The 288,358-nt window shown below is 41.4% G+C and overlaps 2 protein-coding genes and 1 long non-coding RNA gene across 8 annotated transcripts; all 3 read left to right on the top strand.

The window, feature by feature from the left end:
- The first annotated feature begins 56,388 nt into the window (after nucleotides 1-56,388).
- Nucleotides 56,389-100,231, top strand: RAB2A (RAB2A, member RAS oncogene family). Its single transcript, XM_062633323.1, has 9 exons — nucleotides 56,389-56,563; nucleotides 56,643-56,761; nucleotides 63,891-63,962; nucleotides 68,063-68,130; nucleotides 79,249-79,331; nucleotides 80,606-80,698; nucleotides 84,264-84,375; nucleotides 96,328-96,396; nucleotides 98,794-100,231. The coding sequence occupies exons 2-9, from the start codon at nucleotides 56,716-56,718 to the stop codon at nucleotides 98,887-98,889; spliced, it is 639 nt and encodes a 212-aa protein (XP_062489307.1). The 5' UTR covers nucleotides 56,389-56,563; nucleotides 56,643-56,715; the 3' UTR covers nucleotides 98,890-100,231.
- A 6,345-nt stretch (nucleotides 100,232-106,576) lies between these two features.
- Nucleotides 106,577-111,433, top strand: LOC134171271 (uncharacterized). The gene is made up of 4 exons (XR_009967568.1): nucleotides 106,577-107,712; nucleotides 109,088-109,217; nucleotides 109,659-110,591; nucleotides 110,818-111,433. It is a non-coding gene; the product is annotated as an uncharacterized LOC134171271 (long non-coding RNA).
- Nucleotides 111,434-119,168: 7,735 nt separating this feature from the next.
- On the top strand, nucleotides 119,169-254,754 carry CHD7 (chromodomain helicase DNA binding protein 7). Of its 6 annotated transcripts, none has more exons than XM_062633319.1 (39): nucleotides 119,169-119,515; nucleotides 122,349-122,452; nucleotides 161,624-163,483; nucleotides 192,278-192,699; nucleotides 200,902-201,040; nucleotides 204,469-204,606; nucleotides 205,679-205,744; nucleotides 211,093-211,148; nucleotides 212,554-212,668; nucleotides 214,038-214,121; nucleotides 215,054-215,191; nucleotides 215,288-215,409; nucleotides 215,885-216,128; nucleotides 223,448-223,624; nucleotides 224,913-225,056; nucleotides 227,067-227,322; nucleotides 231,941-232,151; nucleotides 232,666-232,861; nucleotides 233,061-233,228; nucleotides 233,875-234,054; nucleotides 234,331-234,441; nucleotides 234,527-234,732; nucleotides 235,690-235,889; nucleotides 236,481-236,640; nucleotides 239,599-239,688; nucleotides 240,245-240,348; nucleotides 241,714-241,843; nucleotides 242,117-242,189; nucleotides 242,402-242,456; nucleotides 243,165-243,393; nucleotides 243,552-243,760; nucleotides 243,902-244,579; nucleotides 244,997-245,157; nucleotides 246,774-247,001; nucleotides 247,232-247,675; nucleotides 248,255-248,476; nucleotides 249,426-249,566; nucleotides 250,035-250,139; nucleotides 250,914-254,754. In XM_062633319.1, the coding sequence occupies exons 3-39, from the start codon at nucleotides 161,801-161,803 to the stop codon at nucleotides 251,865-251,867; spliced, it is 9,039 nt and encodes a 3,012-aa protein (XP_062489303.1). In that variant the 5' UTR covers nucleotides 119,169-119,515; nucleotides 122,349-122,452; nucleotides 161,624-161,800; the 3' UTR covers nucleotides 251,868-254,754. The 6 variants fall into 6 exon arrangements, with proteins under 6 accessions (XP_062489303.1, XP_062489305.1, XP_062489306.1 ...); XM_062633321.1 differs by lacking the exon at nucleotides 119,169-119,515 and adding an exon at nucleotides 119,740-120,234 and having other exon boundaries at nucleotides 245,000-245,157; XM_062633322.1 differs by lacking the exon at nucleotides 119,169-119,515 and adding an exon at nucleotides 119,740-120,234 and having other exon boundaries at nucleotides 249,429-249,566.
- The last annotated feature ends 33,604 nt before the right edge of the window (nucleotides 254,755-288,358 follow it).

Genomic DNA, 288,358 nt, shown 5'->3' with positions numbered 1-288,358 from the left:
TGGCTTCAGTGTGCACGTGCAGTCCAGAAAACAAAGCATGTGCTGGGCTGCATCATAAGGAGCAGGTCCAAGGAGGTGATCCTGCCCCTCTACTCTGCTCTCATGAGACCTCACCTGGAGCATTGTGTGTAGTTCTGGTGTCCTCAACATAAAAAGGACATGGAACTGTTGGAACAAGTCCAGAGAAGGGCCACGAGGATGATCAGGGGACTGGAGCACCTCCCATATGAAGATAGGCTGAGAAAGTTGGGGCTGTTCAGTCCGGAGAAGAGAAGGCTGCGTGGAGACCTCATGGCAGCCTTCCAGTATCTGAAGGGCCCCTACAAGGATGCTGGGAACGGACTCTTCGTTAGGGACTGTAGTGATAGGACAAGGGGTAATGGGTTCAAACTTAAACAAGGGAGGTTCAGATTAGGTATAAGGAAGAAATTCTTTACTGTAAGGGTGGTGAGGCACTGGAACAGGTTGCCCAAAGAAGTGGTAAATGTTGGACAGAGCCTTGGGCAACATGGTCGAGTGTGAGGCATCCCTGCCCATGGCAGGGGGTTGGAACTGGATGATCTTAAGGTACTTTCCAAGCCTAAATATTCTATGATTTATTAATTATTTTGCTGTCAATAAATAATAACTTGTGTTTTGCCACAGCACATTTGCCAGAAATTCATGATCTGAAGGCATCAAGAAATGCAGAATCATTATTTTGACAGTTTGTTCCAATGGTTAATCCCCTTCAATGTTAACTAATGGGTACCCAATTTTAATTTGAATTTATCTGGCTTTAACTTCCAGCCCCTGGTTCACATTATGCCTGTTTGCTGTGACACAAGAGCCTTTATTGCTTTGTCTTTTCTTGCTAATGTAATCACCTACTTTAGTCTGGTCATCTCTGGGTGGTCTAAAGAAGAGAAGCTCATTAACACTTACTAGAGGGTAAAGACCAGGTTTTCTTGTTTTTAGCTTTTTTCTGCACATTTTTCCATTTTCCACATGCAAAATACAGACACCGCTGCGTAGCTCTTGTTTTCACCTCTGTGTTCTCACTCATTTCTTTTTTATCTCCACATAGACAATTCTCATTAGTCTTTTTTTGCTGCTGAATCAGACATTGGAGCTCTTGTTCTGCTGTGGTTTAGTACAAACATTAAATCTTCTTTCTGAGTCAGGGTATCCAGGAGCCAGTCTACAGAATGTGGACACAGCCTGCATTATCGTCTTACATTTAGTTGACTTAAAGTGCCATTCATTTCAGCGAGTTCTAGTGTTCAATTTTAATCAGAATTTGTACATCAGTAAATCATATGCCTCATAAAAATCTGTAATCTAATTATATATGTTTGTTTGACAAGACATACTTTAGTAAAACTATTGACACTAGCATTAATTATATTCATCTCCATCAAGCTTTTATTACTGTAATCCCATATCAGTATTTTTCCTGGAACTGTTTTCAGGCTAACCAGACAGCAATTACCTAGATCATCTCATTTCTCTATTTTTTTTTCTTTAATATTTACATAATGTTAAAGATCTTTAAATCCTGGATTTTCTGTTAAAAATTTACAGAAGAGACTGAAGATCCATTCAGCCAGTTCTTTTAGAACTCAAGGTTCTAAAAAACAGCTGCCATTAAAAATAAAAATCCGTTCACAGACTGAATATGAAATCTTTGCTCCAAGTGCCCCAGATCACCATGCAGTAAGTAAGCCAGTGGCTGTAATATTTTATCAGTGTCTCACAACATATCCTTATACAGCAGATTTATTTAAAGAAGTGGGGAAAGAAGGCATCAGAGAAGACTTCTTTGCTGAAAAGATGACTTTGATATAAGCCTTTTTTTGTGGTTGTTTTTTTTTTTTCCTGTAAGATTTTGTATTTCACAATCTCCACCCTCCTGTTTAAGAGTCTTGAGAACATGCATTTTCTGGTTTACACTGAAACATGGGAGTCTTAAATATCTCTTCAGCTGCTTCCTAATGTTTGTTCCACAGGAAGGGAGTCAGTAGCATAGTGTGCTTTGTTGTATCTGCATCAGCAAGGCAGATAAGTTCAGCCTCTCTTCATCTGGAAAAGAGACAGAGGAAGAGCTCCAGGAGACAGTGCAATACTTAAGGATTATTGTAAAGGTTTCGGGGAATAAGACAACTGTCAGGTAAGCAGAAACAGTCCTCTGCTATCTGTTGCTGTGCTGCTTCCCAAACTGCTCAACTGCCTGTGAGCACTTCCTCTGAAACTGCTTGGGTTTGGCTCCCAGCTGTGGGTCAGAATGTCTCATAGTGAATTGAAACTCTCCTTCATTCTATTATTATTACTCCTGCTTAGCACTCAAAATCTCATTTTAACACTGAAAAGCTGTCTTGGGTATGTTAACATACATTCAAGCACCAGGTATTCCCCTCATGCAAGAAGGTGGCCCAGCTCCAGCAGTTATACCCGGCATGCTTGGGCTGGCGTCACACTGAAGGAGCCAGCAGGGCTTTTTGCTGAAAATCTGGTGCTCCATGAGATTTGGCTACATATATACTTTGATTAAACCACAGTTCATTCCAGAGAGACCTTGTCATATGAAAGGGTTTGCCCCTCATGAGTCCCTGCACGTTTTTCACTTTGGCAGACCCCTTCTTGGAATTCAGGGAGGCCGAAGATACTTTTCAGGTTGAAAGGCATCATTTGTAGTCTCTTGGGACTTTTCCTGGACTGTCTACATTAGCAATAAGTAGAAGGCCTGCAGCAATAAGACAGATGGCACTAAATCAAAGCATCTACAAAGCTTCTAGAAGTACAATTCTTCTGTTAGCTTCCCGTGAGCACTTTATCCTCTACCCTCACACTTCTTTTAGTGTCTCTGTTCAGGACTGAGCCTTTGGCACAGTCACTGACACACAGTTTTGTCAAGTTGCAAATTACAAACTAAAAGTGTGCGGAAATACAAAATTAAAAGCTTGTTTATCACAGAGCTTCTTTGCTAGTGTAGGACATGGAAGCAAATTGTCCTGTGACAAGAGGGCTAGTGCTTTCCAGTGTCCTGGGGAAAGTGAAATCCATGCCAGGCAATGCAGTGCATCAAGGCCAGGAAGCTGCAGGAGTTTACAAGAAAAACTTCTTTCATAGTTAAAATCCCAAACACTCTACAAAACCCCTGCAGCATGGTGTTTAAAATGAGGTGCTACAAGACTGGCAAATTAAAGTGGACATGCTCTGCTAATGAGGGCAAATTGTGCCAGCTCTTTACAAAGAGTAGCTGTTTCCACCCACATCAAACAAGCCTTGCTTGATAGATGTAGAAAGAAAGGGGAGAGAGGCTATGGTACTGTTCATTCCTTTCTACTCACCTCGACCTAACATCTTGTAGAGACTATGAATCATATTGGGTCTGATCTTGCCTCCATTGAAACATGGCAATGTTTTGTGTGAGAGTTGGATTGCCTAGGGGGAAAATGGCAGTATTCACATTCTCACTACACACCCAAACATAATGTGCTCTCAGATTATATTGTTCACTTTAACAGCAGTAATTTGATTGTCATCAAGAAGATTGCAGCCTTCATTATGTTCAGGAGTTAGGACACTTTGTCATAAATGATAATATTTTACAACTACTTCAGAGTATTTATACACAGATTCAGACAGTGCTGCAGCAGCGTACAGACAGCATCCATTTGGGGTTTCCAGTTTATAAGAACTTTTGTAGTTCTAATAGCACTCAACTGAGGCAGACATTTTTTCTGGTACTAGGCTTTGTTTCTTAAGTAGTTTCTCTGGTAATTTAATAAATCATTCCTCACATTCTCATATTTAAATTATATTCCTATGCAAAACGCATCCATCAGAGTTGGTGAGAGTGTAGCAATGCATGCTGGAACTTCCAGGGAGCTGGCATCTCACACCCTCATTAGCAGAAATGTACCAAGAAATTATAAATGCTTTTCTAAGGATACATACAACACATCTCCCTGTGACTTACTCATTTCCTGTTTTCCTTCAAATGCAGCTGAACAGAGGTGCTCTGTACCTGCTTTCTCCTTGTGTTGACATCTGTTTCTGAAAGAGAAGGGAGGCAATGAATGTTAAGCTGAAGGGGCTTATTTTATTTATGATTGCAAAGATTTTTGGCTTGAAAAATCAGTTCAATTCTAGTGCCTTTCACCTTCCATGCTAAGCAGGGAGACAGAACATTCACAGACACAACACGTGATGTGGGGCAGTCTAATGATATTAGAAAGGTTCAGTGAAACATTAATGAATTTATAGTGACGACAACATAACAGTGCTAGGATTTAATCTGCTCTGTGGTAAGTGGTTTTCATAAGTAACCTCAAACAGAAATAACCAGTCAGGATTCTAGCTAAAATCTTTTGTTTTCTGACAAAACATAATCAACAGTTGTTCTTTTGAAACCAGTAGCCATTCCCTTGTTTGCTGTGTTGCTTGTTTCTCCCGTCTGTGTCATATCTCAGACTGTTTAACCAAGCTCAGATAAAAGCTCAGCTATTCCAAGCATCTGATATTTCAAATACCATTTTGCCCACAACCTCCTGTGCTTCATGCTGCTAGCTTCAGCAGCTGCTTGGAACAGAGATCCAGGAAAATTGTATGATCTTGTTCATTGCACCATAACTTTAATCCAATTTTATAGTCACATCTTTTTGTTCACTGTCATACCTCCTTACTGTACCATATCTGTGCCTATTCATGTATTTGGTTGAGGTGGACATACAAAGTGTTAAATCAGATACGAGGTTCTTGAGATACAATGTGAGTGCTGGCTGGTTTTCAAAAGATCTTATCCTGCCTCACTGACATCAAAAGGTTGTTGCCATTGACTTAAAAGTGCCTGGTGCCAGAGGCAATGACTTCTGCTAGAATGCCCATTTCCAGAATCTTCAAGAGGAAGGCATTGGGCTTGAGGAGCTAAATAAGTAGGGGAGCTTCTCTTCACAGTCTACCAAGAAAGAATGGGGGTATGCACATCAGCATCCACAAAATTATTCACAAGATCAGTAATTTCACTGTAAATATTCCTTCATAAGGAGAACTGTGAGCTCTGTGCATGAAGCAAAGCAAAGTAAAAGTACTTCCAGTATTTCTTAAATGTCCGTTTCTCTGAAGAAATAGGTGCTCTTCCAAATGCTATGAAGATATATATTCTAAATAACATTGTCCCTTCCCAGGCAAATGGGTAATAAAACAGGCAAGGAACACAAAAACAGGGAAAAGTGTCCATCTTGAGGTTTTCAGGGATCTGCCGAATCTCACTGAAGCTGGATTTTGGTTATTTAGATGATGGCAGGCTGGAGTGGGAAAAGATGACAGTAAGAAGTAGAGATAAATTGCAGTCCATTGTGTTCCTATATAATAGGAAGGTACTATGAAGCCTGTCTTAATTTAGTTTACTCCAGCACTGGTACCAGTGAAACCCAGCAGTGTGGGATGCACTGCAGACCAGCTAATTGCATAAATACCCACAGGTCTGTGAAGACTTGTATAGCACAACAAAAGCTTTAGTGACCAGTACCCATGTCAGCAAGACCACAGGCAACTTTGATAGCAGCTGGGGTTTATTAGTATACCACTAAGATCTGTAACTGCACTCCAGATGCACTGTAGCAGTTTTCTTACAGAAAACATGGCTCGAAGGACATTGTCTTGAGAGAGTAACTACAGAAGCAAGGCAGAACAGAAGTGCATCCACAGAGCTTTATCTACTCCCCAGACTGCTTGCTGACTGATTTCAGTGGGACTTCTCATGTCAGCAGGGATTGCTGGGACAAATCTGCCCTTTTTCTATCAGAAGTGCTTTGAGAATCAGACTTACCAATAGGATTGATTGATTGCCTTCATTAGCCTCATTTCAGTAACGTTATTAGCTATAAATCACAAGACAGTTTCTTATGGAATTACATTCTTATTAATATCACAACATGCTCATGCCCCCACCAATTACCATGTTCATTTATCGTATGCTGGAAATACCAATAAAATTAGCTAACTGGAGACTGATGGCATGGCTGTACCTTTCCCTCTTCCATATATTCTGTTTTTATCTTACGTTCTTCTTTAAGTTATTTTGGTTGTCAAATGGTATTACAGAGCACAGAATGCTTTTCTGGTCCTTGCCATGTCTCAGACATTAAAAATGCATTAGGGAAGATATCAACTACCTAGATTTGCTTTAAAATGTTTTTTTTTTCCCCTCAGTGCCACTGAAAATAAGACTCATGAATGCATTAATCCTAAACAGAGTAAGCGGTGGTTCCTCAATTATTAAAAAATGCAGGCCAAAACTTACTATTAGAAGGATGATGTAAAAAAATGAGGTAAAAAAGTATAGCTTGCTCCATATGCTTGGTGTTCAAAATAATTCATTGATGATAATAACCATCACATTAATAGGGAGCTGCAGGAAAAAATAAAATGACCCTGTCTAATTCAAACCTGGGAAGAAAATGAGTTTTCCTGAACAACCAGAAAACTGCTTTCAGAAGTATTTTTATCTCTGTGGAATTGGTGCAAAAGTCACGCTGTTACATATTCCTTCTGTTCAGTACCTATGAGGATGGGGGAGATATTTTTTCACACATATTCCCAGCCCTGCTCTATTCACTTTGTGCTTTGCAGGATCAGCACAAAAGGTCTAGAAAGTAGGATGCAGGCTGTCCTTGAGAGAAGGGCTTCCCAGGTGCCACAGTGCCAGCACAGTCAGCTGTTCCCCACCAGCAGCTCACCCCTCCTCTCCAGCATACTGGATGGACCAAGGTTGTGATGCTCACTGTGCTCCTCACCCGGGGATGGGACAGCCCAGCCTCTATGGACTGCAGCTGGTGAGGAGCAGCAAAGCATTCCCCCATCCACACAAGAATCGGGTATCCAAAGGTCCCTGCTGTCTCTCTGGATGTCAGGATCCTGTGTGCACCTACACCCCGCAGGTTGATATGTTAATCCTTTCTAACAGAGCTTAATAACAGCAAAAAAGCACGATTGCATCCATGTCTATAACATGGAGCTTCTTATAGAGACAGCACTTCTTGTTTTATTATATAAGCAATGATTTCACAGGATGGTTGAGGTTGGAAGGCAGCTCTAGAGATCATCTAGTCCAAATGCAGGGTCAGCTAAAGGAGATTGCTCAAGGCGATGCCGCGTTGGGTTTTAAATATCTCCAAGGATGCAGACTCCACCACCTCTCTGGGCAACCTGTGCCAGTGTTTCACCACCGGAATAAAAAACATCTTTTCTCACGTTTAAGTGTCATTTCCTGTATCTCATTTGCCTTATTGCCTCTGGTCCTGCCATTGCACACCACAGAAACATCCTCTTTACTCACCTTCACTGGGTATTTGTACACATTGATGACATCCCCCCTGAACCTGCTCTTCTCCAGGCTAAGCAGCCCCAACTCCCTCAGCCTTTTCTTACAGGAGAGGTGCTCCAGTCCCTTAATCATCTTCATGGCCCTGTGTTGGACTTTCTCCAGTAGCTCTACAGCTATTTTGTACTGGGGAGCCTAGAACAATACACAGCATCCTGGCCCACATTCATCTTTGTGAACAATCATTTTTATTAAAGCTGCTTTCCAGCTGATTGACCACACAGCTTCTACTCTACCTGGAGTTGTTCCCTTCTAGTGCCAGGATTTAGGATTTCACTTTTTTGAACTTCATGAGGTTGCTGTCAGCCCATTTCTCCAGCCATGAGTATTTGGTGAAGTAACTACTCCTCCCAGTTTTGTATCATCTGCAAATCTGCTGAGGGTGCACTCTATCCCACTGTTCAGGTAACTTATGAAGATGTTAGAGCATGTTGGCCCCCGTATCAATCCCTACTGTACACCTCTGATGAGCGGTTTCCAAATGGACATTATGTTGCTGATCACAGTCCTTTCAGCCCCACAGCTGAGACATTTTTCAGCCCAACTCACTGTCCTCTCATCTAACCTGTACTATATCAATTTGCCAGTGAGGATGTCATGGTAAACAGTACCAAAACCCTTGCTAAATTCTAGATAAACAATATCCACTGCTCTCCCCTCCTGCACCAGACTAGTCACTTTGTATTAGAAGGCTACCAGGTTGGTCAAGAATGATTTTTCCTTCCTAGATCTATGCTGACACTCCTAATCAGCTCTTGTACTTCATGTGTTTGCAATGGTATCCATGATTACTTGTTCCATTCTTTCCTCAGGGAATGAGGTGAGGCTGACCGGCCTGTAGTTCCTTCTTGAAGAAAGCAGTGACATTTGCTTTCTTCCAGCCCTCAGGAGCCTCCCCTGCTCCCCATAAGCTCTCAGTTGTCTCATGGCAGAGCTCCATGCATCCCTACTTCTCTCTCAAATATATGGCAACCTCCTCTCTTCACTGTCCCATCCTGTCCTTCCCATTGTGTCCAGCCATTACAGCACCCCAGTTGCATAAGTGTGATTTGTTCATTAATCGGTGATTTCAAGGAATGCAGGCTCCATCACTGATGAATTCAAAGGTGAGCATTTTCCCTTTTTCATTGCTTTTCCAAACAGTTGGCAATAAACTGAAAGTCCATTTCTCGGTACCACTGCAAAGTGCGTATGTCATGATAAAACATCCTCTTCTACTGTTAGTTTTGTACCGAATAAATGTTTCTATCAAACAGTGTTTATCACCAAAATTAAATATAAATGATAAATGGCTTGCTAATATTTTTCTGTGAGCCAGTTTTTAAATGGGTCACATTGTTCTTCTTTTTGCTAGCAACCTAAAATAGAAGTTATTATATCAACAGTGGTTTGCACATAATAGAATGTTATCTGAAATGGAGTTTGGCAATGTTTTTCCTTGAAAATTAAGGCTATAGTGGTATAGTTATTGAAAATTATCATAGTTTACTTTTTATTTTTCTATTTAAAAGCAATATTCTTGATAGTAAAAATTGCAGTTGGAGTTCTGACTAGAGAAAATGATCTTTGGTACAGGCAATAAGGAAAATGAATGTTCATGTTGAAAGTATAGCTTTATCAAGGCTTCACTTCCCTTCATGGGCCCATTTCTCTGCCAGCATATTTGATGCAATTGCACAGACTTCAGTGGGACTGCACCAATTTATGTAACAGAGAATGGAGGACATTTTGCTGCTTTTGTTAAAACTGAACTAAGTTGTAAAATTAAGGATAGAATTAAAATAAAAACATTGACAACAGTTTGGGTTTGGGAGGCTATTTACAACAATCAAACTGTGGTGCATTTCCCCCTGGAGATGTGCAGCTGCAGCTCTTCAACACCAAGGAAAACGTGAGCTACCCACGGACACCAGCACATGCAGCCCACCCAAGGCACACGGGGCCATCCGAGAGTCATCAGCACCTCCAAGGAAGGGGTTTTTACACTCACTGCAGAACACTTTGGAAAAGTGGAAATTCAGATGTTCTCAGGGTGCAAGCTGTTTGACCCACCTCAGGCCTGTGTGTTACCGCAGAGCTGCTGAGGAGTGTGTTCAGGCAATGCCACATGTGGCTGTGGAGAATTCCTTCTTGGAGGATGGATTTCCCCACTCTCATGTAAGCAGCCCGTCCTCCCACTCATCTCTCAGTTCAGGATTAAAGGGCATCTCAGGGCTCCACTTCTGTGGTTTAAGTTAAAGTAGGGTCAAAACCATTTGCAACACTTAAAAGCATAACAAGGAAAAATGAAGAGGTCTTTCCACCACCTGCTGAGGTGTGCAGGAGAAAGCAGACTCAAGTACAAGGTCCTGACTATGCCTGGCACCGTGTGTTAGACTCTTTGGGGATTCTTCAGAGAGGTGAACTTCCACTGCACTGAGATCAGTGAAAACCTGTGCATCCAATCTGTTTCTCATTAAAGAAAATAACTCTGAATCTCTCCAGCGTGCAAGTCAGAACTGTCTGAAAGTCACAGGGAAATGAAGGGCTGAAAGGCTAAGAATTTCATGCTTCTTTTTCTTTTTATATACTCTTTATTCCTGCAGATCCTATGGGAAGCATAGGACTTCAGCACAGGGACAGCCAGAAAGATTCAGGGCTATTAAATTAGTAGCTTGTTTAAATCCCAAGGTAAACTAGTTGTGCTAAATTAATCTATGAACCCTCACATCAGATCTAGAGCTTCTGAGCAGTACAGATATTTTGAGATGATCTAATTGTGGTTGGAGAGAAGGGAGAGTATGGGCATGAGTAACACCATACTGTGTGCCACAGAGTGGTTAGCACACAGCATGGTGCAAACAGCTGACACAAGCAACACAACCAGAACAACAGGAATCAAAACCATCGAGGCCTCTCTACAAGTTAGTTGCTGGAATAACCACAGGATAGCAGATTTGGAATTCTTGATAGGAAACTGAGAAAGATGTGTAAAATAAAAATAGGAGTTTCTGGAAGTGATGAAGAGATTGGAAAGAGCCAGGAAGGCTACTGCTGTCAGGTAATACATCAACAGACAGGAGGTGTTGTTCATGGGAGTTTTTCCAGCTCATAAGCAGGAATCGGAGGCACCCAAGCTAGCTCTGTTTCCTGAACTCAGGCAGGACCAGTTAACAGCAGTGCCTCTCACCACTGTGAATTAGAGGATACAGGTACTGCCATCTTTAACATCATATTGGGAATCAGGGGGCAGGTCTTTGCAAATTGAAGGTGAAGTCTGGGCCATGGAGCCAAGCAAGGGCAGTGTAACCTGGGTTATCCCAGGCTCTTTCTGGACAATGCTCTTCTGTGAGTTCAGTGCTGGCAGACGCTGTGGGGTGGAAGCACTACATCCATCCCCACTCCACACCTACCCTAGCACCAGCACTGTGAAACCACATGCAAATCATCACAGTATTGTCAACTTAATTGCTACAAACAAACTAGAAGGGAGTAGAGGAGACTTCTAATGTGCAGCTGGTAAATGTGGGATTTGTAGTATATTGGTATATCCACCTTTGTTGGATGGATGACATTTATGCACTGAAATGGACATTTTTTAGAAGATTTTTGAGATCACGCTTTTGGTTTTACTCCTCTGCATGAATGGTGGAAAATATTTTTTAATAGTACCCTGCAGACAGTAAATAAAATGAATAAGCATCTTACAGTTTGTGACTCATTCCAGATGTGATTGATCATTCTCCCATTGGTGCAGGTCAACCTCTGCCATAGAAAACTCCAGATAATCCTTAGCTGCATTTCCTAAACCGTTAACAGGATGGACAAGGCTAGATAACAATGCATGATTTATTTTTCAAAAGCAGCTGACAGGAGGAAACGGACACCAAATGAATTAACTCATTAGAACAATACAGCACATTTGGAAATTCAAAAGGGACAGCCTGGAATGATTTAAATCTAGCACGAGGTTCATGTCAGTCCCTTGCTTAGGCATGTCAGTGTTGTAATCTACTGCTCCAGTTTTAGGAAGGTTGATGTGTGCACTCCCTATGGCTTGCATGTTGGTGTGAGCCTGGACTTAAATAATTACATGATTTGAATACCACCTACCATGGCTACATTCAGCTTCTGTTATGCACAAGGGCTACATTCATGTGCATGGACACACGCACACAACACACAGACATACCAACACTTTCTAATATAAACAAAAATATCTATTATTTGCTTATTGAGAGGCGTTATTAATAATAGCAGATACCTTACAAGCTATGTAAGATTACAAGCTAATGCTGTCCTTAGGAACCTGCATCTATATCCAGGGCAAAAACTTGGCAGTTCATCTCAAGGGAGCGCGTTTCTCTCATGCCTGATTTATAACCAACAGAGAATTTTTCATTATATTGGGTTTTACCATTTTTCAGCCACAAGGCATCAACCAAGCCTGCTTCCTTCTGGTAAAATTCTACCTGTGTCTTACTGCTAAATGTAAGCAGTAAATGCTAACATGTACATTTATAGCTGTCACTAATAAGTTACATTTAAGAGCTTTAGTTGCTTTTTATCCTTCCTGGGGTAATAATTTGTAATCAAAGGACCCAGGAGCCATATTACAGAGACATTTGCCACCATATGTAGCACAAAGATTACTCTGCAAAGAGACAACTGGCAGCCAAAGCAGTTCAGGGTACTTCTCCATATATTCATGTCAAAATCATGATAGCACTTTTCATCAAAAAAAAAAAAAAAATCTAACACAAAACCTTGTTAAATCACTGTATCTGAAAATGGCTAAAATCTGATTAGTGTATGCAGATAATAGGGAGTGGCCAACACCATAAAAACGGTCCAGTTGGTGGATATCTGAGGAGCCCAGATACGTAGTCTGCAACCAGCAGCTGTTAAAGGCTCTTTGCATTCCTCTTGGTGCAGGAATCACTTGGAAAAAGGTCATCCTAAAACAAAAGCAATTCAAGGAGCCTGAGAGGAAGAGGAAGGAAGGAGGAAAGGTTATTTTATCTTCTGCACTGCCAATCATTTTTACATCATCCCAGATTATGCAACATACCATAGCAGGGACTGTGAAGTTCATCAGGCAAGGGCAATCTTCGTGCGCACTGCCTGCTGTACAGTGTGTGCTCTCAGATGTGTGAGGTGCAAAGGTCACAGCCACAGACTTCACAGCATCTCATCCAGCCTCAGCCTACACCCACCCTTGATTATCCAGGATTATGAGGAAGAGAGGTTAAATACTTTCATGTGTCTCTGTTCATCCTGGTGGCATGTAAAGAAGAATTCAGTTAAAATCAAATTAAGTAGCTCCCTTTTTTCAAATTATGTTGTTATTGTGCAGGTTAAAATAAAATTACCTGAATTAGTGATCTGATCTCATTTTGCAGTGATGCTTTACAATGTGTAGTGTCCAGCAATACGCAGTGATAATCCTAAAGAGAGCACATGAGGATTTACAATGTATAATGATGTGTAATATCTTTTGTGCTCAAACTCTTGTTCCTCTGTTTGCATGTTAACTATGATGATACAAACTGTCTTGGCATAAGGCACAAGACTTTCTCATCTCAAAAATCAGCTGTACTGGAATGAGGTAAAATTACAAAGGTAAGGGCAGAATTATTTTAGTTCGAAAGACTGTGTCATATGGTCACAACTCTTCTTTTCCTTGAGTATCAGTGTTTACTGTGATATTCCAATAAACTTGTGTTGAAGTGTTGAAAATCCCATTTTTTAACTATTGCTCTTTCTCTTTTAATTAAATTCCCCACATACAAACACACACACACACACACTCTTATCCTGTTACGTTACGTGCCAAAAGGCTTTAGTGGAGCCCCAAGCCACAGTACATCTGAAATCAAACATGTTGTGCTCTGTGGAAGCTACCTTGCAAATTGTTGCAGAACAGATGTGTGATCCCAATTCCAGGCAAGCACCATGCAACCTGCCAACCCTGCATACAAATTGAGAATCCAAATCAGATGCAATCCTCTGCTTTTATTTTGTTCCGGCTTAAAGCATCATTCTGAGATCAACCTCATCCATGCAAATGCCCCAAAGAGAAATGCTAGATTTAGCGGACAGATGCATAAAATCTCATGTTGTCACAGAATCCCCCAGTGTCTCCTCAGCACCAGATGTCAGAGAATGCAAATCTACAGCTGGGTCTGGTGTTCATTTGTACTCCAAATTCCCTCCTTCACAGCTGTTGTTTTCCACTTCCATGTACAAAAAGCCAAATTTTCAGAAGCAGGAGACAGACCATGGCTTCCTATATTGATATGAACACACGTTTCCTTATTTGCCTGGAAAACACCTGTTTGAGTTGAATAATTGTGTATTTTTGAGGGCATACTTGAGTATGTTCACCCACCAGTATTGAAAACAACCTTACCCATCTTTCAAACACAATCTCTTTTCATCAAATTCTCTGGAGCATGAGTTGTCTTTCCAAATGTCGGTTTGAAGGTACAGAATAGGTTTTTCATCCTTGCTTAGGCCTCCTGGGCACCATAGAAATAATAATCATAACCATAGTAATACAAAACAAATGACATGGGATCATGAGGAACTGCAGAGCAGTGTTTCTTCAGTTGTCTGGGGGGACCTTTTCTGGCCATTCTATGTGCCCCTCAGGAAAGGAAGCTCTATCCTGGCACTGCAATGGATGTTTAAAACTTCTGTTCTTCCTTGTGCAGATATTACCAGCCTGCACAGTACACACTTTTGAAATACAGTGAGGTCCATTAAAATAATATGTTTGCAAGAACTGAATTGATATTAGTTTTTCCTGGTTTTTTTCCTATCTAAATAGGTAGAAATTTTGAAACAACAGGTACGGGTGACTCCAATAGACCACATTTCTTTTCCTGAGCTTCCTGTAAATTAGTTCAGATTGCAAGGTTCTCCTCCAATGGCCTCAAGTGTAGTTTAGATTTCATTTTCTTAAATGTATATAAAATACACATGGCGACCTTTTCTTTCCCCTTACTTATGTAATGATCTTTAGTTCACTGAGTTCTCAGTTGTACAGATAGTAATCCTAATCTAACCAAGTATGTGTTTTCGTACACCTCTGATCTTCGGCCAAAGTTGTCTCAGAAAGTTGGTTTCACCTAGGGCTGAGACATATTATTGTGTTTAAAAGGGATAAGTTATAAATGATGGGAAAGTACTCAAAACACAGGTTCAAATTTAAGTAAAAAGTCCAAATTGGACAATCAAATACAAATACCTGATTTTTAAGGAAAGCACAGCATGCACTTTATCATTGCAACATGCCTTACATTAGACTCCATTGGTCTCCCAGAATGTTTGTCTTTTCCCAAACTGCTTTTGTTGCCTTCAGCTAGACAGGGATATTTTTGTTTTGCTTTATGCCCCTGAATGTTTCAATCTCTGTGCCAAATGCAATTGCATAACAGCACTCTCACCCCAACTTCAGCAAGACTGAAGGTAGTAAACCCATGCTATGAATAGCAGTGTTGTACAGATTTCTCATCCAGTACCTGTAAATGGAATTTATCACACACTTCTTCAAGTCTTGACCTGGCTTGCATGCAGCTACCCCAGCTCTTTCTCCAGCACGGCTACCCAATACTTCCAGCTGGCAAGCAAATCCAGGTCATGTACCTGCATCTGCCATATGAGTACTCTTATAAATCTTCACAATGCCAGTAAGATTGAATCAGTATAGCCAGTAAGATAAACAAACCTAGCTATAAAATACTGAAAAGTTGACTCCTGAAGTTCCATAAGCTAATGCCAGAGTCTTGTTATTGTCATGAAATGTTTTAACATAAACTGAATGATAGCTGTGAAACGCAGAAATGGAACACAAAGATGTAGTGGAGTCCCACATTATTTCTGTATCTACTAACTGTGGCCATAAGACAGAGCAATGGTGCTGAAAATGTTAAGTGCTAAAGGCACTTTTGGGCAGTCTAGCAGTGTTTATTACTACTATTACTACATACATATCCACAATATCAATTGTTTTTAAGTGGAAAATAGTATCAATTTAAGAAAGCAGTGATGGTTTTACAGTGAGCAGTGGCAAAGCAATCCACCTACCAGATAAGAAGAAAGAATGGAGAAGAGTTTAAAATGCTTTGTTTAAAGTTATATGACCCAGCACAAATAGCCTTGGTGACATTTTAAGATCAAACAGTCCAAGCATCAAGTGCATGTATTTCAAATCACAAGGGGAACTTTGGAACACTGAGCCTGATCCGCCCAAGCAAAGGAGCCAGTGCCAGGGTAAAAAAGACTTTTATTTCATTCTGAGTTCCTGAAGTTTATCCTGCATGATTTTACAAGTATCACCAGGTTGTATTTACTTTTTTATTTGACTTTGGATACTTTCTAATGATTTCCTGAAAGAATAGAAGTGAATTACTACCAAGGCGGTATTGATAAAGAAATTGAAAAAGAAATACATGTTCAGATGTTAAAACAAACAAACAAAAAAAAACACCTAGCCAGACATGACATTTAAATATGATAGTTCGTAACAGGAACTTTCAAAATGTTGAACAAATACTAAAGAAAGAGGAAGCACAGAGAAAGGTAGGGAAGTCAGGGAGATTTTCAAATGGTCTGCACCACACATTAAACCTGAGACCACAACGTGCTGGGACCTAAGCTGGGAAAAGTCAGCAGGAAAGCAAAGTGCTAATTGTGCCCAGAATAAAGCACAAGAGGTGCATGAGGACTGGATTTAAAAACTTGCCTGCAGCTGTGTCTGAAGGAAGCAATGTCTAAGGCAAACAGGCAGGTAGACAGCTGTTGCATAAAAATATATCTGTGGGGAAAAGCAATGCCACCTATAAAAATCATTGGAAAAGAGGGTTAGACATTTCTTCATTGCAAAGGCTTTTATTTAAAGGAAACATAGTCTCTTCTGCGGTAAAAAGCTGTAAGTCAAAGCCTGCCCCTACCCCCACGCAACAAACATCACTTCTGTTAGAAAGGAAATGCAAGTTTTCAGGCAACAGCGGTCTCCAGGAGTTAATCCACTGCTGAAGATGGTAAGATGGTACCTCTGTGAAAGCATATATAGCCCCAGCAGGCTCTGCATGAGAAACTGGGCTTGAGCACAACAGCAGGCTGGGGAGAATCAGACCACAAGGAACAACCACCACTGCTCATTCCATGCTCACTGTACAGAGTCCGACACCTTTGGATTAATTATACTGTATGCTTGCTCTATGTTCATTATCATAGAAATTTATCTCAGAAGCAATGCCTTCTGCCTGGAAAATAAATGTTTCTACTTTGCTTCATTGCCTAATAGCTGGAGGAGTCCATTATCTTGGGAAAACATTTCTTCCATTTACACTGACTCTTAAATATTTTATGATAATTTTCCTTTCTAGCTTTCACAGTAAATAAAGGAAATAATGACAGACATAAGATGTTAAATAGTCACCAATGTATGTAATTTAGCATATGCATTGAATCCTCACCTATTTTTCTCTGACTTTCTATAAACTGTACTGTACACCATACTGCTTCTTTTGATTATTTTCATTAACTTCAGACTGTCAGTGCTTAGTTCAACTACCATTCAGTCTCTATGTTGTAAGTACTTCATAGTGGGCTTCAGGAGGAACAGCTTTTAAATGATGTAGCTCTGGGACTTGGATCCTAGTGTTTGAAAGGCTTTTAATTCATACTTCTGTGAGGATTGCTGCAGTGACATCTCAGCATCGTCCCTCTGCCACTAACTCACTTTCAGTTAGTTTAGAATCAAACATTATTTGTATCAGTCTGAAAAAGATGGTAGAAGACTTTTTCTAATAATCTAATCAAATGTAATGCATCCTGTAGTTCTGCACATACAGCCAAAAAGGTCACATAATCCAGCTGCTTTGATAGCAGAGATGAGGGGGAGACTCGAAAGCATCTTAGGGATGGTTGAACATATCCATGAAAACTTCTATAGCATTGTTTTGCTTTGCCTCCTCTCTGTGTTTTGGAGAATCCAGATGAAAGAATGGCAGTAAGATCACCTGCTTTCACTTCTATCTATCAGCTGCATGGAAATGGCCAAAGTGTATACAGAGAAATTGACCGAAGATCTCCCTAGCACACTTATCAGGGCAACCTGCTCCAGTGCCTCACCACCCTCACAGTAAAGAACTTCTTAATATCCAATCTAAATCTACCTTCTTTCATCTTAAAGCCACTGTCTTCTCTCCTATCACTACATGCCGTCTCCAGCTTTCTTGTAGGGCCACTTTAGGTACTGGAAGCTGCTCTACCATCTCTTCTGAGCCTTCCCTTCTTGAGGCTGAACAATATGAACTCTCTCAGCTTCTTCGCAGGAGAGGTGACACAGCCCTCTGAGCATCTTCGCTGCTCTCTTCTGGACTTGCTTCAACAGGTCGATGTCCCTCTTGTGCTCGTGAGCTGAACACAGTACTGCACGTGGGGTCTAATGAGGGCAGAGTACAGGGGCGGGATCACCTCCTTCGACCTGCTGGTCACCCTTCTTTTGATGCAGCCCAGCATACGGTTGGCTTTCTGGGCTGCAAGCGCACACTGAAGCCGGCTCATGTTAAGGTTCTCATCAACCAATGCCCCCAAGTCCTGCTCCCCAGGGCTGCTCTCAGTATCTATTTTCTAATCAGCCTGTATTTGTGCTCGGGATTGCCCTGACCCAGGTGTAGGACCTTGCACTTGGCTTTGTTGAACTTCATGAGGCTGGCACTGGCTCACCTCACAAGCGTGTCAAGGTCCCTCTGGATGGCATTCCTTCCCTCCAGGGTATCAACTGAACCACACAGCTTGGTGTCATTGGCAAACTTGCTGAGGGTGCTCTCAATCCCACTGTCCATGTCACCAATAAAGATGTTAAACAGTGCCATACTAACCCCATATACCAACCTCTAAGGAACACCGCTCATCACTGGTCTCCACAAACACTTTGAAGAGACATCTTCTCATTTTCTGAAAGGGCAAAAAGAAGTAGCCCCCCTTTCATGCCTTATGTTTTCACTACCAAAACCAAAAGATAATTAGTGTCTTTGGAAAACCTAATCCTTCTCCATAAAATCTCTCTCTTCATTTTGCTGGTGCAAAACACAAATTGATATTGAACAAAATGTTTCAGAAACTCCTCCAACCTTTGTGAGGATACATATGACATCAATTTTCAAAGGTCAGGATATTAAATGTTATGTTATTATAACATAGTAACTGTACCCCCCAACTACCACCGTCTGTACACTACTGACTGGGAATCACAGCACCAATATTTTTTCTCTGAAAGAAAAAGAAAAATTGAGAACACATTCTTTTACCAAACCAACCTCCGTGAGTCTTGCAAGCTTTAGAAATTTAGTCTGTTTCCAAGGAGTAGTTACAAAAGAGGTGAGATTTAAGGCTGGCCTCAGAGCTGGGCAAATAAGCTTTTGTGTAAAGTAAATGAACTATGGGGGGACTGGAACTATAGAACTTTGGATAAAATCAGCTAATAAATTCAGCCAGAAACAGGGACTGACTGGGGAGAATAAAAAGGTCACAATATTTTACTTTCGTATTTTACTTCTTAATGAAAATTCCTTATTTTGAAAGGCCTAAATATTTTGTTATGATAGCTTTTAAACCAAACCTCTGACATCATATCTTTTAATTACTATTTTTTTTCTTATTTTAATGAGGTAATAAAAAAGTCTTAGCCTAAAATCTTAAAACAGCATTTTGAGCTTTAAAAAAAAAAAAAAGAAAGATATATTCAACACAGGCTTTCCAAAAGCCTTAATATATATATATATATTTTCATTTGCTTATCTTCTCTGAACAAAAAATGTCTGCTCTTCAAATGACTTTCTCATCGTGAAGCACAGGGCATATATAATCTGCTGAGCTGTAGCTGCACCTCTACTGGATCTACTTTTTAGAACATTTTCTGAAATGTGCTTTATAGATGTGTTGATTTGACCTTAATTTTACCCAAATCCTTAGGCCTGTTGTCTCCTATTGGCCAACCCTAGACCTTCAGAGAAGCCTTGTTAATAGAGAGTACTGATGCTCAAAAACATAATTGGAGGTTAAGCTGTCTGAAGGTGGTCCTAGGTTTATTACAGTTCCTTACATTGAACTTTAAGAAGTATATATAATATTTAATATAATACTTTACATATATTTTTTTATATGGCTCATTTATGTCTTCAGTAACTGAACAGGAACATTTATGGGAATGTTTTCTGAGACTATTTATTAAACCACGTACATCATGAGCACGCTTCTTAAGTCATACCATCTGAGGCATGACAGTGATGCTATTATGAAGAAGAACAGAACATATCCAAAATATATATTCAACCAATTTTACAGGATACTTGGGGGTTTTGCAAGCCTGGACAAGTAACTCTGTAATATTAGAACTTAATTCTCTTTCTATCAAAGAGTGCCAGCTTGCTTTATGACCTACTGCCTTTGCATGCCAACAAAGACATAGTAAATAGTAAACTGAATCTCCTGAGTGCCAGTTGCACCAGTTCTCTTCCACATCACCCAGGGATAACGTGACTTTATTACCACAGCCTGCCATGACTCATGTTTTAGTTGCTGTACTTTCTTTAGCTAATGTATATCAAAGGCTCACACACTATAACAAACAAGCTCTATTTTGCTAAAGCAGAGAAAAGTGTACGGTTTCTTTGTAATGTTGGCAAGATCTGGGAAAAGAGATTCTTTTTGCTATTGTGTTTCTACATTGAAACCATTTCCACACTGCACTTCAGGGTGAGGCAGTATCATCTGCCATAACTTCACTGAAAGATTAGTCAAGGGAATATCTTCAAAGTAGTGTAATTTCCTTTAAGATATCTATTTCAAATATATTTTTTGTTCTTGTTTATAGAAATAAATATGAAAAAAGTCTATCATTTTAGATATCCTAAACAACATATTCTTTGACATCCCCTTCATCTCATGGCCAGTAATTATCACACAAAGACCAACCCATACTTCATTCCTGCTTTCCATCCCTTCCTCCAATTTCCAGAAAGGAGTAAAATAGAAGAGAAGCTTTCCAGCATGCCCTGAGGAAAAAAATAATCTGTGATTAAGGCCAGGAGCAATTTCTGAAGTTAAGGGTGCATGAAAAACATTTTCCTCCAGTCCCAGAATTCACGTAAGTATAGCTGCAATTTCAATTCTTCCACCAATGGGCACTGCTGTACAGTGCCCTGACTGCTGAGAAAGCAAAAAGCTCTTATTTCTTCAGGCCAAGTGTTTCTTTAGGGTGATGTTTGCTTAGATTGTCCAGGTCACCTGAATAATTGGAGTTCTCTGATATTTCTATTTCTCACCAGGCTAAGAAATACTCAAACTGTAAAGGAAGATATATTTTACCTTAATATTACTTACTTGCATTATTTATTTGTACTCTATTGCTGTTCATTGCTTTTATAACTTTAGCTTCATGCAAAAAGTACTTTTCATGCAAGCAAAATCCCTCTGTTTTATCCAGACTTTGCCTGAATAAAAGCAAAGGAACAAGTCTTTGTCCTCTTAACTTGAACTGCTCCATTTTTTGCTACCTATCTCTAGAATCTGTAAGATAAACAGTGCTGTTTTAAACAGAAAAAACTACCTTAGTAGAAAGAATGTAGGCTTAAAGTACTGGAATTGTCATGCTGGAACTTAGCCCAGTGTATTTCATCTACTCTCTGACAGAGGCCTCATCGAGATGTCTCTGCACAAAGCAATACCATCACTCTCAGCACCTATAAAAATTCTCCAAAGTGCATCTGATTGGTGTTTATTCATACAGAGGGCTTGTGATGGAGACCCATGAATGACTCTAACCAGAAGTGCATGAACAGCAAGAATATCATTGGCCAATTTTCCTTTCTCTTCATGTTGTTTTGTTTCCCGAAGTCTCATAGCTGAAACCGGCTTAGCTAGATACAGTTGTTAGAAATTTACAGAAAATGCCTCAACACTGTTTGGCATCACTTCATGATGTTCCCTTGTCATTTTTCAGAAAGGGTAGAAGCTTAGCTTTACCTCACCACTAAAGATGCCCTTCAGTTTTTGCAAGCTGTATTTGAGTGTCTGTGTCAAATGTGAGTCCCCGGAGAGCACTTTCTCTTCTTATATCCTCTGATTTCCAGCTGGTATGCACTACAATTCAGCTTCTAGGAATCCCATCTCTAAGAGTGAAATGTCTACACAGAGAGTTTTAACTTGTTTTCCTACCTACATAGCCCAGCTGAAAAACCTGTTTTATGGAAACACAACTGTGTGAAGCAAAGCATGTGTGATCAACATTGACTTTATTTTCTGTAACTATGTTTCACTGTAAATTTAGGATTTAAACACTCAGTTTGAATCCAGGCAGGAAGAGGTATGAACTCACCCATTTTTTCTTACTACAAAAATAATTTTCCTACACCCTGATCCACTTACTAATCTTACGAAGGATTTCCATGTAAAGGATATTTATTTTATGCTAGATTTTATATGTTGAACATATAATGATTTATCATAGATGTTTATAAATCTTACCTAGCTTAAGATAACTGGCAAACAAAAACATACTAGCCTCCCTCTCATAAATTTATGTTGGCTTGCATGAATACACGAGCAATTCCATCTTTCCTCACTGCCTAGTGCCTCTTCCTCATCCTCCTACTTCAGCTGCCTTCCAGTGGCTCTATTGACTTTCAACTGTGACTTACTCTTGTTTTCATTCTTTCTCCTAGGAACTTTACTATTCCTTCGCCTATATTAATAAGTCTTGCTTTACCCTCATTTGCCTTATTTACTTCATGATGAACAGCGAGAGTGAAGGATATACAAACTTCTCCTAGCTTCCTCATTCACTTCTTGATTTGAACTGTTTCTTTGTAGAGGAAATTGAAAGGATCTCAGTTTCTGGAATACTTCCAAATGGTCAAACATTGCAAAAGTCCAGATACCTCAAATTCTTGATCTATCTGGTATGTCATTGCCATTCTTTTCTAAAATTAAAAGCAGAAACCAAAATATTCTACTTTACCTGAACGTACACAAGTCCATGGGACCTGATGAAATCCATCCACGGGTCCTGAAGCAGGTGGCAAACGAAGTTGCTAAGCCACTGTCCATCGTATTTGAAAAATCATGGCAGTCAGGTGAAGTTCCTGACGACTGGAAAAAGGGAAATATAACCCCCACTTTCAAGAAGGGGAAAATGGATGACCCAGGGAACTACAGACCAGTCAGTCTCACCTCTGTGCCTGGCAAAATCTTGGAGCAGATTCTCCTGGAAGGCATGCTAAGGCACATGAAAAACAGCAAGGTGCTTGGTGACAGCCAGCATGGCTTCACAAAGGGGAAATCCTGCCTGACCAATTTGGTGGCCTTCTATGATGGGGCTACAGAACTGATGGACAGGGGTAGAGCAGTTGATGTCATCTACCTGGACTTGTGTAAAGCGTTCAATATTGTCCTGCATGACATCCTTGTCTCTAAATTGGAGAGACATCAATTTGATGGATGGACCACTCTGTGGATAAAGAACTGGCTGGATGGCTGCATGCAAAGAGTTGTGGTCAATGGCTCAATGTCCAGCTGGAGACCGGTAATGAGTGGTGTCCCTCAGGGATCGGTGTTGGGACCGGTCTTGTTCAACATCTTCGTTGCTGACATGGACAGTGGGATTGAGTGCGCCCTCAGCAAGTTTGCCGATGACACCAAGCTGTGTGGTTCGGTTGATATGCTGGAGGGAAGGAATGCCATCCAGAGGGGCCTTGACACACTTGTGAGGTGGGCTGATGCCAACCTCATGAAGTTTAACCATGCCAAGCGCAAGGTCCTACACCTGGGTCAGAGCAATCCCAGGCACAGCTACAAATTGGGCAGAGAACAGATTCAGAACAGCCCCACAGAGAAGGACTTGGGGGTGTTGGTTAATGAGAAACTTAACATGAGCTGGCTTCAGTGTGTGCTCACAGCCCAGAAAGCCAACTGTATCCTGGGCTGCATCAAAAGCAGCGTGACCAGCAGGTCAAAGGAGGTGATCCTGCCCTTCTACTCTGCTCTTGTGAGACCTCACCTGGAGTATTGTGTGCAGTTCTGGTGTCCTCAACATAAAAAGGACATGGAACTGTTGGAACAAGTCCAGAGGAGGGCCACGAGGATGATCAGGGGACTGGAGCACCTCCTGTATGAAGATAGGCTGAGGAAGTTGGGGCTGTTCAGCCTGGAGAAGAGAAGGCTGCAGGGAGACCTCATAGCAGCCTTCCAGTATCTGAAGGGGGCCTATAGGGATGCTGGGGAGGGACTCTTCATTAGAGACTGTAGTGATAGGACAAGGGGTAATAGGTTAAAACTTAAACAGGGGAAGTTTAGATTGGATATGAGGAAGAAGTTCTTTACTGTAAGGGTGGTGAGGCACTGGAATGGGTTGCCCAAAGAAGTGGTAAGTACTCCATCCCTTGGCAGTGTTCAAGTCCAGGTTGGACAGAGCCTTGGGTGATATGGTTTAGTGGGAGGTGTCCCTGCCCATGGCAGGGGGGTTGAAACTATATGATCTTAAGGTCCTTTCCAACCCTAACTATTCTATGATTCTATGATTCTACTTGTGGCTACAAAAAAACACTTCTTCTTTGAGCATCTCTCCAAATATAGCATCATTCCTCATCTGATCCAATGGAAACATCACAATGTCATTCATGAAAATGTGTAGCACGGCTGGGAGCATTTTTCAATTCCATTAGCAATTCCACAACTTTGTTCCACACCTCTGTTAACTGCATCCACTTGGTAGCAACCACCTTAACAAGAAAACCCAACTTCACATTTGTCTCTTCCCTATACTTGCATACCTGTGTGAGTAATTGTCTTCTTTCAGACTGCAGACATGATAAACTTCTTGGAACACCAGCAGGAAATTTTTCATTAACAGAAGTCTATGAACAGTGTAACTCTCCTGATGAAGCTCAGACAGGGTTCATTATGCAGACAATATAAGCTATTAAAGCAGAAAAACAAAATTAGCTCTTATATCATTCAAGTGTGCCTGTGCCAAAACAAGAAGTAAAACACCTCTGTATTATGCATGAGGTGTACAACATTGTTGGAAATTGATTTTTTTTTTAAATGATAAAAGGGAATTTGCACAGGAGTGAGATATGATTTTAAATTCTTAGCCTAATATCATTGCTAATTTTAATTGCTATTAGAAGAACCTTGTTTTCCTCTAAGGCATTATGTAAAGAATCATTCTGCCCCAAATATGCATGGGAAATGTTTAAGGGCCATTACAGAACAAACAATGAATATGAAAGCAACAGCAGTATACTAGCAAATATCCCTAGCTATGATGCCAGGACTTGGCTGTTTAGCTATCAAGCAGATGTTAACAGATGACAGATAAGTAATTATTCAACAAAGTTGGATGAAAAACACTCAAATGCATCCAAACAATAATGCAAAATACAATCTAAAATTTGATGAATGGGAAAAATTACACATAACAACATAATTTCTGTGTAATATCCTTAATTATGAAATATTAACATTTCAGCATGCAAGGTTTTAGCAGCAGTTTGGAATCCCATTTATGAAACTGAGTCCCACACATTTACATATAACTGGATCTGTGTAAAAGATTCCAGTCTGCGCTGAGAACAGACTTTGGCACACAGTGCCTCGAGGCGGGGGGGGGGGGGAGCAGCACAAAGGCCCTTGCATTCTGTATCTTGACTAGACACTTTTCTGCTCAGAATCAGAGTGTCCTGCATAACAATAGCAACAACCACAAGCTCTTATCACCTTGCAGGAGGTGACCTCTACAGGAAGGCAGAAAGGGTCTTTAAGGGCACACCCGTTTCCTCTCCTGACCTCAGGAAAGCCCTGCTTATTGCTGAAGGGAGAGAAATGACACTGGGGAAGGACAACACAAGGGATCTTAACAGCAGTGCCTGCAAGAGATACTGTCACATAGATAAAATGGAGTGTTTTGCAATGGATGGGTATTCTAACATTTCTAACTGAAATATATGAAATTACAGAGAAAAGGGAAATGTTGAATGCAAATATAATGTACACGTAAGTGCAATTCAATGTTGAAGAAGTATTACACAGCAAAACTAGAGAGGGGTGAACATTCAAGTAAAAACAGTGGAAGGGATGCAATTAGAATTTATCAGTGTTGTTGAAGATGTAAGCAGATGTTGTGTTCACTGAAAAGAAAAAAAAGAGCAAAGAGTAAAGATGTATTTAATTAAATTTTCTAAGCAAGTGTAGCTTTTTCATAAGGATGGGAACTGGAATAAACCAGTGCATTTAACCAAATCCAGCATCAAAATCTTGATCATTGTGACAGCACAGATTCAAATGCCTTTTTCATAAGTATCTCCTGCAAAGTGCATTACTAAATGAGGGAGTAAGGAATCAGGAGAAAAAAAACGCAGCACAGAGTCCAACACAACAGCCAATGCATTCCCTAATAAAGGGCCACATTTGAGCTATTCTGCAATATAAACTGTGAGAACTATCCAAAGTAGACAGATTTTAGGGTAATTTGTAAATCAATTACTTACTTGTTAACTCTGTTGTGAAGAACACTTTGGGCAGTACACAAACATTTGCTCAAAACAACAACCAGTTTGGGTTTAATAGCAGAGAAGTGCCTGTAGCCAACAAATATTCATGCCATATGTAGAACAATTTCACAAAACTAATAAATACATTGAGTTAATTTATAATCAGCTAATTTGAAGTAAAACTGTAGTTTAAAATATCCCATGAGATACGTAGATGCTAAAATTTTTACTATATGCTCTGTGTTCTAACTGGCCAGAATAATTTGGTCATAGCAGTTACATTTTAATTAGGAACCAAACAAGGGGGTAGCGTAAAAGACATAATAACAAATGAGAGCAGCAAATCCTGGCACTAGCATCACCTGAAAAAGAACAAGTAGAAAACATGAAGTATTAGTCATAGCAGTCGCAATACTTAATTCCAAGATAGCTGAAGGAGTGAGAACAAAAGTACATAGTGGCACAAACATTTTTTTCTGATTGAGCAACACAAATCTTTCTGCAGATAAAAGGTTGGGAAAATGTTTATACTGAATTGGACTAAATACAATATTATCAGGTTATAAAACCATCTGATATATGGGGTTTCCCATAAAATGGGGTTTTTTTTGTGTGTAAATACAGACTGACTGGAAATGGCTAGAAAAGAAATCTTTCATTAACTACTTATCAAGTATTAACTTGGAATTGTAGTTAACTATTTCAGAATTATACTAATGAAAGGTTACTTATCTTGTTTGACATGGACATGCATATTTTCTGCCATCGTTTGCTGTGCAGTACTTTGCATATTTCATAGGAATATAAGATTGGAAGCTACCCCCCCTTTAGTCACTAAATACATTCCCTGCTGACAAAGGCAACCATGTGACTAGTTTGCTATCATTTAGTTATTATTAGATATATTAGACAGCTTCCTTTTTCTTTTTTTAATAATATTGTCCAGGGAAGCTCTGTAAGTCTCATTATGTTAGCTTCACTGCCAATGCTCATGAACAAAGGGGGAAGATGCACAATAAGAGCAAAACCAGTTATCTTTTAACCATATGTGAATTCCTGGCATCACTGAAGTCAACTGGTGACTTGCCATTTGTCTGGGATTTCACCCTGCGATTATGGAAAGGGAGTGTTCTCACTCTTTAGGGCTTTTCTCATTTAGCAATCAGAAGCATGAGAGCAAGGACAGGAATACAAAGCTAGATTCATACAAAGATTAGAGTCCAGGATTTTCACACTGAATGAAAAAGTCACTCACCTAAAGCCTTCTCTCAGCAGCTCCTTGAAAGACCTGAAGTTTCCAGATATCTAATCTTTGCCAATAAAATGTCTAGGGCACACCCAGAATTATTTATGTCCTTAAAGGGAATTCCTAAATGATAGAAATACCACTGCCTTTCTCCTTGTGAGGCCATGTGTGTCTGGTGCTCCTAGACAAAAATAATAATAACAAAAAAAAAAACCTGTTTCTTCTACAAAATTAAGAAAAAATTACTGCACCTTTTGTCCTTACCTTTCAATGTCCTCATCAGTTATTAAAAAATTAGAGGTTGTATCACTTCTCCAGGACGTATAACACTCAAGGTTAAAACTCAGGTTGACTTAAATTACATTGCCCACTTCCCAAGGGAATATATTATCACTATGTCTCAAATGAACTACAGGGAAATTCTCTCAATTAGTCCTCTTAAACTGTCTCTATTCTGCATATACTGATTCAAGAGGAGTTCAAAGACTGGAGAGATCTGAACAGCCTAAGTCCACTCAATTACTTCATACAGTGCACAAAAGTTTCACCAGAAGAAATTATAAGACCCCCACACTCAACTCTCCCTGCACTGCCACTTTCAAAGCCTGAGGAACAAGTCTGAATATGGCAGTGAGTGTTTCACAACAGTGAATGAATTGTACTGGACCTGCTTCTCTCAAAGGGCATCTTATTTCAGGACAGAGAGAGAGCTTTAGTTTTTTAAGGAATGAGGCCTATGCTCACGGGATTTCTTGTTATCACTGTGTGCTGATGAGTGGCTCCCATAAACCTTACTCTTGCACACCTGACTCTATACACAGTATGATTGCTTAACTGTTCATTTCTCCACATGGAAAAGATCCCTGGAAATTTTTTAACTGACAGTGGATACATGAACAGAGAATAAGAGAAAATAGAATTTCTTCCTCTTGCTCTTTATTCTAAATTACTAATCTGACTGATCAAATGTGATTTAATAACACCAGTATGAAACTGGACTGTTAAAATATTTTCCTGGGGAAGCAATACTTCTGGGACTTGCAGAAATATTCTTGTATTCATTAAAAGATGGAGCACTTCTGGACTGAAAATCAGTATTTCCCTTATAAAGAGTAAGTCATGCAGACTCTCTTAAGCAATTTCAAAATAAGCAAAGAATGCCAGCTTGAAAACGTGTTCGAATTTACAAGTTAAGGTAAAAGATGCTTGCATCTGCTGTCTGCTGAACATAAAACAAGGCTTTCACTTTCCAGAAGACAGTGATTTTTCTTACACATTTCATTATGTTGTGCATTGGTGCTGTTGAGGTCACTTTTTACACCACTGCTTTCTGGCAAGAGGAAGGAGTTCACAACCTTCCTCTTTCTGAATTTTCACTTGTTCCACAGATGTCACACTTTAAAACAAAGATCTTGGTCATTACGCCTGAACTTTGTGTCCCATGATTTTATCTCTGACTGTGGACATCTTGGCCACAGATCTCTTGTTTCTACCTCAGTTAAGTGGAAAACAATTACCCAGAGTAGCCAGCTATCTGGAATGTTTCCACACAGGGATCTGAAAACAGGAGGGGTTTTCCAGTCTGGCTCTCACTTCTCTTGCTTTGAAGCACAACCAATAGAAATTATTTTCTGTTCTCTTCCCATCACATAATATTTGAGAGTATGTCAGCCTCCTGTGGTATTACCTATACTGGAACACATAGGCTGTTGCAATGGTTACAAGAGCTGCCAGAGCAAAACCTACAGTGAAGAACAGTCAAGAATACTCTCACACAGGGAACACAGAGCTAGAAAATGGACCAAGCAACTCTCAACATGGCAAAACAACATTAATAAACCCTTTCTACCTGTGTTGAAATCAGAGGATCTTTTGCTTTCCTGATCCATTACTCTTTTTCAAGGCTGTACCATCAAATAAAAAAAAAAAAAACCAACAAACCATCAGCACTTGTTAGCTACTGTTTCATTAAATGATAATTCTAGACAGACTATTTTTTTGAAAAGCAGATATGGAGGTGGAGGTGATTTGTAAGATATAAATACAATAGCACTCCTTATGCCTACCATGTTAATTTGGTACACTGACATGTGCCTCATTTAAACACTTTTAAGCACTTATAAAAACAAACAGGGTATGTTTTCTCAAAAAGCTAAAAGGAAAGGCTGAAACACTGTATTCCATTATCACCAAACCAGAAGGTGCAAAACTGGTACAATGCAGAAGTCAGAAGCTGTGATCGAGGTTTCTGAGAAGCAATCTGCATTTACCAGATCTTGGGATAGGCTGAACTAGGTCTTTTTCCTGAACTGATTAACGCCCCCAAAGAAGACCAAAAAGACTTTAAAACTCAAATAAGTCAGTTTTCCTTAGAAAACAGAATCCTTTGGGTTTATACCCAGGAAACTCAAAGCGATTCAACCAGGTAAAATATAATTTTTAAAAAGTTTATTAAAAACTCTGCTTGCCTTCAGTACCTTGCAGAGAGACCTTCTTGTGCCCAGGCTTTGTTACAGCCAGCTCAGTGTTTTCTGGACTAAAGAAAACTGCAGTCTCCTGCTCCCAGGAAATTACCAACTGGACCTGGATTTACATTTGGGTGAAATAATTCCCTGACTTTAATTCATGGCAGTGAAGAAAATAATATGCTGCCCTTAAATGATCGATTCCCTCTTTCTACCCCGAAAGGCCCTACAAAGTACCCTAACAAACCTGTCTCTTCAAATACTGGGTTTCTAAATGATAACTCCAGCCCTAAATTCAGTCTTATGTTTCATTAGATATGGCCTCCAGTTCCAGTAACATCTTAAAGAAATTGCCCTTTCTAAATATGGGTAGACCTTCCATAAGAGAATATGCTGTAGTTATGAAGCACTAGATTTCTAAGCTATAAATTTACTTCCAACCCTGAACCTAAACTTAATTATTAGCAGGAGTCCTTTCTAGTGTTCTTCCCTGTGTTATTAAATAATTTTTGAAAGCTATTATTTCACAGTAATGATTACTATAAATAAATATTAATAAATATTAATTCTTTCTTTGTAAATTATACAGAGTGCAAATCCTAATGCAAAATTTAATTATATGAATGAATTGAAGGAAGCCCAGAAGTAAATGAGAACATAAAACATTTGCCCAGACAACTGCTTTCTCTATTTGTTAAATAGACCCTCTAGAATGCAAAAAAAAAATGAAGAGGTTCCTTTAAGCATTAAGCCCAAAACTTTAACCTTAGTTCCAATCCTAATATGAACATTAACACCGGCAGTTAGCACTGCAATAAAGGTGAAAGAAAAGCATATTCCTATAGAGAAACACATCATCTTTGCACTTCCCTACACCCTAGAGAATCTACCCATAAACTCCAAACAGTAAACTTTAGATTCACAATTCCTAACACTAACCATAGCCAGTACAGCTGTATACATCTAGCTTCTATATGACAACACAGAAAGTTGGTCCTTTCCAAAACATGCCCACTTCCAACACTTTAGTAATAATAGGATCTACAGCAAAGATCTGGGCTCTTAGGAAGGAATGTGTTGATAGGACAGACTGCCTCTTAACATGAAACCAAACCTCAGTCCTAAATTTAAAGCAATTTAGAGCCTTAATACGTAGCCCACCACTAGCCCTAATCTTACCTATAAACTGGTATGCACCCGAACAATACACAGCATTTGCTTTTACCAACCTGTTATCTTGTCTTCTGAACTCTGAAAACCATGAAGAATACATTATAAACCGGAGTCTTGGAAACTCAGTTCCAAACCCTATGTTTGACTTTAATTATTCACAGAGTTAAGAGCATAATAAAAGAATGCATCCAACCTTCTACCCTGTCATCACCCGCCCTCTTCCTAACTCTGTCAGACTACCACAATAAAGACACGAACAAACACCTTGAAGACTTGAATTCCCAAGTCCCAGTTATAAAACATGCATTAACGAAACGCATGTAAATGGTAAAGACAGATACAGAGAATTTACCCCTTTCTGTCGTCTTCCTCATTCTTCACTCCCCAACTCAAAATGTACCTTGAAGCTTCAAGTTAGCACACCCAAACAAGCAATGGCCCTTTCTGAACTGTCCCCTTCTGGACATGTGGGTCCTAGAAGCTTTACACTGACTCTTACACAAACCACATACCACTTCTTAATTATTTCCAGCAGCCACACGTGCAGACTGCACATTCCCGGCAGATTTGTCTCCGCAGATTAATCCCAGCAGATTAAGAAAAACTGGCCCCATTTTCTTCATTCTCCTCCCACCTACATGGGACCTCTAGAATACTGCAATGCTACAGAATTCTGAATCTGCAGAAGCTCCCAAGTTAAGCCCAGTCCTAATTCTACTTAATGACTGAGACCTATGACAACAGAAAAAGGCACATTAAAATATTCCATTTTGTCAGCACTTGTCCTCTTGCTAGTTCTGAGGAACTTGGTAACTTAGTGTTGGCCATGTTGACAGAACCAGCAAAAGTAATGAATTATAACATTTCCTTAGCTTACGATTAACTGGGATCCAGTTAAATAGGATTTTTAAAAAATAAATTTCTCTTTTTGGCAAAGATTTGTCACTGTTTCTACCCCTAGACAGTCTGCATTGTCAGCACCTCATTAGAATGAGCGGGGTGGTGAAGAAAAATGTTCTAAATGAGTGCATTTCACAGAAAAGTTGATAACTACTGAAATAAACTTCTTCAGCTAATATATTAAGAAATATGTTAATCCTTTTATTAATTTTAAACATAAATTAATATCGTGATCTATGACCTCCCAGAATTTCTACGCTACCAATATAAAAGTGCTCTTCACCAGAAATGATAAGAGGAAAGTATGATACAAAACCTATTCCATTATTAGGAGTTTGATTTTTGCAGCAGAGACAATGATTTCAGTTAGTGCTAACATTTATAGCCGCATACCTGATGCAAGTTCTCCACCTAGTGGAGTACTTTTTAATGCTCTAAAGGCACACAATGTTTTGTGTCATCATTTTTATTTCCGATTCATGTAAGGAGTAATAGCAACAGTTTCCTTACACAATATTTTATAAATATTTAAGCTATACAATGAGTTTTTTCAAAATTTAACTTCATTTCACACACTGACTGAAATACTTACAATAGCTTAGGAAAGAATTAAGGCCACAGAAGTATGAAAGAAAACCCAGTCACAATAATCAAACTGCATCCACAAAACTGCTTAAAAATACAATCCCAAATATTCTGTTCATCTAGGTTTTGGTAGTTGAGCAAAGTTCTATTTTTATAAAATCCTCTATGCTTCACAAATATTAATAACAATCATATTTTAAAAGAAATTTTGGAGCAGGAAGCATACCTGCCCATAGGGCACTGACAAAACAAACCCATCCAGGGTAGAAAGTGATGATTTGAACAGCTTATCATAGGACACAGTAAATTCCAAATCACTTTGAGGTTCGGTGGGACTGCAAAATATGTATTCTGGTCTGATCACATACTTGTGCACGTACGTTCATCACACTGGAATTACAGAGAAATGTAGAAGGAACACTGCTGTGCAGAAAGTCAAACCAGATGGATATAATCATGTACCCTGCTTAAATGTATGAATTACGATAATACTTCTTCCTCTGCTTACAAAGAACAGCCTCTTGGAAAAAAAATGCAGAAGTGACAAGTGCTTATATACATAGTTCACATCTCAAACCTATTCAAACTTAAGATGGCCTCCAGTTCCAGTACCTGTAATCACAACTGTAGCACACAGAAATAAATATCCCTTCAGGTAGGTTGGTCCTGAGCCACTTCAGGAGACAAAGATCAAAACAGAGGATATGAATTTCACCTTCGTTCTTGCTGGTGATAAGTGCACTCCCAAAGCAATTGGTGTAATGCACTGTGCTCCTTGCATGACACATTACTTAATAATTGCATGGCTGCATTTCAAGTCACCTTCAGTTCACAGTAGTTTTCAGTTGTGACTTGACAGCAAACATGGGTTACAGTTATCCTGCACTTGAGATAATGAAGGTATACATTATAGTTGAGAGCCCACATCAGACAAAAAAGGTCACACATCCTGATTTGATACAGATCGACATTATAAACTTGGTCTCATATAACATGAGCATCAAAAAGGTGCCTTGACTCATTCAGTGCACTCAACCAGAACTCAATTTGCCAATATTGGAGATCATATTCCCTTGAGCTGATGAAGTTCCATTTTAATCTTTCTTACTGTACTGGGTGACTCCACCTTGGCTCCAAGTCTTGTAGACTTGCTTGGGTAACCTAGCTCTCAGTCAACACACTATCTCGTGTGCATACTATGCTGCTTGCACAGCAGCAGCAGGCAGATGTCCCTGGCGCACTGAAGAGGAAACTGAGGCAGCAGGAGGCTAAGAATTACCTGAACAGGTCCTAAACAAGCAGCAAAGGAGGAAGGAGACTTAACTGAAATCTTTTCCTGTATGCTAATAACACATAACATTTAAAAACAGTGCAAGTGCATTACCCTTTCAAGGAGGAAGATAGTACTTAATCCAGCACAAAAGAATTTTTAATGCTAGATTAGCCAACATAAACACAGTATCCTGCAGGGTAAGGCACAAGCAAGAAAAGACAGGAGAGTTTCTTTGTGATCACGGTACTGTAATACTGTCTTTTTTACAGTGCCTGAGTTTCAACTGTGGCACAAACCTTAGCACATTAATTTTGTTGCATTTATTCTTCCTTAAAGAAAAAACTAAAATAGAGAGCTATATAGCTTGTGGGGTTGTGCAGGTTTTGGTTTTTTTTTTTTAAGTTACTCTCCCCATTGAGTTCCCACCAAATTTTGGCCACCCAGAAGCCAAGAACATACACAGCAACTTCAGTACATGTTTTTACTGTGATTCTAGCTCATGATCTATCACCAAGAGCAAATCACTCTTTCTCTTTTCTGGAAATCAGACTGAAGGCTTTAAAAGCCCAACAGCTTTTGATCCAGAAGAAAAGGGTTAAACTACAGAACCCACCAGTACTACCGCTACCTACCCAGCTGGAGCCCATAAGGCATACAGGTGTATTGCAAAGGCTAGAAGTGGAGTTAACAGGCCCCACATGACTGTGCTAAGAAAGGTCTTCACCTTCTCAGCAACCTTCACTGCAAACCTTTCATTTGGTTTTCAGTGCACAAGAAGTGTATTTTGTGACCCCTCTTATTGCAGAGGGCAGCTCAGGGAGCTGGGGCTGCCTGATTGCATGCCTATCCAGCATGTGTACCCTAAGCCTACCTTCTGGTCCTGGCATGTTCCAGTAGTCATTTTGCGTGGTTCAAATCAAAGAATGTTGCTTAACAAGGGCTGCCAAAAACTAGGGTGCAAATACCCCAAGCACAAGGACAAAGAAAGATCAGAGGCAGCTGCTAAGTTAGACCATATGAGCAAACTGTTTGAAGCAGGAGGGCAAAATTCTTAACCCCTCATTACTGTTCTATTGGGAACATGTCTTCTGCTGTTCAGTTGTAGCCTTTCGCCAACATAGTGTTTTTCAGTTTTTCTTCTCCAGTGTCAGTAGTATACTTATTTCATCTGCTACTCCTGCTTATAAATCAGGTCTTCTGGAGAATCAATAAATATTACTGTCCTTCAGAGGCAGGGAGGGAAACCTCAAGCCATTTTTCTTCTAACAGCTTGATGCCAGTGCCAGCAGTAGATCCCCAGAGCCTGGAGAGAGATCACAGGTCAGCAGGAGAGAACTTGAAGGACAGCACTAAGGAATTCCAGCCACTACAGCCAGTAAAGTCTGCTCTTATGAGACCCCACCTGCAGTTCCGTGTTCAGCTCTGGGGCCCCCAACACAAAAGGGATGTGGACCTGTTGGAGCGAGTCCAGAGGAGGGCAACAAAAATGCTCAGAGGGCTGGCACACCCCTCCTATGAAGACAGGCTGAGAGAGCTGGGATTGCTCAGCCTGGAGAAGAGAAGGTGTCTGGCGAGACCTTACAACAACCTCCCACCACCTAAAGGAGGCCTACAGAAAATCTGGAGAGGGACTTTATACAGGGGTATGTAATGACAGAACGGGGAATGGCTTTAAACTGAAAGAGGGTAGATTTAGATTAGATATAAGGAAGAAATTCTTCACTATGAGAGTGGAACTTTGGAACAGGTTGCCCAGAGAAGTTGTGGCTGCCCCATTCCTGTCAGTGTTCAAGGCCAGGCTTGATAAGGATTTTAAAAACCTGGTCTAGTGGAAGGTGTCCCTGCCATGGCAGAGGGATGGGCCTAGATGATCTTTAAGGTCCCTTCCAGCCCAAACCATTCTATACTTTTATAAGATATACTGAGTAAAGGCATTTCCTGCCCACCAGGTTCCTTCCACTGCGATTCCTACAAGAAGGTTTCTGTTAATGAGCTAGAAAACATATGCAGTATTTTTCTATTCTGCTGTCCACAAAGGGAGTTCACATGCTATATGCTGATATTGAATTAAGTTCTACATTTTTTCAGTCTGAGTGAAATTAGTTTGTTACCTGAATGAAAACTGACCTTATGCTCCTTGCTAAAACACAAATAACCTGAAGGAGAAAAATATATCCTCAGACTTCTGAAAAAATACCCTTCACTGAGGAGTATGCCTTGATTTTTTTTTATACTTGTTCATACAGGGGTTGCTGAGAAATCCCCTGATATTGAGAAGCTGTTCATTTATAAGGATGTAGCTACAAGGCACTGCTTCAAGAGTAAGAACTAATGCAAGTGTGGTTTGGGTTTTTTCAAATTCCCTTATGGAATTGCACAACATTTTCAGTACACCCGCAATGCAAACTGAAGGAATCAACATGAAGTTTGGGACCACAATTCAGAGCTTCTACCCTGTCAAACTGCGTCTTGTTTACAACCTACTGCTTTGGTGCCAGAATTGTAATACATTTTAAAATAAATTATTATGGAAATAAGTATTTCTTACCCATCATTTAAAATAAATAAATAAATAGGCTGAATCCTGTGAAATTTGGGGGGGGGGGGGGGGCACCCAAAACAACCTATGACTCAGAAAATGTAACTGAGGCAAATGGAGGTTTCTAGAAGTGATTAATGCAAGGAAATTTTTCTAATGAAGGAAATACTTAAGCACTGTTAGTCAGACCTACAACTACTGCAGCAGTATATGCAAGCTTGCTATGTATTTTACTTCAGAATAAGGCCCCAACTATCTATAATTCACACTAGTATCAATGCTGGTGACCTTTTGGGTTTGGCTTTTTTTTCAGTTATATTAAATTAAGCTGGCATCTGGTTTTGACTTTGGGTTACTTGGTACTTTCTTAACAGCATGGCAGATTCTCCTTTCTTAGTCACAGCTCATGAGAGGTTCCCTTAAAAAAGCATGTGCTATTAGAAGAACACAGCTCACTGTTAGAAAACATACATTCATATATCTACAGCTGAAGGCAGTTTTCTGCAGATTACCACTGTGCAGCTACAGGAAGAGAGGGAACATTTCTTCATTATATTATCATTATAATTAGGGTCATATTGGACACAGAATAAGTATCCCTTGGGATTGGACAGTGATTCCAAATTCCTTTCTTTTTTTTTTTTTTTTTTTTTTCCTGAAGATGATAAATGCAAAACATTTTAAGTAGCTGATGTTCTTTTTTTTTGTCTAGGGTACATGGACAAAATCTGTCACATTGTTCTTTTATGAATTGGCCATTTACTGAAATTCTAAAATGCCTTTCACAGACAGGCATTGTTTGTTGGCAAGGATTATATTCAGAGTTATGATTGTGGATATCATGGGAGACATGTAGTCTATTTATGTGTATATAAGTTGTTTTTTTCCTCTCCCTAACTAGAGATTTACAAGAGAAGTTTTAGAAAATTGAAACTTTCAGCTTTTATTGGACAGTACCACAGATCCATCACTTGCTTATTACCTGCTAAAATAAAACCCACAACACAAAGAGGTTGATTTCATACTGCCCACAGTAAAAATCATGGCTCTGGGTATAGTTTATGGAGCAAGACATATCAAACTGCTGTCTGAAGAAGCTCTCTGATTTGCTTTCTGAAGATGTCTCTCTTTCTCCATTGACCAGAAATGGAAGTTAGAAGGGTTTATGACTAAACCTAGATAAGAAAAAAAGTTAGATGTTTTGGGGAAGATTTTGATGTAAATTAGGATAGCCTCCAGGAAGTAAGTACATTAAACTCTGAGCTTGTTACTGGGGCAACAACAGCTAAACATTTTGATTTGGAAGGCTGAGATATCTTTCTTAAGAAAACAGCAATGGATGGCTTAGTTGGGCAAGGGGGTGGTTGCTGTTGTCATGATGTTAAGATTGTGATAGCATATTTTTTTTAAATGTTCTTTCCATTCACAGTTGCAGTCTTACAGTTAAGCAAAATGGATTGCCACCCTGCCCTTTGAATTGGCCCTTCAAATCCTGGTGTTTTCCTGCTTTCCTAAGATAGGAAGGGATTAAGGGTGACTGACAAAAGAAAAAAATTATGCAGCCACATATATGTTAATTTTGCCATCTTTTTATTGCAGGATTTGGAAGGAGAGGGATATTTATAACTGTTCCTTTGTCTTGCTCTTGGACTTGCCACTGATTTCCAGCACCCTAGAAAACATTTCTAAAGGTCTGGGACAGAAAAATAATTCTTTCAAGACAACTAATCTCTCCATTCATGTCATTCATATGAAAGTTAATTCTACACCCTTAATATTGGCCAGAATATTTGGTCTTGAGTTTCAGGCCAGGAAAAGACTGGGAGACTGTGATAAACATTGTCTTTATCACAGTCTTCACTATCCCAATTTAACATAACATTGGAAATTAAATCAGTATACTTTTGCATGCTGGCAAACTTGGGACAGCAGCCTGTTAATGACCACAGGCTGCAAAGGGTTTTTTGACCTCAAACACAACCAAGGTCTTATTTGAAGGCCTTCTTAATTGAGAGGACTCATAATCTTGACTTGTATCATCTGGCTACATAACTGTTATTAATTTGAAGATGTTAACCTGGTTTCTAGGGCCTGAGATCCAAGTATTTTTTTTAATAAGGAGTTAAAGCCTATTAATTTCTCAAAAGAAAAAAAAAATACTCCAAATTCCCTCTAACATTTGTTCCACTTCATGTATTTTCAGAATTGTTAGGTCCCGCTTTCCCAGAGTTTAGCCTCAGAATACTTTTACCTCTTCATCTGAAAGAGACCCATGGTTTTGCCTGCTCAACCCCGCATTAGGTACCAAACTGAAAAAGTAATCTGCTACATATCCCTAACCACCATCCTTTATTATTACTACTTTCTTGATATGGCCATATTAAATACCATGACAATGTATTCCATACAAAAATGACAGCACTTACAGGGAACATAAATGAATGCATTTTATTCACTTAGAACTAAGTATGATCACTCCAATTTTTCACTTTAGTAATATTTTACATACATAAAGATCCTTTTGTCCTAATGGATTCCAAAGCAAACCATTAAAAAAGGAATAGGAGCGATTTAGATATTACTCCCCATAATTGGATTATATGTTTCTTGCTTCTGTGTTAAATTACTGTTAGCAGTTCAGCCTACAGATGACCAAAGACTCTGATTTCTCACTTGAGAAACAGTCTTTTCTTTGAGCAACAGACTTGTAATTGTAGCACAGAATTTGTCAAAAGATCCATTCTATCCTCTGCTGAATTAAACTCATAAAATATGCAAGAACACATTTGTGCTGCTGATAGTGACAGTACAAGCTCTGCAGATGTCACTGTTGCTGTCACTTTGCCCCACATAACTCAGGCAGTCCTGGGTACCTCTCCAGAAACTAGCACAAAGCCTGATTCAGTTCCCTTTTAAACGTGCCCTTCATAGTACATGGAATTATAGCAAACAGGAAAAGCAGGGTGCCATATAAAGAGCAATTTCTAATTAATTTATATTTTCAGCATAAATTAATAGATGTTAAAATTCAATCTCTATAATTAATATCTAATGTGTCATTATTATAGTTGTAATATTTTATATTATATAATTTATACACATTCAATACAAATTAAGTCCCTGAAGGATTCAGGGGATGCGGTCCAAAGTGGCAACACTCACACCTTTGCAAGTAAGCGGGGAATAAACCAGGCCAACCATAACAGCTACAAAGGCTCCTTAGCTGCCTCCCAGGATGAGAACCAGAAGACCAACCACCCCAAGTGTATGTATACCAATACATGCAGTCTGGGAAATAAACAAGAGGAAATGGAGCTCCATGCCCAGTTGGAAAGTTATGACATCATAAAAATAACTGAAATATGGTGAGACAACTCACATGATTGGAGGATCATGATGGATATCTATAGGCTGTTTCATAAAGACAGGAAGGGGAAGAGGAAGAGTTGGGCTCTATGTTAAGTTGAATCTTGAATATATAGAAGTCAGCTACTGTGATTGTGCAAGACCTATCAAACACCTCTGGGTCGAGATCAGAGAGGCCATTTCCAAGGGGGATTTTACAGTAGGCATGTGCTACCAACATCTAAATGAAGACGGTAAGGCCAGTGAAGCAATACTTGGGTCACTGAGGCAAGCTTCAGGTCAACAGAACCTGGTTCTTACGGGTGATTTCAAGTACCCAGACATTTGTTGAAAGAACAAAACAGCAGCTGACATGTCATCCATCAAGTTCCTGGAATGGTCTGCTTCCTCATACAAACGTTGGATGTGCCAACCAGGAATGAGGCACTGCTGGACTTGGTGCTCACAAACCAAGAGCACCTGCTTTGTAATAACTTGGTAGGTAACAGCCTTGGCTGCAATGTTCACAATACTGTGGGTCTGGGATTAGTACTAAAACAAAGGGTTTAGATTCTAGAACAGCTCAGCTGGGAGGGATTCCCTGAGAAGCTTCCACGGAGGGGAAAGCAGCTAGCAAGTGCTGGGGTTTTTTCAAGAACGCGCTCCTGGAAGCCCAAACCAGCTCATCACCTTTAAAGGTAAGGGAAGTAGATGGAGCAAGAGAACTCCTTGGCTTAAGTGCAAGCTTCTGAATCTGGTCAAAACTGAAAGAGATGGAAAAGTATATAAATACTCACTGAGAACTATGAGGACATTGCCAGGGCAAGCAGAGATACAGTTAGAAAAACAAAAGCTCAGCTCAAATTAAAATTGGCCAGTGATGTCAAAAACTACAAGAATGGCTCTTCAAGGTATGTAAACAACAAGCAGAAACAGAAGGAAAATATTGGCCTGCTGATAAGCAGGAGAGGAGAATTAGGCATCAACAATATTGAAAAGGCAGAGATTCTCAACATTTTCTTCATCTCTGTCTTTCCAGCACTGTTGGGCCCCAGGCCTTGGGAACAAAAATCCAGGTTGACACAAATATGGACCCACAATCAGTAAAGGAAGAGTTGATTATCCTGCTGTATTCAGTATTGGTGCAGCCTCAGCTCGAGTACTGTGTGCAGTTCTGGGCCCCACAGTTTAAAAAGGATGCGAAGGTCCTTGAACGCATCCAAAGGAGGGTAACAAAGCACGTGAAAGTTCTGGAAGGCCTCTAAGGAACAGCCAAGGACTTTGGGCTAGTCTAGTTTGGAGAAAAGTAGGCTGAGGGGTGACCTTATTGCTCCCTCCAGCTTCCCGAGGAGAGGAAGTGGAAAGGGAGATGCTGATCACTTCTCCCCACGATCCAGTGATAGGATGCATGGGAACGGTTCAAAGCTGTGCCAGGGAAGGTTAGGCTGGACATTAGGAAGCATTTCTTTGTGAAGAGGGTGATCAAACACTGGAACAGGCTCCCTAGAGAGGTAGATAATGCCCCAAGCCTGTCAGTGATTAAGAGGCATTTGGACAATGCCCCTAATAACACACTTTAACTTGGTTAAACTTGGAGCTCAAAGAAAGAGATAAAAGGAAGTAATCACAGGATTGTAGCAGTCGTGTTTTGTTTGTTTTTCGGAACAGGCAAGACATGTACCCATGCAAGCTATGGTATGAAGGTTTTTTTTACAATCCTCAAGGTAATAGATCTCTAGTTTTAAAGTTGCCTCTTGTAACATTTAACTGGCCTGGCAGGAGAAGCTGAACTGTTAAGAGTCTAATTTTCCTGATGTAGATTGCTGTAGAAGAACTTACCATGGAAGATTTTACTCACAGTTGTAATCTAATGTTGAAAGATTTTTGCACTGGGATAGGAGGACTCATATCAGCTAAAGGAAGAATATTTCAGAGAAATCTTTGAGTATTATATGAGTGGAAATGGCACAAAATTACAGCAAAAATCCATTCTCACAGAATCAAATATTAAATTACATAAAGAACAGCTAGAAAAATTTAAATTAACTACAACAGGAGGAAAAAAGAGAATTCAGAAACAGTATAATGAAAAACTAAAATTGACATACTGTTCCAAGAAAGCATAAAGGAAACTATACGCCAGTGGAAAAATCTGTTAACTGTCAGCAACCAAATAACTGTCAGAACAAATAAAATAAAACAGTTTAAAATCGCAACTCCCTTAAACCGACAGATTAAGTCAGCCTTAACCAGTTTGGTTTATCACAATGTAAGTGGGATTTGACCAGGGTATCCTGGGTAACTGAAATAAAGAAATATTAATTCTGTGAAAGGCAGTATTTGGGACCAGTGGCTGAGATACAGGATTACAGAGGGGTACAATCCAAAATGCCATGTAGAAGAATAACAAGTGAACAGACACAAAGCAGAAAGCACTGGCACCTAAAATACTGTGAATAAATTAGAATTATTAATTATTTGGAAAGATAAAAGACGAGGCTTTGTGGGACATTGGAACCTATGGGCAGATGATTTTCAATGGATACGCCCTAGAAAGATGGGAGAGTAAAGAAATAGCGTGCCTGACTGTAAGCAGACATAAATAAATTAGAAAGTATAGAGCAAAATCTTATTACCACAGACTCACAGAATCAACTAGGTTGGAAAAGAGCTTGAAGATCATCGAGTCCAACCGTTATGCCATGCTCCTGAGCGGTAAGCTACTTCACTGTATGTGCTGCTCATAAAAGTTTCTTTCCAAGAGGTAATGACAGTAAGTAGAAAGTTTGATTTCTTGCAGAACTGAGCAATATAATCTGTTAGCACTCCAATGTCCTTGTTTCTACGAACATCACTCTTCTGGTGTAGTAGTTCCAAGACCTGATGTTACATGTAATAGCAAAAATTACCTGGATCTCATGTTGTCCTTTCGATCACTTCAGTTTACACTTGCCATACAAAGGGTAATGAGACAGAAGTGCTCCTCAGATGACCAGAGCATTCTTCTTCCTGCAGCACAGAAAATGCAGACATACAACACTCGTGGATCATATGAGTGATGAAAGGAGCAGAAAAAGTGAACAGTTCACCAACAAATGTGCCCAACACAGCCAGGGCCACCTCTTCTAAAGACTGGTGGATGCCCAGCCAAGGCATTCACTCAGCTGGGGTTTAGCACACCCTCCTGCAGATCCAATTAATTAAACACAAAGGCTACTGAGTAATTAATTATCCCCAACTGGATTGGACACTTGATCAATAGTTACAATATTTCTGATCTTATAGTGCATTAAAGTACAGTAAGTAATATGGCTGCAGTTCACCAGTATGGAATCAAAATTGACCTGGTGGTGTGACTAAAGTGTGGAATAAGTTCTTTATCAGTCTGGCACTTGTGGACATCATTACACACCTGTAATTTAGGCAGACTGAAAAGGAAAGAGAATTGTCTCCCCAGATGAAGTCCCTAATGTGTCATGTTGGACTCATGGACCTAGATATTGAAATTTAATATCAATATTTAGGAGGAAAACTACTGCTCAGTGACACAAGAACAGAAAACAAAACATACAAAGGATTTTAAAGGACTATATTGGAGTTATTCTAAAACCAAAAGACTGTTGGTAAGTTTACAGATATGAAAGTGCAGTGAACACTCAGCAACCATAGGCGGAATCTATCTAGAAAAAGAATTTGTATCTTGGATTAGCCAACACAGAGAATAGCTGTTTTGAATCAGCAATAAACTACTTATTGGAGATACACAAGAAAAGAGCTTACAAAATACTCAGAGTATTGGAACATTTTTTAAGGTTTAGACTGGATCTCCAGTCTGCTTTTGAGAAATAAGACCCATAACCTGTAGAGAAGACTTTCTAATGTCTTACTTAATGTGCCACATGATCAAGGAAAACAAAAAAGAATGATAAAGCATACCAAAATCAGGCTTTGAGGAACTGGAGAAAAACGTGTTAAGAGTTAACAGTTGTACAAAGTAGAATCATCTGTAGACACAGAAATCCTATTCGGTTGAGCAAATGTACTTGAAGATTGTAACTGTGGATAAAAATACCATGTGTAGCTTCTTCAGGATGAGATATGTATTCCAATGTGGAGTAGCCTTATTGTTGTCGTATCATTACTGAAGACTATGTGGCAAGTGTAAAACAAAAGTGTTGCAACCATTGTAACATTGAATACATCTGGAAGTTGGTGACCCTTCAAGGAAACCTCTTTGCTTTGTTAAAACTGGGCTGAAATTCATCCTCCTGTAGTGATTTGAGGTTCATTGACACAGTATTGATAAAAGTAGTTAAACTACTTCATCTGCTTTCAGAAGTATATTTCAAACTTTTTTCCAGTACCATATGTACAAAAACCCTAACAGAAAGAAAGAAGGGAGGGAAAGGATATATACTATCAACACAGCTACCTGTACTGGGAAACTTCAAAGACTTTTAAACCAACCAACTTGACTGCTAGTTGCAGCTAGCCCATCCCTAGGTGCCAACTTGTACCAAATTTTAGAAGGTAAACCAAGTAACTGGTAATGGAGCACTGACTATAGCGAAAAGCAGTAATTACTTTCTTTCATGAAAGCTGGACTTTCTGACTTTGAATTAGGCTGCAACTGGCAAAGTGTAACCTTTTGTAGCACAAATCCCCTCAGGAATTATGGTGATGTCAGCTCCTTATCCCGTGCCTTCAGTTCTACAAGGCCAACACTCGGTGTAGAGTCAGTCAGTTTAGAGATTAAAAAAGGAAAATATTTGCTGAAGAGAAAAATGCCTTCTCCAGATTGTTTCTGATTATGAGACAATGACCAGAAGCTAAACAAACTGCAAAAATTACAGTTCTGGTCTGCAGTAAGGAGATAGGCAAACGGATGGGCAGGTATGTTGGGTTAGACGTTACTATGATCTTGACAGAAAAAAAATTGGCCTGACTTAAAGTCAAAAGGCATGAGGAAACATTTCACTACCCAGAAAAACGGCCTAAATTTCACTAACTTTTTTCATTACGTTTGGTCACCAAAACACTTAGAGTTTAAAACAGAGTATGACAAACAATTGACATACTGCTTAAGTCTGAGTACCCTCTTACAGAATTTAGACTATACATAAACTTAATCAAATGGGGAGGTTTCTGAAGTATGTAAACATTTTATTAAATCTTGGTTCTGTTATAATACATATATTAATAAAAATATATGACACCAAGTAATTTGCTTTGGAAGCAAACAATACTTGATTTTTTTCTTTCCTGATGAAAGTTGCTAATCTTAGCCAGTAATAAAGAAGAAATGCTCAATTACGAAAAAAGAAGAACAACCACTAACCCCAAATAAATGCCTGTAAAAATTACCCTCTGCAATTGATCAGCTCAAGAATTACTTTGCACAGATGTTATTTCTAGATAAAAGGCTGGCACAGTGCGCAAAATTTCTTTATGAAAATAGATTTAATAATTCCAAATAGTAATTACTTCTAAATTATTAGAAATTCACTACCTATTACAAGAGTGATAAAATTTTAGAGTTTAATCATTGTCTCTAAGTGAAAGACTAAATTCAATTCTGTTACAGTTTTGTTTTCATAGCAAATTCAGAAAAGAGTTCCTAATACAGCTGTATCCCATATATAGAGAATATTTATACAGACGATCCCGAACACTAAGAATGTTTACATAAATAACATAAATAACACATGAGACATTTATCTCTGGGATAACATTCTACAACAGCACAGTAAGATGTCTTACTGATGATAAAAATGATCTTGAGTCAGCTAACCATGGTCAAAATATCATTGCTAACCTGGCCCAAATATAAACAGACACTTGGTCATTCCAGCTAGGGAATCCCAGTAGATAATGGTTACGGAAGTATACACACTTTCTGTTAACTTATCTAGTTTCAGTTAACTACATATCTGACATGCTTGTATTGCCCCCATTACTGTGATATATGAGCTTTTCAGTCTTTATCAATCTTGATAATACTTGAGTAATGCAAGAAAGTGACAATCATATTTTTTACCAAGTCAACAGTAAATCTGTGGTACAACAGTGAATTCAAGTCACAAGTTGATGTCCCATTTCTTAAGCCAACCTTCCATGATATGGCCTAAGCAAATTTAAATTCTCCATCCTAAAAATATCCAAATTCCACTTTAAATGAAGTTTTGGAGAGAAAGCAGCTGGCAGTAATAAGCTTCTTTGCTGTTTCTACATTATTTAACCAGGAAGATGTGATTGACGGGGGCAGTAAAAGTGACTTTGAAACTTTTTCATGTATAACAAAAGTAAATTTTGTAATGTAGGCCTCTCAATTTACATAGAATATTGCAAAAGAAAAACTGACTTCAATAACTTTTGCTAGCCTAAACTGTTTATTTTGACAAGCATTCAAGAAAGTGATGTTTCAGCCATGACTGCTGACCTTCCTCAAGGTTTCTTCCAAATCAGTCAAAGCAAACTCTCCAAATACCATGAAGAAACGCAGTGTCAAAAGAGTGTACTTCAGAATAACTGTCAACATGTATGACTAAATTAAATTACCCTGAACCAAAGATTAAACGTTGTTCTGAAATGCGTATCGGTCTTCATATTTATTGAGGGAACTACACCTAGATAACCTTGACAATTCCTGTGCATTTGGGGAGGAGGACACAAACAAATGGCTCCTTGAATTTAGTGGTCAGCAGTCAGCGTATGACCATGGAAACAATGAAAAGCCAATATTATGCTAAATGAAACATCAATACTTTCAGATTTAATATCTGAGGTATTGACAATGCTAACCATAAATCATGGTTTGAGGAAAGCAGCTCTATGTTCTGGAGCATCAAACCACCATAAATACCAAACTGTAGCCGCGCTGTGAAGGTTTTTAATGGTTATCCCAGAATTCCTTTCTACAGTTAGTAAGAGCACCCAAAGACTGAAATGGCAGCTTGTAGAAAACAACTTCAGTGCATTTAGATTTTAAAAGCCATCATATGATTCAGATTGCTTTCTTTGGTAATAAAATAATTACAGTAAAGCAGGAATAAGCTCCACTCAAGACTGAGCTACAGGGGTTACTATAGCTGCTATTTACAGAAGCAAGGCCTGGAAAGATTTTATGTGGCTATTATTCATGCATACGATCATCTCAAACATTTAGGCTTCTTCAAGGGAGTTGGAGTTGCACTGCTTAGCCCTGAGTTAGTTACATAAACTGTCTGTTTCTCATCTCTTTTAATTCAAATTCCTGGCAGCATAACTGTGAGAGTGTATGATGTGTGCTTCTATACACACAACTTTTTAAATTATTTAACTGAAAATAGAAGATATTGCTAATTGAAAAAAAAAGCAATACCTAGAACAGGCTGTTAGCTGGGAGACAGACATCACTGTTTAGTATGTGCAAAGCCAAGGCTGTTTTTTTACCCCTTGATGTTCACAGATAAGTTTCTTGCTATTTAAACTCTCAGCAATTCTTCTTTTAAAGCTCCAGTATCACTTAACATGCCAGGAAAAGTACATGAGCCAAAAAGCATCTCTGGGGAGGTGTTATGCTGCCTTAAACGCTTGACTGTTCCAACATTTAGAGTATATTGTTTCATCATTACAGACAAGCTTATACCTTCAGGATCTGTAAGGTTTTGAGGGTAAGTTCAGTCCAGTTAAAAAAGAAGCTATTTCAAGTGGTTTCTTTCCTTTGTTTCTCAATGGAGGCTGCTATCGTGTAAACTAGTCCACAGACTATTCTTAACCTTCCTGGGGTAACTGCAGCTCTAGGAAATGTTTGCATTGCACTTCAATCCATGCAGTTAAAGGAGCTAAATTATTCAGTGAAGTATCTCTTCCATATTTCAAATCCTGGGAAAGCCTGATACTTAGACTGCTAAAATGGATCATCGCACTCTGATTCCAGTAGCTCCTCTTACCCGTGGTTACTAGCAACTCTAGAAAAAGGTTTTCTCTTAGGTTTGCAATTTCTTATGAACTTAAATGATTCTTAAGGTCTCCTTCCTCTCTCATTCTGTGCTTCTCAATCATAACAAAAGTATTGCACTAAGCTTCCAATCCCCTTCCACAATTCTGTCTTGAGGAAAAAGGACTGAGAAACTCTAACTGACCTTGTCCTACCATTGGAGGAGGGCTTTGGAGCACTCACGTTTCCTTTCCTCAAACACTTCCACAAGGTAGCTTTCTCTGATGAGGGATTGTTTGCTCTTTTACTGCCTTATTTGCAGCAGTGGTTCCCCAGTCATAGTCAAATGCAAAGACCATTATCAACTGACAAAGAATTTAAATCGTTCCACTCAAGTCTAAAATCTGGTCTCATTTCAGAATCTCAGAAATTTGCCAGGGGCTTACCTGACTTACTTTAGTACATTCAGATTCTTAGTCAGTAGTCTAATTCAAGACATGCTAAATACACATTGAGTCAAGTTCATCAGCTGTAACTGAAATCTGTAGTACTTGGTCACTTTTTAAGGCTTTTCACTCACAATGTGCTTCCTGTTTTCTGCAATGTATTCTTCATGATGTGAAGTTTATCTTTATTGCATCACCTATTACCCTCATAAAGAGGCAGTGGTTTGAAAGAAGTATTAGTGTAATCCTGAAAATGCTTGTTCTTAAATAGTATGGAAAATTGGAGAGAGGATACAAAGAGATATCAGATAAAATTCACTGGGTATTTTCAAAAGAGCTGCATAAGGAATATTTTTTTTTTTTTCTGACAGAGATAAGATTTTCTCATAAATAAAGAAGATAATACACATGACAAAATCATGTCAAGGATGCTTTACTGCAGACAGCTGTATTTATTTCCTGAAAGCATTGTTGCTGTCTTAACAGTAATGTTAAATGTTTAATGTTTATATGCATGAATCATATAATTTGAAGTAGATTTTGGGGAATGATGAGTGTATATCTCTGTGTCAATTTTAAAGATAGTAAACTTGAGAAATAATGTTATTATTCCCGTCTATTCCTGTTACACAACAAGTACATTTCTAGGGTGCTTTAATGCCACAAAGATACGTCTATATCTTCCAGTCTCTGGTAGTACTTTAGCCAAAATTGCTTTGAGTCCTCTCCAGCACAACATTTTGTTTCACATTTACCCTAAATATAAACCAGTATATACACAGCATCAAAGCTTTCTCTGAATTGATACAGCTTCTGTTTATCAAATACGGTACTAATCACAGTAATTTGTTAAAATAAACATATAATAGGTAATGTAATTTCCCCTCAAAGAACTGCACTCATGAGGGTTAAATTTCTAATTTCTTTTTTTTTCCCATGAGCAGAATTTCTGTTCTGATGAAGGTAATTACTTTAAAATGAGGCTCAGGAAAGTGCTATTTCTTACTGGTTGGTTTGTCAGTTCAAGTATATTTTTATCTAAAACTCAGCTAGATCTCATGCATTACTAAGCATCGACTAGACCTTTGTAAGTCTGGCAGAAGAGGCAGAGCTCAACTTATGTATACAAAAATGTATGGAATTTACTCACCTCAGAACGTAAGGTCAAACATCTGCTTTCTGCAAGTATAGCATTTACACCTATTTGATCTTTATCTGAGGTGTAGGGTAAAACGTTTGCACGTTTTAAGAGACGCTCATAAACTTAGCACTTGCAAATCTGAACTACTGAACTATTCCAAACAATTCCATGTTCCAGATTGACTTAAGTAAAGCAAATTAAAAAATTCTGTGCCATTACAACAAAACTTTCATGTAAGAAAGTACAATGAAACCTTCAATATTTTTTCACAATTTAAATGCAAATAACTGACAGAAAATTCAACTTAAGATGAAACGTGAAAGAATGAGCCACAGAATGGATGGAATGTTCACCAAACCTGTTCAGTTCATGCTCTAAAAGGTCCCAATTCATTTTTTTCTTTCCAGTAAAAGCGGAAAGAGAAGCAGACTTACTTCAGACATATTAGGGATTAATTTACTTGGAAATGTTAACAAGCCTATGAATCTCTGCATGGCCCCTTTGTTTTGGAAACCAGTCCATTTGTGTAATTCATCTGTACTTACCTTTTCCTTTCTCTTCTCTTCCTTGCAATGTCTATTGCAATCAACATAATTTTTTCCAAAACAATTGTTTTTATTTTATTAATGACATTCTACGACCTAAACTGGGTATTGCATCATTTTCTCCATTTTAATTGGACATAAATATTTTCATTGTCATAAGCTTTTCTCTGTGTTCTCTTTGCTTCAACTGACATTATACTAGAGGAACTACACATTTTTACTGTTTTCACTTCAGACAACTGCTTTGAGTCATCAGGATACAAATATTTTGTCCTCTAAAACTCACACAAATTAGATTAGTGCTGCCATACCTTTCTGGGATGGTTGGCTTTTTCGTTTCTTTCTGTGCCAAGTTGCATTCCCAATATGTGTCAGAACTTTATCGCATACCTTCAGCACAGTAAGCCTGATACACCACGGGAGCACCCCATTTACTGAGTAGCTCAAGATTAACTGTATGTAATACAGAGTATATACAGTGGAGAGAAGGTGGCTATGGCCTGACTGCTAATGCAGAAAGAATTTATGCTGTAGGGTCCTGGTCACTCTTTTTGTCAGGGACAGCTCTGCTTTTCCCTATCATGCAGCTGGGTTCATGTACACGGCATGAAGACCTACCAGATTACTGGTACTCATGGAAAAATTAATTTAGGCTCTTCTCTGTATGTATTTGTACTACTTGACACCTCACGATCAAAGCAATAAAATATTCTCAATAAACACGTAGAAGTTGAACACCTAATAATCTGCCAACTAAAATGAATGCAAGCTGAGAGGGCGGGGAGTGGAGAGTGGGGTGGTGTTGCTCCATTATAGTTAATTCTTTTGGGGTTTTTTGCCTTTCTAGGATGTACTGTTATACCTTTCTCAACCAGTTACAGCCATTCAGTTACAACGAAGGAAAATATATGTGGAAAGGTGATGCCCACTACATCAATGTTGGCAAAATATGAACTGAGCCTACATATGTATTTGTTAGAGTATCTTCTGACAATTAATACGAAGCTTATTCAGTGGAATGAACAATGAAAAGTACTTAAAAGAGAAATAAACCTCTAGTTTTGTGCTATTTTGTTTGCTAAATTTTAAATAACTTCAATAGAAACGTAAAGCCCTTTAACATCATTTTAGTTGTGGTTTAGCTACAAACATTTTTTGTTGAATTTACCAAACAATGCTATTGTGTCTTTTAGACAAAAAATGTAAGGTACGCTATCTGCTAATATCTCGGTGGGAGAAGATTATATCTGTGATGCTGATCCTACGATTTCCTCAACTCAAACCTTTCAACAACTCTGCTGACTTAGGGTCTAAGAGAGCTCTTACTTTCTAGAGCCAGCAAAAGACATCAATGGAGCTGCTTGAGAGTTAAAAAATCACTACCATTGAAAGATAAAAAGAAGGGGAAAAAAAAACAAAACTGAAAGGCTTCATTTTTAATGCTTTCAGACAAAAAACTTTTCAACTTGGAAAACAATGTGAGCAGGCTTGCTTGAGAAAACAGATCTAAAGAAAATTAAGAAAAACTCTAAAGTAAAAAAAAAAATTCGAAAATTTGCCTTGATGTCAGTTGAAGTAGACTTCTGCATGGATCTATGACATTGTCTGTGTAGCACTAATACTCCATGCTTTTGTGATTCTTGCTACACAAAGCACACACTTTCCAATGCTCCTGAGAATAAGATAAATGAAAAAATCAACATTTCTTTTCAGTTGGTTTGTAAGCCATTTCAAGGTTATTTCAAGGATCCTTTTGTTTTCCCAGTTTTTATGGGATAAGTGCATTAAAATTTATCATGTGCTGTTTTATCAAACTGTTTATTTTCATGGCAAGGCAGTGAAAACCAAGGTTATTTGCAAGGAAAAACAGGATGCAATGATAACAGTGGCAAAGGCCGTTGGTAAATAAAGAGGGATAAAGCAGAGGTCCTGATAATTATTTATTATTTTTATGGAAATGTTTATAATTTCCATTTTTATAATTTTCCTATTCTGATTCTGGATCTTCGACAAATAAAGGAAAAAACAGGATGGCTAACAAGGGGGTGTTGATTTATTATGCTTAACAGGTACCTAGGAACACTCTTTCCAAAGGCAGATATTCGCTGAGATTTACGTATATTTTGACTGCCTTCCTGCAGGATCTGCTCTGTGTATTTCCACGAGGTGAGGTCCCATTCTCAACATTTACAATAAATAAAATACACTATGTATAGCTTTGTTCCTTACATAAAATACAAATCTAACCTTCCAAAAATCATTAAAATTCACAAATAATATAAATTGTGGCATACAATTAAACTTCAGGAAAAGTACATAGACAGATTAAATGCCAGCCACCAGAAAATACCATTTCCCACTCAGCATCTGTGATCTGTATAAATAATTTAACAACACAAAGAAATGATTTAAAATTGTAAGCTAAACTGAACAGCAGGTAGAGATTGATTTCTAACAAATAAATGATTGTACAATGCAGATTATAATTAAGGCATGTCTGTATTCAAATGTTACACTAGAATTTTGTGGGTTACTTGCCACAAAAAACTCCTGTCTAATGCTTTGCTCTGCAGAGTATCTAAAGCTTTGGATGTCTCCATAGCTCTTTCCTAAATATTGCTGCTAATGGTAAGGATCCCACAAAGCCTAAGGCTTTGCTATAAACCCCAAGTGAGTTTACACAGTGATAAATGACAGAAATTTACAGAAAAACGGAGACAGAAAAAAAAAGAAAACTCCGGTTTTCTCAAGTGTATTAAATTTGCCACAATATAATCCTGATACTGTCATCCTAATGAAGTATTTCATCATATTTCTGAAGAGCATGTTATATAAAATCACTAACAGGTAACATGTATAATTTCAGAGAACATTAAAGGAAAAAAAAGGCAAAGCAATCCTCTGCAAGCATTATGTTTCAATATTGAATAACCACTGCTTCTTTTATATCTCCTGGCTAATAATTTTTTGTATATGAGACTGAGCCCATGGTAGCCTTTTATTAACCTATTAATGCTTAACAAAAGGAAATCCTGATTTCTCTGGAAAACAGAAATTTAGACTTCTGAGAGGTAAAAATAATTAAAAAAAATATAACTATTTACTTACATGTCTCAGTAGCATTTAAACAAATGTATGTTAAACATAATTTGGAGAAAAATCAATTTTGAATTATTTTCTAATTGGAGGCAACTCACATTTTCAGCTGGTAACACTCAATAATTTAGGTATACTTTCTTATTCAGCAACAAAGCAGCTTCCATTTAGCATGGGACAGCAAAACCAACAAATTCTTGCATGTTATCCATGCAAGGCTCTACCAAACATGATTCCGTAAATACCTGAACAGTAGTATCACAAGTGACTGAAATACTGCACAGATGTGCACAGGTAAAGCTTCCCCACCACTGCTGCTACCTGCCTAACCAAAAGAGGCCTGGCTCCCTGTGCACTGTGCAGCTGCTGACCCAACCCAAGCAGCCACCCAGATAGGCAGTGGGGCATAGCACTGCCACATGGATCGCCTGCAAGTTGGTTACCTGTCTGATTTCCCAGGCTGCCAAAAAGGAAAGAGGCTCAGCTGCCTTCTCCCTGACCTGTTGAGTCAGGGCCTGTCAAGCAGGCTGTTAGATGGCTAAGCAGTGGTATTAAAGGTACCTTCCATTTCACTAGAGATTCAGCAGCATCTATATTTTCTCCCCATCAGCAATCTGCACTTTTACAAAATTAAAATTCCCTTTTCTGATCAGATTAAATTCAACCAGATCAGGCCAGTTTTGCTTGTGTCAAACCTGAAGTCTAGAAAAAAAATCACAGAATTTGGATCATAGAATCGCAGACTCATGGAATCATAAAATCGTTTGGGTTGGAAGGACCTTCAAAGGTCATCTAGTCCAACCCCCCTGCAATGAGCAGGGACATCTTCAACTAGATCAGGTTGCTCAGAACTACATCCAGCCTGGCCTTGAATGTCTACAGGGATGGCACATACACCACCTCTCTGTGTCAGTAAACTGGCAAAACCTGTGGCAGTGTTTTACCACCCTCATTGTAAAAAAAATTTTCCTCACATCCAGTCTGAATATCCCCTCTTAGTTTAAAACCATTACCTCTTGTCCTATTGCTACAGGCCCTGTTAAAAAGTCTGTCCCCATCAGACACCTGAATACCCTCATATGTTGAGGGCAGACTGCCAAGACTTGAGAAGTCCTCAGGGTAACACCCTTTGCCGCTCAATGATATAGGAGTCTCTGCTAGTACCAATGGAGACTTGAAGAATGTTGTGAGTGATGGCAGGACTCTGGAGGAGAAGGTAAAGAACACAAAATCTCACTCAGTTCCTCATCCTGCCAGCTGTGGGAGAGGTGTCAGGAGAGGGCTCATCCTGAAAGCCAGTACTTGTCTGTGTGACTGGTCTAATAGCACAGGCTTTAGTCTTCACAACTATGAGACCCTCTTTGAGGAGTAAGGGCTGCTGGGCAGAGCTGGTATCCATCTGACAAGGCTGTCGAAACCATTTTAGTTTGTTGTTGTGGCTGTGGGACCCAGAATGAATTTGCCTGAAATCTAACATGGAAAAACTAAAGATAACCACTCTTTTTTCCTGATCCAGCACATAACCGTGAGTGCTAGAACACGGGGGGCTCCAAGAGGAGGTTTGTGAGGGCAGAGCTGCCCTGTCTCTATTAGCAGCAACCTTTACTTACACTGGATAAACTCTCCTTAAGACAGGGTTTCCTGCAGTTTTATTTCCGGTGTCTGAGGTCACACAAACCAATGGCAACAGCGTGAAAGCCAACTAAAGGGCTTACCTGCAGAGGGAGCACTTAGGAAGACTTATTTGAGTGTGAATTCTTGACTGGGTTCAACAGCTGACCCCAACTACAGCTTTGCAGCCGAGGTGCTCTACTCCATCCAGATGACAGGTTTCATGATCATTATTACAACAAAGAACACACAGGCAGACTCCTACATACATTGTGAAAACACAGCCCTAACTTCCATAGGAAACAAGGCAAAATCCTGTTTTTCTCTGAAATCTGAGAAAACTCATTCTGGATAGGTGTTAATTAACAAGAATTTATACCAAAATTTCACTTCCTGTACATAAAATACCAGTGAAGTGGCTTTCTTTAATGTGTAAAGGCTTTTTAAACCAAGAGAAAGTTTGACATGCTAATGGTCTGGTCCTGTCCAGGCAAGACCTATTAGATATTTTCATGAATGACCTGGGTAACAAAATGGCTGAGATGGAGTAAAAAGAAAAAAAAATAGGTTTGACAAACCAGGTGGATCTGATCAAAATTGCAGAAATTCAGCAAAAGGAGAAACAGTGCTTAGAAATGTACAGGTATATTTGGGTCGCAACCATCTAGAACAGAGACCTAGGATGAAAAATTAAATTCAAATGCTGTTGGGGAAAAGAGAAACAGTCACAGTCAGAGAGAAGCAGGACTAAAGATACTCATATAACTGTTTTGAGGTTGGTGTTATAGACACCAGAACTGCCATTTTGGACTCCAGACTTTACACAAAACATTGAGAAACTAGAAGTACAGAGCAGAAAGGAAAGAGACAAAAAGGGCAAAGGAACATAGAAAACATGATTTTTTTCACATGAAAGTAGATATAATATGTAGAGGAGCTCCTTCTTCTTTATACCATTTTTTAAATTATTTTTGCACGTCCACGGGGAAAAAGATAATTTTTAAAAAATAAGCTTAATTTTGGGTTTCAGGTCATGAAATATGAAAAAAAGGATTTGGCACAGTTTTATTGAAAGCTTTTATGAGTAAGTTGGATGCACACCTGTCAGAAATGGTGTGTCAGTGCTGTCCAAGTTGTTGACCTGATGCACCACAAGTAAGCACCTTTATAAAGTTAAAAGCTACCGGACTGGTACAGCAAGGATGGTAGACCCATGAGTTCATATGAAGAAAATATGAACAGCTCTTCAACAGTCCCACCAATTCAGTCAATGAACAGCTGAGTAGAAGGGCACCCCAAAGCACCCTCTGCCTCAGCACCAGACTGGAATGTCCTACCACATCTACCACCGTCAGACATCTGATCTAACCTTGGTGTGACCAACCCATGAGCCAAGCTACCTTTGTCTGTTCCAGAGCCACAGGTCTGGGTACATGAGACACTTCCTGAAGGAGCTTAGAATAAGGAACACCTTGAAGTTTCTTCCAACTCACTAGTGCCATGTGCACTCTTAAGTAGGAAGTTCTGAACAGCAGCTGTGAAGTTAGGCTATCTTCTTGGCTCACTGCTTCTGGCTCGAGGAATGATGCAAAACGTGATGGAAAAAAACCCTTTCCAAGACAGAACTCAAGTTTGAAAGTGATGAATTTGTACAGATTTGCTCACTAGGGATTATGCTTAGAGGCTTCTCTAGCTCAAAGCTGGCTTTGCGGCCTCAGATCGGGTTTTTCCCTGGTTCCTCTTAGCCAGAACCACCAAAAACGCTTCAACCAACAGTGCAAGGGTTTTACCACAGCACCCCTAACCCTGGCGCAAGCCAGGAGCTCAGCAGCGCCTAACAAAGGCCGCACTGCCTCCATTCTCCTTTCCCCAGCTTCCCCCCTCAAGGTAACCTTCTCCCCCGGGGATCACCGCGGGGCAGAGGCCATTGCTCCCGCCGCTACGACAGCCCGCTCCGACGAGACCCGGCCTCCAACGACACGGAACCCTGTCACTTATTCCTCCTGCCAAAGCGAAGGAAAAACAGCAGCCCCAAGCCCCGTCAGACCGGCCAAGAGAAGGGATCAGGTCGAGCAACCCCCTCTGCAAATCTCCCAACCCCTCAAGGTCGGGGCCGCCGCCGCCGCTCAGCCCTACGGGCGGGGCGAGCAACGTACTGCCGCCCGTACGGCGGGCAGAGGCTACCTCAGCACTTCCGGGTCGGGGGCGGGGCGGAGCGAGGAGGTGGGTGCGTGACGTTGCCGGCGGGGTCCGGGGCCGCTCAGCGCCTGTTATTGTTCTCGCCTGCCGCTCTTCCCGCTGCCGTGTCTACCTTCCCCGGCCCCTCAGGCAGCGGCAGGAGGGCAGCAGCGACCCAGCCGCCGGCGGAGGTAGGAGGGAGGAAGCGAGCGGTGCCGGCGGGAGTGGGCCGCCGCCCGGTGGCCGTTAACCGTTTCCACCTCTCCGCAGCGCCAGCCCTGACAGCGGGGCCAGGGGGAGAGCGTCCCGAAGGAGAAGGCGAGAGCCGGGGAGCCGGACGGCCATGGCCTACGCGTATCTGTTCAAGTATATCATCATCGGGGACACAGGTAAGCGGCGGGGGCGGGGGGCGGGCGGAGCGGAGGAGAGCAGGGCCCGGCGCTCCGCTCCCATTTCCGCAGTGCTGGCGTCGTCGACGTGGTGGCTCTGCGAGAAGAGGCGGCTCCCCCGCTCCCCGCCTCTGCGCTGGGCCCCGCCCGGGGCCTCGGCCTGCCTCCCGGCAGCTCCGCGCCCGCCGGCCTTGGGCCCCGCAGCAGGCCTGGAAGCCTGACAGCCGCCTCCTGGCCTGGCTGGCGGGCCGCGGGACAGGCCGGGCTGTGTCACGGCCCTGGCTGCGGCATCGGGGAGGGGGGAGCTGGGAGGAAGGAGGCGCTGTCACTCCCAGACTTGAACCGGGGTAGTACCCCGTGTTTGCATCCTCACAGAGGTGGGGCCTGAGAGGTGCCACATGCCGTCCGCAGTTCTGTGGTGAGACCAGAGCGACTGCTGTGAGGTATCTTCAGCTCAGGCCACAGGGATCCCTTTCCAGCCCTGACTGGAGATGCTGTACCAAACTGTGTCAAAGCATCCTGTCAAAGGAAAGTTAAAAGCCTTGGCTCTTCTTATTTATAGTGATTTTTCTTTTTTATTAGATTTTTTTTTGGGGGGTGGGGACGGGGGACCACTCCATTCCCACGTGCTTCAGGTTGCTTCTGGGGTCTCTTTCCTTCCCCACCCATTTGCTTGCTACTTTTGAAAAACTTGCTGCTTTTTGTTTGACATTGGCTGCTGTGTAAGAAGAAATAATGTGTATGAATGCTGCAGGCATAACCACATACTGATAGGAATTGCTGTTTGAAGCCCTTTTGCCTATATATTCTGTGCTTCCTCAGCATAGTGTGGCTATAGGTAGCATACTTCCATCAAACTGTTATTAGGGCAAGGTAACTAACCTTGTTAGCTGTTAACTGGTATCTGGTAGCTGTTGTGAGCAGGTATTGTGCATCTTTGTTGTTCTTTTCCTCATACCTGAATAAATGTCTTCTTTAATAATTTTGTTGACACACCTTCCACTTTACATGCTATTCTAAGGATACCTGCATCGTTGTACTTTATACTTACGAAACAAATTATCTGTTTCTGGAGTATAATTATACATTACAGTTGCATTACATGTGAGGTTAAATATATGAATGCAACTACTATGTGATTTTACCTTCTTTTAAGCCTACATTTAAACTATGGAAGCTTTTCTAGGCTACTGCAGTAGCAGCAGCTGTAGTACAAAAAAATGTCTTTAAGAAATAGAGCATAGGTATGACTATGTTAGAAGCATTAGGCTGTAGATGATATTAATGTGAGTGGCAGTTTGTTAAAACAAAGGACAAGAGATTCAGGGGAAGTAGGAAGAGGTTTGTCTGTTCAGGGTGGTTCAGAGTGGTAGTGCAGAATTCAGAAAGATAGTGTTTCAGAACAGGTGGCCAATTCTGGTGAATCCCAAAAAACTATAATCATTAAAGTGGTAGAGATGGCAGCAAACAATTGCTTTGGTACATTGATCGTATACTGATTGAATTTTTACAAGGGAATATCCTCAGTGTAATGGTCTGTGCTGCACTTTCACATTTCAGTTGCTTGAAATGTGAAATACAGAATGGAAGCGTGTCACTTCTGAAGTTGCTTAAGATCCAGACATGGGAGGAGCGAGATAGATAACAGAAACGCAAAGAGAAAACAGCTCGCAAGTCTGTTTACTTCCTGTGACTTTTATTCTGAGTTGCTACAGAAAGTTAATTAAAACTACTATAATACTGATTCTTGAAGTGAATTAAACATGCCAATAGTGGGGAAGTTGGATTTGCTTTTATTAATGTCTCCTACTACCTTTTAAGTACTGGAGAGTCAATTTATGTTGTGCAGATTGGTTTGTTGCCAGAATGGCTATGATAGTATTACTACTGTTTCTCAGACAAAGACAGTTGAACTCACAGCTCTGTTGATAGAAATTGAGTGGATTAGGACTGTCATGTTCAATTCCAGTGTTGGTCTGCCACAGCATTCCAACCAGTGAAGATATACCAGTGGTCTTGCACATAGTTGCTTTGTAATTTCCATAGTATTCAAGACATTTATCTCTGGGACTTGATTCAGAGTCTTTGGAAATGGATCAGCTGCCTGGTGACTCAGCAATTAGTTGTAAACAAACTGTAGGAGAAAAGACGGCATCAGCTGGGGACAGATGTTAACACTTGGCTCATCTTCCTTTTCAGCACTACAAACCAAAGTGGGTTATGCGAACCATGAACAAACCAATGAAAAACCCCTGCAGTTATACAAGACACCTGCACATGTTTTCTCTGAATTGTGATTCCACATGCTTTCATCTGTGTAAACACAGGAATTTCAGTATGATCTCAGTCCCTTAAAATGACAGCTACAGAAACTGACTGTGCAAGACTGCCTTTTGCCCAATAGCTCTTGTCCCCTTGTGTCACCTGCTTCATTGCTTGTTGATATTCTGTGACTTTTTCTTTGGCTGGAACTTCAGGCATAGTTGCTTTAGGAACATGGGATTAATTCTGTTCTGGTTGTTATGTTTTATATAAAAAAATAACCAAACAACAAAAAACCAAAACTTTTTCTATGTAGTCAGAACTGTTTTAAGATCTAATTAGTGTTCTGTTGTAGGAGAGACCTGAAATGGCATAGCTGTCTTTCAGGTACTCAAACAACATTGCCATAAATCTGCATAAATTTTACATTGTATCAGTGGGAGTAGCTGTGGAATTTCATGGAGTTGGTCTTTTTAAGAATAAAATACAAGTGGTATGGAATGCTGACTGCTGTGAGAGTTAACCAGAAAAAAAATCTTTTTATTTGGATATTGCCAAAACAGGGGAGTTTGCAGATGTGTTTAGAAGCATATGTGGTGCATTGCTGCCTGGTGGAAAAGGACCTGGCTTTGCTGATTGACAGCTGCTGAATATGAGCCAGTTTGTCCCAGCCAGCCAACCAGGGCAACAACAGCCTGGCCTTTATCAGCAATAGTGTGTCCAGCAGGACCAGGGAAGTGATTTACCCCCTTTTCTCGACACTTGTGAGGCCGCACCTCAAATACTGTGTTCAGTTCTGGGCTGCTCACTGCAAGAGAGATATTGAAGTGCTGGAGCGGATCCAGAGAAGGGCAGTGAAGCCAGTGAAGAGTCTAGAGCACAACTCTGATGAGAAATGGCTGAGGGAACTGGGGGGTTTAGTCTGGAGAAGAGAAGGGTCAGGGGGACCTTACTGCTTTCTACAACTACCCAAAAGAGGATGGAGCTGGGAGGTTGCTGGTCTCTTCTTCCAGGAGACAAGAGGTAGTAGCCTCAAGCTGTACCAGGGGAGATTTAGACTGGATAGTAGGAAAAAATTCTTCACCAAAAGGGTAGTTAGACATTGGAACAGACTTCTAGGGCTGTGGTAGAATCAGTGTCCCTGGAAGTGTTCAAAAACTGTGTATATGAGGCCCTGCTTCAGTTCTTTTCCTTTGTCATCTTTCTTGGTCTATAGTGGTGCTTATATGAACAAGTAAGGTAATTATCTGAGCCCGCTCTCACTGCTTGGAGGCATTTTAGTTTTGAACCAGGTCAACGTCCAAAGACAAACATCAGTGGAAGAAACACTGAGTTTTGTATAGTGGTAAGGAAAGCCTGGAGATTTTCTTCTTGGTGACAGTAGTGCATCTCTGACTTCACAACTGAAAACTGAACTTTCCTTGCTCTGTTCACAGGGAGTCACAGGACCTAGAAGAGGGGAAGGAAGGAAGTCTGCTTTCTTGTTAAAAGCCATTTAAATGGCTTAGCTATACCATCACGTGTGCTGTGGTTCCAGAGCTGCTTTTTTAATTGTCATGAGTACAGCCTTCTACTGAGAAGAACATCCCTTCCTTTTGTTTCTGTAGCCCTGGTCTCATGTGCATACTAGTGTTTCTTGTGGCCATAGTTTTATGCTGGATCTCTTTCTTGGTTTAGCTCATTGCATAACCTTACGAGTGAGAAGGGAGAGGTTAGCTTTGCCCCTGTGCTGTTCTGGTTTGCTGAGCAGTGAAATGAACACTAGCATTTATGAAAGGAAGGGAGGTGTTGAAGCATGGCAGTGTTGGGGTGGACAGTAACAAAGCTCTGGCAAGCTTTGTCTGGAGAACTTGACTGCAGAGTGGCACCTAAAGAGGAAGCTGTTAAGTGAGGCAGAAGAATTTAGAGAGCCAACTCAGGCTGTTGATTTGGAATTCAGGGCCAGATGGTGGGAATACTATAGCAGAAGTTCCATTTCCCATCACTGTTTGGGTACTAAGAAGTGATAAAGGGATCCTAGAGCAGGCACTTGCAAAGAAGCACACTGTTCCTCTCTGAGCACATATCTGTTGTTTTAACTTGTTCCTTAGCAAGAACTTTTGTTTACTGTGGTTGTTGGTGAAGAGTATCCAAGCTCTGATAATTCCTTGTTTTAATGGTACTAAGGTGTTTTTTTTTTCTCTTGGGGTGGTTTGTCTGAAGCTATATTAAAATAATTGTGGGAGTAAAATGGAGAATGAGTTAATAAATAACTGACTCTCTTCCTTCTGTGTTCTACAGTTGAGTATCGTAACACATGCTCAGTTATTTTTCCCAGAGTGCCTCATTTCAGGTATAAGATTTAGTGTGCTAACTGAAAGAGATACCTGGTAAACAGCCACTTTTCTCATAGAGTTAACCAGTGTAGTTGCTTTAAACCATTTGCCGTGCCACTGTTAATTGATCTTTGCAGCATCTGTTCATGTCACAAGGTGGTAAACTGCTCAGGAGTTCTTATACAGTTCCTGGTACTGATCCAGGTTCCTGGCTGTGTCTATGATTGCACAGTCTGGTCAGCTCTGGAAGTGAATGAGCTGTTCTCATAAGAACTTTCCTGTTATGAACTTGCAATGTCTTGAAACTATAAAATTAAACCAAAATATTACTACTCAATGTAGTCAATAAAATATTTATAACCTAAATTTACCAGGCACTACAGCTTCATTTGAACTTTTTGAACACCTTTCTTTTCAGTCAACACCAGTATAAAACTCAGATTTACAGGCATTTTTTGCTGGAAAATTCTAAAGTAGTGGGAATGGCATTAAACAGAAACTGGCTGTTTCTTCTGTTTCTGTGTGTGAACCCATCAGTTTGCAGTCTGTTCCTAAAAGGCCTGCTACATAGAAGTAATGAGAGGTACAGTCATCTTGTGCCAGATTGAGGCTTGCATCAAAGGAGCTGTGCTAGTCCGTCATCCTTGCTGTGCTGACACTAGTGTTTGCATGTTCTCTTGAACCAAGAGGCTGGTTACCAGACTTACAGGAAGAAGAAATAGCAGATTGCCACTGAGAAGTGGTGCTGGGACACCTGATTGCGTGTCATGTTGATTAGATTTTTAAATATTTTTCTTATCTTTATAGGATTTTTTCAAGACTGTTGGGTAAGTTAGAGGTTCTGGTTTATCCACTGATACTGAACCTCACTTCGTAAGGTTAATGGCAAAAGCTGTTCTCCATTCTATTTCTGGTGTGATTTATAGGTTGTTTTTGTAGGTAGGATGGTGATGATACTCTGCTCTGTGATGGGGCATCCCTATTTCATTGGCGATATCAAAGTTATCTGTGTGTGTGTGTATATATATATATATATATATATATACAGAGTCTTCTGTGAGTTAGAAGTATTAGTATTTTAAGTTTTCTTTGTGTTCTTTGTGTTCTTTGTCTCTACAACTCCAACATTCTGCCCATCTTACTTCCAGCTTCTTACTTCCAGCACTCTCCCCCATTCCTCATTCACTTCTCTTATGTCCACTAATTTTGTTGGACATAATCTGTACGTGCTTCCAAACTGCTTGTGTTCTGACAGCTTTCTATCAGAAGCCAGATAGCTCCAGAGAAGTGATCTGTTAAGGCCGATGCTGCAAACTTTGCCTGGGGCTTCTGTTTCATGCCACTCTAAGCTGTTGATCTGCTTGCTGCTGTGTTTCTCTTCCTTCATTTTAACTCTCGTGCTTGCCTGGCCCCACATTAAGCCGTATCTGTTTGCTTTGTCTCTTCTTGTCAGATTAGTGTGTAAACCCAGCAGAAAACTGAAACTGTTTAAGATCTCATCTGAGCCATATGGAGTAATGGCATGGATATGCTGTAGGGAGGAGATTAGGGGTAGCAGTACCAACAACTGTCTTTGACTACTGGAATTGCTGCATTGCATGGGGTATTGCTCTCAGCATACCATCAATTTGTCACAACTCGTTTTGTGACCAAACTGAATGCTGGTCTCCTATTTCTGTTAGATTTGGTTGAAATGAGCCACTGGTCTTCACTTTTTAAGACCAAAATGACAGGTGGGCAGTGCTTAAGATCATGTAGGTTTTGTTTCCTCATGAAACCATACTAAAAACTTTTCTGAATTTAGTAGTAGAAAGGTCAGTTTTACTACATGTAAACCTCTGGTATGCCTGTTTTTTGCCTTGCAGCATAGTTCTTTGCCTTGTCCCTTTGCTGACCAGTGCCCATGTAATGTGAAGTAGTTAAGCCATTTGTACCAGAAATCAGGGTAACTTATGATAATGTTTGTGTTGTCTGTCTGGCTGTAATGTGAACGCAGCTGTTGCCAGTTCTGCTTGGACTAGTTCTTGGTGTATTGAGAACCAAGCAGCAGCACATGGTGGTTGTAAGCAGCCATATATGTACTGATGATAAATTAGGAGATAGGTGGGAGTGAGGTGTTATTGAGGATATGGTTAGTGTGGAAGACAGCTGAAAGCACTGAAGGAGAAGCAGATACAGGGTTGGGGGTAGTAGCAAGACCTGTAGTTACTGTGGAGGGAGGATGTGAAATGATACATCTGAGGTCTGTTACAAAAGTTTATTTTTTTTCACTTAATAGCAAAGGCATAACTACTCTTTCAGAAGAAGAATTAATTTTTGTTCAGTTTGTGAAAATAACTGCTTTGACTTTAATGTTTCTGGAACTTCAAAGGCTATTGTGTTATGAAAAAGTTGCGTATGTTTTGAAGTAGGAGAAATCTGGTATCTCAAGTTCTAGTAATGATTTTTAAACAGTATATACCATTCACCTAAATTAATTTCTATTGGTTCTTGACAGATTCTTTTTTTAATTTGCTTAAAGCTTCTTTCTTTTTCTTTTTTTTTTTGTTTAGGTGTTGGGAAATCATGTTTATTGTTACAGTTTACAGACAAGCGGTTTCAACCAGTCCACGATCTCACTATTGGTAAGTCTCTTTTGTACCCCACAATGCTAATGATTAAGTCCTGGAGTACCTCAGCATGCTTTTATGAGTTTGTTGTGCAGTAATGTAGGATTTGTGCTGTCTTAAGGTAGCAGTGAATCTTTAGCTGATGAATGTGTATTAACTAATAAAGACAAGGGGAGGTCTTTATACCTTCCCGATAAGAAAAATCTGAAACAGTTTCAAAAAATATGTATCTGTAGTATCTCAGCTGTCTCTTCAGAAAAGCTAAAACCTGAGCATGGAAGCAGAATTGGCCAATGCAAATTCTATTTTGGTGCAGAATGCATCGATAGTGACGGAAATGGCAGAATCTCTACTAGGGAACAAAATATTAGTCTAGCTACAGAGCCTTGAAAACAAGTTACAGGTAAACTAAAGCAAAGTTAACCTTTAAGGTGAATAAACAAATTTAATGCTTGGCAAGGCTGATTTTGGGATAGAGAAGGACTGAAGTGTGAAGGTATTCATTGTTTGCTTTTTCTTCCTGAGTCCTCCATTGGATGTGGACCATTTGTGTTGGATGTAATTTGATATTGTCACTAGGGGAAGTGAATATATGTTGACAGAATGCATTGCCTCTGATTTGACTATGGTAAATGATACAGACTTTTATTTAACCTTCCACAGAAAATAAGAGGAATAGTGTGGGAATAAATTCTTTTGTAGGCAAGCTTAGTCTTTCATATCAGATTCACTGTTTAGCATAACAGATGGTAGTCTCTGTTAAGGTTGCAGAACCTCTGAATTTCTTCTTGATGTTATTTCAAGGAAACTATCAGCTCTAATCATGATAAGCCTTGCACAAAATGTATCCCTAGTCTGTATTTTTAGTTTGTGCCCTGGAAAAATAGGCTTCCTGTGTTTGGGAGTACTGAAATAGGTGCATGAAACATAAACAAATATTCTTCATGTAACAGAACGTATAAGGAGGTTTGGCTGTGGCTTCCCTTTTCTCTTGACAGTCCTCCCACAGCTTGTGTGTGGCTGCCTAATATACTTCAAATTCTTAGGCTAGCATCAGTTTTCAAATATTTCTGAGGTCTTGGCAGCAAATAGGCTGGCTGAATAAAGAGCCTGAGTTCTTCAGGAAGGCAGAAGTTATTGTCATCTTTTATTCTTTAGGCCTGCCAAATATATGACGCCTTATATATCACTTATGTTTTTGGCAGCCCTGTCACATTAGCAGACTGATAAGCTGTGGGAAACAGCTTCACCCCAGCAGGGTGGTTGTAGTGCCAGTTCTTTGCCTGGCATATAGCTAGCTGAGATCTGAGAGCAGAAATTGAAGCTAGTGGGATGAGGAGGTGAACCTAGATAGCAGCATAATGAGGGATGTAGGAATGGAGCAAAGGGCACTGCTTGGAAAGGGGAAGAAGGGGCATAGGCTGGAAACAACTTCCTTCCACCTAACTGATAGGGCATGTGTGTGTGTGTTTTGGACAGGAGCATGGTTCTCCTAGTTACCCAATCCGATTTAGAAGGAGATAAATAAAGAAATTAGTTCAAAGTCGAATTAATTCCCTGTGCAGGGCAAGATGGGATGGGTTGATTGTCTAATGCACTTACAGCTGATGATGTTAAAACTCCTGAGAACCTGTAGAGTGAATAAAAAGGCTTGTGTTATATAGCCTAACTTTCTTTCAATACAATACAATGATTGTAGCCCATGGGAGTGCAGGTTCTATTCCTGCTTTGAGTGACTTGGGAGAGAAGGGAAACTGAAATTGGGCATGTAGAAAAAAGATTTCATCTAGAGCTGTGCACAATTCAGCCCCGATTTTTAATATGAATAGCCTAACATGTTACCTCTGATACTGAAGAAGTTTGGAGAGAAATGTCATCTCTAATGAAGACAAGACTGGGGGGGATAGAATACATTGAAGCAGGTCTTTGAGCTACATTCGGAATACAGCTCATTGCATAATTGTAGTAGCATACTCTAAAAGAATTTACAGTGTGGCAACTACCTCAGTTTATTTTTCATTTAGGAACTGAAGTATCTGTTATTAAGAAATGAAGGAGGACAGGAAAAGCTGCTTGATGCAGTCGGGGAGGAAAGGAGGAAATAAAAAAAATCCACCACGAAACAAACCAAACCCAGCAACAACAAAACCAAGCACAGCACAGAAACCCAAACAATAACAAAACAACTGGCATTTGTAGATAGATATGGGTGGCTAAATCCATAAACTGTACACATTCTGCACGTTTTCTCTGGTTTCCCATTGCCCTTAGGACATTCCCTTACTGATAAACCTGAACAGCTTCTCTTCCTGAGGAGAACAAACTTACCAACAAACTGTATGTGTCGTTTCGGATTCAGAATTATCTCTCGGCAGGTATTTTGAGGGAACGGGATAAACACCCTTTTAATTTTCTTCTATAGGGTAGTGTGTAGAAAGTAAACATTTAGGATGATTGCTGGATTTAAATCAGCAGCTCTTTATTCTGCATTTTGAGATCAAATAGTACCTGCAGTGTTGACACTTGTAGTAGTCCAAGGACCTTACCCTGGTTTTGCAGCTAACTTCAGAGGGACCATTGTCATTCAACTGCTTCCTTCTTTCTGCTGCTACATGCTTTCAATTTGCTTGCATACTCTTACTGCAGGTTATTTGGGTGCTAAAGAGAGCTAAATGTTCTTTGGCCCACAGCTTCTGTTTGGCTCCGATATCCTGTGGGAAGGAGAGTGGTTCTTCCATGCCTCTTTCCCCAGAAGTCATCTGCAGAAAGCAGCACTGCCACCCCCTTCACCCCTCAATATTCTAAATAAGCTTTTGAAGAGATGTTTGGAATGCTTCCAATTTAGGCTGCTTAATAGATTAGAATCATAGAATGGATTGGGTTGGAAGGGACCTTAAAGGTCATCTTCCACTTAGACCAGGTTGCTCCAAGCCCCATACCTGGCCATAAATACTGCCAGTGATGGGGTGTCCACAACTTGCCTGGACAATCTGTGCCAGTGCCTCACCACCCTCACAGTAAAGCATTTCTTCCTAATATCTAATGTAAATTTCCCCTCTTTCTGTTTAATGCCATTCCCCCTTGTCCTATCACTACATGCCGTTGTAAAAAATCCCTCTCCAGCTTTCTTGTAGGCCCCCCTTAGGCACTGAAAGGCTGCCATAGGGTCTCACCAGAGCCTTCTCTTCTCCAGGCTGAAGACTTCAGGACTTCAGTCCAAATCTAGACGGTGACCAATTTCCAATTTTAGACAAAACTTCAGCTACCAGATCTTGGGTTTTCTTTTTTTTTTTTTTTTGTTGTGTTTTTTTTTTTTCTTTTCTTTCTCTGAAATAATAGATTTATGAAGCATAGATTAATGGAAACTTGCAAGCCTTTAAATACGTCCACTAGCTGTAGGCATTTGTCAGATTTTAACTACAGTAGTAATAGCCTGAATTTATGCTTAATTTACTGTTAATGATCTTGGAATTGCTTTACAAGAGGGTATAAAAAGCTGATTTTTTTTTTTTTTTTGATTTTTTTTTTTTTTTCCCACTGGATAAATTCCTTTTGTTTATTTGAAACATGAACTTTCTTCCTCGGTTATTAAATTTGTTCTTTAGCTAAAATTTTGGAAGCACTTTTTTGCATAAAGGCAGATGAATTTTTATTAATACGGTAATTTAGTTTATCTTGTTAAAGTGACATTTGTATGCTCAATAGAATATTTATAAAGAATTTTAGGTTCAATTTCTTCTAAACAGGCTTAAGCAGTCCGTCATTGGTGGAGTGTTAAAATTACTGTGACTCTTCAATTTCCTGTTTGCATTCAAATGGACATGTTTTTTTTTTACTTGAGATCTAGAGCTAGTAAATCGTTTAGGAAAACTTTGTAGGAAATACCTCCTTGACACTTGCTCTGATTTAATGCATTTGCAAAGCACTTGTAAAGTAACAGTTTCCCTCTTCTGGAAACCTTTCAAGCAGCTGGAAAATTAACTAAAGGAGATTGTGAAAGAGGTTATTTCCTACAAATGCAATACTAAGTTATACTTATTCTAACTTTCATAGTACTTGTCATTCTTCTTTCTGATGTATGCTAATAATGTAATCTTTTTGTCAAATCTATTCAGGTGTAGAATTTGGGGCTCGAATGATAACTATTGATGGGAAACAGATAAAGCTTCAGATATGGGACACGGTAAGTAATAAATCATAGAACTTATTTAAGCATACAGCTCCACTAGCTTTCCTTTTGTTACAGTTGATCTTTCTATCCTTATCCCTCATGTGCGACAGTGTACTTTGTCTTGCAGCTTTCTTTGGTTTCCGTGAAGTTAAATTTTTTTTAACTTTCCTATTATTTTTTTTGTGTGTGATGTATTCTTAAAACAGTGCAAATTTCTACTGTTTGCACTGTAACTTTACTTCCTCAAGTAACACTGTGACAGATCTGTAAGACTAGAATTTGTGCTGCATCACACTTTTGTGAAAGTTTTCTGTATTATTAAGTTTCTGTATTATTCCAGTTCTCTAAATAATCTTTCTCTGTGCATTCATGCAAGGTTTGGTTAATACAATGTTCTGTTGGGAAATTTAATCAAGAATTCTCTAGAGGAAATGTTTGTGTTTCCAATGCAGAAGAAAATAATATGGCTTACTCCACTCGTCACAGAAGACTTAAGAACTCAAGTTCACTATAAACATAAAGGGTGGTAAATACTTAAGACAATCAAGAATGGACTGGTAAAAGCTTAAAGTTTTGAAAAACTTAACAAAAAACAGAATGACTTTTGAGGGGGTTCAGGTTAAGAACAGTTATTAGTGAAGTCAGCTGTGTTCTTGTCAGTCACTTTACTGTAGAGCCATCAGTGTCTGCTCTTGTGATGCAAGGGTGTTAAGATGCTCATACTAATAGCTTTGTCTTTCAAATGTTCTTAATGATTCCCTAAGGCAGGGTTGTCTGTTTCCTTTTCCAAAAGCATATTAGGATACCTTTAGAAACTGACAGTTTATGAGCCACAGGCTTGTGTATGTGCTCCTTTTGGTGCAGCAAATCAATGAAGGGAGATACATTTTTATATGCAAGCCTACATACTTGCATGTGTATATAAAAATGTAAACAAAGGCAATATTTTAGCTAACTTCATGGGTAGGATCTGAAGTAACTATTTACTTTAGAAGTTCATCACTTGAAATGGCATCTAACACTTGTGCCTCCTTGAATGTTCTCTGTGAAAAAGTATAGAACATGGTTAGGTTGTGCGTAGTTCAGGCTTTTTACGTGTTGGGCATTTTTTGCTATTATAGCTGTGGATTGCTGACTACTGAGGTTTTTACATTCAATAGATGAGCAAATATCTGCGTGGAAGCAAACTTACAGTATGTAGTGTGACTGCATGAGAATGTATCTACATTGGTTCTTGTTGCTTAAAATTGGGACAGATTTTTTGTAGACAAAATTACTAATTTTAATACCAGTGCAGCCAAATTGGCTTTCAGACTGATTTTGTTAATGTGCCTTTATCTGTTCCTTGGATACAAGTGCATTTCAACTATTTTTGAGTAAATTGTGCTTTTCTTGGTGCCTCTGACACAGTAGCTCTCTGCAGTCTGTTTGGCTTCTTGAATGCATGCAAACTGTTCAATAGCCAAAATTTAAATGGACTTGCTTTTGATTAAAACTTATAAACTTTTTGAGGAGGGATTTTTTTCTGGTTAGTGAAGTATATCATACATAGATTAAAAATATCCATTGAAAGCTTTCATACACTGGGTAGTTCGTATGCTTGTGTTGTAGGTAACTTTGTTAAGTTGTAAGCAATGGATGACAGTTTAGTTGCTATAGTTAAAATTTTAACTGTATACAATCTGATTTTTAAAATACAGAATATTTCTAGTCAAATCCAGTCTCAGTTCTGGTCTTGGGTGCAAAGATGTTGAAGGAGTAGCAAAATAAGAAATATGATGAAGTATTTCTCAAAAGATACTTTACTTAGAAGTGTAAAAATACAAAAATGTCTGTCATAATGACCAAGGTTACCATTTCTGTGTTGTGTATGTGTTGAGCATTTTCTGATTTTCTAATAGCACACCTGCTAACTGTTACTGGTGCTATCTCCCTACTTACTAAGTTGTAATGATTTGTATTTGATAAGGGAAATCTTGTTTTACACCAAGAGCTAAGGAAACGCTTAAAACATTTATGTTTTATGTCAGTTCTTACTGAATCACAGCACCAGCACTTCTTTGATTTAGTGCTAGCCTTGCATACCTGCTTTTAAGTCCCTTAGTGAACAGGGAGCATCATGAGTGGAGACGTAAAAATTGAAGTGCTGGATAAAATTTCTGTTTGACTGCTTGATAGTGAATAGGCATCTGCCTGCCCTAGAGCTGCTGGACTGCCTGGTGGCTGCTGGCTATGCCACATTGGTCTCTCAGAGCCTGGCCAGTCCTGGCTGGCAGATGGGGCTGGCGTTCCTAGGGTCCTCCAGACGCCACCTGCCCAGCCTGGAGTCTCCAGGGCCAGCTGGCTGCTCTCTAAAGCCACAGCCGCCTTTTGCCCCCTGGTTGCCAAGCACAGCGATTCCATGGTTGGCGTCTTTGCTGGCTCTTGGACCTGGCCAGCTGCCCATGCTGACTCTGGCAGAACTCCAAGAACTGGCTGTTTTCTAGACCTTCAAGGTGAACAAGGCTGAGCCCCAAAGATGCACAAACAAGACTGCAATGGCTTCCTCTACCATGTGCACAGGTGTACCCCGGGCACAAGCTCTGGGGCCTCATCGAGGGACATTATCAGGACAGCACCTGCCCAGTGGGTTTTTGGGGTACTGGAATGGGAGTGGAGCACAGTAGGTCAGCTCCCCCACTACTCAGGCCCTGCAGACTTCCCCTTTCAGGGACAGTTCCCCCAGCTGGGAGGAGCTGATTTGCATGCCATGGTCATTGCTGCTTTACAGAGGGCTAGTGGGATGTGAAGAGGGCAGTAGCCCCTAGCTGACCACAGGGAAAACCCTTCCCAGTGTGTGTGCAAGGTGGTTATGGGTCTCCTCAAGAAGTACGTGTAACAGCAGGAGGTAGAAGAATTTGGGATCGTACTGGGAGGCGTAGAGGACTGCAGCAGCCAGAGATAAGCTGACAGCCAGCTGCTGGCTGACCAAGAGCAGGGGGAGCATCCTGTGGGGCAGAAAAGCAATAAGAGACATGGCAGGGTGGATGCATGCCAACTGCATGTCTCCTCTGGGCCTCCCCCAAATCCAGTGCCTGACATGAGGATGAACTGAAACAGGGGTTACACACTGGCACTTCTGGAGGAGTTACAGGTAGCAGAGCTAGAGCTCTGCCAAGGGACTGGGCATCCCCAAACCCTGTTATCACCAAAATCCTGTTGGCATTGCCCTGGTGTGCAGCAGGCTACTCAGGATCACTTGGGCTGCTCGGAGATTTCCAAGCACAGACATGGGGGGGCTGGTTAGTGGAGCAGGGGGATTGGGACTAGGTGATCTTTAAGGTCTTTTCCAACCTAAACCTTCTGTGAATAAAGACTTGCTTTCTTAAAAGAATCAAATGCTTTAATTGAGATTTTTCTGGCCAGATATTTCTGTGCAGTGGGGCTCACTCTGTGTTATCTTCAGTGGATCACTGTAGTTTCGAGGAAAGGTGTATCTTAATAATGGGAATTTATGGAAGCTGCAGCATACACAGCAGGAGCGTGTTGTTACAGGGACCGTGGAAACTAACACTGTTGTGTGTCTACGAGATCCATTTCTGTGTTGCTGTTGGATCACAACTCAAGACTATTAGGCTTTTCTTTAGCATCTTAGTTTGGATGAGGAGTGTGTTACAGAAATTCACGCTTTTTACTGCAGTCTGGTCTTTATGTGGGAATACACAAACTGAATTCCTTTCTGATGAGGCTGAACTGGAAGATAAGCTCAAGGAATGCATGTAGAAATTGTAGTCCAGTATTTGGCCCTGTGAGCTGGGTAGTTCAGTAAAAGTACTTTGGTGCAAAAACATGTATACCTCCGTTCTCCCCCCCCACCTCCCCCCCCCCCCAAAAAAAAGAAAACCCAACCCAAACCCCAAATAATCCGAAAGCCCACATTCCATGAAGGATACTCAGTGTGGCCCTCGCATACTTAGTGTTAGGTGGTGCAGTCTTGGCTCTACTGCTGATGGCACAAGCAAGTAGTACATTGCGGTGTTCTCTCCCACTGCAGACTGCTCCTGGTCTCCCCAGTTGCTGGACTCTGGGAGCTTGCTGCTATGTGTGCTCTGGCACACCCAGGTTTTCAGGTGGGTGAGTCATTAAGTTTCCCTTTTCCTTTTGATGCATTTAGGTCAGTCAAGGGGAGTGCAGGTACTGGACCAGTTTGTTCATTTGTCTTATCTATCTTTAGTCTGTAGGTAAGAGACTTCTCTCTTCCTTTCCTCTGTCTTTAACCTTAGTAATGGCTTTCAATAGTTGGATAGACTGAGAAATATTTTTGTCGGAACAGTTAGTTGGTAACTGCCTACTATGAGAAGTTGTTTTTATTGTGGAAGTGTGGTATTGAGCTAAGTGTCACAAGTACACAAACGACTTTTAGGAAACTAGAATTGGTCTACAGAAGCTGGTAAGCATCAGAATGACCATTCTGGAAACTATTCAGCTTTGTGAGTTTAAAACAGATGTGGAGATAAGGTTATTTGTCTTGTGGCAGTGTAACACTGAGAAATACTAAAATTACCACTCCTCAGAAAAAACTTCATTGTTGTAGAGAGATACTGGGCTTGTTACCAGGCTGAGTCAGTAGCCTTCATTTTGAAGGGTACTGTTGAAGGGTATGTTCTGTGTTTACTGTTCCTTACAAGTCATTGTTGAAGAGGAAAAATAAGCTGTAGCTGAAAGAGGGGAATTTAAGTTCTCAGATGCTGCAGGGGGTGAGATCAGTGATGTTACCAAGTAATACTAATGATCTCTGAGTTGATATGACTTAAGAATTTTTCTTGTGTATTTAAATACTGCAGTTTTAAATGTCTATTTCTGCTTATTTTGTGGAAATCTGAGGAAAAAAAAAATCATCATTATGTTTCTGTAACACCTTAGCCTTGCTCACTCTAGAACTAAGTATCAGAAATAATATTTTCTATAAGCTAATTTCAATTAATTTCTTGGTTTCCATACAAGTAAGCTTTTTAATTAAATTAACAGTGGGTTATTTGAGAGTTTGCACAAAAAAGCACCTTTGTGCAAGACAGAAGGCGTAGTTGTTGAAGGCATGTCTCTTTTTTCTAAAATCATGGTGTGACTTGTCTGTACACTTTCAGATGTTCTGAATTATACTAATTCTTCTTGGAAATCCATTTTTCATGTATTTGCAAAAGCTTTGGTTTTAGTAGAACCAAATAAAGTTCCCTTAATTCATTAAATTAATATTTGTTTCATCTTAGTGATATTGACAGTTGCTAGGATGAAGTTCTTATCCTCATGTTTTCTACTTGCTTTGGTAGTTGGAGCATAGTTTTGTGTTTATGGGCAGTAGGTGAATCTTCTACTCTGTTTTTACTAATTGGACTCTAACCAGTGTACCTGTAAGAATGTGGCTACATCTTACAGTTCAAGTGATGATGACTCAGTGATCACAGCCCTCTGTTTTACTGCTGTGACGAAACATCAAGGACTTGTGAAGGATCTGTTTTGGTTCTTGAAGCTAGTTTGATCATCAGTTCACTGACTGTGCGTGCTACTATGTGGGAGCATTAACTTATTTCTGGATTCGTGCATTTCTCGGTTTAATAATTACTCCTATTGCAGTTTGTATAATAGGACCATCACCTGAACTTTGGTGTCAGTAGCTAAGTTACTGTTCACATCCATGATGGCACTTCAAGGAAGCTAAGGTAACTTGATACACCTTCTAACTTTGTGTTCACAAACCTTTGTCTGTGTCCTGGGTTCAGCAGTAGCGGTCATTTTTCTCCTTCTTGGTAGCTGGTGCAGTGCAGTGTTTTGACTTTCGGCCTGGGAACAGAGCTGATAGTGATGTTCTGGTTTGGCCAAGGACTTTGTGAGCCTCATGCTCTGCCAGGGAGGAGGGGAAGCTGGGAGGAAGCAGAGACAGGACACCTGACCCAAGCTAGCCAAAGAGGTATTCCATACCACAGCCCATCATGTCCAGGAGGTAACTGGGAGTTAGCCGGAAGGGCTGGGAGACTGCGGGGTTGGAGGAGGTATGGGGCGGTGCTTGGTCAGGCTGGGGGGGGGCAAGTTATCCGTCGGCTGGTGCTGAGATCTTGTATTCTCTTCCCTTGTTATTTCCTTTATCATTATTATTACTGGTGGTAGCAGTAGTGATTTGTGTCATACCTTAGTTACTAAACTGTTCTTATCTCAACCTGTGGGAGTTGCATTCTTTTGATTCTTCTCTCCATCCCTCCAGGAGTAGGGGGAGGGAAAAAAGTGGGGGGGAGTGAGTGAACGAGTTGCCTGACTGGGTTTAAACCACAACAGTCTGTCATGTGCTTAAATGTACTTGGTTATTGAAATACTATGATACTGGTATTTTATTTTCTGAGTAGTTTTCAGAAAATAAAGATGCCTTGTCAGTTTATCTGTGGCTTTCTACAATAATGGAGCAAGTTCTTGCTTAGCATAACGCCTTAGATGGAAGAAAGGTGACTCACTTTCTTTTGTTCATCATGGATTTCCCATATGAGGTGAGGGCAGCTGCTAAAACCTAAAGGTTTCAAATATATTTATAACCTGAAATAAATCATAAGGACATTTCTAATAATGGAGAGCTAAAGCTTTGTTTCTGTGATGTGTATGGGAGTGCTTTGGGTGTCTAAATGGCATGCATTCAACAACATCAGAAGAAAAGGCAGATGTACAAATGATCTGTATTTAGACATATGTAGTTTCACCCTTGGGGATCTTTAGTCCCCTTGAAATTTCAGTTATTAGGATAGTGACAGGGTTCGTCTGAGGAAACATGTAACTTGGCTCAATCCTCCACATAAATTCTGACACCTACTTGTTACGGGTTCCTCCCTTAAGTGTCTCTAGTTCTGTTCCTGTTCGGGAATGTCTTTGCTGGAAAGCAGCAGGGTTAGGGTTTTTTTATTATCATTATTTTTACATTACTTTTGTGCCTATTCTTTGTACATGCCAGTAAATCAACTTAAAACTCTTTAATCTGGAGTAGAGACATGATTGCAAGAAAGGTTAATGCATTTTTATAAACAAGTTGCCATGTGACTAAAAGGCTGTTCATTTATTTATAACATTCAAAACTATATTCCAAGGTATGTATTGCTCCTCTCTCTTTCTTGAACATTTTGTTCCAGGGATCAACTTTATTGAGTAGTTTCCAACTGTTGTGGAATGCCAGTTGTCACAGGCATTGACACTTCTGTGAGTTGGTTGTTTCTTAGATGTCTTTTTAGTTTCCTGTGCAACTTAGGAAAGTGTCAACAAGTTTAAATGTGAATGAGATTTCTGTCACCAGGTTTGAGCATACCACACATGTATGCCCCTTTTAAAAGTGAAAAGGGCTAGAGCTGCTAGCTGTGGTCCATTGTAGTTTCTCATTTTTCATGTAGGTGTGTACTAGAAAGTTTCCTACTAATGAAAACTGTTGGTCAGCTTGGATGTTGAAGGCCTGCTGGAGCATACTCAGGTTAACTTTGTCCTTGAGGAAACTTTCCAAATTCTTCAGCATTGAGAATAGAGAATTCAGAAAAATCAATGGACGGTTTTCTAGAGAGATGTGCTGTTATGGATCCTGTTTCATTATCTCTTTTCTTGTACTGTGACATGGCTTTTTTGATTTGTTCATTTTTTCCTTAGTTCATGGATTCAAAAACATGTAGTTAAGGAACTTGCGAGGAACCCTTTTTGGTAGCAAAGACTTGTCTGCACATTTTGCACCTGACACATGACTACACCACACACTTGGAATGACACTGAGATTTCCTATGGGAATATTAACACTTGGCATCGTTTCTCAAATGTGCCACAGATACCATGTCAATGGTAACATGATCACATAGCTTGGATGTTCCTGAAGACTTCAGTGCAGGCCCTAACTCTCTGTGTATGTCAGTGACCTAAGCTGATTGATATTTCATGTTCTGCTTACATCATTTTGAAATTGTGTTTCAGTTCTATATTGAGGTATATTTAGAGGAGCACATGGGATGTATGTCCATGCAGTTTCAAGCAGGGATTTTGTATTGTTTTGAAGACTCCTGTAACTCCTAGAACTGTGATTATGTGTTTTAACTATCAAAAAGTTTTGTTAACCAATACAATACGAGTGATGAAACCTTACAGTCCAGAAAGCAGCCAAAAGGAATGTTACTTAGCACTTAAAACATCACTTTCTTATCAGAGGCCCACATTTTTTCATGATTAGTCAACTACTTACATCAGAGCCGGCACTTTTTTTCTCTGCACATTCAGAGCCTGTGCAGTATGCATTTATCAGCTCCTGCAGGCAGCCTTGTCTGAGCTGGAGTTTCTACACATGAAATAACTGTCACAGTTTTATTTGTTACCAGAAGGATCTTTCATCTCCCAACTTCTACTGTAGCGTAATTCTAAAAGTGGGTATAACCAGGGATTGTCTCGGAGCAAAGGCTTGTATAGCCTGTACTAAATGAAATATGTCCTTGGGAAATACCTGTTTAATTTAGTGGCTAGTGCCACTACTGTGTACCACCAAGCACTGTCATAGGTTGCCCAGAGAAGTTGTGGAGTCTGCTTTTAGAGATCTTCAAAACCCAGCTGGACACAGACCTGGGCAGCTGGCTCTGAGTGGCCATGCTTGAGCCAGAGGTGCTGGAAGAGGGGACCTCCAGAAGTCCTTTCCTGCCTCAACTATCCTGTGATTATATGAAAATCATATTCTATGAATATGGAAGGGAGGAAGGGGGGGAAATGCTGGATTTTAGAGGAATGTGAACAGAATGGTAAGAACAGTCTTAATTCCACTTAAGATAAATGGCTTTTCTCTGCTATTGAAGCTGGTTTGCAATCAATGACTCGATGTCCAAATGGAGACTTGTGACAAGTGGTGTCCCTCAGTGGCAGATACTGGGGCTGGTCCTGTTCAACATCTTTGTTGGTGACATGGACAGTGGGATTGAGTGTGCCCTGAGCAAGTTTGCCGATGGCACCAAGCTGTGTGGTTCGGTTGGTACGCTGGAGGGAAGGAATGCCATCTAGAGGGACCTTGACACGCTTGTGAGGTGGGCTGATGCCAACCTTATGAAGTTTAACCGTGACAAGTGCAAGGTCCCACACTTGTGTCAGGGCAGTCCCAGGCACAGCTACAGGTTGGGCAGAGAAAAGATCCAGAGCAGCCCTGTGGAGAACGACTTGGGGGTGTTGGCTGATGAGAAACTGAATATGAGCTGGCTTCCCTGCTTGGTAGGGAACTAAGTATTGCTCTAAAACCTTGGATCTTTACTATTCCTTTGTGCATTCTATATTCTGTATAGTGGCCTGTAAGAAAGATAGAGTGAGGGTTTTTTTAGCAGGGCCTGTTGCGATAGGACAAGGTGTAATGGCTTTGAACTAAAAGAGGGGAGATTCAGCCTGGATGTGAGGAAAACATTCTTTACAATGAGGGTGGAAAAACACTGGCACAGGTTGCCCAGAGAGGTGGTGGGTGTGCTATCCCTGAAGACATTCAAGGCCAGGCTGGATGTGGTTTTGGGCAACCTGATCAAGTTGAAGATGTCCGTGCTCATTGTAGGGGGTTGGACTAGATGACTTTTGAAGGTCCCTTCCAACCCAGACAACTCTGATTCTATGATTCTAACAGGTTGTCTGTATTCTGTTACACAAGTGCGTCTTTATGTGAACTATAGTACTCTCGGCCAAGTACATATGCTAGTGTATTCTCTAATCATGTGAAAACTATTAAATATATCTTTTGTAAGCTTCTGCACTGGAATGGCTAAGTTAAGGTGTTTTCTTAAACTGAAGTAATTGGTTATTCTGGAAGATAAGGATGCTTTCTGAAGACCGAGCATGTCTCAACTTGCTGTGTCACTGTTCCTGTTCAGTGACAACTTAGATCAAGTTCTCTTTAAATTCAAGAAGACCTCATATTGAGAAAAGTACAGTAACTGTGAGAAGAGAAGGTTCTCTGTACGGTAATTTTGTAGGTAGGGCTGAAAGGTGGCTTGTGTTTGATAAATATTTCGTTCTTACTTTTCCTGACTTTTAAATCAGGGTAGTTTCCTGTTGCTCTGCATACAGGCTTTTTTCAGCATTAATATTAGTATTTCTTAATTGTGTTCTGTGTTATCTTTGAATTATGCTAAAGCTTCTGTTATTAAATACTAAAGTAAATATTTCTTCTAACAACTGTCAGGTGCTAGATAGCACTTCCCACAAATGTGAGCATGGGAGGCTCAAGGTCTGCAATTGCAAATATTTATTTTCCAGCACTGTGTTCTTTTGAACATGTTCTTTGAAGTGCTGAGTCTCTTACAGAATACTTTTCTGTGAAAACTATCTAATTTATGTAGGGTCTCTAAAGTTCTTCACCAGAACATATGAAGATGACTCTTGCATCCTGTAGCTGTTTTGACAAGCATTATTTATCAAGTACAGAGGAAATTGATTAACTGTGTCGCACAATTGTGTAAAATTGAATTCAGAACCATTTTCTGTTTTTTCATAATAAAATGATTACTGAAAGAATTCCATCTGAAGACTGTTGAAAGCTGGCTGCAGTTTATGATATAATGGATAAAATCTGCATCCTTGGCCTTCCAACAACCTTTACACCAGCAGATGGTGGGTGTAAAGATGTCATTCATCATTTATTTACAATGGGCTTTATTTATTCCAGTGTCAACAGCTGCCCCAGGGAGCGGGTTATTGAATTCAAATGTGAAGCTCTGGGTTATTTGCTTCCTTTCAAATTTGTCTTCAGAGCTTAGTTGCTAGGAGTCCATTCTGTGCTCTAATAATGATTCATGTATTGTGAAGCCATTCAGTAAATTGGGTTGTCAGGGATTGCCAAAAAAGGTTTAGAGGTCTTGTTCCGATGTTGGTGGGTTTTTTTGTTGTTGTTGGGGTGGGGTTTTTTGCCTTTTTTTTTTTTTTAACAGTACTATACTCTAGTTGGTATCTTCTTATGTGCCTTCTCTTGCCAGTGTTAGAGACTTTGTTCCCTCCCTGGTTTCCCCTTCATACCCTTCCTTGTCCCTATCCTCTCAAATAAAATTGTATGATTCTGTTATTCGAAGTTTGCAGGTTTTGGCATAAATGAATAAATAAATGAGATATGAAATAATAAAACTTTGTTTTCTACAGGCAGGGCAGGAGTCCTTCCGCTCCATTACGAGGTCATACTACAGAGGGGCAGCAGGGGCTTTACTAGTGTATGACATCACAAGGTGAGAATACTGAGGAGGTATAACTGGATTAAAATTATATGTCTATGTAGAATTGTGCTGTTGTACATTGCAGTGTTAAATGTCTAATTTAGTTTGGCTTTTTGTATAGGTACTTGTAATCTAATTTATTGCCAACTTTCCTTTAGTGCTCAAAATAAAGATACAGTTTATGTAACCTATATACTTCCAGTTTTCTCTGTATAGTGCTTGTGAAAAAGTATACCTTAAGTCTCGGGAAGAATGAAGCAAATTATTTTTAATAAACTATTTGACCATGAACCTCTGGATTGCCTGTATTAAGAAAGAGCTTAAAATATTTCTTTAATTCCTTTCTAGTGTTTTTATTACCGTGAGCTATAAGTTTTCTCTAATTCTAGCAGACTTTCTACTGAGTTGCCATTCTGCAAAGGAGTGAAATAGTAAAACATCAAAGTTTGGTTACATAAAACTACCATGAAACTTTTACTGTTGCTGTGTTTATGAGGTTTAGAAAATACAGGTCTTAGTGTGGTTTCTTTCGTTAGTAGCTGTTTAGAAGGGACAAAAGGTTTTCCTGCTATAGTGAATAAAGTCTCTGTACAATTTATCTGCAAAACTGAGTACTGTGCCTGGATTATGAAAATGTTCAGGCTCCAAAATCCTGTTAGGGTGTGTGGATCCCGTTGTGCATCGTCGATCTCATTGCCAAACGAATCTTTGCTTCATAAGTAGATAGTTTTACTCTTTTTCACTCTTTACACTTTTTAAGTGAAATCTTGAACATGTTTTACAAGCATGTGATTTAATATTTAGTGTACACGTTCTGTAAGATCTATAATATGTCGCAGTTGTGTACCTTACCTTAAAAGACTTTGTTGCTAAATCCTTTATTCAGTTTATAAACTCACAGGAAATTCTCAACTGTTTTCTGCCTTCAGTAGAAAAATTTTACTATTTGAATGATTATTTGTACTGTTATTGGTATTGTTTGAAGCTGTTCAGGACTTTTCAGTTTAGCAGATTTTATATGTGTATGAAATTAGAGATTCTTATAGTTAAAAGAATCCTCTTTACTCTTTGTAGCAAACATGTTTTCAATTACTTTTTAGGCAGAGTTCATTAATGATCCTTGCTTACTAATTTTTTTCTCCCTGTCACAAGGGGATTACTAGCTTTTATCCCGGAGCATGTGTACTAATAAATGAGTTGATTACTCAAGTAGAGGAGCTGACTAACAGAAAGGAAAGAGATTTCCTGAAATACTGCTATTAATTTTCATTTTCTTCCATACTTAGGAGGGACACTTTCAACCACTTGACAACTTGGTTAGAAGATGCTCGTCAGCATTCCAATTCCAACATGGTTATAATGCTTATTGGAAATAAAAGGTAAAATTTAACCAGTTATGATTTTGTAAGTGGTAAAGATTCATGACTTCTGGATTTCAGCTTTTGTGTTTTCTTATTTGTAGGCAGAATGTTAACTTTAAATTACTTTCAATCACTAGAGAGTTCTAGGGTGAATCTAAAACCTTTCCTTTTCTAATTAGACTGATACAATGTGCAGCACATGTGGATCAGCTACCTTATGTTCCAAGAACCTTTTTTAGAAGTAATTTTATTGAAAAGGATTGACTGTGAATGCATGAAGTCATGGAATATAGGAATTGCTTTTCTCCCCCCTTTTTTTTTCCCTCTGGAATCACCACTTACAATCACTTGTATCTCTCCCTTATAACTAGAATATGACTCCTAATTCCAGGTCTTTATAAAGTGCTTTACATTTTGGTTAAGAATCACAGCAGAGAAATTGTCATTAAAAAAGAAAAGCAGTCCATACTACAGGATTCACTTCAAATCCTAAGCCTGTTTCATTTTTTAATATATATTTTAGCTTGGGTTGGTGGCAGAGAGTACTTTTTCACCACTTCCTGGCTCTTTAGACACTGGGTGATGAAAATACAACTAGAAGTTTTGGAAGTTACCCAGTTTGTAAACGACTATTTACTTGGTCTTCTTCGCTATACTCTCCAAAGTTCTAAAATGGCTTCCTGTTGAAGCTGAGAATTTGATCTGTATTGAAGTTCTTTATAAAAGCACATCAGTGAATACATAAGTTTATCTGTAGTTTTTTCTAGTTCTCCAGTGAATTGTAGCATCGTTTCTAGATTTTATTTGGGGCTTTTTTTCACAATGTAGGGTTTTTCCAAATACCAAAAACATAATCTCATAATTTTAAAACTCATTAGTTATGGGCCTTTACCTAATTGACCTTAACTTGTCCCCATGCCCCAGCAATTCTTGAAGGTAAAGATGGCAGTTAAAATAATGATGGGTATGCAGGTCCCTTTAAATTTTAGTGAGTAGCCAGCTCATTTCTTGGATATTACTCAGAAACAGCCTTATGATAAAGAGTCTGGTTTTGCTACTCTGGCTTGTTCACCTCTTATTTTCTTCTTCACCCTCTCTCCTTTCTGTTTTCCTTCTTCTGCCCCCCACTCTGTATCTCCCCCTGAAAAACATCTTAAGTGTTAAGTAATTGTGAAGTATGTCCACATTTGTATACATAATCTGGAAAATTTCTAATGCCATTCTTTTAAATTGAGGAATGTGTTAAGCACAGTCTTCACAAATTAATATAGAAATGTAATTTCTTTCATTAAATGAAGCTTTGGTAAGCCTGTGATGTTCCTGACCAACTGGTTTTCATGCTTATGTGAGTAAAATACAGCACTGGAACAGTAAAGTATACTGTTTATTTGAGATAAGTATTACGTAAGTTTGCATACTTACACAGTTGATATCTGTAACTATTCTTCATTATTCTTAGCTGTTAAACTAATTTTTTATTGTACATTCTGCTGATGCAGAGTAACTGTATTACATGATTTTTCAGTTATAATATGCTACTTGCAGCTAGCTCAGTAATTCCTGGTTACAACTAGGATTTTACTCAAACACGCTTAAATCATGTATTTTAAGCATGATTTTACAGATTAAGGTGCACATGAAGTAAAACTTCTTTAAGAAGCATTTTAAAGGCGATTATTTTCAAGCCTTAAACAGAAGGATGGGAAGAAAACACCTTCAATTATATTGCACTATCCTGAAAATGTGTTACAGGAGTTCTTATGGTAGGGCATACTACTGGAGATGGATGGAAGGAAGCAAGTGTATATTAGCATAATATTTTTAAAGGAATAAATTTTGTTCTTACGAGTCCCAGAAGTGCACTTTGTTCTTTTTGTAGTATTGATTTATTGCTGGATTTGAAATGTGTTTAAAATTTAATCTGAACTATAATAGCTATTTTTTTGAAAACATTACAAAAACTAGTGGTAAAACATGACAAATACTGTACTTAATCTTCTTTCCAGAACAAAACATAGCTATATTGATCTAGTAAGACCAAATGCTTCGAATTATTGGAATGGAGAGAGGAAGACATCTGTGGTTAGTAGAAGCAGTTAAAGCTCCGTAAGAATATGTTTAGATCTCAGCAGTGAGTTTTGACTGGGTTATCACTGCAATTTTTGATGCAGCTGCACTATTTCAAGTTGAAAGTGTTTATTTCTCTTTTACCATGGAGATAACACTGTAGTGAATAGCGGTTTTAAATAAGATATATTTGAGTGTAGCATGGTAGTAGCAAATAAGACATTTCTCAAGTTCAAAATACAATGCCAGATAGCTATTTCAGGGATATGAGAATAAACGCCTTGTTAAGATATCTTAAACTTGACGCTGAGATGCTTGGAACACTTGCATATAATGAACTTCAGCTTTAAAATTGTTTTGAGAAGACATTTCTTGTATCTTTATCTTCAAATGTTCCACGTTTAAGTGATGTGTTGAATTGTCTTGACTCTGTAACTTATCTGAGCTAGCATGTAGTTGTAAAAGTAACTAAAACCTGCTTTGCTGCAAAACAGATGCCACAGTGAGTATCGCTGATTTTTAATACATGTATAATTACAAGGGTGGCAGCACTGAAGCCAAGTATGATACTTCTATCTGGTGTTCTGGCTGCAAATTAAATCTTTGTATTTGCAGACTGTTTAGTTTAAAAATATGTACCTGAGAAGATACTTTTACATGTGCAGTTTAAATGAAACTTTATTTTAATATATATATTTTATTTATTATTTATGTATAAATGTAGCATTATTGTTGCTCCAGATGTAATATACTTACAAAGAAGGACAAACTATGTACACCTTGTTTATAAAGAAGCTTTAATCAGTAAAAGTGAAACACTTAGATGTCTATATGACTTACAGAAGCAGATTTGTCTTTAGTTGTCCAGTCCAAGAAGGGGTTTATTTTACTTTAATCTAAGCAGGAAACAAGAAATTGTGTAACCTCAAGTTTTTCTGCTGTTTGAGGGCCAGGCTTGGAGTTTCAAAACCAACATGCTAGCTTGTTGGGAGAGAACAGCTACTGTAGTTCAAAAAAACCTTAGCTTTCCTTTAAAGTCTTCTTATTAGAACAGAAATTGACTGCATGAATTTTTGTTACTGAATACAAAATTATTTCTAACATCATTAACAAATTATTTATAAAACTCCTTTATCAGTTCAGCTTTCCATTGTGGATTGGTAGATAACATTATACTAGAAAAGAGTGATATTTACTTAAAATGACAATGTCTACAGTTAGCATTTGGGAATAGCTAGATAAATATACACACATCCTGTTCAAAGCCATTTCATCAAGTCATTTTTAAGATCTGTGTCAGCTGGGATTGATAGCTGAAGCAAGTGAGATATCTGTGGCTATTTCATATATTGTAAGTGCAAGGTTTACAGTAATTGTACTTTACATAAGGGCTTGAATAGATATTCATATGTATGTAAGTTCTAATGGGTGCTCTTGGCTTATAAGCGTATCTCTGAACAATAATATTTATGTGGCCAGGTTAGACCATGCAAATAACATTTTTTTTTCACCTTAGTGATTTAGAATCCAGACGAGAAGTCAAGAAAGAAGAAGGTGAAGCATTTGCACGAGAGCACGGACTTATCTTTATGGAGACATCTGCCAAAACTGCTTCCAACGTAGAGGAGGTAACTTTGCTAAACACTGCCATTTTAGTAAAACAGTTGTTTTGAATTCTACTTTATTTGTACATATACAATACCTCTAGGTTTTGGATTCCTTAACTTGAATTAACTAAGCTTTAATTCATATTATGGGAAGGACACTGTCTACATTGTACCTGATTGCACTAATTATGTTGATGAGATTCTAGTAATTAATATATTTGGGGAGGGGTGTTCAAAATACTTGGCCAGAGAAATGGGCGCCTCCATCTGCGCTGAAATCTAGACTAAAATAGATTTGCTAGTCCAAAGCAAGCCAAGCTATTGGTATCCTTGGCAGATGTCAATCTAACCTGTTCTAAAGAGCTCTAATATTTCACAAGATCTTCAGAGCAATCTATTGCAGTGCTTTGATATTTGTATTGTTGTCATCTTTCTCTTCCACTACCTAGCATGAATCTTCTGCAATTCACGCACTCATTTTCTTTTTCTGTCCTCTACAGAGCTGCTGAGGAGGTCATTGTCTTGATTGCTGTAGTCTGTGTATTTGAATAAGTTTTTCAGTCTTTGCTACTTTAAAAAACTTAAGTGTTTCAAAGTTTTACTTACAGTTCATATTTCTGGGCATATGTGAGTTCTTACACACCTCACCTTTATTTACTTCACACCTTTCTTGAAGGGTGGTTGTGGTGGGTTGACCTCAGCGAGCAACTACGTGTCCATCCAGTTGCTTTCTCATTCCCCATGTCCAGCAGGATGGGGAAAAACTAGAAGAGCCAAAGTGAGTGAAAACTAAAGGTTGAGATGAAGAGTTTAATAAACGAAGGAAAGAAGTGGGAGAAGAGTGATAGAAAGGCAACCACAGCTTCCCACAATCAGATTGATTCCCAGACAGTCTCTGAGCAACAGCTACTTTGAAAGACAATTACTTGTTTTATTGTTGAGCATGTCATATAATATGAAATGTCGCTTAGACCAATTCTGATCAGGTGTCCTGACTGTGGATGCCTCACTGACCAGATTTTGCCTACCCTAAGCCTAATCACTGGGGATGGCAGAGTAAGAAAAAGAAGACATTGACAATCTGTAAGCAGTGCTCAGCAGTAGCTAAAACATTGGTGTGTTATCAGTGCTGGTTTACTTACAGTTCCAAAACACAGCACTATGGCAGACTCCTGTAAAGAAAGCTAACTCCATCCTAGCCAAACGCAGTACAGTGGTGAACAGAGAGCTCCATCTGAGAGGTTAGTGCTATGTAAAGCAGAAAGAACATGTCTTTCCAGCCCATGTTCAATTCATACATCCCCACTTGCTACCCTTTTTTGTAATAGCATGATACTGTTCAGTTTGTTATATTTCATAATTTGCCCCTAGTTGTATCTAGAATTGTCCTAAATGTAAAATGGTGAGTAACTGATGGGGTATTCTTCTTCTAGGGCTAAAGCCTTCTACTTTTGAAATATTTAGATATTTTATTTTTAAGCTGTAGTAAGAGTTACAAATAACTTTCATTGACTTTACTCTGCCTTGTTACTACCTGATACTAACATTAGCACCTCTCTGTGTCAAAAAAATACCTGCTCGTGAATGAGTTGTCTAGGACCTAATACAACTCTGATTATCAGGAGGAAAATGAGCATGACTTTCTTGGTCAAAAAAGTTCAAATAGGATCCTCTGCTTATGATGATACAAGTGAGTTATTACATATATGTACTATCTAATTCTGATGGAAAAGCTTTAGGATATAATTGTTGTTAGTGAAAATCAAATGCATTTCTTAAATGGTATTCTCAGTCAACACTAAAAGAGGTGGCATGATTTAGAATAGTTACAGATGAAGGAGTAAAATCTTAATCTTTGAGCCAGTGAAAATAAGTGAGGAGAAATAGTAGACAAAGTAGGTGGAAAACGTAATTTTGTGGACAGAAGAGACCATTATTATTTTAATGCTTGTTCTGGACTGTGCAGTATCAAAAAAATAGAAGGGAATGAGAAAACAAATCATGTGGAATGGGCAGCATTTGAGGAAAGAACAAGAAGTATGCAAAATAGAGGTAAAACTAACAAGGCTTCAGTACTTCAGAACTGGGAGGAAATTGCGATTTTGTGACTGCCTGAGAATGTAGAAACTAAACAGGCAGAACAAAACTTGAGGTAATTCAGCTAAAATTAAATTTTAAGCAGAAGAAATCTGTGGCCCTGTGTCTGCAAATGTTATCTTACATGGGGGGGGGGGGGTATCTCATGGAGCTGGTTTTCAAACTTTACTTTCTGAATCTGAGAAAAAAAGTAGTCATGGCAAAAGAATCTAGACCATTAAGGGTCTAGAAATAAATCATCTTGGGTTGTTCACAGACACCCTTCCTGAAATCACTTGAATCCTGTAGTCCTCTGTAACATAGCTCAGTACATGAAAGCAGTGTATGTCATAAACATACATGGCTGCAGGAAACAGCAGTCACCAGAAATTTAGTTATTTATTTATTTTAACAAAAATGCTTTGGTACATGTTTTTAGAGTGGAAGATGAGGTATACATGTCTTTTTTGGATGGCTGCTTCTAAAAATCTTCTGAGGTAATTTTTTGTGGGGGGAAAAAAGGTAATTCAGAAGTATTCTGAATTAAATTATTCTGCTTTGTAAAAATGCAAGGTGACAGCAGTCCTTTTTTTCTGCTCACGTATTTTCAAGTTTTTTGAGTTTATAGAAGATACATTCTTACATATCTTTTGACTGACATCAGTAAGTTTCAACACTTCTCCAGCTTCTGCCCTATAGGTGTAAAAAAAACAATAGCGAGTGCTTTTTTAGCCATTGTAATTATTCTTGAGACACTGTTGCTGTATAGGTTACTGTATTATTCTCAGTCCCACACAGTTAGTGGGTTATCTGGCAACATTCCACATTTTCTGAAAGGCTGCTTTGGTAGGGGCATTGCCTTGTGTGCTGTCAAGTTTGTCCTATTACCTTGGGAAGCTTAGGCTGCTTACCACAGGAGTGTTTCTGCAGCATCCAGTTCAAGGTCTAGCATTCATTTCTTAACTTAATACTGACTGTACTCTACATCCAGATTTAGTGCCTGGCCCTGCTGTAACAGTGCTAGTAACTGCGTGGCTCCTGTACCCTGAATGCTTGCCACTGGGGAATTCAGGAGGCACAGCATGTCAGAACAGACTTGTGGCACTACCTAAGTAAACAGATCCACATCGTAAAGCACAAGCAGATAGCCATAAAGGTCTTGTTTGTGGATGCAGATGTAATGCTGAAACTTGGCAGCATGTGTCTCTTGTGTTGTATTAGAAACAGTTAAATGGCCAGAGGAGACTTTTCTCCCCAATGGATTGTTTTTGTCTCTAGTTGAAAATGGATGTTTCTCTGACAAGAGTGACAAGACAAGCCTCTAGACTTTGTTTGATCAGTTTGACATTGTTTCCAACCCAACTTTTTCTTACCTTGCATCACAAATGGTTGTAGATGTTTGCAAGTTAAGGGTGGATTCTTTACTTGTTTGTATGAACAAATAATGTTCTGTCACTAATGTTATTCAAGCTGTTTCCCTTGTTTAAACCCAGTTTCCACCACTGTGTAATGCCTTAGTCAGTCTGTAGTAGTACATTGACCTGTTCACTGCTTGCTCTTAAGACAGTTTAAAAATGTTCTATGTGTTCTTCAGGATTATGTCTTGTAACCTATGTCTTTGATAGAAATGTTTAGCAGGGGAGAATATCCTGTTAGCTGTTTATCTTGTGTGAGGCTGTTAGGGGATGTTTATACCCTGTTCACACAATAGGTAATTGATAGCTGGGAGCAGGAAGTAGATGCAGGCCCTTCCTTTGTAGTAGCTTGTGGAGGCTGCTAAGAATTCAGTGTGGCCACAGAGTTAAATCGTCGTGTATATTACAGAATGGGATTGGGTGAGAGGAGTTGCTGATATGTTGGGAATATAGGGGGAAGGCTAAACACAGGGTTATGATTTGACTGCAGTGCAAAGCCAGTTATACTAGTCTCATCAGCAGTATCTTATTTATTTAAACGGGGGGGTTTGTTGTTGATTTCCTTTTAGCCTCTGTATAAAGCCATCAAGATACCCAGCTATCAAAACATAACTAAATTTTTGTGGTTTGTTTCCTCAGTGATTTCTAAGCTACATCACTAGTGCATTTCTCTTTAGAATTCTGTTTAAAATCTTGCCTGTGTTTTGGAGTGTTCAGTAATTTACTACACTGTGAGCATGGCTGTTGGCTTTCTCCCAGTAGAATGCATAGTTACATTTGACCTGAAACATTGGACTTGTTTTTAATTAATGATGAAAGAAATCTAGTGCTAAGTTTTAGACTCTTGATGGTTATATCTGTTCTACTTTCTTGGCTTGTGGATGGGGGATGTGCACTCTGAAGTACTGTTTGCAAAATTCAATGTCATTTATGTTTGGGTTTTTTTTCTAATTAAACACTGGTACCTGTCAGCAGGCTTTCCACCTGTATATGCTTAAGTCTGTGGTCTAAACCCCGGGCATGTTTGCACATAGCATCGTAACATCAGTTACTTTCTGACCTTGCATTAAAACTGCACAGAAGTGTTTTCTCTTATTTGCAAGAGGCATGAACAATTTTATCACATTTGGTTTTTCATGGTAGTTCAACAACATTGTATGACTGTTAATTGTAGTCTTATCTGAAATGTGCAGTTCAGAGCTTGTAAAGTGCTTTCTGCTTGAGCAGTGTCTTAACTGTAGAGGCAGAGCAGAATCCACTCAGGTGACCATACAGTTTCCTACAGCACACAGTACTTACCTTTGTGTCCCTGGAGTATCATTTGTTTGAATCCACTTAACATACATTGGTCTCGGGAAGTAAAGGCACCTGCCTGTATTTGGGAAACTGGAATAACTTTGTGCATTCTTCTTGCACTCCAGACTGCTACTTTTAGTAATTGTGAATGTAATCAACCTTAAGCAAAATTGCTTTTTGGATGCTGGTCAAACCAGTGCTAGACGCCACCACTGTTCAGAAGGAGATCTCACTTGGGCTGTACTAATGTATCACTGATTCCTGGTGTGGGAATTGGTTTTAGTAAGTTGCTTCCCATATGAAGGCAATTATATAGCCCTATGCCAAACTTTCATCTTTAAGAGTATGGTCTATGTTATTCCAAGTTGTCTGCACATAAATAGAATGCAATAATGGATTCATTATTTAGGATCAAATCTGAATAGCGGTTTTGACTGAGCACTTCTGCTACATGTAGCTGGAGGGTCGTTCAATGGTTTTGTTTCAGCTGTAACTTAATTTTCTCTTCAGGCAACTTCTTTCATAATTTTGCTTAAATGGATAATGAAGCTTCAATAGCAGTACTGCTCATTCACAAACAAGGAAAGGAAGATGGACTCTCTAATATTCAGAAGGATAAAAATGAAAATCTCATGGAAAGGATGTGATTCTTAACAGCTGCTAAATTTGAACTGGTTTTTAGAGGCAGTTCCCCCCCCCCCCCCCCCCCCGCATTCTCTCTAAACACAACTAATTGTTAGTAGTTTTCATAGTAAGGTAAAGTGACACACAAGATGTAATCTGACTAGAACCTGCAAGAGAGCAGGATTTCTAGCTCATGAGTCTAGGGGGGGAAAAAGTCTATCTTAACTTGTATCAAAGCCAATATTCCTTCAAGTTCCTCAGAATCAAAGTTCTGTGACTTTTCAGCTCTGTGAAGCTGCGCTTCAGCCAGTTTCTTCCATGAGAAAAGGGAGGTGAAGCTCATGTCAGTTCAGCTATCGGTGAGAGAAAGGACAGGGCACCTGTCTCCAGTGAAGATTCACAGCTCTTACCTCCTTGTGGCAAACCCTTGAACCATACCCCATCTGTGCAGTAAGGAACACGGCCTCTGCCAGGGTTCTTGAGAGCATCCCGGAGTATAATCAGAATAAAAAACCTCAGTTAATCAAGGGTCTTGTACTTTATAGAAGAGCAGGAAAGATATGATATGGCCACCTGCCTGAGGTGTAGATTCTGCTGGAGAGATGGATTCTTAGTTCTGGGTTTGTCATCTTTTTTTTCCTCAAGTGCTCTGTCCTTTGTAACTGTTCAACAGCAGCTGCAGGATGTTTCAGTATACTTTGAGCTCTGGTAACGTGCATCTTCCCATAAGCTTGTCAAGACAGATTGCACTTCAGTGGGTGCATACAAAATTGCTGTCAGTTTTGTTTTGTGACTGTTCACTTTAAAAAATAAGTCTACAGATGGGTTGGGGTGCTTTTGGGGGGTGTAGGTTGATTATATAGCAACTTCCTACTGCTTGAAAATTAACCCTTCTGTACCCCCTGTAGTGTCCTAGACTACTTTTTGACGGATCATTTAGTTGTAAAAAGTATTGTTTTACTGGGCATAAAACAGCTGCTCAGCGCTTTGGGATCTCACTCTACTAAGTGGCCATTCAGCATCTCTTGTACACTGGGATGGTGAATGTTCTAGAGGTAAATCCATTTGTGGTCCATATTATTACTGCTTCCAAATGCATTTTTTTAATACTAATCTGTTGTATTTCACTGCTAAAAGATAAGATAGGAAATCAGGATGGCAGAGGAAATCCTAGGTGTTGGATGATCTCAGAGGTGAGGCTCGTGCTTCAGAATTTGTAAGATATTTAACCTTTAAGTATTCCTCATTTAAGTGTAAGAAAGCTTCTAGAAATGATGACTGCCCAATTTGTGTTTCTAAGCGCTAAATTTAACTTGAATATTGCCGCCAGAGGGCAGCGTGTTCCACAAGCTGACAGTACAGAACCCGCTCCACTGCAGATTCCAAGGAAGGATGAACTCACAAAATCCGAGTTTTGAAAAGTATCAGCGAATCATTTACAGTTTTTTTCCTGTTATGCTCAGCTTGTAGTTAAGTCCTCAAATACCTGCCGCAGCACTAGGTTTCCAAGAAAGAGTAGTGATATTATTGACACCTGCCAAGTGAAAACTAAATGTAGCGGTTCTGTAACTCGCATTCTGGTGCCTTTAGCTTATTATTACTCCTGCATACAGCTTCCCTAAGATAGAGGTATCAGGAACTTACTCCCTTCTTATGTCAGTTTTAGCAGTTATAGAATTCACTCTTCCTGTTTTTGTCTCAAGGGTAGTAATCCAATATCACGTGTTTATTTTGTGTGATAAAATAGATGTTGGAGTTGATTTAATTCTACATTCCGTGGTTTAGGACTTATTTATCTTAAATACAGCATATGTACTGTTTGGTAGTTGGGGTTTTGTTTTTTGGGGTGCTTGGGGTTTTTTTTGAAGTGAGCATTGTGAGACTTCTTGATTCTCATGTATATATAATCTAGAAAACTCCTTATACAGATCATCTGAGGTGATGTTATACTGGTATGTTGTGACTTAGAAATGTCCTTCGTTAGCTTTGCAGTAGTTGCAGGTGTGACACAGCAACCAGATCACATCTTGAAAGACTCGCTTTCCCACTTGCACATAATGTAATTTTGCAAAGCAGGGTATTACTGTTATTTGAGAGCCTAGGTGTGGCCTCATAGAATAGAATCAAGGAATAATTTGGGTTGGAAAGGACCTTAAGATCATCTAGTTCCAACACCCCTGCCATGGGCAGGGACACCTCACACAAAACTATGTCACCCAAGACTCTGTCCAGCCTGGACTTGAACAGCACCAGGGATGGAGCATTCACAACTTCCCTGGGCAACCCATTCCAGCGCCTCACAACCCTCACAGTAAATAATTTCTTCCTTATATCCAATCTAAACTTCCCCGGTTAAAAGTTTTAACCTGTTACCCCTTGTCATGTCACTACAGTCCCTAATGAAGAGTCCCTCCCCAACATCCTCATAGGCCCCCTTCAGATACTGGAAGGCTGCTATGAGGTCTCCAAGCAGCCTTCTCTTCTCCAGGCTGAACAGCCCCAACTTTCTCAGCCTGGCTTCATACAGGAGGTGCTCCAGTCTCCTGATCATCCTGGTGGCACTCCTCTGGACTTGTTCCAACAGTTCCATGTCCTTTTTATGTTGAGGACACCAGAACTGCACACAATACTCCAGGTGAGGTCTCAAGAGAGCAGAGTAGAGGGGCAGGATCACCTCCTTTGACCTGCTGGTCAGGCTCCTTTTGATGCAGCCCAGCACATGCTTGGCTTTCTGGGCGGCAAGCGCACACTGAAGCCAGCTCATGTTCATTTTTTCATCAACCAACATCCCCAAGTCATTCTCCGCAGTTCTGCTCTGAATCTCTTCTCTGCCCAACCTGTAGCTGTGCCTGGGATTGCTCTGACCCAGGTGTAGGACCTTGCACTTGGCATGGTTAAACTTCATAAGGTTGGCATCAGCCTGCCTCACAAGTGTGTCAAGGTCCCTCTGGATGGCATTCCTTCCCTCCAGCGTATCAACCCAACCACACAGCTTGGTGTCATCAGCAAACTTGCTGAGGGCGCACTCAATCCCACTGTCCATGTCAGTGACAAAGATGTTGAACAGGATGAGTCCCAACACCAATCCCTGAGGGACACCACTCGTTACTGGTCTCCAGCTGGACATTGAGCCATCAACCACAACTCCTTGTGTGCGGCCATCCAGCCAGTTCTTTATCCACCGAGTGCTCATCCATCAAATTGATGTCTCTCCAATTTAGAGACAAGGATGTCGTGTGGGGCAGTGTCGAACGCTTTGCACAAGTCCAGGTAGATGACATCAACTGCTCTACCCCTGTCCATCAGTTCCATAGCCCCATCATAGAAGGCCACCAAATTGGTCAGGCAGGATTTCCCCTTAGTGAAGCCCTGCTGGCTGTCACCGAGCACCTTGTTGTAAACTTGTTATATTAAAAACAAATCACTGGCTCACTTGTATATGACCATTTTTAATGGTGTGGTGCAAATACATTCAGTAATATCATATCTAAAAGCATCAGTAATTTGTGATTTTAATTTGACATTTCCCTGCAGTTATGTTGTTTCTTTAATTTTCCTGAAATCTAGAATGTTTACAGTTGGAAGTATCATACTGGTTTTACAAAAGTCTGTCTTTTCTTTCTATGCATTATGGAGATAACTATGTGCTAGGGCCTTGCCATCTTTCAGGTGGCTGCATATAAATCCAGATTGAATCTGGTACTGCCTCTCCTGGGGTGGTCAAATAAACCTGGACCTGAGTTGATTTGTGGTGGAAGTGTTCAAGTACCTTTGTATAGTATTTTATTAACAGCAGCATTGGGGGAATGCACAATGCAACTGCAGTAGGCTTGGTAGGCAGCCAGCTGAGCCCATGGGGGCTTACTGGTTGAGGTCTTGTGTTGTGTAGAAGTGGCTAAACTGCACCTGGATCCAAGTTGGCATGTGAAGTGCTACAGCTGTGTTCTTGCAGCCCCCTGCTTGTGGTCTAATAAATCCAAACTGCATTTGAGGGGAAATTGCTCTGTCTTTCTGCATCCATGGCTCAGCTAATCTGCAAATAGGATAAACTGCCCATAAATGACTGAGAATTTATAGTATATACTGCATGTTCCAGATAAGAATTAGAACATGCAGTATTAAAAGAGGTTTTTAGAAGTCGTCAATTATACAGAGTTCACCTTCTTGTCCTTGCTAATTGGGACACTAGCATGCAGTGCCAAAATCTGATATGGTATTCTTAAAGCGAGTAGACTGCTGTTCTCAGTGAAGTTCTCAGGTGGTTATTTTGAGTCCACTTGTGCTTTGAAGCATAAGGTAACTTAAGATACCTGGATTCAAGAAACAAGTGGAAGTCCCAAGGGATGTCTCTTTTCGTGGCTGATTATTAGTAACTTTTCAGAATCCATACCAACTGAAGAAAACATGAGGTAGACTTATTATGTGTTACATTCTTGTCAAACCATTGTTTTCAAATAGGAATTACTTATATGTGACCCAGTGCAGCCTGGCATTTCGCCACACAGAATAATAGTACGTGCTGTTTTAACACTAATACATGGTGCACCAGAATCACTGATGGGAACGTGGTCGTCAGATTATGTCTTTTTGAGCCAACTGAAATGGTAGGCCTGAGATGAATGGAATATTTGGATTTTTCAGATCAGTGGTTTCTTAGGCAATGTGTTTAATATTAAAATAGTCTTTACTGAAGTTAGTATTACTGTGGTTTTGCTTTGTACAGTACATGTGTAGTAACTGTGTTGGGAGGGGGTGTTGACTTGTGTAATCATGCTGTGTTTTACTGAGGTTTTTTTTTTCGTGAGGATAGAGGCGTTCCTGCAGTGATCTGTTCTTGAGTGTAGCTCCCAGAAGATATCTTAGACTCGGCTGTGTTAGTTTGGAGTGTGTTAAAATTCTAGTTTTGCTGGTCTAAAGTAATTCTTACAGATCTAATAGAATTAATTTACAGGAGCCTGGGAGTACTTAGCCAACGTGGTCTAGAATTGCTAGAAGTGCCAGTTGCTAAGTGCTTGTTTACATGAAGTTATCATAACGCATTTTTAAGACTTGAAGTTCTGTTTAATGTCCCACTGAAGCAGAAGCAAGCAAGCATCCTCACGGATTCCAGCTGTGTAGATTTCCAAGTTACTGACTTCTGCCTTTCAGTAGGACCATGTATGAGGCCATTACAATAATTGGTGTGTTATCAGAAACCAAGATAAGTTTGAATTCTTTTCCTTACATTGAAAACTTCAATTTCTGAGGAATTTGAATCAATTCATAGTTGGCCAGAAGCCAATTTTTCCTCCTCAACTCTAACACGTGTTTGAAAAACGAACTCGCTTCCTAAGTGCCTTGTGAATCTGCAATGATTAATTCTTCTCATTATTTTGCTGCAAATTCTCATGACCCTCTGTGATGATTCGATCACCCACTTAGAGTTTATGCATATTCATATCTTTCCATTCCTGATGCAGTCGTTCAGGTCTCCTTCACTGGCTGTGGTGTGTGCTTGGTGCAGTAATTGAGCTGCAGTAGATTGATTACTCTGGGGAGCTGTAAGGCCTTTAAAGGTGAAAACATATCAGTCCTGTTAATTAGGAAACAAAGCTCTGGTGGCAAGTTCAGCAGTCAAATGCTTCCAGTGTAGAAATGAGGAAAGGTATGATTTGTTCCTCTTCATGAACCCTGTTTACTTTTTTATATTTGAATTAGATCTGTATTTGCTGTAATGGGCTTGTGCAGAAGATAGGCTATCTTGTATGATTGCATGGTGTTGGTATTTTACAGCAAAAAGAACTATATGCTTGATATTGATTGCAGTTATTAGCTGCTGTTAATCACCTCTTAAATTATACATTATTTTAGGCATTACTTGACCTATAAAGTTAAATGAGAGATGAAGAATGGAATAATTGATTGTAAACTTTAACCAAAAACATTTATATTGTTCACTTTCCCAGACCTGAATGTCAAAGTCCTTTCTCTGAATTAAAACAATAGATTTTTCAGAAATCATGATAAAACCCAGGGCCTCTCCTTTCTACTGTTAAGATGCCTATTGCCTATCCTGTAAGATTAATTAAAGAGAATACATTCTGAAAATTAGGTGAATATTAAATGATAGCATAAGGTTTCATCCAGCAGACAGCATCCTTACATCATCATTGTAAGTACCCTGTGGTTTTATGTTGCTAAGCATTCTAATCTAGAGTGGCCTATTACAAAGATATTAAGGGTAGGGGAAACCATCTGCCACACAAGCTATCCATAAGGGTCAGACATAAATAATTTAAAAGTAATTTATATATCTTAAAAACCACTTTTTCCCTGTAATTACTGGACAACAGATTGTAGAATACAGATGTTATGAAAATGCCACTGTTTTTCTAAACAGCTTGTGATCCATTGCTACTCCAGGGTAGGTTTTAGGATGCTGTTGTCATACCTGTTCCTGCTGAGGTCAGAAAGAAAAGCCTCGCTGGAACACCTGCACATGAGATTGGGTTTCAGTTAGTACATCTTGCACCAAAGGAGATCACATTCACTGTGTTTGTGGTTTTTTTCCCCTCTGTTTTAGGCATTTATTAACACTGCAAAGGAGATCTACGAGAAAATTCAGGAAGGCGTTTTTGACATTAATAATGAGGTAAGTTTTAGTACTCTGAACACTTTTGGATTTTTAAACGTACAGAATTCGCTTTCACTAGAAGGCTGGACAGTAAAACATTTGTCTGTTTCATTTGGATGCTGAATTGTCTGCTATTGTGATAAAAATGGATTAAAATAAGTGACCCTATCCATCCATGAAGCATCACAAAATAATATAAATCCCCAAAAGAGAAGAAAATCCACTTTCATCCACTTCTCCATATGGTGTCATCTGTTTTCAAAGATAATTTTCCACTATGTAAATGGGGGACCATGTTGATATGCCAGATGCACTCCATGAGCTGTCCAGTGTAGGGGAGGGATTGCTTTGAGAGTTACATAAAAGACTTGAAATGTTCCTGGTTTAGGTGGCTGGATTCTGTAGGGAATAAAAGATTAGCTGGTTTGCCTATGCACATTACTGAAATTACAGATTATCAGGGCCTCTCTTCACTTGTTTGGGGTGGGGGTGGGGAGGTGGAGCAGGGTGTACTTCTCTAATGCAAGAGGCTAGAAAGACCTCTAATGTTTTTCTTGAATGTTGATACCATGCTGTTGAAAATCTTGAGCAGTTAGTAGCGAGGTTCATGGCTATAGAAAACAAATTCCAATTCAGCAGTAGTAAATAGAAATACTGGGATTGTGTAGAAATGTTAGGATCATACAAGCTCTCTGCTAAGGTTCCCATAAAAAAACCACATCACACAAAGTTTAAATTTGTCAGTATGAAGTGTTCAGTCGTTCCTGATGCACAAAGGTTGTGTTTGTTTGGTTTTTTTTTTATTCTGCATGTCCCTAAACGTTGTTGCTGAGGTGCTTAGTGAAACCACATGTGAAAATCTGCACTGCCACTCTCTGCTTTGTATCTGTTCTGTGAATAGGTGCATTCTCTGTCAGGGACTGAGTCCGAAGTTTCTGTTAAGCATTATAGTCCTTGCAGAATTGTTCAAAGAATAGTTGAGGGAGTTAGCAGGACTTAAATAGCTTCACCTGTTCCTGCTTAATATATTCCAACAGCAGAAAACTTAAACTGTTAAAAGTATTGCTCTATGACTTCAGAGAGGAATTAATGAGTAACTTGAGTAGCATGCAAACGATTTGCATTAGGAAACTTGTAGCTAAGATTTGAATAGTAATCCTTCAAAGACACTAACTTTGACTGGAGAATGTGTGTGTATATGTGGTGGTTTGGTGAAACATTTTTTAAATTCAGTTCAGCAATGAAAATTTCAACATTTCCTCTAATGTTTTTCCTAAAGAAAATGCACTCAAGAGTGGAATATAAATTGGACAGCAATCAGAGAGTCTGAAAAAGCATGCTCATTGTATCTGTCGAGTTTCATATAGTAGCTGACTGCTTTACTGTGCCTTACGGAGCTTTGATTGCAATATGCTGTCAAGAGCCAACAGTCCGTGCTACTGACTTGGCTTTATGCCAGGTCTGGCTCCTTGATTCCTCAAGAAGTTGCTATCAGCCCAGAGGGGGCAAAACCAATGAGCCATAGGGCATGCTTTTTATTAAAGAGGAGTCAAAGAGCGAAAAGAAACCACATCAGCTGCTGTCAATACTGAGCTAGTGCCAGAAACCCGAAGGCTACCACTGTTGCAGAACAACTGCCAAGCGCTATAAATCTGAGATTTACTGTGACGCAAAGTTTCCTTAAGAGCTTAATTTCTGAAGCTACTGTATTACTTTTCTCAAAGTGCTGTATTTTTAGGTAAAATCCACTTGAGGGAGTGAGGGTTAAGATATAAGTGTGATTTTGATGAATGAAAGAGCTACGCTGTGTGTGGGTTCTTGGCAAGTGGCCATGTCTTTCGGGATCATAGAAATTATTGATGACACAGAACACTCGTGTGCCCTTAGCCTCTACAGCTGATTCAACACAGAAAGAAATGCTGTCTAGAGAGGAAAAGTTTTATATTAACCTATTAAACTAATGGAGGTTTTGGTGAGAGGGGAGAGGTTACACATTCCTAGTGAAAGCTGTGTGTTTTTAAAGCCTTATTCCAAGTAGTATTCAAAGACAGTTTTGGCTCTGTGTTTTTGTGTTTGGAGCTTAAGCTACAGAGTTCAACACAGACTAAATTTAAATGAGAAGGAAAGCATCTTCCTTTAAATTATATTCAACTGCTAAGCACATGTTGCTTAAAAAAAAATACAGATATATAAACTTTGCTGTATTTATTGCATGCATTTAGTTGTGGCTCTCCCATCCCTGGCAGTGTTCAAGGCAAGGCTGGATGGGGCTTTGAGCAACTTGGTCTAGTGGAAGGTGTCCCTGGCTATGGCAGGGGGATCTCTTCCAACCCAAACCATTCTGTGAAGCTGTGAAGCTTTTCAAGCATAATAGTGTTCTGCAATAATTACACTGTGTATTATACCTCATTTCAGGCAAACGGCATAAAAATTGGCCCTCAACATGCTGCTACCAATGCAACGCTTGCAGGCAATCAAGGAGGACAACAAGCTGGAGGAGGCTGCTGTTGAGCCCATTTTTACTTTCTAGCTGCCTGGATGGGGCCTACTAACTTGTTTGTTCACCCTTCCCTCCCCCCACCCCGCTCGCCTCCACTTCAGTTCAACTGAGACATGAAACTTGTAAGTTGGTTTCCTGTTGCAGAAGACTTTATCCTTCAAATTCTTGTATAACTTTGAATAAATGGTTAATGTTCACTTAAAGACAGATTTTGGAGATTGTATTCATATCTATTTACATTTGATTTCTAGGTCAGTTGATGTGATTATTTTTGTTAAATGTTGTCTTGTGCCCTTGACTACGAACTGAATTGTATTAAACACTACAAAGTCATCTGAGTATTTTAATCAGTTTGTGTAGTTAGGTTTCCCACCTCCTGCGGTTACCTAATGTTTAATATTGTAGAGCTGTCCTCAAGTTTTTTGTCAATTTTCAAGGCTATAAAGAGAAGCGGAAGGACTCTTTTAATTCTGTATTTATCACTTTCTGTATATATAGTTTAATAACCTGCTTGGGTGTACTTGCCAAGCTAGAATTCTTTAATGCATTTGCATAAATTCTATACTACTTAGAGCTTGAAAACTACAGAAGCATCAATAGAAATTGCTTGGACGCTAAATTTTAAGCCTTTTTGACATTGTTAGCATGTTCATCCTCACTCTTCATTATCCTGAAGTCCAAGAGGAATGCTTAATGTATATTACTAGAGGCTACATACGTGCTATCTATTTTAATGCCAAATGTTTGCTCTTTGTCCACAATTTCCACAGCACCTCTTCAGAAATGGATTAGCTGTTTGCCTTAACAAATACTATAGGTAAAAACAGAGTATGAATGAAAAGTGGAGGAACAGTTGATAAATTTAAAATGGCATATTATATAAAAAGAGGTTAATCTTTTCTTAATGTTTTTTCCTTGTTACCACTTAATTTCTAGGTATATTTTTCATGAAGGACAGTTTTTTCAACCTAAATGTACAGTGGTTGTGTAAAGTTTTCTTTTAGTGGCAACTTGTAATCCTAAGTATATGGTAAGCATCTTGTCTATTGTGAAGAGGGTGTGAAAATAAAATCTGCCAGTTTGGAAATCTTAATGAAAATCAAACTTAGAAACGCTTCGATACTTATTATGGTGGTGGTTGGGGGCAGGGGTATGTTTTGCCTCACATGAAAGCATTGCAACAGTGCAAAACAAAATCCTGTATTTAAGTGTTTATTTGTTAAAGTACAGAATATTCATGTCACTTTTCCTACAAATGAGGAAATGACTGAGTTTGCATCTTGTCTTACCTAAATAAACTGCAGCTAAAAGGGTAATAATAATGCTAGGCCATGGTCTATGTATCAGGGGCGGGGAAGGGGACAGGACAGGCAAGAAATGACTGCAAAACTTTTGTTGTACTGGACCAGTAGTGACTGCAACGCAACCCTGGGGGACATGGATCCTCATGTCCTCCATTCTGTGTCAGAACTTTAATGCCGAAAGTGAATAAACTTCAGCCTGACAGGTGTTAACATAGCAGTGGTTCTGAGATTAAATCAAGTCTAAAAATCATGTGGAACCTTTTGTTTGTATCTGGGGGAAGGGACAACCAATAAGGATTTATTGCTGACTTGAGCTCTTTCCTCCACATATAGGAGCATTGTAAGCAATGCAATGTAATTGTTCTCAACTATTTAAACCTTACTCATTTTATGTACTTTTAATTGTTAACTGTTCATTATATGAAGTTTGCATCTATAAAACACTGTTTGATTTGAAGTATGAAAACTGTGTTGCATGACAGTAAAACCATGTGACTGAATTGCATCAATGCTGGGGGAAAACTGGCTTGTAGTACCTAGATCTTCACAAGAATGAGTACTTGCTTGAATTAACTGCTCAAAGAGTTTTTGCAACTGGCAGTCTTGCAGAACTCAGTTGCTTGAGACGAGATGGGAGAAAGCCGTTAAGCAGCCTCAGGTCCATTACAAATGGGAGGAAATTTCTCTTAGCTATAAAATCCCCCCCTTAAGGGAGTAGAGGAGGGGAATTTGTACATTGTCCTGAGAAGGACATCCTGTTTGAAGTGGTGATGATTTACAAAGCTAAAGCTTCTGACAGCCACTCAACTTCTGAAAGCATGGAAGATGTGTAGACCTGACCAGGAGTCTAGGACTATTGTAGCAGACCCATCAGTGCGCTTTTTTTTTTTTTTTTTTTTTTTTTTTGGGGTTGGGGGTGCTATGGGGAGTGGGTGCAGAGCAGGGGGAATGTGCTGTGACTTACTACAGCCACATGTGCATATTGATTTCTGGTCCTGCTGGTTGGTCCTAGCTTACATGCCAGCCTTATACTGCATGTTATGTTAAGAATCTGGTACTCTCAAAGAGAAGCTGGACCAAAACTGAAGTTCCCTCACATTCTGGCTGGCTTTTTGTCTCAAGCTTTGCACATACATAATCCTTTTGTTGCCAACCAGAAATCTGGGGGGGGGTTTGTGGGTTTTTGAGACCCTCCCGATGCTAATTTATCCTATTAGAATTTGAAAATTACATAGCACAGAACCTAGCCAGGAAGGTTTATTTCTAGAGCATGTGCTTTGCAAGCTTGTGCTTTCACAAGTTTTGGTTTTACTTGTACGTGAGTGACTGGTAACTTGCTGAGCTTTCATGTTTGAATTCCAGTTGGCTTTTATTGGTTGTATTTCCATAACCAAAGAATTAAAATGTTTGTTTCCCAGCAGTTTGTACAACTGTTAAATGTAATAATGTAAAACTCCTGATACTGGAAAAATTGTACCAAGATGCAGTGTCCCTGTACTCCCAGTTAAGCAAATGGTATAAACCATAGTTAACTTACAGAAAAGTAAATTTGGAATCACAAATCCTCTAACCATGACCTAAGACTTGTGTCTCTTATTTCTACTTAAAATTAGAAGCTCTGAGAATTTTGGCACTCATTATAAAAAGATTAACATTCCCCTTCAGTCTTGTACCTGTGTGTTTCTGTTGACTTCAGTCATTCTGATTTATTCTTGTACAAGATCTGGCTCTGCAGTGACTTAAGGTAAATAACTTCCAAAACACTTACTGATAAGCTAAAATAACAGGAGACTGGCTGAAGCCTTGCCAGGCAGCAAGTGCCCTGTTCCAGAGAGGTCTCCTTGTCCCTATGTTACACTTTATTGTGACACTTGGTTCACTGTGTTGTTGACTAGTTGGAGAGCCTTCAACTGCAATAGCTATATATTGTTGGGGTTAGAAGGGCAGAGATTAGTTTTAGGCTAAATGGCATACATTTAAGTTGGGAAAGGTATTTCTGCTTTAAGAGTTTACCCATGACTGGTAAAGCACTAAATCTGTACTTGTGAAGAAAAGAAAAACTCTTATCAGGCTTGAGGTTACAGTTAAACTGAATCTGAGTGAAAGAATGCGCATCAATACAACTTGGAAATATCAAAAGATTATACTGGACATTAAAAGTTTGTTTCTTAAAGTAATCATTCTAAGTCGGAGTCACTGAACATGCCTAGATTTATCTCAGAGTTGTTACCAGTAGAGTATTGCTTTTGTAAATGCTCATGCCCAATATGGTGATTCCTCTTGATGGACTGTTGTTTTGACACTACTGATTGTCATGCAGCTTTCTTAGGTGTTTTGTTTGGTGTCTTTGGTTGGTTGTTGTTTTGGGTTTTTTTGGGGGGGAGGAAAGGGCTGTTGTTAGGGTTTTGGTTTTTTTTTTTTCCTCCTAAATCAAGTTTCTCTTGTGTATTATCTCCTTTTTGTCCAGTCTATTCTGGTATTCTTTCTTTCAAACTGAATCCGGTGAGCAAAGTGCTGTTCTCCATCTCTATTGTTCCACATCCTTTACACCTACATGTAAGGGAGTTTGCCCAGCATGTGGCATTTGCTTTGGGGATGGAAGGATGGGGCATAGGGAGAGAGGGATATACTGTGCCCCATCCCTGGAGGTTTTTAAGGATAGTCTGGATGGGACTTTGAGCAATCTGGTCCAGTAGGAGGTGCCCCTGATCATGGTAGGGGTGTTGGAACTAGATGATCTTAAAGTCCCTTCCAGACTACACTGATCTTGCCGCATGATACAAAAATCATGAGGGGAGGTATTGCCTGTGTTCTGTTACTTGTTACACATGTGGTGGATATTGTTTTGTATGCGTGTGGGGATATAATTTGCCTATTCCTCTTCCGCTATTGCGAAGGAGATACGGGAGAAGAAGGAAGACTAACAGGTTTTATTTGGCTATCTTAAGAAATTTGTTTGCTGGTATCACACATAAGATTTGTATATACTTAATGCTCCTCCCCCTGGAATCTCTGAAGTTTCTTCTGCCACATTGCTGCAGTGTAACTTTAGCAGGACCCAGTGGTGATTTATTTTAATGTGGTACTGAAATCTCCATTTGTAAATAATCCTGACTGCTGCTGTGTAAGGAGCTGATGAAATGTCTTTACTGGGTCTGCTGCATATGAAAGAAACCACAACATTAGGCAATAAAAACTACTAACAGAATGTTACAAAACCAAGACCATGACAAAAAAGCAGCATGTTGTGGATCTATCGTTTTTATTCTTGGGACAGATTTTATTATGTTTGGAACTATTACAAGACATGTTAAATATTGTGGATGATAAGAGGAAACAGACTCTTGGCAAACATGAAAAACCAATTACAGCATATTACCCTATTCCCCTTCCAATAAAGGAGGGGCATAGCTAAAAGTTTATTCTTTGCTTCTTAGCAGCTGGAAGGGGGGGGGGGGGGAGGAGTGTTCCTGCTAGAGGATTGGCTTGAGGACAGAGGCTGCTGCTGTAGCAGCCATGCCGCAGGCAGTCCAAGCTGGAGAAGACAAAACCAGCGTGTGCTGCAGCCAGTTCTACCCCAGCCTAAAAAACTTCTGGCAGGGGAGTGCTGATTAACAAATATTCTATACTATCAGGTATATTCTGTTCAGGATATTCTGTTCACTTAACTGTTCGCTTAAAAATAAACATTGTGTTTCATTGCAACCTTCAGAACTGCAAATCTTGCTGTTGTGGAGATAAGTATTTCCAAAAAATTGTTCTGACCACTAAACTGGAACATGCATCTGATACTCGGACACAGGATTTAACTGCTGCATCGTGTGGCTGTATGTGATGTAGAGGTGAAATGAGACATAGGGAAAATCTGCTCAGAAGTTCATGTAGAATCCATGCCCCTACACTGTACATCTGTTTGAATTCCTATTCCAAATTACACTTCTAAAATGGGCCGTGGCAACATGAGCATAGATGAATCAATGCAGAAGCATGTTTTGGGGTTCTCTTCCCCCCACAGCATAGTTCTGATTTTTAAAATTCCTTTTCTAAAGAGTCAGAGGTATAAATGTTTATATTGGGCAGAATCTTGGTGGTGGTCAGGACTGTGGTACATTTGGTGTGAATTATAGCAGGATCTAATTAGCCTTTCATACTTAACTAAAGCCCAGTACCATGTATTGAACTAACTGGAAACTGATCATTTACTTTTCCTACACTTACACATAAAAAAGTGGGAGGCAGGAAAATCCCTGAGAGGACAGCTCAAAAGAGACCAAGGTATGATTCTAACAATTGTCATTACTGAGGTTGATGCCAACCTCATGAAGTTTAACCATGACAAGTGCAAGGTTCTACACCTGTGTCGGAGCAATCTCAGGTACAGCTACAGGTTGGGCAGAGAAGAGATTCAGAGCAGCCCTGCAGAGAAGGACTTGGGGATGTTGGTTGATGAGAAAATTAACATGAGCTGGCTTCAGTGTGTGCTCACAGCCCAGAAAGCCAACTGTATCCTGGGCTGCATCAAAAGGAGCCTGACCAGCAGGTCGAAGGAGGTGATCCTGCCCCTCTACTCTGCTCTCATGAGACCTCACCTGGAGTATTGTGTGCAGTTCTGGTGTCCTCAACATAAAAAGGACATGGAACTGTTGGAACAAGTCCAGAGGAGGACCACGAGGATGATCAGGGGACTGGAGCATCTCCCATATGAAGACGGGCTGAGAAAGTTGGGTCTGTTCAGCTTGGAGAAGAGAAGGCTGTGTGGAGACCTCATAGCAGCCTTCCAGGATCTGAAGGGGGCCTATAGGGATGCTGAGGATTGACTCTTCATTAGAGACTGTAGTGACATGACAAGGGGTAATGGGTTAAAACATAAACAGGAAGTTTAGATTGGATATAAGGAAGAAATTCTTTACTGTAAGGGTGGTGAGGCACTGGTATGAGTTGCCCAGGGAGATTGTGAATGCTCCATCCCTGGCAGTGTTCAAGGCCAGGTTGGATGAAGCCTTGGGTGGCATGGTTTATTGTGAGGTGTCCCTGCCCATGGCAGAGGGGCTGGAACTAGATAATCTTAAGGTCCTTTCCAGCCCTAACCTATGAATCTATGATTATAAATTTGTCCAAGTTAAAATAGTCACGCAGAGGGCATGTTTTCACATTATAGCTTGGGAAAGCATTTTCAGATGTGGAAAATGCCTGCAATGTTACTTACAAGACAGTTACGTAAGAAGGGTGCTCAGGAGGACAACCCATGGGGTTGCTTGTGGTTGCCCATGAAGATGATGCAGGGAGAGGCTGTCAGTTTAACAAGCAGGACACAGCAGCTGAGCACCACCACCGGTGCAGCTGCTGCTGCTGCACAAGTACCCAAGCACTGGGTGGCTCTGATGGAGGAATCATTGAATTTGGGCACCCTGTTGCTGTTGGCAACACGAAGACCAGAGTTGAGGCAGTGTCCAGAATCTGAGGACAGGTACGAATGGTTTGTAGGAGCGGAGATGGAAACAGAAACAGCAGCAGAGGGCATGGGGAAAGTTAACTTATCAAGTGCTGGTTTAAAAAGTACCTGAATCCACATACAACCCATGTCTGGGATTGTGTACCAGTTTCTCAAATGTAGTTGGAAGCAAATTTTTCTGTTTCTTCTACCACATTTTAATTTGTGAGGATGCCAGGACTTCACCCACAGGTTGCTGGTTAAGTTCATGTCAAAAGTGCTTAGGATGGAGAATATGGGAACAAAAAAAGTTTGTGTTTCTGGTGGCCTTCAGCGTCAGTCCAGCAACCTCTGAGCAAAGCGTGACCCACTCACCTGAGCTCTCTGATCCCTCACGAAGGTCTGTGGGCCACCAGTGGGGTACAGAAATCCAGCAGGGAGGCTGTGTGGATTCTCCCTGTTCGGTGTTGGTCAACCCTCATCTCCCAAGCCAAACATTCCTGCACAGAAACTAAAACGCTTGTGGTGTCTTCCATAGCTACTGATGTGAAGCAGAAATGAAATCTGTGAAGTAAAGTATCTGCTATACTGTAATCCTGTCCAATGATTTTCTATAAAGCCATGTAACTTCAGAGGCAAGGGCACCCCTACCACTGAAGAAATTCACAGCACTGACCACTGTGCATCATAAACTAATACTTTGGTATTTTCTCTGGATTCCAATCCGAGTTCAGTTGTATTTTCTTTCCAGTTTTCAGAGCTCTGTGTCTTGTTTCTTCTATGTTTCTTCACATTTTCTCTACTTTGCTTCTCTTCCTTTCCATTACTTCTCCCACCTTTTCCTTTCCTCAGAGTTTTAGGAGTGGGTGACTGTTTAGGGGGAATGATTCAAGAAAGGGAGTGGCATATTTACAGTCCTTCTGAAAGACCTTTATTACTGGTAAAAAAAGAGTAGTTTCACTTTGTCTGCTCTGGAGGAAGTGATGCTTGCTTGTAACACTGCTGCTACATGAATTTAACATAGTTGGTTACAGACCCACCCGTTTATCTCTGTTGAGGAGCTGGGAGGAGTGTAGGAGCCATGAGGACACTTACCCAGCTGTGCCTCATGGACACATACCACAATGCTGGATAACCACAGCTGGTGGTAGGAACCCCCAGGCACAAAGCATTTGGTAAGGCTGTTCCTCCATACTGACAGGCCAGCATGGAGGCCACAAAATCCCCTCCTAGGTCACCCCCTAGCAGTAGAAGGCTTCAGGACAGTCAGAGGAGAAAAATGCAGTTGCCTATTACCAAATTTTTTGGCCAAGCACCCTCCAAGTGTTGGGGTTTTGTTTCTTTTGGGGCTTTAGGTTGAAGGTGTACGTAATTTCATTCCATCCTCTTACCTTTCCAGTTTAATTTGACTGCTGTGCAAGGCAGAAAGCAGTTTTCCTTCAATATCACATGAGCTCTTAAGTTCTAAAGTCGTTGAGTTACTGTTGCTCACCAAAAATGAAAGGGATCTGTTCAGGTTTGCAACAGAGGGAAAGCTGCTACTGAAACTACTGCTTCATGAGCCAAGCAGTGAGCTTGCTTCCTGCAGGAAGGAGGAGACCTCTCATTATCTGGGCTCTGGGAGCCAGTCTGTTAGAGCCGTCTCCTTTTCCTGCTCCCCAAGGATAGACGGAGGCTTTTGAGGTAGACAGAGCAGCAATGTGCATGTTCCCCAGGCTTATCAACCACTATCAGCTGGGATCTGCTGTTTGCTCCAGACTCCACCTTCGCTTGGAAAGGGCTTGCAGTTCCATGAGGTAATTCTTCCTCCCAGCGCTGTGGCTTGTTACCACGACCATGTGCTCCTACCATAAGGCAGGACTGAAAAAAAGCGTTTCCCCTGTATCCATGTGCCAGAACTTCCTCTTTCTGCACCCTACTGCCGTGCTCCGCGTGTTTTCGGTCCTGCCATCCCAAGGGCGGGCGGTCAGGGAGGGTGAAACACCACTCGCCGAGCAGATCCGTCGTTCTCCCACGCCCCGAGCTGCCTGACCAACCGTCCCGCTTGGGCCTGCCCGGACACCAGGGCCCGCCTGCGCTGAGCCACCGCCGGTTGTGAGGTAAAACCTGCCCGGCTGGCACCGAGCCCCCCGGGGCCGCTGTAAATCAGCGTTATTCTGATTTAGCTCGGATTGATTAGGAACAGGTCCCGGCTAACGTACCATAAACACCTATTAAACCGAAATAAATACGCCTACAGGGGACTGAAGTTAAACGGGCGCAGCTTTGCCTGCGCGGGGCAGCCGGCAGCAGGCCCCGCACACCGCGGCCCTGACCGAGCGCAGCCTCTACGAGCCCCGTGGCCGGCGTGGCCACCGACAGGAACGGTCCGGGGCAGCTCCCCTCCGAGCGGCGCCGCCGAGAAGCGGCAGGGAGCCTGTCGGGCGGCAGAACCCATTGGCCGGTGGCCGCGCCCAATCACCGCTGCCGGGCTCTCCTTCCGTGACGTGCGGGGAGGGCGCGGCCGGGGAGGCCGGTGGCTGCCCTCAGCCCTGTGGGATGATGGGGGATTGGCCCGGTGGCCGGGACCGCCGCTTCAGCGCGGCCGTCGCCACGGCAACCACCGTCCCGTGGGGTCGGGGTGATGGCGGTCTGGGCCCGCCCGGGGAGGCGGCTGTCATCGGCTGCTCGCTCTTCCCCGCTGCCCGCGTGCTGCCGCAGCCCCGGGCGCCTCTTCGAGCACCGTCGGGGGCCCGGGGTTGGCGGTGGCGGCTGCTGGGAGCTGGGCTGAGGGGAGCCGGGCGCTGGGGTCCCTCCCCGTCTCGGTCCCAGTTACCGCCGTGTGTGCGCGGCGTCAGGCAGAAGCGGCCGACCCGGTGGCTTGAGGAAACGGGCCCAACGCACAGCGGCCCGTCCTGAGGTGACCGCGGCTCCAGGGCCCAGGCCACCAATGGAGGTTAAACCTTTAAAGGAGAGGTTTGGGAAGGGGCAGGAAGTCAGGCCAGCACTTTGCATGCGGATTCCCTTCCCAGCGTTACAATAGCCGTGGCAGCTGTTGGTGTATTTAAGCCAGGCCACCTATCCAGGACGTCCGGAGACCGCCCTTCACGGTTTGCCTCGGCAGGAGCCGTGAGCGTTCTCCCCCTACTACACTGGTGTGGAGCCGCACTGTTGTGTGGGTGCAGGGAGATGGGGGTGAGTGAAGTTGCCCCTGTGACATGGGGCTCTGGTGGTCACCCAAGGACAGCTTAGCCTCTTTACTCCACCCCGAACCTGCTAGAGCCCATCCCAGAGCCCCTCCTCTGACCCAGCCCCACCTGAAGCATCGCTGACCTGTATATACCTACCCTGTTCTTTGACTGCCTATTTACAGTAAAGACCCAATATAGACATTATGCTTGAAAAAATCAAGTTTTTGGGTTTTAACATAACTGACTATATTTTATTATTTATAATGCTACCTCCAAAATAATTTCAACTTCTTACGTTATAAAGTTATCGTAGTGGAGGAAACCCCATTTTAGTTTTGTAAACACAGCACTGCACCAGCTACTAAGAAGAATAACTGTTACAGCTGAACCCAGGACAGTTTGGCAAAATGAAGGTGAAAAAAGAAGCAGTGGAGGTACATATTTTGATCTTTAAGTGGTTAAGGAATTAAACTTTTATGTCTGTAAAGTTTTTCACAACATTAGCAACAAGTATTTTTACTGTCTCCTGTTTTACCTATGAATGCAGCTAGAATCTATTTGATTTATATCCCTGTACATGCCTTCTGTACTGATACTGGCTTTAATTTTAGTATCAACTAGATTGGCCTCATCTAAAGAAAAAACAACATAGAACAGTTGCAAATTCCCCATAAAATCAGCTTCAGTTAATGAAAAATCTTCCATGGATGATTCCATACTAAATGTCATGCTTATGCAGTAAATTTTCATCTTACAAAGATGAAATAATGTTTTCTTTTTGCTCTAAGTCTTAATGAAGTGCTTGAAAGTTGACATTGGGCATAGTTGGTATTTGTCTGGGTGACAACTTCAGTTTCCCTTTGCTTTATGAACAGATAGAGCACACCACAGGCATGCCTGGACATTCTGAACAGCTCATCATTGAAGAGGCAGCTAACTAAACTGTAAGCTCAAAGTGAAAACCATGTCAGTGCTCTGGGATGAACACCTCTTCTCCTTTTTTCACCCTCCTGACGTCCCTAGTTTAGCTGGGTTTAAATAAATGGAGAAACACAGTGTGTGCAGTGCATACTTTTGGGTGCACACTAATGGTGTGTATACATTGAAATGCTAATATAAAGACAAGCAGCATCTGAAAAGCACATAAGCCTAATTGATTCCAGGCACAACTGGCCTGGATTTTGTTTCCTCTTATTCCAACTTTCTGACCTTGTAAAAATTATCTTGATTGTGTTATACTAAAACAAGGCCATGATCTTGCAAAAACTGCCATGTGTGCTAGTGCTGAGCAGTACCCAGTGAAGCACAGTGCGTGGAACAAATGTCAACAGCGTTAGGCCCCAAGTTCGTTTGTTTGTTTTCCTTTGCTTATATCTAATCATGGTGAAGCAATAGTCTCACTTCTGCTAAAAGCTGAATCTGAGGTTTCATTGTTAAAGGAGGTGAAAAACGTGTAGTAAAACTTGCGATTTGAAGTGAATCATAATAGGTTTTAAGTTCTTACAGCAGTTTAAGCTGCTGGGATTTTATGGCTTTTAGGCAAGGGGGAAAAACAGTGAGGGTTTAAAAATATCCATTGCCTTTAATTTTTTCAGCACTTTAGTGTGTGTGTGTCTGTGTGTGTAGTGGTATCTTTGTTTTTCAGAAGATTGCTTCTAGGGATTGGTAGGAAAGCTGAAGGACTTACTGGCTTTGATGATAACCCTCACGATACCGTTGTGCTTTTGTATAAACATGCGAAAAAAAAAAAAAGGCCTAGGACAGCCTTAAGTGTTGGATATGATGCTGGTATGGGCACTGGAGAACTTGTGAGTATAATTATATTTTCTGCTTGACAGAAATCCAAGGCCCAAGTACAGTGACCCTTTTATTGCAATAACTGCTGCTTCTGCTCCTTCTGTTTGGGAATCTGCAGCTTGCTGGCCTTAAATCTCTGTGAAGAGCTGTGAAAGAAAAATGTCTCTCTGGCATAGGGAACTGAACAGATGATCCCTCTATTGCTCCAAAGGCTCTCCTTTTGGTTTTGTTTTTCAGGATCAAGAATAAACTATGCATTTGTGCCTTTGTCAGCGAAGCTCCCATGGGGCAATCCTCGTAAGCACTGGTAGCAAGGAGGCTTATAAAAAGCAGCTCCAGGTGGAAGTGGGTCTTTTCCTGCTCCTCGCTCTATCCTGCTGCAATTCCCATTCATCCAGGCCCGGAGAACTGCCTGCCTTTCAGACTGAGCTGCACATATAAGAGAGTTGTGGTCACTTGAACCACGTATTAGACTATCTACCTTTACTTATGTTGATTCATTGATGTTCTGGGGAGTTTCCTTGCTTACGGTGTAGGACGTCAACTTAACAGTGGTCATTCAACAGCAAATGTAACTTGAAAAAATAAAGCCTGCCTCTAAAGAAAATGAGCAGCTTTGATGCATCTTTAAACTTGGTTTCAAAGAAGTTGGTGTTAATACAACTGCCATCATGTTGAGGCTTTTTAGCTTCCCTGTCAGCATTTCATATTTCCTTACAGAATGCAGAGTGAATGTGGTGTGTAGTGTATTATTTATTACATAATAAACCTGACAGCATGTGCAGTGTTCTGTCTCAAAAGCCATGTTGGAAACCTACTGCACCACAGATTAAACAGTGAATATTAGTGCTAACACTGCATCTGTTGTCTTTATCTTCTAGCAACTGTTTTACAACTTTTCTGTTAAGTTGCAGACAAACCCTGCTGCCTTAGAAGCCGTGATACGATCTGTGCTCTCAGTGCAAAAAATACAGCATGTTCTGGCTTGTGTTTTTTAAGAGAGAAAACAATTGGTTAATTGTTTAAAAGTTGTGCCATTCGGTGCAGCACTACTGAAGTGAGCAGCCTAAGAAGTATGACCCATGGTGTTAGGGATGCAGCTCACATCCCCTCCCTCCTCTGCAACCAGGGAGTGAGGACAGCAGGTCTTCCTGCCTGAACTGAACTAAGTTAGTTCTGTTCTTCTGCCAAGAATGTACAAATAAATACAGTGATTGTGTAAGTTACCTGTAATATCCAAAGTATAAACAAACTTGTGCATAGGAAAGGTGAGTTTCTGGCAGGTAGTTACCTCAGCACTGCAGAGCTGAGGTGTTCATCTTTAAAGATAGGACAAATTTTAGTTACCTACACAAGACAGGAGCAGAAAAGGTACAGAGTGGAGGGATACAAAGTGAGGGGTCAGCTGCTGCTGGTGGTGGTGCTTTTAACACTGGCCTGTGTCTCTAGGTTTACTTCTTCAGGACTGGCACTCAGTGGTATTCAGCACCTCTACTTTCAAATCAATACATGCCAACAACAAATACTTGTCAGCATGAATGACAAGTATGCAGCATCTCGGGGAATCAGATCTAACATGTCTGCTCTGAATATATACACATGAAGTGCGGTGTTCCTCGATCTCTGAGTTGCTACTATCAGAGTACCTTTTGTTAAATTATTTTTTAAATTCAGCATTTGTAAGGTTCAGTTCCTAGTGCATTGTTTTAAATACTTGGATGATCAAACTCTACTTAGGCAGGCAGTTGTGTCTTTACTTGCAATGAAGTACTGCACAAGGGATACATGTTTGGCTGGATTATGAGAAACTGGAAAGACCATACAAGTAATTTTAAGTACTTACATGCTTGCTGAATGTGTCTCACACTTTTTGAATGTCCCAAGCTCCACAATAATTAATGTAGGCTGCAGTGGGAGTGTGTTCTCTTTTTCTGCTGCATTATGCTGTTTCCATAACAGAGTATTGATTCATACTCAGAGTTGTGGCCCGTCTCTTAAAGTGTTCTGTGCCAGTGAAATCCAGACCACAGTGGACAACTTCACTACTCTGTTGCAGCAGAAGTCTTCCATGAGCTTTAAGCTTAACTCTGTATGAGGCTGTTTTCTTAGGGGTGGATCTGAAATAGTGGAAGGAGCAATTTATTTTATTCTCTCTATAAGCATACAGTGATTTAATGTTTGTCCCTCTGCCCTTCTGAAACCAAATTTTCTACAGATGCCCTTTTGGAAAAGTAAAAACATGCAAAAATGAAAACAATAACCAGTTTCCTGGAGAAATCAAGGTAGATGGTTAGAGGGAGTTTGTAGAGAATCACCAACAAAATAGCAATGAACGATGTAATATTTTTGCAAAATGCAGTGCTCTCTTAGGATTTATCAATAGGTGGCATATGTAAGTCATAGAGAAAGATGTGAGGATGACTCCAGTAAGTGCCGGTGAGGCTTCAACTGCAGCATTGCCTTTGGTTTCATGTTCTCTGCTGAAAATTTAAGCACAGGACAAGGCAAGATAAAATAAGAGATGTAAAATATAAAAGGAAATGGTAAAGGGAAGGAGGATGTTGAATTTTTAGAGGGGAATTGCATACATTTTCCAATGTGTAAAAGGTTAGAGAGGTTTGATCAACTTTTGAATGCTGGGGGAAAGATGAGATCTGTACAGAGGGAAAATGTCTCAGACTAGCTGTTAGGAGGGTGGGAGGATGATTTAAGTTGGGTATTAGGAGAGGAGGGGGAGATGCAACAGCAATAACTTCTAAATCGTTACAGTGAAATACCAGAACAAGCTACTTAGGAAGTTTGGGTATCTGCTTCATGGAGGGTTTCTAAGAACAGGTTAGACAAACATCTGTTGGGGATTTTCTGGGGCTACTTTATCCCATCTGCGTGTGGCCGGGGGGGGGGACCAGATGGTCTCTTCAGATTCCTCTCAGTCTTCTTCATAGAAGTTTATCAAGCAGGGAGGGGAGTGGACCTGAGTTTAATGAAAAAGCAGTATCATCCTATTAGTTGATCCTCCTTCAGAGTAGAAAAGGAATCCGAGAAACCACATCTAACTTAACTATATAAATAAATGTGGGGTTTTTTTTGTTGTTGACTTGCAATTTTATGAAGCATTTACCAAAAAATACATGGAAAAGTGATAAAACTGAACATATTTAATGTGTTTCTTACTGCATTTGTAGTGTGACAGTCTCAAGAAACAATTGTAAATGCACTTTTGCTTGGTGAACGTAAGTAGAATAATAAATGTATAAGTACTTTTCAGTGGTATGATAAATGTGTGTTTGGCCATGGGTTTTAAATGACCTCCCAAGTAATGACAGCATGTGTAGGTATAGGTGGGAATGTTGCACCTGGGTGCTTCTTGCATGTGCAAACCCAGGAAGTAACTGTGACAAGTCCTTCTTGCTCCCCAGTCCACAGAAGGAACAAGTTATTCAGCACCTGCTCTGACAAATCTGTCTTGAAGGACAGCTGAACAGAAACATGAAAGTCAGCGTTGGCAGGTGAACTCGGTGACTGCGGTGGTGCTTACCTCCCTGCCTCCTTCCTTCCCTCCCTGCCTGCCTGCCTCCCCCGGGCTGCGCGTTAGGAAGTTCCAGTGAAATATAGCTGCTGTGGAAAGTCCGGCTCAGAGCAAGCGAGGAGGAGACGTGACCTCTTGGCGGCGAGTCAGATCCAATTTTACAGGCAGCTCTGAGTCAGGGTGGAGCCTGTGAACTGAACTTTGTGTTTAAGAAGGAAGTGATGTTGGTGGCAGCTTGTGTTGCTAAGCAGATGAGTTGCTGTATTTTTATGTCAGCTGACAGTTTCGTCGGGTGTGTGACTTCATTCTTAGATACAGGCAGTGCCTTCCATTTATTAAGGGCAAAGGTCAGAAATTGTCAGTGCTGCGATAGCTGTGTCTCTCCATATAAGAAGAGGTATGTTCTACTGAGCCGTCAAAGATGGAAACAGGACTCCTTCTGCACGGTGAAAACAAAACCAACTGTGAGCCTGTCAGTTCATGTCATGGTCCTAAAGTGAACGTCCTCATGAGTGGGGATGTTGTGGAGTAGGTCAGTCCTGTGGTGTTACTCCGTTTTTATAGGAGCTCACTGGTGTTTCCCATTAAAGAGGCAGCCCATCTAATGAAGTGTCTCATCTCCAGCAGTAATGGGAACTGGTGACTGAGGAGAGCAGTCAGGCACTGGTCTGTTAAATGGGAGTATAGGTGGAAAGCTGTGCAATCCCTTGTACTTCAGTAATCTAAGCAGCGAGTCTGGGAATGAGAGCTAGTTGTTTACCACCTCTGTGCCGCTGGCACTGCCGTGGGTGCTGCCTTCCAGCAGTCCAGATCATCATCGGGAGCTGGCAGTACCCAGGCAGCAGCTCCGGGAGACTTGAAGGGGAAAGTGCCGGTTCGGGGTGCCTGCCCACTGCTCTGTGTGTGCCCACACAGTCACAATGTGCTGTCTCAGGTGCCTTTTCCACCCGTTCCCCCCTTAAAGTCTTTGGTTAGGTCCTTAAATTAGCCTTGAGAGAGCAATGTGTTGTTATCCTTGTTCTGAGGGAGGTTACTGTGTCAGAAAACTTCCACAGAAAGGAATGAATTCTGGGAGTAGTATTAATTCTTGCTGCTGTTGTTGTGTTCCCAAGGATGAGGCAGTGGGGAAGGCTGATGTCCCTCTGACAGCTTTGCCCCAGTAAGGCCTGGCAGGTGAGTGGTGCTTGGGCATGAGCTGCTGGGGCTTGCTGCCCCTCTGCTTTTCTAGTTCAGTTCCTCCATTAAGGAGCTCCCTGCCACAGAAGTCTCTGTTTGGGTCAGTTCCAGCTTTTGTCACTCTGGCTGGCATGAGTTTCAAAACGAAAGCCCACAACACAACTCCCCACACAAGTGTCTACCCTGGCTTGCCCTCCATTCTCTTAGCTTGCTGGTGCCACAGGGTGGCTCCTTGTAGCACTGCTTTTAGCTTTCCAGCTGAGATCGTTAAGGTTTTTCACCCTGATACGAGTTTGCTGCTTCCTGGAACTAACCAAAATCCACATGCTCTCCATACTTTAGCACGATGTGCTCTGAAAAAGCAATTTCTTCTGAGAAAGGAATACTGGTTTTCTTTAGCATGTGGCACACAGTTATTGTCAGTGCCCTTTTGGCCACTGCACCCCCCCAGTCTCCTGTGCTTCCACTGCTGCCTAATTTTTGAGAAGCTTTGAGTAAAACTTTCACTTGTGAAAGAAAAATAAACCATATTTTTCTCTTCATTTGGCTGCAGCAATGTTCAGAGATTAATAAAACATGAGTGTGTGTCAGGGTTGTGGGATTACAGAGCCACTTCCCACCAATCATGGGACAAAGCATGATGCCTTAGCTCATCTGAGGCTGCGAAATGGCATCCTGAATACCAAGCCTGAAGCGCTCAGAGGACAGCTACTCCAAGCACAAGCTTGGGCTCCTGGTGCAGTTTCACATCTCTCTTTGCACAAAAAGAAGTCAAAGAAAGGCTGCGAGATGAGAAGTTGAGGTTTGGGTACATCTGTACAGAACTTCCTTGGGAGGCACAAGCGCCTTCTCAAAGCCAAAAGCCCTCTGGAAGAAGCCAGCTGGAGTATATGGCACAAGCACAAGTACTTCCTGTCGGAACTGAATCAGGGTTTGGATGGAGCAGGTGAGGAAGCAGATGTATTTAACAGAGCTTTCCTCAAGCAGGGTGGGTTGCTCTGAGCTCTCTATGCATAGCCCTCAGCATTATCAGCTCTCAAACAAGCTGAATACCTGGACCAGGTTGTCAGGAAGGCATGGACTGCTGGGGCCTTGTGGCCTGAAGGTCTTAGGACACATGGCTTGCATGGGGACTCAGTGTCTCTGAAGTGACAACGTCTAGACCTTAAGATCACATTTCACTATACCTGCCTGTTAAAACACATGCTGGTTCTTCAAAGTCTGCTGAATAAATAACCCCCCTTTGTATTTCCATGTGATACTACATCATTTGCATTTTGTAATACTGGTGTTTTAAAACAGATGTAAATGCTGCTCGGTAATCTCTGTGCTGTACTTCCTATGGAGTGCATTAACTTATCTCTGCATAATTATGCCTGTCATACACAGTGACTTGCTCAGTTTTACACAAACTATCCCCACCTTGAAAGTTCACCTAGTTAGCTAGGTAAAGCTGGCACTTTGCTGGGTTTGGTTCGTACACATGCCCTTGCTCTGCAACTGCTGTTGAAATTCTCAGCCGTTAATGCAAATTCTTTCTAATCTGTGAGCCAAATGGCTGCCTGCATCAGATGGAGTACTCTGTCGCAACAGCACACAAAGGCTGGGGTAGCTACAAGTGAATTTTCATCCCTGTCATCTCTTGGATATTTTAATAAACTGTTACCAATAATGTTAATCATGAAGACTGTCGTGTTGCTGTTTCCTCACTCTCCTACAGAGCTGCGAAGCGCCTGTTGATAACTTGGGGAGTTACAGCTTTCTCCTTGGGGACTGGCTGAAGCACAAGTTAAGGTTTCAAAACTTTTTCCTCCATAGCAGCTATGCAATGATGTGTTTCATCCGTGGCTGGTATAACTGTCGAGTATGTGTGTGCAAACATGTGCTGCCCGTGCTCCACATCCCACCCTGACCACACTCTTCCTTATGCTCCATGTCCTGCTGCTGCCCAGGAGCTGGAGAGTGGCTGTAATTCTCCCCACGCTGTGAAAGTGCCGTTTGCGGATTCTGTTTCTTCTCATGTTGGAAAACGCTGGGAGATTCCCTTCACGTTTTTATTACCCGAGTAGCGAGCCAGCTGATTTCATAGGCTGTGGCCTGAGGATGATTTATGGGACCCGAGGAGCTGGTTCTGTGCCTTCAGCAAGAGACTGGTGAGGTTTTATTCCCTTAGAGCTAATACCCAAGTACCCACATGTGTCCCCCCTTGTTGCTGGTGCCAGGCTAAAATACTTCTTTTTTTCAAGAAATGCCACATTTCTTTGGTTGTCTCACCCTGTCGCTACAATGTTCTTCAAACACTTTTCACGCTCGGAAGCTTTGCAACCTGATTTCTGCTCAACAAGAAACTGAAACAAGTTCTAGAGGGAGCAGCAGCGATCTGCTTGCAGTTGGTCTCAGAATGAGTTTCTCTTGCCCCTAAATCTTGGAGAAGTTATGTCTTTGAAAGCATACATACGGAGTGAGCTTACACTACACCAGGGCACTTGGCTGCTGGGTGAGGGGCACAGATAAATGATGCACACAGAAAACCAGGCTTGTGGGGAAGTGTTTCTGGGCTGTTTACTCTCTGGTCTGTCAACACGCTGGGAAAGAGAATAGAAGCTGATTACATTTAGTACTTTGGGAGGATCCCTGCCTCTGGGCAGGGTTGGGTTTTGGGGGGTTGCTGTTTTCTTTCTTTTTTCATGGAGTAGAAAAATGCACATTAAAAATAGAACCATCATAAACCAAGCAAATTTGGTGAAGATGCCCTCGGGGCATGTGCTGCTTTGGTGTTGGTTTTCTTTTAAACACTATTTCCACTTGCTATTTTTAACTTTGTGGAAGGCCATGGTGAAGAACAGGGAGCGCATTCTGCCATGCCGCCACGTGCTGTCGGCTTTCCAACATGTTTTTCAGCAGGAAGCAGGGGATGGTGTCACCTCCCCAGCTGCCGGCCCCTCGCTGCTTCATGGCCTTTCCCACCGCAAACCGCCTCTTCTCCCAAAGAGGTGCTTTCCCCTGAAACCCAGGAGGGGTTGAGTAGGCCGGACGTGCATGACACGATGTGGGAGAGTCCCAGGCTTCCTCTGGAGAAACCCGAAACATGATTTGGGCTGTAGCGGCCCTCATACACCAACATGGACGCCTGGATTGATGACAGCTGATGACCCAAGAAACCAGAGGAGCTTTTGGCATCCATCTTGTCCACATCCAGCTCCTGGCTTACTCAGTGTGTGTTAAGAGAGCATAGAGGAAAGACTGTGAGAGATCTTACCAGGATGCCACCTCTCTTTCTCATTTTATGGGTATGAGTGTCGGTGCAGCAACGGCCCTAAAAAGGAGCAGGGGAAGCAGGAGGGTGCTCTGCTCAGCAGCACAGGAGTTTGGTTTTCCTTCTCCAACTTGCTACAGACAGTGATGGTAAAAAGTTATCTCGTCAAATGACTTGCTGAGAATTCCTGTAACATGGAGCATCTTTATGCTGGGTTTACATTTTAATCCTTTTATTCTTTCAAGATGTTGATTCAGTTTCCAGAGTGATGCAGGGAAGACTGTTGAAGAGTGCTACTGGTAATCACTTTTTTTTTGGTGGGATTTGTCTGATGTACTTACGGAATGAGTTTGTTTCGGTTTGTATCGCGGATTTGAACGCACAGCTGACAAACGCGACAGCACTTGGACTCGTTAGCCCTCCTAGTCCTGGTCCCGGTGCGACGGGACACACACACACACACACACACACACACACACACAGGGCTGCTGCCGCGGGCGGTCAGCACTTAATGGCCGCTTCCCTTTGCGAACCCGACCCGCTTGGGGCAAAGTCCACCCCACATCGCGGACTGGAGCGATCCTGCCCTTGTCCCGCCCCGCCTGCCCCGGCGGTGAGGCGCGGGCGTGTGGGGGCGCGGTGGCCGTGCCCTGCGCGGCCGGGGGCAGCGGGTGCGGGGCAGGCCGCGGGGGGGCGGGGAGGCGCCCGGGGCTCCCTCGGTTCCACTTCGCCGCCGCGTTTGGGAAGTTAGAAGCGCGGCGGTGACACCTCCCCCTCCCCCCGCCACCCCCGCGCTTCACCGGGAGTTTCCCAGGGTGGGCCCGGCGCTGACCCCGCGGGGTTCTGTGTGCGTGTCCTCGTGGGTGTCCCCCCAGTCCCGGTCACCGTCAGGCGGGGCGGCGCACGGAAGGCGCCGTGCTCCGCGTCAGCAGCGCTTCCTCGCCCGGCGGGGCGCCGGCAGCGCTGGCGCGGAGGTTAGTGACCCCCCCCGCCCCTCCCCCTCCCCCTCCGGCGCGGGTGCGTCCTGGGGCTTTTTTTTCCTCTTTTTTCCCCTCTTTTTCTTTCTCCCTTTTCCTTCCCCCCCCCCCCCGCTTGCATAAATTATGCCGGGCGGGGCGGTGACGTAGCGGGGGGGCGTGGCGCGCGCGGCGCTCGCCCCCGGGGAGGGGGCGGTGTCGGGGGCGCGCCTTGTGGCGGCGGAGGGAGGGGGAAGGCGGGAGGCGGTGGCAGGGCGGGCGGCGCAGGGGGCGGCCGCCGCCTGGCTGGTGTCGCGCTCGGCTCGGCTCCGCTCCGGCAGGCGCGCTAGCTCGCTCGGGAACTATCGGATTAAACTTGAATCGAGTGAAATTACACAAAGGAGCGAAGCGGAGCCGGGACCCGGCGGAGACCCCGAAACTACCCGAGACCCGCGCTGACCCTTCCTCTCTCCCTCCCCTCCCACCCCTCCTCCGCCCGCCCGCCCGCCCCGGTCAGGGATCCCCCTCCTCCCCTCTTAGCCCAGCCCCGGTGCGATCGAGCAACTCCGTGCGTCTGTGTGTGCGTGTGTGTGTGCGAGACCCGCACCCCGCCTCGCCCCCCCCGGCCGGCGGCACCAACTCCGGAGCGTGTCCCCTCCTCCTCCCCGGCCCCTCAGCGGAGGGCAGCGAGGGAGCGAGCGGGGGACACCGGTCCCCGACGGCCACGCACCGGCCCGGTGAGTGACCCCGCACCTCGCTGAGCGCGGAGGGAGGGAGGGAGGGAGAGAAGGAAGAAGGGAGGGAGGGCGGCCGCCGGCCATGGAGCCGGGGACCGGCGGCAGGTTTCGTCCCTGGCGGAGAGGAGCGGCGCGGCGCGGAGCAGGGTGCTCGCTGCTATGGGGGGGGGGGGGGGGGGGGGTGTAGATGTTGTGCCCTGCCGCGGCCCCGGGCGAGGCGGGGCGGGGGGGTAGTGTGTCTCAGCGGGGCACTTCCCCGGGTGTAAATGGCTTTTTGTTGTGCTGCGGCCGGCCGGCCGCCTGCCTCGCCTCGGGGGAGGGGAGGGCACCGGGGAGCGGGGAGCCGGAGCGGCGGCGCCCCTTCCCCTTCGCTTCCCTTCTTCCTTCCCCCCCCCCCCCCCCGCTCCGTTCCGCAAGTTTGGAGGGTGACTGTAAATCCGGTAAAAGTTGATGGGAGCGGCGCGGCGGGGCCCGGCGCCGGCCGGGGTGGCGGCGGGAGCGCTTCCCCTGCTGACCACGCTGACGGCTCCCGGCGGCCGCGGCGGCACAACAAGCGCTAACAAAGTGAGGGCGCTTCCCCGCCGCGCACGGCCCGGCCCGGCGCAGCCCCGCCCGCCGCCGCCGCGCACCCCACTCCGCGCCGGCACATGGGTCGCGGGGGCCGGGGCCAGGCCGCAGCGGGGGCACCCCCGGCGGAGGCCGGGCGGTGGGTGGCGGCGGGCGGCAGGAAGGCGGGCGGGGAGAGAGGAGGAGAAGGAGGAGGAGGAGGAGGAGGGAGGCGGGAGCACGAGGTGCCGCTCCGGCCGCCGGTGCGTGCGGTGGGGGAATCGTCCTGCCCCGGCTGCACCGGGAAGAGGGGAGGGCTCTCCGGCGGCCGGAGAAGAAAGGGGAGGGAGGGGACGCGCAGGGCGAACGGTACCGAGGGCAGCCGGAGCGGGGACGGCGGGCGCCGCATAATAGGGGCTTCACCCCGTCGGGCACCCAGCTCCGCGGGGCCGCGGCCGCGCGCATGGGGTCGGGGCCAGGGCGCTGCCCTCTTCCCCCACACTCCCCTCCATACCCCTCTTTCCCTTCACTCCCCCCCACAGCCCCGTTCCGGGCCATTTTGAGGGTGAGCGGAAAAAGGTGGTTTGAGGCCAAGCGGTCAGAGCGGGGTGGGGGGAGCGGGGCCGGCGGTGCGTGCGGGGAGCGGGCAGCGCGTGAGTGTGCGTGTGCGCGCCTGAGTGAGTGTGTGTGTGTGTGTGTGTGTGTGTGTGTGTGTGTGCGTGTGTGTGCGGTGGCGGGGGGAGGGGGGCAGGGTAGCGAGTGAGTCTTAGGGAGAAGGCGCTGCAGGCAGTGAGCAGCCATCATCATTGCGTTGCCGTCGTTTATACCGGTAGCGTTAAACCGGGGGACGGGGTTTCATTCACCCCCCGCAACGCTCCGGGGAGCCCTCGCCGTGCGGCCCTGCCCCGGCGGGTGGGTGCCGGGTGCGGGGGGGGGGTGGTGGGGGGTGGTGGTTAGGGGGTGGCCCTGGGGCTGGCGCTGGGAATTGAGCCGGTTTCCTGCGCTGGCCCCGGCACCCCGCTCACGGCCGGGTTGAAAGTAGTTGTTTTTTAAACAGACAATGGACAAAAGGAAAGTCGCGGTGCCCGGGAGTTCCCTGCCCATCCCCGCGGCCGCCCGGCGCCCCGCGCAACTCGCCCGCAGTTACCCACTTTCCGCCTTTGTTTTCGTTTGGGAAGGGGCTGAGCGTGCTCCCAACTACGGGAAACGGCGATTTCTCCATTTGCGAGACGCTTTTTTTTTTTTTTTTTTGTTTCCCCCTTTTTTCCTCTCCCCCCCGCCCCCCATCCTCATCCCCTTTGGCCTTCCGCGGGTTTTGACCCGGGGAATATCCGAATCCCCCGATGCGATAAGTTTGTTTCTGTGTCGATGTGCGCCTCGGTTTTACTTTCATCAGAGACGATCGCGAGCTGTGTTTATCCTGGAAGATGGCTTTCGGGAGAAATGTGTTTGCCTTGTGTTTGTGATTTGTTCTCCCCCCCCTCCCCTTCTCTCCCGTGGCACACGGGGCTGGCGGAGATGCAAACAAGCAAGTTGAACAAAAAATGTTTCTGTTCGTTTCCTCACAGATCATCCATTCTAACGACGGCAAAAAAATCTTAATGACTATGACCTTAGCAGCATGGGTAGCTGGTTTACCCCAATTATAAACCCCGTTAGTTTGCGGTAATGTGTGAGTATCAATATATAATTCATATTAAAAAGCATGATCAGTAATTATCGATATCGCCAGTATTATTTTTGTTATAAAAGTTGAAACCCATCGTTTCCTGATGAGAGTGCTGCATCTGTCGCTTGGAGTGTTTTTGTCTCGCTGTTGCACAACAGAGGCTCTCTAGTCTTTAACCTAAAATGGCAGCTTTAATTTGACTGGGGCCCATTCATTGACAATGATAATAAAAAGGCTGAAAGCTAAATGTAGCTGGATGCTTGGGGCACGTTTGCAGAACTCTCTCCTTTTTCACTGCTGGGCGCTGCTAAGAGAGGAACTTGGGAGCTCTCTAGTTTCTAGCCTCAAAGTTTCACACACTTTTACTAATTAAAGAGAAAGAAAAAGAAGGAAAGGGCACAAATCGCGTTGCTCTGAGTAACCCCATTCTAGATGGCAGGGCTGGCTGCTGACAAACTTAACGGTGAGGAGATAGTTAGGGAGGGCTTCTTCCCTTGCGAGAGCTCTGCCTTTTTAACAGTGGCGCAAAAAATCGAGTAGTGCCTTTTAAAAGGAGGCAGCAGTGCCAGGGAAAATTAACTATTTGTTTCTGAGGCTGGTAACAGGTGATCAGAACAGTCAGAACGGTCTGTTCCTGTCTCCGGCTACTAGAAGCCGGAACACTGCTTGTTTCTTCTGGTTTGGTGTGAATGTGCTCGGGGTTTCACAGTGATCCTGTCGACGGTGTGCTGTTCACTAGGAGAAAACCACAACTGCTGGGGAAGAGCACTTATTTCTTGTGTGAGCAATCATCTAAAGTTTGAAACAAATCAAAATGTCCCCTGCCACAGCACAGGAAAATGCCACAGATTCACACACCCCCTGTGCTGCTTTTCCATCAACTCAGACTGCTTATTCTCAGCCTCTCTTGAGCTTTTTTAAAACAAGAACTACATGGAGATCATTGTGAAAGCTGCAGAACAGGCTCTTGGATGAGCATTAAATGCTTGTGATTGCAAGTTTAACTGAATTAGTGGTTCACTGGTACTAACTGGATAATCATATTTGACCAAGTATCTTGCTGAATATTTAACAATGTAATGATATTTCTATTATTCCTTGTGCATCTTGGTTCGGTTAATTAAACAGCAGGAAAAAACTTCCTCGGATTCAAAACCCAAAATGATTTTATTGCTGCTTCAGTAATCAGGGGAAGTCTTGGTTGTAGGTGAAGATTGCTCAGTCCTTTCGAGGAAAAATAGCTATTTCTAAGGACGTAGTGCTGTAGAAATGTCAGTCAAAATGAGGTTTAGTGGAATACTCTTCCTGTTGCAATCAGAACTCTGTGCAGGGGTGGTAGATTTGAGTTGTAACCATTTTCGTCTGAATTTGGTTAATGTGGAAACCTGAAGGGTTAAGTGGAAGAAGCGCTGTAAAGGCTTCCTAGTCCACATAGAGGGGTCAGCTAACCAGAGTGTAGCTTTTTCCATGCAAGTTGCTTGCTGGCTTTGCACTGAAAAGCTTTTGATGAACATTCACGGTGTTTCCCATTAACGTTCAGGTAGTGTTAGGACTTTATAAGATGTAAAATGAGTTACTTGTGAGTAGAGGTGAAACACCAATGGTGGAGTGCTGAAGAAGGGGATATACTGCTGGGTCCAGGCTTGGCGTGGGTGGTCCTGTCCTGCCTTGGCGTGGAGGGGAGGCTGTGTCTGTGCCCCATGCCCTGGCCGAGGCCCTTGGCTGGAGTGGAATCTGCAGTGTGAGAATACACCATGGCCTTAAACACCTTAACAGTCGGGCTCAGGCATGGTTTTCTGTATAGGTGGAGGATCTGAGTAATGGGAACTTTGAAGGTTTTCGAAGAGCTGCTGAAATCTTGCAGTGAGACTGTCTGTGGTTTGCCGTACCCGTGGCATCCTGTAGCAGCGGGCTGCTGGGGTTTTTGTTTTGTGTTTAGCACATGGCATGATACATCAGGGTTGTTGAGGTGGGAGGAGGAGGAAAAAAGTAACCAGAAGGGGTGGAAATAAGGCAGAGGACTCAAGGGAGCACGTATTTTACTCCAGCCCTTATTTCCCGTTCATTGTATTTTAACATTCATTTTCAGAGGAGGAAGCATTTAGAACCTGCTTGTTCATGTCTGTTCTCATGAATCCAGCATTATTCCAATAAACCTGTGTGGCTAGCAGGGACACAGGCAACTGTGTGATGAGTGGTGTGTGCCTGAATGTCCTCCTTGCCCCCCAGTTCCCTCAAATCCTGACTTCCAAACCCTTTTGTACTTGTCTGCAATGCACAGATCACTAAGTGCTCAGATTTATGAGCTGATTAACTGATGCCTGTAAGTAACACGAGTGATACTTTCATGTTCCCTGTACACAAGAAAACTGCAGATTTTAGTAAATAATTAAACTGTCTCCTTTACAAATGAGCCTCTTCTGTGTAGGTGAGGCTTTAGATTTCACTTTTCGAACAGAAAAGTTGCTGTATAAATTTACTGCATCTATTTAGCTTCATCATTAACTTCATCGTTTATCATCATTTATTTTTCCGTGAGTAGCTTGTTTGTACAAAACCCACTGGATTTTAATGGAAGAAGGTCTCAAATATTGCCTGTATTTTGGCAGTGATAAAAAGGCAAAGGGAAGCTCCGCGTGTAATTTATTTTTAGAGGTCTTTCAGAGGAAGGAGTGAGGTACAATATGCAGAAACATTCCATGTTTTTATTAGGATTCAGGATAACGACACCTGATGGAAGAGTCTTCCTCTTGATTTCTTTCCGCCTGCAGAATCTTAACTGTAACCTTTAGTGGTTTGTATCTTACCTGGGATCAGTGCTGGTGAACATGCCACGTCGCAGTTGCACATTTGGAAAATGAGGTTGGAAGACATGAAGCGACAAAGAAGGAGGCTGTGACCTAAATGACACACTCCAAGCACCTGAATGTGACAACAAAGCTCTTCAGATATTCTGAAGTATGCAAAAGCTGATTAGCTCTTTGCTTCCAACATTGTGACTTTTCAAGGATATAGACACGCGCCTAGAAGAAGTCAAGTCAAACCCAAGGATCTTTGTGCTGTTGGGTTCTCTTGTTTCATGAGTGCCACTCAGTAGTGGTTACTACTTAATTGAGGAAGGTTTTCTTACTTAATTTAAGCATTTTCATTTAGAAGTTGCAATTCAGTAGAATGCTAATTATCCAGTAAGCCACTGTATTAGCAGAGCATCGTAACACATGACTTTGAAACCTTATTGGTCTATAGGAACTAACCCAAAGCCCTTGCTGTCATGGTGTAGGTCTTGCTCTGCTCTGGAGTGTCCTATATTGCTATTTTGGGTGTGGTTTTGCTTGGCTTCCGTGGGAGCTGCTTCCAGCCTTGCCCTGTCACAGACAGTTGCTGTGATGGGAGGGCCTTGAGGGGAATGGCGGGGAATAAATAACTTTGAGAATCAATTGTCTGGAAAAAGTCATCGCAGCCAAAATGTCTCCTCCTTCTAATGGTCCTGAGAGGGAAGTTAAGTCTCGTGTGTGCAGTCCTGATCCCAGAGATGTTGCTGCTCAGGCCTCATTTAAATATGGGCTGGTGATCATGGTGACCAGTGCAGCAACTTACCTGCCTGGGTGTAGCTGGTGTGTGGAGAATCCAGTGGTGTGTAGTTTTGATGTCCTTGAGCTGCTTTTTAAGCCATTCCTTTGAACTGTCTGTTCACGGCTGGAACTCCAACAGGTAGTTGGCTTTAAAATTTCTTCTCAGTGATTTTTTTGGAAGGAAGTGGCATACTCACGGTTTATTTTGACTTCTGTCTACAAAATAAGCATCACTTCTTAAACCATTCTACGGAGGTGTACATCAGGTGTACAAAGTATGATTCCTTTTAATGCAGCAGAACCAGTCCTGTTCTGAAACCTAAACCTTCTACTTCTTTCTATTCCTCTTTCCAGCCCTGTCCCTGCTTCCCCACCACCACCTCCAGCTTTCTCGTAGATTTTTATTCCCCTTCATCTTGTGCCTTCCCTGTTGCGTTTTCAGTCTTTCCAGTTTATATCACTCTCTTGTTTGCTCAGTGGAGTTGCATTTTCTTGCCAGTCTTGGATAATTAGAACATGTTGCAAAATAAACATGCGTTTCCACTCCCAATCATACCGCTTCCTACCCGAAGTGTGGAGAATGCTTTTGTTGGTGTGGGAAGAGCTGGCTGGCTACGCTGAAGCCTGATGGAGTCTCACATCAGACCCTGGGAGCTGCCTGGCAAGGGGATGTTAAGCAGCGGGTAGCCAGAGCTGGGCGTGCTTGGGTGCTGATACAGAAACACAGCTCTAATAGTTTCTCTTGCTCTGTGTGTGCAGTAATTGTGAGTGGGGGTGCTGGTCCAGGTCCAGTCTGGTCCTGTCGCACTTCATGTGGAATGGGGGTAACCACTGAGGGATATCCCTTGCCAAACAGGGAAATTTGGGGTGTGGGGAGGAGCTTCTGTGGGGGGGTTGCATAGGGAAGGTTTGGAGACCAACGGCTGTGTGACCAGTGGTAAAGCAGATCAGAACCTGGAGCAAGTCCAAGGAGGACTTTAATAAAGGCACTTTTGTCCTGGATCTTAAAATAGGAAGCCTGTGGATTTATTTACAGGGTAAACAGGATTTGTTAAATGGGTAGTCTTTAGGTGCAATGGAATACCGGTCATTCTTTGAGAGAGAGTTTAGGGGAAAACTAACCGAACCTTAACTGAAAGTTGGGATTTTAGAGTTTTAGAGATCAGTGACAGGACAAAATGAGGAGCAGAGGTTTTCATCATAGAAAGCATTGGGGTAGGGCTTTTGCGGGAGAAATGTGAAACAAGCCCTTACGTGAGAGAAAGAAGTTCAGTTAAAGTCTTAGGTAGTAACAACCTGGATGAGCTAGTGGGAAGTCCCAAGCTGATGATAACTTATTAAAAGAAGATATTCCCTGCTGCAAAGAGGATTCATTGAGATTGAAATCCAAAGCTGAAATGTTACTTGGTAAAATGTCTTACAGGAAAAGTGCGTGTTGGTCTGGACTGCAGAAAGTAACAGTTCAGTATTCCTGTGATTTGAAACAGGACAGCCAGAAAGGAGATGTCTGACTTTGTTCTAAGTGCTTGATAGAAGGATTGAAGAAAGGAAGGTAATGATGAGGCTAACAGATGTTCAAAAATCGCTCTGATAAGACTGAGATAAAATTGCACATAGGTGAGAGACTGGTAAATTTCAAGGATGCATCTTAATTAGTCATTTAGGGTGTAACAAATGGTTTCAGAATCTTACCTATTCCTGGGTAGGAGAGCATAGCTGAAGTCCAGGAATCTGGCACCTTGGGTAACTTGCTGCTTTTAGTCCTATATTTAAATGTGCATGGTGTGTTCATTTGGGATCAGAAATACCTGAACAACCGTAACTGCTGTTATTAGCTTGAAATGAGATCTAAGAACATACGTATGTATGTAATATAAATTTTGACTCATCTTTCTGGCATATATGTAGGTGAGTCCTGTGGCTTTTGGAGGATGTGCTCTGGTTTGTACTGCTATTGGACTGGAGTAGGTGCTTGTTGGTGGCTTATTGCAAGGCAGAAAGCAGGCAGGTCTTCATCTCTGGTTCTTGGTTTGAGAGGTACTTAGACTACATTGTGGATTGCTGGGAGGATCCTGCAGGCTTCACAGGGTGGTGTGGTCCTGTCAGGGTGGCTTAAGTGAAGGCCCTGTGTCACTGCAGCCATTGCTTATGCGAGTTCAGAGATTCCTTTAAACTCCAGTGAAGGGACTCTTGCTCAGAGTATAATTCTTGCCTCGAGTTGTTTGAACCGTGAAGAATTAAACTGAGAGTTTATAGTGAGCAGTTTAATATCTCTCTTGATTTAGGAAGGAATCATTCAGAAAGCGAGTTAAATAGGGGTCTCTGGACTGCCTCAGGAGGTAAGTCTGGGAGAGACCTGCTAAGTAATTCAGTTTATTTATCAGTACCGTTATGAGGTGTCTGCTGTGCTTTGCATTCACTCAGCTCTCTGAATGGGGTACAGCCTTATTCATCCTTAGTTTAATCATCATTCTTTCACTGGGGGGAAGTGAACAAGCAGGCTTCAGCTTCACTTGCCCCCTCCTTCTCTCTTGATCTCTGCAAAGGTACGTTGTCTTTTTTCTGTACGGCAGTAAGTGAAGGCAGTTACTTGCTTTAATTCTGTTGTAACTTTAAAAGAGCTTACTGCAAGAAAATCACATCTGTTCCGCCTGCATCTCTCCTTCACTACAGTTCTGCAGTAGTCCCTGGCCCAGGCCACCTTCCCTCACTGAAGTGACTCTCGGTGATCATACTTTAGTATTTGAGCAGGATTTGAACTTTGTGGCAGCCATGCAGAAGGAAGGGGTTATTCCGTAGAAATGGCATGGCTGTTGGAAGAATCTGCTTGTTAAAGGCAGTGCTAGAACAGAAACGTGCTTTCCAACTTGGGTCTGATAATTGTTGTAGGAGGCAGTCTTAGAAGTCGTGTGTGTTAGATGTTGCACTGAAACTGAAAAGACGAATGGAAAGGGGGAATTTTTTGTGTGCCTTTTCACTTGTCATGGTTAGATTTAAAGAAATGCTGTGGTTAAGGTGACTGAGCTCTGGAATGGCTAGTTCTCAAGGAAATAAGCTGATGCCTTGTGCCCCTGCTTCCCTCTGCCTAACCTAATGACTACTTAATTTTGAGGTGTTAAAAAAGAAAGCCTTGGCAGGTGAAAGGGATTTCTTCCAGTGCTCCTCATGAGAAATTTCCCTTACGCATTTACTTAAAAGATTGATCTCCTTGATCTGTTTCTCTCTTTCCACCACCATTCCTCTTTCCCTGCCTTCTCCCCAGAAGAAACCAGAGCGCCTGCCTTTTGCTGCCTCTCTAGATGAAGGTTGGTCACCCTTTGGCTTGTCAGCGTGTGATTCCCAGGCTGAGACTGCTGCATGACTAGCAGCACAACTGGACTGTGCAGTGTGGGGATGGTTGGGCAATGTGGATTCTTGCTGTGCGAGAAACTGGACTAGTAGGAGCCCTTGGAGGCAGGTATTATAGAGCCAGCTGGGACGCAGGCTGCGTGCTTGATCTCATTCCCCGGTGGGGCTTCTGGGGTCTTTTGGAGTCTTCTTTGTGGCTCTGTCTGTATGGCAGTCACAGATCTGTGGTGTAGTCTCTGTGGCTGTCCAACATGAGGATTTTTGGTAGGCAACTGGTAAGAGTCAGGCTGAAAAACCCCTTGTGTAGTTTGATATGGTGCAACAATGGTGGTGGTGTGGGGCAGGGTGTTTTTTCTCTTCAGTGCATAGTGAAGTGAGTAGTTTCTGTTTTGAGGTGGCTCCAGGTAGGTTGTGAACTTTTGAATAGCAAGGTGAGGACTCCAGCAGCTGAGCTCTCCCTTTTGCTACTGTTGTGAATACAGTTTGGCTGTGGAAGAGATGTATTTGATAGAGGTTCACTTCCTACTTCTCAGGTGAAATGGTATGTCCACAGTAGGCGGTCCATCACAAAGCAAGGAAGAGCTATCCATGGAGAGCTCACTGGGCAGAAAACCTGGGAACTGGGCACCTGGAGCACATTGTCACTTCCCTGTGGTGCAACACCTTGCAACCCATCGACTTGGCTGCCTCCCTCCATGTTCTTTCTCTAAGGCATGTTATTCCTTGATAGCTTTACTTGACTATTCATGGCAATTTCAGGAGAAAAGGCAAAGTGCTTGCTGTTTTCAGCCTATTGAAAGTGCTTAAAGCTTTTCTCCATAATGCTTATTGAGATTGCTGGGCAAAAAAAAAAAAAGGCAAGCTAGGAAGAAATCTTCCAAGCTTTCTTTACCCTCCTCTTGCAATTGAGTTATCCTTATCTTGCTGTTGTGTTTTAATGTGAATGTGTTGTGTTTTTAAGAACTTCTCTTTCTTCCTGCTGGAGTCTTACACTTAAATGTGTGTAAGAATACATGTAATATTTTTTTTTGGTACAATAAATATTTTGTAGCTCTGCAGATAGCTGAAAGCTATTGAATGTCATTTTGTGGCCCATCTAATCATTTATAAGTCAGGGTATGGTTTGAAAAACACAGTGAGCTAATTTAACCGGACATTGTTCTGAAAGGAGAAGTTTCCTCTCTGCCTTTGTCCCCCTGCACCCTTCCTCCCAACCACATGGCTCTGCTACTTTGTTATAGCAGCAGTGCTTGTCAGGTCCTTCTGTGAACCACTTTAGTTCACTAAAATGGCAGAAAAATAACTCTGTAAAATGGAGAGCATTTTGCGGTTGTAATGAATCAAACCGGCTCATAAAAGGATCTGATGAACACCAGAGCTGGTGCTAAGGACGAGGGGGGCCGGTGGCTTGGAGAGCAGCAAGCCCTTTTCATCTTTTCATTTTGGTGGCAGTGAGCAAGTGGATTGGATCAGTTGCCAGGGAACCTTCGTGGGAGAAATAGAAATAGAGTAATCATCTGTGAAGCAAAGGACACCACAAGAAGAATGTGCTGGCCTGAGTTCAAACTGATATTAAAATTTGTTTATTCTGGTGATGGTGCGGATTGCACACGATAAACAGTTTGTTAAAATTAATAACCCACTGCCCAGAAATCAGTTTTCCTCTTGAGGTACGAGAACCAAAGTCTTAAAGATTTACTGACATATAAATGGCTTGTCTGATATTTCAAATGAAAAGTATTTAATCTGTAAAACAATTTATTCGCAGCAAAGTACATTGCTCTTGTGGTGTGTGATTCTTTTCTTGGCAAGCTTGAAGTCCTCCATTAGATTCATCAGCTTTCCGAGTCAATTTGTCTCAAAATTTTATCAAATCAGTGTTTAATGCAGTGGGTTCAGTTATCCAGAATTTTATCCTAAGTATCTGCATTATTCCTGTTAGTTTGAGAAGGCATGAGAGCTCTTGGTTATAGGAGGTGGCTGACGCTGTTACCTCCTGTCATAGTCTAAAGCTTTCTCATGCCAAAATGAACACACTCTTACTTAAAACTGATGAAAAAATTGTGTTGTAAGTAAAATAATAGGCTGCTTTGTTACTCCTGTGATACCAGCCTCTGCTGTTCTCCAGAGAGAAGTGGGCAGTTTACACTGTGTGGCTTGCTAGAGGAATGAACACCTTACAGAAAACCAGGGATTCTGACTGTAGCTTCTGCTCAAGCCACCTGCCAGCTGGAGGTGATGCTCTGAGCATAGCTGGAGCATGGCCTGGGGAACTGCTTGCTTTCTGAAGAGCCCTGGCTATTCTGTAAAATCACTAGTGTAAACTGCCTGCAGTGTGACAGAAGGGCAGTTCTTAGCAGGTGGAAGAGTGGAATCTCTTGCTTTCCTTCCTGTTTTTCTCAAGACTTGGACAACTCTGTGTGCCTTAATGGAAGTTAAACACTTGTCATAGCTGTTAAAAACCTCCAAAACAACAATGCGGAGCACCATCTAGATTCCACTCTGCATGTTTTACATCTAAAATATTCCCTTTTGGCAGCTAAATGAGGTGGTGGGAGGAGCAGGAGAGGGGACTTAACAAAATTCTGTCTGTAGGCACCAAGGATATTGCAGGCTGGTCTTAGTGGAAGCTGAATGAGGAGTGGTGGCCCTACCTAACGTTGTGTGTGTTCAGAGCGAATACTGTAGTTACTAAAAGCAGTTTGTTTACACTAGGAATTGTATATGCTTGCTCTAATGGGCCTTGGGAAGCCCAAAGCACAGCTGTAGAACATCTGTCTCTGAGACCAGATCTTGTCTGTCTGATGAATTTTTGTCCTGCATTTCACATTCAGATTTAAAAAAAGAACTAAAACTTCTTTTTGTAATAGGAAAGTTCTTGGCCATCCTGCTTGACAACTGGTTTGCACTTGAAAGGCTATCATGCTGTTTTCTTGAACACAGAACTTAAAATAGTGACTCAGTATTAACTTAACTCCACTTCCTCTTTAATCCGATCATCTTGCTTGCTGTATGACCTTATAACACCTTAATTTAAAGGCTTCTTATTCCAGTGGATTAAATTTGGAGGTGTCTGGAGTGGTGGGCATTGCTACAGGAAGGGCTTAAGGGGAGCTGAGAAACAGTTGCCTCAAAAGAAAAAGGAGGGAGGGGGGTAGAATAGGAGCAGCAGAAGTATTTTCCCACTTGCTGGTGCTGAGTGTTGTGCATGTATGGTCTGTGTAACAGAACAAGGCTTGCTGAAAAGTCAGAAAGTTTCAAGCACATAGTTCTGCTGCACCTTAAGAAAAAGTACTTTCATCTTCAGTGAGTGAATTTGAGGCTCTTTGTCTCAGTTATGCATGGAAGTGATAGAAGACAAAATACCTGTTTAGTGCAGGCATCTCTGAGTGTTTGGATGGTTTTTCTTCTTTCCAAGGCTAGTGGCCAAAGCAGATGGTTGGAAGCCAGGAACCTGAGTGCTACTCCAGACTGGTATACCAGGTTCATAATGATGTGTTCTGAGGTCTGCCATATTGGGATGTGTAATAGTTGCTGTTTACGTAGCAACTCTCACCAGATGGTCTTGGTTCTTTACCAAGCGTTAATTTTGTCCTGCTACTGATCTCATGAAATAGATAAATGCTGTCTGTCCTTAAAAGCAGAGTTGGTCTGGTATTTAGCACTTTAAAAAATCAGTTTTAAGTGTTCAGAGTGTGTCTGTGAATAGCCTGCTGTTTTCAGAATTTACATCATCTTCCTTTAAATTTTTTTCTCAGGAGTAAATTCTAAACAATTATATTTTATGTACTGATCTTAGGGACTGTAAGCTTCCCCCTTGTCCTGCACGGTTTCCTGAATAAGCTCTGCCAGATAGTCTGTGATTATTATATTGAGCTTAAGTTTAGGAGTAGGAGTTTAGATGGTGTACCTTCTATTCTGTGCTATGCTATTAGCCATTTTGACTCAGGTTTTCTGTAAGGTTTTCTTTCCATCTCTAGTCAAGTATTTAACTTGACTAAACTAAACTGCAGCCAGCCAATCTCTTTGAAGAACTGTGTGGTTCCAAGCAAGGGTTTGTAATTTGTTGGGTGTGATCTGGGGCTTATGGGGAGTTTTACTGTACCTCTGAAAACTTTGATCATTATGAGTCCTTGAAAGTAAACCATTGACTTGTGCTGCCTTGTGTCTGACAGAGGTTTAGAAGGCGGCCTGTTCTGCGCTGGGCATATGCTGCTGTCTTCAGGCCTGGGCTGTGCTCACTGTGGAGTTCCAGCAGCACCTTTCTTAGGTTGGAGGAAGCAGGAGTAGGCTGGAAGGTGCAAAGAGGCAGAGTTCTTCCACTGCTTACAACAGCAGGTGTTGTCTCTCCTGTATTTGTTGGGGGTAAAATGTGTGTCCTTAATTTTGGAGATGCACATGGTTCCCACTTCATAGGTAATAGGGAGGGTTTGTTTTTTGGCAGCTAAGAGACTTGTGGATTGGAGCTGAGGATTGAATTCAGTCTCCCAGTAATTCCTTTAAGTGCTTAACCTAAATATGTTGTAGTTATTTTAAGTACCTTTTTATAACAGTAGTAAAGCTTCAGGCCAGTGCTTTGAGCTGATATTATCTGTTACAACTGCTGTCTAAATCAGAGTATGAATGTTTTAATTTTTTCACCACTTTGTTTTAATTCTTATTCAAATGTAGAAAAAGTTTTTAATACAAGTTCAGTATTCCTAAAATTACAATATATAACACACTTTTGTCCTGAGTTTTTCCCAAACTGAACTTAACCACTGCAGGTACAGAGTAGCATCCAGAGAAGTAGTTTGTGCTGCAGTGTTTAGTATTGTCAGGGTTGCTGTTACTGCCCTTACCTCTGTGTTTCTGTTACTATGCTTATCTCCACTGATAATACGGACTGAAATCGCTTTATTTTCCTCATGAAAGGGAGGTGAAATGATATGCTGGAAATTGTGTATTATCGAAGTAGAGTATTTGTCAAGAGCTATTAAAACCATGTTATGAATATGATCTTGCTTTTTTGGTACCAGAGAATAGCTCTGCCAGTTGAGACCAGAGGTCTGTCTCATCCAGAATCCTATTTCACAGTGACTGTGGTGGAGGCTATCCAGAAACAGAGCGAGCCCCTTAACCTCCAAAACTGCAGCTCAGAATTACCTTGGAAAAAGTGATAGGTAACACTTGATGAATTTTTCTTGCATGAATTCATCTAGTCTTCCCTTGGTCTGTGTAAACTCTTGGCTTCCATTGAGACCGTGGCAATGAGTTTCGCAGCTTAAGTACACATTGTATGAAGAACTGCTTCCTTTTATTTGTTTTATTTTGAACCTACCAGCTGCTAGTTTTGTTTGATGTTCTCTAGTTTCCTTGTTAAAAGAAAAAGGGAACAATGGTTCACTACTTACCTGCTCCCTGCTGCTCCTGATTTTGTAGACTCTCTTATTCAATCCCTGGTTGTTCCCTTTCAAGGCTGGAGATTCTGAAGGGTGTTCAGATGCCTGTTACCTTCCCCTTCGGTCCTTCAGTAATTTTATTCTTAAAGTGGAGGTGAGCAGAGCAAATACTGGCACTGAAGCAAAATACAGGTACCTGATAGACTTTTGCAGCTCTTGTACAATTCTGTGTTTGGTTTGGTTTTGTTTTTCTTAAATATGTTTAGCATTCTGTTTATTCTTCTGACTTCTTGTCTTCTTGGATCTCTGTTCTAGCCCCCAGGTCTCTTTCTTGACAATGAGGTAATTGGGTCAAAGCTCAGTAAATTGTATGTAAACCAGTTGGGTTGTAGTTTCTCAGGTGTGTTGCTTTCTGTTTACCTATGCCGACTCTCATCTGTATTTTATTACACCTTCGCTGGGTACAGTGAAGATTGGCTGCTTCCTGCATAGTCGATTTTCATTTTTAACAAAAACAAACTTGTTAGTATTATCAGCAAACTCTCTTCAAGGCTCACCACCTGTTCCTGGATGTTTTATGTGCATGCTGAACATCATGGGTCTGGAAAAGTCAGGTGATGTTTCCTAACTTTTTTTTTGCCTGTTTTGAGCCAGTTACTTATCCATGTGAAGACTTTCCTCTGTGAACTGCTGGTGGGAGACCTTTGTTCAGCAGCTGACACGTGTTTTGGTTATCCAGGTTAGCTCAGGCTTTGACCACTTGGCAATTGCTTCAGAGAATTCTCCTGTATTAGTAAGATGGGAGTTTTCTGTGAGAAAGCGTTAGCGTCACTTTCCACAGCCTGTACTTGGCTACGTGCTCATGAACGTTGTTTCTTGTGTCTTCTACTTACTGGCCCTGCTGAGACTTGCTGGTCTATAGTTCTTGACAGTCTAAAAGTGTGACCACCTTTTAAAACTGTTGCACTACTGACATAAAAGCCGTGTTTGATACCAAGTATTATGTGATCCAGTAGATAGGCTGTTTTACGCTTCAGATTTTCAGAACTCTTGGATGAATACAGTCTTCCTTTGGTAACTTCCTACTGTTTGCTTTGGGTTGATCAAAACTACCTCTGAGGCTTCATGTGACGAAAAAGATGAAAGCCTTCCTTAGCTTCGTCAATTGCAGTAGATGCAGCAAACTTTAATATTACTTCTTTTCCTGGAGTATTTATCTTGGTTATATGTTAGCCCAGTGGATTTTCTAGCAGGCATTGTACCTGGCGTTCATGAAAGGACCTCTTACTACTTTGCCCCTTTACAAACATACCTTTTTACATACAAACATACTAAGTAAAGTTTGCAACTTTACTTGGTAACTCTTTTTGTCTGCTTTATTTCCCTGTTCTTAGATAGACTACCAAGCTTGTGGATTAACCGTGAGGATTTTTTTTTTCCCCAGCTCTCTGCATTTTCAGTATAGTAATTTTGTCCGCTGTCTGCAAACATTTTGTCCAACTGCCTCATTTTCTTCAGTTTCTCTTACCAAGCTTCCTCATTTTTTGCATTTTTTTTCTTTGAAAGTAAACACTGCAATAGTGTGTTTTTGTTGCTGTTGCCTTTTTTGGAATGTGAAGCTTAAATATATTTAATGGATTTCATTTGCAGTAGCCATGAGTCATGGTACGGTCAAGTCAGATATGACATGGACAAATCTGGACAAATCATGGACATATTACATGGATGTAATATAATTTGCTGGATGTTGCAATAGTCCATAATCTAGTCAAATGCCACAGCACTGCCATGTGTGCTTCACCGTAACTTTGGAGAAGTTGTTTGATAAATATAGCTTATATGCATTATATGCCTGTTTTCTTCTTGGCAGCAAACCAGTCACCTTACGAAGTTGTACAAGAGGTATGGAAATTTGTTTTGAATGCCACTGATTTATTTGAGTGAGACAAAGTATGTGACTGTGTCCTTCAGTTACAATTCCCCATCAATTGTAAATTGATGCATTTGTTCAAATACACAGTATAAACCAGTATTACAATCAAGCTGTAGTTATCATGGGAACCATAACTTTGACTTTTCTTTTTCTTGGCTTCCAATGTGAAAAACCGTACTGTAGTATATTACTTAATTGTTTAGTACTGAGGTCTCTCTGTTTTATCATAGTATGTGACATGCCACAGTACCACTCTGTATAAAAACCTTTGGTGCTTGAAGCAGTGGTGGAACAGTAAGAGTTTATTCATGTCTTCATGTATGGGTATGTGAGTACCATATTTAGAAAAACATTTGCAGAGTTAATAACTGCTTCGTGCTGGGTTTCTTTTTGAGAATTATGTTTCTTTGCTTAGCTGAGAAGTACTTGGAAAGTACTGTGTCAGTCTAAAGTCACAGGCATTGACTGTTAGCTCTGTGTTTCATTTGATAATTCTGTTAGAGAAGAGGCTATCCTGAAAGTTACCTGGACTTTGACAGTAGTCTGTAGCATGCACTCATGCAGTATTTCAGGATAAGCAATTGAATTAGGGGGAGTTTTGCATTTCAGTAATGGAAGAAATGTTTGCTGTATAAAGATCATGATGTATTTGAGAGCTGTTAGGCATCAGTGTGGGTGAACTGATCTTACAAGAAGCAGGAGCATTTTCAAAATGGATGCTCTGAAAGGTGGCGTATGTGGGTTCCTAATGCTTGGAAGCAAATTAGAATTTTTAGGTATCTTACAGAATTATTTTTGTTTGTTTACTACCAAGAATGCAAGTATCATGAAAGGCTTGTGCCAATCCAGTTGTTAAGGAGTGTCATGGTTGTGCTTTGATAAGTTCATTTTTAAACCTTCTTGTGAAATCTACTTCAGCTTCTAGAGAGCATGCCATATGTACAAGAAAAGCTCACCAGCTCTTTTGCTGTCTTCTTAAAATAAGCTAAATTGCAATTGGTGTGCTTGTAGGGACATTTGTTGAGGGTAACAGGGAAGGAAACCATATAGAAGTGGTACAGGATTATGGTTTAAGAAAGAACTGAAAGGAATTTTAGGATGGGGTTGTTTCTTAGTTTAAATAATACTAGCAAAGCACCTAGAAGAGAGTGGAGGGGTGGTTTTATGTTTGCAAAGTAAAGGCTGGTAACAAAATTTCAAGTAACAAGGGCTGAAACTTATTCAGCCTGGACACAATCAAAAGCAGCATGTTGGGAGATAGTAAATTCTTTTAGGTAGTGCTTACTGGGAGATGCTCTTTCTGTTTTCTGTATCCCTTCCTGAACAAATGTATTTTGGACTTCTCCTGTGTAACTGTCATGAAGAATAGAGGGGAAAACTGGAATTTGTATAAAAGCTGTGTAGTTGTTGTGCATTAGTACAACTTTATTTCTGCTACTGGAAGATCACAAGCTATTAGTCATTTAGTGCCCAGGTTTAAATGGAATAGGGGCTTTTATAGGCTGATTTATTAGAATACATGGCTTACAGGCTTATTTAAAAGTGTCACCAGCAAACTTGATATGAAAAAATGGCACAAAGACAGTTGGAGAGGATTTCGTCATGGTTTATGAATAGCTGATAAACAAAACGAGGTGCTGTAATGCTCCCATTTCCTTCCTTAACCTCCTTGTCTCCTGTCCCCCCACGCACAGAGGATTTTGAAAGCGGCATTGAGAGGGGGAAATAGGCCTTCATCTAGTAGCATGAATAAAGCTATGGATTATAGGTATCTGCTCCCGTTTCTGTGATCCTTATCAAAGGCGTATATAATTGGGTTCCCTCCATCCCCCAGCAAAAAGGCAGTATCTTTTGGGCCTGGCAACAGGCTTTTAAAAGGCTGTGCTCCATCAAGTACATTCTTAACAAAGACCTCTAAAGTAGCTGGGTACTACACCACAGATAACAATTGCTTCTTGAATTGTGACTCTGAATTGATAGAAATTGAGAAAACTGTACATAAGGTTTCTTTATTTCAAACTATGTTAGAAGCTCAGTGTTTTAGGTCTGAAATAGGCAAAAGGTAAAAAACTAAAAAGCAGGACAGCCTTTCGGCAGGCCACACAAGTCTTTCTGATAAGATTGGTGTTAAAGATGTAATGCTTTTGTTAGTATTATCTTAGTTTTAGTTGAAAAGGTATATGTGTTGCCAAGTGGTATGAAACGGAATCATATGCTTTGGGTTCTCTGTCTCTGTTTAAGAGGATTCTTTGAGCAGTTATGCATTAGCAGAATAGAGTCCCAGTGTAGGGTTTGTTGTAGGATAAAATGAAAACTGACTCTGACAGTAAGTTGTTGGTTTTCCTTGTTTCATTCCTTCTGGTCTACCCTGAAGTTTAACAGGGTGTTAGGCCTTATCTTGAGTTAAGTACAACAGCAAGCTTCTGGAAATTTTATGTGGAAAGTTCTTTAAAATGTTCACAAAGACAGACTGTCCTACTGAAATTCTGATGCCTCCTTTCCCCTGTGTATGATTATTGATCTGAATCAAACAGACGTATGTGATTGGAGCATGAGTTGATTTACATTTGCCCATCACTGTCTCATTTTCTTCCTATTGAGATAGGTAAGTGGAAGTAAACAAACTACTTCTGTTTAAGCACAGGTTTTGCATGGTTAAAAATGATGCACTCTTCTCCCGCTTTTATCCTTCTTTGTCTGCAAAAGAAATAGTTAAAATGTTCTTAGCTGGAGGAGTGGAAGAATAATCCAGGCATTAATGTATGGGGTCTAAAAGGGAACTGCTTATCTGAATATTGAAAAGCATGTAACTGCAAGGAAAAAACCCATCCAACCAGGATGGCCAATTCTTGCTGTTTTGAGTGGGCAAGCAAGTTAGGACCTTAAGGTGAAGGGCCTGGATCGCTTTAGAATATGGGGATGCAATTTAAGACAGTAGGCTTAGTCACCTGGCTTGGAAGGAAATATACAACTTTCACATTTAAATGGATGCATATTTAGAACTGGTAACACTGTTGACACCAACGTTAGAAACACTTTGCATTTTGTAGACTGAAGCCCCATCTATCATCTCTAGCTTTTACCCAGAATCAAGAGATTCAAATTCTGTTAGCATACTCTGTCTTGTGATAAGCCTAATTGTATCTAGCTCTTCTTCTGCACATGGACCATCATTTATGGTCCATGTGATTACAAAGCTGTTGTGCATTGACTAATGGAATCCATAATGTTTAAATATGTGCACAACTGGCATTTTCTGTGTTAACAGCTCCAAACTGTATATTGGGTTTCCTTACGTCTCATATTTCTCTTTATGGTCTTTGTGAAATTAGTGACTTGGATCTTCTGTGTGATTAACAGCATCCATAAAAGTGATCTGTGAAGGAAAGATTTTTATTTTTTTTTCTTTTTGTGGAGGTTAACAAAATTTAAAGTCATGTCTGTTGTGCATCTTAGTCCAAGTCATGGTTTCTGTAGCATGAAATGTCATTCACTAGAATTAAGCTGATTTCGTACTGGGGCTTCTGGTTTAAGATACAGGTATTTTCAACAGTGGAAGGTTAAAAATGATATCTTGAAATATGCTCCTGTTATCTTGAAATATGCCTTGAGTCAGCAGCTAAGTCAGGTTCTGGTTTTGAAACCTGATAGATCCCAGTCTCTGGTATTCCTTCAAATAAAACTGTCTTTTGCTCAGAGATGGAACATTTGGAGTTAGTCATAGATGTGAGCTTTGTGAAGTTGCGAAAATGAGGCTCGGGTTACAGAGCCAGAAATCAGTCTTTTAGAAGTTTAATTTGTTTGTTCAAGAGATTTGGCATAGTCCAGGGTAGAAACCTGTTCTCCAGAATGGCATTCACTTTCCCTATGTTCATATATATCTTTCATTTCTTGTTGGCTAGCTAACTGACCGCAGCAAAATGATTATGTGAGGTAAAGCAGAGAAATTACAGAAGAAAAATTGTCCTCTTGCGCTAATTTTTGTATATTAATTACAGGTTATACTTCATTCACGTTCTTTAAAATACACATTTCCTACTAGAGAGCTAATAACTCTTAAGCTAAAAATCTCCCTCTCTGGTCTGTAATAAGTTTAGCCTTGATGTAGATACTTGCTGTAAGCTTTAGAGTTGGGATTCTGTCAGTCTATAAATTTTCATTTTCTTCTTATACTGTTGAGTATAATTACGATTCATTTGATGGTCACTGCATAATTGCACTTCATAAACTCAGTGCATCCACTGTATGTAACTTTATGTAGATCATCTATATAATGATTCCAAATGATAAAGTCATTGAAAATTTATTTTCCTTCAGCAGTAGCATAGAATTTTGTGGTATCACAGTTGGTATCCCTTTAAAAACAGTTCTGAGTTGTTGGAGAAGCATCCTGTGTGATAGCTCTTGTATTCAATGAATTCCTAGATGTTTCTGAAAGATTTATAGTGAAGTCCAAAGGATTTCAAGGCCAAGTAGAGCAGTCTTGTCAGATACAGCTTTACAGCCTAGTGACTTATAATGAGAGGAGAATTTAATTAGAAATTGTCCGTGTCTTTACTGAGTACTGATGAAAACTATGGCTCAAAGGTTAATTCAAATAATAATTAATATTGGTTTCTGTCAGAACAGGGTAGTAATGAAATCTTTGTCGTACGATGACTGATTTTAAGAAGTGGGTGCATGAGAAATAGAGGCTACAGTTTACCTTTTCTGATTATATTCAGTTAGCTTGCAATCAGCATGATAGCTTGATAAAGCATAATTTGAGGGCAATTTAAATGTACTCAGAAATATTACAACCTACAGTGAAAATCACCTAACGTGTTGCATCTGTTTAAGGAGTTCGATTGCTGAAGTAGACGGATTTATGACAAATGATCCTTAAGAACTGCGTAAGGCTTTTTTTTTTTGTTGTTAACAACTGATCAATACCATGTGTTTGTGGAAAGTATTCTTAATAAGATTTGCTAGTGTGAGAAATGTGGGATGTTACATTGATGTTTGTTTAAATTGGACTAGTTTCAATGAAAGCGATAGACCAGGTTTTGCTGGCAACCAAAACAAATTCTGTTCAGTTTCCTTTCCCGAGTTGAAATTTTCTGTTGGAAAAAAATTAATGCTGGTAGCTTTTGCCTAAGCTAAAACTGTAATTTTTTGGTTTTAGTAATTTTTAAATTTCAGTTTTAGTAATTTTTTAAAACTGTAATTTTTCAGTTGCAAGTAGCCTGTGCGCTACTAGACCTGTGGCTTTGAGAGGTGTTTCATGAAAGCTTTGCTCTGTCTTCTGATTTTCCTGTACCTGCTCCAATCCTGTTAAAACCTGCCTATGGAAAAGCTTCTCTAGAAATTTACAGCTATAGCTTGGCTTTATGGATCCAAATGATCCATAAACATGCCCGTGTCAGACCTCTCCTTTCTGTTCTCTCTGCTTGTCTTAAATGTTACTGCACTGTCTTCCACAGTTTTAAACTTGCTGTAATTTTAAGGCTGTTTCCTTTATTGCCAGAAGGAAACCTTAAATGCCTCTGAATTCGATCTGACAAAGATGATGTATTTTCATTCGTACGCTTATGAAAGTGATCACGAGACTTCAGTTTTTTACTTATCTGGATAGTGCTTTCCATACAAACTACTTCAGTTCTTGGGAAGCAAAGAGTCTTATCAGGAGCAGAGGCACCCAATGGGAAATGAGTTACATCGTGGGAGTTGAGAAAGGGGGTGTGTGTGTGTCTGTTGGAGGGGTGTTTTAAAACTGTTGAGAGATACGAAGCATTATGTTGATATGTCAGAGCTATTCCTGCTGAAACTTCCCCTAGATGAAGTGTGTGTATGAACTCCAGTTTTAATGGTAGTGCTAGGAAAAGGCCTACTGTGCAAGTTAAATGCTTAAATTCTCTCCCTCTTATTTTACTGTAAGCAGAGAAATAGTGGCTTGGGAACTGCACTGAAGTGTCTTACAGACATTTCTGAAGCTACAGGGTTTGAAAACTCTAGTGAACAAACTTTATCAGGGAATAGAGCCTTTTTATCAACAATGAAATCTGCATACATATTTTCAAAAGCTAACAAAAATTCTAAAGGATAGCTGAAATCTTTCTTAGTGAATTGAAGTTGCATGTTAATGCTTAATGATTTAGTTCTTTAAGAGAATCCATTGTCTGTAGGGTTGGCCTAGCCTCTCTAGAAGGTGTGCTGTAGTGGTGGCAGAAAAAGTCTTTCTGAATGTGAAATACTGGGAGGTTTACTGAAAGGTAAACTCCTAATACTCCTACTCCTCTTACAGCGAGACCTGAATGTGCTGGAATTTGTAGTAGTACTCAGAAGATGTCAGAGTACAAATGCGAACAGGTAGAAACGGTAAAGGGGGGTGCTTTGTTGAACATCCTAAAAGCAATTTTTGTTTCTGTATACTCCCCCAAACAGCAATTTGAACCACATTTCAGGTTGTTCTCCCAGTCCCTTTCCATGACAAGTCTACATACTGATCTGGAGGAATGAATTGACTGCCCTTATTTAACCAGAGGCACATACACTGGTGTAAATAAGCCATCTCCAAAGAGCGATGAGACTACATAGTAAGTGGGGGAAGGGAAAAAGAGGACAGTCATTTCAGTTCATCTTTTTTATTAGCGTAAGTAGCAAAGTTGCTTGGGTTAGGTCTGCTTGAAATGTGCCATAGCTTGTTTGCACCAACCACTTGAAATTCTTTGGGAAGGGAATCTTCCAGAGGATTGTATCTGTGCTGTGGAATAAACAGTTGCCGTGTGAAACTGATGTGAGCCTTAGTTTTACTCTGCCTCCACTAAAATACACTTTTACGGTAGTTTGTGCAGGATCAGCACAGAGGAGTACAAAGAGGGAGCTTTTCAGTACAAAGGCTGCCTGTTTGGCCTGCCCAAACCACCGTGAATGTGTTTAAAGGGGACTTTTATTACCATGGAAACTCTCAGACAGGAAGGAATTTGTCCTGCCATATCTAGAAAATAGTCTGTAATGGTCAGCTTTTGAAACAAAAGTGTTTTAAATAGTGGGATATATTTAAAAATTCTTGTGGTGAATATATTTTTCTTAAAAAAAGAAGATGTAAAACCCAGTCTTATGCTAATGGCCTTGTAGTATGGGGATTTAGGGAAGACTGAAGATTAAGTACAATGTGAGCATGGGAAGTGTTATAAGAAATCTAGGAAAGTTTTACCTCTCTGTGTCTAGAAGGCTTCCTAGGCGTTGAATGGAAGTAGATGGAATACTCTTATTTTAAGTAGCGTGTTTATCCATCACAGTTGTTCATTGAGGAACTGTGTGTGTGCTTGGCTTGAACTGCTGGAAGCAGTTCTCTCAGCACCATGGATTAATTGCTTTTGGAATGTCTTAACTAAAACCTGTTCTTTACTCTCTTGACAAATATCCTTAGTATGCACAAATGGCCTTTATTATCCTAAATAACACTGATAATAACATTTCTTGTCTAAAAGAAATTCTAATGCCAGATCCCAGAAAATTTGCACATCCTTCTCTAGAGTTGTACATTGGTATGAAGTAACTCCAAGTCAGCAGTCTTCGCTTCCAGCCAGCACAAGTAGCTAGTGGTAACTTCAAGGTTTTCTACGCACTGTGGTAGTGTTCAGTGTTTATTTGACTGTGTGTTTGATCAGTTAGATGGAATCTATTTTTTCATGTATATGATCAAATTATAATTCCTTTTTCTTCTCTGGAAAACATAACCAGCAGACACTAGTTTCTCATGTTCTTTCTATACAGCAAATGCCTGGCTTGTTTTAATGCTGTGCTTTTCAGGTTAAGTTGTTGAACCACCTGGCTGTGGCCTGAGGGCAGTCTGACTGAGTGGTACAGTAATAAGTTGATCCAATGGGTTGTGCTGCTTGAAATCAACTGTACCACTATTGCTTCTTCCCTTGTGCTGTCATTGCTGTTCAACTGCCCCTGTGGTGACGATCTTCTTATGGAACTAATGGGTAGATCAGCTTACCGCTGGCATCAGACTGCACCTGAACATTTTTTTGAGATGTCTGGGGTAAGCAGTAGAATGAAAACACCTTGTTTGTGATTTGGAGCAGGAATAGCTTAGGAGGAAAAATTGTCATGAAAACTTTATGCTGCCCTGTCAATTTTGCACTTCCTACAGTTGCTGAAAATCAATGTTCAAAGTGTAATTCTATGTGGCAGGCCAGGTAAAGGACAGTTATATATACAGGTGTAGATATCTATATATAGAGATATATATGGAGATATATAAAAAGGGGTATTTCTGCGTGCCTTTTACAAGCATCAAATGACCTTGTTTGTATTATCTGGGTTAACACTGTAATCTGCTGCTCTCATATGCAGACTTCCGTCTTACATGTTGATCAGTTTAGTTTCTTGAGGCGCCAAAAGGATTGCAGAAGGTAGTTCCAACCAGGATGAAAAGAAACGAGAATAAAAAACCCACCATGTATAAACTGTCTCTGCTTAATGGCTCCATTTTACTGATACGGGAACTGGGGGTAGGCTGCTGTCCGAACTGTGCCGGGGGTTGGGCATCTTAATCATGGACAGTCATTTGTCTTTTGAAAAGTGAAAAAAAACGTGTTACATATATTTCCCTAATAGTCGACTTAAGTTGAGAAAGGAAATACTGGTGACATCATGTATGACTTAATATGGTTATTAACTGCGCAGGTGTTGTAAAGCTGTGAATCTCAACTGTAGTGGAATAATTGTACCATATGTCAGGTTTTTTTCCTGCAATTTTTATCCTTCCTCATTTACCATGTTTGTTTTTTTCCCTCTTTAAAAATTCATTTCTGTGCCACTTTGGTTCTGCAATACTGGTTATTTAAAAAAAGAATGGGGGGGGAGCATCACTCAAACCTTGATCAGTTTTGATCTTAATTCATCCTATTTCCTTACCTTTTCTCCAGTTTGCACATGTAGTTTTGTCTCCTTCCCCACTGTTCCAGTTCTAGGCGTTCTTGAACTGGTAGTTCTTTACCTGCTGTGCTTTTCATGAAGAAAGCAAATGCTCAGCTTGTTCTTTCCCGCTACCTGCCGCTCCGCTGTGGAGCTGGCACCCAGTCTTTGCAGGTCTGTGTTGTGTGGCTCAGCATTGCTCTCCTGATGGGAAGTGTGGGAAGCACTAAATCATCCAGCCATGTACCACTTCCTTCAGCTTTCTCCCCAACAGATCTGTGGGCTGAATTTTCAGGACAGTGTGATGGCTGCACGCAGCTTTAAAGCTCGGAAGCAAGCGGGGATGTGCTTTCTGCCCCCACCACACCCCTCGCCCGCACAGACATTTCCTTGCTCTCCAGCTGCTCTGGTTTCCATCTGTTACAGGGCCTTCTGGTGTGACTGTTTCCTCATCTGCTGAGCCGAGTAGAATGCTGAAGGACCAGACACTGCGCTGACCCGGGGAATTAGGGGGATTGTGGTTTTGGAGAAAATGGCTTGCATGCTTATTTTCCCTTCCTCTCAGAAACTTGGCATGCAACACATGCACATCTCGTATCTTGGGAAAACTTTGCTAGGTGCCTTTTTATCTCTTTGTAGTGAACATGTTTACTGATCTTAGTTGTTCATGCAGTTTTGTAGAGCTGTCCTACAGGGCAGCTGCGCCCCACCCTGGGAGGAGAGCTGTGCTTTGGTCTGTGGTGGGCTCAGAAATGCACAGTGATGCTAAATGTTAACTTGCAGCAGACACTGGGAGAAACAGCTGAACCCTTATTTGTGAAGGCAAAAATACCCAACTAGTAAGTAGCAGGGAGCCAAGGGGAGGCATTAAGAAACCTTGGAGTGGCCATGGCTCTCTTGGCCCAGGAGCTGGCTAACTTCACCCTGCAAGGTGTCTTCTGTTTTGGCAGGCAGATGCCTGCTGCCAATCTTCAGACTGCTATTTTAGACTGCTCTTGTCTTTAGCACTTCTTCCATCCCGTAGTCACTTAGATTATTCCTTTCACAGATTGCTGGGCTATTGCTGTCTCTTGAGTGATACTGGTGAGTTACCGACAGCAGCAGAGACAGTAGCAATGCTAGTATGCAACTGAGAAGTATTCCTGCAAAGCAAAATGTGTGAGATAGAAAACATCCATTTTATACGTGAAGCATTGTAACTGCTTCTCACCTGGCAGTACACAGAAGCTGGGCAAAACTTCATTATCCCTGCCAAAGTATAGAAAATGGCCAGAGTGCAGTCTCTTGCTAGTCAAGTTGTCCTAGTGAGCAAGCAGAACCATAGAATGGTTTGGGTTGGAAAGGACCTTAAAGATAACCTAGTTTCAACACCCCTGTCACAGGCAGGGACACCTTCTACTAGACCAGGTTGCTCAAGGCCCTTTTCAGCCTTTCCTTGAACATTGCCAGGGTTGGAACTTTCACAGCTTCCTTGGGCAGCCTGTTCCAGTGCCTCACCACTCTCACAATAAAGAATTTCTTCCTTATCTAACCTAAATCTCCCCTGTTTAAGTTTGAGTAGCTTCCCTTTTTCTGACTATTGCATCTTCTTCCTTTTGGAAGTATTTGTTCTTGGCTTTTAAAGTCTGTTTAGACACTGTCAAATTGGTTTGGATTTCAAAATTATATGTGTAAATGAGACACGTACTTAGCACCCACTTTTGTAATTGAACAAAGCTTTTATTTCCAGAACCTGACTACTACTCAGCATGTAGGAGAAGTGTGCTCTGACAACTTGGGCTGTTTTTTGAGGACTTCTGTGATCTCACTGAAGGGTTTTAGTATTAATTCGTCACTAGTGTTATGGTTGTGTTTTGATGATAGTCACTTAGGAGATGGGTGTTAGGCAACCAGTTGAAAATTACTGTAAAGTGATTTTTTTTTTTTTTTTTAAAGTGCTTCATACATTCAACTTGAAATCCCTGAGCACATTAGAAGAGCTAATGCTCATTCTCCTGAAAGTAGTGTTTCTATGTATTTCTCAAATTAGCCTTCCTCTGCCCCCAGATCACAGCTAATACCATATATGTAACTTAACCACTGATTTCAAACTGGGGATTGTGCGTTTATTAGCTTGATGTCGGCAGAAATTGATAATGGAGAAATAAAATATTATAGAGTTGCCGACAGGAGTAATTGTTTGTCTTTTGGGAGGATAGATGTATTGCATTATCAGAGATAATGTAATATACTTCTGGGTGGTATTCTCTGCATGACTCTCAGTGCAGCTGCCACACGTTGTTCTTTGCAAAGTGAGAATAAAAGCTCTGCACCCATGAGAGAATGTTGCCTTCTTGAAAGACAGGAGTGAATAAAAAGGTGACCAAGAAGGAGAGGACTCAGTGAAACAGAAATGTTTTCACTGATGGGTAACAGTTGCATGCTCTGTCATGAGCAACTACCATGCTGTTTAACAGGTAGCGGGGTAGTAAGAATAGGTATGGAGATGTCAGGCTCTTCAGTGTTTTGGAAAGAAGCTTCCCCACCCCATCTTCTGCACTTGGAGCATTACTAGGGAAGATACAACATCAGGATCAAGAGGAATCCAGCTTGTGATTTCTAAAGTTTTAGGAACAACAGACAGTGGAGTGTCTGTTAATGGTTTACGAGTTAGGTTATTTGGTATGCTTGTCTGTCTAGCTGCAAGGCTCTCAGATTAAGTAGCTACTGCATGGTCTAGCAGAAATTGGAAATTAATTTAAATGGATGAATTAGTAGGTCAAAAGGAAGTAGGGGAAACTGGCTGGACAGTTTCCTGGCTGTAATGAAAAGTGAAGTTTTTGGTAAACACTGATATCTTCAGTCTGGTTCTCAAAACTCTAAAAATATTTCAGAGTGTGTTCTGTAGCCCCGTTTCATTTGTATCAGTTACCATAAGAGGTGGTATGTCTTTTGTGAAGTGACAGATGGACACTGCTTTTCTAATAAAGTATAAGTGATTGGGCTATACTGCCATCATAGGTTTGAAATAGAGGCACTACATAGATTTTTATCTTGTAGATGTTCATTGCACCACTGCTTTGTTGATCTATACTTCCTCCTTGCCTCTCAAATGAAACTCTTGTCTTTAACCATGTTTCAGTTGGCTTCAGCTCTTGCAAAAAAAAAAAAGACTGTATTGCTCTGGACCTTACCTATAAATTCACTCCAGCTTTAACACTGTTACTTTATTTGGTGTTTTAGAAGATGTGAGAGGAAGCTCAGTTTTGTCCTTGCTGTGAAGAAGACATAGGAAATGTGTGTGAGACATGAAAAATTAACGGCTCATCCCCAGATGAATCAGTGTGTCATGGCCATACCAATAATCTCAAATTCCCAGATTATCAACAAGGGCTATTTGTGGACCAGGCTGATAGCATGGAGCTGGCTCTCCTGATTTCAGTGAACTAAACTGAATTACATGTTATTGTACATGAATTACAGTTTATTGTAGGGGGAAAAAGTGACTTGGGCAGTTTCTTAGTAGAACATCTTGATGTTGGGGGGGGGGGGGGGAAGTAATAACACCTGCTATATGTGATGCTATTTAGAATCTTGAGATCCCTAAAGAATAGGGGAATTTTTCCTTTTAAGCAGACAGACATTGAAGTGGCTTTGTTGGGTTTTCTTGGTGTTTTGTTTTTGTTACCTAATGTTTCAATTACTGCTTCCTAAAAAGATAGTTCTTGTTTCATGGCATCTTCCATCCTTTCTAAAGAAATTATGTTTTATATGGAGGTGTCAGGAAGAGTTACTAGAGCACATACATCATTTAGCATTGCTAACACCTAACTGCTCCTTCTATAAATGCAGGTACCTAAAAATGTAGGTATTGAATAATCAGAAAAATAAACCTGATGCATTTATGGTTTTGGATGTGTATAGACACTCTTTTTTTCATAAGACTGTCAGCATTGTCAGGTCTGAGGCTTAGAATTTGTTCAGTAAAATCTTCACTTAGCCTGCTACTAGAAAGTTATTTTGTAAGTAGCCAGAAAGTAAAGACAAATGAAGTATTTGCCAGAAACAAAAAGACACACACACAAAAAAAATCTTAAACAAATACTTCTAGTTTTTGTTAGCAACTTTTGAATGGTTTTGGAGTACAGCCTGTGCTGTAACCCAAGCTTGCCATGAGAGGCATGGCTGACTTGTGAGGAGTGCATTTGAAAGGGAAGGCAGCAGCTGGCTTACCTGGATGCTCAGAAGCAGGCTGGAGCTCCTGACAATCCTGATAAACAAATCCAGTTGACAGCTGTTGCTGTGCTACTGCTTTGCAGTCATCTCTTGGTAAACTGACCCCAGTATCTTTGGCTTAATTCTTGCCTTTGGTTTTTGAGTAGTTTGCAGAGCTCTGCAGAATGTGTTGGGTGCTATGGAGATACAATAGGTGCAGTTGGTGTTAAGTCATTCCGTTAGCATCCACTGAGAAGTGAGACCTGGGTTTGGGGGAAATCGGAACAAAAAAGCCTCCTTAACAGTTTTTTATGAAGATCAGGTTGCAGGAGATTGGTCTGTCAAGTCTTCGTATATTTTAGAGTGGTAGGGAACTGAAGTTTCTCAAACAGAACTTTCTTCTTATTTCAACAACTCTGTCTCATCCAAGCATGGCACACTGGTATGCAGTGTCCAGGGGGACCTGTTCTGGGTTCAGCAGTAGCAGTCATTTTTCTCCTTAGTAGCTGGTGCAGTGCTGTGGTTTTGACTTTCAGCCTGGGAAAAGTGCTGCTAACACCGATGTTTTTTAATTGTTGCTAAATAATGTTTATTTCAATCAAGGTCTTGACCATGACAGAACTTGATTCTGATAACCGGCTGTTACTGAGATGAGCTGCTTCATTGCTGGGTTTGCTTTGAAGCAGCGGTCTCAGTTGAGGACATAACACATAATTCTTTGAGGTGATCTTCTTTCTTGCTTTTATTTCAAGACTAAGTTAAGGGATCACTGTTACCTGAAAGCGGAGGTGCATGGATTTCAGGTGTTGAGCAGGGCTGGAAAGGAAGAATCACAGTCTTGTGTGTTTCAGATTTTTGGATGATTCTCTGTGATCGGATACAGTAACTTAAAAGGTACTGTAGCAAATTGGTCAGGAAAGCTTATTGTGGAGGTTTTATTAGTGGCAGCAGGCAGTTCGTCATCCCTTTCAAATAATTCTAAGTACTTACACTTTCATAACTAGTTTTATATTGTATATATAATTGGGGGAACAAGGAGCTAGATTTTATTGCTTTGCAGGCATCATTAATTAAACAGTTACCTAGTCTCAGCTGTAGGTCCAAATAATATTTGCTTATACAGCATAAGCATTTCATCTGCCACTAATACTTGGGACTCCTAAACCAACTGACTTCTATCAGAGCCTCATCCATGCTTTTTCCTCAGCTGTGCACTGTGTTAACTGAGTTCATGTGATGCAAGTCCATGCTATAATAATGCCATTTACGAACTGCTTAAGTAAAACCTAGTGTAGGGGTTCATGCTTCTAGTCTTTTGATGGCTGTTTACTGCATGACTTTTTTTGTAGACATAAATTTTGAAATGTTGTTTAGCACTGGAACCTCAAAGGTCTTTGTACCTGTTCTGATTTCTCTAGTATGAAAGCAGAGGAATATGGTTTTTAGCTGTTTATTCACCTCTGACTAGCATGTTTTGGACCTTTTCTAGAGTAAAAGTTTTCCTGCTAGTGTTCTGGATTGCACTGTTGCACAGATAATACACTAGCTGTTGTGGGTCTTGTTCTGACAACTGGACTCTGAATAGTATGTGAAATAGCTCTGAACTGGGCTGGCTGTGCAGATCTGTATGGTAGCAACTTTCATGAAGTACTTGATTAAGAGTCCTGAATTCTGTTGTTCTCAGATCTTTGCTACTTAAGTGGTTTTGCTTGTTATTTTTTTTATGACCTATTTTATGGGAGGTTTTCACTTCCCAGGTGTTTACAAACACAAAGAAATTGCAAGTCCAACAAAGTTTGCAATCTAAATTCTTCCATGATTATCATAATAAGCCGTCCTGTTTCTCACAAAGTACTATTCTAATCTTTTAGTCATCCTGTCCATTTTTTTAATTTCCTTGCTTTTCGTACTTAAGAAAGAAACAACCAACCCACAAATAAACCACAAAACCCCTCTACACAAAATTTTAACCTCACAGTCTTTAGTGAGAAGAAATGAATTTTTTGTTTTGTTGAGGACAGGGCAGTATTGGGAACTGGTCTTTTTGTGTGGTTTTTTGTTTTGTTTGTTTTTTTTTGTTTTGTTCATCTAAAAGGATTTTGGAAAATTCTAGTCCTCTGGAGGTGCTGCAACAAGATTGATAGGCTTGAAAGGTAATTTAAATGGAATGTGAATCATTAGGAACAGTGAAGATGGTGCTTTCTAGTATGAAATTAAGTTAAGCCCTGGTGTTTGAGAGAAGGTGGAACTACCTACCAATAGGAACCATTTTCCAAGGTTGTCTACAAAGAGTAAAAATTTCCTTTCACATCTTACCCATGAATGCAGCACTGCTCTTGAGCATTCATCATCAATCTCTGAAAAGCTTGTGAAGAACTGAAGGTAGCTCAAGAACTTCCCTGTTGGGGGGTGTAAAAGATTTCTGTGGTAGATGAATGCCAGCTGCCTCTACTGCTTGCAATACCTTGAATGCCTATGGCTTTCGGTAGTGGGTCAGTAACTATCTTGGACTTGCAAACTGCTTCCAAGTTCTTCAAAATCCTGATTATTGTGGTTTAAGGGGAGTGAGATTGCATACTTCTAAATGTTTAGATAACTGTTTTTTTTCCCTGGAAGGCTTTGTTTGTTTGAACATAACTATGTTGGAGTAGTTTTAGAAGTGTGTATCGATCACATTTGAAAACACCCCATTTAGTTTTCTTCTTGAAGAAACTGGAGACCTGTTAAAGTTACGCACAAGAAAATCTGGTTCCCTTCCTTTTGAATCTCCCCTGCCTGTATAGAGGAAAAATATTCTAGCTTAGTCCTGCCTGGAAAGAAAATCCATGCTGCACACGATGCCTGACAAGTATTGCACTCATCTGCCAGTCCCTATCCCAACTTTTAACTTCTGACACTACTGTGTATACTGTATAGGCACCCTTTTTCATGTCTGAGTGAACTTGAACACAGCAGTGTGTTTACTCCTGAATCATAAAATCACAGAATAGTTAGGTTGGAAAGGACCTTAAGATCATCAAGTTCCAACCCTCCTGCCATGGGCAGGGACACCTCACACTAAACCATCTCACCCAAGGCTCTGTCCAACCTGGCCTTGAACACTGCCAGGGATGGAGCATTCACAACTTCCTTGGGCAACCCATTCCAGTGCCTCACCACCGTAACAGGAAAGAACTTCCTCCTTATATCCAATCTAAACTTACCCTGTTTAAGTTTTAACCCGTTACCCCTTGTCCTATCACTAGAGTCCCTAACGAAGAGTCCCTCCCCAGCATCCCTATAGGCGCCCTTCAGATACTGGAAGGCTGCTATGAGGTCTCCACGCAGCCTTTTCTTCTCCAGGCTGAACAGCCCCAACTTTCTCAGCCTCTCTTCATACGGGAGGTGCTCCAGTCCCCTGATCATCCTCATGGTCCTCCTCTGAACTTGTTCCAACAGTTCCATGTTCTTTTTATGCTGAGGACACCAGAACTGTACACACTACTCCACGTGAGGTCTCACGAGAGCAACATCTTGATCTCTTGAGCAACTATCCTGAATATCTTAGTCTTACACACTGGGAGCTGTTGAGAGCTCCAGACTCATTTTGTTTGGCATTCTCCATTACAGAAAATAGTTTGGTGTAGTCATTTATGTTGTGGTCTGAATAAGCACTGATCCACTGTGAGCCTGGCATTATACTAATCAAACACACCTCCCCCTCCCCCCATTTATACATGCAAGAGCCTGCTTCCATTCCACAGACCAAGAACAAACCACCTTTTTTGGCATATCCTTCAAAAAAACAGCAGGATATTCAAGATGCATATCTTAATTTTGTTCAAACAAACGAACCCCCTCAAATGTAGGTAATCCAATAAAGAGTAGTTGTGGAAGGTCTTTTTTGGGTATCTGTCCTGTGTAGCAGCTGTCCCCCCATATTCTGAGGGATATTCCTGCACCCAGGCAGTAAATGTAGGTTCCTGAAGTCTGTTCACTCCACCTACTGCATTGAGGTGTGCTACATACTGGCCTTCTCCACGCCCTCCTTCCCCAAACATTTTTTTCTTTATGCTGGACTTCAAGTAGTGAAATAATTAAGGGCTTCTTTTAAATAGTCTGTTGCATATGCTAAAATACGTTAATTAGTCTAAAGGTATTTTTTGTAACAAAGTTGAGATTTTAAGAATCCAGTAGATCATGTCCGTTTTCATTTGAAACACCTCATGAAACATTGATGTTACCCTTTTTTCTTAAAAAAAAAACCCAAAAAGTAGTTTCTAATACTTTCCCATTGTAATATGTAATCTTTTTTTTCCTTTGCTGAAAGGTTCAAGGCCATATGCTTAAATGTAGTGGGCAAAAATTACCATCAATAGTGGAAGTTGAGTAAGGGCTTAAGTTCAGGGGTAGGATGATTCATCTTGCCGCATGTAAAGAGTGCAAGGGAGAACTACCATTTTATTCCACAACCCTGAAGTCTGTTCTCTTCAGTTCTGTGAAAACCCTGGCTTTTCACTTTGGATGTATAAGGTGTATTTATCTTCACAGCAATGAGTGTGGATATGTGGTTCCTGTACAAGCACAGACTGTGATCTACTGGTATTTATGAAGAACACATGTACAGGAAAATGACTCTTAAGTACAAGTCATAAATTGAAATGATTATAGAATATACGTGGACAAATATACCATGTGTAGTATTGGTAGACTGTAATTTCATCAAGTGGTTTTTCAGACTTCATAAACTATGAATGAAACATGATTGTATTGGCCTTATAACAGGTAAAATACAGGGTCTGGCTGCTTTAAAGTGCTCATAATTCTATAGCTGGAAATAGCCTTTTGGGATATGATTAAGTCTTAAAACCTGCCCGTGATAAAAAAATACATTTCGGTGAAAATCACATGTTCGGAAACCCTGGGAAACACTTCAGTATCCACCTCGTGAATTTTTACAATTCCCAGGTTTCTGGGTGTAAACACTGTGAGCTGCTTTCAGTGTAAGGGAGAGGAAAGGCCCGGGTTTACTTAGAACTATGTCACCCCGCTGATTATTTTGCTGTTTACAGCGTTTTTTTTTTATGACTTGGACCGTGCGGATCGTTGTTTACTTCAGGGGACGTGACACCCTGGCAGGGCTGTGGTGTGGAGGTTGCATGAGGCGGCCATGCGGGCCCAGCCCTGCGCAAACCCTCCCGTTCGCCGCGCCGACCTCTGCCCTTTTGTATCCTGTGACACTCAGCCTGTCTTTGTGCTCAAGTTTATTCATGATGGATACGTTTCCCTCCCAATCGCATATGCCGGGAGCCCGGCAGAGCGAACAGATAAATTATATTCAGCTGCGGGCCTGGCAGGCCCGGGCTGGGGGAGGAGGGCGGCAGAGGGGCCTGCTGGAGACGTGGCCCCTCCGCACCACAGCCGGCCCGGACGGGCCGCAGCCTCTCGCTTCACACGCACACACGCACCCCCGGAATACGAAAGGGATGACTCTCGGCCTCTCAGATCCTTTTTAAATGCAAAAGAATGTAGGAAATTGCCAGATCAGTTGGTTAATCAGTGACAACTGCAGTAGGTGCACAAAAAGCATGGCCCTTAACAAGAGTAATCAGTTGCGCGGGGTGTTTTTTCAGCGCCTCAGCGGGTCTCCTCTGGCCCCACCTCTTGAATTCCCGGGCCGGTTTAGTGTCTGCTTTGTAAGAGAATGTAATTGCGGGGAGATTTCTTGGTGACTGATGGCAACAATGTAAGTCTTCTCCCTGGCACCACCTCCCCCCTGGCCTTGCCGAGGCTTTTTGTTCGCCTAGCCGTCGATGTGGCTCCCGGCCCACCAAAACCGGCCGTATGTGCTGCGCTTGTAATGTTCAAACCTTATTCAGGGGTTTGTTAAGCGTGCTGCTGCTCCCCTTTATAGAGCTGTTTGCAAGATAACATTGCTATCAAATATTTTAAAGAGTATTCCTGAAATATTCTTGCGACTGCCATTGTTTCTCTTGCTTATCTAGGGCTATTTTTAGATAAACCTCCTCACATCTGTATTTTAAACTTCTGTTGGGACAGAGGGTGGTCATATGACCAAAAAAGGCCTCTTAAAATTCCAGGCTACATTACACTAAACCTGAAGTGTTTCTGGCTTACGCTTGTCCCCTCTCCTCTCACCTCATGTTTGTAATGTACTTAAATGCAAAATACATTTCCTTTTATTATTCCTCTGGTCACCTCATTTAAAAACCTTCAAGTACACAGTTCTGATAAATGGTTATTTCCTCTTTTTCTTCTGACTGGAAAGAGAAGACACACTGAGGCTTCTTTCTTAATGTAGTAGGTGCTGCCTTAAAATTACCAGTGCCCCATGTTAGGAAAAGAGTTTGCAGCCCAACTGGTATGGGTATGGCAAACGCAGAATGTATTCGCAACAGGAGCATATGATGTAACAGGGAGGCTCGGTGGGTTTGCATCAGCGTTACTCCTGTGTGATGCTGTTGTGGTCTTGTATCAGAGCTCCTGTGAACTTGAATGACGTAGGATATTGTTTCCAAATGTGTGGCACAGGCTGAACTCTAGCTGGTCATTCCTGTATCAGCTGCTTGACAGCAACAAGCTGCCAAATATTCGAAGGCTGTTGTGCCCTCAGTTGCCTCTGTAAAAGCCTGTTCTTTGCCAAAGTACACCATGCATTAAAGGAAATAAAATGCAATCTGGCTTCTGCTTAACTGTTGCATGGGAAGCTTAACGATTTTGTGGTTTTCTTGCCCAAAAGATGTACTGAATAGCATTCATGGTGTTCTGCTGACTGCACACATGCAAGTGACTTTTGAGGAAAAACATGTCAGGTTTTCTCTCCCACCCTCCTCTCCCAGTTCCTAGTTTAACGAGATACTGACTGCCTTAAATTTGCCGCAGCAAATTTCTGTAAGGGTGTGTTTCTCTAAAGAACCAATTGAATTTTACCGAGGTGCATGTGAAATTAAACTTTTCAGAAATGCTTCCACAATATTTGCTGACTCTTCCACCAAGGGTAGAATATTCCTTGAGTGTGTGAGGTCATTTTTCTAACCCTGCAAGTCCTGTCTCCCTTGGTAGTGGGAGGGTGATATTCCTGCCATCCTTTGATTTGGTGGGAACTATACAGACTTAACTTTTTAACACAGCTACACTGTGTGAAGTGTATACTAGGAAAATATGTAAAGAAAAAATTCTTTGAGCATTCAGATAACCAAGTTTCTATGAAAGTTAGTCAGAAATCATGTTGCAGTCACTTTATAGATCTGCTCCTCTGTGATCTTTCATAATCTATATGCAGGAGGAGCATATCGCGTATGAAGAGTTGTGTGTGACAGCAGTGAGAGCTTAGCATTAAGCACACAGGTGACTAGGTGTGCTTCCCACGGACACTGTCAAGGACTTGCATAACTGTCCTGGCATCAGCAGTGCTGTTCACTCAGTAGGTAGGTGAGCTGAAAGGTACAAGTCTTGCCAGCTATCTTCCCCAATTTGAATGTCTTGTCGTGACTTTTTGTGTGTTGTCAGGGTTTTACATGTGCTTATTAAGATTTTGGTGGAAGTTTCCCTCCAACTTTATTTGTAAAATGAGAATGTGACTTTAATTGCTGTCACTTGTGTCACCTACTTCCATGTGGCAAATGCTTAATTTTCTACCCCAACAGCCAGCAGGAGCTTAGCAGTTTTGAAAAGCAGTTTAAATATGCAATATTTAAATGCAGATTTAGTAGCCTAATGTTTAATCCTACATTTAGAGGCTGCAGTCTCAAAATGACCTTTACCATGGCTTTGTTTTTTAGAGTGAGAGGTCCTTTTAGCCTAGTTCTTCAAAATAGCATGGTATTTGCTGTGTTTATTGTATTGTGGTTTAGGTGCATAGTTCCATTATATAACATAGATGAGAACTGAAAGAGGTTTGTTTGAGATATCAACTGATAGCTGTAAAAGTATCAGCTCTGCATGACACATCTCGCTTCAAACCTTGAAGCAGTCAGTATTAGCTGCCCTCTTACATTTTGTTTCAACATACTTGCCCCATGGCCATCAAGAAATGATGCTAAATTTCTTGTATAGAAGGATCAATAGCTGGATCAGGCAACCTGTTGATTTACAGAAACTTCCTCTGAACAGCAGAATGTGTGGAGCACAGATGCATCTGTGTGCTGCCCTTTCTGCTTCCTGAACTTGACTGCCTGGTTCTGCTGCTTTGGGAACAAGGCTAATGAAGTTCAGGTTTTAGTGTTTGCAGCCCTAGATCGGGTTATATGTGTGCAGCAGGCAGTTTTGTTCCACTCATAAAAGTGAGAAGCTGCTCAAGGCTACTGAGTCCATGTAGCTCTGAAATACTAAGTTGGGCAATGGTTAACTACTACTTAAATTTGAGATCTAGCTTTTTAGGACTGGAATGTTGCAGACCAGAGTAAACATATAAGCTTTGTTTCTTAAGAGAACGGGGTTGTTAAGCAATTGACTATGTACTGGTAGTTGGGATCATACCAAACAGAAATAGGTTATCTAGGCAGTCGCAAGGAAGTATATTCAACTGACTCTTCAGTCTTGCAGATGCAATCTTTTATGTTCAGGAGCAGAAAAGTTATATGCTTTTATTGCAATATCTGTATGGTTTCTGTAAGGTGATTAAAAAACAAATTTGCTTTCTCTTCATGCATTCACACTTGAAATCACACTTGCATTCAGCAATCTGCCTTTCTAAGGGTTCAGATATCCTTTCCTTTTTACCTGGAAGGTAGTCCCTGCTTCATGAATGATGGTTTTAACTTACGTGATTGAAAAGAAAATGAACACCCTTGTATTTTTAAACTATTCAATAAAGAAAAACCCAGACTTCTAGCTGAGTTTTTCATGGTCAGTCTTGCTGTTTGTGTTGTCTGCTTTCATGAGGAAGTGAACAGTGGCACTTGGTGAATATTTTAGCTAGAATTACAGGTCAGTGCAGGTCCTACCTTTGTGGGGAGGCTTTTTTGGGGGTGTTTGTGTTTGGGTTCTTTTTCTTTTTGACCAGCTAGGATTTAAGCAGAGAAAAATACATTGCTTATAGTGAAAAAAGCAAAGAAATGATTGCAACTTAAAATGAGGCTGTGACTCTCATTACTTGCTCAACTGTTTGAAGGACATCTGTCCTGTTAGCGTAGAAGGTTGAGAGCCTATTAGGTAATTCCAGTATTGACTGTTTTCTTATTAAAATGTTGTTTAATTTATTTGGACCAGTCTGTAGCTGCTACTGTCTTTCATTCTTCACTATATGCTGTTAGCCATATATCGCATCAGAGATGTGACTTTTAATTGGGGAAGTAGAAGAAGATTGGTGAGAGCACTGTGACTGTGAAGGGCTGTGGTCATTAAATTGAAGGCTAAACTTAAATCTGGAGAACTAGTACTACAATTTTGAGACAACTTAATATGCTCAAACATGAAGTAATTTCACACTTCAGATAAAAATGCAGAACTAAAATAATACAAAGTGGCAAACAGTTTTTTTCACTGTAAGTTTAGATGATGGGTTTGTTTGCATACAAACTGCATCAGAAACTTGGAGGTTACTTTTCTTTTGAAAGAGCATGTGCTCAGCAAGTCAGGTGAGTGCTAGGTTCCACAGTACATGTCCTTCATTGCAAGAGACAGTCCCTACCCCAAACCTGCAAATTGGGATGGAGTCAGCTGGGCAGAAATAAGGTGGGTTTAATTAAACAAAGCCCTTACCCTATTTTAATTTCTCTGGTTATAGTAGCAGGTCCGAGCTACTGTTACTGGTGTTATTGGTGACTGACTCTCGCCTGAATTTTATTGGAAGCCTGTCAGCTGAAAAACACTAAACAAAGCAGTACTATTCAAATCTGTGCTTAATGCTTGCAACCTTGTTTCTGGAGATGCTGTGTTAGCTTGTCTATAGCAGGTAGCAAAGAGAATTCTTCTATGTAGATTTCTGGTACTTTTATGGCAAAGATTGATTAATGCTTTGAGAGAGTAGGGCATGCTTGTCTTCAGAAATGGTTCTTTCAGTAGGCTTGATTTATGTAATGAAATATGTGAAAATTCCTGCCTGTTCATAATTCTGTGGCTGTAAATAGGTTAGCTGATGAGCGAGATCCTCTACTTGGCTCAGGTGTGATGCTGCCCAGATTACATCAGTGGTTGAGAGGTAACAGTATCTACACTATGCTTTTCAGCATTTCCAAGCAAAGAGTCCGATTAGATGGAGAATCTCTGTACACGCTGATGTCCAGCTTTGTGAGCTCCTGATGGCAGCGGGCCTCAGCAGGGGTAGCAGTGGCAGAAGTCCTTGAGCAATCTTTAGTGACTGGGGGAATCTTCACCACAACAGAGTGGTCTGCTCTGGAGCAGTCTTGATACTAAAAGCTTGTTTTGGTGAAAGAGATTCCTTTTCAACCTTGTTGTTGAACTTTCTTATGGTGTGCTTTAATATTACAGGTGGCTTCTGCTTAATGTAAAGACAATGAAATAAAAAGAAACAGGTATCAGAGATAGGAAGATGGCTCAGGAATTTACCCCCAAGTGATTTAGAAATGTAAGTGTTAATATCTCTCAGCTGAGCACTGAAGAGATTTAAGACTGTGGTTTTAAAGGTGACACTCAAATGCTATTTTAAGAGGAGTGATAAATGCTTGTGCTTTTCCTCTTGCCCTCTGCTTCATGCTGTAGAAGGTCCTCTTGACAATGGCTACAAGAAGAGTAATAAATGTGCTGATATTTTCTCCCGAAAACTTGTCTGGGACAAATTGCCTTTGGTTAAAATAGTCTGGCCTGGCATTTTGCACCCAAAGTGACTGAAAGCGTCTGTCCTCTGCAACAAAATGCGAGATAGGAAAGTACACACTTGTAAATCTTCTCTTTGGTCACCGATTAAAGAAAAATTGGTATCTGTAAGTAGTCGCTACTAAATTGCGACAAAGATGGAAAACCAGTGTTTATTTGCTACATGGACAGGCTTCCTTGACTATTACTAATTCTCCTTCAAAGTTATACTTCTGGACAGAACAAAACTTTAGTGATGTCTTCGTAAGTGCTCTAGTTGCAGTTAGCGTGATTGCCTGAAGATGAATAATAGGCTCCAGCGATAGTGTTCCCTCTTACTATCATGAGAGAAGTTAGCGTATGGATTGAGAAAGCTCCCCCATCACAGAGCGAAGCTTTTGTATTTAGTTTACTTACACAAATTGAGCATATAGTTTTACTGAAATGAGAAGAAGCAGCATCTTTTTTGGTTTACAGCTTCACTGAACTGAGATAAATTTTGTGTTTAAAAAAGTAATAGTATTTCCTAAATGCTAAGTCTCGGAGTTTGGTGTGTTTTAAAGGGTCATTTGTGTGCATTTGAAAAAACTGTTGTCCGTATAACTAACTTTAGTCCGTCATAGGACTTGGTGCTTCTGCTTGCTCATCTGATTACGCAGCTCAGGGGAATAAGGTTAAGGACATGCTGTTGGTAACTGGAGCGTTTTCAGGGCTTTAGTTCAGCAGATGGGCTGCTTGGCTATATTCATACATCTGCCTACCTGCTGTGGCAGCTGCTGCTGCTGCATGTTGTGTTCTTTTGTTCTGTTCTACCCAAGAAAGGAGCACTAGGAAGTGTAGTGAATGGATTAATTTAAGGTTAAGGCTAGTGTTTTGCTTGCTTCCTAACTCTCTATCACAATAAAGCTTCTGATAAAGCTAATGAATCCTTCGTAAAGTGAAACAGATTTTTAAGATGTATTTCAGGGGCTGAAACTAGCTAGCATTTTCTAAAAAATAGCCAAGTATGGGTTTTATATATTGCCTCATGTTATTTATTTCAATGTCTTTCTCTCTTTCTCTCCCTTCCCCCCCTTTCTAGGAGCAGTAACCAGACTTTGCCTGACACTGCGTGGTCCAAAAGAATTAAGGAAATATGGAATGACATGAAGGAGATTAGTTGAGGATTAAAGGCTTTGAGGACAAAACACCTCACCGAGGTGAAGCACAGACTAGCATTCTAGTTGTAGCTCCGAGGAGCTGTGTGCTGAAAAAAAAGATGGCAGATCCAGGAATGATGAGTCTGTTTGGAGAAGATGGGAATATTTTCAGTGAAGGGTTGGAAGGTCTTGGAGAATGTGGGTATCCTGAAAATACAGTGAATCCTATGGGGCAGCAAATGCCCATGGATCAAGGATTTCCCTCTTTACAGTCATCTCTTCATCATCCCCCTGCAAATCAAAATCAAGCCAAGTTGACCCATTTTGATCACTATAATCAATACGAACAGCAGAAAATGCACCTGATGGATCAGCCGAACAGGATGATAAGCAATGCCCCTGGGAATGGTATAGCATCTCCTCATTCACAGTATCACAACCCTCCAGTTCCTCAGGTTTCTCACGGCAGTGGTGCTGGTGGTCAGATGGGAGTCTATCCCAGCATGCAGAACGAAAGACACGGGCAACCCTTTGTAGACAGTGGCTCCATGTGGGGCCCACGGGCAGTTCAAGTGCCAGACCAGATACGAGCACCATACCAGCAGCAACAGCAGCAGCAACCACAACCGACACAGCCACCACAGGCACCCTCCGGCCCCCCTGGGCAGGGCCATCCTCAGCACATGCAGCAGATGGGAAACTATATGGCTCGCGGTGATTTTTCAATGCAGCAGCACGGGCAGCAGCAACAGCAGAGGATGAACCAGTTTTCTCAAGGCCAAGAAGGCCTCAATCAGGGAAACCCTTTCATTGCCACCTCAGGACCTGGCCACTTGTCTCATGTGCCCCAGCAGAATCCCAGTATGGCACCTTCTTTGCGACACTCAGTCCAGCAATTTCACCACCATCCCCCCGCTGCTCTCCATGGAGAATCGGTAGCCCACAGTCCCAGATTCTCCCCTAATCCTCCCCAGCAGGGTGCTGTTAGGCCGCAAACACTTAATTTTAGTTCTCGGAGCCAGACGGTACCCTCACCTACTATAAACAACTCAGGGCAGTATTCTCGATATCCTTACAGTAACCTTAATCAGGGATTAGTTAATAATACAGGGATGAATCAGAATTTAGGCCTTACAAATAACACTCCAATGAATCAATCTGTACCAAGATACCCAAATGCTGTCGGATTTCCATCAAACAGTGGTCAAGGACTAATGCACCAGCAGCCCATCCACCCTAGTGGCTCACTTAACCAAATGAACACACAAACTATGCACCCTTCACAGCCTCAGGGAACTTATGCCTCTCCACCTCCCATGTCACCTATGAAAGCAATGAGTAATCCAGCAGGCACACCTCCTCCACAGGTTAGACCTGGTAGTGCTGGAATACCAATGGAAGTTGGCAGTTATCCAAATATACCCCATCCTCAGCCGTCACACCAGCCCCCTGGTGCCATGGGAATTGGACAAAGGAATATGGGCCCCCGAAACATGCAACAGAATCGTCCGTTTATGGGTATGTCTTCAACACCACGGGAGATGGGTGGGCACATGAGACCAAATGGTTGTCCAGGTGTTGGCCTTGCAGATCCACAAGCAATACAAGAGCGACTAATATCTGGCCAGCAGCTCCCTAGTCAACAGCAGTCTTTTCAACAGCAAATGCCAACCTGTCCTCCCATGCAGCCTCATCCAGGGATGCATCATCAGTCTTCACCACCCCCACATCCTCATCATCAGCCTTGGGCACAGCTTCACCAGTCACCACAAAACACACCACAAAAAGTGCCTGTCCTTCAGGTAAGCTACTTCCAATGAGTAGAAAATGTTTTATATTACTGTAAATGCATTTCATGATGTTCTTGTTTGACTCCCCTGTTTGTTGCTAGTTATATGGCTTGCTTGGTGCACAAAAGCTGAAGGTAAAATGAAGTTCAGGTAGCTTGCTAATGTTCTTACAGTAATTTTTACAGGCTAACATTATGGAGAGACCAAAATGTGATACAGCAACAAGACAAGCTGAATAGCTGGGTTTTTTTTTCATGTTGGTTCCTTTGAGGGGAAAATGGAAAGCATGTGTGAGAATTGTCATTTAAACTATTAATTTTTGTATTTGCAACTTGGAGAAAGAAGTGTGTGTTATAATGTGTTTGTTTTGGCCAAGCTGAGGGTTTTCTTTAAATCCTAAGGGAATGTTTTGTGGTTTTAAGTTAGAGCTGAGATTTTAACATGTGAAAAAATTTCAGCACTAAGTAATGCAACTGAGAAGTGATGGGGCAACAGTTTATGCAAGGAGAAGACAGCAGATGTGAATCATGGTCTGAAACCAAATCTTGAGGCTTAAATGAAATCTCAAATAGGGTAGAAGTTTTATTTTCCTGATTCTCTGGTCTTCTGGATTATGAGGAAAACATATTGCTTCCACATCATTTTTCAATTAAAAGCTAAAAGTGATCCTCTCCAGCTTAGCAGGTTTGACCGCATGCTAGTATGTTAAGCTTCAGCTGAGAAAGTGTCTTCTGGGATCTTCACATTTGCCATTGCTTGTCTCTGGCTCTATTAGTCATCATTCAGAGGTTTTGGTACTGGATGAATAGGTGGTCAAGATATCAGAGTTTTAAGTTCATTATTTTTTTTAACCCAGTCAGTAATTAATGCCAAGTAGCTCTGCCCATAAATATTTGGAGACAATTGTTGGAATGCAGTCATAATGATACGATGCTACAATAAGCTTAATAAATCATAAAAACAGCTGTCCCAGGCCTGTGCGGGAAGCAGCTGCTCGGCAGTCCCCTCCACTGCTGCCTGCCGGCTGCTCCTGTTAGCCGCGCCGCACAGCGTGAGCTGACTCTGGGAATCAGATGGATGTGCTGCAGAAAGGCAGCTGACAAGGAGTGCTACATGGAGCAGCTCAGCAGCTGGGAGAGGCTTCCACATTCCCCCTGGAAAACAGGAGGGGGGAGTGCTGGAGGTGCCATAGGGTAGCTGGGAAGCTCTGGGGAAGGGAGGTCAGGGACCGAGCTGGGCAAGGGGAAGGACACTGTCTTCCTGTGAGGGAGGAGGAAGCTCTCTCTCTTGAAGGGGCAAAGACAGTCTTTCTCTCCCCAGCCCCCCTCACAACTGGTGTGAAATTTTATACCTGTGTTGGCCCTTCTTCTCCCCCCACCTCCAGCACAGGCTTTGTTTGGAGAACCTAAATTACAGTTCTCGCATGCATGTGGAGTTGTGTGTTCCTCCTTGAGAGAGCAGTCCTTGACAATGCCTCTTGTGTTACCAGCTGTGTGGGTACGCAGGATGAAAAAAGGAGCAAATTCAAAACTACAGAAAAAAAAAAAAAAACAGGAGGATGAGTAGGTATTTAGAAAGGGGGTAATGTCAGCATGGAGAGATCAGTACAGGAAGACTGAGGTTCAGAAAATGTAGTACAAGATGTTGTTTTTACCCTGAAACACATCTAGCAGGAAAAGCTTGAAGGAAAATTGTAGAAATGGTAACAGAAGACCTCTGAAATGGTGTCAATGAGATCTTACACAGCCAGTGATGGGGGGCTGTGTGGAAAGAGAAGACTTGGGATTGACTGTGCCCTAAAGCTGTGCTGTTCTTCACTGGCATTAATTCCTTGTTTTCATCTGACCATCCAGTAAACCTGGTTTTTGGCAGCAAGAGGTGATTTGGGAAGAGAAGGTTTCCTTGTAGAATGGACAGGCTTGTTAAACGTTCTTGGGACATTTCCCTTTAATCAGTGAAGAAATAAAACATAGGCAGCTCAACCTTTAAATGAGCTGTGCAAACTATTCCAACGTTCTGAACTGCAGATGGATAGCTTGAACAAAGGTAAGTGCCGAAACTAAATAATTAGAGGAAAACCACATGATAACTCAAGTTATTTGATTAAAATCGGTAATTCAGACAGTTGTAGCTAGCCAAGTAATGTCTCTGTTAGCCTACCTCAGTTAAGGTTTTATTTGGTAAAAGTTATTGTTAACATACTTTCCCATTAAGAAATTAGCTTCAGACCTGACTGTAGCAATGGAAGTCTTGACAGGCAGGCATTTCCCCCTTGAACACTCTTTGGATGAAATAAATATTGTTCAAGTCAATGAAAACTCGGCTCCTCCCCAGCCCCTGGGGAAAATGCAGATGTGTGGAACCCCTGCACTTCAGGCTGAATACAGAATTTGCAGCTCTCCTGTCTGCGTTGTGGTTTTCCCTTCATGTCAGTTGGCAGAAAACTGTTCACTGAAGAACAGTTATTTAAATGACTGGTCTGTTTTTATTTGTGTAAAATGTATCAACAAAATGAATATAGTCAGTAAAATGGAAATCACTCTCTACTTTTACATCAACAGAAGCCATCTTAGTAATTATTTTTTGGTGATTTGAAGCTAGCCTTATCATGGGAAGGCTGTAATACTTGTGGTTAACCAAATTACTGTTTTGTTTTTAGATATGTTGGAAGGAAAGCGAAGTTCTTTTGCTTTTAACTTGAAAGAAATTGCTGTGTCGGTTCTACGCCTTGTTATTTCTTTTTTTGTGTGGAAAACTGCAAATTATTTTGGCTTGGAGACAGAGCTGATGATTGACAATTCAGCTTGTTTAGGTTAATAGCTGAAAACTAGACATGGTTATTAGGACCTTCTTAGCAGGGAGGTGCTGGCTTAAGTGCAGTTTGATAGATGTCATAAGAACCACTGTAGCAGTGGGGCAGTGTGCTTGGTGCTTGAGGCCACCTCTTGAAACATTCTTCAGCAAAGGCTTTTGGAAGAGCTTCATGGCCATGGGGCGGGAAGGTGGGTTCTGCTGTAGCAGGGTAATTGGCCACAGCCAAGGAGTAGCTTGCTTGTTTTCACAGTGGAGGCATCTGTGTTGGGCTTGTGCTCTCCAAAATACTCATAAATGATCTGGAGAGGTGTGAAAAATCAGATGGCGAAGTTTGTGCTGCTGTTAACATACTCAAAGCTGAATTGCAAGAGCCTGATGGTAATGAAACTAAATAATCAGAAATAAAACAGGAATGTCAGTCACTTGATCGTAAGCTGTGTAAGTTGAGATAGGGCTGGGAAGATTTAGGTTGATATGAGGAAAATTTTTTTCACTGGAAGTGTTGTCAAGCCCAGGAACAGGCTGCCCAGGGAAGTGATGGAGTTCCCATCCCTGGAGGTGTTTAGAAGATGTGTAGATGTGGTGCCTAAGGATATGATTTAGTGTTGGCCTTAGCAGTGTTATGTTAACGGTCAGACTTGATGATCTTGAGGGTCTTTTCCAACCTAAAAAAGTCTGTGATCCTATGTTGCTGCATGTATGTGTAGTATGTCAGTGTGGCAAGTGCTGTGCAGTTCTGGGTCTCTTCCTCAGAAAATACAGCAGCACTTGAAAAAGCACAGAAGTGGGTGATTTTTGGGGCAAGGCTACAAGAGAGATGGTGAGAGCCTCTAGAATTGTGAGTGATATGGGTGCATGAAGAAGTTGAATGTGGTTGTCGCCTGTTTTGTTTCCTTTAATTCTTTTCAGGTATTCAGCACATTACCAGGTGGGGAGCTCAGAACCGCACAGTAAGATGCTGATGGCTGAGATGTTGTGCAGAAAAATGCACCATCATTTGATAAACATGAGGGCACCACATTTGGCTCAGCAGATCTGTGCTGTAAATAAGTGCCTGAGGATTTGTTACTGGGAGCATCTACTACGTGCATGTCCCATTCTTGTACCTTTCCACAGTCTTCTATCAGGGAGGGGATATCAGGTTAGACAGGCCACTGGGGGGTCTAATGCTATGCTGTTGCTCTTATGTATCATTATTTTCAGAGAGCTGTGTTAGTGACAGAGCAAGCGTAGTTTTCCCTTCCAGAAATAGGCTATCCTGGGTGTGTTGTTATACATAACTTCTGATTTACCCACAGCTACTGTGTGGGCTGAAGTTTCGAGTCCTGTTCAGTAATCATGTTCCACAAATGCCATCTACATTATTTATAGTCAAACGTAGGAATACTTAAATGACAAACAGTTATGGTACAACCTCCGTGCGTGACTAAATGGTGATGGCCACCAACAGTGTTGAAGGATGCTGAGTTACAGTGTCCAGCTTCTTGTGGAGAAGGAATTCGTTTTGTGTGTATTACTGGTTCACTGCCAGGTTTACTCTGCTGGCCTTACTCTGTGGGCATGCGACTTTGCTTTAAATCATAACTCATAGCCGTGTTTGGTATGAACACATTCCTTTGAAATTTCCTGCCCTTCTCCCTTGAAGGGGAAGAGGCAGGGAAAGTCCTGCTGAGTTACCTGCTGGGTCACCCCTGTCACAGGCTCTTCTGTGCTTTCAAACCCTGCCTTGCTGCCTCAGTTTAATTTATGGTTCAATATACCTGAGTGGAGAGGGATATTAATGAAAACTACTATCAGCTTGAAGTGGTTTGATACAATATTCTAACTTGGCAGAGAGTCCAGGTTAAGTCAGTTACTGCTGGCACACTAAAGTGAAATTGACTTTTTTCTTAGTATTTAATTGTTTAAATGCCTAAGAGTAGTAGGAAGAGACTGACGCCTTACTTATTTTCTTACTGTCTTTGCATAACCAGTTATCCTTCAATGTGTGTCCTATAATTTTATTTGGTAAGAAATTAGTTCAGGTGGTTAGGATTTTACCCATAAATTATTATTTATAAGCAGTGCCCCACAGCTCCCGAGAGAACTGTTACCTGTTTCATCCCTTGAGTGTTCAGCTTTTTGAGTATATTCCTGTCAGTAAGTAGAACAACTCAAAACCAAAAACAAATCACACAAAAGCACCAGCCAACCAAACAAAACAACTTCTAAACACTATTGGGTTCTTTGTTTTGATACAGAGGCTATTTCACGTTGCTGCTAGCTGGTCTTTTGGGGTACCCATGTGTGCAAGTTCAGCAGAATCTCAGGGCTGCCCCTGGAAATTCTGTTTTCCCTTTTCAAGTGTTCATAGACCAGCAAACCAATGTATGTTGGCAAGATTGTTGGAGGTGCCAGACTAAATGGACTGGAAAAAACACTAATGCTGAACCTTGACTGGTTTAAATTGTATATTATTTTTATATCTAGATAAGCATATATGTCTGTGCTTATGTAAATTCTGTGTAAAAAAAAAAAAAAACCTAGACCAAATTACAAATTATGGAGAATGATGAAAGAAAAGCTGAGAAGAAAATCCACAGTATTAACCTAAAAGTAAAAGCTGATAATAGTAGTTTTTTCTTAAAAGTTTACAGGCCCCGAAGAACTTGTGTATGTGAGCAATGTATGCAGTGGGTTAATGGTTTGAAGAAAACCACTGAAGCTACCTTTGGTTCAAAGTATTGGAGTTATTTCACCTCTGTGGAATAGACTAGTCTGTTATGCTGATAATATAATCCATCTGTGAACTAATTCACATGCAGATCTCAAAGGATATAATATTGAATATGAAATACTTTGTCTAACAAAAGTTTGTGAAGTTCTTCAGATATATTCCAGTCTAACAGTTTAATATTAAACATATTTAAAGGCTTATTTCTTCCTCACCCTTGAGAAGGCTGTATGTGCTTTTGTAAATAAGGGGTTGCATTGATTTTGCAGTGCAAAGACCTTTGGGCCAGTTGAGGTGGTTTTGCTATGGATTTTTTGGACTTTATTACTGTCGAGGAGGTACAAGCAATTTCCAAGAATGCTTCTTCCCTCAGGTGCCATGATTTGACTGTGATGAAAATAATTGTGCCATTAAGTTATCTTCTGGAGTTTTGGGTAAAGCCAGTTTGCAGCACTAGCATAAAAAGGCAAGTCTGCGTCAGCATACTGATTTTGTAGGCCTAAGAGTTACCACACTTATTCTTCAGCATAAAGATTTTTAAAGTTTCTATGATCTGTTGGTGACCTGGATGTGTTTTTTTCTTGAAATCGTCAGTATTATCTGAGGAATCCCCTAACTAGAAATATCTTTACGCTACTGTTCAGTTACTTGGTACAGTATTCTCATCTGCTGATGGTGAATTCCCGTGGGATTTGCCAATCATCTTATCTTCCCATGACTGAACACATTCTCCTATTTTATATTTATTTGGACAAATTTGAATCTGTCGTTTCAGAGCAGCTTTTTTTTTTTTTCGTGACTGAAAGCTGATAGACTAATACAAACTTACGTCTGTATCATCAGCCTGTGTAATTACAAGGGTGGAAAATTGGGGCAAATGAAAGGAGAAACGCTTGATTATTTTTTCTGCATTTATTTTCTATTTCTTTAACTACATCAGCAATCTTAATAAGGAGCAAGTTCCAGGCAAAGTAATAATTTCCTGCCTTTTTATTATGGATCCTCCTTTTCTTGTCTTCTGTCCTGCTCTTACATGTGGAATTTGAGGAATCCATTTGGTTTAAACTAATCTGCCCTTGCTTATATCTTGAATGCAAGTGTCACAAACTTGTGTAAGTGTCCTTTCTTGTTTTCTCCCTGGAGAGTAAATGTCCCAGTTCTCACTATGATGGGACACCATTTCTTCGAAGTTTGATTTTTCTTTTTTAACTGTTGTCTGTAGAGGTTTTCTCCCTCATTTCAGTAACTCACTGCTTTTCACTTCTGAATTTTTAGATTTGAGTTATAATGAAAGAGCTGATGACAGAACAGCTATGAAACTAAAATGCTGGCATGGTAATTTGAAAAAAGGATGGTCTCACCTGAACAACATATCAGAATGGGTGGAGTACACCTCCTGTTCCCTTATTGTCTTTGACAGCTTTCATTTCTAGGTATCAGTGTTCTTCTAATTGGATAGAGATATACATTATACAAGTGGTAATGCAGTCTGGATTTTGGGAACAAATTGCTGTTCTGTTTTTTTTTTCTTTAGAGATCTCATCTGTAAATATTTGGTACCTTCTTTTGTCCGCAGAGTTGTCAAGTTTTGGCAGCTAAGGAGTAAGATTAACACCCTTGAATTTTTCATGGTGATTAAAGCACCTGTCTGTATAGGTCTTCCTTTGTTTGCAGGTGTGGTTTAAAGATGGTGAAGCAGCTTCTTGAGAGCTGGCAGGAGCAGAGTGGAAAGTGTGGACAGGAAGCAGTGATGAGGAAGGGGGTAGCAAAAGGTTGAGCTGAGCAGATGGAGCAGTGCTGAGCAGTAGGAACAAGAGGAAATAGCCAGTGTCTAGGTTAAAATGGGGACAGAGAAGTTTAGGGAGTCACCCTACCTCTCCTGCACCAGCTGCTTGAGTCGCCTCTGCTTAAGCCCTTGCCAGAAGTAGCCATTTGGTGCAGTGGTGCCTGTTCCTGCTCTGCATGCTGCTTCAGGGTGCACCTTCCCAGCATCGCTGTGCGAACTCAGTAACTCTCAATATCTAATCTGCTTAAAAAAAATAATCCATGCAAATGAAGGTGGCTGAGGTCTGGGATACAGAACCTGAGCTCTGTCCTTGCATCAGCATGCCCTGTCGTTTGGTGAACTGGCTTACCTGGCCAGCTCACTTCTGGCCCGGTCACACATCTTTTCACTGTGCAACCACAATATTACCCAGAATAGTGATGTGGGAGTGGGAATGCTTGGTGGGAGAAAATGGGGACTACGTCTTCTCTGGCAGTGAGCTTTCAGGCCCTTTAATACCCTCACATAGCTCAAGGTCTTATAGCACAGCCCTTGAGTCCTCCCTCAAACGCTGAGAAATTAAGACTTCCATTAGAAGTCAGAGCTTAGTCTTGTTTCATTGAGCTAGTGACAAATTGGTCACATTCCAACTTATCCCCAAATTTTTTTTTTTTAGCTCACCTTTTGATCCTTTTTTCGCACAAATATAAATGATTTGATTTCAGATGTGTGTTTTTCTTTTGGGTATTTTTAGTTTTTTTCCTCTTCCAACTGAACTATTTGCAGGTATTTTGTAACTGAAGGGATAAAAGAGCATCCCCTTTCTAGCAAAGAGAGGTTGGTATAATTTTGTTAGATGTGCATTGAAATGAGGGGAAAATGCCTCCAGTACCTGTCAATGAGCTGTTTTCCCTGAGCACTCAATGGGATTTTTTTCTTCAACATAAGAGAATAGTTCAGAAGCATGAAAAGTTAGGGTCGTGGTTTAAACCCAGCCAGCCAGCTCGTTCACTCACTCCCCCCCTTCTTGCCCTCCCCCTACTCCCGGAGGGATGGGAAGAAGAATCAAAAGAATGCAACTTCCCCCCCAAAAAAATAAGAAGACTAACTTCTCAGTCTTCTTTATGAAGAGACAGAACTGAGAGATAGGATGGCTTAGTGATGTGAGTGTGGGTTTGATCTATAAACTCTGGAATTTGATTTCTTTCTGATTTTACTGACCTTGATATATATCCTATTTAGTTAGAATTTTCTCAGTTACTGGGCAAGGTTGGTAATAGTGTTGCCTCTGTTTTTGAAGAGGAACATGTAGAAGATGGGCATAAAATCTGCAATTTATTCAAAATCCAAATTCATAAACCTCTGGATTCCAGTTCTTGCTTGGAGATCTGTTAATCTTAAACATGCCGCCTCTCTGCTCTCCTCATCACTCCTTCCAGTATTGCTCTTAAGAGTTCAGCTCAAGAAGATGATGATGACTAGTCCAGCAGTTCAAAGCAGAAATCCCACTTCTTTGTATAGGAACTTGGTAATTGTGAGATCTAACCTGAGAGTTGTGCAGTTACACAAGATGTTCAAGAAAACAAGTGGATTTCTCTCCGATCTTCCACTTTTTGATTTGGGAGGAATCTTTGTTCGTTTGCTTCTGTTGTTCCATCACCTGTTCATCCCTGAATCAGTACCGAGGACCTGGATGCAACTCCCTCCTGTACTTCTCCTCAGTGGTTTTATTGTACTAATCAAGCTTAGGAGACAGCAGGTAATGTATTATGCTAAACAAGCACAAAACCTAAGAACTTCTTGTAGTTGGCTCATACTGCATAGGTTGCTGCTGTATAAATTAAATGTGAAGAAATCTGAACTTCTGGAGCTTGGTAGGTTTCTGTGGAATACTGATCTTTTATTTTTGGAAAATTGCAAATATTTGTCTTTAGGAGTGGAACACTCTTCAGTATACAGCACTTAATGTATCTGTGCTATATTGACATAACATGTTGAAGGGAGTGCCAAACTCTAAAGTTTCATCTTTCACTTTCCTATATTTTGTTAAATGTAAACTCTTGTTATTTTAATCAAGATGGAAATTTTCCGATGTAAGGCAAGAGTTCCTGATGGGAATATATACCCACCTACAGCAGACTTCTTTCTTAAAACAGACTGAATAATCAGTTGAATAAGAAAAACATCAGTCAGTTTTAATTGCACTAATTAAATTGTGTTTTATTATGCCTCTGTAATGCCCGCAACCAAAAGAACATTATGACAACAGTAACTGAGAAATTAATACTTCTACAGATATTTGGATTTAGTGTTCCTGTAAGAAAAGAGAGAGGACTCATAACAAGCTTCACAACAAACTTCCTACTATCTAGTACTCAATATCAGCTGTTTTTTTCCACTCTCTTTTTGCATCTCCGTTCTCTCCAGATGGCCCTCCATCCACTTGCATTCTGATACTTCATATCTTTTTTGGCCCTGCAAGACTCTGATAACTGTGATAATACTGTAATTTTCCTTACGTGCGAGTGCTGAATGATATGAAGTGCTTTATTTTATTTTTGGAAGAAATCTTTTTGTACCAGCCAATTGTTTCTAAATATAGTGGGGGGCTTATAATATACAGCACATGTTTGAATTTAAACCAACAGCTTACCATAAAGAGTTGACATCACAGTTTACTTGTACAACTGTATATGGAATATATAGCCATTAAAACTAGTCTGAAACTTTGGGCTTCGTAGTTGTTATTTGTATCTCACTTGGTTAGTGGGATATTGCAGGTGTTTACTGAGGCAAACATTGTCTGTTGTGGACATGGGGATAAACACAATACAATTAAGTAGTCTTCACTGCTTAATTCTTTCTGCTTTAGCCTCATTTGAAATACTTCAGAAAAACTTGTTGAAAACCAGGTAATTCTGTAAGTAAGGCACTGGACTGGGATTCAGGGAGCTTTTGCTGTCTGACACAGGTTGCTTGTTTCATGTTTGTATTGCTGTTGGGTGTGCTTGCAAGGCGCTGTGCAGCAGCAGGGAGTGGGGGACAGCAGAGCTGTTCCTGCAGTTCCCTGTTGCACTGCAAAGCAGCACTGAAAATGTAACTTGGAAACTGCTACTGGCAAGGAGGGGTAAGTTACAAAGGCTCGCTTTAGGCACAGCTGTCTGGTTATAATATAATAACACGATATAAACCAAAATTTAGGCCTGATACTGCTGTAGACACGTGATTTAATACCTCCGCATAGGAATTTTTACATTTTACTACATATGGGTTGTGTAAAGCACTGCTGGAGCTAGGATACTAAAGATACCTGAACTAAAGATAAGGTATATGTTTCATAGAATGGTATTAATCAAATTGGTTGGAGAACTGCATTATGATTTAGACATTATAATTAAGGGTTATCTCAGCTGGTATTGTTAAATGAGGTGTTTGTCCACAGAAAAGGAAGTGTGGGGGTTTTAGTTGGGTGTTTATCTTTTTTCCCTCCTTCCAGTTCTAATGGCACTTTCGGATTAAATTGTTAGTTCAGTTACTAGAGGAGCTGGGAAAAGCCTACCTGTGACATGCCACAAATAACGTATTCAAAGGCTTTTTCATTTGTTGCTGTGACTAAAAAGCTAGAGTTCAAGAAGTATCTTGGGCTCTTTGACATAAATTGATCTTGGACAGCATGTATAACATCAAAGGATTTTTATCAGGTCTGTAATTTTAAGCTCACTGTATCATGAAGTTAATACAATACTGCAATGGAAAGGCCAGTTGGAGAACTGCTGTCTTCCCACTGCAAGAGAAGAATAGAGTTGACTACTGACAATCTCTTTCAGTTCAGTATCTCCTGTTTATCCATTAAGATTTCTTTGAGTTGGTGGTTTCAACCTGTGGTCTGTGTACCTCTGAAGACCCCTGCAGACTGCTTTTGAGTGGTCTGGGAAAGGTAATTAAGGAGAGCAGTTTTATGTGCTAAGCAATAAAAATCATATGGGAAGTTTTTAAAGAGAATTACACTTAGGCTCCTAGAGGCTTACAGGTTAAAAAATGGGAAAAAAATTGACAGAACAGAGTTCTGTGTTGTAACGTAAATCTCACTCCCGATGGATCCACTCAGGCTGGTGTCTGAAATGACAGTGGTTGCACCTAGTTGTGAAGCAAAGTGTATCGGGATCAGTATTGTTTATTATCTTCATCAGTGACACAGACACTGGGATTAAGTGTACCCTCAGCAAGCTTGCAGATGACACCAAGCCGAGTGGTGTGGTTGACACACCTGAGGGACAGGATGCCATCCAGAGGGACTTGGACAAGCTCAAGAAGTGGGCCCATGTGAGCCCCTGGAGGCTTGCCAAAGGCAGGGTCCAGTACCCAGGTCAGGGCAAGCTGTGCTATCTATACAGGCTGGGAGATGAAGGATTAAGAGCAGCCCTTTGGAAAAGGACTTGGGGATACTGGGTGTATGAAAAGCTGAACATGAGCCAACAGTGTGCGCTCGCAGCCCAGAAAGCCAACCGTATCCCGGGCCGCATCAAAAGGAGCGTGACCAGCAGGTCAAAGAAGGTGATCCTGCCCTTCTACTCTGCTCTCTTGAGACCTCACATGGAGAGCTGTGTCCAGCTCAGGGGCCCCATAACACAGGAAAGACATGGGCCTGTTGGAGCGAGTCCAGAGGAGGGTCACAAAGGTGACCAGAGGCCTGGAGCACTTCTCCTGTGAGGGAAGGCTGAGGGAGCTGGGCTTGTGCAGGCTGGAGAAGAGAAGGCTCCCAGGAGATCATATTGCAGCCTTCCCTTAAGGGGGCTTATAAGAATGATGGGGAGAAGGTTTTTAATAGGGGCTGCTGCAACAGGACCAGGGGTAATAATTTTAAACTAAAGGTGGGTGGTTTCAGACTAGGTGCAGGGCAGAAGTTCTTTACAATGAAGGTGGTGAAACATCGGCACAGGTTACCCAGAGAGGCGGTAGATGCCCAGTCCTTGGGAACATTCAAGGCCAGGCTGGACAAGGCTATGAGCAACCTGATCTAGTTAAAGATGCCCCTGCTCATTGCAGGGGGTTGCACTAGATGGCCTTTAAAGGTCTCTTGTAACTAAACATGGTCTCTTTGAGTGGAGTGAGTTCTGTGTTGGCTGATCAAGATTCTGTATCCTCACCTCACTTACAAGTAATGGATTGTACAGTGGCACCTTTTGTTGAAAGGACATGGAAGGAATGTATACTAAAAATGTTACATTACATTGAAGGCAACTGGGCAAAACTGAGACTTTTCTGTGGAGCTGCCAATCTTGTAGTGGAAAGCGACAGCATGAAACCACAGTTACCTGAGTTGTTCAGCAGTTTGGTATTAGTAAGCCGGCTATAAAAAAGATGGGTTTAGCCAGTGATACGTACCCTCCATGTCTGTTGACTTCTTCCATCAGAAAACCTTTCAGTAATTTGAGTTGTTGGGAATATGCTGGCAGGGCAGGCGGACCCAATCCCTGTTTCAACTTCACAGGGCGGAAACATGCAGCCAGGTAATGCGCATGGGGTTACGTAGGCAGCCGCAAACATCCTCGCTTTTCCTCCCGTGCTGCCGTCAGCAGGCTCCTGCCGCAGCAGCCCAGTGCTCTGAGGGAGCCTGTCCTTGACAAGAGTTAACACCTTGATAAGCTTGTTCCTCAGCTCCTGCATGCTGGTTCAAATGCCAGCTTGACTTCTGTGCATTTCTGTGTCTCAAAAAGGCAAAAAGCCTTTGGGTGTACTACTCTATTCTGCTTTGTCTATATCCAAAATATAACCACTGCTGCTTCAGAAAGTAACTCTCTGCATGTAAAGGAATTTTAGTAGCTGTATCTAATTGGATAATCAAAAATTTTTGTGCAGAACTCTGGGGACTAATACATAAAAGCAATATTAGCAGTGCATGTGAAAATATCTACCTTCAGTCCTAGAAAACCACCAATTTATTTTTTGCAAGTCATAAACATAGAATTACTTAAATTTTGATTAGCATATTTTCCTTTTGACTCAGGAACATATTCTGTGAGTTATGAATGCTTGTATTTGTAAGTAAAACAAAGAAAACCTTGCCAAGGGAGCACATATTATACAAGAAAACCTGGGCTGTAAGTAGCTGAATATGATCTGCAGGTTGTCTTGCTCTTTCAGTGATTAACTGTGTAAGTCTGATACACTTACTGGTAGGTATAAAAACTAAAAACTTCCTGTTCTCTGTACCAACTTACCCCAGAACAAAGCACCCCTGTAAATCACCTCATTGCCTCACTGGGTGGGTATGGGAGAAGGAGTTCACAGTGGTAATTATCTGGTCTGGAGAACATCAAAGCAGGCCAGGGACTTTTTGAGGGAAGAATTTGTTCTGTCTTCATTTATCCTCATTGATTCAGATCTTGTGTGTTAGGGCTGTTGTGTATAGGAAGCTTCTTGAGGAAGAATAAGTTTTCCAAGACAACATTAGAAAGAAGTGAAATTCTCTCAGGAGCCTTTTGAATTGCAATATTCCTGTTGTAAGTTAAGACACACGCAGAGCAATTGGATACCAGCATCTCCTGCACTAACCCAGTCCTTAAAAGTGTATCACCAAACCTTAAACAATGTAACTGTGTAAATGAACAACCAATGACCAGTAATTTCATAAATACCTCACTTATACTTTTCTCAAATCTCTGTCATCTGAAGTACTTGAAAATAAAAATGACTTTTGTATTTTTTCATGAAAATTGTCCAAACTAGGGAATAGAAAAGGTATTGCAAAAGGACTGTGGCATTTTTTTCTGTTTTAAACAACACTGTAGTACTTTGTATGTCATTCATTATATGAATGAAGACAGTTTCTAGTCCAAAATGTTATAAATACAAACACTTGAAATCACAGAAGTTTTCCTTAGGGTATCGGAGTAGTCATGTTCATAGCTGCGATGATTTGTGGATGAGAATGAAGTAAGGCTTATAAAAGAGGTAATACCTAATAATTTTTTTTTCTAATGATACTGGCCAGTGTTAATTATACAAGCTTTTTGGGTAACCAACCCCTTTTTTCAAGTTTGAAGGTAAAGCTTCTGTGATGAGCTTATCTTGCCAGCCCTATCATTCTGCTTACTAGAGATTTCCTTCCCATAGAAAATGAAGCATAAATAATTGTTCTATGCATATTTAACTAATTTCTGGAGTAATATGTTCCGTATTTGTCATACTCCAAATTACATTTGTTAAAATACGTTTATTTTTTTTAATCTAAACAAGATTTCACTGTTGATTTTTACTGTCACTATGCATTAGGAGCAAAGTACTTGTAAAGATTGGCTGGGTCATTGAGTTGAGCCTCCAGCTGTCACATATAACCCTCTTATGAACTACTTCTCATAACCTTATCAAAATTCAATTTAAAGAGTACTTGGCTTTTGCTTTCACTACTCCTTTCTTATTTGAAATCTTACCCAAATCAGATTACTCTGAATGCTAGAACAGACATCTGACTTTTCAATTCTAACTTTATTAGTCGACAGTTTCATACCCATCTTGCTCTTGTGCCAATTTTACCCATCTTAATCTTTCTGTTTCATGTACTAGGATCTGACAATGCTTTTATAAATAGCAATCTATCTAAAGTTCTTCTCCTTCAAGATAATTTTTACCTTTGTCTGAGGTCTAACGGTTGTTAATGATCAGCATTTTGTACAGTATTATACTATGGAGCAAGTACTGCCCTGGGTTTGCTGGGAGCCATCTTGAGAGGCACTTCCAATGTTTTAATTTTCTTTTCATTGTACATCGCACCAGTTGTTTATAGGCATCCTTTATTTAAGTACAAACTACTTTAGTCTTCAGCTACAGGCTTACCTTGTTTTATGTAAACATAAATAAATACCAAAAATAATGGGTAATAACTTCAGACAAAAATGACAAGTACTGAAGTATTTCAAGTTTGGAAATGTGTATGAAATACTAGTTACATTTGTGAGGGCTTAATTCCTTTGACAGCATTTTGAAGTTGTAAGATGTCTGCGAATTTCTAAACATCCTGTTTAAAACGAGGATTCTGAGTAAGCACAAGCTGCTCTACTGGTGCCAGAGTTGCAGCAGCGTAATGCTTAAAGGACACCTACTTTGTGATAGCATGTAAAAACACTAATTCCTCTTACTCATCTGCAGTCCTCTTCCCACAGCTTGAGCTCAGGGCTATAATGGAACCTATTAGAGAGAAAAGGTCTATGACTCAGCCATTGAGCCATGCAAACTCTTGGCTTCTTTAATTGGCACCATTAAATCTTTAGTAGTTTTTCTCTCATAAAATAAGTATCGTTGGTGTAAAATGCATCACTGCTGAGGATATATTTTACCTTTTGCCTTCTGATCTCCATGACTTGATCAACATTAGGTATTTAAAGGCTGATTAATCAGAGAGACTTTTCTAGAATTTTCTAGAATTTTCCGTAACTGTTTAGGGAGTTTATCTAAACCAAAAGGTAAGGAAAGCCATTGCACAAGTTGTTATGTCCTCAGATTATTGTCCTTTTCTATTTAGAGGCAGGAGAGGGAAAAAATCCTAGCTTGCCACTGTATTTCATTTTATCTTTGTAGAACATGTTTAATCTGAGGACTGGGTATCTTCTACATGACAAGATGTAAAAAATTAATTCTTGAGTATGTAACTAGGGAAGAACCTGCATGATTTAGCTGATGATTTATTTCTGTGGCTTTGGGTTTGCGGTTTTTATATTTATATATATATATATATAGGAAAGGAGACATGGAAACAGCTGTAGTTTGGGAAGAGGGACAGACACCAGTAGAGGAAATTTAAAGAACACAGAGTTAAATGTTCAAATACATACATCTACATTTGTAAATATATGTGTACATGAGAAAAAAAAAAAGTAGCTTCTAGCTCTACTCTGCTGTCTCCTCACATACTTAATCTGACACCTTAGAGCTTTTAAGCATCAGTGCCTCTGAAAGAAGGATGTGATGAGGACACCCAGAAAATTCTTAATTGTTCATTATCATCTGCAGAATCTGCCTTGTTTGTATCTATAGGTGGCAAGTCATCTTTGGTTATGTTTCTGTGTACCTTGTCAGTTTGTCCTGGGATCAGCTGTAGGAGTTATTTCTCCTTAGTAGCTGGTGCAGTGCTGTGCTTTCAACTTTAAGTATCAAGAAACAACAAAGTAAGTTATAGAAATTACTAAACTATGTAATTTAGTACACATTTTATATGATTGTATTTACAGAATGATAGCAAGCTGCAAAGGTGGAAGTTCAGAAAGATGTGGACTGTTGCTATATGTTTCTTGTGCCTATGAAATAGGATGTAATCCGTGTATGTAGACATTTTTTATTGTTCCCTTCTTCTACCTGTACAAGATCAACTGTGATAGAAACAGCTGTTTCATTTGGCTTTGTTACTTGAGGTATGGCCTGATAATTTATTTACTGTATATTATCCAGCAAATCCAATCTTGAATATCACTGAATCTCATGAAACACATGGCTCTTTTACAGACATTGTCTCTCTTCATATTTTGGTAAAGAATAAATAGCTAAATGAGCTTTTTTTTTGTGGTAATTTTGATCATAACGCAGGAAAACATCAACAACCACTAATTCATTCATCTTCTAAATTCTCCTACAATGCATATTCTCCATTGTATGTACGAGGAAACCAGAACAGCAGGAGTGCGTTAGGCCAGAGTTATAGGTACAGGATTTGGGGCTTTTTAGTGTGTGCTGCACAGAGCTGTATTGCCCTAATGCCAAAGCCAGTAGTTATCTAAGTAGGTACTCTCTTGCAGTTGTGGTTGTGCACCTCTCAACAAGTCCTTTGCTGGAGGTCCATATTGGGAAGAAATTAATACGTAATTCAAAAGGGGGAAAAAACCAAACCAGACAAAACCAAACTAAATCCCTTCTGGAAAAAAATTGAAAAACACTGCAGTGAGTTGAGGCTGGTAGAAAAAAAAACCAAGAAATTATCTTGCCTGACGTTCACTGCTTTCATTACAGACCATCTCCTTGCAGTCTTCCCTTTTCTGTACTGTTTTCAAGGTCTTCTCTTCAGGATAATATCTTAGTCAGACCTGATTTAATCTAGAAGTCTTACCAGTTCTATGTGCTAAATGAGGCAGCAATTCTGGAAGTAACTAGAGAGGAGTCACCATGTATATCAGAGATACTATTGTAAAAAGTTAAGTACTAGGAAGTAAAATTTGTTTCATGAGTGACACTAACAACATTTATTGTTTTCAACTATTTGAATTACTTAATAATTTAGATTGCCATTTAAAAAAAAAAGATGTTATAGTAGTTTTTCTTAGCGTTATGGTGAACTGTAATTCTTTGTCCAAGGCAACATTGCATGTTTACTATTTCACTTGCAGTGTGACTTGCTTGGTCAATGTCTGAAGAAAGCTTTTGAATTTCTGCTGGACAAAACCAGTTTAATGTTGGATAAAAATGAGTTAGAAAAGTCACTCCCATTTATTAGGGACAGCTAATAGAAATAAGTGGTAGTGGGATTTAGGAGTTCCTTTTTCTCTTGTGAAGTGGAGCCTCTTTGTGACTAAGGAAATGGCATTTAGAATATCAAAATCTTAACTTTTAAATAATATTGTGAATCTTCTAGTACTAAGTGTGCTCATCTGGACTGTGAGATTGTAACAACAGCAAGGAAAACACTTTTGAGATTTGGAGCAGACATAAACAGTAAAGACAGGATGATTGAGCTACTGTGGATATATATATAATGATATCAGAAAACACTGACCAAACATGGCCTTTTGGGGAAAATTCTGAGAGGAGGCCCTTTTAATCAGAATAAGTCGGCAAACTTAAAGATTAACATAATAATAATCAAAGTTGGTTTAGACTGGTTTAGCTTTCATTCCCTTAGTAGTGCCGTATGTATTTTACAATACTAGGAGTTCATGGGATCAGTGACTTCTCTGTGCTTTTTAAAATTTGTAGCCAAAAAAGCCTTGAGTACAAGTTGTAGTTTAAAAACAAAAAGTTCCAGCTCAAGTAATGAATCAAAAAGTTTTCATCTTTTGATTGTGAATACAGTGCAACTGCACATTGCGGGGGGGGGGGGGGGGGGGGGGAGAGGGCAAGGCAAGAAAGAGTATTGTATTATTTGTCTAGTGGGGCCTGTTACAAGTCATAAAAATACTGGTGAACTAAAAGTTTGTCAGCTACAAACTGAAACCAAAGTGTAATTATCTGTGCTGGTAGTGCTTCTTTTAGTGCTTTAAGGTAATTTTTCTTCAATTGGTACACTCTATCCACAAGATATCCTGGTGAAATTGAAAAACCCTTGCTGCAAACCATGGAAGAATTCAGAATGTTTGATTATTTTATAGAGATACTTAACAGATGGCATTGTGGAAGTATTGTGGGACTTCAGTAGGACCTCCTGTGTAGAGACAGGAGTAAAATTCAGAGTTTCGAGTCCTTTGTTGCATCTGTTGAAATCTTAAACCTCTAAGGCCCTTTTCTTGAGCTATTGGAGCATGGTATATATACCTTTGGGGAAAACTTGCCCTTTTTTTCTTGAGGGCTTGCAGATAGAAGGGATGAAGTTCTTAGTACAAGTTCTGTATGAATTGCATCCTCTATTCACCAGCTTCATGATCTGATGTTTAATGTCTGTCATTAAGTGATTGATATATTTTTTGATATGTGCAGGCTTCTTAAAAATGCATGTTTAGCAAGTCTAGAATGTGCTGGGGGGGGGGGGGGGGGGAAACGGGACTTTTAAAGCAAAAATGCTGAACTCTTGTTTTCCTAGGTATATAAGGAAGGGGTTAGGAAAGTGCTAAGGTCTTACCAAAAGTGTTCCTAATGTTTTAGAACAAAGAGCATATGCATATTACAGCGTGTGTAATTGCCTAAAAATACATTTGAAAGTATTTTGATGGTGGTCACTGTATCTTACTGTTTTTTGTATGTATGAAGAAAAGCCCTGCAGATACTGCCCTCATTCATTTCTACAAGAGGGTTTGGTGGGCAGCTGAGATCTCCAGCCTGTTTCCCGAGCTGGCTTTCCACACAGGTGTGCTAGACCTGTTGAAGACCTTAGAAGAGGGGCAAGAGGCTGCCCCAGGGCAGGTGTGTGTGTAATGTGGAGCATGGCTTACCATGAGAAGGCTGAAAGAACTGACTATGATTACTGTCTTTCTAAGGCTTCCTGACACTGGTAGGGAGAGGCTGAAAGATAACCAAGCCCAGAAGAAAGGACACGATGGTGCATGTACACAAGTGTGGCACACAGGCATGGGCATGAAGCATATAAAGCTGAGTTTGAGGACTTTTGGGCACAGGCATGATGTAAAAAAAATACATACACACAGAGTGGTGCCAGGCAAATAGACTAGAGCGATACACACTTATATCCACACTGCTCCCATCTGTGCTCATACCCACTCCAAGTGTAGTTCCTCACAGTCTTTATTGCAGTTTGGTCATTTTGATTCATTGTTGAAAAGCATTTCATATTGTCCTTACAAGCAACAGACTAGGGTTCACAGGGTGTCCATCAAATGGGTGGTATTTCTGAAGCTTGTATTCACTTGATCCTTAGGTGCTGCAGAGTGGGCCGGAGGAATAAAGAATTTTCTGGCCTGATGATCTGGCTTCATCTAGTAAAAAAAACCCTAAAGCAAACATGCTGCTTTTCTCTATTGTTCTTTCTTCCTTAGGTTAAAATGCACTTTATTTGTTGTAAAACATGAGAAGATAAAGTGTACTTTATCTGAATTCAGATAAAGCGTATTTTATTAGAGATTTTGCAAATCAAAAAATAGATCACTTCTGAATTTACATATACACCTTATATTGTTATGTTCTTTAATAGTATATATCTCTTACATAAACATGTAAGATTTATATATTTATTACCTTTCACGTATATTTTTTACATATATAGCCTGTTAAATAAGTTTTCTTGTTAACTTGTTTGGGGGCTAGAAGGGGTAGAGTTAAAAAGTACCAGAATAGAAACACTTTCTGCTGTTGCAGCATAGAATGTTTTTGCTGTTACTGCTGCTTGAAGCAGCAAAAGTATACACGAAACTTTTTCAGTTGTCTGCGGTCAGAAGCAGCATTTGCAACATGTATGCTGGTCTTTGATTTTCTCCTTAGTTATAAACCTGGTGCTGTTCACTCTGTGTCACTGTGATTTAGATCTGATAATGCTAGAGAAAAGTATTGATAGAAGTAGATGTGAGCTAATTAAAGTCCCTCTTAAAATGGTTGAGTGACTTCTGTAGAAAAACAAAATCTAGGGGATATATTATCACTTCAGTTATTGTGGGCAGGCTGTAAGCGCTTAATACACCAAGTCAGTCACGACTGTTTTGTTGGGTTTTCTTTTTCTGGGTAGGGTACAGGGTGTTAAGTAGAAATCATAGTTGGTATCAGAGCGTCATAACCTGTGGTTATGGCAGGCAGTGTGATGTAGGAATGGGTTACCCTTCAGAGACAATAGGTCTCTATTTATTTGAACACTGCCCCCTTCCCTCAGGACCTTGATTTCAAAGTGTGGCTGGTGAAATGTGCCCAAGAGGGGGAAGATGTTCATGTTTTAACCAGAGGAACTGTTTCACTTTTCATGGTGGTGCTGAAGGGTTGTGGGGAATGTAGAGGCAAGCCCAAGAGCAACAGCTCAGCCTGTATATATGTTAAAATGATAAGTTAGTCTTTATAATGCTTATGTATTTAATAATAGCAGTTTCAATATTACTACTTTGGTTGAATATGTGAAGGTGTTTCCTCCTTTATTCTCCCTTTCCTGGACAAGTTGAAGTATTGTACTAGGTCTTCTGGAAATTGTTTCATCCTGACACGTTCTTACTCTACTGTGTGACTTTCTTATCTTCCCTGGAGATGTGCAGCCACCACCTTGTTTTTGACCGGTTGGAAGAGACCAGAGTGGTAAACCTTGGATATTCTGTAATCCAAGGAATTCTCCGGTAAGCACTAGATTATCTTGATAGCTGTGCTTGGGCGTAACTTCACAAAGAAACTATCCAAATTTTAAATGCAGGTTCTACTTGGCAGAAGGAAGATGTTAAGAAAAGGATGCTTATGGGCCATTTTAGAGTAGGACTCTTGCTGCTCTGCCTGTCGTTTTCCTACCTGTGGTATAGACTGTATGGCATAAACTCTGCAGAACTTCTGTGGTAAAACTCATGTTGGCATGTTTCTGGCATGTCTAGTGCTTGATAACTGAGCATACAGCTAAAGGAAACCTAATTTCTGTGGTCAGAGAAGGCAAGCTTGAGCTAGACAAGCTGTCAACATGAGCAATACGGCTTTTGCCAGCCAGTACCTAAGTGTCCCACCCTTTCTCTGTGTCCCTACAGCCAGAGCTAGTTAAGACTTGCCAGAATGGTGAGTCTTCGACCAGTCTACATGGCGATGATGGAGGCTGGAGAGTCTGGCTACAGATGTGTAATATTTAGGACCTGCCCTGCTAGCATTAGGAGCAATCTTACGCTGCTGTCTAAGCCAGTATATATTGCAAAGTAATGCGTAGCAAAAAAAGCATTAATAAAATGTTTGTTTTACGGACCGTCACAGTTACATCAGCAGTTGCAAACAATCCATGTGGTAGCTGTTGCAGTTTCTTAGTGGAAAGTTAATTTGCAGTATACATGCTTCATTATCATAGGGGTGGCAATTGTCTGACCAACACTGTCAATTCTGATCGATGGACAGCAACTAGAGAGCTCTCTTACAAGACAAGTTAGTTGTTTTTTGAGCTGTGAACAAACCAGTGGTGATTATTGCACTGACTAATACTCCACAGGCTTAGTAATATCTCTCACTTTTATGGAGCATGACACAGTGTTGCTACATATGATTACTGTAAAATACAATGGGATGTTTGCTTTTTGGATAACCATATTAGTATCATTCATATTTTGTAATCTGTGTTACTCCACAGAGCACCTGACCAGAAAATAGATAATTCTAATACTGGTACTGGAGCTGTGCTGAGACTTAATTAAGGAACTCTGTATTTTGTATAGCATGTTTATACTCTTCCGCATACAGTAATCGGGTGATATTTTCAGCTCCACTGAATCCACGATGATCAGACTCTTGCATTACTGGCTGAGGGCATTCAGATTGGTTTTAATCACTTCCACTGCACTGTTAGGATGCTGCTGGCATCAAAATTGCAGCAGTTTTGATTCAGAGCTTTTCTGAAAACTTTGGATCAGAAAGTCTTTAACTTTTTAGTAGTTGCACCTGATTTTTAAAGATGGTCTCCATTAGCAGGCACAGAGCAGGAAGATTTAGCATATTCTTAGCATATTCTGTTCTATACTAAGACTTGTGTAAGAAATAAAATGGTCTTGCAGCAGCACTTCATTAAAATATGAACTTTTTTCATGCAAACTGATTTTTTTAATTGTGAAGTTGTGTCTTGCTAAGAAGGCATTAATAGAACATTGTTTTCCATACATTTTAATCTGTGTTTTACAGAAGTATGGCAAAAGAAAAGTACAAGATTCCTGTTGGGTCTGTTTGCAAAACAGACTTCTTTCATTTTCATCTGGTGTGATACCATTCCCTTTATTGCAGAGAAGATTGCTGACAACAGTTACTTTATAAATGCAAGTTCTCATTTTTGAACTACAGTGTTTTTAGAGAAGTTTCTGAAATACTGAGATACCAGTTGTCACATTGCCCAAAGTATTTTTTAGATTAGTAATTATTTTCATAAAGTAAAGACATACGCCATCTTTAAGACAGCAGTTCCACAGAAGAGGGAAGGAATCATCATTCACAATAAAGGAGAAGAAATGATTGGTAAAACAGACTTCAGAAAAAATTATGTGTGTGAGCAGTTTTGAGGATGTTTCTGGACTTCAGTTACTACAGGAAAAAATACTGTACAGCTGTACTGTTGTTGTATGTAGGTGCTCATATTTGGTTGCCATTCCGGAGGTGGTGCTGGTTCCTGTTTACTCTGGAGCTTTTACTGGTATGTGAGCTTTGCAGATGGGCAATGTCTGAGAAGATTAATGTTATTCTAGAAAAGCCACAGCTTGCTTCACATAGAGGGAGCACCGGGACAGGCCTGATGCTGAAAGTGTTGATGAAACAAGTTGAGAATTGCAGGGACAAAGCAATGTATGGAGACATGATGTGGAAATTTACCAAATTGGAGGATAGTCAAGATGAGTAGTTTGTTCAGAATAATCCAGAGGGATGATGAATCCTCTAATTAACCTTTGAAAGGAAGAATCATGGAGGCATTTCTACCTGTGATGGCTTTTAACACCTTGTGGACTGTGCTGTTGGGAAGGATACAAATTCAAAACCTGTGATCTCTGTGGCAGTAGGTAGAGCTGGTTCCAGAAACCATGCTGTAGTCTGTCTTCTGTTTTAAAAGAACTTTGTTTGCAGGTTGCAGTTTTAACTTTTCCAAGTGAAGGTAATACTGTAACAGGACCACAGTTGCTGCAAATGAGAATATTCAGTAATGATTTATCTAATGTGCATAAATATCCTGGAGAGGTCTGTATTTTGGAGCCAGTGGGAACTGAGTGAGCACTGGCTCTACTGTTAACACAACTTGGGTCAAGAAAATTTAAATAAAGTGTGGTTACAGTAGATCTTTTTGAAAATATGAAAAAGCTTACAGAGTCTGAAAGGGAAAATGAAAGTAATCCTGGTAAAAAGGAGCTTTTTTGTTTGGTGCTGATGTTTAAATTTCATGAAGTTAGCGAGTCATGTTGCATACTTCGCTGCTCTTCCTTCATTCTCCTTAAAGCTCAGTATTGGCTCAAGTTGCTCTCTACTAGGGAAGCAATACTCAGCTACTTTTAGTGCTAAAGTACAGTTGATTGTGGTTCAATCCTTGTTGAAGCAACAGAAAGATTCTCCTCCTTAACCTCCCTCCCTGCCACTAACCCTGGCTGGATTAATCCTACATGCTGTCCATCTTGCCACTTCACGTAACAGGCCTGGTTTGAGATATCTTTCTGTGCTTCGGGCTGCAGGGAATGATCTTGGCTCTATACGTGGAAGCAGCTGTGAAATGCAGGCAGCCTCGCTTTTAATTTTTCAAATCTTGGTGATAGCATGTTTGGAAGTTTAAGTTTGAATTCCAGGAAGGTGAGATTTTTACACTGCATAAATGGTTTCTCAAATAATGTTTTCATTTGTTGGCTTTTACTGATAATGCAAAAGCGTATTTTCCTCCTGGGTAACCTGTTGAGCTGCAAATTATTTTAACTCCTCAGTTCCAGAAGAATCCCTGGTTTGCTGTAATAAGCTGTGATCTTTAGGAGTGTCCTGCATTGTGATATTGCATGTTAATAGCATTGATTAACTGTCAAGCAGTGGGAATTGATGAGCAAATGTCCATTGTAAAATGAAATGGTATCAATGAAGACTGTACCATGTGCCTGGTTAGGGAGGTGACGAGCCCCAGTAGTCGCTGGTAGGAGTATTAATGTGAGCTCCAGGTTTTTTCGCATGATTAAAACAGGCCATCTGTTCTTTGTTAAATGTTTACAAAAACAGCTTTTCTCTAAAAGATTTAAAGAGATGTGGGTCTAGTAAACACACCAATATTTTTAAGCACCTTTTTCACCTTATTTCAGATAATACCAAAAATAATTCTGCTGCAATTTCAAATAGGATGAATACCTATTTTTGTTTAATCTTCACTGTTTCTTTTCCCTGGAAGATTAAATTCGGTACCAACATACTAAATTATAGCTTTGTTATTATGAAAAGCAGCAGGAGAAGCGATTTCTGTGAAGTATGCAGATAAATGTTTCACTCTTTTGGTCAAAATTTGTAATGTACTTTTTTTTTCATTTCATAAATGGAAAATGGGATCTTCCGTTAGAAATTGTGAGCCTCTAACTAGAGTTAATCCTTTGTCGATGTAAAGAAGTAGAACTATTTGCAATAATTCCCTGTGGTAGGCTTAATCTAATATTTGCTAGTGAAAGCCCATTCTTCCTTTTTTCCCTTCTGAAGAAAGCATAGGCAACTGGTTTGGGGTAAGAAAACACATCTTTCAAGCTGCTTTCGATCTCCTCTTTTTACTAGGTTTGTGCTGCTCCTACACAGCTTCACACTAGGGAGCAATGTGGGGTTGTCAGTTAGGGATAAACTGTTTTAGCATATTGCAAAAGTGTAGGCACAGACTTCCTAGAAAAATAAAGTTAATCAAACCCATTTCTTTGAAAGAGTGCTACAATTTAAAAGATCACATATAAGTGTATTACAAAATGTGCCAAACTGCAATGGGAATGGCATGTGGCAAAAGTATTTTCAAGTAAAAGGAAATATAACCAGAGCCTAATTGAGGCACAGTTGGCTTTTGTAGCTTAATGTTTCAGGGACTGTGAATGCTATGAAACAAAAACATAGTATTTTAATTTGTATGCTTGGTAATGCACATAACTTGGTACTGTTGGTAAAGGTAAGTTTGTGCATAAGGTTTAAGTCTAATACATAGTCTGAGTTGTTTCAGAGCACGAGAAGGACTCTTTCGGCTAAGCTTTTTGAGGTAGTAAGAATCTGAATTTTCATAGGATGACATCTTCCAGAGGCTGAGCACTACAGTGTGACAATGATTGCTGTAGCTTCTGTCCACACATTAAAACTACAAATGTCAAATCATGAAGGGCTGACATTGCTGTTGTGGAGACTTGGAAAGCTGTCTGCATTATGACTGTGCTGGAAGTTGAGATTTCTAAACCAACCAACCGATGAAAACTCCCCCCAAGTGTTAGAAAGGAAACAAGGATTTTATTTTTTTTTAATTGGATTAAAAAGGTAATGAGATATAGTGAAGCATGTATAAAACTTCATAGTGATTTCAGTGTCATGGTTTGTATCACTAATAGAAGGTGCAACCTTGAAAATTTTATAGAATTCGATTTATATGGCACTACTGGAGTTCTTGTGGGTTTTGGTGTTTGTTGGTTCGGCTGTTTCACATGTGTAAGAGGAATTAAAATAAACTGCCAGTTCTGATTTGTTCTAAAAGGTTTTTAGATCGTTGTAAAAGTTTTGCTTAATACGGCAAACAAATACTGTAGTGCCAAACACAAGGTACTTGTTCAGTACAAATTTTAAAAATCATAAAAAGAAAAACTTAGTTTTCTTATGGTGTGCACAGCGAGTGAAGAGCATTTAAAGAGAGTATTGAGGTGGACAGCGCAGTGAAGGCATTGATGAAACTTGCACTCGGTCTCTAAAAATGAGGGATGCATGAGATGTGAAATAGCAGATAATACAGAAATATACTGACTATCTGAAATGTAGGTTAAAAGTACTGCTCTGAAAATCTGTGGATAAGAAGTACTTCCAGGTGACCTGTGTAACATTTCCTGTCTTCTCCTACCTAAAATTAAGTGTTAGTACAAGTATGTAATTGTACAAGGTATGGAGAAGACAGCTTTGTTCTGTGTCACAGAAAAAATCTGAGGAGGCAACCAGAATTCAAAACCAAGGAGAAGATTTTAAAATACTTCTATGTAATGCATAGTTGGACTGCAGAATTCACTGGTGCCACTGACTTCCTGGGATCGGTATTTTCTATACAGATATCCACAGTCTTTGTGAACTTCCCAGAGTGAAGACATGTTATGGGACTAGAGATTTCTAGCAGAGGTGTAGGTTCATACTTCAGGATGCTTAACATGAGATTGCCTTAAATTGGAGCTGATATGGTGCTAACGCAACAGGTGCACCAGGTTTGCATTAGAGCTGAATTTCCACTACAGCTAAGACCCGTAACACTAAAAAATACCTTAATAAACAGGTGGAGGGCAGAAACATGCAGAAGTCACCCTGGAAGTTCTGTAGACCTGTCCTGGAGTCTCTTCCATGAAGAACTGTTAACTTCTAGCTTGTACCATTCAAGCTTCTCCCAAAGAGCAATAAAGAGTTGTCTTTTTCTTTAAAACCTTGCTTCTTCTGTTGTTTGTGTAGCTTCTGAGTACGTGAGTTTATTCAGGCAGAGTGGGGGTTTTGCTACTGTGAAGAAATGCAGAAAATAGGACTGCACTGGTTCAGTTTGTTTATGTTCAGAAAACAGTATTAATAGATTTAGAAAAATACACATGCATTCACTTTCTCATGTAATGATATTAAGAATTTTATTTCCTAAATCTTAAGTGCACTGCTTTTTTAGATCTAGGTGGCCAAAGCATATGTCTCTGTATGCCCATCAGTTCCCCTTATGCTCAAGGGTTCTGTTTGTAGTCACTCCTTTGCATGCCTGCCACTCCAAAGTAAGTGCAGTTTGAGTAAAAAGCAGAGAAAAGGAAATGTGAATAGCAGTGCCTAAGTGTGTGTAATGCTATTCCTAGAAGTAAAATTCTGGTTTGCTCTAAATCTAATTCTGATTCTAAATTTCTTCTCTCCAGTTCAATGGATCAAACACCTTGAATAGGTAGACTTCATGACCATGACTAATGCAGAACTCTTCCACCTAGAATCATCCCAGCTTAATTTTTTAGGGAAGAAAAAAAGGAGAAGAAACAGAGAGAGAGGATGGGAGATGGTTTGACCATATATGTGGTTGTAAGAAAAGCAGCAGTAGTGTCATGCTATTACTTTTCTTCTTGAAAAGCACTGTCATGTTGCATTTATAGCTGCAGGCAGGCAGAGAGGAGAAGCAGGTTAGAGCTTCAATATGCTTCAGAGTCATGGTAGAGCTTGGACCTTTTTTCATTGCAGATTCATGGATCTTTGTGCAGAATAGAACCATTAAGAAGAAAAAAGTTGCAAATATAACCAATATGTTTAGACCAGCCACTTGACATTTGTGTAATTGTACCTAGGTTTTCATGTACTTTGTAAGTCTGGTGTAATCCTGGTACACTGTAGAAACTTCAAAACAGACTGTTTTTTCAGGTTCACAAACACTTAAGGTAATTCTCTGTCCAATCTGTAGCAGGAACAAATCTGTTTCAATCACAAGTAGGGAGCTGTGGATCTTTGACATAAAATGTTGCATTATATTTCATTTTAAAGTGGCTTAATCCTTCATGTGCTGATTCAAAATACCTCCTGTCACAGCTGTACCAATGTAGATTGCCTTGATTAATTTTTTATAAATGCAGCCTGTGAATATACTGTATTTTCCTTTGCATGTCTAGAAACAAACTTCCAGTGCAACTGAATAATTTGTACCAAGTTATTCATTCTACTAACAACTATTTTGAGATATTTGAAATAACAGTTGCTTTCCTTTTGCATCTGAATGTTGAAGACTCTAAATATTTCCTATGGTTCCACTTTACACACAAGCTTTATAATGATTTTACTCTTGCTATATCAAGAATTTCTGGTCATTTTGCATGTTTTAACTGCAGATAGCTTTGGGGTTTACTATTTTACTGTACAATGTGTCAGACATGCTACTGGGTTAAACTTCTGCTTAGTATTTTCTCTGTCTGTAACCCCTTGCTCCAAAAGAGTAAAGTTGTAGAAATAAAAGTTGCAAATCTCCAATTCTTTTTCTGTTTGTCTCTCCCAGCATTCTCCGTCGGAACCCTTTTTAGAGAAACCAGTGCCGGATATGACTCAGGTTAGTGGACCGAATACCCAGCTTGTGAAAAGCGATGATTATCTGCCAGCAATTGAGCCACAGCCACAGCAAAAGAAAAAGAAAAAGAAAAACAATCACATTGCTGCAGAAGGTCCAAGTAAAGGTTTTGGTAAGGAAGACTTCCCTGGGGGACTGGACAGCCAGAATCTAAGCAGAAACTCAGTGGATTGCTCCCAAGAAGAGAAGAAGAAAAAGAAAAAGCCCAAGACAAAAAAAGAACCGAAGGATCCTAAAGAACCCAAGGAAAAGAAGGAACCCAAGACCCCCAAAGTCCCTAAGACCCCAAAAGAGCCAAAGGAAAAGAAAGCAAAAAATACCACGCCAAAACCCAAGACCAGCAAAAAGACAAGGTAAGTCAGGAAACTTCTGTATGTGATCACAAAAAAAAACCTGTGTGTTTGTGGGATTTCTAGAGCATCTGTGCTAAATGGTGTGGGTGGAGAGGAAATCTTGTTTTGTCGTTTGCCTTCTACCATCTACAACATCATGTTTTTGAAGCGCTTGGGCACATTTCTCTTGTTTGGCTTTCCTGTTTATGGCTTCACAGTTATTTTAAACAAGCTGGAAAGGCAGAAGGTTAATTTTTCTCTCAAGGCATAAAATTTTCTGGATGTGTTAGATTTCTAAACTGACTCTCTGCTAATGCTTATCTGTCCTTGTGTGTGGTTTGTGTACTAAAACATTAAATTGCCTTAACATTAATGCATGTTTGACCAAATCCAGAGATGAAGGCTTAGAGTAGACAGGTTTGATGATATTTTTCTCTCTAAAGTACTAAGGTACTTCATATTGTTACACGCTGTACAACCCTTACAGACACTATTTTACACTGACACAACCCATGAGCTATAAGCTCTGCTGTTCAAAAGGCATTTTTATATGAATACTGACATATCCTTACTGCAGGAATTATATTCATTTTGCTGTTTTATGTAAAGACAATTTTCCTAGCAGAAACTCACTGTGGATAAACCAGATGCTTCAACTCTGTTTCTTACCTGTTCTCACTCAGTGTGTCCCTTTATCAGGATAGGCTTAAAATGCTACAGAGCAGTATGAGAAAGAACAAACTGCTGTTACACATGAGTAAATATGTCATAGATAATAACATAGATTCTTTCCTTACCCCTCAACTCCCTAAATACCATGATTATAAATGCTTACTTGAAAGAAATCTGAGAGGAAAAAGACATTAAAGCTCATTTTTTTTTTCTTTTTTCATTTGTACCTAGAATTTCTTACAACTGTTCTGAATCTGTTCCAAACATCTGAATCTGTTTTTCAGGATGTGGCTAGCATTATAAAATATAACTTCCAGATGGAAACACAGCCAGACTTGGTTAATCCAAATCACTTTGCAAAATCCATTTGTATAGGGTTTAAAAATTGTGGTTAATGAATCAGCTTTGCATATATGCTTACAAGACTTACTCTTGGGTAGGTCTGTTACAGCTATATGGCTAAATGGGCCATGGACAGTAAGATGTTACTTGTTCCTGTAGCAAGAAAGGTAATTTTCCCTACTAGCAGAGACAATGTTTCCTGAAGAACTTATAAACACTGCCTAGTAAAATCAAATGTTGTCCTGAACAGGTTATAGTAACTGGTCAGTAAATGATAGTTTACTTATTGCAGAAGCTGCTTTGGCTGTGTTCCAGACTGGTCTGAGAATGGGGTTTACATATATGGCAATTCACAGCTTAGAAAAACTGAAATTATGTATCTCCGAGTATGTGTTTTTGAAACCCAAACACCGTATCAACCAAAATAACCTTTTTGTTCCATTTCCCTATACCCAAAGATTTAGAGGCTGACCAGGCCATATTGTCATGGTATTGAGCATCTCCCAACAATTTTTGCCACTAAGTGTAAAGAAGCTTTTACTGCAGGACTTCTCAGTTAGTGCAGTTTTACAAACTCTTTACGATGAAGCTCAAAGAGGAATGGTTAGAAGGAGCCTGCTCAAAACCATGCATGGGTTCCTCTGGCTGCGTTGGACATTAGCCTTCAGAGCTAGTCTGTCTCATCCACTCAATCCTAATATCTTTTTGTGCATCTCCCTACATCTTGGGGCGTGCCATGCAGATTAAGAGAAGATCATTTCCCTTGAAGGAAGAAATCATTGCTTTCTTAGTTGTATTTGTAGGAAAGTCTTTATTCTCTTTCCCCTGCAATGACTCTTGTCCCTGGGTGGTTAAATGAGTATTCTAGTAAGTACTAAGTCCTGTTGTTTTACCTGTGAGAGAAACATGTTTGGACCAGCATTCGCTATTCCTTATGCTTAACTCAGGGGTGTGGAGAAAGTCCTAGTTTTCCCATAATGGGTTTGTGTCTCTGTTAGCAAATGCTCTCCTGAAATCAAAATCGTTCTCATTTTGTGGTCTTGTCAGCTTCAGTATCAAACTTCTTTGAAGAACTGTGAGACTGTGTTGGGATGCTGTGCTGCCAAAGAATGTTAAATCAGTGAAAGAACTTTGCTTACTTTGGCAGCATCACAGACAGGGGAACCTGTCCACTGGCAGATCCCTGAATCAAGTTTTTAAATAAATTAGCAGTCCAAACATTTAATCATCTGAGCCACAGTATTTCAGCTGCACTAACTCTGGAAAGGAAATATTACAGCAGCTGAGATGAGTGAGATTAATGCAAGGTAACACAGATTATGGATGATTATGTGGAACTAAAATACTTTTATCAAGTTAGTGTCTGGCATATATTTACTACTACTGGTTCTGTTGCTCAGTATTTTGCTTTTAAGCACTGAAAGCAGTAGAGTGATTTTTAGATTTCTGTATTCTGTACAAAACTAACAGCTTTCATTCCTGAATCAGATGTTTTTTAATAGTTTTAATAGAAGCGTTTTGCACTCATGTAAAGTCCAGGTAAATAAAGTCAGACATAGAAGATGTACTTACTGAAGGGCAACAGTTTTTAGGATAGAACACAACAAGCCTTTGATAGTTAATTTTGACACATGCTGTATTAGAGTATACACACAGATAAAAGAGTCTGGTATTTAAGTATCTTAACCATTTTGTAATTTAATATAGCTCATAATTTAACCCTGCTATTTCAGTTCCAGTTTTGAGTAACAGTTCAATCCTTTTCTTAAACAACAACAAAAGAACAGAAAGTGTATCCTTCATGTGTCATCTCTCTTTGGTGTAAGTTGCGACAAAAAGAGCAGCCTGGCTCCCTGAAATGCACCTTCACATGAGGGATAACAGTCAGATTGGGAGAATGGAAGAAACTACTTAATTTCATGCTTGTTTGAATTGCATGTTCCATGGCATCTTAACAAGAAGGAAAATATCCAAATGGGCTGCTAGTATGTTATACTACATACTAGGTGATTTTGAAACAAACATTACACTTTAATACTGTGCTATTACACTTGTAGTGGGTGTTAGCCCAATCCTGCCAATACAGAAATACAAATATAGGGGTGGTTGAAAAAAAAAAAAAAACATTTGCAAAATAAATCTGTTGTGGACCAAACTAGTCAGGTTTGAAAGCAAAATATAGGTACACCTGGGATCACAAGTGAGGGTTTTTCATTAAGTTGTGTGAGTGCTATTATGTGGGCTGTTAATGTTATGGAGCCAGCTTTGGGCACATACAAAGCAGGCAGGTTTTTCCAAAAGTAGATGGACAGGGAGAGGCAAGCAGTCCTACTGAATTGCAAAGTCATGGCTCAGATGTCTGTTCCTCCTGTGCTTGTCCCTGGAGGAGATAAGGACCACCTGTTTGAGAAGATCACGCTGCAGCACAGCTGATACCTCTCCCACTGCTTCCTATGAAACCCTAGAGAGTAGCCACTGATAACGGCGGGAGAAGCAGGGAAGGTCAAATGGTAGCTCTTTGCAGGAGCTTGTCCCTCCTCCCATCTCCTCAAAGCAGCGTGCTGCGCTTTGCCGGGCTGCCCTTATCTGCTTCCTCACCTGTCTGTCGCGGGGGGAAACTCTTCGTCCTTCCCACACATGCAGCAAGCAGCCTGGGATGCAGGGTACGGCGAGTGTGTTGCTGCTCACGAGAGGAGTGCTAAGCATGAGCATAATTACCTCTTTCAGAGGGAGGTGGAGACTGACTTTTTTTGGCGCACAGATTTGCTGTTTGTTGTATCGGAAGGGGGATGGCTCATGGCCACGGAAGCGGGAAGAGGCTGTGCGCAGGGGAGTAGTGCGGGCAGCAGGACGCGGCGCCCTGGGGAGCTGGAGGACAGGAAGAGAGGTCCCGAGCTGTGGTGGTAGTTTCCACTCCCAAGCTCGGATCATCCTGAGCGGGGCAGGAAGGGGCTGCCTGTGGGAGAGAACAGGAAATCGAGCGAGATTTTCATGTGTTCGTCCACTGGGGCTGTTCCTGTTCACACCTGTCCTCATCTCCCTTTTGAACCAGCACAGCTGCCAGATATTTACCTTTGCCTTTGCTGCAGGCAGGTCTTCTGGGCTTTGCTGTTACTGAAGCATACTTATGAGTAATGTGGCTGAGATTTCAGGCTGGAAAAACCCTTATTGTCCCTATTTTTCCTACTTTTGTGACATATAAAAACTAGTTAAAAAGAAAAAAGGTTTTGATTACACTAGGAGCTTTAAAAAATAATAATTGTTTTCCTCAGTTAAGGTAGTATAGAAAGCCTCAAATCTCTAACTTAATTTTGAGAGAGTGGGATTTAATTTCCACAGTGCATGTGTAATTTTTTTTCTAAGCCAGGTTCAAATATGCATTTGTCACAGGACAGTATTGCCAAATGGTAAAATAGGGATCAATGGTCTGTCTGACTTACTTTATATGTTTAAATTACAGAAAAAAATCATCATCCAAATTGTGATAGCTGTCATAAATTACACTAATAAACAGATCTGTCAAGTTACCCAGATCAGATGAAGTAGTAGCCCAATGTAAACATACAAGCTAATTACTTCCCCTGTTAATCCTGTGAAGCATGCCATGCTTTTGGGGGTATTTTTGAGTCATATGGTTTGGCCCTGTAAGTTCCTGGAGTTTGACCCAGCTCTGTAGGTGGCTGCTTGACTAACTGACACAACACACATTGTTGAAGTTTGGATGCTTGTCCTCAAATTGTGTAATTCAAGCTTTCTTGTCAGTTGTCCTACTTGCGTTTTTCCTCTTCAGTCTGTTCTCCTTGTTCACTCATCTGACCTTCTGTGGGTTGTCTTCTTACTGATCCCCTTTGGTCAGTGTGCTGTGCAGTCTTCGAGGATAAGAGGATGGAACCAAAAAGTGGTATTGGACAGCTAGATTGTAAAACATCTAATCTGAAATGTCTGTGTTTGTATCACCTGAATAGAATGACTAGTTTTAACTGACAGATATAAAATATTTTAGTGTTTTTTTGGTGGCAAATACTGCTTTAGTTTCTCCCAGGTTTCTAGTTCTTGGTTTGGGACTGGATGCTATCTTGTCTCTAGTGAGTCTTAGCTAAATTTTGCATTCATGCGTATGTAAAAACAAATATGAGAGGTAGTTGCCTAAATGTGTGTTTTACAGCTTGCTGTCCTCATTGCCAGATTTGGAAAGTACTGTCAGATGTGCATCCAGAGCTAAGTGTTGACACACAAATTAATGGTAATGGCAATGTATCTAAGGACAGGTTTTTACCTGCCTGTGCTTATATGTGGAAAAGTCATTCTGCTCCATTCCAGAATGGCCCGAGTGTGATCTGCTAGGAAGTGGAAAGGATGAGTCAAAAGTGGGTACATTTAACTGTAAGGAACAAATCATGCTGGCTCTGTGGGAAGATGGGACAGCAGTTGCTGATGCTGCAGCCAGCCAGGTGAAGCTGCTGGGTGTGTAATGCACTGGGAAGCAGCATGTTGCCTTGCTCAAGGGGACAGTGCTGTTCCTCTATGGTTTATTTGTACTTCACCTTCCTGTCTTTCCTTGACAAGAAACTGTAGCTACTCATTTAAAAGAGCAATTCTTCTGCTGAATTTAAAATCTGAAATTCTCAGTGGAGCTGCACACAGGCTTTGTTCTCCCCAAGTTGGTGGCTCTCTCATGTGCCTGTTTTTAACTGGCCTAGAAAAGGGGGGGATTAGAAACTGCGTCTGAATTGCTTCGTCCGTGTATACGTTGTTACTGAGAGCGACTCCGTATGTTGAGGCTGGGGTCGGGGGGGTAGTATATATAGGTCATGAAACATTCGTTGTGGCAGGGCCTCCAAGCTAAGAGCAGGAAGGGTCTGGCAGAGGCTAGAAAGAGACCTTTGTCGGTGTGGGCCTGCGGGCAGTGCTGGAGTCACTGGGAGGGTCTTTGTCTGGGCCTCCACGGCTGGGAAGTACCATGGCCGGCGGTGGGTCCGTGGGCCCGGGGCAGGCAGGCTGGCCCTTGTTAGCGTTTCCCGGCCTTTCAGCACGCTAGTACTTTATCAAACCTCGGCCACGCTATTCTTCCCGACTTTAAGCCTGTTATTCATAGGCAGCGGTGCACCCGGGGCATGGCAGTAACGACTGCTGAACTTAATTGCGTGCCTCAGAGATTTACTGGGGTCAGGGGCGAGCGGAGCACCGGCCTGTCAGCTCGCTTTACCTGGTGGCGGCCCCCCGGCTGCCCGGTCAGGCTAACCTCCGAGCTAGACACATTCGGGGAAACACGTAAAGTTGGTTTTGGAAGGGGGGTGTTTTTTTGGAAGCGGTTTCGCGGTGGTGTGATGAAAGGCGGCAGCGGGGGGAGCTGAGGCTTGGGGGGGGGGGGGGCGCAGGCCTTGGCCGCGCAGGTGCCGGGCACGCCCGGGCGCTGATTGAGGGAAGCAGATGGCTGCAGTCGGTGGCCGCCAGCCAGCGGAGCAGGTGCTGGTCACGTGGGCGCGGGTTGCCGGGGCGACGCCAGCGCTCTCGGCGCGCGGATGAAAGGCAAGGGGCCCCGCTTCAGCTGCGGCTTTGTGCCATTGGTGGCAGCTAGAGCGGAAACAACCGCCGCGAGGCGAGCCGCTCCGCACGGCGGGCCGGTCAGCGCCGGGCACAGCCCGCCCTCAGGGCCCGGCCGGTAGCCGCGCGCCTTCCGCGGGGTCAGGCTGCACCCACCGCCTCGTTTTGAGTTATTTATCTGCCAGTTGTCACAGTTTGGGGCGGTTTTTGCTGTTTTGTCGGTGAGGAAAGATGTATTGCACCCTCTAATGCCACATAACACAAACTCGTTTTTGGAACTCATAGCCAGTTTTCATTTGCAAACTCTACGCTATTTTTACTCATTTTAAATCAGCGTTAGTTTAAAAACAGCCTGCAAAAACGGTATTATTACACCACAGCCTGAGTTGTCCCACTCCCAAAGCGGTGTGTAAATGTATTGGAGAGTTTTAAATGACAGCTCCAACGTAGGCCTTTTCGGTGGGCTGATGCGCTGATTGAAATGGACAGGAGTAAAGCTGGTGGTTGGTTGAGGAGTTACAAGGCTGGGAATTACGAAGGAAAACCAAACTCCAGGCAGCGTCCTCAGCATGAAATTAAAACATCGAGGGTGCAGAAGCCCTATGGAAGTGACAGAACATTTGGCAGCCTGTACTCACCGTTCATCGGGTACCAGTACGTAACTCTGCTCTGCTCTCAAATGTCTTAGCAACTTTCCACAGGCAGCCTGTCAAACCAGTAACAGGCCTGGGGGATGGTTGACCACAGAGGGGGGAAAAGGCTAGCAAAAACCCATGCCAGACTCAAAGGCTGAATGTGAATTAAAATTGCTAACTTCTACTATTGATTCTTCTTTGTTGCCATTTAAAAATTTCACTCCCACAATGCTCAAGATTGTCACAGTGAGTGATTTGGTGGCAGTGTATTTAAAGCTGGATTTTGATATGTGATTTTGATGTCTTCACCTATTTTCAGGCTTCTGAGTGCAGTTGGAGAGTTGTGGTCCCAGCTCCTCAGGTGGAAAACGTTTCCGTGGGGGAGGAGGGGGAGAAACAATCCCCAGAACCTGTCTCTGCCGTCACAGTGGATATAGATTTCTCATGTTGTGTAGATGCTAAGATACCAGCTGGATGGTTTTTGCTCCCATACAAGCAGCGGTTGCATGCACTGAGGCTGTTGGGGGTGCCCTCAGAGCTGGCACAAAAGCACCTTTTAAGCCTGGAAATAGCAGGGATGTTAGAAGAAAACAGAATTATTATCTCATTTGGTTCTTTGTTTTGGTAATGCTCCCTCTGGTTCCACTCATCTGGTCCACACGGTTAGTATCAAGGCAAGTGCACACATAATTCTGTTTCTCTTCACGTGTGTCAGATTGCCCAAACATTGCTTTCGAAAAGCACAGGTTCTGAAGAGGGCAGAGTCTCATTTTGAGTTTCTTGTTGAATACATATTCAGTGTCGCTGCCTAAGGTTTTGAAGGGAAGAGGCAAAATATCTGTTAAAGAATGGGAAATATATAGCTGTGGCCCATGCATCATTGACTTTACAGTTGTTTTTAAATACTTCAAGAAAGCAATTGAAAATAATGAAATCACTAACAACAAACATCTTGCAGATTAACTGTTTTGTCAAACGCCTTTTGCTTACATTTTTGTACAAATATTGATTAAAAATACTTCTGTTTCAGTAGCAAGAAACCAGATTCAGAAACCAGCACTGCAAAGAAAAAAGGTAACAAGGGAAAGGAAGGTTCTGAAAATTCAGATTTGGAAAAAACTCCGCCACCATCACCTCATCCTGAAGATGAAGATGACCCAGGGGTTCAGGTAATGCTCTCAGTGTAGCCTTTGACAATTCAGATGCATAAAACGATAGTTCTCATGGTCTTTTTACAGATACACAGGTATTCAGGTATTTTCAGTGTTGTTTTAAAATGGCATACCAGGAAGGTGAGAACTGGAAATCACTGTGGTGAATACTTTACTAAAAGAAGTATTCCTTATCAGAATTTTGCTCTACAGTCTTACTACCTGCTGATCTGTGTGCGGCGCTGCTGAGTTTTCAAGTGTTCTGTCACTGTTGCAGTTATGGTGCTGAATTTTCTGTTCTGTAGATTTAACATACCACTGCAAGGTCTTGCTTGTAACCTTTATGTTTCTTCTTGCATTAGCTTTGCAAACTTTCTGAAATCAAGAAGCAGAATGTCAGAAACATGCATATCAGGGGCTTGTAACTACACTGCTTTAATGGGTGAAGGGCCTTTTTGCAGGAATGCCAGTCATTGGCTAACATTGATAATTTCCTCGTGTCCACTGCAGACCTATCCCTTTCTGTCCAAACCTTATTTCTTGTAAAGAAAATCTGGAAATAGAAAAAGTATATATGACAACTTTTATGTGTTCTGTCATTAGCTGTGTTAAGTTGCCAGTTCCTGGCTCGCTTCTGCTGTCAGTGTTCAGATCAGAGTGAGCATTAAAATCAAGAATTTCCTCATGAAAGTGTAGAGGTAAATTGAGATGGGGAAAGTATGAGACTCCTAGTCATGCTAGCATTACGGAAATCCGTTGTATTTGTCTGCTGCACATCAGGTTGTGGATGTTTTGCTTCTAATTAGGAGAGGTGTTGAGTCTGATGATCACTTTAAGAATGGTCAAAGCAGCCTGGTGAAGAGGTTGGCAAGCAATGGTGTCCTAACACAAGCATGAATTATACCTTCCATCTTGCTATATTCCAGAAGGATGTAGAGTATAATGAAATGTGAGCAAAAGCAGCAGCAGAAGAGTGTTATTTCTGATCCATGCAAACAATTTATTTTGGATTAGAAAAGCTGATGTTTGAAGAATTAAGTTTTCTGTCCTGTGCCCCAGATCTCTCTCAGCCTGATTAATGGTGCTGATGAAAGATGCAGAAGAAACTTTTGGAGCTGATTTTTTTGGGGGGGTTAATTTGCAGACGATTATGGCCTCTGCACAGATCAGTACATATGAATGTTTTCCTTGTTTTCAGTTTAGTGTGACAAAACTTCCTGTTCGTGAAACTCAATTGGGTGATAAACTTTACATTACTTTTGGGTTTTTTTTTTTCCTTTTTTATAAATACAAATATTAGGGTATTTGGATAATTTTTTAATTAATTGTAAAAAAAAAAAGATATTTCAGGTATTTTTTGTCATCTTAATAGTCTCTCACTGTGCATGTTATCCTGCATCCATACTTCTTTGCATAAACTTAGGGAAAGGTTGTAACCACATATGCCAGGAGAGCTAGAATTAATAAACTTGTTATGCATTTCTTAGCTGAGATTGATTATGCAGTGGTCTGAAACACCACTGCACAAGGGGTAATGGGTTTAAACTTAAGCAGGGGAGATTTAGGTTAGCTACAAAGAAGGAATTCTTTACTATAAGAGTGGTGAGGCACTGGAACAGGTTCCACAAGGAAGTTGTGGGTGCTTCATCCCTGGCAGTGTTCAAGGCTAGGTTGGATGATAGGGCTTTGGACAATCTGGTCTAGTGTGAGCTGTCCCTGCCCATGGCAGGGGGTTGGAATTGGATGATCTTAATGTCCTTTCCAACCCAAGGCACTCTATGATTCTATTCTTAGCTTTAAATACTAAGTCTTCTGTATTATGTAGTAAAGCACAAAGTGATGAATTGTTATCTTTAGAGAGGACAAATACTTACTTTTGGTGTTACCATACAGATTTTTTATATTCTATTATCAAGCCTATTACTCGCCTTTTTACCTATAGATCAGTTAATGAGTAAAAGATAATCTGATGCAGGTAAACATATACACAGTTTCTGACAACAGTTCATAATAATTGTAGAACTTCTTGTGAATGTCAGAGGAACCAGGAAGCTAACCAAGTCAATAAAGAGAGAACTACAATTATGTTTTAGGTATCCTTTCTATTAGGGAAATAGAAGATGAGATTTTTTTGGCTCCAAAATGAAGCATGTGACAGCCTATTGAGCCAAGAGTGAATTTGGGTTTTTTTCTCATCAGTGTTTATGGAAATGAGAGTGTAAATTTGCCATGTGGTATTTATTTTCATTTAAACATACTGTTCCACTTGTGTGGCAGCCCTCTGTAAGTTACTGTGTTCAGGGTAGAAGCCACATCGCCAGTGTTTAAAAGGGTGATGTACACTTAACCTTTGCTCAAAATTTTCATTTTTAGTTAATTTCTAATTTTGTGAAGTGCATCAGATATTTGTGCTTTTAAAAGTATGATTAACTGTCTAAAAGTAAATATTTGACTTTGTCTATATACATTGAGAGACCCAGGTACATAGATCTTTTAAACAAGCTACGAAAGTATTTGTGTGTACGGGTGTAAGATGCGTGTTAAGCTGGGAAAGGTGTAAGTAGTATATCAGTTCATAAAGATGTTTTTTTAACAGTTGATATTCAACATATTTTTTAATATATACATCAGTCCATTGAGATATTTGATGCTCAGTTGACAGTTTCCTTCAACAGCATATGCTCTTTGCTTTTCAAAATACATAACCTGACACACAGACTATCTCAGAACTTGAATTTTATTGTTGCAGAAAATGGTGTCTGCCACTGAGCATCAAATTGCAAATTCTGTCAAATGCACACTTGCGTATTTACAGATTGCTTTCTGCGGTTTCTCTGAAGCTTTCTCTCATCCTGGAGGTGAAGGTATGGGGACAACAGTGACCATGTTTTCAAGTTAGGGTGGTTCAAGTTTTTCATTTTCCTGTATTAGTTTGGAGTCTTTTCCCATGCTGTGCTGCATGGTATCTTTCTGGATGGTGCTTGTTCAGTGGCGTGAGGAAATTGTATTTCATTGTATTTCCCCTACAAGATAATCTGGGTACAACCAGGTGGATGGGGAGAGCAAGACAGTGTGTTGTCACTGCTTAGCAACACTGGGCCGTGCTGCGGAAGGGTGGTGTTCGGTTCCTGCATTGGCCATCTGTCAAAGTTTGTCCTAGATGTGAATTCAGAGGAGCAACGTCTTGGGGTTTAATTGCTTTCTGATATAAGCTTTCTAATTTTCTAATGTGGTTTTAGTAATGCTGAAAGATTAAAAAGAATTTAAGAATAGCTGACAGGCAGAAACTCAATAGTGTCTTGATTCTGTTGTTTCTACCAGCGTGTTGTAAAATAATAGCATTTGCTGCATGCTACTGTGTTTAAGAAGCACAAACAAATGTTCTCAGTTACTCCACTGCTTGCCAGTTTTGTTTCTCATGAAAAATATCAATGCTTTCTATTTAGAAGCGACGCTCCAGCAGGCAGGTGAAGAGGAAGCGTTACACAGAAGACCTGGAGTTCAAGATTTCAGATGAGGAGGCTGATGATGCTGATGCTGCTGGAAGAGACTCTCCTTCAAACACTTCTCAGTCAGAGCAACAGGTCAGACACGAACAGACTGTAAAGGTGGCTGAAACTGCAGCATTCATTGTTCAAATATGGGGCCTTTTCCTGAGTGATATCCATAGCTGGCACAGTGTGCCTGGAAGGGATTAGCTTTTAGCATTCTTAAAGAGTACATTAATTTATGACTTTGTTTACAAGCTGATGATACGTAGTTTGATGCAGTTCTGTGAAATTAATCGTCTTTCTCTAAAGGAAAACTAAACTGGACTGCTAGGAATCTTGAATTTACTTCTATGAATTCAGTGGTCTGGCTCCTCTGACTTTAATAAACCACTCAAGCTTGTCCCCTGCTGCTAGGCACCATAAGAACCCCCTTATGAAATTACTGCCTTGTAGTACCCAGCAGGGTACGCTTTATTCTCTGTGCAATGTAAATGATGGATAAAATAGTTTGAATAAAATGAAGGGTAATAATGTAGGAATGACTGTTGTAACAATCTCATTGTTTTGTAGTGCTTTTTCAAAGAACTACTTCACTTAACTGATGACCTATTGGAGAATATATGCGTGTTCTTTGGTATTTCATTTGGCAATTTGTTAAGCCCTGTGAAATGCTCTGTGATCTCTCTTGTTAATTGTGCCTTACCAAAAGGAGAATTTGGTAGGTTTGCCTGCAGTTGTTAGAGTAAGAAATATCATACAGAATTGCAGGCAATTTTGATACCTATTGTATGAACCCTTACACAGCCAACTAGAGTTTTTGAACATCGTTTGATATTTAGACTGTATGGTGCTAAAAGTGCATGTTATTTTAAGATAGGTGAACAGTCCCTGTGTGATCATATCTGTGTATCCGTGCATGTCAGCCTTTCGGAGAAAGCTATAGTTAGGTTAGCTCTTAAAAATGGGCTTTAACAAGTATCTTTCGCTCCTTTATTATGATATTACATCTACGTGAATCCTCTAAGTTCTTGTGCAAGGGGGAATAAGCCCTCCTGCATGTTAAATCCCTGTTGCAAAAAAAAATATTTGAAGTTCTAATAATGAAGAAAGTCTTTAAGTAACAAAGGTGAACTCCCATAATTCTTGTATGGTATTTACGGTGTAGGAATCTGCTGATGCTGAAGGCCCTGTTGTGGAGAAAATCATGAGCAGCCGTTCAGTCAAGAAAAAGGTAAACCAAACCAAATGCCTTTCCCTGCATGTGTTTAAACAGGCTAAGCATATTTCTGCTGAAATCCCTGTAAAGTTCTTAAAATACCCCAGATAGATACTCTGAATTCAAAAGATACTTAATTGAATAGAGGTGATTCCAGGAATGCGTTCTTTGATGGTATTTAAAATACTTTTGGATTGACATAGATAAAACTAATTACTTGTTTAGTCTTTTTGCTTGCTTTTTTCCAGATGAGAATTTTCGTTTTTGCAAATATACCTATACGGTGCTCTTTACTTCAGAGTGGTGTTTCATGGGAGTTTGATGAGTGAGAGCTCTACTGCATACTAAGTTTCTGCCTTTTCTAGTAAAGAAAAATAGAAGTTGTGCTTAGCAGCTGAAACAACTTCACATGTGAACAATATTACATATACAGGTGGTTAATAGATTCCTTGTCACTGTGCTAAGTAGTGAAATAAGTATGGTTTTATTTCTGCCCTGGTTGCTAGTTATGTTCTTGTTTTGCTTACAGATTCTTCTGGTCTGCTTCACAACTTGATTGGCCTTTGCACTTGCAAACTATTAAAACTCTGAATAGGAAGTAGAAAAGAGCTTCTTGTAAAAAAGGCGTTATTATATTTTATGGACTATTTGTGCAGCTCATTCTCTGACTTGTACTGCAGTTGCACAGGAAACTGGTTAACATAGATATGGTACTGATGTTGATCGTAGTTAGCCACAATACTTCATTTCCTCAAAGTGTTAATTTTTTTAATTGGAGGAGGAGGGAAAGTTGCCTTTATTAATGTATTACTTCTTTAATGTTGTGGTATTTGGGGAGGCTTGGGGGGGGGGGAGGGGGGCATGGGGGGTGTGTTAGTGTTTTATTACTACTGTCATAACATCATTTACAGCTTTGTAAACTTAAATTCATGCGATGTCATGACTGGCTGTGATTGAATTCGACCTTCCACAACACAGAACTTCTAGGGCTTTTTCTGAAGTCTAGAGCTATATTTTGTATTTCAAAACATAGGTTTATTTTTCAGTTAAACTTGATGTAATATAAACTCAGTAATTAGTTGTCCTGATGATCTGCTAGGTGGGAGAGGGTTTATTTTTCAGTTAAAACTGAAAACATAGGTTTATTTTTCAGTTAAACTTGATGTAATATAAACTCAGTAATTAGTTGTCCTGATGGTCTACTAGGTGGGAGAGGGGAATGTGGTCTTTTCATAAATGTCTTTACACTGGAAGCTGGGTTTCACCAATTATTTTTCTCTTCTTCCTTTCCCCTGCAAACAAAGGTGTGATTACTCATGGGGAGTGTGTATTTTGCTGCAGTTTGTGGAAAGTGGTTGGTCTGCTGCCTACATGTCTTTGATTGCAAGCTCTGCTGGAGGCAAGCTCTATTTTGAGCTGTTTCTTTAATGTTTTTTACAGATTGTATTTGCAGGTTTGAGGGGTGTCTCTTCTTTTCCTGTTCTTCTCCCCAACCCTTCTCTCCAAAATAAAAATGGATATCAGGGTGTTAATATTTAACATCTGAAGTATCCAACTGTGTTTTTATTAAAGGTCTTTTACACTCTTACTAACGTCATCAAAACCCTGGTTGTTAGATTACTAATCAAAGTAAATTGCTGCGATCAGGACTGGTCTGTAAAATAAACATGAGGAAAGGCTTCACTAGGAAACCTTTCAGTGGATTAGGTTGTAACAAAGATGTTGCATTCAAGTAAAGGACATCAGATAATGAATACGCTTCTTTTATCGCGAAATTCTGCTGGTTTTCTCAGAAATAGCCCTAGTCTAGTTTTGGAGGTAGCAGGTAGGATACAGCACTGTGCTTGCAACCATTTTTCAAGTGTACAGAATAAGAGGTAGAAATTACTTTAATTCATGTTTGAAGTGTAAGAGACAATGTCTTTCCCCATTGCTTTTAATATAGAATTTTGAATTCTGTTGAATATTCTTCCCTCTTGCAGAAAGTGTTAAATGCATATATCGCTCTTTCCAAACCATCACTGTCCTGACGTCTTCAGTTTACATGTGGAAATTTCTAATTTTTCTAATCAGTTTCTTGGCCAACTTCAGACTCCTTTGAATTTCTGCTCCTTAACTTTAAAAAGGAATGTCTAGAACCAAACATGCTGTTCAGCACCAAACATGCTGTTCAGCAAAAGTTAGCACATATTATGGAAAGATGTGGGGTATGTAGACCATTATACCTGCATGTTACACATCTGAATTTCTGCCTACCCATACACAGTGAAAATTAGATCTAAGTGAACTTACATACAAACCATAGAATCATAGAATGGTTTAGGTTGGAAAGGACCTTAAGATCATCAAGCTCCAACCCATATGCCATGGGCAGGGACACCTCGCTCTAAACCATGTCACCCAAGGCTCTGTTCAGCCTGGCCTTGAACACTGGCAGGGATGGAGCATTCACAACTTAATTGGGGAACCTGTTCCAGTGCCTCACCACCCTCACAGTAAAGAACTTCTTCCTTACATGTAACCTGAACTCCCCTGTTTAAGTTTGAACCTCTTACCCCTTGCTCTGTCGCTACAGTCCCTGATGAAGATTCCCTCTCTGGCATCCTTGTAGGGCCCCCTTCAGATACTGGAAGTCTGCTATGAGGTCTCCACGCAGCTTTTCTTCTCCAGGCTGAACAGCCCCAATTTTCTCAGCCTGTCTTCAAATGCAGGCATTTCACCCACAGACTGATTAGTTTACAATCTAGTGCTGTGTATCAGTTGAGGTTATTTGCTTTTTGTATGTTGCTTTGCATCTGTAATTAATGTGTTCTGCCTTCTATTCTTCTAGCAGTTGATATTTCTGGGGTTTTTGCTCTGTGTTTTAAGCTTGCTGTTGTCTGTGCATGTAACTGGCTCACTCAAATAACTTTTGCATTAGCAGGTATTACTGTATCACTTCTGTGGCCATGGCAGTGCAAGATTGTGTGCTCTTTTAAGTATTTGCTTGAAAGGAGGGATCATTTGAACCTTCAGTTATCTGCAGAGATTGTGAATCAGATTGTCCATTATGGTTGCACCTGGGCAATGACAAGTTGAAGTGTCCTGCATTGCCCAAGTCTGCCATGCACTATTTTAGGATGTTTACATAATAAGTTTTGGACAAATTTTACATAAATTTCCTATCTCACCTTTTTACCTGCTTAGGGTCAGTGTCTGTGTAGTGGGTATTAGACAGTGGTGTCAAAGGCCATAAGCATCTGTCTCATATATCCTGAACTAATGTGTTGTTAAGCCCTATTTGAGTGCTGGTGATTGTAACTTGATTAGATTATCCTTTTTTTCTGGTGACAATTGTGAATGCCAGAGTAAGATTTTATAAAGACTTTTTTGAGAATTACTTTGTATTTAGGTGAATCTTTGATGCACAGTGCACGCTCATAGACCGTATAGTAATGCAGACCAGTTATTACCCATCAAACAATACAAAAGTACATTTTACTCATGAGGGTTACAGGATTTATCAAGATTTACATTGTAAATTATTATTAAGTTGGCAGTTGACAGAAAATACACTTGACTGAAATGCTCTTGAGGGGAGCTAAATTGGCTAATATGCAACCTTTGTATAAAGGTGTTTAACCATGTTGTCATTGTAAGATTGATGTATCTCAAAGGATTCTGATTTAAAACTAATCAAAGAGACTTGGCCATAATACATTTCAGAAAATAAAAAAGTTTATGCCTTAAGATTAGGGATGACTTTGTTAAAAAGTGGTATTGCCTCAGGCTAGCTAGGAGATTCAGATAATGGGTTCTCCTATTTTCTAATATTTTTTTTAATACAGTTTGACCTCTAAATGTGAATACCTTATTGAGAAATACTCCCTTTTAGATCTTTTATTTATAAAAAAAATTCTTCAAACTCCTCCTTTTGACAGTAGCTTTGTAAGTGACAGAAAAGCTTCTTGTCTGCTTAGGCTTAGGGGATAGTTTATCTTCTTAAACAGAGGATTCAGGAATATCAAGAAGTACGCCGGGAGAACCATCTCTTCCATTTCTTCAGAGAGAGCTAGGTGGAAGCTGGTGTTGCCCTTCCAGAAAGGAACACAAGCAGACTGTACTGGAGTGACACAGACACTGAAATGATAAAATCCCTTGCTAGTCTGGAAGAGAAGAAATACTATGGAAATCAGGATTAGGAACGCATTAACTTTTTCTTTACTCTGCTAGAACAGAGTTTAATGCAGCTGCTACTGTTGTTTTATTCTTTTGAGAGAGAATGGCAATTCAGTCTCTAGTTTCAGAGTAGTATCTCATTTATATTTTTTTCTTTCTTTATATAAAAAGGATGGTGTGTGTGGGCTTACACAGGGGTGAAGAGTTTTGTCTGTTTAGCACTACATACAGTTATTTATTACAGATGATGCTATCCCTGATGAAGTCTGTAAAGCAGAAAAAATCCTCTTCTATTTAAAATTGTTCCAAAGTTCATTAGCAAACACAAACCGTTAATGTTGTGACATAAACTGAATTCTAAATGTGTTCCTGGTGCACTGTCCTTAGTTTGTCCTGTGTCTGGGTTCAGGAGTAATTCAACAAAGTATTACATGCCATATGTTATGCAATACTTTGGCACTAGGGATGAGTTAAGGGTAGTCTCAACCCTTAGCAGTGAATGCCCTTGGTTTTGCTGGTTTATATCACAACTTTAACCTTGCTTTAGATGTAGTTTTTGGGTGTTAATTTAATTTGGCTGCTCTGTATGTGAGACATCTTGCCTGAGTGAATTTAATTGCACCGTTGAGTAAAACTAAAGCCATGAACACTGATGCACTAAAATTCTAGCAGAGGTATAAGGTTTAGTTTTATATGGTTTCTTGTTTGGAGTTATTAACTATATGGAGGAATAAACCCCCTTTAAAATTCTTTTTTAAAACATTACAAAACCCACAATGTAAAGTTGCCATGAGCCAGCCAAAAATAATACATATGGCATTCAGGAGTGCAGTTGCTAATTGGCTGCTGCCTGAGAAAATGGTACACTTGGCTTCTACTTAACACTGTGGGTTTGGCAGAAAGCCAGGTTTGGGGTGAGGTTGTGAATGAAGCTGCATGTGGTTAGGGAGGAGTTCAAATGATTCATGTCTTGGAAGTTGTAGTAAGCAGTGCAGTATGTACTTGGGTAAGCTGCTGGAGGAAACTCCTCGCCCATGGCCTCTCCCCACAAAGGCTTTCCTACACCTCTGTCTATGTGAGGACCGTATCTGTAATCAGTGGGTTTTTTTTTTTGTAGTCAGACCGTATTTCAGTCAGTTTTAATCATTAGCTGAATTGAGCTGTGTAGTGGTTTGATTCACTTTTCAACAATTCTTTTCTTATAGATGGAGAATGGAGAGGAGGTAGAAGTAGAGGAATTCTATGTAAAGTACAAAAACTTGTAAGTAAAGTTACAGGTTTCATTACTGTCTTTTAAGTTCATGTAACTTCCTAATGCTTTTTAGTAACTAATTTTCGTAGTGATCTATTATTATTCAACTTTAAACATTTCTAATATTTAATACAAAACAGTGGCAAATAAATAGGGTAATCCTTGCATTAGTGGTACTGGGTTTGATAGTGTCCTCCTAATTCGTATTCTCTCCAGAATGAAATCTGTAGGTAAAATTCCTCAGCTATTGAAAAAATTTAAGGCTTATTATGCATGCAGCACATACATATGAATATGTGTAACTAACTACAGCCGTAAAGTATTGTGTGTGCATACTCAAAAATAATCCTTAACATTGTTTCAAAAGCAAGATATGTGTGCAACAAAATGTCCAAGGTAACAAACTAGATGGCTTCCAGTATTCCAGTGGATAGCTGCTCCTCCGTAAGCGGGGCATAATAGTGGTGAGAACAGCATGTTGTTTCACTTCTGGGCTCTGAAACTGCAGTGCAATCAGTATTTAAAATAAGATACTTCACAGCTGGATAAGATCATTTTTCTTTTGGAAAAGTAGTATATCTTGTTTAATTTTAGCAAATTTTCCGTCCAAGACACAGATATATTTAAAGTGAGTTTCTTGCAGCTAACTGCAGATAGACTTCACTTTAAATATGATGCCACCTTTGTACCTTTTGCACTATATTGATTATTGCATGATGTTTAATAGCCTAATTATGCCTTCTTTTTTTTTTAGTTTTATTACATGGACATGTAATTTTTGTATTAGCTCTTCATGTCTTAGACTTCTTAGCAATTTAACTTCTGACAGACTCTAAATTTATAACGTGGGACTAGTCATTTTGGCAAACATGTTGTTGTGTTTTCTAAAGATGAATTATTACCATGGAACTACATTTAAAAGGGGTTTTCTTTTATTCAGTGTTAAAATTGACCCATATGTAACTTTTAATTACAATGCAGTTCTCACAAAAAGCCAGTACATCATATATATATACATCTTATTATATAAAATATTTGAGTATTTTCATTAACTTCTAAAAACCCTACTCTTTGCTAGAATATGATTTCAAATAATGACATTGATGATAAATGTCTTGTATAATATTTTCAGTGTGCCTAATAAAAATCATCTTAGCTTTGTGCCAAACACTGGGTGTATGGGGTATGTATTTAAATTGTGGGTGAGAGTTGTTTTTATTTATTGACAACATTTGCCATCAGTAAGTATACTTATTTCCCATAAGGATGATTTGTTAATAACTTGTATGATGAAGAAGATAGAGTCCAGTTTTCCAAGCATGGCGCTACAATGTGCTGGAAGTATACTAGTGGGATACATGAAGGATGCAATGGAAGCATAGTTTTGAGTAAGATTTTCTGTTTCATCTTCTAGTTCTTACCTTCATTGTCAGTGGGCATCTGTTGAAGAGCTGGACAAAGACAAGAGAATTCAGCAGAAGATAAAGCGGTTTAAGGCAAAACAGGGCCAGAACAAATTCCTTTCAGAAGTACGATTCCTTTTCCTTTTCCTTTTCCTTTTCCTTTCCTTTCCTTCTTGGAATATTTTTATGAATTTTTGCTCTGTATGGAAACGGAAGATTTTTAATGGCTGTGTGATATATCAGTAGCATTTATTCTGGTATAAAGTGTAACCATTCTTGATCCAAGTCTTGCAGGTTTATGAATCTCAAGTGATCTGTCCTGACTGTATACTTTTCACTGTATTTTTTTTCTTTAAAGTGAGTGGGGTTTTGCTCTGTAAGCATGAATCTTACTGAATCAGTAACAGCTCTCTTTTCTCAGGAGCTGATTATGCCAGAAAAATGCATCACATTTTTCTGTGTTATGGACTGCTGCTCACTAGGGATTCGAAGCTTTTTATCATCAATTTAATTTCACTTAGAGCCATAAGCAGTAGTGTGGCAGGGGTCCTGTCAATAAAAGACCAGATCTGCTGCTTTTTCTCTGGAAGCTTTCCTTTCAGTAAAATGTGGTCTTTTGAGGAAAAAACCCTAACACAACAGGTTCATGTGCTACTGTATTTGTTTATTTTTATTTACTATGTAGTTTGAGCTGAACAAAACCTGTAAATTGTAAACGTCCATCTGTTCTAGGTAAGGATGTCTGGAATTCCTTCTTATTTCTGTATTTGTTTTTGAAATCTGTTTCCAAATGGGTACAAGTTATTGTAAATACTTGGAATTTGCTCTTGTTTTAGAAAAAGCTATCAAAATGTACATAGTCTTTAGTACTCTTGCCTGCCTTTTCTGTTGAAGAGGATCTTTAAAGTATAAAAAGAAGCACAACACTTTAGTACACAGGAGAATCCCGTAAGTTGTTGAAGAGAGAAGATGGAACATAACAAGGCATGATTTTTTTTTTAAGACGCTGTGTATGCATGCAGTGTTTTCTGTGTTTTTGAAATAATAGTCTTTGAATCTTGCTTATAAAGCAGTTAGACAGTTCCTGGAGTTAAAGTAATCCAAAGGCACTTAGTGTACAAGGCTCTAATTTCTTTATTGCAAGCTGTAGTTTTCAAGAATGCTAAATGCATTGCATGCCATAAGCCCTTTCGATTGCTCATTAGTGAATTGTAATTTCACACTTCATTTAAAATATTCTTAAACATTCTCTCACAGTAAAAGGTTTCACACAGTAATTAAGAGGCCCAGTTAACAAAGTCTGAGAAGTCTGATTCCCTCACGGGGAATGATCTTGCTGAATTGTAGCATTTCAATTAACATGTTGAAGTTTGCCAAATATAAATTCTGTGTCACCGTGACCCAAAATATTATTGCCTGGTGAAATGTATAATAATTTTTCCACTCAGGAAGGGCTAATAGAGATATCTTTCCTATTTTTTGCCTTCTTGTACAGATTGATGATGAGCTTTTTAATCCAGATTATGTCGAAGTTGATCGAATCCTGGATTTTTCACGTAGCACAGATGATAACGGAGAGGTAAATAAAACTTTTAGTGCAGCTGTAGTCATATGGTCATTATGGTTAGAATTTTTTTTGTTTAGAAATGTGAATATATTGGAACACTTAAGAAGCCACCAGGGTATATGTGTGTAGAAAACAGACATGTTTGAGAAAACATTGGCTAGTACAGCAGTTTCCTTAAAATAAAAGGGGTTACATGCGAATTCTAAACTTATGTCACCTATATTTGAAAACTGACAAAACAACCCACCACACCACCATCACCAATATCCTCTAACATATAGATCTAAGGTGGTACTTAATACTGTAGAAATATGATTGTCCGTGCATGTAATACGGCGTTTAAATGAAAATTGCAAGAATCTTAGCTCAATGTCATAGTAGATGAGACATTGTTTAGACTACCTGTGGCAGAAGAGGTCCTGGATTCAATATTTCTTACTTTTTAATGACTTGTTCTGCAGAACAAGATCACTTTGTCTCCCAGCAGATTCTTCTTTAGCCATTGTTGAATAGAAGGCTTTACTGACAGCGTTTCCATAATGCTCTGTCAATGAATGGTGGTGGTTGGGTTGCCTGCTGGGAAGATTCTGATGACACTTTTAAGAAAAAAACAGTTGATTTTTGAAATACGTGGTAAACACAGAAATTGTAACAGTTGGAAAATGAATATTGGTTTACTTACAAATTTTTATTCTAGCCTTAGCAATTTCAGTTGTAGTATTGTACTTTTGTCGGTTGTAAGTTTGCATTCCCTGTGTTCTGATCTTACTTTGTTAGGTTGTCAAGGTGTCAGCCTGCTGTTTTCTTATCCTTTTGGCTGATTCAGACATTCAGGTCTGGTAAAGCTGTTTGAATTTTATCTAGCCTACAGGTCTCCTGTCAAAATGGTTACAGTTTTATTCTTCCTAAATTGTGATGTAATCTTATTTTTTGTCTTAACAAAGCCTGTAACACATTATCTGGTGAAATGGTGTTCACTTCCTTATGAAGACAGCACTTGGGAGCTCAAGCAAGACATTGACCAAGCTAAGGTTGAAGAATTTGAGAAACTGATGTCTAGGGAGCCAGAAACTGAGCGTGTGGTAAGAATTGGCTCAGTATAGAGGTTTTTATTTGAAAACAGTAAAGTAATGTGGTCTTTCAGAAACCACTAATGGGATTTGCTGTATTTGAAACAGGAGCGACCTCCTGCCGATGACTGGAAGAAATCGGAGAGTTCCAGGGAGTATAAAAACAATAACAAACTCAGGGAATACCAGTTGGAGGGAGTAAACTGGCTTCTTTTCAATTGGTACAACACGTACGTAAAATACTGCTTACTGCTGAATTCTGCTTTGGTAAAGCTCGGAAACAATTGCAAACAATCCTCTTTTTGAAACAATAACCTTATAAAGTAATCTTCTAAAGTGAGGTTTTAGAATTATTTACGTCTCATTTTTTGCCATAGGAGTGATACACAAGCTAATTTTGGGTGGATAACATAATCTTGTATTAAACATAAACGTCAGATTCTTCTGACAAATGCTTTTACATGTGTATGTGTTCTTGCATACCCTTGCTGCCCCTTTCCCATGTGAACTTGAGAGGTACATAAAATGGATATATCCATGCTTATTGTGTCACAAATTATTTATTTAAAATGCAAGATTATGATGGCTTTTTAGTATAAACTTGCTATTCTAAAAAGTTTGTTTTAGTCAGTTTAGCTCCTTACTACTTTTCTATGTTTTAAGTTACGAAGAAGTCATTCAGACTGGTTGTATTATTGTTTTCAGACGAAACTGCATTTTAGCAGATGAAATGGGGTTGGGAAAGACTATCCAGTCCATTACGTTTCTCTATGAGATATATTTGAAAGGAATCCATGGTCCTTTCTTGGTTATTGCACCGTTGTCTACAATTCCCAACTGGGAAAGGGAGTTCCGCACCTGGACAGAATTGAATGTGGTTGTGTATCATGGGAGTCAAGCAAGCCGGCGGACCATTCAGTTGTATGAAATGTATTTCAAAGATCCACAGGTAAAAGCTCTTCTTTCTTTTTCTCTTTGTTGTATGTGCCTTACTGTTGTTTATTAATCTAAGCACTGATTGGGTTTGTTGTACTGATACAGTAGGCTTTAGCTAATAGTGAATTAATAAAGGGGGTACTTTTTGTTAGTAGCCAAGAGATAGGCTGGAAACAGAAGGGGGACCAAGAATTGTTGCTGCAACTCTTGTTCAGGATTTCATTGTTTCATGCAAGGTTTTTATTGCTTCACATTCCTGAGGAGAGCTGACAGAAAGGATTCTTAATGGAGAAACTAATGTAGTTGGAACTAAGCGTAAAAAACAATCTTTGCCTACCATTCCAGGAAAAGACTAGCTTGCAGAAATTAAACTTGTTGATGTTTCTTTTTCAAGTTTCATGTATCAGATGTATTTTGAATCTGTGTTCCTGTGCTTGGGTTGAATAGTTCTTTTGAGAGAAGGAAAGCAGGTACAGAGAAAATTTGGGGTAGAACTATTTGGAAAACTGTAGCTATAAAGAGCAGAGTCTCTGCACTTACATGCATGGTTTTACACAAGGTAATTAAACAGGACTGTGGGAAAATAATGCATATGTATTGAATGTTGTTTCAAATCAACATAATCCTCCTCACTTAAATTTGATGTAATATGGAGTGTTATTTCCAGCTGAGCTTAAAGAAGTGATAGTGGTGAATTTATACATTTAGATTTTCTGTAAAGCATTTGATTTCATGCTGCTGGATATTTTGATTAATAAACTAGTATGATATAAAATCAATATGGCACACATTAAGTGGATTTAAAACTGGCTGATATTTCTTGATGTAATTGTAAATGAGAAATGATTTGCATTTCCAGCTTAGTTCTTAAGGGATTGGTTCGTGTCCATGAGCTATATAACACTTTTATCAATGACCTGAAATAAAACATAAGATCATTGCTGTGGAAGTTTTCAGATGACACAAAGATTGGGAGAGTGGTAAATAATTAAGACAGTTTGCAGATACAGAGTAAGCTGTGTTACTTAATAAATTGGATCCAAGCTAATAACACTTAGAATAGCTAAGTATAGGGCTATCTGTGGACGAAGAGTAGAGGAGAGCTACAAGGAGTAGGGAGAGCTTGGTTCTGGGAAGGCTGTAAGACAAATGCAGATCCCTTCATGTCATGACACATGGTGACCAGTTGAACATGAGCTTGTACTGTGAGACTGGTTATAGTTCAAGTGTGTAGGAGGAAAGAAATCTTTACTAAAGAGTAGAAAAGTCACAGCATTCTTCTCTTTGTCACTAATGGGGTGGTAGTCCAGTTCTGCCTAGTACTCACTTCCTGTCCACAGTGTTGGAAAACTGGAGTCTTGGAGCAAAGCTAGGGGGGAGGTTGCTGGATAGAAAACATGCTATTACAGGGAAAGAACTAATTAAAAACTGTTTTGAAGGTGATGACTGGGGCACGACTTGACATGCCATTAAGGCAAACAGACTATATACTTATATATAGTAGAAAAAACACATAGTAATTTATAGTAGTTGGAAGTTACATCTGTTTGGCCTAGAAAATAACCATTTCCCCAGCAGTTTATCAGGGAAACTTTCAAATCAAAATCATGTATGCTATTGTTAAATAAGATTGATTTGAATAACAATTGCTACACTGAGGTCTAATGCCTGTTATTCCTTAGGATAATAATCACAGTTGGCTTCTTGCTTAGATATATAATACACAAATAAACTGGAATTGATTTGTACTTCTGGTTTAAAAATTATTTCTTACCGGAGATGGATATGTGATACTAAATTCAAACATTTGGGTTTATACAAATACTGTCTCTACTGAAATGTTTTCTTGTGTTAAAGTCATATTTGTTCATTATTTAAGTGGTGCTTGTTCTCAGCATGTTCTTTCCCTTAGAATGCATCAGTTAGGTAGCATGAAACCTGAAGGGATGTAATCAGAAAAATCCCACTTACTGTGCAGATTTAGTGTTATTTTGGCAACATCATTTCACTGATCTAAAGGTACCTAAAAGGATCTAAGGCAAGAAGCCACAGAAAGTTTTGTTCCCCCTGTTGCTATAGTCTTAACTTGCCTCTTGCAATGACCATGGCAATCATTTGACCCCATAGTGAGTAATGATAAAGCACTCATAGCACAGAGAAATGAATCATTTTCTGCTAGCTTTGCTCCCGAAACTGCCTTAAGAGGAGAATCAGACAATTGTCATGGTTGGGGATAAACGAGAAATGGAGTGAAATCCTTTTGGTGGCAGGTAGCTTAGATGTGTCATGAAATCACCTTCTGTGTTCTATTCTTTTTAAGACTGTCAGCTGTGTAACACATGGTAGAAACTAAATTATGGGGGAAAAAAGCCTCTTCCTGTTCTGACAAAAAGAATCTCCATGTAGTGCTCAGTCTGGCATCCCCTAAAGTACCATCAGCGGGTGTACGATGGGGGAAGAGAAAGAAGGCTGGCTTCGCCAGTATCATTTCTTACCAAACACCTCAACCCAGACATCAGCATCTTAGGCTTTTTAGGCCTTCATGTGGAAAAAGGCTTCTCAAGCTGAGCTGTTTCTCAAAGGCAGTTGAAAATTGAGGAAATCTGAGTGTCTTTGAAGGGCTGTAATAAGAGATAGCATGTGTAAGGAGCGCCTGCCCCATCTGCAGTAGTGTTTTGTCAGAGTTAACACCAGTAACCAGAGTCAAGTTGTTGTGAAAAGCTAGAGAGTAGTCAGTAACAAAATACATTTCTGCAGTGCTGTGACTTCAACACTAACTACTTCCAGAGAATATCCCATAATATCCCTTCCTGCCCTACTGCTTGTGAGGGTCATGTAGGGAAGCCTGTTCTGAACGTTCCTGAGCCATATAACTGAAAGGACCTTCTGGGGCCCTTCCTTGGTTGGAATATCAAATAAGCCAGGTGCTTTTCTGTAGTGTTCTACCTCTGAGAAAGAGTCCTGTTGTAAGATCAGGAAAACTGTATATGTCAAGTAAAACTAATGACAGAGCCCTGCAAAATAGTTGAGTTGTTTGTGAGGGAAATTTTACTTCGCAGTGTAATGAGGACTAAAAAAGAGAAACCCCCTGACTCACATGTAGAAACAGAATACCTTGTCCTTGGTTGATTTCAGATCACTTCTGTTCATGTTCAGGACTTTTTCTGGCTTACCTGATTCACTCCTTTTGGGCTCAGTGGGTGTTGGCTTAGAGTATTTTCCTGCCTGTAGGGTTTTCCACCTTGCTGAGAAGCTACTGAGCTGGGAACACGTCATCAGCATAGGATTACCTCAGATTTCTGTAACAGATGGTTAGTATGCAGCAGTTTAAGGCCATATTTCACCACTAGGTACTCTGTCTTTCACCAAAGATTATGTCAAATTCCATTTTACAAAGTCACTGTGACTTAGTTTTCCAGATGCCTTCTGGCTATAGTTGGTTACTGTGTACATTTCTTGCGTCTGTTCTCTTGTTCCTCAAAGTGGAGCCTGAGGTTGGTGGGAAAAGACCATAATAATCTTTCACAGTTCCCGATGGTGGAATGTGCATCTTCTTAGAAGTCCATTTCTTCCACACATCCGGTTGATCTTCTCAGTTTGTATCTGCTAAGAGGTAATACCTCAAAACATAACCTAACTTTTATATTAATATGAAATTGTTGTACCATGTGGCTATCTCTGTTGATTGAGTTGCTTCCAGAAGACTTTTCTAAACAGAATAGGAAACTGCTACCTATTAGGAAGATTGATTTTTCTGAAATGGATGAACTTCTCTGAGTAAATGGATATAAATTCCTGTTTTTCTAACATGAGAGAACTTCATTGGGATGCCACACTGAAACAGGATAAATTTTTTCCTAGTTGCCTATGAACTCACCTATGACAATGCTGTAGGTCACTTTCCCGAGAGCTTCTACATTCAGATTTCTCAAATGTGACATTCATAGGATTATTTAGGGTTCTTTCTCATACTTCCCCAAATTTGGGAGACCTGAAACTGTGAAGAACAACATCATTCACCATCTGAAGCTCTTGGAGATCTCATGGAACTTTCTGCTTGATTTACTATTGTGTTCTTCAGTACAGTATTTGACTATCTTTCAAATAATGTGAGCTCTTGTGGCAAGACTGCTATGCATATTTTAATCTGAGATTTAGGCAGCTCTAAGTGTATAATCAAGGGTCCATCTTACAATTTTTGCTTCAACTGGATGCACTGCTTTATGCAGTGATAATTTTTTAAGAGCATTACTTGCCCTACTGTCACTAGATTGCTCATGGAAGAGTTTTCCACTACTTGGAGAGAATCTCCTGAGCTGCATTCTTGTATTTTCAGTGATACCTGGCTCATGAAGAGGTTACAGCATTTGCTGGCTATTTAAGTTGCCCACTTAGTGTATCTCCATCTGCTGTTTGTTAGGTAATGAGTTTTTTTTCCTTAAGAAGATAAATGTTTCTGGACTGCCACAAGAAAGCACTGTTGAACAGGTCATTACTTCCTCCGAAACACTCTTGATGTGCGCTGTCAGATTTAATGCTGAGTTCAGGGTATCAGGTTTCCAATCATTTTACAGAGTCAGTAGCCAGTTCTGATCCCCACAGTTTAGAGAGGATTATATGCAGGTCATTTGTAAAAGGATTCAGACTTGCACATGTTTGAAGAAAGAAATGGTCACCTTACTGTAAAATACGTGTTTCTTTTGAAATGTATTCAATACACCACCCATGACAGAGTCCTGCTTTGAAGACATAGGATGGCTTTGAAGTTGTGCGAGGCCCATTCTTAGTGAGAGTGTGTTTCTGTACAGAGCTGGTGACACTAGAGATACCAAGTTACGTTTTTCTTTGAACAACGTTGGGAAGAAATACAGCATAATGTCAGAAAGATGCTTATTCCATGATCTTCAGTAAAGTTTATTTAGGTTAGGGTTTATTTGCAGCAGAGTCTTAGTATCACCCATGAAAATAAGACTCTCAACTAATGAAATAGTGAGTGTGGTGCCAGACATCAAGTAACTTGTCCTGTTGCACATTAGTTAACACAAATTTACACAAATACCAAGGAAATATATGCAGAGATGTCCACTGGGAAAAAAAAATTACTGTTTGTTTGGAGCCAAATCATAGAATCACAGAATAGTTAGGGTTGGAAAGGATCTTAGCATCATCTAGTTCCAACCCCCCCTGCTATGGGCAGGGGCACCTCACACTAAACCATCTCACCCAAGGCTTCATCCAACCTGGCCTTGAACACTGCCAGGGATGGAGCATTTACAACCTCCCTGGGCAGCCCATACCAGTGCCTCACCACCCTTACAGTAAAGAATTTCTTCCTTATACCCGGTCTAGACTTCCCGTTTATGTTTTAACCCATTACCCCTTGTCCTGTCACTACAGTCTCTAATGAAGTGTCCATCCCCAGCATCCCTATAGGCCCCCTTCAGATACTGGAAGGCTGCTATGAGGTCTCCATGCAGCCTTCTCTTTTCCAGGCTGAGCAGCCCCAACTTTCTCAGCCTATCTTCATATGGGAGGTGCTCCAGTCCCCTGATCATCCTCGTGGCTCTTCTCTGGACTTGTTCCAACAGTTCCATGTCCTTTTTATGTTGAGGACACCAGAACTGCACACAATACTCCAAGTGAGGTCTCATGAGAGCAGAGTAGAGGGGCAGGATCACCTCTTTTGACCTGCTGGTCACGCTACTTATGATGCAGCCCAGGGTACAGGCTTTCTGGGCTGCGAGCGCACAATGCCTACTCATGTTCATTTTCTCATCAACCAACACCCCCAAGTCCTTCTCCTTGGGCTGCTCTGAATCTCTTCTCTGCCCAGCCTGTAGCTGTGCCTGGGTTTGCTCCGACTCAGGTGTACGACCTTGCACTTGTCATGGTTAAACTTCATAAGGTTGGCATCAGCCACTTACAAGTGTGTCAAGGTCCCTCTAGATGGCATTCCTTCCCTCCAGGGTATCAACCCAACCACACAGCTTGGTGTCATTGGCACACTGTCCATGTCAGTGACAAAGGTGTTGAACAGGATGAGCCCCAACACCAATCCCTGAGGGGCACCACTGGTTACTGGTCTCCTGCCAGACATTGAGCCATCGACCACAACTCTTTGCATGTGGCCATCCAGCCAGTTCTTTATCCACCGAGTGCTCCATCCATCAAATTGATGTCTCTCCAATTCAGAGACAAGGATGTCGTGTGGGACAGTGTCCAACGCTTTGCACAAGTCCAGGTAGATGACATCAACTGCTCTACCCCTCTCCATCAGTTCTGTAGCCCCGTCCTAGAAGGCCACCAAATTGGTCAGGCAGGATTTCCCCTTAGTGAAGCCCTGCTAGCTGTCACCAAGCACCTTGTTGTTTTTCATGTGCCTTAGCATGCCTTCCTGGAGAATCTGCTCTGAGATTTTGCCAGGCACAGAGGTGAGACTGACTGGTTTGTAGTTCCCCGGTCATCCATTTTCCCCTTCTTGAAAATGGGGGTTATATTTCCCTTTTTCCAGTCGTCAGGAACTTCACCTGACTGCTATGATTTTTCAAATATGATGGACAGTGGCTTAGCAACTTCATTCGCCAGCTCCTTCAGGAGCTGTGGATGGATTTCATCAGGTCCCATGGACTTGTGAACATTCAGGTTTTTAAGATGGTCTCAAACCAGATCCTCTCCTACAGTGGGCCTAGAGTCTTCATTCTCACTGTCCCTGCATCTGCCTTCCAAGACTTGGTTGTTGCGGTCAGAGCCTTTGCCAGCGAAGACTGAGGCAAAGAAGTCATTGAGAGCCTCATCCTTCTCCAAATCCTGTGTAGCAAGTTCTCCCGAGAGCTTCCAGAGGCGGCCTACGTTGTCCCTAGTCTGTTTTTTATTTGCTACGTACCTATATTCTAATAGTCATAAATATGAAGCCTTAATGTACTTACAGCTTATTTGGATTGTTTGGGAGGACTGTCCCATACCTTTGATTTCAAGAAAATTCTCTTGACGGAGTTGGAAAAGCTTATTTTGAATGTTGCAGCAGTGCATTAATGCATCAAGGCGTTAGTATAATCCACGTGAATTACAACTGAAGTTCTCGTATAACGTCTTTGTAATGTATATGCAGGGATTTTGTGGGCCTTTTTACAGGATTAAAAGCATAGCTAACATGAAGCAAGTAGTAAACATTTGTATTCCCTCACTGAGTCAGCAGTAATGACTACATTTACTTCATTCAGGGCCTTGGCCATTGTACTGTTCTGTATTTTTAAAGAATGAATTTTGAAGATGAAACAGATGTACTTGTTTCCGTGCCAGGGACTTTACTTAAACTTTTGCTGTTCTTTTTAGGGTCGTGTGATAAAGGGATCCTACAAGTTCCATGCCATTATCACAACATTTGAAATGATCCTGACTGACTGCCCGGAGCTGCGCAACATTCCATGGCGTTGCGTAGTCATCGATGAGGCCCACAGGCTGAAGAACAGGAATTGTAAGCTATTGGAAGGACTCAAGATGATGGATCTGGTCAGTGTGTACATTTATGTTTGCATCTTACATATTTTTATTCCTCCTTATTTATGGTTTCCTCAAAAAGTAAAATAAGAGGTTTTCTTCTCAAGTAAAATCATCAAGTGCTGTTAAGAGTGAGGGAGAGCTTCTGAGAAAGTTTTTAAAATACCTGCAAGCATATCATACCTTCCATTTTTGAGTGCTGATGTTTCATAAGCCTCTTCGTTGTTTTAGACCTAGAATTATGTGGATTCTGTTAAGATTAATTTGTTCTTCTCTTTCTCTCTTTTCATGTGACTTACTCCATAGTCACTTCACATAGACAGTTATTTAAACATATAGCATGGTCAGGTGGCCAGATATGTGTGCAAGAGTTAAACTGCTCTGCATTAATGTCAGCTCCAGAGTTACCTTGTTGTGTGGCCATAAGGATGTTCTTTCAGACTGACTAAGGAAGGGAAGAGTGAGTTGGTTTCTGATGCTTACCTAAGTATGCATTACATCATGTGCACAAAATACTTTTATTAAGCACACAGAGAAAAATAAGATGATTCTTTCTCCCTGTTTGTTAAATAATACTTTTCATGGAGTCTTGAGATCTAATGGATAAAAGTTTATAAAAATGCTGTATGCACTTTATTTTGCTTGTTGTGGTTGCTTAGGGGAAAGCTGATCCTTTAGGCGTGGCTGCATGTGGAGATACAGGACTTCTCATGTCAGTTCTTGTTCTACTAGTAAACTCATGTATGACCTTCGGCTAATTGCTTAACCTCTCTGGGCTCCTTCTCTAAAGCAATTTGCAACTTCTACTCTTGTCTTTGCCATTCATGCTCTGTTGTGTGTAGATGGAAAGTAGGACTCTGCTTCAGGTTCCCTATGTTAGAAACCTGCACACCAGCCCTGAAAAAATTAATGCACTGAGATCTCTTGGAGGTGTTGTAAATTGATGGATTTTCACTGGAAAGTGATGGAAGTGCACTGGAAGTGGTGGGATACGTTCAGTTCTTATTTTGCTATTTAAAGTTCATTATATTTGTGAAAGGTCTAGGATGTTGTGGATCAGTAAAATCTCTTGTGTAGGAAGGACTTTCGAAAGTGCGTAAGTAATTAAGTATTTTTCTGGGCTGAAGGAAGGCTGGAATACTAGTTAGAAATGTCTTTAAAAGTGCTATAAGTAGTTGGGGGTGGGGAGAAGAAGCAAAGATAAGAGATACATACAGGGAAAGAAAAGAGAATGTTGTGTGTTAGTCCATTGAAAATTAATCTAGATGGATTCCTAGGCAACTATTCCTTAACCTTTCAGGAACATAAAGTGCTGCTTACTGGAACCCCTTTGCAAAATACAGTAGAAGAGCTGTTTAGCTTGCTTCACTTCTTGGAACCAGGTCGCTTTCCATCAGAAACCACATTCATGCAAGAATTTGGTGATCTGAAAACAGAAGAACAGGTAAACCTCTCTTGCACAATTTTGTGTTTAGATGTTGTGAAATTATCCATTGTATTATGTCTGAACTTTATTTTTTGCTTTTACAAATTATACCTATTTACTTTTTGGAAGACCATAATAGTTTTATCCCTGGTTTTTGTTTTCATTTTGTTAACTTTTCTGCTTTTGACCAAAAGTAATTTGCTGTATCACTGTGGCAGGGCAGGGTTTGTTGTTTATGGGATCCTTTGTCCATGGATAATGCAGAAACACGAAAGGCTTCCCCTTGTTGAAATACGGTATTTAAAAATGGGGGTGAGGTGCCTTGTAACGGTTGCTGGAAGAAAATGCTTCTAGAATTCCTTTAAGAGAATTAACTTGCCAGCTGACCTTCTTCCTTAAGTGTCACTGTCAGAGTGAGGGGAGTGTCCTCTCTAACTTCTGTGGTGTTAACGTCTGAGAGTTTTATCAATGACTTCTATGGAAACAGGAACACATTTGAAACCTAGTTTAGCAAGAGGTAACCAAATGGAGGGAGATTTTTTTTGACTCATTCAGAAACAGATTTCTCAAGCTGTCCAATAGAAGGAATGCATAAGTCAATGCAGAATGAAAGACCCTTAGTGCAGCCTGTTTTGGACCTAGAATGTAAAAGCTTCTGATGATCATATATGAAATTTAAATATCATCTTGTATGTGTGAAAGTGTTTTAAAAAGTCAATAGGTAACTTTAACATTAGGACTTACCTTGTCATGGCATCTTAATTTAGGCACCTTAATTTGTGGTACTCAAACTTCATGGTTACATGCGTTTTTGTGTACAACTTTGTGTTGGTTTTGTCTGAAAAATAATTTCTGGTATTTCTAAGTTTTGACTGCTTGAATTTGTTAACTTCCTTTGAGAGCAACTCTTTCATAGGGAATAGTCTAAATTACAAAACAGTAATTACAAAATAGATCCCCTAGCCCCTTACCTCCTTGAAAAATCAGTGTGTCCTGAGGGAATCATAGGATGTTTGCCCAGATTGTGCAGTCAGATGCATGCCAGTCAGAATGGACTCTGACCTGATTGGAAGTGAGCCAGCTCTGATCCAGGAGCCATGTAGTCCTGTTAATGTAGTGTTTGAGCTGGAGTTTATCTATGTTAAATCTCAATGTAGCTTGTGTCTGGCCAGTTGAAAATGTCAGCAGAGCAGAACTGGACGCTTTTGAGGCCATACATAGAACTATTACTGAAGTAATGCCATCAGCCATGAGCAGAATTTGAGCCTGGGTTGCTTGGGCCAGCAAGTTTGGAAGAGCTGCCTCCTCTGCTGACATACTGTTAGTTGTTTTGGAATTTGATTTATCTTTCAAGTGATGGGCGAGATTATGTTTTAATGACTTAGGTTTTCTCCTCCATTCTTTGCAATCCCATTCCACGTATTTGAGGAAATGAACATTTCTTCATCCCTCCCCCATTTAGGATGTGTCTTAAAGAATACACTGCAAAACCTGGAGACACTAAAAATGATCAGTGTGTTACAAAACTCACAGAAAGAAAATGTTTTTGAGACCAGGCGTCAGTAGTTTCTACTTCAGTGGATGTCAAAATGAGGAAATAAGAAAATCATCAGAAGCAGATACATAAGGGAAAAATAGTATTAAACGTTGTGTCTAACGGTTAGAAGTTTAATTGTAAACTTTGATCTTGCAGACAGATTTGCTTATATAGCAGTACTTCGGGTTAGGTCTACATGACTGGTGTGCAATACTATCCTTGTCTAGAAGGATAGTTATAGGTGAGGTCTGTTTAATAACAGTCACTAAACAAAGGGGTTGCACACTGAAAGTTGACTTCAGAAGTGTATACGTCACTGAGTTAACAACGAGCACTCAGTATGTAGGTTGTCGAGGAAGCATTTTTTTACATATGCCCTCTGCTTGGGATCTGAGGTAGGAAACAAGGATTTTGAATTGAGGAAATTGAAAAATAAGTATTTGAAGCTTTGCAGTTTTAATTCAGTTACTTATTACGTGTATATTTCCTAGGTGCAAAAACTCCAAGCTATTTTGAAGCCGATGATGCTGAGACGTCTCAAGGAGGACGTAGAAAAGAACCTGGCCCCCAAAGAGGAAACAATCATTGAAGTTGAGCTGACAAACATTCAGAAGAAATACTACCGTGCTATTCTTGAAAAGAATTTCACATTTCTTTCCAAGGGTGGAGGTCAGGCAAATGTACCTAATCTTTTAAACACTATGATGGAACTAAGGAAATGCTGCAATCATCCATACCTTATTAATGGTAGGCCTCCTATTTTTCTCATTTGAAAAATGGTTGTAAGGAAGTTCAATAAGTTGGAAACTCTATTCTAGTGTGCCTTTTTATTTATTCATTTATCATAAGTAGAAAAGTGAGATAATGTTTAGGTTCTCTTAGGTATGGCTATATCTGCCAGCCACGACAGCATTGCCTTTGAGGACAGCTGTGGTGCTTTTTCCCAAGGTTTCTTAGCCCCGGCAGAGTTTGTGTTGCTGTTAACAAGTTTTCCTTTCTGTTAGCTCTGACAAACAAGACTTCAGTTACCATGCAGGTTGTTGGATGCTGGCATAAATCTGGCAGTTTTTTCTTCAGACTTAGAGTTAGCTGCTCTTATTTTCTTGCCATAGAACATTATGAGATAGTACCTTAAAGCTTCTGAACAAAAGGTGTGGGGTAAGAAATGATGACCAGGCTAGATTTCTATGGCCACATGCTGTCAGGTCATTTCCTAATATTAAGTAGTCAGGGAAAGATTTGTATGAATGTCATCTTAGACATTAATGACAAATACTGTTTTCCAGAGTGATGCTGTTGATTCTAGATCAGGATTATCTGAGGCAAGTAGCATAGAATCATAGAATTGGAAGGAACCCACAAGGATTGTAGAGTCCAAATCCCTGCTCCTCACAGGAGTACCTAAAACTAAATCATATGACGTAAGAGTCTCATCAAGATGCTTCTTGAACTTTTGATAGTCTTGGTGCCACGACCAGTTACCTGGGGACCTTGTTTCAGGGACTGACCATGTGATGAACCAGCTAGCTATAGCTGTCTGAAGCATGCTAAACTTGTGTGTGGTGGTCAAATCAAATCTGCCCTTTGAGGATGTAACAGAAGCCTCCATACACGGTTGCATTCTACTAGTTTCTTGTTTCCCAACTCCTTTTCCTTATTGTGTATAATTTATGCTATGGTTGGTTTAATGCTGGTTATAAGCTGCATGATGGAAAGACTGTTTTGTTGAACAGCCATATGCGATTTCATTTTTTTTATTGTATGACTTCCATATTGCACTGCTTATGGTTTTTTCTGTGACATTTTTTGTTTATATGGGGGAAAGAATACTTAAACTGATTCACAAAATGACATCTAATTATACTTCATGCGCAAGTAATTATTCCAAAGATGTAATGTAGGGTTACTCCAAAGTACTTCCCCTCAGCGATGCTGGTGGGCTACTCAGTTTCTAAACTTGGATGAGCTACAGTTAAATAGCTTGTGGTTCTGGTGTGGGGGTATTTTGTTTGTTGGTTCTTTCTGTCAAGTTTACTCAGCTACTTCAAGTTTATATAAATGAGTTTACCAGAAAATAGTTCAGGAAGTTCTGGTTATGAGCTTCTGAACTTGACACTTTTATGTTTTTCGGTTTTCAACTAGTTTTAACCTTGCTGTTATTTTTCCTTATTTCATATTTGCTAAAAGAAACAAACTGAATATTTTGCTGCTACTTTGTTTTGTCAAATAGAGTTCATGAGTAATGCTTGCAGTGTTGCCTACAGCAGAGAGTTGTGGGCTTTTTTCCTCAGAAGTCTTGTATCGTTCAGTGTCACCTGCTGAAGTCCAGGTGGCTATATACAGAATTTCAGATAGTTTTTGATGACTGTATCTGAACCCTAATAAAGGGAGATGGGTTTGTCTCTTGAATGCTTTTGCCTTTATAACATTATTGTGACTTTTGAACATTTGGACTTGCTTGGTGTCATGCAGCAACATGACACCAAGGGTCAAGCCTTCAGATCTGAGAGAAAAGCAAATCCTGATTGTTATTAGTGTGGAAATGGAATTACTCAAACACATCCTTTGTAGTTCTAGGACAGAAAACACTCTTACATACTGTAGTTGTCAGAATCTGAAGTTTTCTCTTGTTGATTGATTAACAGTTTTGTACTTAGCAGTGGCACAAGTTTGTTGTAGTTCTGTTAAGGAGTCCGGTGCTGGTAGTACAAGATGTTGCATAGCACTCTCCTTGTGAAGCATTTGTTGTGGTAGCAAGTTCTTGAGTCCTCCTTCAAGTTCCTCTGAATCCTTGTTTTCTTCCAAGTTTACTGTTTTTGTGAGCATGCAGTACTGCATTGTGTGCTGGAATATCCAAGTAGAATGGTGTATGTTTGGTTTTGCATAACAGTTGCAAGCAAGTGTTCTGGATCGTCGTCATTTAAGAGCCATAGTAGATTATATGGTGGAAGTAGTATGGTAGGAGTTGAATGTGGAGTGGTTTTATTCATTTATTTCTTGATTTGTAGTTGTGTTCTGTGGAGAGGAAAATGGTGGTAAGCTGAGACTGTCTTTGAGTAGACTTCTGGGAGTTACTACATTTTGTGTATTCTCCAACCAACTTGGGCAAAGCATTGTCTGTCAGTTTTCTTAGAGCGGGACTCCTTGTTTTATCTACAGCAACTCTTCTCAGCTTTTTATACATCACTCCTCTTTTGTCATCTCCAAGAGCCAGTCATGGGAAGTGCCTCTGTACTTATACATCATACAGTGTTGAGCACTGGGAAGGTTTCCTGCTCTATTCTGTATGCCGTCTTGAGGCCTCTTAGCCTCTCCTAATTGGGATTGGAAGTGGGGGCTTCCCTGATGGACCAAAACCACATTCAAATACCTTCCTTTCATCCCCTATTGAAAATAACCTAGGATAGGAACTCATGTTACAGACCCACACGTAGTACATCAAGTGATTTTTGGGTAATGGGCTTCTCAATATACATCACTTAATTGCAATTGAAATGGAACTGGAAAAGACAGAGTGGTCTTTTATAGGGTTTAGCCAAGATAGGGTTTTTGAAAGAGCAGATTTTTGGAGGTCATGGTCTGTTATGGAAGTGGGTCTTGCCAAGACCAAACTCTTGATGCTGAAAGTACACTATTCATTAGACCTGTTTGGGTTTATTGTGGTGTATTTGGCTTAGGTGGTTTGCTTTTGCAGGTGCTGTGTTTGCATATTGGTTTACTTAGTAGTAGCAAAACTTAAATTTGGATATCACAATTGAGGAAGAAATAAATGATGTAACCAAGAAAAATCACTGAAGTTACTGTATATGAACTACTTGACAGCCTGCTATATCCTGAAATAATATAAGCATGCTACAGAATCTGAGATGTGCTACCGAAAATTCTGCCCATTTTGCAAGGTGGGAAGTGATACGTTTGAAGGGCACTTGAAAGAGTGTCTGGCTGTACTATTGTCACGTGGGTTTATTTTTCTTACATGCAAACCATTTAATGCGTGGAGTACGGAATCCAGCTAAGGAAAATTAAGGGATGTAAAACTGTGTTCAAGGGTAGTCACATCTATAGTCTGTCGAGTTCTGTAAAATCTAGTAATGCAAGTGTATTGAGTATAGGAAGCAGTCAGCCAGCCTGCTTAGGGTGGTATCTAGTTAAGGCACCACATTACAGTAGGCACTGAAGCAGCAACCGCAGAGGGAGGGTGCATTTGTGTGTTTGTTTACAGGCATCTACTTGGAACTGGGATGCAAGAGAGATGCTCAGCAGAAGTCTGGCAGTAGCTGTTGTTCCCTCCTCCCCCAACCCTCCCACCTTTCCTTGTGTTATTCAAAAGCAGTATTGATGCTGAATATACAAACCAGAAATACCTGATAAACTGTATTTTGTCAAAAAACAAACAACACACATGCACAATCCCAACAACAAGAAAAAACAGAGACTGAAAAAGATAGCCCAAAAAAAAGGGTTTACTTGAATATGAAATAAACTTAGAATGAAGATTCTTAACCTTTTATGTAGCCAAGAACAGAAATCTGATAATTTTTGGAATAGTCCACAGATTGTAGAAGTGACCAAAAGTAAAAAATGAATAAAAGCACAGAAGTGGTTGGAAAGAAACTGAATTTCAGTCGTCAGGTAGTGAGCAGTACCAGGAAATATTTGCTGCTCTACATAGTATTCATAGGTAAAGAGAATGGCAAGAAAGAACTTACATACTCTTTCCAGAATTAGTTAAATATCGGATAGCTTCTTCAAACTGAGCAACAAAAAAATACACTGTGAGAAGAGAAAGCTAAATAGAAAGTAAAAATAATAATGTTACAGCTGCTTATCCTCCTCTTACCCCCTAAAGTTAGGTTTTTTCATTGTTTGGATTTTTGATTCTATAATTAATAGTGGAAGGAGCAGGTCCAGGTAATGCACTTGTTGAAGCCTGGTTGTGATTCTGGAGCTCAGGCATCAAATGTGATTTCTATTCCTTATATTTTCTTGTGGAAACAAGATATTTTTCCTTCATGTTGCATTTTTAAAAAGAACAGAAAATCCATTTGACCTGTTGGAATATGGTTTACTTTTTAGTCTTCTTTCTTATTATCTTTTCATTAAATTATGTGTGTCAAATAGTTGCATGAATATATTCAGGAAAGGGCTTACTCCTATTTAAAAGAATGAATGCTCAAAGTTACTTTGTATTTATGCTGTATTTGTGTGCATGTTTACTTTAAATTTAAGCTTAATATCTTTTCTAAATGTTTATTCACATAATGCTTATAGCATTCCTGCAGTTTCTATAGGGCATTGAAGGCAGGCGCGCTGTTGATAATAAAGCCCTTTGCAGTGTTCCTGTATTGCTGTCCAATCTTTGCAGGTGCTGAAGAGAAAATTTTGGAAGAGTTTAAAGAAACACACAATGCCGACTCTCCAGATTTTCAGCTCCAGGCAATGATCCAGGCTGCTGGCAAGCTAGTACTGATTGACAAGCTGCTGCCAAAACTGAAGGCTGGTGGCCACAGGGTGCTTATCTTTTCCCAGATGGTGCGCTGCTTGGACATACTGGAAGACTACCTCATTCAAAGACGGTGAGAGCAACAGAATAATACAATTCTAAATAAACTGTGCTTTCCTCAGTGGCCACTGTATTTAACCTGTGAATAGTCGGTATTGAAAAGGAATGAAATTCAAACATGTTACAGTACTTTCTGCAGTGATCTGGTACAGGGAAAAGCATACCTGTAAATTGCAAGTACTGAGATTTTTTGTTTGAGTGAATACAAAATGACCTCACATGGAAAGCTTTAAACCTTTTGGTTTACTACTCAGTGAAATGTTTTGGTGGCTGTAGAGATTTTTAGCTTAAGCCTGAATGTTTATTTAATTCCTTGGAATGAAAGTCCGTTCTTTACCAAAAGAAGCAAAGCAGGAGACATAGTAGTGTGTCTTCCACTGATGAAGATAGTGGATGCAGGAGCAGTCACTCAGTTTGTTGTAGTCTTTTAACCCTATAGTAGCATAGTTCCTTTTTGGTTTAATTGCATATTCTAACAAACAATGCCATTGCAATGAAGTTCTCCATATAATGCATCTATATTTCAGGTACCCCTATGAACGAATTGATGGCCGAGTAAGAGGCAACTTGCGTCAGGCAGCTATCGACAGGTTTTCAAGACCTGATTCTGATAGGTTTGTTTTCCTGCTGTGTACAAGGGCAGGAGGTCTAGGCATTAATCTTACTGCTGCTGATACCTGCATCATTTTTGATTCAGACTGGAACCCCCAGAATGACCTCCAGGTAATACTACAAGATATCATTTTCTTAAAAATATTTATTTGCCTTTTTGCTGTGAAATTTTCTACACCTACAAGAGAAATTATCTGCTGTCCCTTTCTTGAAAGCATAAAGATTATTACTTATATTGAAAGCAATGACTTTTAAAGTAAGTTCTCTGCATTGATTTGTCACCTGTAACTATCTGTCTTTGTTTCACCAGGCTCAAGCACGATGTCACAGAATAGGGCAAAGTAAATCAGTGAAAATTTACAGGTTGATAACAAGGAACTCTTACGAAAGGGAAATGTTTGACAAAGCTAGCCTGAAGCTTGGCCTTGATAAGGCTGTGCTACAGTCTATGAGTGGAAGAGAAAACGCTACAAATGGGGTGAGAATTAATATACTAACATGCATGATAAACAAATCCTATGAAAGCACAACACTTACCTTGGCTTGTTTGTATATAGCTGGAGAACAGTTTTCAGATGGGAGTATAGCATGTATTTTAAAGTAGGGTTAATTAAGGGCAGGGCTACCTGAACCAGCTCAGCCTATCTAATGGCTCATTTATTGCCTAAAGCGTGCAGGTGGAGTCATGTTCCCTCAATCCACATCCGTTCTCATCATTCCATCCTTTACATTATGTTCATCCCAGCACTTTTTGGAGTTCTTCTAGTCACGTCTTTATGGTGTAGACTTTTTGCTTTGTATTTCTTTCGCTTTAGCTCTTTGTCAGTTTAGTAAGTTAAATCTGTGTCCAGGAGGAATTTAGCAATCATAAGAGCTGAAGTAAAGGGAGTCAGTGACAATGAATTATTAAATAGTTTAAACCACTCATATAACTTCACCCTAAGAATTTTGTTGTTTGTATTCTTCTTTTAAAGGTGACCTCAGCATGAATGTTTAAGTGACCGATACCACATTATCATAGAGTTTCAGTTCTTAAAATGCTAAATAGGAATACCATCAGTCTGATTATGCTGTCACATGTACAAAAAAACTCAAACCCACCCCCCATCTCTTACATGTTACAGGTGCAACAGCTTTCTAAGAAAGAAATAGAAGATCTTCTTCGAAAGGGGGCATATGGTGCTCTGATGGATGAGGAAGATGAAGGGTCTAAGTTCTGTGAAGAGGATATTGATCAGATTCTTTTAAGGCGAACACATACGATTACTATTGAATCTGAAGGAAAAGGCTCAACATTTGCAAAGGTGTGCATTGACATTCAGAGGAAAATTAATAAAATGTGACCAGGGTAGATGGAAATAGTATTAAATTGCCTTCTGTGTCAATGTACTCATCTTAGATATTTCCCTCACAAGTGTTGTGTTATCTGTATTTCCAGTTGTGATAATTTCAAGGCTTACCTTTTTTCTTTCTTGAAATTACAACTTTATAACTCCTAAGTATTCTATTTACTGGTGTAAATAGATAGTCTTTGTAGCATACTGTTAAGAAACCAACGCATCTGTTTTCACATTTGCCAGGCTAGTTTTGTTGCATCTGGGAACAGGACAGACATTTCCTTGGATGATCCTAATTTTTGGCAGAAGTGGGCAAAGAAAGCTGAGCTGGATATTGATGCTTTAAATGGAAGGGTAAGAGCTTTGCAATAGTTCCTAGTACAATTAAATTGAAGATTTTCCCTTCTCCTAAAGTTTTATATCTTCACTTTGATTATAGAATAACCTTGTTATCGATACACCAAGAGTAAGAAAGCAAACCAGACTCTACAGTGCAGTCAAAGAGGATGAACTTATGGAGTTTTCAGACCTGGAAAGTGATTCTGAAGAAAAACCTAGCACAAAGCCCCGTAGGCCTCAGGACAAATCACAGGGTTATGCAAGAAGTGAATGTTTCAGGGTGGAGAAGAACTTGTTGGTTTATGGGTAAGGATATACAAGTTAAATATACTGATTGTGGCTACAGAACTGAAAATATGGAAATGATATATAGTAAATAACTCATCTGTCTCTTGGACACATTCACAAAATCTCTTACTGTGTAAGCTTTACCTCAGTACACTGTATACATGCCAGTGAGATTTTAAGTTGATGTATGTATATATAAGTTGTGTATATATGTGTTACTTAGCTGAAAGTGTCTCACAGATGGCTATGAGCTCATCAGTAATAGACGTAGATTTGTAATGCCAGAATATTTGTTAATGGTTTCTCATAGCGTAAAGAATTCCTGAGTTAGCAAGGATTAATCTCTCTTTCCTAAGTGTTTTGGAGAACAAAAAGTGTGTGTGTAAAGAACAATGTGGTTGTGAAATCAACAGTCAATCTGGAGGTTTTCAACATAGATTCTGGTATTTTGGGGCCACTTAAATTCAGCTATTTGATACTTTATATTTTTCCCCATTGAAGTTAATAATTTGAGTTTTACGTCTTTGAAAGCAAGTAGCTATATTTGATTGCTAACATGGTGAGCTTCAGAATGAGTGTCTTTATTTTAGGAAGTTGTTTACAACAATTGTTAACAGTGGATTTCAGGATTAAAATAAGAATGATTCCCCAAATACCATGTTTGTAGGTATTGGTTGAATTTCGTATTTGTAGCTTACTGGGACCATTAGAGTTAAACATATGTACTTTATTATTTTGAGTGTAATCCAATTGCAGCTTTACGAGCAGTGAATTTATTGCCTGTTCTGTAAAATAAACATTCTTAACCCTTTGGTGGTAGAGGTTGGCTTCCCTGATGTAACCTGCAAATGCAAAATACATCGGTGCTAATGCAGGAGGTCCCAACTTACTTGGTACCAGGAGTTAAATTGAAAGTCAGCAATTAAAACACCAGTCAGTGCCCTGGCTGTTATATTGAACATGTTTTTCTTATAGCTGGGGTCGGTGGACTGACATCCTCTCACATGGGCGCTATAAACGTCAGCTAACAGAGCAAGATGTGGAAACCATCTGCCGGACTATCCTGGTGTATTGTCTTAATCATTATAAAGGGGATGAAAATATCAAAAGTTTCATCTGGGATCTGATCACTCCAACTGCAGATGGGCAAACTAGAGCTTTGGTTAATCATTCCGGTATGTCAACTCAATCAAATAATGTTTCCAGTAAATAGGAAGGAATTGCTTCAGTTGTGCTATGTATTTAGTTTAAACTATAGCCATTCTGACATGTCATAGGATCTTGTCAGGTTTTATGAGTAAGGTGGGCTTTGACTTGGTCTGTACTTAAAGGGCAAGTCTCCCTTGAACACTTTGCAGTGTTCATTTCCATAAATCAGTTTTGACCAGGTATTCCAGAGTGATATTTAAGTGGCATCTACTGCTGGAGTTAATCTCTTTCAAATTGCCATAAATCAGAAAGCTTGTTTCCTTATGGCCATTCAGATTCATGAGAGTTTTTACAAAAAATATTTATATACCACTGTTTTCTAGCTGGCACTTTGAGTTTTGAAATATTCACACCTAAATTTGCATGAAAATTTTGGTTTATTTTTGTTATTTGCAATTTTCTGTACTGAATTATGTTGCTGTTCAAGTTTTGGGAGTGGTGTTGCCCAGAAAGGAATAAATATAGCAGTGATAGCTTTAGATGGATATTTGTAATGTAGTTTGGGGTGAGAGCTTTTTCTGTTAAGATTGTATAAGAAGTATTGGGGTTTTATGTAGGTCTGTCTGCACCAGTGCCCAGAGGGAGGAAGGGCAAGAAAGTAAAAGCCCAAAGTTCACAGCCAATGCTGCAAGACGCTGATTGGCTCACAACCTGTAATCCAGATGTGTTATTTCAAGAGGACAGCTATAGGAAACATCTCAAACATCACTGCAATAAGTAAGTATTAATAAATATTTCATTTAGAGGGGTTTGTTTTACTACATGCTTTTGAAATGCCCACAATTCTTTTGGATATTTTTAATAGGACACAGGGGCATTTAATACGATGAAAAAGCCATTATTACTTTTTAATTTGGGGATAATCATCTTAACAGATATCTGGATACTTCTGTAAGCTCTTTATGACTGATCAGCACAGTTCTGAAGAAAATGGTTTTCTACTTAGTAAATAATGATGGAATCAGATGAGGTTATTCTTTTTACCATATAAAGGAAAGACTACACTAAGTCTATTTCTCTTGACAATTGGCTGTCTTTAAACAAAAGCTTTTTTTATTTCTTACCCTTCTTGTGGGGTCCTTTCAAGCTGATGTCCTTTAAAGTTCTGTTCCTTAGATGTTAAAGTCAAATATCCAGTTCTTAGTTTCCAGAGTTATTATGTAATATTCTTTTCTCCTTTTCTGCTTTGTTTGGGATAAAATACATCACTGAGTTCTCTTACCTGAACCAGTGCCCTGATATGATTTTTGAAATTCTAAACATATTGTTAAACTTGAAAGCCGTTGGGGATAAAGATCATTGGATGTTACATTGTTTTACTGTTGCAGAATGTCTCTTAAGAGCCTCTGTTACATTCCTTTGGCTTTTGTTTTGTAGTATCTTAGTTATTTTTGTGTCAGCTTCCTTTGACAGCATCCTGGTTCTCCATCTCAGTTTTGCTTACTGTGTTTTTCATTATAGACATTGACCCTAACCCTTGGCCCAAAAGTAGCTTGCTTGGGGGTTGGGGAGAGGGTATTTGCTTTGGGAGTTTTGGGGGTTTTGTTTTATTTCAGATTTATACTCCTCATTACATATATACCATGCAGATGTAATGCAGTGTTACTGAAAGGTCATAAATTACTTTTGTGGTTTTAATATATATTGTGCCTTACTACTGTTTATTGGAAAGAAATTATTGATTTTAAAAGTACCTGTAGCCTGTCAATAGGGGGTGTGATGTGAAGGAGGAAAGGCATTTAAGGGGTTTATTAGCTCGTTTCCAGATGCTAAGCAAGCTTAATTCTCAGCTGATGAAAACAGGTACTTACAGAATTATATTAGCAAGTGCACTTCCAAATAAACTGCTTTCTGATTTTTTCTGTACTGTTACTCTGATCTGTTATTACATTTTACTTGCTCTTAAAGTAATTAAATTCTTCCCTGTAACATTATTTTAATCTCCCAGCTAACATGTCTTCATTACTTGTTCTATCAGTTTGCAGATCAGATTTAAATTCATTTTTAAAATACTAGTTCTGTAATAATGCAGTAGAATAATTACCAGGATCAGGAATCCTAAATGTGCAAGAATGTTTTCAGTTGCAGTCTTTTTCCTTCACTTCCCAGATCCACCAGGACTAAGTGAATTGTAGAAGCACCATGTTTAGCCCAGGTAAAAGCAAACAGAGGTGAAAGCCAATTAATAATCTCAATTTCCTTCAAAAGGTACCAGTCGCAGTTGGCTTTAAAAGAATTGGCGTCCTATCCTTATGCAACATGTATGCTGTTTTAGTGCATAGGACTCCTGAAAGAGCCTCTGGTTTTTGGTTGATTTTTTTTTTTTTTTTTTTTCCCCAGCTTCTCTTCTTTGGCTTGATGTAACAGCTGTTATTGCTTAATACTAAGATGATAGAGACCCTTAACAGCTTATTTACATAGCCACACAGGGAGCAGGGACGCCTTACTGGTCCCAGTTATCACGCATACAAAAAGAAGCATGTCTGACATGTTTTGAATTGCAGACATGACCTTCATTCAAATCCCTGCTCTTCTGAGGTTTGCTTGGATAACACGTGTAAAACCGGGTATTGCTCTGGTTGCATCTGATCTCTAATGAGGAGCTCTCAAAACTGGTGGTGGTCTAAATTTTTCATGCAAGCGAGTGATCAGATTACTGCTTCTCTGGTCATCCTTGCTGTTCCAGGAGCAGCAGCAATTCAACAGTTGCCGTGATGAATTTGGGTACAGCGAGAGGGCAGGCTGAGTAATCTCCGTTTTAGCTGGTACTGATTCTACTTCATGAACTAGGCAGCAGGGGGTGCCCTGATTTGGGCAAACATAGGAGAGCAGGATTATTTTCAGGTAGATACTTTTTCTACAGAGATGACCTCTTTTCTAGTCACCTTGAAAAGCTAGTCCGCCATGCTCTCTCCTGCCAGCTTCAAGTGTGACCACAACACCTGACAGCGCTTCCAAAAATGACTGTAGTATTGCAGAAATGGGGAAGAAATAAACATGGGCAATGAAGATTTTTCACTTCCTCATAGTAGTTAGGTTGTGCACAGGTAAAATTAAATAGCAGTTTGAACTATAAAGAGTAAAAATAGTTAATATCTCCCAAGGGAAATGGGGGATTATTTTTTCCCCCCATTCTTGGAAGCAAAAAGTTGTATAATCTGCAAACCTGACATTCCATATTGAGGGTTTATTGTAAGGTAGTAAAACCAGATTTTATATCTCGTTTATTCCTACAACTTCTGATGTGCTTCCAAAAATGGTATTAAGGCAGCAGCTGAGGAAATTTTATGAGATAATGAAGCAGAACAGTTACTGAAAGCCATCTGCTCAGTTGTTTACAAACTTGCTTCAATACTTCAGAGGCAGTGGTAGAGTACGTGTCTAAACTTCACAAGCTGCACTAGGTAGAACTAAATGAAATGCAGTGGGGCCGGGCTGAGCTGGGTCCCTCTCTGTGCAGTGTAAGCAGTTGCCAGGCAGGCCTGTTGGAAGCCAGCAGAAAGCACCACACAGAGGTGATTATGTGCCACCATCTGTCACGCTTCAAGCCTACCATACAGCATGGCTAATCAGCCTTGGCAGGATGATGGATGAACAGCAGCAGCTGCCAAAAGCCACTGTTGGCAAACAGTCCTGAAGTTAAGAACTTTTTTCCCCCTCTGCCTTCCTCTCCAGGGTCCTGCTGCGTGTCCGCATGCTCTACTATCTACGACAAGAAGTTATAGGGGACCAAGCAGACAAGATCTTAGAGGGTGCTGATTCAAGGTTGGTGCAAGTGCAGGTTGATTTTTTTTTTTTTTGCTGTATGACGTTGGTTTTTGTAAAGTACATGTACTGTAGTAGTGGAGCATTTAAAGGTTGTCACGGTTTATCTCTTAAATGTCTATTCTCAAGCAGCCTTAATTATTTTATCAAGAGCGGTGGGTAGTTTCCTTGGGGGAGGAAACGATGTGGGAAATGACAAAGGCGGATTTTCAGTTCTGTTAATATTGAAGGATTATTCTATCTCAATTTAAAAAAATTTTAAAGATATGCTAAAAGCTTGAATTAATCATATTTGGATAAGCATTGGCATTCCACTCCCAAAATAGCTGAATGTTGTGGTTTTTTTTTATGTGGGGGGGGCTTAAGGGGGGTGCGTGTGTGTTTTTGTTTAACCATCCTAATTATTTTTCAAGTTACCTAAATTCCTATGTTGGGTTTTGGGTCTTCCCTCAAAATTCATATTTAGAGAACAGCGTGAACCCCTTCTTTATTAAAAAATAAATAAATGAATTGTCCAGTAGTGCCTTTGAGAATATATATAATGGTGTCTTCACAGTGAAGTAGATGTATGGATACCTGAGCCATTCCATGCCGAAGTTCCTGCAGACTGGTGGGATAAGGAGGCAGATAAATCCCTCTTAATTGGAGTATTCAAACACGGTAAGTGATGTCTCACTCTGAACAAAACTCAGTTGTAAAGCTTTCTGTGTGTAGGACTGTTCAGTCATAATATTAACAAGTATTGTTCCAAAGAACTGTTGGCTTGTATCTCCCTTTTTTCCTGCCTGCATTAAAAACCCTAATATGAGCTGTAAATATCAGATGCTGTTTTTAAATGTTTGCAGAACATTTGAGAAGAAAACATTACTTTCTTGGCTGTAAATAAAACAAAACCATATTTGTTTAAATAATAGCCAAATAGTAAGATAGATCTCCATAAACTTTGCTTCCAGCACTGCTTCACTTGCTAACTCTGCCAACCAGTGTCAAAGTGGACGGTGGGCTTAACCTCTGCTATTAATCTGTACAAGTGCCTCCTGGGCTTTGTTCCAAGCAATATTTCACAAATGTCAGTGTTGAGAACTCCCGGCTCCCTTGAGTGGGATGCAGCCTTGTTAACTTTGAAAGGCTGGGGATGCAGAGCTGGCATGATATATACAGTGAGCGATTCCTGATTATAATCCCAATTCTCTGGAGGTTGCAGAGGTATTCTCAGCAGCCCAGCCTGACTAAAGGGGAGAATGATGGCTTATAAAACCTTTCATGATTACAGTTTGGCTTCAGGCTCTACAGCAGTTAGGAGCAGTGTGTTGTAGTACAAATCCTAATTGAATTGTGCTGTTCTGCCTATGTACAGCAGCTCTGTGTTGTGGGCTCAGCTGAGGCAAGTCTAGTCTAAAAATCATTTTCCTGCGGTGCACTGTTGGGATCTGCCATTTTCCATCTAGTCAACTTGGGCAGTAAAAAAGCAAACAGCAGTTTGAAAACCATAGAGGGAACAGTGTCATCTTACTGACATGCATCATCCTAAACCTAATAAGACAGGTTCATTGGCCCTACGTATAACCCATGTATACAGCATTTTTGCAGCCTACACTGAGGGTTCCAGCAGGGCTGGAGCTATCGAAAATGTGTGTGTGTTTCCATTCACATCTGCATGTTTCCAGTAGGGAGTATTGAATGTGGAGAACCACTGTGAAATTCATATAGCAAACTTAAAGTTTTTCACTTGTGAAAGATTTTTACTTTACCTTATAAAGACATTAAATTCACAGCTTTCTTCAGTAGCTGCTATTTGTTAATGCTGTTGATGTGAAAATGTTTCTATGCGGATGGAATTTACCACTATGAAAAATTTCATTACATGACTGAAATGGTTGTTTTCAGCATGGTGACAGCTCCTTTGGTTTTATTTAAATCAATTAACCCAGAAGATTTTACTTCTACTGCCTAAACCTATTCTGTTCGCAGTTGGTCATAGCTTTAAAAACAACCAAACACATTTGTCTTGCACTCTGCATGCAGGTTATGAGAAGTACAATTCTATGAGAGCTGATCCAGCACTGTGCTTTCTGGAACGGGTTGGCATGCCTGATGCAAAGGCCATAGCTGCTGAACAGAGAGGGACAGACATGTTAGCAGATGGTGGTGATGGGTAAGGAGGACATGAAAAAATTAATACATTTATTAGCATTGTATATGTTGGCAGGAGTTCATGTGTCGTATCTTGCTTACATCTTGCCTGAGGTTCTGAAGTGATTATATGATGTAAAAAGTACATAGACTTGTTGACACAGTTGAGCATGAAACATAAATGTGTACTATACCATACTGCTGGCTTTTGTAGCTTTCTTGCTTTTGTCCAGAAAATCAGCCCCTCTCAAAACCAATATGTTTCTTGAAAAATTGTCTTTTAAATATTTTATAGTGGTGAATTTGACAGAGAGGATGAAGATCCAGAATATAAGCCAACCAGAACTCCTTTCAAGGATGAAATTGATGTAAGAACTTCCAACTTTCTGTAATTGCAAATGCATAAAATTGTAATTGATTCCCCATGTTTATTTTAAAGTGCAGTTCTTGAGAGCTACTAGATAAACACACCTTACAGGGACTGGTTGCTGCTGGGTTTGAGAGATGACGTATTTTTCTTGTGAAATGGTAACATATGGTCAAAACTGAAAACTAAAATAACTTCTGTCTTCTCCCTAAGGAATTTGCAAACTCGCCTCCAGAAGACAAAGAGGAGTCCGTAGAAATACACCCAAGTAAGCTATAGTAAAGAAATTAAAAAGGCAAAAATCAACCATTTAGTGAAAGGTGGACTGTTAATATTGGCGCGTGAGGGGAGAGATGGTGGGTTGGGAAAGCACCACAGTAAACTTCTTGCTGCCAAATCTCTTCATGCTTCATATCTTTCAAAACCAATTATTTAATGTCTTTGAATAATTCACATTATGGCTTTCTGGGTTTCTAATTACATAGTAGAAATGAGGGATGTTTCATAATGCAGCCGTTGATGTTTTTGCCGAGATAGTCTTGGAAGTTATAGATATGTTGTTTCCTCACTTTAGAGGAAAATTGCCAAGTTTAAGTGAGAATAGTAGAATGGGAAATCATAAGCATAGGTGTTTCCTCAGAGGCAGAATGATCTTCTTAGTGTAATATATTTAAAGATGCATTAATTTAAATACTTACGGTATTCATAATACATTTGCATTCATAACATTGAATTATAATGCGTGATGGTTACATCTAAATGCTTCACAAGCATTTCTGAGTTTGTAGAATTGGATGGTTTGATTGTATTTTTTTATCTCTTACCAATGTAGTTCTCCTATTTCTAATTTGTAGTGCACAAATGTTAATGAAGCATATGATCTTACCTGATAAAACAGGACTCTAGTTATAGCCATAGGAACTTTGGAATATTTAGTGGTGGTTTTGCTGAGCAAAAATACTTTTCTATTCTCTAGACAAGCATGGCGAAAGTAATTCTGAGTTAGGCCAACTCTACTGGCCCAGCACTTCAACCCTGACTACCCGTCTGCGTCGCCTCATTACTGCTTATCAGCGCAGCTATAAAAGGCAACAAATGAGGCAAGAGGCACTAATGAAGACTGACCGCAGGAGACGCCGGCCTCGGGAAGAAGTGAGGGCACTGGAAGCAGAAAGGGAAGCTATAATAACTGAAAAACGACAGAAGTGAGTTTCTCAGTGGTATTTCTTCAAATCTTATTTGAGCTTTTGTGTCACCAGTGCCACTCTTCTGTTTTGAAAGAATAAACTTAAGGGCATCCAAACTAGGTTTGGGACTCTTACTTATTCACTGTTCTCATTTCTCTTTCTTCTTCCTTGACTAGATGGACAAGAAGAGAAGAAGCTGATTTTTATCGTGTAGTGTCTACTTTTGGAATTATTTTCGATCCTGTAAAGCATCAGTTTGATTGGAATCAATTCAGAGCATTTGCCAGGCTTGATAAAAAGTCCGATGAAAGTTTGGAGAAGTATTTTAATGGCTTTGTGAATATGTGTAAACGAGTGTGCCGGATGCCAGTCAAACCAGATGATGGTAAGTTTTAACTGACTGTAGAAATAACATAACTGTGAGGAGAACATGGGAACTGTTGAAACGTCATTACCAGGTGTGATGATTTTGAAATGGGTGTACATCTAGTCGATGTTTAAACAGCACACGTTGATGTCATTGCAGAACCACCTGATCTTTCCACATTGATTGAGCCCATCACAGAAGAGCGTGCTTCTAGAACTTTGTACCGCATAGAACTGCTGCGGAAAATCCGTGAACAGGTTCTCCATCACCCGCAGTTAGGGGAGAGGCTAAAACTTTGCCAACCAAGCTTGGACCTGCCAGAGTGGTGGGAGTGTGGTAAACATGACAAAGACTTACTGGTTGGTGCTGCTAAACATGGAGTCAGTAGGACAGATTATCACATTCTGAATGATCCCGAACTCTCTTTTCTTGAGGCTCACAAAAACTTTGCTCAAAACAGAGGGACTGGCAATGCAAATACTGTCTCTTCTGTAAACCCTCTGGGTGCTGGCTGCAGTCAAACACCACCTGTTGTACCATCTACACCCATACAAGAAGAAAAGACTACAGAACAAATGGAGTCTAAAATTGAAGGGTCTGAAAATCCAGCAGCCAAAGAAAAGTCTGATATCAAAGAGGAGACAGATATTGCAGATAAGGACACTAAACCGGACTGTGATGCTGAAGCTGAGCCTGGCTCTGTTAAATGTAAATTGAAAGACATAGAAATGAATACAGATGTAGACCCAAAATCTATTTCTGAGAAAGGTTCAGAAGAAGATGAAGAGGAGAAAATGGATGATGATGATAAATCAGAAGAATCCTCCCAGCCTGAAGGTAATGCGTTGATCAGATCTATTTTTATGCTTAGCATGAGGCCCACAGCTGTTGTAGCTTGTGCCAGCTGGTAAGTGGCACACAGAGAGCCATTATGGAGCTTGGGATGGGCTACATGTAGCAGTTCTTCTGCCCTTCCGCATATCAGGTGGCTAGATAAGCTTTCATGAAAGCCATCCAGCATCAGCAGGGTATTCCCCCACAAGGGATGATTTCCAAGATAGCTTACTGAGCCAGTGATCATGGTCTGTGTGCCAAATGCATAAGGCTATGGCTCTGCTGTAGTAATTTCTGAACAAAAGCCTGAGTTACAAATGTTGTGTCAAGACTGGTGGTCTTAACCTGTCTAGCTAGTTAGGTTGATATTGGGTGGTTGGGAACTTCTGTAGTTAATACCTGATTGTGGTTGTTACTCAGCAGGAGCAGTTTCTCAGGGTAAGAATTTTGATGAAGAAAGCAATGCCTCTATGAGTACGGCAAGAGATGAAACACGTGATGGATTCTACATGGAAGATGGGGATGCCTCAGTGGTTCAGCTGCTTCATGAGAGAACATTTGCCTTCTCTTTCTGGCCTAAGGTTGGTTAGGGGGAGAAGGGCTTGTGTCTTTTTTCAGTACAGATAAAACAGGGTAAATGTGGAGTCTGCACTTTGAGTGGGCAAGGGACTTTTTACTAAGAATGATTTGTGGCATAGCATTTTGTTCTTGAATTTCAGACAAATTAGCAGAGAAAATTAATTGGTCTACTGTAAATAGTGTCCTTTGGTTAAAACAAAAACTACTGACAAACACGAGTTTCTCATAGGCTCCATAACTGTATGTCAGCAGACTTGCACCTCCATTGATGGAAGCAAACTTATAATTTTGTATTAAAGATTTTGTCTGCAGAGCAATCTGCACTGTTGAGATCAAAGATTTTTAAGATCACCTTTTTATTTAGGAGTGAGGAGATTGTAAAGAAGTGTTCCGGGGACCTACATGATCTAAACTGTTACGTAATATTGACAGATGTAATTGTATTAAGGTATCCTGCAAACAGAAGCAGCAGTTTTAGATAGGATAAAGCTATATCTTATTTTGGTAACAGTGTAGGAAATTATCTAATAGAAAATGCTTTGTTTTTTTTTAATAGGAAACCCTGCCCTTTCATAATAAATCCATCCATAATTTAGTACTCTCTTTTGCAGTAAGGGCAGAGGGAAATAAAGTAGTAATAGTCTTAAGCTTACTAATCACCGTAACCGGGCCATCTGGTTTGGGACAGGGGGGGCAGGGCAGGGGGACCTTGCTCTTAATAGGCTTATTACTGGGGAAAGCAAGCAGTCTGTTGCAGCTGCTGAGATTTGCTAGTACTTTGCCCTGTTTTGCTGTTCAGGAAGCTCACTGATGCTCGTATTCCCTAACCAGCAGTATTTCTCATAGGTTGGAAGCTTCTACTACTTCAAGCAGAGTAGTGTAGAATGTGCTTGAATACTGAAATGGAAAAAATGAAATGATACTCATCTTCTTTGCTTTCAGCATGTATTTTAGAAACATGGAGTGAAATCTTACTCCAGTTACAGTGTAAAAGTAAACCAAAAAATTCTGTGTAGGTTCAGTATAAGTAGACTAATAAACATAATTAGAGATTTTTAGTGTACACGCTTCAGTGAAATTTGAAGTGATAATGGGCGTGGAATGAAAATTGACATTCATTAGATGTCCCTAGGTTGGTGCCCATTTCATAATGTTGAACTTTATTAATAGTGACGCTAATGGGGATCCACTTCCTAGGGCAGAATTGCAGATTCAGCCTGTTGGATCTCGAGAACTGCAGCTTTAAGATAGTGATTGCAGATGTTTTGATTTTCCCTACCTACCTAACTGTTGATTCTGCTGACTGCTGAAGTTTTGAAGTGTAAAACAGTACCGAGTTTCTGTTAGATTTGTCAGTTAGTACATTGTCATACAGAAAACTTGATCTTTCTCCTTCCCCCAGTGGAAATGCAGCTTTTAAATTCTGGTGATGTTTTATTCTACAAAATTGGCTGCGTATTAGCTTCTTGTAAGGTGACCACTTTAACCTGACCTGAAAGAATATTTGGTTTTGAAAGTATTTCTTGCACTTTGGAAGCTCAATGTGTCATTACACTCATTTGAGTTCAAAAGGCAACTTTCACACTGAAGGTTCATTATTTACTTTTCCTTTACGCAGGACCGAGTAATGATCAACCGATTAGACAACATCTGTGAAGCAGTGCTAAAAGGGAAGTGGCCAGTAAATAGGCGCCAGATGTTTGATTTCCAGGGGCTCATACCTGGGTATACTCCAACAGCTGTGGACAGCCCTCTACAAAAAAGGAGCTTTGCAGAGCTCTCCATGGTTGGTCAAGCCAGTGCCAGTGGCAGTGAAGATATTACCGCTTCTCCTCAGTTATCAAAGGCAAGACTGCATCTTTTTCTTGCATAAACCATTTTATCTTGCATGCATTTCTTTTGCATAATAGAAAAAATACAAAAATAGCATTTCTATACATAAAATAGGAAAAATAAAGCGTTTCCTTGAATAAAATGAAGGCTTTGTTTTCAGAGTTAGATGTTTGCACTTTTATTGCAAATTCAGCGTAGCAAACTGAGCTTTGCTAATGTTTGGAAATGCTCATTTTTCATTAGGAAGATGCACTCAATTTGTCGGTTCCACGTCAGAGGAGGAGGAGACGAAGAAAGATTGAAATTGAGGCTGAGAGAGCTGCCAAAAGGAGAAATCTTATGGAAATGGTTGCCCAGTTACGTGAGTCTCAGGTGGTCTCAGAAAATGGACAGGAAAAGGTTGTAGATTTATCAAAAGCCTCACGAGAGGCAGCAAGTTCTACCTCGAATTTTTCGTCTGTTACTTCAAAGTTTATCTTGCCTAATGTCTCCACACCCGTGTCTGATGCCTTTAAAACTCAAATGGAGCTGCTGCAAGCAGGTCTTTCACGCACACCCACAAGGCATCTACTAAATGGCTCTTTAATAGATGGAGAACCGCCCATGAAGAGGAGGAGAGGAAGGAGGAAAAATGTAGAAGGGCTTGATCTGTTATTTATGAGCAACAAACGGACATCATTGACTGTAGTAAGACAGCAACCTTTTTGTCTCATATTTGTTCTTCTGTGTCTAGTACTTTCTGAATGTGAGTTTAAAAGTGTCATCATGATCTCCCTAATAGTAATGTGCAGTTTTTATCCAATTAGCTTTTTCCTTTGTGTTTAGAGCTGCTACTTCTTGTGAGCAATGTTTTGTTTAGTTCAAAATCAAGTTTTTACTCTAGCAAATTGTAGCTGTTTTAAGTAGCTTGTGCTTTCAAAAAGATGTTTGTTTGTTTGTTTACAAAACATACTATATTTATAACAACATACATTTTGAGGCTTAAATATGTCTTTCTTACTGTGTAGGAAAGTGATGGTCTTGAAGGCCATTAACTGGAAATACATGAAAACCACTATGTCTTTAGCTGTATGTTCTTTACTATTCAAGGATGCTAAATTTACCAAATTCCCTAATGCTGTGGTATTTCTTTACATAGTGTGAATATTTAAATCCCATTTGTGTATGCAAAATGTCCTTGAGCATTTAGCTTCAGTCCCTGAAATTATTTCTCACAGGTAACTATTCCCTTGAAGTGAGAATTAACACAGACGTTAATGTTTTCAGGAGGATGCAGAAGTGACCAAAGCTTTTGAAGAAGATATGGAAGCCCTGCCAGCAAGGAACATTCCATCTCCTGGTCAGTTGGACCCAGACACTCGCATCCCTGTAATCAATCTAGAGGATGGGACCAGGCTGGTTGGAGAAGATGCTCCTAAAAACAAGGATTTAGTTGAATGGCTTAAATTGCATCCTACTTACACTGTAGATATGCCAAGTTATGTACCAGTAAGTATGTGATTCTAGAAGTGTTCTTGTATTATATTAATCCAGAAGTTAGTTTTATGGAGTTCAAAATCAACTTCCCCATGTTTGGGCATAGTCATTGGATTTTGTAACTGTTGGTTTTCAGTAGTGGTTTTCTCTTTAGGCACTCTGTTTATAGTAAAACACCCAAGTTAGTGGCATTGGGATGTATGGGTTGCTTTTTTTTCCTTAATACCTGTATACAGTAACGTGTTAACACAATGTTCCTGTCGAGTTCTGCAGAATTTCTTTATCTGACAAGAAAAAAGACTTTCCTGAGATAATTTAGAATCATAGAATAGTTAGGGTTGGAAAGGACCTTAAGATCATCTAGTTCCAACCCCCCCTGCTATGGGCAGGGGCACCTCACACTAAACCATATCACCCAAGGCTCTGTCCAACCTGGCCTTGAGCACCACCAAGGATGGAGCATTCACAGCCTCCCTGGGCAACCCATTCCAGTGCCTCACCACCATAACAGGAAAGAATTTCTTCCTTATATCCAATCTAAACTTCCCCTGTTTAAGTTTTAACCCGTTATCCTTGTCCTGTCACTACAGTCCCTAATGAAGAGTCCCTCCCCAGCATCCCTATAGGCCCCCTTCAGATACTGGAAGGCTGCTATGAGGTCTCCATGCAGCCTTCTCTGCTCCAGGCTGAACAGCCCCAACTTTCTCAGCCTATCTTCATACGGGAGGTGCTCCAGTCCCCTGATCATCCTCGTGGCCCTCCTCTGGACTTGTTCCAACAGTTCCATGTCCTTTTTATATTGAGGACACCAGAACTGCACACAGTGAGTGAGGTCTCAGGAGAACGATTTGAAGCTAAAGTAATTGGTCTCTTGAAATGATTCTATGAAAGGGTTCCATGACTGGTGATTTTTGTCAAGAATGTGAAAAACTAAAAAATAATCTATCTCTCTTCTTTCCAGAAGAGTGCAGATGTGCTGTTTTCCCCATTTCAGAAGCCGAAACAAAAACGACACAGATGTCGAAACCCTAATAAACTGGATATAAACACCTTGACAGGAGAAGAAAGGGTACCTGTTGTAAATAAGCGAAATGGAAAGAAGGTAAAAATTAAATTAGTTCAATGGGGGGCTTTAACAATGTCTTTGCATGTGGAAAGCAGGTTTTCTACTCCCAAGATTTCTTTTTCAAAGTTTAGTAATTTGTCACTGGCAGTTACTGGAATGTACCACCCAGTTCCTTTAATTCTTTTTGTGCTCTTCTGATGTGTTCTTATAACTCTTACTTTTTGAAACTGTATAGCACGGGTTTTTTCCTTATTTCAGATACTAATTTCATTAGTAGGTCTGCCTAAGCTGCAGCATTTTACTTTACTTTTAAAACATGATCATCTCAATTCTAGTATCATTAGGTGGTTTCCATGTAGCTTTCCACAGTCTGAACTGAGTCTTTACTGCTGTCCTTCAGAGATGAAAGTGCACAGATAGAGAATGTCCACATAAATAGTTGTTTGGATTTTGTTTGTGGTGGTTTGCTTTGTTTGTAAGTATTAACCCTGTCTTTTGTGTTAGATGGGTGGAGCTATGGCCCCTCCAATGAAGGACTTGCCAAGATGGCTGGAAGAAAATCCTGAATTTGCTGTTGCTCCAGATTGGACTGACATTGTTAAACAGTCTGTAAGTGAAACTGTCATTCCGTGCTTCACTGTAGATCATGGGATGGAAAAGTTGAAGGCTGTGTAAATTGATTATTAAGTCTTTACTCATAGCTGGTTTTGAGCTGATGAAATTGTATTGTCTGAGTGGGAGTTACCCAGCTCAGGAAGGATGGTGATAGGAGGCTGCTGCAGAATGGACTTGAAGTACACTCCTAAAACCAGCTACAGTAAGGCAGCCTTTGGCATTTGTTTTGTATTATTTTTTTTCCTTATAAGCAACAGTCCTTAATAAATGCAGGCATTCATATATTAGGAACTATTAAAGAAATGCTTGTCATATTCCAAATAGAATTTATCATCTTGGTAACAAGTACCATCAAAGGATTATGTTTTCTGCCTTTTATTTTAAATGAGTTGGTTGAAAAAAAAGGGTACAATTCTGCAAATACTTCGATAAAATATACTGTAGCACAGTATGAAGTACAAAGCTATGAATTCATGACTGCAGTATATCGGGGAGGATTTTTATGAAGCTACAGAATTTCAGCATGTGTGTTTTACTTATCTGTTTAAATGTAAAAAATCTGTGACTTTGCTTTCTTCAGGTATTTTTTACATGTTCTACTGCCATTCAGTTCAGTAGCTAGCTAGTCAGGATTTGCCAGGGCTGGAAAACAAACTGCTTTAGCAGTATGCTGAAATCCATTCTGTTTCTTCTGTCATCATCAGATAACTGCTGAAAGCTATAAAGGCTAATGGAGAATAAAGCTTGTTTTTTGTCTTCCCTTTCCAGGGTTTTGTTCCAGAGTCCATGTTTGACCGTCTTCTCACTGGACCTGTTGTGAGGGAGGAAGGAGCAAGCAGAAGAGGAAGAAGGCCAAAAAGTGAAATTGCCAAAGCAGCTGCAGCAGCTGCTGCTGTAGCATCAACTTCGGGAATCAACCCACTACTAATGAACAGTCTGTTTGCTGGAATGGACCTCACAAGCCTCCAGAACCTACAGAACCTGCAATCTCTCCAGCTTGCAGGCCTCATGGGCTTCCCGCCAGGGCTAGCAACAGCTGCTGCTGCTGGGGGGGATGCTAAAAATCCAGCTACCGTGTTGCCTCTGATGTTGCCAGGGATGGCAGGATTGCCTAATATGTTTGGACTAAGCGGATTGTTGAATAACCCGATAACGGCTACTACTGGAAATGCCACTACTGCTTCCGGTCAAGGAGAGACTGAGGATGGCACTTCAAAAGCTGAAGAGAAGAAAAATGAGAATGAAGAGGAGAACAAAGACTCTGAGAAAAGCACAGACACTGTTTCTGCTACTGACTCTGCAAATGGATCTGTCAGTGCTGCTACTGTGGTGACTACTGCCACTGCCACCACTACCACCACCACCAACACTGGATTGCCCACAAACCCTCTGGCCTTCAATCCTTTCCTGCTGTCTACCATGGCTCCTGGCCTCTTCTATCCATCTATGTTTCTACCTCCAGGACTGGGAGGATTGACTCTGCCCGGTTTCCCAGCATTAGCAGGACTTCAGAATGCAGTGGGCTCCAACGAAGAGAAGGCTACTGACAAAACTGAAGGAACTGCCTTTAAAGATGAAGAAAATCTCGAAGGCAGTGATGCAGAGGAGAGCCTTGATAAAACTGCAGATTCCTCCGTTTTAGAAGATGAAATAGCACAGGGTGAAGAATTAGACTCACTTGATGGGGGAGAAGAAATAGAAAACAATGAAAATGATGAATAACCAGTACCAGTTACAGTAAAGTGTTTTAAACTTTTGACAAGTGGTAGTCCTACTGTTTACACTCACAGTTAATGTCCATACTTAGTTTTTATAAGCTGTTCTGTAACATAGTGTAGCAAAAAAGAAGTTCAAGTCATGTTATACAGATGTGTCAAAAGGTATCTTGGTCATTAAGTATTGTGCAGTGCATTATTTATTATCCCTAGGAGAGATGAAATTTGAGAGGTGATCATGTCTTTTTAAGGAAATTGACATAATGCTCTGCTTTTTTGTTTGTTTCTTTTTTTTCTTTTGGTACCATTGGTATTATGAATTAAGCAGCAATTTGCAATCAAGTGGCACTAATAGAAGGAAGTGCTGCTTAAAGGAAGGATGAAGTTATGTATTTAATTTTATTTTTTTTTTTTTGCTGTGAAGGTCAAGATGGAATTTACCACACATATCGTACTCGCGCTTCATTTTGACTGCATGGGAGTTCACCCGCTCACGTGCGCGCACACCCCCACACACACACTCTCTCTCTGACAATCTTCATGATAGTGTGAATGTCTCTGTCTTGAGACGCAGCAATAATAAGGCAGCTGTTGAATGTGAAGAGTACCTTTTGGAAATTAACCCGCGGAGGAAGGTTCTTACAGGATAAAGCTACAGTTTAATCGTCTCGTGATCTTGTAATGCACTGGTATAAAGCAAAAAGAAAAAAAATCAGGTACCTTTTTTAAATTAAAGGACTTTGTTACTTTAGCCACAAAGCTAAACAGCATTACCTCAACTCTAAACTAGCCTTGAAGTTTACAGACATGACTTTGTAAATGTATTGTTTTTCTTTGTTGTGATGTCTTTTTATTTTTTTTCTTTGGAAACTGCTATCATGTAAGATAAGATGTAAATTGCTGCCAACTGTAGTAATGATGCTTTTAATAAAAGTGACCCATGATATGCAGAGATGTAATTATAGAAGGTAGTGTTTAGGGACATCAGAATTGGTGTTCGCTTTCCATATTTGCCTTGTGGCTTTTTTAATAGCGTGGGGTTTTTTTGCTATATTCTTTATAGATTAGAGGCTGTAAATGCTGAACTGGTTGTCTTCAGGGGGCTAGGCAAGAAGAAAAACCTTGAATTACCTTCATATTTTCCACTCTGAGTAACTACAGAAATGCACGCTAAAAACCCTACTTTACTCCTTCAAAGGGGCATGAGAGACTGAGAATACTTTAAAATGTGTTCAGCATGTGATAATGTGGTACACTAAAGAACAAAAGGGCAAAAGAAAAATGAGGCTTTAATAGGCACAATATCTAGGTCATTTATCCTTGGTTAATGGGTAGAAAAACACAATGCTGTAGTGACAGCAAGGGATACAAAGGCTCTGTGGTATCCTGTAGACCAGAGCTTGTGATGCCAGAAACCACTGTGTCAAACAACCTACATGAAACTAAAACTGACCCACTTTTCTTAAAAAAACAGTGCCTCTTCTGGAGAGTTACCGATTTGTACCCTTTTGTGACCTTTTGATATTAGAGATAATGTGCCATTTGAGGATTTCTGTTTTCAGTGTTGTCACCGTGACATGCACGTACACAAGCATCTCAAGAGTGAGGATAAAAGGCTGGATTTGCAGTGGAGTACATGAAAAATGAGCTATTTGAGTGGCCAGCTGTGGGTGGACCCCCATCTTCAATATTATCTGTGCTTTTGGGATGCTGGGGAGCTGCAAACCTTGCTCTCATGTCAACTGTGAATTTGCACGAGAGCTCAGATAGACAAGTCTTGCAAGGCCAAAATTTGGTCCTGAGGGCGACATCTGAAAAGGGGTGAACTTGGCCAAGAACGATTCATGAACGATGAAAGTGGAGGAGAAATGAAGGCTCAGGAAGTGAGTTCTGTGTGAATGAATCACAGGCAGGCACTGTTAAAGTGAATAGATGTCAGGATGTCTTGTACTGCCACTTAAATAGATCGTACAGAGTTAATGAAGGTCAGGAAGGATTCCCCCCACCATGTACATCACTGAACGGTTGACAAGGTGCCTCTTTCTAAAACATCACATGCAGACTGCGACAAAAAGGGAGAGGCTTAAAGCCAAGGTGCAGGTGTGCTACATGCTCTGTTGGATTTGTTCAAGCTGTTGTTTAAGTAAGTCAGTTAAATGCCTTGTGTCTTATTTTTCCTTCTACCTACAGAATTCCCACTGTAAAAGTTGGTAGGTGTTTCCCATTGGCTGTATTCCAGCCATTTCATTTTGTAGATAAATTCAGTTTTATAATTCCCAGCAAAGATTTACACAGACTGATGACATCGTTTGGGAGGACCCTTTTTAATTGGCAAGACTAGAAGTTATATTGTTAAATGCCACACTGTTCTTGTCTGTCAAAATCAGAGGGATACTCTAGTAACCGCCTATCTCTGCCTATAGGTTTTTGGTGCGGAAACATCCAAGTCATGGCACAGGGTGTCCAAGTGATCAGTGCACCTTACCCCTTTTATAGGTGTTCCTCGATAATGGTATTGCTCATCTGCCTTTTCGTAATCCCAGAAAAAAAACAAAACTGGAGAACTGTTGCAACAGAGTGAATGCCATGGCAATGCGGGAGCCTCCATGCTCTGCTTATGCTTTCCAACCAGCCTTGCTTCCTACAAGCCAAACGGACCACTCACATGTTGAAAAGAAGGTGACATTTGATTTTTTGGAAGGGATATGGGCCCCTGGTATGAAAAATGAAGTGGGGGGATTGCCATCTAATGTCCGAGAAATGTATTACATGAAAATATGAAGGTTTTTCTTTGATTTGACACAGAGATTTTACATGTTAATTATTGCAAAGATTCTCACAGAGTTTTAAAATGTGTCTAAATGAATAAAAGCTTACGTCAGATGCTTAGTTCAGATACTACTCTGCACTTGATTCACATCTGGACCACCCTTCTTGTGCATCTTAATGAGAAGCCTTCTGTTTGCCACCAACCATTTTGTGTTGTACCTCCTAATGGTCATGGGAACGTTAATAAGGTTATCAAGGAATACAAATGACTCTCGTTGTGGCTTTCAGGAAGAAAGCACCTGTGTCACAGTGCAGCAGTGGTCTGCATCTGAACACAGCCTTTCCTGAGTGCATGGTGCACAGTCCTGCCAAGGGAAACAACCCAACAACAGCAAACCTGATCAGGCTGGTAACAATGTTTTTAAGAACTGGACTGTAAAGGAGAACTGGTTCAAGTATGAGTGTTGAAAACTGTCACTGATGAAATAGCAGACAAATCCCTAAACTAGTCCCAAGTATCTTGTGTCAGCTTCAGTCTCTTGTTTCATATCAATGTCAAATGTCAAAGTGTACTTCTTACTGGAGTAACACACACTCCTGCTGAGGACCTTTGCTATTGAGCACAGCAAATTAAGCACTTCTCCATTTGAAGGAAGGTTAAGATTTGGGAGGAGGGGGGTTAATAATCAAATGTATTTTTAGTATTAAGCTTCTGTTGAATTTTGTATTGCATACAAAACTGCTTGGGGTGTTTAGGATTCCTGTTTGTACCACGTATTTCAGCTATCTGAATCCTCAGTGTCAGGGCTGGGGGTCTGGTAATGTCAGGGCACCTGAGGGCTCTTGGCTCTGCTGCCTTCAGACTCTTCCCTGAAAGGTGCCAGCCTGTGAACGTGTTCCCACTCTGCTCAGTGGGAGCGAGTGCTGGCTGCAGGTTTTGCTCCCATGCTCTGTAAATCACCTGTTGTACCCTTCCTCGGTGTCAGGTGATGATGCCTCAGAGAGACTTGAAGTTGGTTCCTTAGACAGGGAGATGATGTTTCAGGCATCTATTCTAATCATGAGCTTGAGTCAGCTGTTCAGAGGAAAATACGTGAAAGAAATTAGATTTGAAGGATTGACAGTTGCTGTGATCAAAGTTGGATAGGAGTTTCGGGAGCAATTGGACACCTGAATGTAAGGTGAACGTCCCAGCTCAATCCACCTGTAGTTTTAGGTAATAGATTTGGTGCCAAATAGCAAGTATTAAAGATAATAAACCTATAGTGCAAAAGCGTATTTTCTAAAGGGTAATAAATCTGTCACTGAATGGTTTTGGTTTTCCAGCTTTCACAGATTGCTGTCACACCGGTAAAACCATCAAATCTTCATCTTTTGAGCTATTTGTTTAGCAGTAGCTCAGTGCTGGTAATTTCCAACCTGTTACTTGTGCTCCCTCAGTCTTTGCTTAAAAAGTGTAGATATTGGTCATAGCTGCAAGTTGGATACTTCATTAAATTGTGGTAATTGTAGTCTACATTAAAACTGAAAACCCATCCCACCCATTTTGGAAGTTTGCTGGGCGTATGCAGATGCAAGCATTGTTAACTGGGGTCTCACTGCAGCAGCTCCTTTCTCTTTTAGTTCCAACTTTTCATATGTGAGCGTTATTAACCTGATGGGCAACATACAGACGCTGAACCATGGATTCATCCATGGTTGAATCCATAAACAGACCAGCCAGCCAGCCATCAGCTTTAAAACATCTTAGGAACGGTGCACTCTGCGGGCCATGGTCCGTTCTGACAACAGTGCTCTTGCAGCTGTCCCCTTCCTGGACAATGCTTTGACAGTCCAGTGTTTTGGAAGTCCCAAGAACCTGTGGGCTCTGCAGTCTTATGAGTTGGGAGCAGCAGCCTCCTGGCCTCTGCTGTCGGTCTCCTCCCACAGGGCTTCTGCTATTGTTGGGCCGGGGAAGGATTTGCATATCTGTGGCCGCAGAGCTAATGTTCGCTCCCTCCGCTCAGAGGCCCTGCAAGGAAATTCCATGAGCTGCCTTTTTTTTTTTTTTTTTTTCTTCCCCTTCTTTCTTTTTCTTCCTTTTTCTCTAAGGGCTAGTAGAAAGTAAGAGACGGCCATTGTATGTCACTGCAGCGGCATTGTTCTGCAACAGACAAAGATGGCATATTTCTCAATCCATAGTTTCTGCTCCTTCAGCCATGGCTGGCTACTGATGAGCAGCTGTGCAGACTCTGAATAGCCCAAGGTGTTTCCTAAAACAATTAAAAATATGAATTTTCCCCAAACATGTGCCAAACCCATCCCAAAAATATGTGGCAGGAGGAGGGCAGTGAAGCCTTTTTGTCCAGAATATGTTTTCCTGAACCCAAACTTTTAAGGCATGCCCGCTTTCAGAGAAAGTGTGCAGGTTCTCTCAAACATATCACCTGGTTCCTGAATGACTTGCGTGAGTACTGTTCATAAGATTAAAAGAAGAAACTTTGACATTTTCTGTAAGGGTTTTTGTGAAGAAAAGAGGTGAAAGCGAAAGGTTTTAACGAAGCCATATAATTTTGCTTTATGAGCTGGGCAGGTGCTCGTAATAAATTATTGGAGAAAATGTTAAAACTCATCCCTGTTCTTCAGCTGCTGTGCATCTGACATTTCCAAAATATCATTTTGGGCTGTCACTGTAAAGACATGCTTTTTCCTCCCAGTCGTCTTCAAGTTCTTCTCAACCAGACTGGCCATCTTCTGCTGTCTCAGTCTGCAGCAGGCTTGCCATCTGCTATATGGCTAATCAATTCACAAAGGTGCTGCTGGGCAGTGCAGACTCCCTGTCCTCTGCCAATATTTTCTGGAAGTTGTCAAACATAGCTGAATTTGTTCTCAGCTGTCACAATCATCACATTGATTCCAGCTTGTAGCACTCCAGTGACCAGTGGGGTATGTGCTTTGTTTTGCAAGCAGTGTTTGCTCTTTTGTGCCCGTTTACTTAGGCAGGAGTGATTGCTGGAGTCAGATGCGGGGAGCCTGCCTCCCCAGCTGGAGGTAGGCAGTGCCCACTGACTGTCTTAAGTAGCCTGCTCCCAAGTTTGAAGGGTGAGCCTGTGGGCGCATCGGCAGACCAGGGCTCCAGATTCAATTTCTAATTCTGTCTGCTTCCCCGAGGCGGTTGCTTTAATTGCATTTCCAGTCTTCAGAATGGAGAATGACACTTGCCTTCTTCACGGAGATGTTGCGAGGCTAATGTTAGCAACAATCATGTGGTACTCAAGCCACCCTGATTAGGACTGCCTGGGTAAGAAACTTCAGCTCATCCTTGAACATGACAGTCTTCATTTCATCTCTGGCTGTCATAATACAGCCCCCTCAATCAGTTGATGCCACTGATGGCAAACCTGCTACCCCACTGAGGGGCCAAACCTGTCAGCTTCTCCCTGCTGTCTCCTGCTTCCATGGAAAACCATGTGCCAAGCTTTGGGTCTCGCTTCTCACTGTCCTGTTGAGTCCTGCTTTCAGGGCAGGGCTACAGCTATTGCTACTGCTGTGCAGCTTGCTACCTCTCGACCCTGGGTATACTTTTTGTTCTGACTGCACAGTACATCATAGAAATGTGACCATAAGTCAGCACACTGAATTCTTCAGGAGGAGGGTTAGTTGTCATCCGCATGCAGCAAGCTCACTGCCCCGGACTTCAAAAGAGCAAAATTTGGCCTCTTCAGGAACCTGCTCAGTAAGGTTCCATAGGATACAGCCTTAGAGGGCAGGGGGGGGCCAATACTGTTGGTTGATATTCAAGGATCACCTGCTTAAGCTCAGGAGCATTGTGTCCCGACACAAAGGAAATGGGGCAAAAAGGCCAGGAGGCCTCCATGGATGAATAAGGAGCTTCTGAGAAGACTTAGAATTAAAAAAAAAGAATTTTATAGAAGGTGGAAGCAAGGACAGGCGCCTTGGGAAGAATACAGGGATGTTGTCTGGGAAGCTAGGGACCAGGTTAGGAAAGCTGTTAGAATTAAACTTGGCTAGGGATGTGAGAGATAACAGGAAGGGATTCTGTAGGTATGTAGCAAACAAAAGACAGATTAGGGACAACTTGGGCCCTCTCCGGAAGCTATCAGGAGAACTTGCTACACAGGATTTGGAGAAGGATGAGGCTCTCAATGACTTCTTTGCCTTGGTCTTCACTGGCAAATGCTCTGAGCACACCACCCCAGTTTTGGAAGGCAGATGCAGGAACTGTGAGAATGAAGACTCTAGGCCCACTGTAGGAGAGGATCAGGTCTGGGATCAACTTAGGAACCACATTCCATGGGACCTGATGAAATCCATCTGTGGGTCCTGAAGGAGCTGGCAAATTAAGTTGCTAAGCCACTGTCCATCATATTTGAAAAATCATAGCAGTCAGGTGAAGTTCCTGACGACTGGAAAAAGGGAAATATAACCCCCATTTTCAAGAAGGGGAAAATGGATGACCCAGGGAATTACAGAGCAGTCAGTCTCACCTCTGTGCCTGGCAAAATCTTGGAGCAGATTCTCCTGGAAGGCATGCTAAGGCACATGAAAATCAACAAGGTGCTTGGTGACAGCCAGCATGGCTTCACTAAGGGGAAATCCTGCCTGACCAATTTGGTGGCCTTCTATGAGGGAAATACAGAACCGATGGACAGGGATAGATCAGTTGATGTCATCTACCTGGACTTGTGTAAAGCGTTCGACACTGCCCCACATGACATCCTTGTCTCTAAACTGGAGAAACATCAGCTTGATGGATGGAGCACTCGGTGGATAAAGAACTGGCTGGATGGCCACACACAAGGAGTTGTGGTCAATGGCTCAATGTCTGGCTGGAGACCGGTAATGAGTGGTGTCCCTCAGGGATCAGTGTTGGGACTGGTCTTGTTCTCCATATGTTGGTGACCTGGACTGTGGGATTGAGTGCGCCCTCAGCAAGTTTGCTGATGACACCAAGCTGTGTGGTTCAGTTGATACACTGGAGGGAAGGAATGCCATCCAGAGGGACCTTGACACGCTTGTGAGGTGGGCTGATACCAACCTGATGAAGTTTAACCATGACAAGTGCAAGGTCCTACACCTGGGTCAGAGCAATCCCAGGCACAGCTACAGGTTGGGCAGAGAAGAGATTCAGAGCAGCCCTGCAGAGAAGGACTTGGGGGTGTTGGTTGATGAGAAAATGAACATGAGCTGGCTTCAGTGTGAGTTCACAGCCCAGAAAGCCAACCATATCCTGGGCTGCATCAAAAGGAGCGTGACCAGCAGGTTGAAGGAGGTGATCCTGCCCATCTACTCTGCTCTCATGAGACCTCACTTGGAGTATTGTGTGCAGTTCTGGTGTCCTCAACATAAAAAGGACATGAAACTGTTGGAACAAGTCCAGAGAAGGGCCATGAGGATGATCAGGGGACTGGAGCACCTCCTGTGTGAAGACAGGCTGAGAAAGTTGGGGCTGTTCAATGTGGAGAAGAGAAGGCTGTGAAGAACCTTGGGTGACATGGTTTAGTGGGAGTTGTCCCTGCCCACAGGACGGGGGTTGGAACCAGATGATCTTAAGGTCCTTTCCAGCCCTAACCATTCTGTGATTCTGTGATTCATGTTTCTTTAATCCTTCTTTGGCCATACCTGCATCTGACGGTGGAGCCGCTTCACCTGACTAACGCTGTTACCAAAGTTGCATGTTCAGACACTGGTTTTAAGTGGCAGGATTTGCGTCAGTACAGCTTCGTGTTCTCCACTCCAGTAGTACACGTTGCTCTGCTGATGGGGCAAATCTGAAATTAAGGTTGCTAAAGCTTTAGTATACTCCAAGCTAACAGCTTTTCTCCCTGGTCATGCAGGAGTGCTGAAAAACTCTCCCTTAGTTCTTCCTTGGCTTTATTTACAACTGCTTCAATAAAGGAGCTTATGGGTATGTCAGGGATGAGCAGAGAGAAGATAGTATTCCTGGGTTTTCCATCCTTGTCTGCTTTCTGTCAGATAGCAGGAAGTGGTTAGCTGATGATTCCAGTGTCCACTGGGCTTTCAGCAGAAATCGGTGGTTTTAAGAAGACCTTAAGTCTAGTAGGGATCCAAGTACCAGTTCCTACCAAGGAACACCTTCTATCATTGGTGCTGTACAACTGCACTAAAAAGGAACATTTGGGAAAAGAAAAAGGCATCTAGTAGCTTTAAACATGCCATGTTTCACTTGAGCAAACTTTTTCATTGCCCTATTAGTTTCCCTTGCCACATGAAGAGCTGCCATCATTTCTTATTTACTGTGTATCTGTACTTAATCCAAAGGAAAAAAGCAATTTTCTAGAAGCCACGAGAGGCAAGCTCCAAAAGATCTTTCAGCCTGTTTTCAGTACGTGCTGCTAAATACCTCATGTTTGTCAGCTCTTCTTGGCACCCTTTCTATGTAACAGCCTCTAATGAATTTGCATCAGCTTCTCTGCTGATGGCTAGTAGGGATCATGCTATGCAGTACCAGCACTAAAATATGTGTAGCATTTGACTACAACCTCTCAGAGGTGGATGGTTTTTAACCTGGATTTGGAATAGGATTTGTGAAACTGTTTTCATCAGTAGATTTCACTGTGTACAAGCTCAAGGATGAGTGGGCTTTCTTGCATGCTCTTTAATGAAGTCTTCCTAAAGCAGTTGCAAGTTGGCGTGCCAAGAGAATCTTAACTAAATTGGAACAAATTATGCTTCTCTGCCATGTGCTTCATTTATTCCTCACGGAGAGGTAGCTTTTTAGATCTCTTCTTAGGCCCCATGCCTGCAATGACCCAAGCAACGTTTGTGTGCAACCTTACCAGGTTTTCTTGCCTTTACTGTTTGCACTTCAGAAATAATCTGTGGTTGTGGAGCTGGTTTTTATGCTTGTCTTCACTCTGTCTGATAGGTAGGGGAGAATATGCTGCGAGCAGGCAAAAGCAAATTCAATCTGCCCTGATCTCTCTGATGGCCAGCGTGCAAGAGGATTGCATGCAAATGTCTGTGCTTACAGTGAACCAAAACTGTCATGGGGAAAATCAGAACCAGGGAGGAATGTGGGGATTTCCGTGGGAATAGCATGATGTCCTTTCCTGGTTCAAGGTGGCAGCAATGCCTTTCCACCGAAAGGTGAAGACTGAAGGAGTATGTGGGCAGTAAAGGAGTCCTTAATAGAGTATTTCTTGTATTGGTGCACTTTGTGAATGGAGACTATAGCAAGGGCAAGGAGAGCTTCCCTCATCAATGCTGTTGTCCTGGGGAAAACGCATGGACAGGACTGGCACTAGAAGGCTCTCCCCACTATTCCATCAGGCAGAGTTTCTGACAGAGGAGCCTCAGTAAGGAGGGGAACCAGAGAAGGAAAAATCCTCTCATAACCAACTGGGAAGGAATGGTTTTGTCTGGAAATGATACACAGCTGGTATGAATCAGTAGCAAAATGCAGGGCCTTTCCCTTATGATTCCCTTCACCTGCCAGCAACCACTCAACCTTGGACACAAGCAGTTAGAGCCTCCTGCAAAATGTGTGTAGGATGGGAACTTGTGGCACAAGCTTTTCAGTGCTCGCTAGATGGGTGCTGGGTAGTCTTACATCAGGAAGAATGTTTTTGGCTGGTGCAGGCTGTATGTATGTACTGGCTGTCTGGAGGATGGAAAAGATGAGGACACTGTCCTGAAGATCAAAATGTCACCAGGTGACAAATCCCTCCAGACTAACTCTCCATGTTCCTTGAGCTCCAGGCCAGCAGATTCAGTGGGTTTTAGGAGCTCATTGTCAGAGTCTAGTTTTATGTCCTGTTTTAAGTGAAGTCTGTTCTTTTTGGGTTTATTACTGGTTTACATTTGCACAATTCTTGTGTTTGCTGTCCCCGAACCTCATATGACACTGCAGCTATCATTCCCTCAGCTAAAATGCTAACAGCAGCTACTGAAATCTCAGTAGCAATGGATGGGACGCCAAGTGTTGCAGATGACTCTCTGATGGGAAAGACTCATAATCCCTTTGATATTTTTGGAAATATGAGTCCTGGCCCCCACAGAATTAAAGGCATAAGGCTAAAAAATGAAAGCCTCACCCTGAAGCACAGGCAAACTGATCATTCTGAATTTGTTTAGGAATCACATTTGACTGCAAGAAATCAGCCAAGCTCTGCACAAGTCATTCGGGAAGATACAAATGACTACGCTGTAATGAGCAGACACCTATTTTAAGCATGATCTATGTTTTTAAGAAAATTCATTACAATAAGTCTTACAATACCAAGCTCTTCAATGAATTTTTCATGTCTGCATACCCAGATATATATAAAATGATCGTAATCATACACCTTTGGGGCAATGCTGAGCACCAGCTGTTTCACTGATGATTTATAGGTTGCCATGTTCAAGGTTAATAATCAGGAGAAACAGGTTACAGTATGCAATGTATTTATGTCAGGGTAGAAGTTCAGTAGTGAGGATATGATGTTAGGATGATATGTGTGGTTTTAATTAGCTACATCCCAATTTTCTGGGGAATCAAATGCAACTGCTTTCCAAAAGTAAAATCTGTGAGAAGTTACCAGTGCTGATCTTTATTTTCAACTCAGTTGAAACTAAACCAGCAAAAATTCCTCCTCATATCTGCATGCTGGCTGCCAAAGCGGTCAATTCATAATGGAAACTCAGTGCTGAGGTGGATGGAGATTTTCCCAGGACAGACAGTGGGATGGTTTAAACTGCCAATGCTATTGCACGCTGTGCTTTGTGAGCTGCTGTACTTTGGACTTCAGACTATTAAGATAAGCCATTACAGTCTGTCAGTGTACCAGCCTCAAAGCAGTGGTGGAGATGGAGGTCATGGGACATCAGCCCATGCAGCTGCCACAGCTGCTGGCAGGGGCATCGCTGATGGCCATGGTTGTTTTCTCCCCGGTTCCAGCCCCATCCTCCTGCAAGGGGATCATTATAACTGTGTGATTGCCACGATCTGCTCTTCTGTGCAGGATGTTAACTTTAAGCAACAAAAAAGAGAGGCTTGGAGTCAATCATTTGATGCCAAAGGCCTTTTCAAAGTTTCTGAATAGCTACCCCTTGATTTAACTAAGGCACTGCCTGCAAACTGACAAGCCTAGAGCTTTGCAACATGGAAAAGCCTTTGCTTCCACCTCAACAGAGAAATTTTTAGCACTGGAGTTTTCTGACACAAGCAAAAGGTGGAAGCTTTTGTACTACGGCCTGGGGAGCTTTAGCTGCTTGCAAACACCAGAGTCCCTGAGCAGGGCCTCAGAGCATTGTCATCACATTCTATTGCTTTTGCAAAAACTTTTGTTTCTTCTGTTGAGCTTTCCTGAGCTCCCTTGAAGCTGAATGCTTGTTCCCAGAAGTCAGCAGCTTTCTCCACATGCTGTTGTGATTATATTCACAACAGGGAACTCTAAATAAGATGATGGAAAGCTTTAATTCAATTCAGAATGATGGCTTTAAAACTCACCAGATTCAGCAATTGCACACTCCTCTCTGGAGGAAAAGGGTTGATACATCCTACCTGTGTCTCCATCTGCATTGCTGCCAGGCTGGGAGTGATGGAAGGTGTGCTGGTACCTGGGCTGGGTCAAGCTTCATGCCCACAAGTTGCTGCATCCACCTCTTCCTCCAGGACTGATATATGGCTTAGTGGGATTTGGGGTTTGGACCACTGTGAGCCTTTGTTAAAGATTTCCTTGGTGCTGAGATGCTACATGCAGCAACACCCCTCACACATGGAGCCCAGCTGCGTGCTTAGACTGTTGGATGTTGTGCACCCAAGGCCTTTCTCCACTTCCTGCTGTGTGTTGATGTATGCTAAACAACCTGTTGAACTTAGGATAACAAATGCAGCCTGCCCTCTAAACAAATGGGAAGAGGCACCCTGGCATAATAAAATCACCAGAGAGAGGGCAAGGAATAGGACACAGATGAGATTTCATCCTCATAAATTGCCTCGCTATTACACTTTGAGTATATTCACAATAGGGAAGTCCAAATAAGATGAGAAAAGGGGCTAATTCATTTCATGAGGATGGCTTTAAATCTCAGCCTATACCCATGCTAGAAAATTAATTATGGCTATGATGAATGAAACGAGAAGTTATACCAGTAATCAACATCACCATATCCTGCTTTCTTAGCCCAATAAAATTTTCTTTAACTGAGCAGTGGCATTCATAAATGTCAGCAAAGCAAAACATGAAGGTAATAGGACACATTGACCTGGGTGCAGGCAATGGTGCCTATGGCTACGGGGAAAGCTGTTGGAGCCCTTACATATCTGTGTGTAATTTTAAAAGGCCAGGCTGTCTTGGGCATTTCACAGAGTGACCTGTTGGGCAGTGGGGAAATAGTCAATAAAAATGGGTGATACAAACATTATTATTGAGAGTCGTGGTTGATGGTGGAGCGAGCTGGAGTCCCAGGGTGAAAACTTGGCCATACTGAAGGTAGTAGTAAAACTCATCCTGACTCTGGATTCTGGTCTTACAGCATTCAGATCCCAAACAAAATAACCCAAATTGTCCTAAGTTATTAGACCGCATAGCCTGAGTTATTACTGAAAGGCTAGTGCTCAAACATTTTGTTTCACTACTGTGTCAATGTGTATTTGCCTCTCACTGGCCTGGCAGGGGCTTTGAACATCTAATAAATCTATTGCCCTAAAAGAGGGTAATACCCTTTAGGCTCTTATGGTCATATTTGCTTAACCTGTTCTTGAAGACCTCAAGATACGGAGATCCCACAATCCATGCTGTGCTTCGCTCGCAGTTTAGCTTACTCTCTTTGCTGTAGTGCTTGCCGATTCCTGTTACTTCTGTTTGCCATGAACATAGAATCATAAAATGGTTTGGGTTGGAAAGGACCTCAAGATTGTCTATATCCAGCAGCCCTGACATGGTGTGCTGTTGTATGGCTCTCAACCTATGATCTGTTCTCCCAGAGGTCCTCTGGCCTGTCATCCCTCCAGGCATTATTGCTGCATAGCTGTAGTATTGTGCTGCTTCTCACAGGACTGCATGAACATTTCTCCACTTCATCATTTTGAATAAAGACCTTTTTCAAACATGAACGTTGCCATTCAAAATATTTCAAGACTCTCAGTGAAGGTGTGATCTCTGTTCCCCACTAAACACTCCTTGCACCAGATCCTGGGAGGCCTCACAGAACCATAAACTAAATCCGTATGTGGTTTCCAATTTGATTTTCAGTGGTGTTGCAGGACTTCGAGCTAGAGCTTCCTGCCCCGGCTTACTTAGGAAGAGGTTTGGAAGACTGTCAAAAGCCTTGCTAACCTCAAGTATATCCACAAAGCCTATTATTTCACCACACAAGGAAATTAATTTGATTTGATGCAGTATGTTCTTGACAAACCTGTCTTGGCTGAATCTCATCTCCCTGTTCTCATCTGTGTGCCTACAAATAGTTGTTTTATTTTCCTGGGAAATGAAATTAAGCTGACAGTGGTTTATAATCCAGCCCTTCTTCCCCCTCACTCACCCCTCATCCCTGCACATCTTTTTCCTTTCTCCAGCCACACTAGAGGCTTTGTGTGCTGCTGCTGTGACAGTCCTGGGCCTTCTGCTGCAATTTCTGTCCGTGCTTTCCTGTTCTTTACATTTTAGTCTGGTTTGGTTTTTGTATTGCTCCAGTGCAGTGACCCTCCCTCCCCATCCAAACCCCTTGCTCCACGGCTCCCACAGGGGATGGAAAGCTGCTGTTATCCCTCACATGTCATGACATTTGACCACTTCACCCTCAGCCAAACAGCGAGCGGCTCACTGCTTAATTTCAGGATGCAAAATACAATTGCTTTTTAAACTCCCTATGGACTCTTTCCAGGCTACTGCACAAATTAAGCCTCTTTCTACTCCTTTCCCCACCACTTCCTCTCCTTTCAGAGCAGTGGCCTCTTCTTTCTTTTTAAACTTTTATATAGTGCTATAAATTTGTGTGGGGATTTACAGGCACTAGATAAGACCTCCTGGCTGCACAGAAGAGTTTGCACACTGCTGCTTGGCTCTGGTGAGAGGGGGTCTCCTCTGCAGGCTCTACTCTCCCTCTTTCAGCAGCAATACAGAAGCCAGACAGGAGCAAGGCATCTCTCTCTTGCCAAAATGTCATCAGCAAAAGGTGCCACCTCACCAAAAACTGTTAAGAGCCTTCTGCTTCTCGGTGCAGGTCTGAGGTGCGCTGGGATCTGTGTGTCTTCTGCATGGCTCTGTGGTCTCCTGGTTTGTACCCAACGCAGACCAGGAGCTGCAGTTTTGTTTCCTTTCCACGCTGATGAGCTCAGCTGTTCCGGCAGCAGCAGAGCCCAGTGGGGGGCTCAGCTGTGGATTCATGCAACCCCTAAAACACTGGCAACAGCATCTCGGAAAGGACACGGAGAAGCCTGGTAATGGAAACCAGTGCTTCCCTGCTCAGCCTCCGAGAGCTGTAACCCACCTGCATGGCAGCAAGGGTGATGCCACTCGGCAAGTGTGGCTGAGGGCACACAGTGTCCTTTCCTCTCTGCTGACTGGAGAGGCTTCATGAACCCATGGCACTGGGAACCACCACGGCAAAGGACCCAGGAAACATTGGAAACTTGGCCCTCAGTTCATCCATCATCATCAGGTGGATGAATTCAGTTCCCATCTACATTTTGTTTTGAAGTCTTCATGAACCATTTTATCTTTGAGCCTAAATACTGTAACCAAGCGGACTTTCATGTAGTTTTGTCCTTTATGCCTGCAGCCCTTGCTCTGCCGTCTTGCTCAGCATCTAGTGATGCTGTTTTCTGCAACAGAAATAAACCTGTGAAGATCCTCTGGTTAATGAATGTTGAAAGGCTTCTGTAAATATTGTTTGCTATGAACATTACAGCAGAAAGAAACCCCCACAATTAGTAGTGAGTGAAAATTAACTGCAGACATGCTCCTACTGAATATTACCTGCCTAAATGCTTATAGAAATAGCAGCACTGAGGGCGTACAGTAATATAGATTTCACTTTTTACAGTGATCTGGTTATCTCATCAAAGCTAGAGTAGCTGGACTGTAAAGCGTGTCTAGCGCGTTAACAAATCCTCAGCAAGCAGAAGTCACAGGGGACAGCCACTATTTTGATTTTTAATCATATTTGGCTTTGAAAAGAATACTCTGCTTCTCCAGCGTGCTATAAACCCATCTTTGTGTAGACACTTTGCATGCTGCACCATCCGCACCACCTGCTCAGCTCCGCAGCCCTGTTACTAGGTGTTAGAGCTTGTTTAAAGAGATAAACAAAACCCAAGCAGCAAAACACACAACCCCCCACCAAACAGCTCGGTGTGGGGCAGAGCCACAGGACCCTGCATAGCTGCTGCCGCGTCGGGGGCTCCTGCAGCCACGCGTGGCCCCGTACCGGTGCTGTGCGTGGGGCAGCTGCCCCGGCCGCGCTGTGTGAACCTGAACTTGTGCATTTCCTGCCTTTGTGTTGTTTTGTTTTGCTCCATTGTTGGCCTGCCCGGCCGCCCCCCTCGCGTCGTCAGCGGATGCGCCTGAATTCAGCGTCTTCCCATTCTCAGAATCCCTCCCTTATTTTCTCTCCTCAGGCTGCGAACAAACTTTCGTGCCTTTTCCATGTTTTGCTTGATTTTTTCCAGCAGCTGAGTCAGCATCAACTTTTCTCTTGGAGACAGCAGCCCTTTAAGGGTTCTGTTGTCTTGCAAGGGAGCCATTTGCTATAACCACCACCTAGAGTGGCTGAGATAAGTAAAGCAGTTGAGGGAGTAACCATCTCCTCACAGCCCATGAATGCTTCCAGTCAGGCTGGGAAATAATAGAAATATTTATTCTCTGGAAAAGCTTCCCGCAGCTGCTCTTGCTCCCTCTTTGTTTCACGCGGTGCTGCCTATCTCGGTGGCAAACAGAGATGGAGCTGGGAAAGGCCGGAGCCTGGTGCAAAGTCTCCTGCTCTTCTCCTCGTGAGCAGGATCTTTAGTGAGTGCCAGGCTGAGCAGAGACCAGACTTGCCCTGTCTCTCCATGATATCATCAGTGCTGCCAGAGGGACGCAGCAAGAAATGGGGCAGCAGTACCAAAATCTCCTGTGTGATGAGCCTGGAGTTTTAGGGGTGCAGCAGAGCAGCAGGAGCCATGCTGGGGCTGGGAGCAACCCTCACTTTCCTTGCAGGGGACACTAAGCCCCAGTTGCCAGCCTTTTTCCATACGGATATAACAGAGGAGAGTCTGTAGCACAGGCGTGGAGCATGGCGTACACTGGGGAAAGGTTTCAAGCCGAAGAAGAGAGGGCTGGCATGCCCTGCGGGACAGGTCTGGCCAGGCTGACTGAGCCAAGCTGTGCCAAGAGGCAGTGGAAACCTCAGGTGAGGGCCAGGCTGTGTGCGTACTCAGAGATACGTGTGCCCATGTGGAAAGGGGACGAGAGCCGGAGGGTTTGGGAAGCATATATTGGCATTATAAACTTTGCAGCATCCCATTTAACTTCTCAGGGGTCACCCTCAGGGTAGGAGCTCAAACTGTGGCTTAGCTAGAAAAATCGTGCAGCATGTATGATAGACACCTGCTAGAGCTGCAAGCTCATTTTGTGGCCCCTTCCTTGGTACCCTTAACAAGCCTGTGCCCAGGGTAGATGGAAAACTAGTTTAATCTGCTCTTCTCTCTGGAAATACCTGTCATTCAACCAGCTCCTGCAATAGGGAGACAGTGGCTTTCTGGTGAAAGCTCCTACTCCAGGACGTACATGGTTACAGCGGAATCTGCCATTTTTACTACCATATCAGCAATTTCTGTTTGTGATTAACCTTTTTCTTCTTTCTCTCTCCATAAACTGCTGAAGATCAAAGGCTCAAAGCCAGAGCGCCAGGTTTATCTCAATGCATTGTGTCTGAGCTATGCTTTTTGACAGGCTGGAAGTAGCTGTAATGGGATCCGGGCAACAGTTGCTCCCTGTCCTGGTTTTGCATCCCTTTCTGTAAGGGAGAGCAGCCACTAGTACATCAAGAGTCAGCTTATGGCTTGTAAATGATGTTTTGTGGGGTTAAATGTGATACTCTATTTCTCAGCCCTAGCAGACTACAGCTACTATCAGAGAAAGGTCTCATGCCAGTGTTGGCCAGAGAAGTTGTGGCTGCCCCATCCCTGGCAGTGTTCAAGGCCAGGTTGGACACAGGGGCTTGGAACAACCTGGTCTAGTGGTGTCCCTGCCCATGGCAGTGGGGCTGGAACTGAATGAGCTTTGACTTCCAACACAAACTATGCTATGATTTTATGTCTTTGTATAAATCTGTATTTATTGTTATACTGAAAAGTGCAGGAACTTACTGTAAGACAGATCTGTTCTTCCCAGGAGCTGTATCAATTTAAGGATGGCCAAAATCATCCCCACACTTTTTGCTGCTGCCTGCATGCCTGCCTGTGTCCTGCTCCAGTTACTCAGTGCTGTGTCCTGCTGTAGTGCAGCCCCCAGTGTGCATTTTTGGGGGGTTCATTCCTGCCCTGCAGGCAGCTGGAAGAGACAGGCTTGGGTAGGTCTGAGCTGTGCTCACAGACTCCATGGGGCTCCAGCTCCCTGTGCAGGCAGGGCAGGGTCTGCAAGCAGGCAATGGTGCCTGGGGACCCCTCCATCCCTCTTGTCTGGATGCTTTCACCCAACATATCAGGTGGGAGCGGTTGGACCTTGACCAATTTTTAATTACCAGCACACTGATTGAAGGGGTGTCAGCAGCAGCTACCTGGGAGTCAGTAGGAATTGACTCCTGTCATGTGGTGGGTATAATCTGCTCTCACTTGTGACTCTGGTGTGGGACCGATGCCAAGAGACTGAGACCAGGAGCTGGGTTTTCAGAGGTGGCAAAATCCCGCAGCTTCTGCTGTGGAGCAGAGAGCGAATCCTCTGCCGCTGTGAATATCAGGCCACGGTCCCAGCCAGTCCTTGGGGGGGGGGGGGGCTGCTATTAGACAGTGCTGTGGCATGCCATACCGTGCTCTCAAATAAAGAGAGGAAGGAAAAGGATTTGAAGTAAACAAGAATGGAGCAGTTCACAGAGCCGGCTGCTGCTGCCAGGCAGCCTCGTCAATAACTTGCATACTTGCCTTGGACTGCAGATTATTTCAGTGCCAGCACAGATGCCATTTCTGGAAACTCCCAGCAGACCAAGGACATCAGAGGAGCCATTTTATTGTACTTGATGGGTGAGAGCAGGAGGCAGAGGCTAATAAGACTGGTATCATGCACGAGGTATAATAATAGAGGCAGCGTGAAAAGTTTGTGTGAAAAACGTTTTGTTTTCTCCATGCAGGCTGAAGAAAAAAACATCATTTCCTCCAATTCCTGTTTTTTAAATGCACATCCATGTTTTTTGCAGCTGCTAATGTGTGTAAGGCAGCGCTGTAAGGCTCTCCTGAGCCTGAGACTTCTCACCTAATATGCACATACTTAACTGCCTCTGAAACTCATTTATCTACACCAGCTACTTCCAGACTCTCTGGCATAAAACAGTTTTACACCAAAGCTGTGTTTGTATTCTCATATGTGACAACACCACATGAGGTGTTTTGGTGTTGTTTTGTAAAGTCTCTCTTTCCCTACACATGAGCCACATTTGCCTGTGGATGTAAGGAAGCTCTTCCACCCGTTCTGGCTTTAGCAAGAGGTTTGAGAGAAGCAGTAGTTGCATTTTGAATGCTGCACAAGGTTAGGAAAATAATATATTTCTCTGCACTCTAACAAACCACTTGTGAGCATAGAAGGGTTTGGGGTCACATTTTCAGGCACTCACACCGGAAGTCACAGTGAATTTTATGGCTGTGGAATCTTTCCAAAGCCCCACATGTGCCCAGCCCAGGCAATGTGCTGCTTTCAGGGCACCCTATGAGTGCCAGGACACCCAAATGCCCAAACGTACCGTAAGCACAGATGCCATTGAACAAGCCGGAGGGCTGCCAGCATAAACCCTGTTTGTAAAGATGATCTTTATGTCATGGGGAAACCTCCTTGCACACTGGGCTGTGAAGAATGCATGTTTGTCCTTCTCAAGTAATTCCTGAATAAGTCTTCCTAAACCTTCCAGGGATCAGGATAAGGAGAGGAAAAGGGTTTACTCTTGCTAATGTGGGTGTGTTTGCAACACCATGAAGGCAAAGCTTATGAAACTGCCAGGAAGTGTCTCAGGTCACTAATCATTGCCTGGTTCTGTAGGGCTGATTAGGGAATCCCATGCAGTAAAGGTGAAGGTGCAAACCCCAGGTGATGACCTGGGGATGGGATGGGATGTCCGTGTCGTGTCGTGTCCCCCCCCCCCCCCGGTAAGTAGGCGGCTGGCTGAGAGCAGCGCTCTGAGCATGAAGCATCAGTTTGTCGGTGCTGTGGCAGCAGGGTGCCTCGATGTCCCAGGCCTAATGACTCTTGACCACGCTCACAACAGCCATGAGTGCTTACAAAGAGCCCAATACTAATGCGTCGGCTGTCTGAATGCTCAGGCTCAGTGAATGCTGAGAAAGCAAAGGGGCTCCGGCTATTTTGGGGACAACAAATGCAGACAAAAGATGCAGCAAAGCCGACTGTAACAGCATATGCCACAAAAAGTTAGCTCCTCATCCTTTGTAGCCAGGATGGGCTGCAGCTGCAGCACGGGGGGAGCACCGGGGGCAGAGCAGGAGCGCAGCTGCTCCCCGTCACGTGGGGAGAGCCCACGCGGCACCTCCTGGGGATGGCTGGGGAAAGAGGAGGAAGGGAGGGAAGGAGGGGGCTGGCCGCGGGCCCGCTGCGGTGCTGCGCTGCGTGAGAGACAGCGAGCGCCAGGCCGGGCGTGTCGGGGTGCTCCCGTGCAAGCTGCCATCCCAGCAGTAAAACCCGGAGGGCTGGCGGTGGGGAGGCTGATGCTGGCTGTACGGAGCTGCAGGGAGGTACTTGTGCTGTCCTCCAGGAGTCCTGCAGCGGGTTTCCTTCATTTGGAAAACGCAACACTTTGTGAGGGCTGCTGATTTACCACCAGTTGAGCTGGAAGAATAATGGACGGATAAACTGGGCTTTTTTTTTTTTTTTTTTTTAACCCCAGATGCTTAATAAGCCTATTGCCGACCGAGCAAGCATATATATTACAAATTCAGATGGGACAGTTGGGAGCCAGCAAGTAAATCTGGGTGGAGAATCCTCCATATTACATCCCTGAAGCTATTTTGCAGTTTTCGTACATTATCCATCAGGGTTCAACACGCAGCAGCACTATAGGCCAGGAGTGATGCTCGTGAAGAATTTAAGCACATAAAGTTAATGATGTGAGAACAGGTGTTCGCTGCTGTAGTTGATGGGGAGGAGTTCGGTAAAGCATCTATATAAGGACAATATGAGCAGAGAGAGATTAAAATGCCTATGGGTAGCAACAACGAGAGAGAATACCAAATAGCAGAGGTGTCATGTGTGAGCCATGGGGTGATTGTGAAAAGGGTTAAAAAAGATGCTGTTGCAGAGGTTAAAGCTGTGACTCAAATGCAGATAGGAAGAAAGAAGAGAGTTTAAAATCGAGCAATGGATGCTGTCAGACACCATGATGCTCGTGTATCATCAGCATGAAGGAAAGCATCCACCTTCCTGGTATGGCTACAGCATGAAGTGAATGGGCTTGAGAGGATTGCACAGCAGACCTGGCACTATCCAGTTGAAACACTCCATCCCCTTGTTGGGAGTGACCCCCCCAACCCATCAGGGGGTATTGCTGTAAGCATCATGCCACCAAATAGTGGCTTCTTAACACTGGGAGTGTGATAATAGTGGATTTGAGCACCCGAGTTAATGCAGTTTCCATTACTGGACCTTTTCCTTGTTCCCCATAACTTTCTCAAATTAATTCTATGTTTCCTTGCTCAAGCTTTCCTCATGGGTGACTTCTTGTTGTTTGAAGTGGTGGGGGAGCAAAAAAGGCAGAAATGCAACCAGAAATCCAGTCTCCTTTTTGATTCTTATGGAGGGACTTAACCAAACGCAACCAATTGGCCTGAATATTCCAAACAAAATTAGACTTTGTTCAGCCATAGCACAACCTCACAGATCTCTGTGGAACAATCCAAATTCTAAGGAAACTGAAGTAATTCTTTCTGTATAGACATGTGGGCAAGTGGACATGAGCACACAAAACCTCTCAATAGCACAGTGGAAGACACTTGCTGTGAGTATAGCTGAAGAAACTAAATAGCAGATAAGGAGCACAGGCTGCTGGAGTCTTAGGTCTCCTTTTCCGTCCCTGTTGGGTTTTAGTAACTGGTGTTTATCAAATGTTGCTTGCCATATTATGACTTGAATTTGCTGATAGGGAAACTGATGTTTATAACCTGCCTTACCAGCACAGGACTGGGATCAGAATGTCAATGTGAGATTGCCTTGAAAAAATGAATGCAAAGACAATGGCGAAAAACATAGGGTGGAAAGGGAACTGATGCTGTTGAGAAGTTGAGACCAGAGACATAGAGGGAAAAGGAGCCTGAACCTGCTGCCTAACAGTATCTGCAGCATCTCAGAAAAGTGTGTTTCTCCTCGAGGAATGTTAACAATTTTAAATGCATTGGAGCCTATCTGCAGCTGCTGCCTGTGCAGCCTGGTGTCAAGCAAGGCCTAGAAAGAGTACACATTGCCTGAAGCACAGCACGATGCAATGGTAGGTAGAGAATTTGCAGAAAACACAAAAGATCAAGCCAAGCTCTGCAATATGGTGCTCATTTTAGCTGAAAGATTTAAATATCAGCAAAAGGGAAAGATGGAGCAGGTGCAGCAGCTCCATGGGGCTTCTTCTCACAGCCGCCTTCCTGTTCCTGCCTTGTGCTTTCTTGTCCTCTGGAGTGTCGCAGCAGTCCCAGTTACTAAAAAGGCACGCGGCAGCACTGCAGCGCACCGGAGTGGGTGGCCATGGGGGGCAGCAGGAGGATGGATGGATGCAGCCCAAGGCAATTGAGAAAGATGCCTGTATCTTCCTTGGAGGACATGGGACTGCCCCACTTTGGAGCAAAAAGCCATCTGGTCTTGGATGCACAAGCTCCCGGCTTTCAGGTGCAAGATGACCTCCAGGCTCCTCCTGGAGACACAGAAGGGGGTGCCATGCAGGCTGGGCCCCAACTGGGTACCAAGAGGAGGAGGAGGGAGAGGTTTGGTAGCCCTCCTCCCTCTCATGGACACTTCCGTAGTGCCTGACCTGTGGTTTCACAGGCATCCCCAGCCACATCCTGGCAAGAAGAGAGTTCTTGTCACCACGTGGGCATTTACCTTCCCCAGCCATTACACCTCCTTCTGTGGTGGGGAATGAGCCATCAGGCTGGGGACACCCGGCTCTGCCTCTTACATAAATTCAACAACCACCAAAAAGAGGTCTCAGTGAACTGAAAAAAAATGCTCAGCAACACAGGAAATAATTAAAGGTTAATTTCACTCCAAAGAACATAATTTGATTTTGGTTTAGAGTCCTTAAATGTAAATGACTTCCAAATTAAACATTATTTTAAAATACAGAATTGAGCATTTTTATTTTGAAAGCCCCAATTAAAATGGTGGTGTACTTTTTTAATTATCAAAACTATTCACCAAACCCATGATGAATTTGGCAAATAGGTTCAACAGCTGATTTCTTTTTTCTAAATCAATTACTCCCTTGGAAAAAAACCCTGTCCCAACACTAACCAAGAGCACAGCCTTGGCCCTTCAGCATGCAGAAAGCCTCTCCTTCCATTCATCTCTCCCTAATGTGCATTAAAAATTGCACATAAGAAGTAATTATTGAGCTGTGTAAATCATGCGTAGTGGGAAGGAGAAGAATGATGAGGTGTATCCGCCAGGCTCGATCCACATCAGTCACCGGCTTCCTGGGCAAATTCCTTACCCAGCTGAAATCAACAGCGGAACTCTCAGCAGCATCAAGAGTTTCAGGGGTTTGGTTTGGTTTATCTCATTTTCTGGGCTTCAAACCTGCTCTGAAGCACTGCTTTGTAACCTGGATCCTCTGTGGAAGAAAACCCAACACAACACCCTGATGCCCCTCCGTTAACAAATGTATTTTGAAGGCTGCATCCTGATGCCACCATGGCCAGGAGCTTTCGGTCCACAGGTAGCAGCTGCTGCTGGTGCCAATGGTGCTCTGCTGGCTCCAGCACATGCACACATGTGTGCACACACACACGTATGCACATACATCTCTCCTGCATGCATCTCTCCCATCACACACACAAGGAAACCCTGTGCCCTCTCCAGCAGCATTGTGGTGTCCCAGCTCCCATGGGAAACTCCAATATATCTTAAAATGAATCCATGTCTTTTTTTATTCTGAATCAATTATTTGCTTTTCTGCCTATACAATGGCTATTCTCTTATCAATGTTGTTTTTCTCTCTGACCCATTTCCCCTCTTTTTCCTTCCTTTTTTTTTTTTGGGGGGGGGGGGGGGAAGGGAGCAGGATTGGAAGCTGCTAATTAACCCTCTGCATTACAGGGTCCCTGATGAGTATCACCACAAGGCAAAGGTGAGGCTGTGAGGAGGAGGAGGATGAGGTGGGGGGAGCAAGGGAGATGACACAACAAACATGAGGCCTCACAGCAGCCGGTTCCAGACACAACATCTGCAGAATGAGGCCATTTTTCTGTAACTCTAATCTCATAATTCATTGTTTGTGTGGTGTTGGTTACAGTAGCTGAAAGGGGGGATAACAGCAGGTCAATTTGGCACAGAACCGTGTTTGAATCTGCAATGAGGGACTAGCCCACCTTCTGATGAGCTGCTGAACCGTGGCCAGGAATAGAGAAAATAATCAGGAAAGTGGCTTAAAAGAAGAAACAAGAACCCTTAAAATAACGTAAACCCGCTAGAAAGACTTATTGTGGGAATCCGTAGGGCTGGGATTTGTTTGCAAGCACCAGGGCGATGTCACAGCCTTTTTCTCACTGCTGCTGCTGGTCATTTACTGCTTGGGCTCCTGTGAAAGCGAGCTGCTGGCTTGGCTCCCACCGGCACTGTCTGGCTCCCAAGGCTTTTGCCTTTTTTTTTCCCTGTGAGAGATAAACCCAAATCTCTTCTATTTTTTGCCTATAGCGTTGAAGGACAGCCCAGCCCGGCGCAGGCGGTTGTGCGAGAGGTGTGTTGGTTAATGTTAATGGCTGATTACTAAACTTCTCATTTGGAACCGCAAACCCCCAGCATGTCAGCCTGAATTAGCTAACAGCAAGGGAGTGTCCTTCTCGGTTTGCAGGCCACAGCACATCTGCTCTTTGAAGAGAGAGAATGAGCAAAATAGGGTTGGGTGGTTGGTGGCGGGGTTGTTGGTGTGTGTTGTTTTTGCCTCCCCTCAGCCTCCTGTTTGTGCCTGTGTTCATAAATACCCTGATGAGAGGCTGTCTCTGTGGCTGCCGTGTGGGAAGGGGGGGAGGGAGGGTGGATAAAGAGCAGTTCTCCATCCGCGTGGGGGACACCCTTCCTCCCCTCCCCGCCACCTCCTCTTCCTCCCCCTCCCCTCGCTGTTTGACCTTGAGTTCGTTCTCTGCTCCTGCTCCCCTCCTCCCGCTGCCTGCATCTGGCATCTGAGGCAGGCTGGCGCAGCTGGGGGGCTGAAAATCCCCCTCCACACACCCCTTATCCCTTGCATGGGGTTTACCATGGGTGCTCCATATCCACCGTGGGTGCTTCCCATTCACCAGCAGCGCAACCCCCTTAGGGGGCATAGGACCAGGAGCAGCCCCCTTGGCTCCTCATCACAGGCATCCCGCTCTGCAGTGCTGCCACTCAGCTACCCTAATCCGGTTGTCCTTTCCAAGGGGAACAATGGACGGCCTTGTGCTGGCCCAGGCTGCCCGTCCCCGTCCTTGCAGCTGGCTCATCCACCAGTGCTAAGCTCCAGTGAGCAGGATCAGCTGAAGCCCTCATTCCCCTTCACCCTCTTCAAGGGCTTGCCTATCCACTGGGGCCGCTATCGGTTACACAAAACATTTGGTTTGCAATGGGCTGTTTGTGCTGGAAAGCAGAGGGCTCTTACAGCAGCGGGCAGTGATCCCCGGCAGAAAAAGCTTGCCCTGTGTTAGTTTACAACAGTTTCACCCACACAGAAAAGTACAATGGAGACAGATCATGCACAGTGACAGGCTGCCGGCGTCTCCAGGGGATCCATAATTTATGATGTTTTTCCTACCGATCCGGTTTTGGATTTCACAAGCAGGCCCGTTTCCTTCCCATTTGTTGCTTCCTTCCGTCCTGGTTTCAAGAAATCGAACACCAGGCTCAAAATGGGTGAGAGCGGCAGTGGCTGCCCAGCTCTCCTGGGTTGGATGTGGGAGCACGGGACAAGTGGGAGTTCCCCAGCCTCACCTTGCCACCCTGAATTTATCACAGGGGAAGGAGAATGCCCTAACACACACCTTGCTTCCTGATGAGTGGTGGCAGTGGCAGCCCTTGTGCTGCTGCCCTGATGCTCAGTTTTCACCGGGTCACTCAGTAAAAACAGGGCTACCAGGACTCCCAGCAATTGGCTGATTAAAGGTAAGGAGGTTAATAATGGCTTTTAAGGATTGTCTTTACTCAAATAAATAAGAATCAAAACCTAATCTGCTCTATCGCCTGTAATCTAGCTGCTGTTCCCTTGCCAGAAATAGATGAGCCAGGGCAAGATGCGGGTGGTCAGATGCCACTTCCGGAGCCAGTCACATCCAGACGTGGAGGTGTGGTGCTACGTGGGTTTGTCCAATGGGCCAAGCCTGAAACGTGCTTCTGGGAAAACCCCCAGTTTCAGATCTGGAGGTGCATTTTCAGCTGAAGCCCATCCCAACCAGGAGCCACTGGTCCTGCCTGCTCTGTGGCCACACTCCCAACTTCCTTGCACCCATGTGGGAACCCACCAGCACAGAGGCGGGGAAAGGACCATCACCAACATCCCACCACTATCCATGGGCTGGTCAGTGTGGGCTGTGGGGCTGCGTGGCCACAGCCCCGCTGCAGATGGCTGGGTCATGGGGGGGGGTTGCAAACAACCAAGTCAGGTTAAACCCACAGCACCGTGGTTACAGGCGGCTGTGATTAGTCACACAGTGAGTGATCCAATTATAGCAACCCCTCCCCCGCAACACCCCCCACGTCATCTGCTTACAAGGAAGAGCTCAGGCCTCCCTTAACTCCATTTCACCACCGGTTTGCGTCCGAAAGAAAAAGGAGCCTCAACTTGGAAATGGAGAAGTGGAGCGATGGAGTCGGGGGCACCGGCAAGATTTTTGTTTTGAAACCTGCCATGGCTCCCAGTAATGGGAAGCCCTGCTTGCCCCCACGCTGGTGCCTTCAGATGGGCATCATGGGCATCGGTGCATGGGAGGCAGCTTCTGGGATGGTGGTGGTCCTGCAGCCATGGTGGGGTGGCAGAGGGTATGAACTGTTGGAGTGCTGTTCACCACTCAGCCTCGGCAGGTCAGTATCACCTGCCACTGTGGTTTACTGACCCCGAGGCTGCTCTCCTGCTGCTTCCCACCTGGTCTGCTGTGCAACTCAATTTCCTTTTCTTCTTTACAAAAGGAAAGAAAGGATTTCAGACTATTTCAAGGACTTCACCTGGTTCACCTTGCAAATGGCTGTGGTTATTAGAAACGCATTTCCCCTCTTGCTGGGCCCAGGTCCTCCCACAGGCAGGGGAAGGGGATGAGGGGGATGAGGCTGCTCTCCCCATCCTCCTCTACCCCAGCTGGTTCTGGGAGCAGGTGACGGGCACCTGCGTCCTCACCACTGGGTGAGCCCCCTGGGCCCCCTCCCCAGCAGCCACCGGGGTGGTGTGAGAGGCGGATGGGAAGCAGGAGAAAGGGGAGGGAGGCATTAATTTGCCTCCGTGGCAGGCAGTGGTGCCTGCCTACAGAGCCTGGAGCTGGGCACCACCTGGGCATCCCAAGCCACCATCCTGCCTGGATACACCCTGTGAACCCTGCTGACATCCTCTGCAGAGCCCGCTGTGGCAGGGCACGCTGCTACCCACATCAGTCATTGTTATTTATTGTCTTCTTTCAGTGCAGAGCAATCCCGCAGGCACACAAAGGCTCTGTAGTGCTGATCCTGTACCAGATCCTTCCTCACCTTCCCTTGCATGCATAGGTTTTTTGTCCATGCAGTTCTCAAATGTTATTGTCCCAGCTGAGAGCTCTTCTGTAGCAGGGTGAGGGCTGAGAAATGGGTCAGGCAAATCTGCAGATGACCAATAATGCCACAACTTTGTTCCCACGCTGCCAGCTTCTGCCCCAGTGCACAGTTTTATGGCTGAGCTGTAAATCCTTGGGAAGCCATCTAATGGAAACCCCGATCCTGTAGTGTGGTGTTTGCCGTGCCATTCATGGAGAAAGCTGTTACAGCTCCAGCCCTCCCCTGTCTCGTGAATACAGCCGCTGTGCTCTCAGCTATGGGCTTCACAGCTCTATCTCATGTGCACCTCGGGTTTCATCTGGTCAGGGCTGAAGAAACACACACGAGAGGTGAGGGCTCTATCCTGAAGGAGGGCGAGTGAGGAATGGGAGGCTTCAGACTGACCCAGCCACAGTGGTGTGCTGTAGGGTGGCTTGAGGGGCTTGTCAAGACCCTGATGGGACAAATGTCCATTCTTGAATTAAGAGGGAGTCTGTGGCTCCTGTTGTGGCCATTCACTGACCTCACATTGACAAATCACTGCTGGCTGAGGGCACTGCTGTCTTGGGGATCATGCAGCAATTTGCAGTGATTTTCTTGGCCTTTCAGGGCAACCACTGTGAGACAATATCCAAAGTATTTCTGAGGGCAAGATAGACGTGAGCACCTCCCTTTCTGCCCACCAGATTTATTTCCTCATACACGTTGACTCAACACATTCTTAACTCCCTGAATAACTGGGAACTTCCCTGGAGCTCTTCCAACAGGTGTCCTCTGTTATATGCTTACCTGCTGATATTGCCTTCCTACTTGAACTTTCCTGCTTTTCCTATCTTCTCTCTCTCCCTCCTGCCTGTCAGAAAGGTTTCTTCACACTCCTGTCTCCAGTCCTGCCCAGCCGAGCCAAAGAAAATGTCCTCTCTCCTCTCCACAGGGATGTGTTCCCCTCATGCAGCCGCTGGTCAAGTGCAACCAAAGTGTCCTTTTTGTTGGAGACAAGTGCTTTGGTGCAACATCCCCTGTGGTGGGAGCCCTCCTGCACTACAGAGATCTGGAGGACCTGATCCACCTACATCTTCCCCTGTCCACCCATCACCCTGGCTTCTGGGGCAGAGTTCAGCAAAACAACACTGGCACAATTAAATGTTGTAGTTCCTTCCTGAACTGATGCAAGCTCCGATACCAGCATTGCAGCCCAGGTAAGTATCAGCAGATGTCTGAGGCCTCAGAGAGCCATTTCACAGAGAAGGAGAAATGAATGACATAAAGTTTAGGCCACCACAGTGCCCAGAGATTGGGCTGAGCAACAGCCATCCTTCCCCTGCAAGCACAAGGGTGATAGGACTAACAGAAGGCTGGGGAGACCCCAATTGCATCTCACAGGTCCCCTCACGGGGGAGAAAGAGAGTGATGTTCTTATGAGGGTTGGAAGCATCTACAGCTGGTCCCCAGAACTGACACCCAAGCAGGTTAAAACACGATGTGTTAAACAGATTCTGAATATTGTTTCCTAGTTGTCAATGTGTGCCAGTCCACCAGTGAGGCTCTCCAGGCTGTGTGAGCCCTTTTTCCCAGCACATCCAGGCCCTGCCCTGGGAACTGCTTGTAATTGGGACAAGGAGCAGTTGAAAACTCCTCTGGCCCTTCGCACAGCATCCTCTTCAAGTTGTACTGCCTCAACACAGAGCAGTGCTTAGCAAAAATGCTGGGTGCATCTTCCCAAGACCGAGTACAATAGCACATGAAGCAACAGGACTGAGATGGCAATGTGTAACCCAGCATAAGTCCTGCCCATGAGGCTACAAGGACTGTCAGAAACACCACCGTTAGTGGTGTTTATTGCTTGCACACTAATGAGATATAGAAGCAGCTCCCAAGGATAAAGGTTATATTTGCTCCTCATTTTGGCAGAGCTGGTTCCTGCCAGTAAGCAGCTCGCATTTTAAAGTCTGAACCAAACCCCATAAAGTCCTGCAAACCTTATTCATCTGTAGTTCAAGTCCTTTGTGTGTAAAGAAGTGGAAAAAGAAACAAAATAATTCCCTTTAATGAACAGAAGAGAGAGAAGAAATTCCCAAATAATTATAAGTGTGTTTACAGTGACTCCCAGTTTTATGCTGGTGACCCTGGGTCAGATGAGGGGTTTTGTACAGATCCATCTGTAAGTACATAATACACTTGTCATAGATGAGATCAGCTCTGATGTATTTTTCTGGCAGCTTCAGAGCCATCATATTTTCAATGTTTTGTCCAGTCAATCACATCTCAAATGGTGGGGTTTCCATCACATCCCTCCACTGCTGTGTAGCAACTCTTTGTTAGGAAAGCTTCTCAGTGTTGGCAGTAACTCTCTGACCAGAGAAAGATGAGCCTTGTTTACAATTCACCAAAAAATGACCCATTTTATTTTCATTAACTGGATGCAAAATGTTCTCCCTGGCTCTTATCAGCCTGACTTGCATGGCTCAAGGAGTGCATACCTATGCGGCTGAGCACAGTGCTGTGCAGAGTTACCCTGGGCAGCCATCCTCCCTGACTGGAGTAAATGTGTGCTTGCTTGCCAGCTCTTCAGGGAAAATTGACCTAGGATGAGAAAGACACCAATGCTACATCCAGCACCAGATGTAGTTCCCTGAGAGCTGCCTGGTGTGTCTCTGCCTTGCCATCCCATCCACTTAATGGCACTGTGAAGGTAGTGTCAAGCTCAGGCACGGTGCCCTGAAGCACTGAGAGCAGCAGCACAGCTGTGAGAGGTGTGTAGCCCAGAGGTCTTGCTAATGGGAAGCAACGGGTTCACTAGTTGCTTTCCTTCCTTGCAGGAAATCCGCAGGGGAATGCCCGGGCTTGGAAGCCAAGCTGCTTTTAACACGTCTTTGCAGGCATCACGGGACGTGCTCAGGGTCTACCCTGCTTCCTGTGAGGCTGTTGCTGCAGGTAGAGTGTGCATGAGCACCCCATCTCACCTTCCTGCACCTTCTCCCTCACCACTGAACCCTAATACAAAGTGTACACCCGCTGTAGGATCCTCTCCCAGTGTACATTTGCCTAGATTGGCATAGACACTTTGCTGATGAGTTTATACTGTGGAACACCAGATCCTAGCTGTGCATCTTGGTACCTGAGCCCTTCCAGAGGGGCTGCTTAGGTCAGTGCTTGTGCTACCCTGCCAGCGGCACCAAACATCTTCACTCATTTTTATGGCACTAGCCTGTGCAGAAGTAGGATCATCACATCAAAGGGGGTGGCTTCTGCAATACCATATGCATCTGTTCCCATGCATATTCCTCATGGAGTCCTCCTCTGTTTATGTTTTTATTCTCTTGCTGTACTGAGTGAACTTGAAAGATTTTGGCTTTTGAGCATGTGGCTTCAAAGGTACACATTGACCATGAGTAAAGCATGCATCTCCCTAAACACCTTTCCCCAAGACCCCACATTTCATAAAGCAACTGCATGGATAGGGTAGGGAAGCCTGCACCTCCTTCTTTCCCTCACCCTTCGCCTCCCTGCAGGAGCCACCATGCAAAGCAAAGCAGGGCAGGGCAGGGCAGGGCTCAGGAGGTGGTTCTCCACTCACAGCCCACTGGCATTTCTCTCCCAGATGGTTTTGACAAGGAGAGATGGTAATGCTCCTGCTCACCCCAGCCCCGTCTGTAGGCTCACATGTATTTCTGCTCACATACACACTCCCACCATGGCCCTGGCAGCTGCTCTCATTTATTCCCTCTATATTTGGCTACTCAGTGTGCCCACCATGACTGCATCTGTGGGGGAGGCTTTCAGAGGTGCTTCCCCATGCACGGGTGCAGGCAGGTGCTGAGTAGGGCTTTCAAAAGCATCTTATTCCTCATGACTTAAACAGGAGCGAGGCACGCTGGCACCTTTTCTACCCTGATCTGCACCTTTTGTGCTGAACACTGTATTTAGCTAGGATTATTTTGATGTCCTCACCCCTGCTTGTCTTCTGAATCACTGATGTGCAAGCCAGCTCCTATCTGCGGTAAAGCCACATAATGGTGTTAGCAGTTAACACCAGCCCTGGGTAAATACACCCTGCCCTGGAGTTGGGCTGGCTTTGCTTGGTTTGGCTCTGGGCTGACCATGGCTGCTTGGGCTCTGATGAGGTTGGAGTGTAAGCAGGGCAGGCTCATATCTGCTGTTAATTCCTTACTGGAACTTGAGCAATTTATATTAGCCTAAGATAGGTCCTTCTTGGTCTCTGTGGTGTGCACTGCACAGAACAAATGTTTGTTGTGTGATTCGTGATTTGGGAAAGTGCAAAGCGTATGCTCAAAAAGACACCACCCCCCACTACCCAATTAGTTTCCCTGTCATATTTTTTTCATTTCTTTATTATTATTTCCATGGTTTCAAGTTTATTAAGAGTCTCATAATATCTGGTGTTATTATGTAAAGCCTCAAGTCCTGGAGTCTTTCAAATGCACAGGAACTGCTGCTTTCAGTGCAAGAATAAACAAAGCAAGAATGAGTTTCGGCTTTCTATAGCCACAAAGACATGCCAAAGAGCTAAACACCCTTCAGTCACCCAAAATGTCAGCAAAGAGAAAGCCAGTCTGTTCCACTGAGATGTGTTTAAAAACACGTCCTCCTTTTCATTTCACTTGTGGGGCACTGAGCAGCAGACTCATGTTTTCTGCATGGTGATGCTGCATTTGACCCATTTTTGGAGTGGGATGAGAAGCAGAAAATGAGCTGCAAGGAGGTGGCCTTAGATCACAGAGGAGGTGGCTATGGTGCAGGGAGGAGGTGGCCACAGGTTGTGGAGAAGGTGGCCATGGTGTAGGAAGATGTTCCTGGAGTAGGAAGGAGATTTCCCTGGAGCAGGGAGGAGGATTCCCATAGATTGCGGAGGAGGTGGCCATGGAGCAGTGAAATGTCCCTGAAGCAGTGCAAAGGCAGGAGCTGCTCCCTGGGCATGGAGGAAGGAAAGGATCCCCACACACACACTTCTAATGGATTTCTTCAGATAAAAGAGTCCCAGCTACCTTTCTTCCCTGTAATGGCCCCTGAGGCCATTTCCTCTTAAAGAGGAAACAAAAGGATTGCTTTACATCACACAAGTGGGGCAGGAGCTCAGGGGGGAAAGCAGCACTTGAGTGCTACAGCATTGCCAGAGCTCCTGCTGCAGGATGGAGGCCAGGGGGAGGGGTGCTGCTGGCCCTAACTTGAGCTTTGCTGTGTGGCCCCTTGGTATTAAACCCTTCATTAACCCTTTCTCTGCTGCTCTGGTGTCCATATGCTCCAGGAGGGCTTTTCTGTCCTGGGTTATTCAAGCTAGTGGGGACATCAAGGCAGGCCACACAAGTGTTTGCATTTCATGCGTAGCCATCAATGAAGACACCTAGTGTGCAGTGGCTAAACCAGCCAGAAACAGCAATAATAATACTAAAATCCACAAAGGAATTCTGCAGTAATGCCTTAAAGACGACAGCAAGTGATAAACACAGGGAAGAGCCAAGCTCAGAGGGCAGCAGGAAAGACATTTCCTACGGAAGAGGGGTGTTGGGCGAGTGCAACAACAGTGGCGGGTAGCGTACAGCTTCCAGCAGCTCCAGCTGTGCTGCTCTTCCTTTGTCTGCTCTCTCCTCTGGCAGCTTCCAGAAGGGAGGACAGAGCAGGTGTGACAGCCACAGAGGGAGCCCCAGCAGCAAAAGCAGGGGGTCGGGCAGCAGCTGGGGGCTGCAGGCAGAAGATGGATGCAGCAGGTTCACTCCTCTAAGGAGGAGGAGGCTGCACAACTGCCTGTCGTGACTGGCTCCATCAGGAGAGCCATGATGTCCCTCTGGCTTTACATGGCTGTTCACCATCCACTCCAGCAGCTGAAATTTTCTATGCTTGGTCCCTGCACAGCACCTTCTGTGTATCTGGTTTTGGCAGAGGGTTGTATAGGAGAGAGATTGCTGTAGGGAGAATAAACTGTCAAACAAAGTAAAAGAGACACCTTTGATTAGCAGCTAATAGAAGAAAATCGACTCTTTTGGACCACCATCGTCCTTGCCACATTGGATCAGAATGATGCTCTGTCAGTGCCTTGGGTTTGACCCTACCCTACTGGTTTCTTCACAGGAAGATACAGGGAAGTGGGCTCATCAGCATCTCTCCAAGGGCATCCTTCTTACCCCTGGGATCCCCTTTTTGTCACATCCCTGAAGCATGACCCCACTATGCCTGTCCTAAACTCATTCCGCAAGGCATGTGACTCCTTTGTGCTTGAATTTATCAAGTTTAAATAAGATCAAGTGATGTCTGAAGCTTGTCCTGTTACGGTTCCCATTGAAGATAGATAAATATTTTGCTTGGTTGAATATGAAGCAGCTGAAAAAAAAGACTCAGTGGCTGGATGATGTGGTCTACTGAGGCTTTCAGCCTTGTAGGGTAGGTTTGTCCCCTCTGTGGCATTACAGAATGAGCAACCCTCCTTCAGGCTTAAGAGCTACACTGCTCTCAGAAAAGCTTACCAAGGGAGCAGGATCTCATCCTGCTATTGAAACCTATATGACTCGCAGATAAAGTGAAAAATAATTAAAAATTAATAAAAAAACCAAACAAAATCCTATTCTATTTTAAAAGTAGGGTCAAGGGAGAATATCTGGTGCTGAAAATCGCATATCCCCAAGGAACAAGCACCATCTTTTCAAAGGTGCAGTTCTCCCAGAAGCAATGGGAGCAGCATCTGTGCATATAGCTTTCAAGTTTGTAATTTGTCTGTAATTTCTTTGCAATCACCAATATTCTGTGGGGATTCTAGGGTGCTTTTTTTCTAATGTGTGTTTTCTTTTCCATTGCAAAGGCCCAGCACTCTCTCTGAAAGCCCATATGCTCCTGTCCTGTTTGACTTTAGCGTGCAGGAAATGGCCTTTGTCCAATTAGCAGCATGGGAATTAGCACGCTGGAAATTCACTACTCCCTACTGTATTCCCCTCTGAGAGTGCTGAACTTCAGTGCTCAATTTTCTCCCTTTATCTCTCTTTCTCTTTTTAAACAGCACCGTGAAGACTGAGTGCATAGGAAGCTGTTAGAAAAGCACTGCTCATACTGAAGTCAGGAGATGCAGCTGTTAAATTCCTAGTGATATTAACACAGAGGTATTGCAGGTGAGTTGTGCTTTTGAGTTGCTTTTTTTTTTCCTGGATTAGTATATATCATTTATCTTATAAGGTGTTAATAGTGTTAGCAGTTCTTGCAGTTTGTTGTGAACTCATAATATTTAATACTTTACTTAAGCCTGAGCCTTTGGAGTCAAAATATATGACAGAGAAAAATACAAGTTTTAGGACCCTCAGGTTTGTGAAAAGCATGTTGAGCATCGTCAAAGTAAAGATGGAAAATGTAAAATAAAGAAACAACCACAACTCCATACACCTAGATACAGAAATGTATAGATTTATAGCCATATCGTTACTTGTAAAGTCAACTGTAGGATGTTTTACTGGGATGGGGAGAAAGCAACACATGCTTTTTGTATGCTTGAGATTGACATTGCTGTGTAAACACCACGAGTAATAAAAAGGAGAAATCCATCTGAGATAACAGAATTACAATACCTCATTTTTAACATCCCGTGCTCAAGCTTTTACCAATGTGTCTTTAATGTGATAAATTTCTGTGATGGGGCATATTTACTGTATAAAAGAGATAGCCAGCGCTCTTTTGTGATGAATGCAAAGCATGCAAAGGAAACTTTTTATTTAGGCTGCTGGACACAGACCAAAGCTGTGGTTTTTCTGAGCTGTCTCGCTCCCAGACTGACTCTCACAGTGGGTGCCTAGTGTCACCATAATGGGTTTCTCAAAGTCCTGGCCTGGATTAGTCGGTTTCAGAGCAGAATGAAATGCAGACTGCATTACACACAGCTTGCTCTCTTTTTTCACCACAATTTTGAGAAAAGAATCTCTAAAGAAGCCAAAATGGAAAGCACATGTCATGTGCGAGGCAGTAAAGTCCCTGCTATGTCTTTTGCAATTTGCCCACAATCACAGACAAAATTAAATATCATTATTGTCATTATTTAATTACCTTGTGCCAAGCAACCTCTTTCTTGGCCAGGCTCTAGTTGTACTGGTTGTTCTACAGAACTGTTTTCAGGTGCAGGGCTTAAAATGTAAGTTATAAACTGCAGTAACTGCGAGAAGTAATGGGAAAGCTGAAAAGCATTTGTTTAGGCTGAGATCAAATTGGGCGGGGGGGGGAGGAATTGAGCTGCTTCTCCTCCTCTGCCAGGAATCTGTTGAAGGTGTCCAGTATATCAGAAGGTGTTTGGGGATCAAACTTCCTTGCTGTATTCACTTGGCCAGAAATGTGTGACGTCCTATGCATTCATGTTACCAAATGCGGATAACTGGTTCTCTTGTATCTCTAGACGGAAATCTGGGCAAGGACTACACAGACACCAAACAAGGGAGGCCCACCTGGATGCTGCAAGAGAAGTCAAGATTTCCAAATGTCTTTTCACTTTGAGCTGGAACAAAAGCGTTTTGCCAAAATGGGAGTGCGCATTCGCAAGCAAGACCAAGGTTGAGGTTAAGACCAGCAAGAGGCTGGCGTAGCGCTCTTGAGATTAGCACAACCCCTCTGCTAGGTTTAACTGGGAAGAGTTTGGACACATGAGAACACAAGGTAG

This window comes from Pezoporus occidentalis, unplaced genomic scaffold (assembly GCF_034315485.1).
Source record: "Pezoporus occidentalis ecotype Australia unplaced genomic scaffold, CSIRO_AGI_Poc_V1 ctg4, whole genome shotgun sequence".
Lineage (NCBI taxonomy): Eukaryota > Metazoa > Chordata > Aves > Psittaciformes > Psittacidae > Pezoporus > Pezoporus occidentalis.
This window is presented reverse-complemented; position numbering and strand designations above follow the sequence as displayed.

Bases quoted from the DNA above. Each gene is read 5' to 3' on its own strand.
- RAB2A (XM_062633323.1), top strand. From the start codon at position 56,716: ATGGCCTACGCGTATCTGTTCAAGTATATCATCATCGGGGACACAG. The intron at 68,131-79,248 runs GTAAGTAATAAA...TGTTTTCTACAG, and splicing joins AGCTTCAGATATGGGACACG to GCAGGGCAGGAGTCCTTCCG. The intron at 96,397-98,793 runs GTAAGTTTTAGT...ACCTCATTTCAG, and splicing joins TTTTTGACATTAATAATGAG to GCAAACGGCATAAAAATTGG.
- CHD7 (XM_062633319.1), top strand. From the start codon at position 161,801: ATGGCAGATCCAGGAATGATGAGTCTGTTTGGAGAAGATGGGAATATT. The intron at 216,129-223,447 runs GTAAAAGCTCTT...TGTTCTTTTTAG, and splicing joins TGTATTTCAAAGATCCACAG to GGTCGTGTGATAAAGGGATC. The intron at 249,567-250,034 runs GTAAAAATTAAA...CTTTTGTGTTAG, and splicing joins ATAAGCGAAATGGAAAGAAG to ATGGGTGGAGCTATGGCCCC.